The sequence below is a fragment of the Cricetulus griseus genome, chromosome 3, assembly GCF_003668045.3.
Source record: "Cricetulus griseus strain 17A/GY chromosome 3, alternate assembly CriGri-PICRH-1.0, whole genome shotgun sequence".
Classification (NCBI taxonomy): domain Eukaryota; kingdom Metazoa; phylum Chordata; class Mammalia; order Rodentia; family Cricetidae; genus Cricetulus; species Cricetulus griseus.
Genome location: NC_048596.1, coordinates 73,110,594 through 73,368,762, shown reverse-complemented (window position 1 = coordinate 73,368,762; position 258,169 = coordinate 73,110,594). Strand labels below are relative to the sequence as shown.

The following is a 258,169-nucleotide window of genomic DNA, read 5'->3' as shown; positions in this document are numbered from 1 at the left end:
AGGACATCTGGGGTTACATAGAAAGACCCTGTCTCAAAATAAAATAAAATAAAGTAAAAATAAACCAGGTATGAAGTCTTTGGCTATAGCTCCATTGGTATAGTGCCGAAGGTCTCAGTAACTGAACCTAAGCATCTAAGCAGGGTGCTACTCTAATTAAGTGACACTCCCTTGCCCTGGGTTCAGTCCCCAGCCTTACATAAACTGGGTGTGGTGCTGCACACATGTACTTTTTTTTTATTTGAATTAGAAAACAAGATTGTTTTACATGTCAATCCCAGTTCCCTCTCCCTCCCCTCCTCCCCTACTACCCCCTCTCAAATAACACCCTACCTATCCCATTCCCTTTCTGCTCCCCAGGGAAGGTGAAGCCTTCCATAGGGGGTCTTCTGAGTCTGTCATATCCTTTGGAATAGGGCCTACGCCCATCCCCATGTGTCTAGGTTGAGGGAGTATCCCTCTATGTGGAATGGGCTCCCAAAGTCCATTCCTATGCTAGGGATAAGTACTGATCCACTACAAGAGGCCCCATAGATTTCCAAGGTCTCCTCACTGACACCCACATTCATGGGGTCTGGATCAGTCCCATGCTGGTTTCCCACTATCAGTCTGGGGACCAAGAGCTCTCCCTTGTTCAGGTCAGCTGTTTCTGTGGGTTTCGCCAGCCTGGTCTGGATCTCTCCTCCTCTGCAACTGGATTCCAGTTCAGTTCAGTGTTTGTCTGCTTCTACTTCCACCAGCTGCTGCATGAAGGCTATAAGATGGCATATAAGTCAGTCATCAATCTCATTGTCAGGGCATTTAAGGTAGCCTCTCCTCTGTTGCTTAGATTGTTAGTTGGTGTCATCTTAGTAGATCTCCAGACCTTTCTCTAGTGCCTGATTTTTCTTTAAACCTATACTGACTCCCTCTCTGATGGTATCTCTTATTTTGCTCTCCTCTATTCTTCCCCCTACACAACCTTCCTGCTCCCTCATGTTCTCCTTACTCCTCTTCTCCCTTCTCATTCTCTTAGCTCCCTCTCCCCTCCCCCCATGCTTCCAATTTGCTCAGGAGATCTTGTCCCTTTCCCCTTCTCCGGGGGACCATGTATGTCTCTCTTAGACTCCTCCTTGTTTCCTAGCTTCTCTGGCAGTGTGGATTGTAGGCTGGTAATCCTTTGCTCTATGTCTAAAATCCATATGAGTGAGTACATACCCTGCTTGTCTTTTTGTGACTGGGTTACCTTGCTCAGAATGGATTCTTCTAGTTCCATCCATTTGCCCTCTAATTTCAAGATTCCATTGTTTTTTTGCTTTTTTTTCCCCCGCTGAGTAGTACTCCATCACCTGTACTCTTAACACTCAACAGACTTCAACAGTAAGATCTTGAGTTTCAGGCCAGCCTGGACTGTAGAGTGACATACCATTTCAGGAGAGAGGGGAGGAGCGAAAGGAGCGGGGAGGAAGAAGATAAAGGGGGCAGCAGTAGTGGCTGCTTGCATTCAGTTCATAAAGGTCTTTCAATTACTGTACGATTTCACTTGAACAATAATGGTCTACTTTCAAAAGTGCTTTTAATTTTGAAAAGCAGGCAAACAGAATTGAACCATATGGTCCCTTCCAGAGCTGCAGATCATGACCAGCTGGATGGAAACAGCCTTTGAAGTTATTTGTCTTTATAAGTTTGAAGACCCTAAGGATGGGAATGACACCATGATCCAAAGACCAAAAAGACTCAAATGTGCCCATGTGGCCAAGCTCTAGGCAGAGGTGGAGCCAGGTAAATGTAGTATGAATGCCAGCCACACAGCAACTAAAGAACCACTGGCCTCTATGGCTGTTTCCTCTTCTGTGAGATAGGAGCACATGTTCAGAGGGGCTCCATTAGCCACCACACCCCCAGTGGGCATTGTCTCAAAATGTGCCCCCAACAGCAAAGATTCCCCAAGGTGTGGCCTGCCCTTCCTTGCTAAGGTCACAAAAGTCTGTACTCTAGACCCGTCTCATCTTGCTGATATTAAGTCTGTATCAGTCCCTGAGTCTGGAACTTGGGTGGGAAAGCAGATGGGGCAAGGTGGTCCCTTCAGTTGATACAGGGTCCAGAGAAAGCCGAGCTGTGACCAACCAATCCCAGCTGGACAGGCACTGGAGGGAAAGGGCTGAGAAGTGACTCCTTCATACTTGGTCAAAAAGGTGTTCCCTCTTTTGGTGGGGCTGAAGTGTTTAGCTGCCCGCTCCAGTCTCAAGAGCCTAGAGAAAAATCTACTGAAGTGCTTACTGGGGGGAGGGGGGGTTAAGCCAGGTGATAGGGAACAGCTGTACCTAGGCATGAGCACCTGGGTCTGTTTTCTGACCTAAGCACAGACCCTTTGTTTAGGAAGAGTTGAGGATTCTCTCACACTCCCACTATCAGTCGCTTTGAGATACAGCATGCGAAACATGGGGCATGAACTTTGGTGTCCACAGGCAAATAAACCAAAAACGCCCTGAACTCCGGGTGCTAAGATCCCCCTGAACCACTGAGCATGAAAGCATTTCCAAGGCAAGACTTGCTGCTGCAGTTCTGACTGGTGTCTCCCACTGCTCAGGAAACAGTCCACATACACATCTTAGGGACAAGTCTCTTACCACATCAAAGTTTTATTGAACTCAAACGGCTCCAAAGCCTGAGGAAGACAAGGTAGGATGGGGTTTGCTCTGAGAGGCCCAGGCCCTACCTCGGACCCCACTTCCCTGCTACCTACGCTTTGCACTCTTCCTGGTTTCACAAGGGTCTCAGCAGCTACCAACCTAAGCTACCCTACTCTAACTAAGTGACACTCCCTTGCCCTCCCCCCTCCCTGTCTAGTACTTAGCCAGGACAGGCCTCCCAGCTAAGGAGCCTGCTGCTACTCAGACAAGCAGCACGGATCTCTTCTGGTGCTTCCTGTTGCCTGCTTAGCCTCCCTGCAACCCCTCTTCGTAGCCCACTTCTCATACTTCTTGAGGGCATGTGACTTCCTGCACCCTGACCCATCTTCTAGAATATTCCATCCTTCTATTCTCCTCCAGCTTTTCCATTATCTTCTCAAAGGGTTTCTCTAGTTCCCTGACTCCTCCTCTTCTGCCCATCACCTCCCCACCCTTGACTCGTCAGCGGCGCCCGGCTGCATGGGTCCGCTGGTGGCGGATGAGGTCGGAGCTCTGTGAGAAGGCCTTTCCACAGTCATCACACTTATAAGGTCGCTCCCCACTATGCACGCGATGGTGCTGCAGCAGCGTGGAGGAGCGACAGAAGCCCTTGCCACACACGGCGCAGCGGTATGGCCTCTCGCCTGTGTGGGAGCGCTGGTGCTGAATGAGTGTGGAGGAGCGGTTGAAGGTCTTGCCACAGTCGGGGCAGCTGTAAGTGCGGCCTGGCAGATGGGTGCGGGCATGGATGGCTAGAACCGAGCTCTGGCCAAAGCGCTTGCCGCATTCCGGGCACTTGAAGGGCTTTTCACGGGCATGGCTGCGGGCATGGGGGATGAGTGCTGACCGTTGGGAGAAGCTCTTGCCACAGATGCCGCAGCTGAAAGGCCGCTGCCCAGTGTGCACTCTCTGGTGGCTGCGCAGAGACGAGTTCTGGCTATAGCACTTGCCACACTCTGGGCAGCTGTAGGGCCGCTCGTGGCTATGGGTGCGCTGGTGCCGGAGGAGGTAGGAGCTGTCGCCAAAGGCCTTCCCACAATGTGGGCACTTGTAGGGCTTCTGGCCAGAGTGGGTACGCTGGTGTCGAAGTAGGTAAGAGCTATCAGCGAAGGCCTTGCCACACCTGGGACACTTGTAGGGCCGCTCGCCGGTATGGGTACGCTGGTGTTTGATGAGGTCAGAGCTCTGGGAAAACGCCTTGCTGCACACCTCACATTTGTAAGGCTTCTCACCGGTATGGATGCGCTGGTGCTGGATCAGGGTAGAGCCTCGCCCAAAGCTCTTCCCGCAGATGCCGCAGATGTTAGGCCGGGGGCCTTGCCCACCCCTGGCCCGGCCACCCCTACGGCCTGGACCACGAAGGGTCCCTGTCAGATTCAGGGGGTTCTGGAGCATCTCAAACTGGGGTGTGGCCAGCAGGGCCCCTGTAGGCATATCAAATGGTGCCCCTAGAGGCAGTGCTCCTGTGGGTTGCTCCCCAAACCCCTGAGTAAAGGAGTCCAGGGGATGAACTCCTAAGGGGATACTCAGTGGATTCTTTTCCTCAGGGTTCACAAGCATCTCTGCGCCTTCCTGGAATTTGGAACTTTGAGTTTCAAATTCAGGGCTATGGGTTTTGAACTCAGGATTCTGAGCTTCATCTCCAGAGTTCTGTGGTGCATCCTCAGGACTCTGGGATTCATACCCGGGACTTTGAGATTCAAATTCTGGGCTCTTCGAACCATATCCAGGGCTTTTGGGTTCAAACCTAGGGCTGCCGGGTTCATAGCCTGGACTCTTGGGGTCATAGCCAGGGCTCTGGGGCCCATACCTAGGACTCTGGGATACAAACTCGGGACTCTGTGGGTCTGATTCAGGACTTCTGGGTGCAAACTCAGGGCTTGGGGGCACAAACCCAGGGCTTCGAGATTCAAACCCTGGGCTTTCAGGCTCAAACCTGGGACTCTGGGATTCAAACCCAGGGCTTTGTGGTTCAAGCCCAAAAGGTATTTCTTCAACTTCATAGTCCCCATTGCCTTCTTGCTGAGAAATTTCCCCTTCTTCGTTCATGTTGGTGTTGCCTGCAGGGTCAGAGAATTACAAAAAAAAAAAAAATACAGATTGATTGGGGGTCTGGAAGATCATTCGGTCCATTAATTGTCACACACTTCTCTCCCCCACTCTCCAAGCGGGGTCGCTGGCCCTAAATCAAGGTGCTGAAATTTACCACCTCCTCTCCAAAGACCGGGTACACCCAGGCTCCACCCCCAACCCCACTCCCAAGGGTCTGCACTTCCAGCCTTGCTTTCCTCCCACAGGCCACAGCCCGGTTTCCTGGTACACTCCTCGGAGGCGCGGTCCTTCCCTCACCTTTGAGAGACCCTTCGGGGCTGCCCATTCCGTCAGGACCGTGCACATCCCCGGGCTCGAGGCCCCACGACGACGCCTCCCGCTCCATCCCTGCCAGCTCCCAGTGCAGCGGCGGTGGCGACGGCGGACGATCCTGCAACCCAGCTCGAGTGCCCGGAGACCCGAGCCCTCGCCACCCGCCGACTCAGTGCCGCCCAGGAGACCGGGCGGCCAGGCTCGGGCCGCGAAGGCCGGACGTCTTGACCCTGGGCCTCTCCGGCCCCGCCCCTGCCCGCGGCCCCGCCCCCTCCCAAGGTCTCTGTCCCGCGGCCTTCGCCGGCCTTCGCGCGCGACGTGGCCTCGGAGGTGAGCGGCTAGTCTACTCCTCCGGCCGTCCCCAGCCACTACTTCCAGCCCGAGACCCCCTCGTCTCGCCCCCGGCCCCGGCTGAGCCACTGCTCTCCCGCCCCCTCTCCCCCACAGGAAGTGTCCGTCCCTGGCCAGTTTCCCCCGCTGGCTTGCGCCGCGGCCTCTCTAGGAGCGGCTGGAGGTGGAAACTCGTTGGCATTAACCCTGGACTGGATCTCCCGGGCGCCGGGGTGGGGGCGACCCGACGCCCTAGAGCCGCAGGGAAGGACGACAGCACTTTGTGTGCCTACATCGCGAGTCTCGGCCTATCCGGGGACCTGTCTGCGGGTCTCCCGGCCCACGTGCCGGTCACTAAGTGTGGCCAAGGGCGAGGCGACTAGCGAGACCGAGGTCAGCGTGAAGGAGCGACGCTTCCTAGTGCCAGCGGGGGAGGCGGCTAGCTCCGTTCCTCAGCCTCGGGGTTCACTCGGACTGGCCCCGGGAACGTGGGCGGTCGCCCATTCGACTGCATCTTCAGGCTCTGAAGCCCAGAACCCCGCCAGCCAGCCGAACTACGGCTGTGACACCCGCACCGGCACCCACTCCCCCTCCCACGCCTCCCCTCCCCTCTCCTCCCCCTCCCTCCCCTCACTCTCCCTCTCCCTCTCCTCCCTCTGCGGGCTGGTTGCCAGAGAGACGACCCCGCCTCCGCGCTGCGAGGCGCCGCCTTCTCCGCCGTGGATTGGCAGCTGGGACTGGCATTCATTCTTGCCGCCACTTCCCAGCTCCTAATTGAGCTGAAGGCGCTCAGGCCTTTCCAACTCTTGCCTGTCTGAAATGCCAGCGGGAGTAAGAGAGGAGTTGCCTGCCAGGCGTCTCCCAGTGAGCTCGATCCTGTGCTTTCAAAACACAGCGCGACATTTGTCCTGTATTATGAAGAATGGAACCCCAAGGACTCTTAGGCTAGACACCCTTCCTTCTCCACACTTGTGTCTGCCCTCAGGTTTTACGGGTGCTGAGGGGCCGGCAGAGATGATAACACAGGTCGATGTTTAGTTTCCCACCTTCCCAAATCCTGAGTTCAATTTAATGCCTGGCTTCAGAATTTTGTCACAAGCAAGCAGGATTGTTCAGAGGTGAGGGTGACATTAAAGAGTTTCAGAAGGGAACCCAACAGAAAGAATTCAGCCTTTAAGGCATCTGGCTTGCATGGAGGCTTGTAAAGGAAGAACGGTATCAAGTTCAAAGGAAACTCCAGTACCCCAAACCACAAAAAAAGGCAGTCCAAAATTACCCAGAAATAAGCTCAAAATGTACTATAGGAGGATTTCTGGCAGTTAGATAAAAACCAGTATTCCTCAGGCACTTTGTGAAGCTGGATCTTCTCTACCAAAAGGAGTCATTTCCCTCACCTCTGACAGAAGGGACCTATGGCCAGCCACCTGTGGCGCCTATCAGCATATCAAAGCACTGGTATCATATTTCAAAGTGCGTGCTGGTGTCAGAGCCCTTCACAGCTCCCCTACTTTAAACTCCCTCCAGCTCACTGGCTTGCCCCCCCCCCATGAACTCTTATAAACCTCACTGTTTATTCTTGCTCTCCTTCTCCCCTCCCTTACTCTTTCCTTTCTCTTCCCCGTCCACCTCTCTGTGTTCCTGCTTCTCTCGCTGTGTTTTCTCTATTCTCTAACCTCTGCTACTCTCCCTCTCTTGAAGATAAACCTGGCCCTGTCTAGTCTGCTGGCCATGTTCAGTCTACTTTCTCTCTCTGCTCTGGACTCTTCCAGAAGTCTCTAGCTGTTTTCTCTCCCTTAACTACAATTAAAAAACAAAAACCAATTTTCCCCTTAACCATACCATGGAGCAGTCATATCATCAGTTTATACAGAAGGAAACCAGAAAACACAGCCCAGGTGTGGCTTAGAATGCTAGAGAATGTGACCCTGGGGAGACGATAACATCCAATCTAGTCACTTTCTACTCTTCTGCTAAAACAACTTTGGTGGTAGCATTCTTGACAGCCTGAGCCAAATTCTATTTGCATGATGCAGCAGCCATGGATTATGTGCTTTCATAACTAAACAAACCAGGGGAAGAAACTGGTTGGAAGGAAAGTTGGCACTTTTCTTTCTCTTGAAAAGAGATGGAAACAGTCACTTGGCAAATGCCAAGTAGAGAGATCCTAGGGAGGGGGACATGGCGACAGAGGACTAAAATTCCAGCAATTAGCAGGATGAGGCAGAAGGAGCCTAAGTGCCAGGCCAACCTAAGGGGGAAAAACAAACACTGTAGAAAAGCCATCTTAAAAGACGCTTATGGACATAATCACAAAGGTCTTTGTGCTCCACACACGCTTGTCTCCTATAGCACCATGTTCTGCCCTAAAACCTTGCTCTGCGATTCATCACTAGGGAGCATTCACATAGAACATACTACAAAGTGCACTGATGGTAGGTAGAGCTGGGCATGGGGCACCTACAGTTACTCCCAGAGTACTCATAGGTAAGAAACACACACCTTTACACAGTTTGACCTCCAACTTGCTTAGCCATCAGAAAATTCACACAGACAAGCAATGGTGTCGTACAAAGCATAGGACAGAGTCCTCTAGCTGATATTCTGTTATGGTTTACTACTTGTACTCTTGGGCCAGATCTTCAGCTACCTAAGCAACAACATTTCTACCTCCCAGCCTCCCTGGTACCTAGAGAGGGCAGTCTGTCCCTGGACTGGAATCTGTCTATACAAAGGACATTCAACCAGGAACCAGGAACCAACTTCCACTTGCCATATACCCATCACAGTGAGTCTGTGCAGGCAGTAAAGGCTTCTCTTATGAGGGCCACAACTCATCAGTAGCTAGTCAAAGGAAAAAAAAAAAAAAAGCTGGGGTGAGGAAGGTCTAATGGACTTCTTCAACCACTATGTGGTGAAGAAGGGTCCTGTGCATATCTTGATTCCAGCAAGCACTCTGCCCAAAGTACCACCCCCTCTGCAACAGCCTAGGGCAGCCAACATGAACTTTTGGTCCAACCAACTTGGGCAATACTGTGGGGCCCATGCTAGAAAGAGGCTCTCTGTGTGGGAGACTTCCGCATGAAACTACCTCTCTACACCCAAAGGAGAAGCCCTCTAAAGGCCTGTGTCAGGTGCTAAAGGGTTATTGTAAGCCAGTGTGACTTCAGGTTCTTAAGAAAACACCACAACACAGAGCGCTTTGAGAAGAACAAAGGAAATGAAGAGTCTTTGTGTAAACTATCCTCTCACCTGACACACCTTGGGATCATTACCCTTGACAAAACTAAAAGGAAATGACATTAAAAATTATTTCTCCAGGCAGTGGTGGTGTACACCTTTAATCCCAGCACTTGGGTGGCAGAGGCCGGAGGATCTCTGTGAGATCGAGGCCAGCCTGATCTACTAAGCTACACAGAGAAACCCTGACTCGAAAAACCTTTTTAAAAAATCATTTCATGTGTATGCATCTTTTGTTCACATGTATGCCTAGTGTCCTTGGAGGCCCTAGGACTGGAATAACAGACAGTTGTGAGCTGTGGGTGCTGGGAATAGAATCTTGTTCCTCTGGAAAAGCAGTCAGTGCACTAATTGATGAGCTATCTCTCCAGCCTTTTGCCTTTATGTTTGGTCCGTTTATTTGTATACTTGTTTGTGGTGCTAGGGATTGAACCTTCTACATTTACCTACATCCTCAGACTGAGAGTGACATTTCCCCCCAATGCTGGGAATGCAGTCTAGAGCTCGGTGCACGCTAAGCAAGTGTTGTGCCACTTCTACCACTAGGCTATAGTTTCAACAGAATTAATATTTTACTGAGAGGAGTGGAGCCCTCAGACTTTAACAGGGATAAACGCCCATGCCTAGAGACTGATTTAACAGGCAAGGGGCAGAAAAGGAAGGTAGTTCACTGACAGAGTGATTCCTTAGTGTGACCAAAGTCCTAGGTTCAATTCCAGCATTGAAAGAAGAATAGGAGGAAGGGGTGGTGACCCATGCCTTTAAATCCAGCACAGGGCGGGGGGGGGGGGAGGGGGGGAGGCAGGCAGATCTCTGAGTTCAAAGCTACCCTAGTCTACAGAGAGAGTTTCTGGACAGCCAAAGTTACAAGGGGAAACTTTGTCTCAGAAAAAAGAAAGATAAAAGGTAGGAAGTAGTGTAGAAGAAGCTAACACCAGTTTTGGTGTTTGTTATGAAGGTATGATACTTATCCTCTCTAGAGAAAATTAAAGTTCACAGTTTTGTTTTGTTTTTAATTTTAAGATGGATTCTCACTATGTAGACCTGGTTGGCCTGGAACTTACTATATAGATCAAGCTGTCCTTCAAACTCAGCTTCTTGCATGTTGGAATTAAAGGTTGTGCAGAGGCAACAAATTCGAAGATTCTGCTAAGTCTTTTGGGTCTCAGATGTCCAGACAGAGTAGTGATGTGTCTGTCAAGGATTGGTCTATTTTATTTGTTTTTTGTTATTTCTCATGGTCTCTCACCCTGATCAACCTTGAATTCTCTATGAACTTCTGATCCTCTTGCCCCAACTCCAGAGTACTGGGATTATATGTATGTGGCACCATACCAAAATTTTATGCCATGGGCTCTAGGAGAACTAGGCAAACACTCTACCAACTGAGCTACACCCCCCCTTCTCCTTCTCTCCTTCTTCTTCATAACTAAGTAGAAAACACTCAAGTTGGTATCCAAAATGCATCTCCCTAGCAGATTTGCATTTCTTTTCTTCAGTTCTTGATGTAGAAAGAGGAATATTCTTCAACAGCAGACACACTCAGCCATGGGTCAAGACACCCTGCTATGTGGGGAATCTTTGATATTACGCCACCAGTTCAGACTACACGAACCTTCTCGTCTTTATCTGGTGCATCAGCAGCAACCTCTGCTCATTGCCCAGTTCAATGAGTTTCTCACATCCAGTGTCTGGGAAAGGAATGTTGACTTCATCTTGATAGGGCTGGTGGCCTAGGAGTCTCCACCGCAAAGAAGACAAGCTACATTTCAAAAAGGTGATACGGCACAGAGGCCTTACTTTGAAAGCACCACTGTTCCTTATCTGTGTGTTCTGCACCCACTGATTCAACCAATCAGATCAAATGTAAGTCAGAAATAAAGAGGGACTGCTTAGCACTCACCGAGTCCTGGGTTGAATCCTCAGCACTGGGATAGTGGTGGTAGTTTCTGTCTGTGCTAAACATACACAGCTTTGCTTTGCCAGAATTCCCTCGACAGTGTAGTGTAATAACTATTTACATAGTGCTACATTGTCCTGGATATCGTTAGTAATCGAGAGGGGCTGAGAACAAAGCCAGTGGTAGAATGCTTGCTAAATTTGTGTGCAGTCCAAAATTCAGTTTCCGACACAAGAAAAACAAAAAGTAAGCGATCCTGCCTCGAACCCCCCCCTCCCCGCCCCGACCTCCCAAAGGTAAGTAATCTAAAAACAATTGATTATTTTCTGCAAACTACTGATGAGTCTGGGGTCCAGGGATTTCATGAGACCATTCTCCCACTGACTCGGGATGTAGCAGCAGGAAAATCCCTGTGGCTCTTTGTTCAGCCAATCTAGCCAAATGGATTAGCTCCGGGTCAGTGGGAGGCTTGTCCAAAAGAGAAGTTGGAAAAGGAAGAAAGAGAATATCGGATGCCAACCTTTGGCCTCCACACATGCATATGTGTTCACATATGCCTTAGGAGGGTTCAGCTTCTTTGGACCACAAACATCTTTGTGTGTCCTCTTTCTAGAAAGACATGCAAACACTACAAGAAATTTGGCTGGGGTCTATTGGATTACCATATCTGCTGCTCTCCAGGCAGTGATGCTCTGAGGGGAGCCTCCTCCTGGCAAGATCCTTCTGAAGCAGATCTCAACGCATAGTAACAGACAATGAGAGCCTACATTTGAAGGAGGAATTCACCAAGAAATGGACTGAGAATGAGTGCAGTTGGGCCTAGGGGGGGTCTCATGACCCGAGAAAGGATGGATTAAATAATGAAAGGTTAAGTAACAGCAGGAAGTTGATGATTTGGGTCAAGTTTCTGGGCCCTGGGCAAGCCTTGCAAACTTGAAAGTACCCTGAAATCTTAACATGGTGAATGTGATGCTGTGCACCCGACAAGCTGAAGGCAGCAGCACTTTTGGCTTGAGTCTGGATGGGAACTGGCTCAGCAAGCTGAGCTTCCATGGCTCAGCCCTGAGTAACCAGGAAGGGCTGCAGCTGTTTGGCGAGCCTGTTCTCACCCCATGTCCTGTGACAAGGTGGCACGTGAGCCAGTCACCCCGAAAAAAGCTCAGAGTTTAGGGAGGCCTCAGTGGGGTCAGTGGAATGGACTCTTCATTACTCTACCTGAGCAGTGTATTTTCTCCAAGTTCTCTGTGGCATTTGAAGTTCCTACAGGGAATGGGGATGGTAGAACACTTGCCCAGCCGTGTGCCTAAACTCTCGAACCACAAACAAAAACCCCTAAGCTTTAGGGGATCTTCATTTTGTCCTCCCAAGGAAGTTGGAAATAGAGCTGAGTGAATAAAACAAATATCTACTGAGGAGCTGGAAAGGTTTAAAGCACTGACTGTTCTTATAGAGGTCCTGGGTTTGATTTCCTGTGTGTGTGTGTGTGTGTGTGTGTGTGTGTGTGTGTCCGCACCTCATCTGGCCTGCAACGACATTACATTCACATGGAGCACAGATATACAGATAAATACACCCATACACCAAAATAAAAATTAAAAAGTGCCAAGGACAGAAGCTTCCCTGAGATCGTATGTACATTGAGGTGGGAATGCTCCATTGAGTCAGGAGTGCTCCATCACCTGTGCTAGACTGAGCTCTAATCACAAAGGAACGGACAACAGACTCACCAAGCCCTAGGAAAGGGTCCCTGAGAGCTTCAGAAATCGAAAGGTCCCTTCAGCTTCAGTATGAGTGCCTGATCCCTCGCCTGGTCCCCGTTTGTTGATAATGGCATAATTGACTTGCACCGCTCATCTTGGGCTGGTCTTTCTTTTCCCTGGATCTCTCACATGCTGTTCCAGCAGACTGGCTCCAGTGTTCTCAAAGGACACTGGCTGCGGGCTGTTTGGAGCTCATGGGGTTTTTGTTTTGTTTTTATTGTTTTGAGACAGGGTCTCACGAATCCCAGACTAGTCTGCAACTCACATGGCTGACGATGATCTTGAACTTTTGATCCTCCTGCCTCCACCTCCCCAGTGAGCAGATTACAGGCATGCAGTGCTGGGGTTCAATCCAGGGCTCTGTGAATGCCCGGCAAGCCCTGTATCAAATGAGCTGTTTATTTTTCAAATAAAACATTTTTGGGGCTGGGGTACATGGGTGTCATGGCACATATGTGGAGGTTCAAGAGTCAGTCCTCTCCCTGAGTGTCTGTGCAGTTGTTAGGCAGCAAGCACCTTTTGCCTGCTGGGCTATCTTGACAGTCTGTCTTGACAGTTTTGAGACACATTCTTGCTTCATAGACTTCCACACTGGCCTCCAACTGGCAATCCTCCAGTTTCAGCCTCCCAAGTACTGAGATTACACGTATGCAGGGGCAATATATGGATTTTTCTAAGAGAAGCAAGAAACCTAAATTTGTGTGTTTGAAGTACTTCAATTTTTTGGGTTTTTGTTTTTGTTCTTGTTTTGTTTTCAAGACAGGGACTTGCTATTTATCATTGGCTGTCCTAGAACTCACGATGTAGACAAGGCTGGTCTCAAACTCACAGAGATCCCCTGCCTCTGCCTCCTGAGTGCTGGGATTAAAGGCGTGCACCACCAAAACCTGTTGAGTACTTCAATTTTTAAATCTTGACCATTAGCTTATTTTTAAGTCAGGGTCTCAGAAAGTCTGGACTTGGTATCAAATTCCAGATCCCCCAGGCCCATCTCTCAAGTGCTGGCTTAGACATTCACTGTCATACCCAGCTCTTAAACAGTAATTTACATCCTTTGAAAATGCAGCCCAATTAAAGGGTCATCAGAACTAACTTCTATGTTAACAGGAAAAGCAAAGTCCTTTTGACCTCAATTCTCTTAACACTTAAAAAAATGCCTTGGCTTGCCTCCCTTTAGCTTCCAAGTAGGGTTTTGAAAACAGAAGGAAACAGGCTATCTGCAAATGACATTGCTATCTGCCTAGACTGTTGTCCCCAATGCAGCTCTTGCTAAAAATTCTGTGACTTCCTGGAGGCTGCCATAGAAGTTGGAGTCTACAAGCCATGTGAGCTTCAGGAAGTATAGACTGTCATTTTTTGCTTTGTGATTTTTAAGGCCAGATCCCACACTGCTGAAACAGCTGGATATTGCTGGAAGCCCACTGGTGGGTCTGAATCCTATTGGCCAGTAGATATGGATAAAAGGAGCCATTATCTTCCCAGCCCCTATAACCTCTAACTCCTGGCAATGAGCCCACCAGTGCTTTCTCACAGTTTAACTTCTGACTAAAGTACCTGCCACACTGAGGGAAGGAGTAGGGGACTCGACACTGTAGGTCTGATCAGTTGAGTGGTGAGGGCAGCATTTAATTGGGGCTGGCTTACAGTCATCATGGTGGGAAGCATGGCTGCACACAGGCAGACATGGTGCTGCTGGAGAAGGAGATGAGAGTTCTGCATCCCAATCTGTAGGCAGCAGGCAGAGAGAATGAGCCAGTGGGCCTGGCTTAAGCATCTGAAACCTCAAAGCCTGCCCTGAGTGACACAGTTCCTCCAACAAAGCCACACCTCCTAATAGTGCCCCTTCTCATGAGCCTACTGGGGCCATTTTCATTCAAACCACCACAGAGACAAGCCTCAGGAGGCAAGAAAGTAATTTGGCTCAACACAACTCAGTAGCCAGTGTTTGTTCAGAGTTCAAGAGTTTGACCCCAAGTAGTGTATTTTAGGTATAGTCAAGCACAGCACAACTTTGTGAAAACTTTCCTGGTGGTAAATAACTCAATCCCACGCACACAATAAAGCTTAAGACAGGACCACAATTGAACCTTTGTAAAGAACATGTGACATCTTCCATAAAGATGAGTTCTACAGATTGACAAGCTCAAAGTAAGGGGCTGGGGCGGGGGTGGATCTGGTGTGATTTCAGCCAACACAGATGACACAGAGGCCACCAGGCTATTAACCACATCTGCTACAGTATCTGGAAAGAGGGGACCTCAGTTGGGGAAATGACTCTGTCATATTGGCCTATGGGTGAGACCATGGGGGCATTTAATTGAGTAACCTGTAGGACAGGGTCATGAATAGTGAGGTAGGTGCTCAATGGTAGGACCAGGGATGAGAAACAAATGAGAAATAAAAAAGACAAAAGCAACACCTAGGACCAGAAGATCTTGCATTAACTGATGACTTATGCCAAGCAAATTTATTAGAAGTACAGCATCGCCAGGTATGGTGGTACACACCTTTAATCTCAGCAGTTGGGAGGCAGAGGCAGGCAGAACTCTGAGTTCGAGGCCAGCATGTTCTACAGAGTGAGTTCCAGGACAGCCAGAGCTGTTACAGAGAGAAACCCTGTCTCAGAAATAAAGGAAAAAAAGAAAGAACTATAGTGTGTGTGTGTGTGTGTGTGTGTGTGTGTGTGTGTGTGTGTACTGAGGGCAGCCTTGAACTGCTGAACTTCCTGCCTCCAACTACCAAGTGGTGGAATTATAGGCACAAGTCACCACACCCAGTACATGCAGTGATGGGCATGGAACCCAGAGCTGTTCTGTCTTGTTTGCTTGGCTGAATCTTTTGGAGTTTTTGTTTTCAAAAGAAGCTAGAAACCCAGACTTTCTTTTGTGTGTGAACTACTTTGACTTTTTTTTTTTTAAGATTTTATTTATTTATTTATTTATTATGTATACAGCCGTCTGCCTGCATGTCAACAGAAGACACTAGATCTCATTCAAGGTGGTTGTGAGCCACCGTGTGGTTGCTGGGAATTGAACTCAGGACCTCTGGAAGAACAGTCAGTGCTTTTAACCGCTGAGCCATCTCTCCAGGCCCGAACTACTTTGACTTTTAAACCTCAATTAATTTCACTTATTATTTATTTATTCATTCACCTTAGATGGACTCTCAGGTAGCCCAAATTGGTCTCAAATTCCTGACCTTCCTGTCTCTCATAGGCATGCACCACCACACTTGGATCTTGACCGGTAACTAATAACCCTGAAAATGCAGCTCTCAGTTCACACAGAGCCATCAACTTTGGCCTCTGCATTAAAGAGGCAATGGATCATACGAGGTTCTCTTCAACCTCGAGCCTCTCAATACTTCTGAGCCAGAAAACTGTTCTTGCTCCTCATACAAGTTCTAGTGGGTTTCCCACCCTAGCCCAAATAGACTCAGAACCTAGACCAGTGGGATCAGTGTGTGTGCAAACACATCTGGGAACCACCCACAAGACTGTACTCTGTCTCCAGGACCAGCCCTTGCTAGAACTTCTGTGACTTCCAGAGGATGCCATAGGTTCAAAGCCTCTGGGCTTCAAACAGTGTGTATATTTCACCTTCTGTGGTCGAGCTTTTAAGACCATCCCCCGCACTCCTGGAATATCTCTGGATAGTGCCGGAAGCCCACAGGTGGATCCGGGTCCCCGTGGCCTGTGACCAGGGATATGGATAACTGACTGGCTTCTCCGACCCTATGGCCCCTAGACCCTGGCCGATGGACCCACTGATGCTTTGCCACTGCTGACTTCTGGCCAAAACACCTGCCACACTGAGGGCAAGAGTAGGGTCGCTCGCCACTGTGGGTTCGCCTGTGGGCTGCCATTTCAGAGCTCTGGCGGAAGCAGCGTCCACAGTCAGGACATGAGTAAGGCTTTTCACCTGTATGGGTGCGCACGTGGCGCCGAAGATCTGAGGCATGGGCAAAGGCTTTGCCACAGTCTGTGCAAGGAAAGGGGGTCATGCCACTGTGTACCCGCTGATGCTGATGGAGTGCAGAGCTCTGGCTGAAGCAGCGCCCACAATCAGCACAGCCGTAGGGCTTCTCCCCAGTGTGGATGCGGAGATGGGCCGTGAGGGCAGAGCGCTGCGTAAAGGCACGTCCACAATCAGGACAGCGATGTGGCCTTTCGCCTCGGTGTATGGCCCGATGCTTGCTTAGGGAGGAAGCCCGGCCGAAGGGCTTGCTGCAGTCAGGGCAACGGAATGGCTTTTCACCTGTATGAGTGTACAGGTGCTCCACCAATGTGGACCGCCAGGCAAAACTCTTCCCACACACACGGCAGCCATGGCGCTGATCTGCTCTTGGGACAGTGGCATGGACAACAAGAGGGGGGTGGCCCTGGTGAGGGTCCTTGGACAGCAGCTCCAAGTTGCAAGGGGGTCCAGCAAAGGAGGGGTGAGGCTCCTTCCGCCCACCTTGTGTAGAAAATGTCTTCTGGGTTGCCTCAGTCTCTTCCTTCGGTCTCTTCCTTTCCTCCTGTCTGCAATCTGTTTGGAGACCAAGGAAAAACTCAGACTCTGTCTGATCCTGCTCTTTGGCTCCCACACTCCTACATGGTGACAGACAGGACACTGGAGGGGAGAGGACACAGCATCTGAGCATGCAGGGTGCGTGGATGTCCAGAGGCAGCATAAAGAAGGGCATCAGTGTGGCCCCCAATCCCAAGTCCAGAGGGCTGAGCACTTGCCACAGGTGGATGGGAAGAACTGAAGAAGCCTCCAGAAGGGAGTCACAGTGATGGCAGCAGAGCAGGAGTGGAAACGCTGGGTGACAATCAACATAGCTAGATATGAAGTGAGGGCGCTGCACGGGCACAATCACAGCCCCCTTCTAGGTGAATCCAGGTGCCAGGCATAATGACTTTGGCCAAGGAAACAGTTCAGGGAAGAAACTGCCAGGCTGGCAAGTGGAGTCACCAGAAGGTACCACAACTGGCCGGCTACTGAGAAGTCCCCCAAAGCCGGAATACCCAGTCCTTCACCTGTATCGGCTTGCGTCTGACACATGGCCACCTCTGGATCCTGGGCACCGGGTCCCCACAGTTCGGCCTCTTCCTCTACCCAGGAGATGAGTGCTGGCTTGGCGCCTCCCACTCCTGGAGAGAAAGAAAGCAAACGCCACGATGCGGGGAGGACAAACAGTTTGGTCCCGGCTGCCCGTTCCCAGGGCTCCCCGCTGCACCGCTGGACACACAGTGTCACGCGCAGGACGAGCCCAGGAGGCCAGGAAAGGCCCTCACCGAGCGCGCCCAGGAGGCCGTAGGTCTCGCGCATCACCTCCCGGTACAGGGCTCTCTGCGCGGGCCGCAGACAGCCCCACTCCTCGGGGGAGAAGTACACGGCCACATCCGCGAAGCTCACGGCCCCGGGCTTCCTGAACACCGGCTGAGCCGAGGGCCTTCCCGGGGTAAGGAGCTGCGCCATGGGGACCCCCGGCTCGGTCCCGGGCCAACCCAGCAAGCCCGGGAACGCCTGCCCAGACCCAGGTGTCCGCGGTCGGATACCAGGGCCGAGAAGGGACAGAAATCAACTCCGTGCGCACTCTGATGTAGGTAAAATTTGAAAACCGAAAGCAGCAGGTACACAACAAGGACTTGAGGACGCCTGCATGAAAATGGTGGCAGTGGGATCTCACAAACTAGGCTCTCTAGCGGTTGTGCCCAGGGTTACAGGGCACAGGGTTACAGGGTCTTTCTGGGTCATTTTCTTCTAGCCCTCATCCAAAATGGCCACAGAGTCTACAAGTGCCAGTCTGAGAACAAGTCCCAGGCAGACAGGCCCATGTGGGCAGGGACCTCCCTGCCAGTGAGGACAAGATGCGGTTGGGCGTGGGTACAGACGCTGGGGACCTGCAGTCATCTCAAGGTCAGCTAGGTGGAAGTGGCCTGTGAATAGGTGCTTAGTGTTTTGCTTCTGGTCAGTGTATTACGGAGCTGGAAGCCTGTGAAGGGAGGCCATTAATAAGAAGGCAGAAAATGGAGTGGGCTGTTAATTAGGGGATTTTCACCAGCTTGGCCTAGAATCCAAACTAGTTGAAGATTACCGCTCCTGACACAGACCAGAGGTCACAGAGCTGTCCTTTCATCAGCTGGGGCACATGGGACATTCACAACGGCTCACTTCTAATGTTCTAAAAGTGTACACCTGCTCATCTGTTCTTCAATCCTGTGAGGGATTAACTGTCAGTAGTTTCTGGGATGTTTGTGAAATTCTCATCAAATATTCAAGAGAAGAATGAGACCCTACTCAAAATCCTCAAGGCTTTAAGCCTCGTCCATTGCTATTCTAATATAAAATGCCTATCTACAAAAGGAATATTACCTCATGTCGGCATCATTCACAGCTGAAATTATTTTTCTTTTTTTAAGAGATTTATTTATTATGAATACAACATCCGGCCTCCATGTATGTCTGCACGCCAGAAGAGGGCACCAGATCTCATTATGGATAGTTGTGAGCCACTGTGTGGTTGCTGGGAATTGAACTCAGGACCTCTGGAAGAGCAGCCAGTGCGCCTAACCTCTGAGCCATCTCTCCAGCCCCCACAGCTAGAATTCTTGCTTTGTAGCTGAGAAGAGGCTTCAGCCAGACTTCAGGGCAAGGGGTTCTTTTCCCTTCCTATGCATCCATAATGGCCCTGTCTTTCTACCATCTCTCAGTGCCAATATGTTGGATCAAGATCAGGTTTCTGCTCACTAAGTCTGTACTAAGCTGAAAGATAAGGCAGATATGAATTCCCTGGGCACAGAGTGACCAGATCTTCCGGCTGACTGTGTTGAGGTCTATGTGACAGATGAAGTCTCGGCTCTGGGAGGCCTGCTGCCACTGAGCACCAAGGATGCTTGTGATGCACAATGACGACAGACGGCTTTGCTGGGAGCAGTATTCTGGTTTTCAGTTGTTGTCTTTCAGAATGTGAAACACATAATCGTATGCCCTTCTGGCTTTTTAAGTTTCAGTTGGATGATCTGGTGTTATTCTGGTGCTATTCTGCCACCAGCATCTTTGCCAGCTGGACATCTGACAGTGTGTTATGATCCAGAATATACAAACAACTCAAAAAACAAGTGGCCCCCTTCAAACTATGGGCATGGCATCTGAATAGAGTTCTCCAGAGAAGAAATAGAAATGGCTAAGAAATATCTCAAAAAGTATTCATTGCCTGTAGTTGGTTTTTACTCTTTGACTCTTTACTCTTTGGGGAGCCCACCACACAGCTCCCGAATAAATCACACACAGAGGCTTATTATTACCTATAAATGCCCGGCCTTACCTTGGCTTATTTCTAGCCAGCTTTTCTTAAATTATCCCGTCTATCTTTTGCCACTGGGCTTTAATCTTTATCTATTCTATATACCTTTTTTTTTTCCAATTTACTCTGTGACTGGCTGTGCAGCTGGGTGGCTGTCCCCTGCTGTCCTCTCTCCTTTTCTCATTCCTCAATTTTCTCTTTCCAGATTTATTCTCCTTTTTATTCTCTCTTCCTGCCAGCCCCACCTATCCTTTCTCCTGCCTTGCTATTGGCCCTTCAGCTCTTTATTAGACCAATCAGGTGTTTTAGACAGGCAGAGTAACACAGCTTTACAGAGTTAAACAGATGCAACATGAAAGAACACATGTCAGGGCCCATAAAAGTGGCTCCATTTCATCTTGATTTAAGGTCAGTGAGTTAGAGCCCATTATTGCTCCTTCAAGGTTGAACAACAGTATGTTTGGTTTTAGGTGTGGCTATAGTGTATCTTGCCTTGACAACAGGACATCTTGCCTAAAGTGTAGCTAATGGATGTCTCACCTTGACAACAGATGTTTGGTTTAGGGAGTGGCTTCTTGATGTTTTGGGTATTGAGAAGTTAATTATGCTTGTTTGTTCTTTGTATCTTGGTAAGGAAGTGCCCCCCCCAGCCTTTTGATTGGGGTATATAAGAGCCTTGAGTAATAAACTTGGGGCTCATCCTGGTATTCACTAGGTGCCCTCCTGACTCTATCCCTGTCTCTTGTCTAACTCTTTCCTCAATCCACACTACTTCTTCCAAGCATGAACTGGATAAATCTGCTGGACAAATGCAACACATCTTTGCATCATTAAACAAGTGTTCCACTGCACAAACAAATGTAACACATCTTAAAATAATATTCCACAACATTTCCCCTTTTTTAAAATAAAAATGAAAGATTTTAACTTTAACATAGTAAAACTATACACAACAAAAACAGTTATCAAGTAAGAATTAATTTATTATATTTAGTCCATTTGTATTTAGCAAATTCAGAGAAAACACTCCATTTATCTTAGTGAATCCAAAGTTTTACACCTAATTTACTTTCTATCATAACTAAGGAAAACTGCAACTATAATTATCTAGTCTTCAACTCCATCAAAGGCCCCAGAAGGATATATTATCTGAGTAAACAGGAAGTGCACTGCAAGCAACTGTCAAAACTCTAGAAATGACAGAGACATCTGGGTGCCTGGATAGTCACCCAAGTTTCCTCTGTGCTGTTGGGGCATCCATCTTCAGCCTACAGGCCTAGGGTATCTGGCAGACTTTTTAGTGAGGCAGGAAATTTTAAGGACTGTACCACCTTGTACTGGCAAAATTCGTCAGTTGCTTTCCTCTGTGTCCTGCAGAATGTATGGCAGACTCTTCAGTGAAGCAGAAACACTGCAGGACTGTCCCACCTTGTTTTGGCAAAGCTCAGCAGTCACTTTCCTGTGGGTCCTGCATGTCCGTCCAGTCTGCACAGCACACTGTCAAGCAGTCAAGGCAAAAGCAGTTTCTTTGTCCAGTGGCTAACCTTGCCAGAACGAAAGCAGACTCCATAAGCAGTTTCTTTCTTTCTTTCTTTCTTTTTTTAAAGATTTTATTTATTTATTATGTATACAACATTCTGCTTCCATGTATATCTGCACATCAGAAGAGGGTACCAGATCTCATAACGGATGGTTGTGAGCCACCATGTGGTTGCTGGGAATTGAACTCATGACCTCTGGAAGAGCCAGTGCTCTTAACCTCTGAGCCATCTCTCCAGCCCCATAAGCAGTTTCTTTGATGCCCACCATCTCTGAAGTGAATTGGTGCTGCCAGGAGCAGATGTGTCTCCTTGTTGTGAAAAACCCTAAGTTAATAAAACATTTAAATACCATTTTCTATAGGTCTTTGAGGTGTTTGATGACTGCTTATCTATCTAAAATGTATCTCTGTATGATCTTGAAAACATGCCTAACATATCTACAAATCTGATTGTTATAGTTGACTAACTGCTAGCCTATGTTTCTTGATTATCCTAGTTTATAATAATAGCCTTCAAAAACTAGTATTTTTACCTTACATTTTTAAAAGAAATTGCATACGTACAATACCTTAAACAAGAGTAGGAACATATAAACAAGAGTAGGAACATATATACAGTGTAACAAAAATAACTTTAAATTTGTATTGACATATTATGTTCCCCTAAATGATAACATCCATAACCCACCAAATAACCAACAGCCTCCAAAACCCAGCTCTTGGGAATGTGGACATCATTTTCTCTAGACTGCTTCCTGTTGTCTGAGGGTAAACGAATCTTTAGGAGTTCCTGAGAAAATCTGAGATAATGGCCAAGTCCTGGGAAGACTAGCTATAAACTTTGTTGATAGATATCACCTGATATCTATCCATATTAAGTATCTGATCCATATTAACCGGGAAGGAATCCACAGCTTCTTGTTTCCTGAGGACACAAAAGCAAAACCATTTCTCCAAAGAAATGTATCTTTTAAGACTCATTTAACAAATACATTTTTTGACTTCCATTTTAAAATTAAGGAATTCTTAAAATATCTAGGCTGGTTTATTTCCACAGTTCCTCTTTTAATTCCAAGTCTCTTAGCAGCTGTCCTTTGCTTTTCTGCAATCAAAAAATTCAAAGTTAACACAGTACTATACAGGATCCAGACTCCCTGTGTATTTCCCATCCTACATGGCTTTTTTCATTTATATTACTTTTACTCTCTCTTTAAAGACTTTATTATTTTTAAACTATTTCCTTTTAGTTTATACCTATATATACCTAAACTATTTCCTTTTAGTTTATACTGGTTGTCTATACCTATATTCTTTGTTTCTTAAGCCTACATACATTGTAAAACACACTGGAACCTGTTTAGAGGGTTTTGTTTTGTTTTGTTTTCCATCTAGACCTCTTTTCCTGAGTATCTCTAGTCTTTTTTGACAGTGTGAACACACTTTCAAACTGCTAAACTACAGCTGAGTCCTCCACAATGCCCTATCAGCTGGCTCTGCCCACTTCTGGATTCCTGAGAGCCAAGCCTAAAGCTTGCAGCCTGCTGAGAGGTGTATTTGACCAGGAACTGCGTTCAAATATCCCTAGCTGTAGGAAGCCAGGCCTGCTTGGCCACAAGTGTTTTTTCACTTAGCTTGCCCTTCTGCTTAGCACTGCCGACTGAACAGCAGGGCCTCTTAAAGAAACCATGCACTTTTTCTTTCTCTCTTTTTTCTCAGCTTTCTCAAGCCCTACATGGAAATTCAGGCCTATGTTGGTATGCCAAATGTAGTTGGTTTGATTTTTATTCTTTGACTCTTTTGGGGACCTGCCACCCAGCTCCCAAATAAGTCACATGAAGACTTATTACTTATGAATGCCCGGCCTTAGCTTGGCTTATTTCTAGCCAGCTTTTCTTAACTAAATTATCCAGTCTATCTTTTGCCTCTGGGCTTTTAGCTTTCTCTATTTTTGTATATCTTTTCTTTCTTTCTTAATACATTGCTGGTTGTGTAGCTGGGTGACTGGCCCCTGATGTCCTCCTTTGCTTGCTCCCTCATCACCTCCCAGATTTCCTCTCCTATTTATTCTCTCTGCCTGCCAGCCCCACCTATCCTTTCCTGCCAAGCTTATTGGTCATTCAGCTCTTTATTAGACCAATCAGGTGTCTTAGGCAGGCAAAGGAACACAGATTTACAGAGTTGAACAAATGCAACATAAAAGAATGCAACCCATCTTTGCATCATTAAACAAATGTTCTACAGCATAAACAAATGTAACACATTTTAAAATAATATTCCATGACAGACCATTGCTGAGGTTGGGGAGCAATAGAGAGGGAAATAGCAGGGTAGAAGTGAGAATGTTGGGAAAATGGGAAGGGGTTCTAACAGGTAGGATAGAGGATGATAAACACAGAAGGAGGTTGAGGAGGGTAAAATAACAGTAAGAATATCTGAAAACAATCATAAGAAATCATAGATTAACTATTAGCTTAAAATACATAGAGTATTTGTAAGTCTATGTCTATGACTATATATACAGAAATAGTTTAAATGAAACTTTCTCATCTGGGCTACCTTTGCTCCCCACAAGAGTCATAGACTATCTAACAAACCCCAATGCATGAGCAGCCCTCTTTGAGTTGTTTAACAAGTTTGTCCAGAGACTCCCAAAACATTATAGGCTAATTTCATTGCCCTTGGTTGCCACCTAGAGGTGGATAGTAAGTCGCTATTGCTGAAACACAGGATTGCACCTTAAACACTAGATCCAGAGAACCCAAGCTGGATCTGACTTAAAAGCCTACCTGAGGACTACATTTCAAGATAGCAGAAAGCTCCAGGCATTGCTGGCAAATGCCTTGAATCCCAGCACTTGGGAGGCAGAGGCAGGTGTATCTCTGTGAGTTTGAGGCCAGCCTGGTCTACAAGAGCTAGCTCCAGGACAGTCAAGACTACACAGAGAAACCCAAGAGAAAAGAAAAAGAAAAGATACTTCAATAATAGAAGCTAAAATCCACTCAACACAGAGCATATTTCTCATTATCAAATTCCCAGAGAAAACTCCTTACAAAATTAATTCAAAGGAATTCAATATATGATATCAGAAAGTGCCATGAAATCTTCCAAAGGAGGGAAGCCACCAATAGTCCTACCCAGCTATGATGTCTGTGACCCACAGCAATGACCAGCGAGCCGGATTTAATACTCCTAACGTGCAGTAGTGGCACCACATTGGTGGTGACCATCAGTGCTCTAATCGGACTTAGGTCCACTCAACAAGAGAAAAATCATGCCTGGTCATTGGCAACATAGCCACCTACTGAGTGTAGTGATATCTTGTTTATACTCTAACAAATAAAGCCTTCCTGAAGGTCAGGGGACAGAGCTAGCCACTAGTTAGCCATAGAGGTCTGGAGATCTGAATAGACAGACAGGAAGTGATATGGCTGGATAAAGAGAGGAATAAGGTGGGAGGAGACAGGAATTCAGTCTCTTTTTGGCTGGAAGTTAACGAGGTAGGCTGTGGCTGTGGCTTGCTCCTTTGTCTCTCTGATCTTTCAACATCTCCCCCTATAGCTGACTCTGGGCTTTTATTATTAAGACCTATGAGAACTTGTGCTACAACCAAGGGCTAGTGATGTCATGGATGTTGGAGGAGCACCTACAACTGTCACTTTACTAAGCCAGCATAATCCTTAACTACATTTTAAGTATTTGTTGTTATACACACAGATAAGTGTAATACTCTTTACAACAGATGGAAACCATTACAGAAGACCACAACAAATCAAAACACAGAGTTATGGAGCCCAATTCCCACTGCTACATCTGCAACACAACTCCTATACCTAAGGCTCAGGGATCATTGAAGAAGAGGGTGGGTGACAGAGGAACAGGAAGTTTACTGTGAGATTCTGTCTCCTGGAAATGTCGGAGAAGCTAAACACATGAAATCTCATCAATACGACTGTCTGAACATGAAAATTTGTAAGGATGACACCAATAGACATGCTAACATAGAAGGGGGAATGTACATGAGGACCCAACCCTAGATAAAGAACTACAGACAACTAAGGAATGATGAGAGGAGAAATAGTCTTTTCTAGAGCAGAGTGCACAGACTGGTTATCCAATACAAAGCAATCCTGAGAACATACACACAAGTAACATTATACAGATGGTACAGGAATATTTAGTAATATACAATTATTATAGAATAGCAATAATTATATATTACATATTATATGTAATAATACATATCTGTATATATACACATAATTATATATAATTGTGTTATATATTATATAATTAAAAATATATAATATGCATTCCTTATGTGTATATATTATATGAATGTATACACACACACATAACTCAGTTAAATAAAAGGTGGCCATGAATTTGAGAATGAGCAAGGGAGTAACTGGGAAGACTGGAGGGAGGTAAGATATCATAATCTCAATAGATATATAAGAGACTCAGACAGTTCTAAAGGGAGGGTCCATAAGACTGAAGAAGTCCTAAATGGAAACACTCTATACAAAGAAGGAGATCCTTAAGACTCAAGAAGTAGCTGGGCATTGGTGGCGCACGCCTTTAATCCCAGTACTCGGGAGGCAGAGGCAGGTAGATCTCTGTGAGTTCAAGGCCAGCCTGGTGGTCTCCAGAGTGAGTGCCAGGATAGGCTCCAATGCTACACAGAGAAACCATGTCTCGAAAAACAAAAACAACAACAACAACAAAAAAAAGACTCAAGAAGTAAACAAGTCACCAGCCTCCGGGACTACACTCTCATTGTCCAAGGTCACATGATCAGTAAGGGATGGTGAAGAGGAAAGACTTTCCATCATGTCCAGCTGCTTACAGGTCCTGCAGAGACCTCCAGGCTTCAAGTTATCACTGTGCTGGGGTGGACTTTTGGTGATGCAGTTGCTTTTGAGTTGTCCTGCTCCTGTAAGAGACCCCTCGCCCATATTCCTGTAAGTGACCCTAATAAACTCATTACCAGGCTGAATGTCAGTGGTATCATGACTTTGATCTGTTCCCCATCTGGCATGAGATGTTTGTTCATGTGTCCCCTGGAATAGTGCCACATAATACCTTACCTCAAAATAAAAAGTAAAAGAGGCTGGGGATGTGACTCAGTGGTAGAATGCTTGTCTAGCATGCACCAGGCCCTATGGGCAACCCTCAGTTCTGAGAAGAAAAAAAGTATTACTGAACTGTCTTCCTAATGTCCTCCTTTACATTTTCTAAGATGTAAAATATTGACAGTAATTCACTTGTTAAACAAATGCTCAGTGCACATTTCCTACGTCATACGTAATATCATATTGAAATTTCAGATTTTGACAGCAACTCTTTAAGGTCACCGTTAGTAATCTTCATTTTACTGATAGAGAACTGAGGTTGAGGGTGAGCAGTGACTCACCATCAGATCACTGGGTGGTTGCAGAGACTAGAGTGTGCTGCACTGTCAGTACCCTTCCCATTTTACTGCTGGGCTTCCTGTTGGTGACAGTTATGCAGGGTCCAACCATGCCCCCCACTAGACCTAACTCCAGATCTTAGTCCTCCTCAGTTTACTTTAAAGTAGACAAGGAAGGAGTGGATGCTTACTGAGCTCATGGGAAGGTCTCAGCTATATAGAAAGTAATATTGAGAGAATCCAGAATCTTGTTCTTTCTCTTGTTTTCCTTTTGCTTTGCTTTTTCCTTTTTGTTTTGTTTTTTATTTATTTATTTATTTATTTATTTGTTTGTTTGTTTGTTTTTCAAGACAGGGTTTCTCTGTGTAGCTTTGGAGCCTGTCCTGGAACTTTCTCTGTAGACCAGGCTGACCTTGAACTCAGAGATCCGCCTGCCTCTGCCTCCTGAGTGCTGGGATTAAAGGCATGCACCACCACCATCCAGGCTCCTTTTGCTTTTTGTTTTGTGGTGCTAGGGTTTCAAGGCCTTGTGCATGAGCCATCCTCAGCCCTTGTTTCCTGTGCCCACAAGGTCTCCCTAAATAGTCCCAACTGGCCTTGAATTCCAACCTCACACTCCCAAATTCTGCAGTAACGGAAATGTGTCCCCATGCTCATCACTCCTGCTTCTTCTTCTTCTCCTCTTTCTCCTTCTTCGTGGAACTTGCTATGTAGCAAAGCATGGCCTTGAGATTTTCACATTCACCTCCAGAGAGCTGGAATTCCAGGTGTGGCCACCACATCCAATGTCTGAGGGGCTCCACCCAGAACCCAGTTTCATGAATGCTAGGCAGGTTTTAGTGTCAACTTGCCTGAATAGGAAGCCTTATTTGAAGCTTTATCACTGTAAGACCCTCAGAAAGCTGAGGCTTCCAGAATCTTAGCCCAGGACAGCGGCCACCCCAAACACAGAATGGAGGCGAAAGCTTGATGCAAACTGCATGAGGCTTTATTGTAATTTAACGAGCTAACCCCATGTTAGCTCAGGTCTTTCACCCACCCGCCATGGCGGACGGCTAGAAAAGACGGTTTGAAGTCGCTGCACATAGATCTTTATAGGGCAGCGTAAGGGGAGTGTCTAGGGGTACGCACAGGCTCACGATTGGTGTGCCTCCAGGCTTGGAGGGCTTGCCCTGTGTTGATTGGTCAACTGGTTGTTATGGCCCATAGGCCCTCCCAGGGTGGTTGCTATGCTCTCTACGTCATTGTTGTGCGCTTGTCCGTAAAGCACACCCAGGGTCGTAAAGCATAGCGCCACCAGCTAACCTCTGATTGGCTCCTTGTCACAAGACAGGCATCTGACCTCTAAGTGACTAAGGTTCCTTGTCACGAGACAGGCATCTGACCTCTAAGTGACCAAGGCAGGTTTATGGCAAGCACGTGTTCAGCTGTTATGGCTGCCAAAAGGGAAGCCGGTTCCTTCATCACCAAGCCTCCCTGGGAGACTGCAGGACTAGAAAGTTACATCCGGCATATTGTCCAGAATATTTCTTAGCCCCTGTGTTTAGATATCCAAGCCCCTATATGGGACACCATAAGTAGACAGATTTTTCTTTGGGCTGCCTGCTCACAAAAAATGGCATGTAGCCCTATCATTAATTATGAAAGCTCAGCCTGTAGCTTAGGCTTGTCCCACTAGTTCTTATAACTTAAATTAACCCATTTCTATTCATCTATGTGTGGCCACAAAACTCCTGGCTTTTGAGAAAAACCCACAGAAACAGCTACCCTGAGCAAATGGGAGTTCACAGACCCTAGCCAGACAGCTGGGGAACCAGCATAGGACCCAGCAAAGCCCCCTGAATGTGGGTGACAGTTAGAGGCCTGGGCAGTCTATTGGGACCTCTGGCAGTGGAACCAGTATTTATCCCTAGTGCATGAATGGGCTTTGGGAGTCCATTCCCTATAGAGGGATACTCTCTCAGCCTAGACACATTGGGGAGGGCCTCTGTCCTGCCAAAAATGATGTGACAGACTTTGATGATCCCTCATGGAAGGCCTCACCCTCCCTGGGGAGTGGATGGGGGGATGGGGGCATAGGTAGGTGTTGGGGCCCAAATATCGATTATGATATTTCAGATACAGGCATCAGCTTAATTCTAGGAGCTCAGTTATCCCATTGTCTTTCATATGCTGGCTGATTACCTCCGGATGCCTGGCCTTGGTGGGGAATGGTTCCTAGTTTGTGTAACAATAGACCTAGGTCCCTGGGTGGACACACACCCATCATGGGGGCTTGTGGAATGTGCCTGGTACTGGAAGGCTGGGGCCCTTGTGGAATGTCTGAGGGCTTGTGTACATGCCTTCTAGGACTATCTTGAGGATTAAAGAAAATATTTGATATCAGCTCTATACATGATAATAGATGTCTTCTACCAGCACCCCCACTTTTGGAAAGCTATTTAAGAGAATGCTTGAATAAACTGTGGACTCCAGCATGGACTGAGAGCCCTCCTGAGGTGACAAGATGTCTCTGTCTCATCCTTAACACCGCTGGGTAGCTAGGAGTTTCCTGATCTACACTCCCCAACTCATGGGTTCGGCTGGTTCCAATTGCAACCCCAAAGACATCAGTCTGAAATAGATGGCCTCTGTAGTGTGGGACTGATACAGGCCAGACCCTAGCAGGTAGGGGGCAAGGGAAGATGGGAGGGAGAGAAAACTGAGATTAATATGTAAAACAAGATTCTTTCTAATTTAAATTAAAAAAAGATAAATATGTTCAAAATTAAAACAAAACAAAAAACTCCTGGCTTTTACCTTCTGTCTTGCATGTCTGTTTCCTCTGCATCCACTGGTGACTCTGCCTTTCTTCTTCTCAGAATTCTGTCTAGAAGTCCCTGCTACATCTCCTGCCTAGCTATTGGCAATTTAGCTTTTATTAAACCAATCACAGTGACATACCTTCACACAGTGTAATCAAATATCTCAAAATATTTGGTAGCAACCAGCCAGCTCCCAAATAGCCACACAGAGACTTATTGTTAATTATAAATGCTTGACTGATAGCTTAGGCTTGTTACTAACTAGCTCTTACAACTTAAATTAACCTCATTTGTTTCTCTATAGGTCACCACCTGGTGGTACCTTTAAAGCACAGCATATTCATCTCCTGCTTCCTCTGAATCTGGCTGGAGACTATACCCTCTTCATCCCTACACTTGCTTTTTGTCTGCAAGTCCCAACTAAACTCTACCTGCCTTGCTATTGGCCATTTAGCCCTTTATTAAACCAGTGAGAGTAGCAAATATTCAAAGTGTATAAAAAGATTGTTCCACAGCATTTGCTACTTTTTGTCTAATAAAAGGAAGGTTTTAACTTTAATATAGTAAAAGTATATATAACAAAAACAGTTATCAAGTAAGAATTACAGTTGTTATATCCAGTCTATTTGTATTTGGAAAATTTAGAAAAAAAATTCTATTATCTATCTTATATTTGTGAGTCTAAAGTTTTATACCTAATTTACTTTTTATCATAACTAAGGAAAAATATAAGTTTAACTATTTAGTCTGAACTCCAGGAAAGACCCTAGAAGGATATAATAGCCTACAGAACTAGAATATATGATAGATATTTCTGAGAAGCTGGGAATTTTGAAGGACTGTGCTACCTTGTTTGGCAAAGTTTGGCAGTCACTTTCTTTTGCATCCTGCTAGTGCAGTTTGGACAGTATACTGTCAGCAATTGAAGCAAGGGCAGTTTCTTTGCCAAATGGCTAGCTTTTGTCATAAAGAATGCAAACTCCATATGGGATTTCTTTGATGCCCATCATCTTCTCTGAAGTCAATTGTGCTGCCAGGAGCAGATGTTCCATTGTCAAGAAAAGCCTTATGTTATTAAAACATTTAAATGTCATATTCTGTAGGTCTTTGAAGTGTTTAAACACCATCTATCTTTCTAAATATTTCTCTTTAACCTTGAAACCATACCTAATATGCCTACAAGTTTGATTATTAAACATGACTAACTACTATCCTGCATTTCTTAATTATACATTACATTTTTAATGAGCTGCATAAGCACAATACCATAAACAAGAGAAGAAACATACATACAGTAAAACAAAAATAAATTTAAATTTTTATCAGTAAACCAAAATCCACACTAATGCAAAATATTTTGAGACTAATATTTGTTTTTTGGATTAAAGCAGATTCAATAATCTACCCTTTTATCTCATCATTTTTATAGCACATCCCCTTTTTTCCTTTAGAACGTGGTCTTTGAATTTCTCTTTTGTTCAGTATTTTTTCTGACTGTGACCAATAACAACTTGTAACCAACCTCCCTTTCCCCTGAATGATGACAAACATCCATAGCCCATCTTTTGGGAATGTGGCCATTGTTTTCTCTAGAGTGCTTCCTGTTGTTTGGGGGCACTGACATCTTTGGGGAAAACTTGAGAAAATCAGGATAATGGTTAAGTCCTGGCTGGAGTAGTCTGTGAGGCAGGATCATCTCAGTCATTGGTCTTGAAGCTGTTCTGGATGCAGACCTCTGAGGAAACTGCAAAAAGGTGCTCTAAGATATTGGATCACATGGGACATCTGTTTTTATTGGTATTTGGTTCCCTTGCTCTGAAAATACATGTACTATACATATCTGTATTAATGTAAGTATAGACTGTGTATTGTGCACAAGTCAGCCAAAGATGATTCTTGTTTTATGTTTGAGCAGGTAAAATATATGTTGTGTTTCTTGTAGTTGTTCTAGGTTTATTTCTTTATGTCTGTACCCAGGATTTTCAGAGGAGGGGTCTTCCTCAATCAAAACTGATCATCTTTAACTTTGAATGAATCTAGTCCTTCATTTTCTGTGGGAACAAAAGCACAACCACTTCCCCAAAGCAAACTCAAAGACCTCTTTTGAGTTTCATTTTGAAGTCAAGACATTTTTAAAATATATAGGTTGGTTTAATCTAACAGCCTTTACAAATCCAACGTCTCTTAGCAGCTGTTATCAGTAATCAAAAAAATAAATAAATTAAAGACAATGCAGTAACATACAGGATCCAGACTCCCTGTGTATTTTCCATCTTTATGTGGCTTTTTATATTACTTTATTCCTCTTTTAATGACTTTATTTATTTAAACTATTATTTTTTATGACTGCCTAAACCCTTTCTCCTTTCCTTCTCAAGCCTATGTATACTTTTCAATACACTGTATCCTATTTAGAGGTTTCTGCTATCTGGATCTGTCTTTACTGTGCATCTGTATTGCTCTCTATTTGCATGAGATAAATCTTAAATTGCAATGTCAGCCACGGGTGCGGCTCAGTTTGGTACATGGTTCTAACACATGGTTGGTGGCTGGCTTCATCCCACAGGCAACTGCCAGTAGATGAATCTCTGTACTGCAGCTGGCATGAAACTGTGAGACTAGAATAATAATAAGAATAATATAATAATAATAATAATAATAATATAACAATAATAATAATAATAATAGTAGTAGTAGTAGTAGTAGTAGTAGTAAATAATAATCTATTACTTTTTTGCGGGGGGGGAGTTCCAGACAGGGTTTCTCTGTGGCTTTGGAGGCTGTCCTGGAACTAGCTCTTGTAGACCAGGCTGGCCTCAAACTCACAGAGATCTGCCTGCCTCTGCCTCGCAAGTGCTGGGATTAAAGGCGTGCACCAACGCCTGGAAATAATAATTTATTTCACCTGGCTCTTCCCACCACTAAGAAAGAAACAACACTTAGCCTATTTGTACTCTTGAGACAGCACATTCTTCACTTGGATATGTTATTCTAGCCCATATACCAAGTGACTCAAAGCTGCTTGTTTTGAGTGGGACCTGGAACAGAAGGTTCTTTGATAGGTCCTACAGGCTGTGCAGGCTGCTCTACCACTTGGGCCATATGATCCAGCAGACTCAATGATACTTGGGGTGTCAGTGGCAGATAGGGATACTGTTGGAGCCTTTGACAGGCCCCTATAGATGAATCACAGAGGAGACCTTTGGGATTTTGAAGAAAAGCTCTACTGTCGTCTGTAGACACTATTCACCTTTGGGAGATGGATCCTCGTGGCCTGCTATTAGGCCTTAGTGGAAACTCAACATTTGACAATGGACCACAAGATTTACTGCAGGACCTTGAGCTACCCATTATGAGCTGGGTGTTCTCTGACTCACCAATTTATAAAGTAGGATGTGTGCAGCAGCAATCCATTATCAAATGGAAGTGGTATTTTATGTGATCAAGCCTGAGCAGGTTCTGAAGACACAAGCCAGTTACGTGAAGAAATTGCCCAAATGCCTATGGTTTTTATCCCCATTACAATGCCATTTGCTGTCAAGCATCAAGCTATTACCTCCTGGGTTTTTCCCTATAAATAGTTGACTGAGGAAGAGAAGACTGGGGCCTGGTTTACTGATGGTTCTTCACACTATGGAGGCACTACCCAGAAGTGGACAGCTGTGGCATTGCAAACCCTTTCTGGCACAACCATGAAAGATGCAAGTGAAGGAAAATCTTCACAGTGGGCAGATCTCTGGGCAGTACACATGGCCATACAGTTTGTTTGGAAGGAGGAATGGCCAGATGTGTGATTGTTCACTGATTCATGGACTGTGGCCAATGGATTGGATGGATGGTCAGGGACTTGGAAGTAACATGATTGGAAAGAGAAAGACATCTGGGGAAGATGTGACTAGATCTCTCCACATGGGCAAAGAATGTGACGATAATTGTGTCCATTGTAAAGAGTCACCAAAAGATGACATCAGAAGAGGAGTTCAATAAATATGAGCCCATTCTGTGGACAGTCAGCCTGCTTCCCCAGACATCCCGTCATTGCCCATGGGCCCATGAACAAAGTGACCATGGTAACAGAAATGGAGGTTATGTGTGGGCTTAACATGGACTTCCACTTACTAGAGCTACTTTGGTTATAGCTGCTGCTGAATGTCAAATCTGCCAACAACAGGAGTCAGCAAGTGGGCCCTCAATATGGTACCATTTCCAGGGGTGGCAAGCTGATTACACTGGAGCACTTCCATATGGAGAGGACAGCACTTTGTCCTTACTGGCAAAGATACTAATTCTGGCTATGGATTTGCCTTCCCTAAATGAAACGCTTCTTGTAAGACTACCATCCAGGGACTCAGAATGTTTTATCCTGTAGGCAGAGTTTTCTGTCTAGACCACAGATCAGTTCTGTCCTTCCAGTCATTGCCCAAATAACCACACAGAGTCTTATTATTAATTATAAATGTTTGACAAATAGCTTGGGCTTGACTTTAGCCAGCTCTTACAACTTAAAATAACCCATTTCTATTAAACTATGCATTGCCCTGAGGCTTGTTTAATGCATGTATATACTTCCCATCTTTTTTGCTCTGCAACTCATGGCATCTCCTCTCACTCTGCCCTTTGTCTCCCTAACATTCTCTCTGCCCTAAAAATCCTGCCTAGCTATCAGTCAATGAGCTTTTTATTAACAATGAGAGCAACATGTTTTCATAGTGTACAAAAGGATTATTCCACAATATTATCCAATGTCATGGTATTCCACACAGCATTGCTTCTGAGCAGGTAACTCACTTCAGAAATAAGAAAGTTCATGAGTGCAGTGGGCTCATGTACATGGAGTTCACAAGTATTACCATCTTACCTGTTGTCTAGAGGCAGCTGGCTTGATAGAATAGTGGAATGGCCTTTTAAAGATACAGCTAAAATACAAGCTGAATGAAAATAGAGCAGGGTTCTTCAGAAGGCTGTATATATGTGTGTGTGTGTATATATATATATATATATATATATATATATATATATATATATATTGCGAGCACGTGTGTGTGTGTGGTGTGTGTGTGTGTGTGAGTGAGTGAGAGAGAGAGAGAGAGAGAGAGAGAGAGAGAGAGAGAGAGAGAGAGATCATCCAATATATGGTACTGTTTATCCTATATCCAGGACTCACCAATCCAGGAATCACAGGTTGGAAATGGGAATGGTTCCACTCACTATCAGTCATAGCAAACAACTAGGAAAATTTTTGCTTTTGGTTCCTGAGACTTTATTCTCTGTAGGTTTGGAAGTTTTGGTTTCAGAAAAAAAAAATAGACACAGGAAACATTTGAATGAATTAGAAGTTAAGACTTCCTTCTGACCACCATGTCCAAGGATTAAAGTCAGTAGGAAATTACAACAACCTAATCCCGACAGGGTGACAAATGACTAAGACCTTTCAGGAATGAAGGTATAGGTCACCCCTCCAGGTGAAAAAGCAAGACCTGCTGAAGTGTGACTAAGGGTGGAGGAAATATGAAATGGGTAGTAGGGGAAGATAATTATAAGTCCCAGCTAAGGCCATGTGACCAGTTACAGGACTGTGAATTGTGTGTGTGTGGGGGTGGCGATGTTTCGAGATAGGGTTTTTCTGTGTAACCCTGGCTGTCCTGGAACTCACTCTGTAGACCATGCTTATCTCAAATTCAAAGATCCACGTGCCTCTGCCTCTCTCTCTGCTTCTCTCTCTGCCTCTCTACCTCTACCTCTGCCTCTGCTGGGATTAAAGGTACCACTGCCCAGCCCAGAACTATGAATTGTAATGTGACCAGCAATAGAATTGTGGATTGTCACTAACACTTTTTGGTCTTTTTTGTTGTTGTTGTTGTTGTTGTTTTGGTTTTTTTGAGACAGGGTTTCTCTGTAGGTTTGGAGCCTGTCCTGGAACTAGCTCTTGTAGACCAGGCTGGCCTCGAACTCACAGAGATCCTCCTGACTCTGCCTCCCGAGTGCTGGGATTAAAGGCATGCACCACCAATGCCCAGTGGCACTTTTTGGTTTTAATAGTGAAAAATATGTTTGTATATACATCTAGTAGATATATGTTGTTTTATTTAATATCACAGTTAGGGTTTCTATTTCTGTGAAGAGATATCACCTCTACAGCAATAAAGGAAAACATTGAATTGATGCTGGCTTGTAGTTGAGAGGTTTAGTCCATTGTCATCATGGTTGAAGCAGGGCAGTACACAGGCAGACATGGTGCTGAGAGGGAGCTGAGAGTTCTACATCTGAATCCTGTCGTTTGCTTTCTCATCAAAGTTTCTTTGTACTGCCAACCCTCAAATAATGACATACGACTTATTATTGATTATGAAAACTCTTATAACTCAAATTAACCTGTTTATATTAATCTAGAATCTAGGCACCTAGATTCTAACTCCCTGAGTTCCTCTCTCTTCCCAGGAATCATGCCTATTCTTTCCTGCCTAGCTATTGGCCATTCAACTCTTCATTAAACCAGTCACAATGATACATCCTCACACAGTGTAAACAAACAGGATCCAAAGCAGCAAGAAAAGAGTGCCACACTAGGCATGGCTTGAGTATCTGAGACCTCAGAGCCCACCCCCAGTGACACACTTCCTCCAACAAAGCCACATCTACTCCCACAAGGCCATACCTCTTAATAGGGCTACTCCCTATAAAGATGTGGGGACTTTTCAAAAAACTACATTTAATGTAACATCAATTGCAATAATATTAGCAGTTAAGTGTTGTAAACTATATCTTCAGATTTAACTCATGGGACATTAAACATTCCTCAAACAACTTTGATATGAAGCCCTTTGGACCCTAGAAGAGTATACTCTGACCTGAAATAACAGGTCATTCTTCAATAACATATTCCTGAGAGGACCAGGGGGATGAAAAAAGAAGAGGAAAATTTGTTATCAGGAGGTACTGAACAAGCTAATGGCTCATGTAAACAAGTTTATTAAGAAATACAGCATCTTAAGCTGGGCATTGATGGCACACGCCTTTAATCTCAGTGCTCTGGAGGCAGAGGCAGGAGGATCTCTGTGAGTTGGAGGCCATCCTGGTCTACAAAGCTACACAGAGAAACCCTATCTAGAAAAATCAAAAGAAAAAAAGAAAAGAAATATAGCATCTTATATACAGGTTTTTAGGGCGTTATGGGGCGGAGTCAGCAGAAAGCTATTGTACAATGAGATATTGCACAGAGAAAACACAGGATATCTCAAGTGTACCACAGACCTAGCACTCAGCTCTGTGGCCTTGGGACTAATAAACACAAACACAGCCGGCTCTTCAAAGCCAGGCAGAGGATGAGGAGAGAGGGAGTGGGCATTGTTGAGTTTCTAGTATCCAAAAGTTGAGTTCTCAGGATATGAAACAGCTCCTGTGTATCAGGCTTTCTTTGGCCACCAACCAGCTCCCAAATCAAGACACTGAGACTAATTATGAATACTTGGTCTTAGCTTATGTTTGTCCCACTAGCTCTTAGAACTTAATTTGTTTCTCTTCATCTATGCCTTGCCTCAGGACTTTTTACCTTTCTTTCATTCTGTACGTCCTACTCCTTGTCTGGTTGACTGGCTGCTGCCTGGCTGGCTGGCTCCAGATGTTCCTCTTGTCTTCCTTATTCTTTCTCTCTTTCTCATTCTCCTGAATTTAGATTTCTGTGCCTCCTCTTTATTCTCTCTGCCTGCCAGCCCTGCCCTATCCCTCTACTGCCTAGCTATTGGCCATTCAGCTTTTTATTAGACCAATCAGGTGCCTTAGGCAGGCAAAGTAAAACAGCAACACATCTTTACATTGTTAAACAAATGCAGCATAAATAAATGTAACACACCTGTACATAGTTAAAGTAATATTCCACAGCACTGGTGGGTAAGGGTCCTGGTCCCAGGCCACTACTGGTCTTACCAAGCATACTCTGGATTCTACCTAAGGAACTAAGTTCCTTCTCCATACATCAGGGCTTAGGGAAAGTCCAGGACCAGCCTAACTCTCAACAAAAGGAAGATTCAGATGCTGGTCATTGGAGTTGTAAGATTTGGTATTTTCTCTGATTAATTATTTGTGCTTTTCAATGGTCATTTATTTTCTATGATGTTTACTTGGTACTATAACATAGTAAATATAACTTGCTATGATAATCATTCAAGTTTACAATTAAGAGATTTGAGACTGTCTTTGGGGTTTTGGTGTTGTTGGTTTTTTTGGTTGTTGTTTTGTTTTGTGTTGTTTCTTGATGTCTTTGTTTTTGTTTTTGAGACAAAGTTTATCCGTTGGTGTTCTGAGTTACATGGGACAGGAGAGACACTGCAGGAAGAACCAGCCTCTGGTGGACTGGCTCTTTTATTGTTTGTTACACAAAAGGCCTTTTAGCAAATCAATTACTGCATACCAAAATCTCTTAGCTAATCTAGGAATTATCTGAAGGAATCATTACCTAAGCAAACACAGTCATTATAAGAATTCCAGGTTTGCCAGGAATGTTGTATGACTGAGGTCATGCTAAGGTTCTGAAATTCCCAAGCAAAATCAACCCCATAAATCTCAAATAACAATCACTGATTATATATAAGAGATTACTTCAGGGCCTAAGTAAATGCCAGGTGCAACAACCCTTCTAGTTTTCCTCTACATTTATTTATGTGGCCCTGGCTGTCCTGGAACTCATTCTGTAGACCAGACTGGCCTCAAACTCAGAGATTCACCTGCCTCTGCCTCCTGAGTCTTGGGATTAAAGTCATACACCATCATACCAAGCTAAGATTTGAGATTTTAAGTATTCGGATTTTTAAGGATTTTTGAGGGACATGGTAGATTATATTTATAGTATGAAAAAAAAATGAGACTTAGGGGACAAGGTTATAGTTCTTAAGATTTATTTTTATTACTTTAAAAATATTTATTTATTTGAGCTGGAGAGATGGCTTAGTGGTTAAAAACATTAACTGCTCTTTCAGAGGACTCAGGCTCAATATCCAGTACCCAAATGGCAGCTACCAACTGTCCTAAAGTACAGTTGCAGAGCCAATGTCCTCTTCTGCACTCTGGGAATGTGCAGAATATATGTATGTATAGAGAAATATATACAATATATGTATAGGGAAAACACTCATACACATAAAAGAAACCTCTTTCAGATTGTGTGCATCTTAGCATCATTCTTATTAAAAAAAAAAAAAAAGTTTATTTGCACACATCCTTAATCCCAGCACTTGAGAAGCCAAGGAAGGTGGATCTCTGTGAGTCTGAGGCCAGCCTGGTCTATGCAGTGAGTTCCAGGCCAATTAGAGTTACATGTTGAGACCTGTCTCAAAGAACAAAATATATATTTATATATGCATTGTATATGCTTGTGTGCATATGTTACAAGATATTTTTTAAAGATTTTATTTATTTATTATGTATACAACATTCTGCTTCCATGTATATCTGCACACCAGAAGAGGGCACCAGATCTCATAACGGATGGTTGGGAGCCACCATGTGGTTGCTGGAAATTGAACTCAGGACCTCTGGAAGAGTAGTCAGTGCTCTTAACCTCTGAGCCATCTCTCCAGCCCATGTTGCAAGATATTTGTGTTGTGGAATATTTGTTTACATTGTAAAGATGTGTCTTTGCCAAGGTGCCTTCTGATTGGTTTAATAAAGAGCTGAATGGTCATTAGCTAGGCAGGATATATAGGCGGGACTTCCGGAAAGACAGAGAGAGGAAGAGGAATCTAGGCCCACAGGAGATGCCAGGAGACACAGAACAAGTCAGAGGTACAGAAGGAAAGAAAGGTAAAAAGCCACAAGGTAGAACATAGATTTAAAAATATGGGTTAAATTTAAGATATAAGAGCTAGTTAGGAACACGCCTAAGCGATAAGCCAAGCTTTCATAATTAATGTAAGTTTCCATGTCATTATTTAGGAGCTGGCTGGCAGGACAGAGACAGACTCATTACATATTTGATCACACTATATGAAGATGTCTGTTTTACCTCAGCTGCCTAAGGCACCTTCTGATTATTTTAATAAAGAGCTGAATGGCCAATAGCTAGGCAGTAGAGGATAGGCAGAACTTCTGGGGAGAGAGCGCTCAGGGGAAGAATCTGAGTGGTGGGTAGTTCACCAGACAGACTCAGAGGAAGCTGGACATAAAGTACTGAGGGGAGGTAATGAGCCTCATGGCAGAATGTAGATTAATATGTTGTGGAGCAATCTTTATGTACTGTAAATATCTATTACTCTCATTGCCTAACAGAGAAGTCACTGGCCTATAGCTGGGCAGGAGAGATTGGGCAGGAGAGCCAGACCAGGAGAATTCTGGGAAGAAGAAGGAGTGAGGATTCAGAAGAGTTGCCAGGAGACTCAGAAGGAGCAAGACCTGCTGGAGGATAGGTAAAGCCATGAGCCAGTGGCAGTACATAGATGAATACAAATGGGTTAATTTAAGTTGTAAGAGCTAGTTAGGAACAATGCAAACTAAGGCCAAGCTTTCATACCTAATTCGAAGTCTCTGCATCATTATTTGGGAGCTGACAGTCCAAAGAAAGACCTCCTACATGCCTACATAAGATTGTTGTTTTTTAAAATGCCATATATGTGTAAAGCTGGCAAGGGTGAATTACTATGGCTGGTTTTAGGGTCAATTTGCACAAATTAGAACCACCTGAATAGGTAGCCTCACCTGAAGAACCTTCCTTACTTGAGAAGGCAGTCCTTATTGTGGGTGGCACCTCATGCTAGGAACCAAGATTTTAAAAAGGCATGTAGCAGGCTTTCTTTTGGGCCACCAACCAGCCCCCAAATCATGACACAAAAATGTATTATTAGTTACGAATGCTCAGCCTTAGCTTATGCTTGTCCCACTAGCTCTTATAACTTAATTTAACCTGTTTCTCTTCATCTATGTTTTGTCACAGGGCTTTGGGGGGGGCAGGCAATTTCGAGACAGGGTTTCTCTTTGTAACAGTCCAGGCTGTTCTGGAACTCACTTTGTAGACCAGGATGGCCTCGAACTCACTGAGACCCACCCGCTTCTGCCTCCCGAGTGCTGGGATTACAGGCGTGCACCACCACCACCACCACTGCCCAGCTTGCCTCAGGGCTTTTTACCTTTCATTTTGTGTGTCCTATTCTATGGCTGGCTCGCTGGCAACTGCCAGGCTAGCATATGCCTTTCTTTCTCCCTTGTTCTCTTCTCTCCTACTTATTCTCTCTGCCCACCAACCCCACCCAGTCCTCTACTGCCTAGCTATTGGTTGTTCAGCTTTTTATTAGACCAATCAAGTGCCTTAGGCAGGCAAAGCAACACATCTTTACATAATTAAACAAATGTAGCATAAACAAATGTAACACACCTTTACATAAAGTAATATTCCACAACAAAGGCATTTCAGAAGTTTCTCCTCGTCTTTTGTTCTTTGCTTTTACCAGTATCTATACTACATCTCTGTGTGTGTGTGTGTGTGTGTGTGTGTGTGTGTGTACTCATCACCTTGGTTCTGTTCCTGTTGAGAACCCTGACTAAAACAGTACTCTACCAACTGAATCACATCCCCAGCCCAGGCCACACACCCCCACCCTACCCTGGCTTTTTTTTTTCCTAGAACACAATCACTGGGGAGGGGAGCAAGTGTCAGGTTTAATCTATATGAATCTTTACAGGCACTTTTCTTTTTTACAAGTTTACAAAGGATCCTTGAGAAAAGTCAAAGTGATATAATTCATTTCCCAAGTCTTGACTTAGTTGCTTCTTAGTGCCAAGTTCATGTTCTGCTCCAGATGCAAGCAGCTAGCTATTGAGCTCACCCACACTCCTCAAAGATGTCTGGATAGTGCCGAAAAAGCACTGGTGGATCCCAGTCACCTCGGACTGGGGCTCCAGGAACAGCCCGGATCCCAGGCCTACGGCCACGGCGTCCCCCTGAGCAGGACCGGTGGATCCATTTGTGAGTTTCCACTGCGAACTTTCTCTTGAAGCGCATGCCGCACTCTGGGCAGGGGAAGGGTCGCTCACCCGAGTGTGAGAGCCGGTGGTTGACTAGTAAAGAAGGGTAGGTGAAGCGGCGCCCACAGTCCACACACACATGGCGTCGCTGATTGGCCTGCACATCTGTGCTGGGTACCTGGGCAGGAAGCTGTGCATCAGCCATCTGGCCTGGGAAAGCTTCCATAGGTAGCTGTACCTCTGCAGAGGACTTGGTAGTCGTGGAATAAGTCTTATGTTCAACCACCTCTTTAGATTGCAACTGAGCAGGAGTCTCTGCTGACCTCTCTGGGCCCTGCTCCTTCTCATTTGAAGTGTCTCCTGGGAAACAAATTAATTATATTTTAAGACTCTCACTAGGAAATAGCTGTAATCCCAGCATTTGGAAAAGCTGAAGCAGGAAGATAGCTATGAATTTGAGACCAGCAAGTGAGACCTTGTCTCAGAAACCCAAAACAGGACAGTAGGGCATGGTAGCTGCTCATCTGTAACCCTAGCTCTTCAGAGGTAGAAGTAGGTAGATTTCTGTGAGTGTGAGGACAGCCCTATCTAAAGAGCAAGTTCCAGGCTAGCCGGAACTACAAACATAAAGCAGGGGCTGGAGAGATGTCTCAGTGCTTAATATTGCTTGCAGCCTTTCCAAAGGACCGGAGTTCAGTTCCCAAAACTCACCCACATCAGGCAGCTCATAACCATCTGTAACTTCAGCACCAGGCAACCTCATGACTGTTGCCCTCCTTGGGCAACTGCACTCATATCCACATAACCACCCACAGACACATGCATTTACATGGAATGAAAAATAATAAAAATCTTTAAGAAACAAGTTGGTGGCGCACGCCTTTAATCCCAGCACTTTGGAGGCAGAGGCAGGAGGATCTCTGTGAGTTCGAGGCCAGCCTGGTCTCCAGAGCGAGTGCCAGGATAGGCTCCAAAGCTACACAGAGAACCCCTGTCTTGAAAAACAAACAAACAAGAAACAAGTTTCAATAAAACATAACACTTTTACTATCCTAGCTTTTACCCAGGTAGTGCTAAAATATACTGTTCAATGACTAACACAAAAGCTTTGTTGAAAATCAGTTAAAATTTCATGTGTCAAATGGAAAATAATGGTTTCTTGACGTCACAGGATTATTGGGAAGATTTAATACATATGTGCTTGTTGATAACTTAGTAAATGCTCAGGAAACAGTAGTTACTGTTGTGTTTTGGGGGTTCCTTTTGTTGTTGTTGGTACAGTGGTACTTTTACAGATGAGGTACCATATTTGCTTCAGATCTCTTCGATTCAGGGTAACATTGGGAGAGGAGCCAAGCTGTCATTACACGGGCATTTTTCTCATGTAACACTTTGCCTTGAGAAATATGATAGGCAGACCTGAAACCAGTTCAATTTTTAGGGTCATTTTAGGTTATTTCGGGGGAGGGAGTACTGAGACAAGGTCTCACTTTATGCAACCTTGACTGGCCTCAAATCCACCTGCCTCTGCTGAGAGTGCTGGGATTAAAGGTGGGAGCCACCACGACCAGCCTTAGTCGGTTTTGAAACGGGAGAAATGAGCAGCAGTATTTAACAAACATGTGGAAACCTAAAAGTTCTTTGGTCTCTAGATTTTCCTACTCTGTTCTTAACGGGACTGCTCTTCAGAGTTTCCAAAACTCTTAACAGGTCGGCTCTTTCCTTTAGTATCCGACACATGTTGATTCTTGAAATTCTGTAGGGATGCTGGAATGGGGAATCTGAAAAAAAAACTTTACTAGAGAAGAAACCCCGTACAAACAAGATGCAGGAGGACCTGGGACAATCCCTCACCTCTCAGAGCTCCTCCCAGACTTTCCCCCTCCGCAGGATCCTGGGCGGCGGGGCTCCAAGCCTCACTCTCCTGTTCCATCCAAGAGATGAGAGCTGGTTTGGGGCCCGGGAATCCTGGGAGAGAACAGGGGTCACAGTGCTGGTCTGAGCGACTGGCCCGGGCAGATAGCATCCCACTAGGGTGAGGGCACCTCCTCGGAACCTATGCTCAAATCAACCAGGGCCGGGTTTGCGATGCTCTTGCCTGAATGGAGACTCCCGAGGAGCCCTAGGAATGGAAGGTGACTGATGCTGCTGGTGGAAAAGTGCGGGATTAGGGCTCACAATCCACTTGGTCGGTCTACAGCATCTCCCATGTGAACCCCCGAGGAGGATGGGGGGTGGGGGGCAGGGCTCTGACCCGGGGCCTCACCGAGCGCGCCCAGGAGGCCGTAGGTCTCGCGCATCACCTCCCGGTACAGGGCTCTCTGCGCGGGCCGCAGACAGCCCCACTCATGCGGGGAGAAGTACACGGCCACGTCCTCGAAACTCACGAGCTCAGGCTTCCTGAAATCAGGACAGATCTCGGCGGGCATCGGCACCAGCAGCGGGGCAGGGGGTGGCGCCATCGGAGCTCCTGCCAGGGAAGCGGCTTGGCCGCCCAGCTTCCAGCTTCCAGCTTCCAGCCTTGGCTTCCCCGGGAAGCCACGCCCTTGCCACGCCCCTTGGTCACTATCGCCCCGGAGGAGAAAGGAACAAAGTGGGCAGCGTGTGGCCGCTGAGGACTGCAGGGCTTCGGTGGAGACTAGTTACGCTCCATGGTTCATTCCACAGCCGCTCGCACACAGACACGACTCGGGTGAATCAACCCGAAAGATGCCTTCAGAAAACATGGCGACGGCCTGGCTTCAGCTGCTATTGACAGCACTAAGGCGCCATTTCTGCAGCTTGGCAAATATGGCGCCTTTCGGGCTTCCACTACCCGCAGCGCCCCATTTGCCCTTAAATACAATGGTCGCGTCAGGAGGGTTGGTTTGCAGTCGCAGCGGCAGATGATTGGCTGTGCTGCAATTGGCTACGGAATGGCGGGACATCTCAAAGGATTCTGAGGACCTGAACATCCCTGGTACCCGAGGTTGAGGTTGGGTCTTCCCGGTGTCCCTAAGAGCTTCCTGCTGATGGCAAATCCTGGGCATTACATAATAGAAGCCAAATTCGTGTCCACAGAGGAACTCTCTATGTAGATCAGACTGTACTTGAACTCACAGAGATCTGCTTGCCTCTCTGCTTCTGTTTCTGGGATTAAAGGAGAGTTCCACTACTCCTGGATGTTAACAGTTTTTTAAGAGATGGAGTGGGCCCGGCGTTGGTGGCGCATGCCTTTAATCCCAGCACTCTGGAGGCAGAGGCAGGTGGATCTTTGTGAGTTTGAGGCCAGCCTGGTCTCCAGAGCGAGTGCCAGGATAGGCTCCAAAGCTACACAGAGAAACCCTGTCTCGGAAAAAAAAAAAAAAAAAAAAAGAATTAATTTAGCCTTTAATCCCAGCACTCTTGAAAGTTGGCCTCTAACCTTCATATTCATGCCATGATGCACACATGAACACACACACACAGAGCGAGAGAGCGAAAGAGCGAGAGAGCAAGTGAAATTTAAGATTTTTACAAATGCAAAAGAAAGTTTGCCAGTTGAGCCCATTTTTTAAAATTTAGATCTGCTTATTTTATATGTATGAGTGTTCTGACTACATGTGTGTATGGGCAACATGTGTATGCCTGGTATCCACTGAGGCCAGAAGAGGGCTTTAGATTCCCTGGAACTGGCTTATGTTTTGTTTTGTTTTGTTTTTCCAAGACAGGGTTTTTCTGTGGCTTTTGGAGGCTGTCATGGAACTAGCTCTTGTAGACCAGGCTGCTCTCAAACTCACAGAGATCTGCCTGCCTCTGCCTCCCGAGTGCTAGAATTAAAAGCATGCACCACCACCGACCCGCTTCTGTAATTGGCTTATGAGCTACCATGTGAACTGGCTAATGACCTAACATGTGTGTGTTTGGAACCTAACTTGAGTACCCTGGAAAAGCAGCCAGCTCTCTTTACCTCTGAGTCTTCTTTCCAGCCCCTAATGTAGACATTTATATATTTACAATGCAATAACATTTTGTATTTGTCTAATGCTGTGCAACTGTCATCACTATATATTTCTAAAATGCTTTCCTTAGCCCCAAAGGAAACTCTAATGTACTGTCTGTCTAAACTTGCTCGTGCTGGGTATATTACATGAAGGGAATTGTGATATATTTTTTTCTTTTGTATCTTCCATGTTTCACTTACATGTTTTTGAAGTCCACCCATGTTTTGTCACATATTACAATTGTACTCCTCTTTAGAAATATTGTATTAAGATATTGACGGGAAGGGGTTAGATGGCTCAGCAGATAAAAGTTCTTTCATGCCAGCTTGTTGACATGAGTTCAATCCCTGGAACTCATGTAACAGAAGCGGAAGGAGAAGTCAAATGTGTTGGTGCATGATTTAATCCCAGCACCCTGGAAGTAGGGACAGGAAGATGTTTATGGGTTCAAAGCCAGCCTGGCCTTAAATCTGAGTTCCAGGCCAGGCTACATAGTGAGTCCTTGTCTCAACAACAACAAAAAAGAGAGAGAACCAACTCTACAAAGTTGTTCTTTGACCTCCACACATATCCTCAGATATACTGAGGACACCCACACAACAAATAAAAATGAAAAGATAGCTGTTCAGGACTTGGGATATAGCTTAATAGAGAACTTGCATAGTAAGCCCAAAGTGTTGGTTCAATCCCCAGCCCCACACGAATCAAGTGTGATGGCACACTCATGTAATCAGAGCACCCGGTGTGTGGAAGCGGAAGGATGAGGAGTTCAGGATAATCCTAAAGTTTGATCCCCAGCACCAACATGGTAGCTCACAGCCATCTGTAACTCCAGTTCCTCGAGATCCAACCCCCCCCCTTATGCCTCCATGGGCACTGCACATACATGGTGCATTTACATACATGCAAACAAAACACTCATACACATAAAATCAATCTCAAGAGATGACATAAAGCTTGACTGTGGCACTGTAATTAGAGTGGGGCTTCTGGAGGTCAGTGATCAATTAGCTTTAGCTCAGGTCTGGCTCACAGTTTCAGAATGCAAATTAAGATTGACAGCATGCTTGTGGTGTTTCCTATACACTAGAACTTGGGGAGCTGAGGCAAGGAGGAACACCTCAAGTTGAAAGCCAGCTGGGGCTACAAAATGAGTTCAAGGCCACATAGGCTACCAAAGCAAACCCCTGACTCAAACAAAAAAACCTCAATAGCAAAAAAAGCCAGCCAGACACTTAACACCAAACCTGACAACCTGAGTTTAATTCCTGGAATCCACATGATGAAAAGAGAGAATGGATTCTTATAAGTTGTCCTCTGACTTCCATATGTATGCCACGGCATACACACATACATAAGTTGTAGAAAGGAATGGGCATACTTAGCATCTAGCAGAGTCTCTAACCTCTAGTAGCCGTTAGAGCTACTTCTATCTAAGAGAATATTAAGTCAAAAGCAGTTATAGTATCCCTGCAGGGACTGCAAAGATGAGTGCCACCAACCACAGAGCTGAGGGTGTGAATTTGGACCTGTTCCATTCATTATATCTCTCTTATCTGGCCTGCTTGGAATCTGGCAAATTACTAGTTTGTTATCATGCTTTTTTAATATTTATTTTTATTTTATGTGTATGGGTGTTTTGCATGCACCATGTGGGTACAGTGCCCTTGAAGACCAAAAGAGGGCATCAGATTCCTCTGGAATTGGAATCACAGACCATTGTAAGGGGCAATGTGGGTGCTGGGAGTCCAAACCAGATTCTCTGGAAGAACAGCCAGGGCTCTTAACTGCTGAACTATCTCTCTAACCCATGACTTATTTGAAACTTCACCAAGAAGTAACTCCAATGGCAGCTGCTGTGTCAAACATGGTTACACTACTGAGCAAATTAATACAGTTTTTAGTAACTGATTTTTTTTCTCCATCTCTGTCTATAATGTTGATGAGATGCAGTCCATTTTTAGTTAGCTGTTGTAGAATATTACTTTAAGATGTGTTACATTTGTTTATGCCGTGGAACATTTGTTTAATGATGCAAAGATGTGTTGCATTCTTTTTTGGTTTTTATTTTGTTTTGTTTTCGAGACAGGGTTTCTCTGTATTGTTTTGGAGGTTGTCCTACAACTCTCTCTGTAGACCAGGCTGGCCTGGAACTCAGAGATCTGCCTGCCTCTGCCTCTGGAGTGCTGGGATTAAAAGCGTGCGCCAACAACACCTGGCTGTGTTGCATTCTTTTAGGTTGCATTTGTTTAACGGTGTATCTGTGTTACTTTGCCTGTCTGAAATATCTGATTGGTCTAGTAAAGAGCTAAATATCCAATATCAAGGCAGGAGAAAGGATAGGTGGGGCTGGAAGGCAGAGAGAATAAATAGGAGGAAAAATCTGGGAAGAAAGATCAAGGAGCAAAAGGAGGAGAAAGAAAGGACTCCAGGGGCAGTTACACAGCTACACAGCAAGCCATGGAGTAAGAAGTAAAGAAAGAAATTCAGCATAGGCAAAGGTAGATGGAATAATTTAAGTTAAGAAACACTGACTAGAAATAAGTCAAGCAGAGGCCAGGCTTTCATAAGAAAGAATAAGCCTCCATGTGATTTTTGGGGGGAGCTTGGAGGTGGGCCCCTCAAAAGAGCAAAGAACTAAAAGAGTGAAGAGTTTAAAAAAGAAAGAAGGAAGGAAGGAAGGAAACCAACTATAGTTGGCAATGCCAGCAATAGACTTGCATTGTACTCCTACCCTGTGACAGTTAAATTTGCTGTTGTTTTTAAACAAAATATCAATTGTTCAATTTTACCAATAAAGACTCAGGAGCCAGAGGGACAGGTGGGGCTGATTATCAGAGAGACCAAGTAGGAGAATGGATCTAGGAGACAGAAAAAGAAGAGAGAATGAGGGGGAGATGCCAGTCAGTCAGGCAGTCAACAGCCACCCCAGACATGGAAGAAGCAGGAAAAGTAGGATGCACTGGATGAAAGAAAGGTAAATATCCCCAAAGCAAAATGTAGATGAAGAGAAACTGGTTAAATTAAGATATAAGAGCTAGTGGGACAAGCATAAGATGAGGCCAAGCATTCATAACTAATAATAAGCCTTCACATCATTACTTGGGAGCTGGTTGGTGGCCCAAAAGAAAGCCTGCTATATATTTGGTGTTCCAACATAGGGCCTGAATTTCCACATAGGGCCTGAGAAAGCTAAAAAAAAAAAAAAAAGAAAAGAAAAAATAAGAGATATAGAGAAGGATTCATCTCCTTCACCTCCTTTAGGAGGCTTTGCTATACAGTGAGCCCTTCAGAGCCAGTATGCTAAGTAGAAACAGCAAGCTGGTAAAATATTCCTAGAGCTGACACCTTAGTGAAGATACCATATATAAAGAGTCTTTTTTCCATGCTGCTAGCCAGTTCCCAAATAATGACACAGAGACTTCTTATTAATTATGGAAGCTTAGCTATACCTTAGGCTTGCTCCTAACTACCTCTTATAACTTAAATTAACCCATTTATTTTAATTTATGTTCTATCACATGGCATTACCTCTCCTGTACCTCCTGTTTCCTCTCTGTATCTTCTAAATTCCCCACCTTTCTCCTTCCCAGAGTCCTCTGTGTCACTGGAAGTCCTGCCAAACTTCTTCCTGCCTGGCTATTGGCCATTCAACTCTTTATTAAACCAATCAGAAGGTGCCTTGGCAAATATACATCTTCACAGTGTAAACAGATATTCCACAATGGGCACCGGGGATTTTACTGCAAGGGCAATAAACATTCTTAGCTGCTAACTCTCTGCAGTCCCAACTGCTGATTTTGAACAGGGCCCAGAGTAGGAAGCGCTACAAGTCTGTGCTACTGTGCTTGCTGTTCTGACACTTGAGTATATGATCCAGCAAATTCAATGGTGTCTAATGTGTCATGGGCAAGTGAAGATGCTATGTGGAGCCTTCATTTGTCCTCTATAAGCGAATTATAGTGGAGGCCCTTAGGATCTGGCAACAAAGCCCCATCATCTGCAAATTGCTCTCCTTTTAAAATGCCACTCTTGGCCTGATGTCAGGGCTTAGTGGAAACTGAATGCTTGAACACAGGCTACTGAGTTCCATTCCACCTGAACTGTCTATTGTGGGCTGAGGCCAGTTGAGTTGGTAAGCCCCAGAGGACTTCATCAAAGAGAAATAAGTAATAAAGAGCTGGGACTATATCTCAGTGGTAGAGTACTTGCCTAGCACATGTGAAGCCCTAAGTTCAGTTCTCAGCACACCAAGACAAATGCACACGCACACACACACACACACACACACACACACACACACACACACACACTCCAGTAACATCAGTATATATGTGATCTGGTACAAGCAAGTTCTGAAGGCACAAGTGAGATACATGTGGTCCAAACTCCCATGCTTCCTGTTGCTGCCCTCTTGCTCCCAGCCCAGACTTTATGAGAGATATCCTATGAGCTATTGACAGGAGGGAAGACTAGGTTTTGGTGGCAGAGATGTGCACACTGTGCAGACCCCACTTGAAGTGGACAGCTGCAGCACTGTAACTATCTGAGATATTTGTGAAGACCAGGAGTGGAGGGAAATCTCAGAGAACAGAGCTCTCAGTAGCACCTACTTGTGCATTTTGCTGAGAAGGAGAAATAGCCAGATGTGTTCATCTGGCTGGATGGTCAGGGACTTGGAAAGTACAAGATGGGAACTTGGTTACAAAATTGGGGAAAGCTGAATTTGGTGGTTCACATCTATAATCCCAGAATTTAGGACGATGAAGCAGAAAGATCGAGAGTTCCAGGCAAGCCTAGACTACCTATCAAGACTGTCTCAAAGAAAAGAACAGGACATTAATTAATTACTTACTCTAGTGCAGAGGTATCTGGACAGACCTCTGAGTTGCGATGGACATGGGGGTGTTTGCACCTGGGATGAATGCTCACCTTTTGGTGTTATGTCCAGGGGGGTAAGATTCCAGACCTGACTTGAAATTCAGGCCCTCAGAATGACAGATGTGCGGCCTTGGGCAGCCTGTTTAATATCACTGAGCTTCAGATTCTGCATCTGTTAAAGAGAAACACCCATTGTAGAAAGAAAATGAGAGACTTCTGGCTTAGAGATTTGAAAACAATGAGACAGCTATCACTGTCGATGGGACAGCAAGCAGCACAAGCATGCAGGCATTGGTTCGTTCTGTCTTCAAAGTCCCAGAGAGACGACATAGAGAGGTCCAGACAGATGCTGGGCACACAATGAGTTGTACTACTAGGGTGGGGAAATGAGTTTGTGGGATCTGCCATTTCTTGGTAATCTTCTGCTCTCTGCCCCTGTCACTCCCTCCCCTCCCTTCCTATCTACTTTTTTGAGTAGATGCTGCCACACGACAGATGAGTAATGGGGACAGCTCTCCCATGCTCACAACTTCCGGGCTGGCTCACCCACAACTCCACCACCAGTGTTGGCTCTATTGTGCTGCTGAGACAAGGTACATTACATGACCTCAACTTCTTAGACTGCAGTCCCCTCACTTTGACTCCTGTGAGCAAATAAATATCATTAGGATATGTTTATCTGGTCAGGTTGGCACAGCATGGGCCAAGACTCCAAACACACAAACCCACTCTCATTGCATAAAATATTCTAAGGGTTTGGAAGTCCTTCCCAGGAGTAGGCTGAGTACAAGTCTTGAAGATAAACTTCCTTTGTAATGTGCAGTCTTTGAGCTTTGAGCAATCACATCTACTAAGTTAACTCTTTGCTTCAGGCACCTGACATAGTCTACTGTCACAGATAGCCATCGTTGAGCTGCAGCCTGTAAGTCGTTCCAATAAATTCTTGTATATATATATATATATATATATATGTATATATATATATATGCACACACACACACACACACACACACACACAGGGAGAGAGAGAGGAGAGACAGAGGGACGGAGAGAGATTCATTCTGTAAGTTCTGTGAGTCTAGAGAACCCTGACTAATACAGTACTTAATGCAGTACATGGCACACAGGAAACAGCTCATCAGTGTAACATTGCTACAGTTGGCTGCAGACCACAGTGCATCAGTGAATGTAGTGTGTTGAAAACAAAATGCACTCTTGCATAAAACGTTTATCAGAAACTAAATGGAGACAGGCCAGAAGGAAAACTCTTTTTTCTTTCATTGTTTAAAGATAGATCTTAGTATGTTTATAGGCTAGAGAGTGTGTGTGCAAGATAAGAGGACTCTCATAAATCTAGGAGGAAAAAGAACAAATAATAGCTGGGTGGTTGTGGTGCACACCTTTAATCCCAGCACTCGGGAGGCAGAGGCAGGCGGATCTCTATAAGTCTGAAGACAGCCTGGTCTACAGAGTTTCAGAACAGGCAAGGCTACACAAAGAAATGCTGTCAAATAAAGGGTTTAGAAGTGGATGGATTGAGGCCTGAGCCTCAGGCCCAGGAGCAGTGTCAGAGGGAGGCTGGAACCTCAGGCCCAGGAGCAGAGAACAACCTCCAGGAGAGACATCAGCAGTGGCTTCCAGAAGCTATCACAAGAAGTTCCCCTGGGAAAGACCACCTGTGTCCCAGCCAGCATTCATGGCCATTTCTCTGTTGGAGATACCCCACTGCTACAGCAACCACTGGACCCTCAGCCCCACCTACCCCTAGAGGAGCCATCCCCAGAGATGTGGCCCCACCTCCAATGGGAGGAGCATCCATAGGAGCTGTAGCCCTCCTGCATCTTGAGGAGTGACCACCTGAGCCTTGTGCCCACTTCCACCAGGAGTTGCTTTCACCGGAGGCTCTGCTCCGCTTGCACCTGAAGGAGCGGTCAATGGAGCCACAGCCCCCAACTATACCAATTGGAGAAAGACAGACCCCCGAAGCACAAGCTCCGCCTATACCAATTGGAGAAAGAGATGCACAGACAACAAGGTAAGAACACATCCAACAATATAAAAAGCAATATGAGTGGTGCTACAACAACAGGACCTGAACATCCCAACACAGAGGAAGCAGAAGAAAATGACCTAAAATGACTTTATGAGGATGATTGAGGCCCTTAAAGGGGAAATGAAAAATTCCCTGAAAGAAATGGAGGAAGCCAAGCGTTGGTGGTGCTCACCTTTAATCCCAGCACTCGGAAGGCAGAGGCAGGCGGATGTGAGTTCAAGGCCAGCCTGGTCTCCAGAGTGAGTGCCAGGATAGGCTCCAAAACTACACAGAGAAACCCTGTCTCGAAAAACCAAAAAGAAAAAAAAGAAAAAAAGAAACACACCTCACCCTCAAAAACAGACATTACCTCAGAGCAAAGGGTTGAGAAAAAAAATTTCCAATCAAGTGGACATAAGAAACAAGCTGGTATAACTATACTAATATCTAACAAAATAGACTTCAAGCTAAAATCAATCAAAAAAGATAAAGAAGGGCATTTCATATTCATCACAGGAAAAACCGATCAAGAGTAAATCTTAATTCTGAACATCTATGCCCCAAACAAAAGCGCTCCTGCATCTGTAAAAGAAACTTTACTAAAGCTTAAATCACAAATTAAGCCCCATATACTAATAATGGGAGACTTCAACACCCCACTCTCACCACTGGACAGGTCTGCCAGACAGAAGCTTAACAGAGAAATAAGGAACTAACAGATGCTCTGACTCAAATGGGCTTAACATACATCAATAGAACATTCCACCCAAACACAAAAGAATCTTCTTAACACTTCATGGAACCTTCTAAAAAATTGACCACATACACGGTAACAAAGCAAACCACAACAGATATAAAAATACTGGAATAACCCATGTATCTTATTGGATCACCACAGCTGAAAGCTAGAATTCAACAACATTAATTTCAGAAAGCCCACAAATCATAGAAATTGAAGAATTAACAACTGGATCAAGGAAGAAATAAAGAAAGAAATTAAAGACTTCCTAAGATTTAATGGAAATGACCACAGGACATACCCAAATTTATGGGACACAATGAAAGCAGTGCTAAGAGGAAAGTTCATAGCACTAAATGCCTACATAAAGAAGCTGGAAAAACCCCACACTAGTGAATTAACAGAACCAGAACAACTGAAAGCTCTAGATCAAAAAGAATCGAACTTACCCAGAAGGAGTAGATGGCAAGAAATAGTCAAACTGAGGGCTGAAATCAATAAATTCAAAACAAAGAAAACAATACAAAGAATCAATGAGACAAAGAGTTGGTTCTTCAAGAAATTCAACAAAATAGACAAACCTTTATCCAAACTAACCAAAAGACAGAGAATATCCAAATTAACAAAATCAGAAACAAAAAGGGTACATAACAACAGACACTGAGGAAATCCAGAGAATCATCAGGTCATACTTCAAAAACCTGTACTACACAAAATTGAAAAACTTTAAGGAGATGGACAATTTTGTAGATAAGTACCACATACTAAAATTAAATCAAGAACAGATAAATGACTTAAAAACACTTATAACCACTAAGAAAATAGAAACAGTTATCAATAGTCTCCCAACCAAAAAAGCCCAGGCCCAGATGGTTTCAGCACAGAATTCTACCAGAAATTCAAAGAAAAACTAATACCACTACTCCTCAAATTATTCCACACAATAGAAACAGAAAGAACATTGCCAAACTCTTTTTACGAGGCTACAATTACCCTGATACCCAAACCACACAAAGACACGATTAAGAAAGAGAATTACAGACCAATTTCTCTCATGAACATTGATGCAAAAATACTCAATAAAATACCGGCAAACCAAATTCAAGAACACATCATAAAAATCATCCACCATGACCAAGCAGGATTCATCCCAGCGCTGCAGGGATCATTCAGCATACCAAAATCTGTCATTGTAATCCACCATATAAACAAACTGAAAGAAAAAACCACATGATCATTTATCTCATTAGATGCTGAAAAAGCCTTCTACAAAATTCAGCACCCCTTCATGATAAAGGTCTTGGAGAGAATAGGGATACAAGGATCATACCTAAACATAATAAGGCAATATATAGTAAAAAAAAAAAGTCAAACTCACTATTTGCTAATGACAAGCTAGTTTATATAAGTGACCCCCCAAAATTCTACCAGGGTACCCCCTACAACTGATAAACACTGTCAGTAATGTATAAGGATACAATATTAACTCAAAAACGCAGTATCCTTCCTATATACATATGATAAACAGGCCCAGAAAGAAATCAGAGAAACATCACTCTTTACAATAGCCACAAATAACATAAAATATCTTGGGGTAACTATAACCAAACAAGTGAAAGGCCTGTATGACAAGAACTTTAAGTCTTTTAAGAAAGAAATTAAAGAAGATAATCAGAATATGGAAAGATCTCCCATGCTCTTGGATAGGTAGGATCAACATAGTAAAATTGGCAATCCTACCAAAAGTAATCTACAGATTCAATGCAATCCCCATCAAAATCCCAGCACAATTCTTCACAGATCTTGAAAAAATAATACTCAACTTCATATGGAAAAACAAAAAAACCCAGGTTAGTCAAAATAACCCTGTACAATAAAGGATCATCTGGGGGCATCACCATCCCTGACTTCAAGCTCTATTATAGAGCTATAATAATGAAAACAGATTGGTATTGCCATAAAAACAGACAGGCAGACCAATGGAATAGAATTGAAGACCCTGAAATCAACCCACACATCTATGAACACCTAATTTTTGACAAAGAAGCTAAAATATGTGAAATGGAAAAAAGAAAGCATCTTCAACAGATGGTGCTGGCGTAACTGGATGTGGACATGTAGAAGTTGCAGATAGATCCGTATTTATCACCATGCTCAAAACTCAAATCCAAAGGGATCAAAGACCTCAGTATAAATCCATCCACACTGAACCTCATAGAAGAGAAAGTGGGCAGTACCCTGGAATGCATAAGCACAGGAGACCACTTCCTAAATAGAACACCAGTAGCACAGACACTGAGAGCAACAATTAATAAAAGGGACCTCCTGAAACTGAGAGGCTTCTGTAAAGGAAAGAACATGGTCAACAAGACAATACGGCTGCCTAAGGATGGGAAAAGATCTTCACCAACCTTACTTCTAACAGAGGGCTGATCTCCAAAATATACAAAGAACTCAAGAAACTAGACATCAAACTACCAAATAATCCAATTAAAAATGGGGTACAGAACTAAACAGAGAATTCTCAACAGAACAATCTCAAATGACTGAAAGACACTTAAGGAAATGCTCAACATCCTTAGTCATCAGGGAAATGCAAATCAAAACAATTCTGAGATAACCATCTTACACTGATCAGAATGGCTAAGATCAAAAACACTGATAACAGCTTATACTGGAGAAGATGTGGTGAAAGAGGAACCCTCCTCCATTGCTGGTGGGAGTGCAAACTTGTACAGCCACTGTGGAAATCAGTATGACCATTTCTCAGAAAATTAAGAATCAACCTACCTCAAGACCCTGCACTACCACTGTTGGGCTTATACCCATAGGAAGCACATTCACACCAAAAGGACATTTACTTAACTCTGTTCATAGCAACATTATTCATAATAGCCAGAACTTGGAAACAACCTAAATGCCCCTCAACCAAAGAATGGATTGAGAAAATGTGGTATATTTACACAACAGAGTACAACTCAGCAGAAAGAATCAATGACATCCTGAAATTTGCAGGCAAATAAACGGAACTAGAAAAAAATCATCCTGAGTGAGGTAACCCAGACCCAGAAAGACAAATATAGTATTATTCACTCACTCATAAGTGGATACCAGACATAAGCAAAAGATACCCAGCCTATAATCCACAACCCCAGAGAAGCTAGAACCCTCTTCCAGAAACAGATGGAAGCAGAGGCAGAAATTCACAACTAACCAATGGGCCAAGCTCCTAGGGTACAATTGAAGTGAGGGAGGAGCAATAATATGAACAAAGGAGTCAAGATCATGATGGGGAAACCCACAGAATCAGCTGACCCGAGCTAGTGAGAGATCACTGACTCAGGTCTGACAAATGAGGAACCTGCATAAGACCAAACTAGACTCCCTTAATATAGGTGACAATGGTGTGACTGGGACATTTTATGAGGCCACTGGCAGTGGGTCCAAGATCTAACACTAATGCACAAACTGACTTAGTGGAGCCCATTCTATATGGAGAGATACCTTACTCAGCCTAGACATTGAAGGTGAGGGTTGGTCCTGCCTCAACGAGATGATGAGACAGATTTAGTAGACATGCTAGCAGAGGCCTTACCCTCTCTGAGGAGCAGATGGGAGGTGGGGTGGGGGGAAGTGAGGGGAGTGGGAGGAGGGAGGGGGAACTGGGATTGGAATGTAAAATATAAATTAATAAATTAAAAATTCCTTATCCTCATAAGTGCATAGTAAATACTTGATAAAAAAAAAAAAAAAAAAAAAAAACAAAAAAAAAAAACAATTTTCCTCTCTTCAGCAGGTTTAGCCAGGTGTTCTACCACATTGGTGAAATACCTAATTAGTGAAGAAAACTACTGCCTGGCTCAAAATATTGGTTTTTCATTTGTTTGGGTTTTTTGTTGTTTTGTTTTTGTTTTATTTTGGGAGGGGGGATTTTTGAGACAGGGTTTCTCTGTAGCTTTGGAGGTTGTCCTGGAACTCTCTCTGTAGACCAGGCTGGCTTTGAACTCACAGAGATCTGCCTGTCTCGCCTTCCAAGTGCTGGGACTAAAGGTGTGCGCCACCAAAGCCCGGCTAAAATAAACTTCATGACTTAGTATCAAAAAGAAGGGGGAGGAAGATGAGCAGGAGGAGGAGGAGGAGGAAGAAGAGGAGGAAGAGGAGGAGGAGGAGGAGGAGGAGGAGGAGGAGAAGAAGAAGAAGAAGAAGAAGAAGAAGAAGAAGAAGAAGAAGAAGAAGAAGAAGAAGAAGAAGAAGAAGAAGAAGAGACTCCAGGAACAGCTATTGTTGATGAACTTCGCACATGAAGGACTCCCCCAAGAAATGATGGAAACAAGTACACTAGTAGGTACACTGGGAAACCAGGAGAGGGCAACAAAGTATAGATAGTCTCTTCGTGGTCTTTTAGTGAACAAAAGGTTCACTAAAGGTTCACTGCTAAGAACTAGCAACTAAGGCTGAGGCTGGGAAAGGAACACGGATCACAGTCCTATTCGACAGTACTGTGTGACTTTTTTCATATATTTTATAAAGAAGAATTTATTAGGAAGATGATGGGGTTCTCATTGAATAAAGGTTGGGAATCACATGTGGAATGGCCCCTGACAACAGAGAAGCCTCTAACATTCTTACTTCTGCTCTCCATGGACCTGATGGAAGTTAGCCATGACAGCTTTCATGTTTTTAAGTTACACCTTTGCCCAGAAGCACTGTGAAATTCCTGTATGAGGAATTCCTTCACTAGTCAGTGGTAACAGATAGAGGTTTTGCAGACATCCTAGGTCCTGGCTAGGGAAAGGCAGGGTGCATGGGCTAATGGTTCAATCTCCATCATAACAGAGAATTTCTTCTCAGCCGAAGAGTTAGATTCACATTTTGTAAAGATTAATTCCAGAAGGAGCAGAATTTATCCATTAAATATTTTAATGAAACTCTATCTGGCAAGGCCCTGCCCGGAGAGCACTCATTTATCCACAAAGAAACAAAGGGTTACAATCAGGTTGCTAAACACCTAAACAGAGGTAATTACAAATCGATGAATCCTGTCTGCTCCCCACCTAGTGCTGAGATCAGGCACACTGTAGGAAGACTCGACTGCAGGAGGATGCAGTTCAGCTGCTGGAAGATGGGAAGTCATGTTTACAAAGTCCACTTTGGTGTAGCTGCTGAGGGCAAAAGGGTACCAAAGTTTTACTAAGCACCTAAGTCAGTGGGTACCATGGAAGCAAAACAAATTTAAGACAGTGCTCACATGGCTTCTACCCTCCTTTAATTCCCTTATGAGCAAAAGTTGAATGGGGCCCCATGGAAGGTTCCATGCTGTCTCCTAAATTTGATGTAAACCAGGAAAAAAAAATAAGACCCAGTTCCCAGGGATTTTCCAGGCCACTAGCTACCTGTAGCAAACTCAACCTCCATGTTCACCTCTTGCTGCTAGATTCCAGTCTCTCACTTTTTCTTAAAGATCAAACATCTCGACGGGCAGTGGTGGTGCACACCTTTAATTCCAGCATTTGGCAGAGGCAGGTGGATCTCTGGATCTCTGTGAATTCAAGGCCAGCCTGGTCTACAGAGTAAGTACCAGGACAGCCAGAGAAACCATGTCTCAAAAAAAAAAAAAAAAAAAAATCAAACCTCTCTGTTTACTGTGCTGATGCCTCAGATACAACCTGAACTGATTTTCCGATATGGTAAAGAAGATTTGGTTTTATCAGATCTCTAAAAAGAAAGGTTAGGGCTGGTGGTGCAGATCTTTAATCCCAGAACTCGGGAGGCAGAGGCAGGTGGATCTCTTTGAGTTGGAGACCAGCCTGTTCTACAGAGCGAGTTCCAGCACAGCCTCCAAAGCCACACAGAGAAACCCTGTCTCGAAAAACCCAGAGAGAGAGAGAGAAAGAGAGAGAAAGAAAGGAAGGAAGGTAGGTTAGGGTGTTTAGAGGTCTGAAACCCAACAAACACACTGGCATTCCCCTCAAATCAGTGCTGCCTTGAGTAGCTAAAAACAGAACAGGTGGGAGGGGTGCACAGCATATGCTGTGGTGCTGTTGTTCTCGTCTGATCCTTCAGAAGAAGCACTAAAAACAGCACAGTCAGAGATTTCTCCTGTGGGAACTGAGAGCCACTCTTCACAGAATGACTGCCCAGAGGCTGGAGTGGATGGCTCAGTGGTTAAGAGCATGTGGTTTGATTCCCAGTATACATCTACATGGTGGCTCACAACTATCTGTAACTCCATTTCCAGGGAATATGATGCCCTCATCTGGCCTCTCTTGGGCACCAGGCCCAAACACGGTGCATAGATATACATGCAGGCAAAACACGCAAACACATAAAATAGAAATAAATAAATCTTTAAAATATGTATATGCACCTTTAAAAAAAAAAAAAAAAAGAATGCTTGACTAGAGCTAGATGTGGTGGCACCAGCCTACCACTCCCAGCTACTCAGAAGGCTGAGGTATGAGAATGACCCAAGTCACAAGTTAAAGATTGCTTGAGGCAGTAAGACCACCCCCCCAACCCTACCCCCACACATGTGACCAACTTGGGGCACAAAGCAGTTGTGATTAGGTTTTCTGAAGAGCCACCATGTGGGTAAAGTCCAAACATATCCTAGGCCACGTTTTCAAAGGAGACTGCAGCATATAGCCTTCTAAAAGTTAGCACCATCCCCAAGGAAATGCCTGCCATGTGAGGTAGCTTTCAGCATGGCCTATCACCTGGCAGGAGTGGTTTTTCTCGTGATATAGAAAGGCAGAGCAGGGAAGGTTCTGCCCTCTACAAATGAGGTTCTCCTGATTGAATGTAACCTTTACACAAAAACTAAGAAGGCAACCCTAAAGAAATTGGGGGGGGGGACCCACATTATTTTAAGATAGGTTTGCTTGGAAACTTTAATCAAATGGTGTCATCTCTCCGGATAACTGCTTTAGACGTGCTGTAAGGCAGCCAGTGTGCTGGAGTACGCTGGAGTTCAGGATGTGGGGCAGGGGACCAGGGCTTTAGTTCTGCTCCCCCCTGTATGACTTCTGGCAGCTCCTCCCGAGTTCTGAACCCCTCCATAAAGTGATCTCCCATAGTCTTTGTCGTGCTAAAGGACACTGCTCCTCTGACTGGGCCCTTCTATAACAGGTCTAGGGCTACCATTGGGGGTGTTGGGGCTGCACTTGTGGACAGCCAGAGACCACCTCTGTCGGAAGCATCGGCCACACTCAAGGCAGGAGAAAGGCTTCTCCCCCGTGTGCAGAAGCTGATGTTGAGCTAGGTGGCTCCACTGGGCAAAGCGTTTGGAGCAAAGGTCACAGGCATAGGGCCGCTCGCCTGAGTGCACACGCCGATGACTGGCCAGCAGTGAAGGGTAGGCAAAGCGTCGGCCACAGTCCTCGCAAGCGTGCAGCTTCTCCTCTGTGTGGGTGCTGCGATGGATAGCCAAGGAGCCGCTCCTTCGGAAGGCACGTCCGCAGTCCGGGCAGGGGTAGGGTTTCTCGCCTGTATGCAAGAGCTGGTGTTGGAGCAAGGTGCTGCGCTGGGAAAAGCGGGCTTCACAGTGCTCACAGGCATAAGGCCGCTCCCCAGAGTGCACACGCCGGTGGCTAACCAGGCGAGAGGAGGAGGAGAACCGCCGCTCGCAGTCAGGACAGGGGTAAGGCTTCTCTCCAGTGTGGATGCGCTGGTGGATGACCAGGGCAGTGCGCTGGCGGAAGCGACGGCTGCATTCTAGGCAGATATAGGGCTTCTCTCCTGTGTGTGTCCGCTGATGGATAGCAAGCAGAGATGGGTAGGCGAAGCGACGCCCACAACTAGAGCACTGATGAGGTTTCTCGCCCGTATGCGTGGTCCGGTGATTGGCCAAGGACCTGCTCCGCCGAAAGCAGCGACCACAGTCAGGGCAGTGGTAGGGTTTCTCGCCTGTGTGTATGACTTGGTGCTGAGACAGGTTCTTACGCTGGGAAAAACGTTTGCCACACTGGTCACAAACGTAAGGGCATTCACCAGAGTGTGCCCGCCGGTGACTGACCAACAGGGATGGGTAGGAAAAGCGACGCCCACAGTCCGGGCAAGGGTAGGGCTTCTTCAGATTCTGGGCACATTTGTGGCTCTCCATGGCGGAGTGGTCAGGGAAGGTACAGCCACAGTCAGGGCAGATGGGGCCCCCAGATGTCTGCCTGGGAATCAACCGGGGTTTGCTGGGCTTCCGCCCTCGTTTCCCTTTTCGGGGCATTTCCTTCGGTGGGAATACTTGCTTCTCTTCATTCTTCTGTCTGGTTCTGGTTTCTACCAGGAAACAGAGAAATTAAATACTGGGCTGTATGCTTGCCTAGTAACGTTAAGACTTACAAGACTAATACACTGAGATTCTGTCAATTGTTAGTGTCAGAGAGCTAAAAATGTCGTACAAATGTGGAAGGCATTTAGAGCTCTGCATCCAGCTCATGTAAGATTGGGGGGGGGGGAGTTAAGTTGACTTTTAAAACAGAGGGTTTGGGGGCTAAGGGTTTGGCTGGTTTGGCAGCATGCTTGCCTGGAATTCATGAAGCCCTGGATTTGATCCTGCACCACATAAAGTGGCTCATCCTTGCTTACATACCTTTACTAAAATGCACAAGACTTTGTCCTTAAAAATAATCAAACAAAAAACTTGTTTTGTTTTTAGTAGGTGTGGGGTAGCTCTGTGGGGTACACAGAAACCTTTGTTCCCAACTACCCTGTAGAAACTGTTAGTTTCTCCCAATGTTTGGGGGGGGGGGTTGTTTAGACAGGGTCTCATGTACTCTAGGCTGGCTTCCAACTCACTATGTAAGGTGGGGGATGACCTTGAACATCTTATTCTGCTTCTACCCTCCAAGTGCTAACATTACAAGCAGGCACCACACCTATTTATGCAGTGCTGGGGAATTAAACCCTAAGTGTGCACATATGAGGCAAGCACTCTACCCCCTGAGCAGCACTCTATGCCATCCTTACAGGGATTCATTCATTCATTCATTCATTCATTCATTTGCTGGTTTTTCAAGACAGGGTTTCTCTGTGTTGCTCTGGAGTCTGTCCTGGAACTCACTTTGCAGACCAAACTCACAAAGCCCCACCTGCTTCTGCCTCCTGAATGCTAGGATTAAAGGCGTGCACAGCGCCTAGCCTTACAGGGTTTTATGATGCATTACAATTGCATATGGTTTCTCTAAACCTTCCCTACATAAAACACCACAGCATACAGCATGTAACTGTATGCCCATTTTACTACACTTCCCTTTTTGCCGATTACTATAGATTCTAAGGGTGGTTTCATGAGAGAAGATGGTGATTGGTCTCCTGGGACTGAACTTACAGAGTTGTAAACTGTCCCAGTGTGGGTTCTGGGATCTGACCTCAGGGCTTCTGGAAAAGCAGCAAGTGCTCTTAACTACTGAGCCATCTCTCCAGCCCAGAATTTGCATTTTTATTTTTTTTAATTTATTTATTAGTTGTAGTTAGGGAACAAGCTTGTTTCACATGTAAGTCCCTTCTCCCTCTCCCTCCCTTTTTTAAAAAAAATTTATTAGTCAGAATTTGCATTTTTAATGCATTCCTGTACTGGTTTTATGTCAACTCCACACAAGCTGGAATCATCTGGGAAGAAGGAATCTCAGTAGAGAAAATGCCTTCACAGGGTTGGCCTGTGGGGCATCTTTCTTAAGTAATAATTGATGTGAGAGTGCCCCTCCCATTTTGGTGCCATCCCTGAACAGGTGGCCTTGGGGTATATAAGAAAGCAGGCTGAGCAAGCCAGTAAGCAGCCCTCCTCCATGGCCTCTGCTTCGGTTCTTGCCTTGGCTTCCTTTGATGGACACACTATAATGTGAAAGTGGGAGTGCAGTAAACCCTTTCATGCCCAAGCTGCCTTTGGCCATGGTGTTTATCACAGCAATAAAAACCCTAAGACAGAAACTGGCACCAGGAGTGGGGTATTGCTGTGACAGACCTAACCATCTGTTTTGAGGAGAGTGTGGTGGCAACTTTGTGCAGGGAAAGCTACTGAGTACTCAAGGTATGGGGGCTATTCTGTGGGAAATTAGAAGATAATGCTGAGAGCAGTGCAAATGATAGAGGCCTAGTTTGTGAAGTTCTAGAGGGAAGCCTGAGACTCCCTTAAACACTCTACCAAGACATACATACATATCACATAATATATACACATATATATTTTTTAAAACTTTATTTTAAAGACAGGGTTTCTGTTATCCTTGGCTGCCCTAGAACTCGCCCTGTACTCTAGGCTGGCCCTGAACTCAGAGATCTGCCTGCTTCTGCCTCCCAAGTATTGGGATTAAAGGTATGCACCACCACCCTGTATCTATGTGATATTTTTAATTAAGAACAACTAAAGAGAAACCTGTGCTTAGCTAGGACAATTAATGCTGGTCAGCTGGTCTGAGAAATTAGCATGCTTAAAAAAAAAATACCAGTATCACCAAGGATCATAAATCTGGGAATATTTCCTCAGGGTCAGCACACAGAGCTGTGGTCCATGATGGGGCCAAGGCAGCATCTCATGTTGGCAGCTGAACTTCATCATATGTTAGTTTCACAAGTATTATTAGTTTTCAAAGGTATAAAGGGTAATGGAGAGCAACTGAGGGTTGGCACTCTGACAGGCAAGCACAGACCACTGGTGAATGTGCAGCTTCAATTTAGCTAGAAACCTCGGATTGAAGGGTTCAGAGAGAGGAACTGAGGCTTGGCAGGATGTCTCTAAAGAAAGCCCAGGAGAGAATACTGAAGATGTAGCCCTGGCATTTTGCAGTTACCATTACCATGGCTGACCGCCCCCACAGCAGCAGTTGTGGGGTTGGCTTGAGCTTAGGAAGCAAGCTGCGTGTGCTGTGGATGACAGTCACAGAGGTGCCACTGCCAAGCCCTTTGGACATAGAAGATCAGGAGTTTCAGAAGTCTGATGTTGAGAAGTTCACACTGTTAGACTTTTGCTTTGATTTTATTGTAACTGTGCCCTGGTTATTACTATTTGGAATAAAGTATATAGCTTATCATTGTTGTTATTATTATTACTTTTACAGGAACCCATAGTTAATTTTAGAGAGATTTTGGATATTCTAGAGAAACTTTTTGAAAGAGAATTTGGACACTGTAAGGACACCCAACTTTTGGAGTGTTTGAATTGAGACCAGGGGATAAACAAGTAAGGGAAGGTTGTAGTTAACAGGGGTGTGTTTGTGTGTCAAGCTGACAAAGGGTCAATTGTGCTGGATTATTTTATGTCAACTTGACATCAGCTACAGTCATTTAGGAAGAGGGAACTCAATGAACAAAATGCCCTCACCAGACTGGCCTCTAGGCAAGCCTGCATTTTCTTAATTAGTGATTGATGTGTGTGGGCCAAGCCCACTGTGGGTGGTGCCATCTAGGCAGGTGTTCCTGGACATATAAGAAAGCAGGGAAGAAGCCAGTAAGCAGCCTTCCTCATGGCTTCTGCTTTAGTTCCTGCCCTGACTTCCTTTGATGATGAGCTGAAAATGTAAATTAAATAAGCCCCCTTCCTCCCCAAGCTGCTTTTGGTCATGCTTGTTATAACACAGACACTAAGACAACTCCCAATTATGTATGTAGTTGGTCTAGAAGCACAATGTTAAAGACGTTAGAGTGTATTTCATGCAGTAGTTCACAGCCCTAGGAGCACATGGGCCTTTTCTTTTTTAAAGGAAAGAGTGAACCGTGGGCCAATGGCTCAGTGAGAGATGGCTCAGTGCTTAACGTCTCTTCCTACTCTTCCAGAGTGCAATGAAGGCTAGGTCCCAGATCCTGGGAAGCAGGATCTTTTTCAAAACTCAGTGATTCATTTATGTCAGTGGAGTATTGCAAGTAGTTAGTTTGCCTACAGTACAAGCAACCCGGTTACCCCTAACCAGACCAAAATTCTAGGTTGGGTCGGTAGAGTTTACAGAGTTACACTTGAGGGCTGCAGGGTCTTCACGGGCGTTTTTCACTCACTTCTCTGGAATGTTACCCATCTCCGGTACTCCTGCGGATCTAGGGCTGCCGGTTCCCAATCATCGGTATTTCGCTCCAACCAGGAGATGAGAGCTGGTTTGGGACCTGCACATCCTGGGGAAGAGAACCAGTCAGAGGGCTGGCCTCGGAAATGATGCTTAAAAAATATGCCGAGGCTCTGCCCCCACCCCTAAGAGCTGGTCGCAGGTCAGGACCCTGGGTCCCTGCCCCCACTCTACCCCGCCCTCAAGCTCCATCATCCCTTAGGCCCCGCGTAAGCCGATTGGGCCGGGCCTCACCGAGCGCGCCCAGGAGGCCGTAGGTCTCGCGCATCACATCCCGGTACAGAGTCCTCTGCGCGGGCCGCAGACAGCCCCACTCCTCCGAGGAGAAGTACACGGCCACGTCCGCGAACTTCAAGGCCCTTGGCCTCCGGCCCCTTCTCCGAGTAGGTGCAGCCTCTCCTGGTGCCTGCGCAGGGAGCGGAGCCGAGGGCGGCGCCATCCGGGGCACCGCGCACCTGGAGACCTGGGAGCCCGACCGGGAAGGCCCGGAGGAAATCTGAATCGGCCGCCTGGGGGGCCAAGGCTGCCCAACACAGACCACACCGTTACTCAGGAAACTCCGGCTGGAACTTGGGTAAGAGGCACCGGAAGATGCCTTCGGGGAAGATGGCGGCGCTGCTCCTGCACCGCCGCTGCCTAGAACACAGGCAGGTTCCAGCTATCGATTTTATTGACCCGAGCGCCATGCCGGCTTCTTAACCTCCCTGCCCTAAAGTGTAATGGCGCTGCGAGATGGCTTCATGCCTACTTTCCCCCTTATCTATTGCATTCGTTCATTGGTCGGTAGCTGAAGATCGGACGTTCTGATTGGGTGTTGACGAAGGCGGCCCGTTTGAATGAAGCCAACGGATTCTTATGGGCAAGAAGGTGGACCGAGTGTTCCGAAACAGGTTTTGAGAAGTGTAGGAGTAAGAGGTTCCCCTTGTGTTCTCCAGTGTTTGTTTGCCCTAGCTGGAGAAGACGCTTCTACATGTTAACATGGATTTGTTGAACAGCTGCATTCTATGACCATAAAGTCACAGCCTGGAATTCTGAAAAGTCCTAGGAAAGAAGGGAGCAGTGATAATATTTTGATGTACAAATGGCACTTCTGGTAAAAACTGAATGACTGGAAGGGTAAGTTGACTGATCTTGTACCTTGGGCAGCTCCTAAGTAGTCTATAGAAATGACTGATCCACCTTCCAATGCTTTAGGAAGTTTGATTTTAGTTTGGAGGCAAAACTAATAGCTTTGTGCTTACTCTTTCTTTGTACAGTGGAATGCACATTTAGGCTGCTGGGGGGGGGGGGACAAAAGGCAAATGGCTAGGTGATCGTTTCACTTGTAAGGAAGCAGGGAAGTCAGTCTCGTCTCCACTGTTGCTTTCCTAAATAGTACAATTGTGCCTTCAGCGTGTTCCAGGATAGCATGGACATCACAGTAAGAACCTGCTTTTAAGCTAAGAGTATGTAGTCCAGTGGTAGGGTATTTGCCTAGCATGCCCGAGGATCAAAGTTCTATAAAAATATTTTTTAAAATGAATAACCAGGACTGGGTGTGAAACCAAACCCTTGTATAAATATCAGGACAAACTGTAAGGAAGACTATGCACTATAGAGAAAATGTGGAGGAAATCTACACAGCAAGGTCACACAAAGAGCCAACTAAGCAGCTGGAGTGGAATACTGTTTTCTAATACTTACTGTCTAGAGTTCTTATGGAGATAATTATCACTATGTCACAGTGCAAAACTCTGGCTTGCTTACCTGTACTGTCCACTCCCTCAAATAAAACAACAAAACCATAAGACAGCTGGGCATGGTGGCACATGCCTTTAATTCCCAGCACTTGGGAGGCAGAGGCTGGCAGATCTCCTAGTTTGAGGACATCCTGGTCCACATAGTGAGTTCCAGGCCAGCTAGGGCTACTTCAAAAAAAACAAATGAACAAAAAATAAAAACAAGGGGCTGGAGAGATGGCTCAGAGGTTAAGAGCACCAATTGCTCTTCCAGAGGTTCTGAGTTCAATTCCCAGCAACCACAAGGTGGCTCACAACCATCCATTATGAAATCTGGTGCCCTCTTCTGATGTGTAGATATATATGGAAGCAGAATGTTGTATAAATAATGAATAAAATCTTTTAAAAAAATAAAACAAAACAAACAAAATCCCAACAAATCTTGATCAGCTTGCTCCAAATCTATTATTAGATGTAGGAACAAAATCTGAACCTGGGATGTCTTCTCTGTGGCACTAACAACTCTACATTGGGCAAAAAGCCTTAAGACTAATTTCTCCCAAGTTGGAGAGTTGGCTCAATGGTTAGGAGCACTTGTTTTTGCAAAGGACCTAAGTTCTGTTTCTAGCACCCACATGGTGGCTAACAACCATCTGTAACTCTGAGAAACCTGACACTGTGTCCTCCACCAGCAGCAGTCACGCCTGTGGCACACAGTCAGGCAAAGCACCCAGATTCAAGAACTAAATACTTTTAAAAAGATTCCCTCCATGGGTCATGCTCAGTGAGGGTCAATGCCTAGACATGCAACCTTAAATGTTAGCACACTTTCATTTTACAGACTGCCTGTAAAATGGACCCTGGCCTTTGCCTGAGGGATCACCTCACCATAAATCCAGACTAGGACAAGTAGTATCTGTCCTAGAAAGAAGTAGAAAAACTACTTATTAATGAAAACAATAATTGCCTTTTCTTCTTTTCCAGACAGGGAGGGCCTCATGTTGTCCAGGTTAGAATTAAAAGTATGCATTGTACACCCAGTTTTATTTGGTGCTGGGGATGGAATCCAGGGCATTTATACAAACTAGGTGTCTTAGTTAGGGTTTCTATTAGTGTGATATATGGTTATATTGTTTATGATTTAATAAAGCCACTGAAGATCAAAATAACAAAGCAGCCATACTAGTTAGCCATAGAAGCCAGCCAGGCAGTGGTGGCACACACCTTTAATCCCAGGACTCGGGATTTAAAGGCAGATGGATCTCTGAGTTCAAGACCACCCAGGGCTACATGAGATTGAATCAGTCTAAAAGAGTAACAGAGCTCACAGGACCCATGAGAGGTATTTAAGACAGGAACAGGGTCTCAGAGCTGGCATTCATTCTCCAGCCACACTGAGGAGAGCTTACAGTCTGAGACAGGATCAGCCCTTTCAGTCTGAGGTAGAGGTAAGAGCTGGTGGCCAGCTGCTTTGCTTTTCTGATCTTTAGCTTGAAGCTTGAATCCCAATATCTGTCTCTGGGTCTTTGTTTATTTGTTTGTTTTTCCAGATAGGGTTTCTCTGTGGCTTTGGAGGCTGTCTTGGAACTAGCTCTTGTAGACCAGGATGGTCTTGAACTCACAGAGATCCACCTGCCCCTGCCTTCCGAGTGCTGGGTCTAAAGGTGTGCGCCACCACCTGGGTCTTTTAATTTTCGTGTTACAGTGATAGATGGAAACACCATGACCAAAAAGCAAGTTGGTGAGGAAAGGGTTTATTTGGCTTACACTTCCACAGCACTGTTCATCACTGAAGGAAGTCAGGGAAGAACTCAAGGAGGACAGGAACCTGGAGGCAGGAGCTGATGCAAAAGCCATGGAAGGGTGCTGCTTCCTGGCTGTCCTGGAACTCAGAGAGATCAATCTGCTTCTGCCTCTGAGTGCCAGGATTAAAGGCAGGCACCACCTCTCTTGAACCACATTCTTAGCCCACCTTAACAGATTCATGTAATCCAGTTTCAGACTGTCCTTTCCTAAGTGGCATGTTCTTCACAGATGCATCTCAGCATGCTAAGCCCAAGCCTATCACTAAGCTACATAGCCAGTACTCACTGATACATTTCTGATTACTCCTATATCCACAATCTGAAAGGGGACTTTATAGCGCCTACAGATTTTGTCACTTTGTGCATCTTACTTTTTTCTTCTCCTGCCCCTGCTTTCTCCATTTTACCACTATTGCCTATAATCTGCCACTCCCTATGCTAGCTGAAAAACTTCCTTCATTACCAGCTCATTCCCAAAGAGAGCTGTGTTGTGGAACTTTAACTATGTAAAGGTATGTTGCATTTGTTTAACTAGGCAAAGTTATTTATTTATGCTGCATTTGTTTAATTATGTAAAGATGTGTTGCTGTTTCACCTTGCTTGCCTAAGGCACCTAATTGGTCTAATAAAAAGCTGAACAGCCAATAGCTAGGCAGTACATGGGTAGGCGGGGCTGGTAGGAAGAGAGAAGAAGTAGGAGAAAGAGAAGAGAGAAGAGAAGAGAAAACAAGGGAGAAAGAGGGAGATGCTGGGGCCAGGCAGCCACCAGCTAGACATGGAGTAGGACATACAGAATGAAAGAAAGGTAGAAAGCCCTGAGGCAAAATGTAGATGAAGAGAAACAGGTTAAATTAAGTTCAAAGAGCTAGTGGGACAAGCATTCATAACTAATATTAAGTCTCTTTGTCTTTATTTGGGAACTGGTTGTGGCTCAAAGAAAGCCTGTTATAGAGGTGACTTAACCATAGGCAGTGCATCTGTCACAGAGGCTCCTACAGCCATTCCTAGGCATGTGTGAGCACAGGTGGCAGATAGGGTTTGGGACACCCTATTCAGAATTCAACAACTTCTCCCCACTCCCTCCCACTCAGACACAGGCTGATACCTTTCTCCAATACACATCTTTCATTATGATTTCTTTCACAGCCCCTGACCTAGGCCAGCCACAGCCACATTTCTGGAACCTACCTGAAAGATGAGTTCCCTGGTACAGGAACTACTCAGGAAGTCTTCCTGACTTTTGCCTCCCTTTTGCTAGACGGGTGGACTGAGGGCTGGTACAAGTAAAGGGTTATTTATTTATTTATTTATTTTTTAATCATTGTGACTAAATACAGAAACAAGGGAGGATGAATTTATTTTGGCTTACAATTTCAGAGGGTTCAGTCCATGGTGGCTTGTCTTCATGCACTCGGGCAGAACATTATGGAGACAAGAACATGTAGAGGAGACTACTCTCACTTCACATCAGATAGGAAGCAGAGAGGGAAATAGGAGGGGAACAACCTATCCCCAAGGACCACCCACAATGATCAACTTCTCCAGGTAGGGTCTAACTTCTAAACTTTCCTGTAACAGGCTTTCTTTTGGGCCACCAACCAGCTGCCAAATAAAGACAAAGAGATTTATTAGTTATGAATGCTCAGCCTTATTTTATGCTTGTCCCACTAGCTCTTATAACTTAATTTAACCTGTTTCTCTTCATCTACGTTTTGCTTCCGTGCTGTTTACCTTTCTTTCATTCTGTATGTCCTACTCCATGTCTGGTTGGCTGGTGGCTGCCTCTCTTACTCTCTCATTCTGTCTTCTTTCTCCTGTCCCCCCTCTTCTTCCTACTTATACTCTCTGCCTGCCAACCCTGCCTATCCTTCTACTACTTAACTATTGGCTGTTCAGCTTTTTAGACCAATCAGGTGCTTTAGGCAGGCAAAGCAACACATCTTTACATCATTAAAGTGATATTCCACAACATAAACAAATGTAACACATCTTTACATAGTTATATTCCACAACCCTTTCCAGTTCCTGCCAAAATAGCACCACTAGCTTTGGACCATGCATTCACCACTAAGCCCATAGGGGACAGTTCATATTCGAACCATAACAACCTTCATCAGTCATATGCCTGTGTCTGAGTGGGAGGGAGTGGGGAGAAGTTGTTGAATTCTGAATGGGGTGTCCCAAACCCTATCTGCCACCTGTGCTCACACATGCCTAGGAATGGCTGTAGGAGCCTCTGTGACAGATGCACTGCCCATGGTTAAGTCACCAGTAGAGCATCTCTCTTTGTGTGTGAGCTAGTAATGAAGGAGGTTTCCCAGCTGGCATAGTGAGTGGCAGATGATAGGCAACGGTGGAGAGGGAGGGGCAGGTACTGTGGCACCGACAGTCTGCGTACATCTGCAACTGCATGGACAGGCTCAGGTGGAAAATATAGCCAAAGTTGGCACAAGGTGTAGGCTGTATCTCTGGTATGAAGAAACTGGTGCTGGACCAGGTGAGCTCTCTGAGAGAAGTAGGTACAAGGGCTGGGGGTAGGAAGTTTAGTTGTATAATGCTTGCCTAACAGGATTCCATCCATAGCACTGTTTAAAAATACAAAAATGAAACAAAAAGTATAGTATTTTAAGCTGGGGTTTTAGCCAGGACAAAGAGGGCATCCTCTAGTTGGGTGGTAGTGGCACACACCTTTAATCCCAGCACTTGCTTTTTGTAAAACAAGAGTTTGGATCTCTTTAAGTTGGAGACAGAGTTTCTCACAGAGATCTACCTGCCTCTGCCTCTGCCTCCCAAGTGCTGATACCACCACTGCCCAGCTACAGCCTGATCCTATGGAGGCATTTCCTCAGTTGATGTTCCCTCCTTTCTGATGACTTCAGCTTGTGTCAAATTGGCATAAAACTAGACAGTACAGTAACTAACAGTAGGTAAGTACAGTACCTACTGAATGCAATAGCTTTGTAACTAGCTCAGACTCTAGAGCAGTGGTGACTTTAGCTTTCCTAATGATATAACTCTTAAATACAGTTCCTCATGTTGTGGTGAACTCTGTTGTGCCCAAGTCGCAAAGATCCCCAAAGACCACCAGGGAGACAGACCCACTGAACTGTAAAAGCAAGGTTTTATTGCTTATCCAACCATGACAGGGACCCCATCTAGCTAGCCAACGCAGCAGCCCCCAGAGGGAGTGAAGTTCCCTGTGTACTAGTAGGTTTTCTGTTTGTTTTTTGAGACAGGGTTTCTCTGTGGCTTTGGAGGCTGTCCTGGAACTAGCTCTTGTAGACCAGGCTGGCCTCGAACTCACAGAGATCGCCTGCCTCTGCCTCCCGATTGCTGGGACTAAAGGCATGTGCAACCACTACCCGGCTACTGCTAAGTTTTAAAGACAAAAGTTACAGGATTACATCAGTAGGTACGGGCTGGTTTCTGATTGGTTGACATTTGGGAACAATTAGGAGAATTTCTCAAAGTCATATTTTGGCATGAAATACCTGTGTACCAATTATTCTCATTGGTCAGTGATGAGAGGGAACATTTTGCGGTTTCTATGGCTTTGTCTTGTTACTTGCAGGTGGCCTGTTGTACATAGATACCAAATAGATATCAATAGTTTTCAGAACTGTATCCTGGAGACTACAGCGGAGGTTTTGGTCTCCCCTGGAGTTTCTTTTGTGGCCATACACAGTTCTCAAGAACCAAGCATCTAGGAGGCCAGGGAGGGTCTGGAGTTTGTTTGTTTGTTTTTATTAGTTCAAATTAGGAACAAGCTTGCTTCACATGTCAATCCCTTCTCCCTCTCCCTCTCCCTCTCCCTCCTCTCCCCCTCCAAGGGTCTGGAGTTTCTTTGTGTTCGGTTTTGGCCCTAGGCTCCAGGAGGTCAGAGGATCTGGAGTTTCCTTGTGTCAGAGGCCTACATGTCTTTTCTGTAGCCTGACATGGATGTTAAAGCAGGCTGAGTGAGGGTCTGGCCCCTTTATTTCTCTCTAGTATGAATAATAATAAGAGTTGAATGGGAACTTAAGGCTTTGTCACATTTATACAATTTTCCCCCAGTGTACATTTTTAGAAGTGAAGCCTTTGAGTTTAGTTTACCCCTTTCAACCCCCAACCATAAAATTATTTTTGTTGCTACTTTATAACTGTAAATTTGCTACTGTTATGAATCATAATGGAAATATCTGATATGCAGGATATTTGATATGCAACCCCTATAAAAGGGTCAGTTAACCCCCAAGGGGTCACAACCACATGTTGAGAACCACTGCTCTAGAGTATAAATTGTTTACCCAAGTGAAAGTGTCCAACACCCTTTCTTGGCCCATGAGGGCACCAGGCACACTGTACATAGTGCACAGACATAAATGCAGCCATAAAATAAATAAAAATTTCAAAAATAAATGCAAGATGGGCATATGGTAGATAAGACCTTTAGTTCCAGAATTTAGGAGGCTGAGACAGGAGGACTGCCATAAATCCAACAGGCTGGGCTACATTATTAGATACTGTCTCAAAAGTAAACAAGCCAGGCTTTGTTATCAGATTTTTCTGCGCCCTCCCCCCCCAGCTCCCAAATCATGACCCAGAGACTTCTTATTAGGAACAAGCTTGCTTCAGATGTCAATCCCTTCTCCCTCTCCCTCCCCTCTTATAACTTAACCCATTTTTATTAATTTTCCTTCTGCCTTGTGGCTTTATTACTTTTTACTCTACTGCCCACACTGCTTCCTCTGAGTCTTTTGAGTCTCTCCTCTCCACGATGCCCTTCTACTTCCCAGCATTCTCTCTGCCCTGAAAATCCTGCCTAGCTATTGGGCATTCAGCTGTTTATTAAACCAATCCAAATGACACATATTTGTTGACTTTTTTTTTTTTTTTTTTAATGAATGCCTGGCCTTAGCTTTGCTTGTTTCTAGCCAGCTTTTCTAACTTAACTTATCCCATTTCTCTTCTACGTTTTGCCTCTGGGTTTTCTTTACCTTTCTTTTTTTTAATTTTTTTTTTTTTTTGTTTTTTACCTTTCTTAATCTATATTTCTTTCTTTCCTATTTACTCCCTGACTTGTGGTTGGGTAACTGGTTCCTGGTGTCTTCCTCTCTTTCTCCTTTTCTTGATTGTCCTCCTCTTCACAGTGTACAAAAAGATTATTCCACAACAAAACTTGATGGCACACACTTTTAATCCCAGCACTTGGGAGGCAGAGGCAGGTAGATCTCTGAGTTTGATGCCAGCCTGGTCTACAGAGTGAGTTCCAGGACAGCCATGTATACACAGAGAAACCCTGTCAGAAAGAAAGAAAGAAAGAAAGAAAGAAAGAAAGAAAGAAAGAAAGAAAGAAAGAAAGGATATTGGTAAAGCTTTATTCATAATAGCCCAAAACTGGAAACAACCTAAATGTTCCTCAACTGAAAAATGAATAAAGAAAATGTGGTATAGTTACACAATTTTCTTGGCTGCCAAAAAAAAAAAAAATGATATCATAAAATTTGCAGGTAAACGGATGGAAAAAGCATCCTGAGTGTGGTAACCCAGACCCAGAAAGACTAGCATGGTATGTGTTCATTTATAAGTGGATATTAGCTGTAAAGTAAAGGATCATCATACTACAATCTACAGACCCAGAGATGCTTAGTGGTAAGAAGGGCTCAAGGGAGACCTTGTGGATCTCCCTGGGAAAGGGAAAAAGGACTTGGAGGTAGGTGAGGATGGGAACAGGAGGGATCAGGTGGGGAGTAGGTGTGTGGAGGGAGAAAGTACTGTAAGTAAGAGACAACTGGAAAACTGGAATTGGGCATTTAAGGGTTGAAGTAGAAACCTAGTGCAGTGGAAACTCCCTGCAATCTATGAGGGTGATCCTAGTGACAACTCCTAGTAATGGGGGATATGGAGCCTGAACTGGCCATCTTCCGTAACCAGGCAAGGCCTCCAGTGGAGGGACTGGGACACCAACCCAGCTACAAAACCTTCGACCTACAATGTGTCCTGCCTGCAAGATGCCCTAGGGGAAAGGTGATGCAGAACTTGTGAGAGTGGTTAACCCGTGACTGGTCCAGATTGAGACCCGTGCCGCGAAAGGGAATCCACTCCAGCACTGCTTGGAGGACCAGGACCCAGAGGCCAAGGCCCACAGAGTCAACTAACCAGGCCTCTAGGGGCTCACAGGGACGGGCACAACAACCAGGGAGCCTGCACGGGTCTGACCTGGGTCTTCTCCATATATTTATTAATTATGGTTGTGTAGCAGGGTGTTCTTGTGGGACTAACTTTTTACCTGCTGGGTTGCCTTGTCTAGTCTTGATATAAGGGTGTGCACCTGGTTTTATTGTCATTTGTAATGCCATGTTTGCTTGTTATCTCTGGGAGACCTGATCTTTTCTGGAGGGAAATGGAGGAGTGGATCTGAGGGAAAGGGGAGCTGGTGGGAGATGACAACTGGGAAGGAGAAGGAAGGAGAAGCAACTGAGGTTGGGATGTAATATATGAGAGAAGAATAAATTCTCTTGAAAAAAACAATTGATGAATTTAAATAAATAATAATTAAATGGTTGTTGTTCTTGACAAAATCTCAATGTTTGATTTTATCAGATATGCTGGGGTGAAAGCCTGCTAGCTCAGAGAGGCAGAGAAAGCACCAGCTGAGCCTCCTCCTCCACCAATGACCCAGAAAGAAATCTTCCTCAAACAAGACTCCTCCAACTCAATATCCCTCCCTTCTACTTCCTGTGTGTCTCTTTTTCTGTCCTGACTCCCTCTTACTATGTTTTTTTTTTTTTTTCTTCATTTCCTGTCAACCGGTTGCTTGCTCTCTTGGCCTCTGGTTGACTTTATTTAATCCTGTTTACAAAAAGCAGAAAACTCTTGGATTAAAGGTGTGTATTAGGGCTGAGCCACACCACAACTAGAAACGAGATTTTTGTCCCAGTAAATGATGCAATCTCAGTGTGATCAAATATCATGCAAAAAATGTTGCCTTAAAAAATAAATAAAAGGAATACTGCTAGGACTGCAGCTGTTGCTCAGTGTTTGGGGACATTCGTTGAAGATGTGTCACATTTGTTTATGCTGTAGGATATTTGTTTAATGATGCAAAGATGGGTTGCATTTGCCTAACTCTCTTAAGCTGTGTGAGACCTTGCCTGTCTAAAGCACCTGACTGGTGTAATAAGGCAGGAGAAAGGTAGGTGGAGCTGGCAGGCAGAGAGAATGAATAGGAGGAGAAATCTAGGAAGAGGAGGATTAAAAGGAGGAGAGGAGGGCCCCTCAAAGAGCCCAAAGGGGTAAAGAATAGAAACCAACTAGCCGGGCAGTGGTGGTGCATGCCTTTAGTCCCAGCACTCGGGAGGCAAAGGCAGGCTGATCTCTGTGAGTTCGAGACCAATCTGGTCTACAAGAGCTAGTTCCAGGACAGCCTCCAAAAAGCCACAGAGAAACCATGTCTTGAAAAACCAAAACAAACAAACAAAAAACCAACCAACTATACAGCTCAGTAGTTAAGAGCACTTAGTGGTATTGCAGAGGACCTGGGTTTACTTCCCAGCACTCACATAGTGGTTCACAACCTTCTTTAAATCCAGTTCTAGGGATATGAAGCCCTCTTCAGGCCTTTGTGTACACTATGCTTGTATATAGTACGCTTACATACATGCAGACAATACACCAAGGACTCTTAAGGGGCAACAGCCATAGGGGCCATGGTGGCGCACGCCTTTGATCCCAGTACTTGGGGGGCAGAGGCGAGTGGCTCTGATTTCAAGGCCAGCCTGGTCAACAGAGTGAGTTCCAGTATATCTAGGGCTACACAGGGAGATCCTGTCTCAAAAAAACAAAACAAACAAAAAGCCAGCAACAAAAGAGAAAGTAGATATGGCTTACTAAGGACTAGATAAGTGATGAATGGAAGAAATTATGGCCAAGAGGTGTGGGATTTCCGTTGGAGCAAATGATAGTTTTGTACTCAGAGAATATGCTTGTGAGATGGCTCAGCAGGTAAAGACACTTGCTGGCCAAACCTAACAACATGAATTCAATCCCCCAGATCCGCATGATGGAAGGAATGGACTCCCTCAAGTTCTGTGACCTTTACTTGCTCTGGCATACCCTGCCTCCAATAAATAAATAACACTTAGGTTTTAAAAACCATTTACTTTTTTTTTTTCTCATGGCTCTGGGGACTAAAAAATATTGCATTGTACATTTGGATGGGTGAATTGTATGGTATTTGAATATTTCAAGTAAAGTGTTCACTAGCCAAACATAGAGGTGCTTATCCGTAATCCCAGCACTTAGAAAGCTAAAGGCAGGATTGCTGTGAATTTTCAGCCAACCTGGGCCCTGCGATGGCTATTCTTAGTTTTCAACTTGACTACATCTGGAATTAACTAAAACTCAAGTGGCTGAGTACGCCTGTGAGGGATTTTTCTCTTAATTAGGTCTTTTGAACTGGGAAGACTGAACCTTTGTGGGGCGGGGGTTGAGTCCAGAATAGAAAGAACACTGAACCTGCTCCACCAAGCAACCCAAGGTTGGCTATTGGTCTCCTGCAATTGAGCCTCTACCGACCTTCCAAGTGGCCTGGAGACAGTACTTTAGGAAGAAGTAAACATATACGCCAGGGGATTTCTGTGTGCAGCCCTGGCTGTCCTGGAACTCGATCTGTAGACCAGGCTGGCCTCACAGAGATCTGCCTGCCTCTGCCTCCCAAGTGCTGAGATTGAAAGTAAGTCACCACTGCCTGGCAATAAGCATACTTTTTAAAAAGTAATTTTTTTCCCCTTAAAAAGAAAGGGGGGAGCAATTGAGGAAGACACCCAACAAGGCTTTCTGGCCTCCACATACACATAACACACACTCAGTCTCTTGGACTGGTTTGGAACAGGGAATCTTAGGGAAGTTAGGGCTTTGGTTAGGTGATGAAGACACATTTACAGTGCAAAATGCCAGTAAAAGCCCACTTCCCCACCAACAGTCCAGCTCCTAATAAAGGGTCTACTGGTGCAGGATCTCCAAGCACTAGGGTTCTACTCCTTACCGCTTATCCCTAAAGATTACTGACACCCTGCATAGGACAGACTTCTCTTCAAAAAGTTACTTCTGCGAGCCCAGAATAGAAAGGACACTGAACCTGCTCCACCGAGCAACCCAAGATTGGCTATTGGTCTCCTGCAACTGAACTTCTACCGACCTTCCAAGTGGCCTGGAGACAGTACTTTAGGAAGAAGTAAACATATGCGCCAGTGAATGAAACTCATCCAGCCTTTTCCCCACTTAAGCTCTGCCCAGTCTCTCCAAATAGAACAAGTCAGAGGAGACACGCCGGCACTAATTTTTAACCTTGGATCTTCACGGTCCCCGCCCTTCTTTCCCCTCAATCCCGGAGGAACCTAAGAGAATGGGAATTTCTCAAGTTGTTAGCACTTAATCGATGTTTACTGGCATAGGAACAAGAAAAAAAAATAAAAATACGGAAGATGACTTTACAAAAGGTGGAGAAACTTTAGCTTCACTACAGTTGTCCAAATATATCAAGAAATCTGCCATAGTAGTTGACGGCTGACTGGCCTTTGAAAAATGACCCTATTCGGTCGACTAGTGCTCAAGCCTGCCTGCCCTCAATTATAATGGCGGTGCTGTCCCCAGTTTAGCTTCTTGCCCCTAGGAATCATGGCCGCCTGGCGGTTTCACGTAGTTTCTCCTAACCCCGGAAGACCAGGGCCGGCGATTGGGCGGTGCCCAAGACACAGAGAAGAAGGCCTCTGACGGTTGGACAGAGCTGCGAAAGGCTGGTTTTAAAGAAGCCGGAGGTGGGAGCTGTCGAAAACCCGGGATCCTTGGAAAGCTGCGGTGAGCGGCGCAGGGAAAGGGTGGGAGGGGTAGGGGGACCCGGCTGTTGAGAGGGCAGAGAGGCCGGCGGAGAAGGAAACCTTTGAGCCATCTGGTCCCGGGCTCCGGAGAACTCGGGGCGGGGATCCAAGCAGGGCGGGGGCTTGGGGTGGGATGTTACCGGTGGGCTGGACCTTCCGGGATTGGCGTGAACGGGGTGTCGGGTTGACAGCCTACACCCCGGAATCCGAACTGAGTTCGTAGATGAGCTTGGGCCTCCATCCTGAGGAACTTTGTTAAGACGAAGCCCACAGTGGGAGGAGGCGAGTCGCGCAGGTTCTGATTGGAAGAACCGCGCTGTAGGATTCTTTCCACCGAGATCCAATTTAGGCGATCTGGTGGGAAGGGAGAGCTGTTAGTATGTGGAGTAATTCTTCTGGAGCCCATGCTTGGCGGGGCGAGGATCACAGAGGAATCTAGAGGAAACGGAGCCTCCCAGGACCGGGATCCCAGCGGATCCCTGAGAAGCTCAGGGAGGTATCTACAGGGACAAAAGTCCCAGGAGGCTCGATCCGTGGGAGAGCTGTGACCTCCGCGATCCAGTCTCGGCAGGTGCCAGGCAGGGCCCGAGTGATCAAGGCGGCTGCCACGGGAGGACCCGGCTCCGAACGGGCAGCTGGGGGCGCCCTTTCGAGGAAGGGCCTGTGGCCTACGGGGAGCCGCAGGCTGAACATGAAGGGCGGAGTCCCCGGAGAGGAGCTGGCCCTCACTCCCCACTCCCCTGTTCCCCCTTTACCCCAGGCCGCAGCCTGGGATCCCCCAGGGACTCCCCGGAACCATCGCTTTCCCCATGGACTTGCCTGGGGATTCCAGGTGAGAGCGCACCCCGCCTGCCTGCCTGTCTTGAGCCCGGGACACCGGGATCCTGGCGGCTGTACAGAGCCAACAACCGCCTCAGACAACTGTCTTCTTTCACCCTTCAGCCCTTCTAGACAGTCAAGCCTGTGCCGTCAGCCCCTAACTCGAGCACTATGGGAAGCCAAGAGCCCGAAAAGACCGAGGCTGCAGCCCCTAGGGACCCCTTCGTCCTTGGAAAAGGCCTCTCGGCGCGTCCTGGCCGTAGTCCTGGAAGATGTCGTGGCTACAAACAGGGTGAGCCCTTTAATTGAAAGACCCCTCCCCTTTCCCTACACCCCCCACCCCACCACCCGGCTCAGTACTAAAGTCAGACCAGATCTCTTAAACCAACGTTCAAAGCAGTCTCCTTAATGCAAGACTTCTGCATGGTTCTGGGGTAACTCCTATGTCTGTCCTTCCCGCACTCTCCACTGAGCTGGAACCATATTCTACTAAGTATGAGAAACTCTTTTGACTACCCTGCCCCCTGGGAAGTTTGCTGGTGGTGTCTTTGGCTACATGACAGAGATGAGGAAAATGTCACCTTTTTTCCATTTCTTCAGAACCTGGATTAGATTAGATTACTTACATTTCACACCTGTAGCTCCTGACTATAATACCTCACCCCTAATTCAGACCAAATCACTTCCTTTAGGAATCTGAGTGAATTCTAGCCAAAATCTGTCTCCTCTGTGAGTAGGGACACTGAGACACAGAAGATCCTGTCCACTTGGCCTCATTCCATTACTTTGCTCTTTGTTGTTGGTTTGTCTTACTAAGACAGGGTCTCACTTTTTAGCCCAGGCTGGCCTGGAACTCTCAATCCTTTTGTATTAGCCTTGCAAGTGCTGGGATTATAGGCATGAGCCCAGGTTGGCTTTCTTTTAACAACTCTTCCTCTCTTAGGTCCCCCTGGCATACCAAGAGGACACTGCCAGGCCAATGAATCGCAACAATCATCAGGACTCTGTCTACAGTCAGTCACCTGCGTTACCACCCCAGCAAGTCAAGTGGTCCTTCCAAGCCAGGTGAGTGTGACAGGGAAGGAAATAAGCTGAGAACACAGCTGAGCCCACTGATGCTCCTGTTCTTTCTCTAGACCTCCTGACCCACTGCATTTGTGCCGAGAACCCTTGAGCCGGACCCACCAGTCCTCTCCCACCTTGAAGATGAGATCAAGGACAGCCCCTGGCCCAGCAGAGAGCCCTTCACAAAAGATGGACCAGACCACCCAACCTACCCTGGTGGTGGTACTGGAAGACATTGCCAGCCCCAGACAACCAGCTGAGGTATAAGAAAGTATGGTGAAGATGTCTGGGTCCAGCTAAGGCAAGCATGAGGCTGGGGCGGATTTCTGTAAACGTAGGACAACAGAATTTTTTTTAATAACTTATTTATTTTTATTTTATGTACATTGATTGGTGTTTTGCCTGCGTGTATGTCTGTGTGAGGGCATTAGATCCCCTGAAGCAGTTGGGTGCTGGGAATTGAACGTGGGTCCTCTGAAAGAATAGCAGTGCCTCTTTTTTTGTTGTTGGGTTTTTTTTGTTTTGTTTTTTGGTTTTTTGAGACAGGGTTTCTCTGTGTAGCTTTGGAGCCTATCCTGGCACTCACTCTGGAGACCAGGCTGGCCTCGAACTCACAGAGATCCACCTGCCTCTGCCTCCCGAGTGCTGGAATTAAAGGCGTGCGCCACCAACGCTCGGCTATAGCAGTGCCTCTTAACCACTGAGCCATCTCTCTAGCCTGCCCCCCCTCCTTTTTTTTCTTCGAGATGGGGTTTTTCTACATAACAGCCCTGGCTGTCCTGGAACTTGTATTGTAACTAGGCTGGCCTCGAACTCAGAGAGATCCACCTGCCTCTGCCTCCTGAGCGCTGGGATTAAAGGTGTGCACTACCACCCCACCCCCACTTTTTGAGACAGGTTTCACTATGACCTATATCTTGCTATGTAGACCACGCTGACCCAATTTATAGCCTGCCTCTACCTTTCAAGTGTTGGGATAAAGGCTTGTGCCACCGCCCCAATGACAACATTTTATGTGATAGACACTACCTGAATAAAGGGTATAAGAAAAAAATCTTTTCTATACAGCCAAGTAGATATCTGGGGAATAAGTCAGGACATGGAGAGCTGGGGCAGCCAAAGATGGCTTCTTGCTTTTTCAAAACACCTCCTCTGTTTATATCCAGGGTTTTGCTGAAGATGGGCCCAACTTCATTGTTCCAGCACAAAGGTGAGAGGGCTAGGAGAAGGGATTATCAAAGCCGATTATCATCCAAATGTATAGAGCTGGGGGCATTGGGTTTACTTATCTAACCCTTCCTTATAGTACCTTCAGAAGCCTTAAGGGCCAGGGGAAGCACTGGCCAAAGAGGGATCTGGATTTGGAAGCACCACCAACTCTTACTTTGTCCTTTCACGCCAGAGCTGAGCCTATGACAAAAGTTCATCAGCCAGTGCCTACACCCAGAGAACTAGAACCTCCATTCCAACCGTCCACTCTGCCTGCTGACCCTCCAGAGAGCCCACTACCAGGTAAGGACTTGAATGAAGGAATGAGACTCAAAAGTCTCCAGGAGCCAACATGAGCCTGAAACATCAGGGGCAGAACTATGGGTGGGGCTTCACCCTGACCCAGGGCAGATCAGGGTGTACAAAATGTGATTTGGGGCTCAGGAACTTGAGAAGGTCTTATTTTGCTTTGCAATACTGGGGATCAAATCCAGGGCTTAGACGTGTTAGGCAATCCTAATTACAGAACTTTAGGAGCACAGTTACTCCTCTAGAGAGAAGTTAGTGTTTGGGGGAAGAGACTGAGGCTTGTGAGGTGGTGCTTAAATCACCTGGGGGTGAGGAATGCCCGCCTGTGACCCTCTCCTTTCCTCAGCCCCAGATCCTGTTCTGGAGGTCCCATTGACCCCAACACCGTCCAGCCTTTTACGCCCCCGTCTCAGTCCCTGGGGCTTGGCCCCTCTCTTCCGTTCCGTCCGATCCAAGCTTGAGAGCTTCGCTGACATCTTCCTCACGCCTAACAAAGCACCACAGCCTCCACCCCCATCACCTCCCATGAAATTGGAGTTGAAGATTGCTATCTCAGAGGCTGAGCAGTCCAGGGCTACTGAGAGAATTGCATCTGTCAGCCCCCGGCCCCCTATCCGCCAGTGGCGGACTCAGGACAATTCCCTAGCACCTGTCTCTAAGTTATCTCTGGGCCGAAGCTACTCCTGCCCTGATCTGGGGCCCCCTGGCCCAGGTAGCTGTACCTGGCCTCCTGTTCCATCCCAGCCAAGCCAGTCCAGGCCCCGGAGACATACTGTGGGTTGTGGGGAGATGGCCCGGACCCCACCACCTCCTCGGCCCTGTCTCCGGAAAGAGGTCTTCCCTCTTGGAGGTGTGGGAGCCTCACCTTCTCTCACTACATCTTGCTCATCCACTGCATCCACTTCCTTCTTCTGCGAACCAGCAGAACACAGGTAGTGCTCTCAATAAACCCTTCTGGAAGCCTTGGCCACAGCCTGAGCCTGGCCTCCTTTGCTCAGTAACCAGTGACAGAAGACGGGTGTATTGCTGTGTATTTCCTTGTCCCTGACTGTTGACCATCTCTGCAGATTGGGTTCAACCAAGGGGAAGGAGTTAAAAGCCTCAAAGGACAAGGTGTTTTCTGACCCAGAGACCAAGGTAATGAGCAAAGAGACAGGAGTCAGCTGAGGCCTGAGCCCATGCCTTTCTTTCACCCTCTGCCCCATTTTTGCAGACCATGGGAAAAGTTTCTAGATTCAGAATACGGAGGACTCCTGTCCGTCTACAGCCAAACCTTACACCAATGGGGCTGCCTCGACCAATCAGGTGAGAGGCTCAGAGAGCAGGGGAACCTGCCTTGACCAATTAGGTGATAACTCCTATCCCTGAAGGAGTTACCTTGTCTCCTTGTCTCCTCTCAGAGATTGTTGTCCAGCCTGGAAAATTAAGTTTAGCATCGACGTGGCTTGTGCTTAGAACTTCCTCAGATGTCACTTCCAACTCTTGCATGGCCCAGAAACTGAAATTCAGTCAGACTTTACATATACCTTCTCAGGACCTCCTTGCTCAAGGTTTCTCAGTGCCCTCTGCTTTTTGCTTTAGATTGAACAAGAAGGAGTTCACTTTGGAAGAAATTTATACCAATAAGAATTACCAATCACCCACAACTAGAAGGTGAGAAACTTGGAAGGTCTGAGGGCAATAGAGGGCTGTTTGAACCATGGAACATGCTGGTAAACACCTCTTCTCCCTGCCTGGCCCAGGACCTTTGAGACCATCTTTGAGGAACCACGGGAGCGCAATGGGACTCTGATTTTTACCAGCTCTAGGAAACTCCGACGGGCTGTAGAATTTCGGGACAGTAGCATGCCTCGATCCCGTCGACCATCACGAGGGGTCCGCACTGCAGCCAGCAGGACCCTTACTCCCAACTTGGCACCCAGCCAGGATGTGGGACCTCTGCTGCAAGAACGGCTGAAGGAACTAGATGCCTTGCTCCTGGAGGAGGAGATAGATAGGGAACACCCCTGTCAACTCTAGGAGCTCCAACTGTTCATTCATACATCCTTCAGGGAGGGGGAGAATCTCTGGATCAACTGTATTTTTTTCTCTATATTTCTATAAAGTTTTCAATATGTTTGTGATTCCTTTGTCTTCAGCAGAGTTTGAGATCAACTAGTTATACTAGCTGATGTTTCTGTTCGTCACCAAAGGAGTAGAAAAAGGGGACAGTACAAGAGAAGAAAAAAAGGGTTGCAGCAGACAAGGGGTCGGAGAGTGGCCATTAGAGATTCCAACTGCACTCTCAACCCCTGGCAGTGCTAGGGGATCAAACCTAGACTCCTGTACACACTACCTCTCTCAAACTCTTTTATGGGGTGATATTTATGAAGGAAAAAAACAAACAAAAAATGCCAATACAAGACTGAATTACATCATAGAAATTAAAAGGCTTTGGAATAGACTAAGGCCTTGATCAAGATGGTCTTGAATTCTTCCCAGATGCTGTAATCACCCACCTAGGACAACCTATCATAGATACTTGGCTGGTACAAGCCCTATTAGGGAATTTATCAACAAGCAAACAAAGTGAGTTTGTCGAGAAAATATCCATGTTATAGTAACAGCTAGGGCCAATGAACCAGCTAGCTGATAAAAAATTCTTGGCACATAAGCCTTGTTACCAGAACCCCAACACCCACAAAAAAAGCTGAAAGGGAGAAGACAACACAAAGTTGTCCTCGGGCCTCAGCATGCATGTCCCCTATATACGTCATGTCCATACCCCACACAATAATGATATATTTAACATTTAAACACAAACAGATCAGTCACATAAAGGCTTCGGACTGTGGCCAGAGCCCTCACTCTGGAGCTAGAATCCTGGCTGTTGGAATATAGACGCCCTTAATAGAACAAATGGCAAATATTTACCTCGAACTTAATACCAAGTGAATTAGTGTGAAAGAGTACTCCGCACACGAGTGCAAGGTGTTTTTTATTGAGCGCTGGAAGGGAAGACCATCCCTCGAACCCCGCAGAAACAGAAGCTCGGTCTCCACCCCACCGCGGACCCTCGCCCAGCGAGCCTCTGTGCGCCGAGGCGCCGCAGTAGAGCGATCCGCCCAAAGGCCGACAGGAGGCGCTGCCGCCACGCGCCTGCGCGAAATGCCAACAGGCAGAAAGGCAGAAGACCCTACCCGTCAGAGAAGCGCACCTTGGACTGCCAGCCCAACGCCTCCCAGAGGCCGGCGGCCCTCCCACTCCAGGCACCACCTCCCGGCGCCTCGCCTCGTCGCCGTCAGGAGGCGGCCAATGAACGGAGAGCAGGAAGAGGCGGTGGCCTAAGGGGCCGCTCCAAACACATACTTCGGACCAGTCGAGTCACAAGACTTGGGGAGGGCGGGGCTAATCTGACGACCCAATCCAAGATGTGAGGGCGGTTACATCCGGCACTCCCGCGACTTTGACTCCGCCCTTCGCATTGACGTCTACTCACCAACCTATAAACGCCTGAGCCACGGAGGGAGGGGGGAGGAGGCGGAGAGTGGGAGGAGGCGGAGAGAGGAAGGAGGCGTTGGCTGAGGAGGAAGAGGGAGGAGGGGCAGGGAAGTTCTGGCGAAGGAGAGGCCGAAGACTCCGAAGAAGACAACAGGCGGTTACAGTGGAGTTCTTCGCTGCCCAGCGGCCTTTCTGGATCCTTCTAGACACAAGTCAGTCAGGGACGGAGGAAAGGAGGAAGAGTCTTTTATGTCGGAGGACAGGGAAAGAAGCTCCATCCGTCACCGTTGCCTCACATCCGGGGCTTTGGAAGACAGGCTCCGCCCCCTTGCACCTTTCAAGGCTACCGGAGGCGTAGACTTCTTTAAATCTCCTTAAAGGGGTGGGCACCGAACTCGGCCGACTCCAACTCCAGCCTTAAAGGGGAAACCTGCCGAAGCTGACAAACACAACTCCTGTTGGAAGAACTGGGGCAAGAGGAGTTTTCCTACCTCCTGTCCCACGCCAGAAGTTCTTTAAATTCGTCTTAAAGGGGAAGTGGCAGCTTGCGGAGGACTAGAAACTTAACTGCGATTTCTTAAAAGGGACGGCCTGCTGTTTGAAAGCCTCTGGACTCTTTAAAGGGGTGGCCTCTTTCAGCCGGAGGACTTAAGACACTTTTAAAGGGGAGGTCGCGCTTTCCGCCCCTTTTAAAGGGGTGGCCCTTCCTCTTCCTCTGGGAGACTTGCCTCGACCCCTGGCACGGGGCCGCCGCCGCACTAGACCAGCCGGACACGGTGGAGTCGTCTTAAAGGGGCCGGGGGCTGGACAGTTTGAGGCCTCGCCTTAAAGGGACGGCCGCTCAGTTTTCGTCGTCGCGGCCCCGCCAGCCCTACAGGGGGGGCCTTCAGGCTTGTCGCCCCGGGGGCGGCGCCGGCTCTCTGGGCCTTGGCCTTGGGGCAAGCCAGGGGCCAGCGGATCCTGTTTTAAAGAGGAAGCCGAAGCTCTCCCGTCCCTGTGCAAACGCCAGCACCGCGCTCGCGACCCCGGGCCTGTGGACAGGCCACTTCGGGCCCCGCCGCCTCCGGATGCGGCGCTGAGGGCCGTCACCATGGAGACGGCCGCGGCCCCAGGCCCGGGCTGGGCAGCTGAGGGGGAGCGGCGGCGAAGACGTTGCTCGCGGCGAGACCGTGATCGGGAGCAGCGGCGCCGCCGAGGTCCAGGCGGTGACGCGCCCCGGGCCTTGTTGGCCGCCCCGCGCGGCTCTTCATCCTCGTCGTCACCGCCGCCGCCCGCCCGGCCCTGGTCGTCAGCTTCTTCTGGAGAGAGGCCTGGGGGTCTGAGACGGCGGCGACCCCGACCCAGACCTCGCCCCCCAAGACCGCGAGCTCGGAAGCGGCCTGCCGGTTCGGGCAGCCGCGGAGAGGAAGAGGAGGAAGAGGAAGAGGGGGCCGCAGACGACGGGGAAGCCGAGGAGGAGCCTGAGGAGGAGGAAGAAGAGGAGGAAGACTTGATCGATGGCTTTGCCATCGCTAGCTTTGCCAGTCTTGAGGCCTTGCAGGTGTGTCTTGATAGGGTTTGGGGGTCTTTGGGAGAAGGGTCAGAAGGGCAAAGAGAAGGATACCGCTCTCAGAGTGGATGGGGTTGAGGGGGCAGTGGTGACACCCCAAACCAGAGCAACCGGCTCCTCTGGCCTAGCTTCTGCCCCACCCTGGGTGGGAGGAGGTAAAGCTAGTCTCTGGGGACTATCTAAGTTACCCTGACTGAGAGGCACTTGAGTAGCTTGGTCACCCTTAGAGAGTTGGGGAGCTTTTCTTTCTCCAACCACCTCAGTCCCACCTCCTCTTCTACAGAAGGATGCATCTCTTCAACCCCCAGAGCGACTGGAACATCGGCTGAAGCATTCTGGGAAACGGAAGAGGGGGGGCTCCAGTGGGGCCACTGGGGAGCCAGGGGACAGCTCAGATCGTGAGCCTGGCCGGCCCCCTGGGGATAGGCCCCGCAAATGGCCCAATAAGCGAAGACGGAAAGAGGTGAGTCTGTCCCAGATCCCAGTCCTTCAAAATTCCTCAGTCACAGTATCATTCATGTAGGTTGGTTTTCCATGAGCATCAAACTGCCAACCCTGAACAGTAATCCCAGTTTCTAAGAGCAGAAAGGAAGGCAGCCCCCTCTCTATTCTGGGCCTGACAACGACTTGACTATAGTCAAACTCTCTTGCTTGTGCTCGTGCTATGCATACTACAAAATGCTGATGATTTAAGAGACACATCAAAGACACTTAGTTGAATTATAAATAAATTAAATGCCCCTGCCTTTCCCTCTAGCTGGTGGCAATCTAGGGAGAAAGAAACAGACAAAAGAAAACACCTAGACCAGTTTGAGCAGCTGTACAAGGCAGTGATCTGGGAGAGAGCTATAAGAAGTGTTGCAGAAACCCACATGAGGAAGCCACTCATTCTTTCTGGGGGATGGGCAGAGGGTTGTGGTTAGGGAAAGCCCCCTAGAATGTCTTGGGCCTCAAAGTAGAGTCAGAAGTTTGTTCAGGAAAGAAATGAAGAAAAGTTGTTTTGAACAAAATGTAAGATGGGAGAACCTGGTGTATTAAGAAAATAGTAAGAGCATTGGAAATGGAGGTGGGAAGTGCCCAAAGAAAAGGCTAGAAAAAGTGATTGAGAGTAGATTTTAACTGTCCTTTAATGCCTTGCTGGGAGTTGTGGCTTTATACAGTTTCCTGGCCAGTCAGCCTCCCTTACCTCTGGATTCTGGTCTTTCTCAGGCCTTCTCTCGTCACTCTCTGGAAGCTGGATATATAGTAAGTGTTATCCACCTATAATGGCCCTTCCCTTCCCCCTTGGGTCCCACTCCTCTTCTATCTCCTGATATCTCTCTCTTTCCTTCTCAGTGTGACGCAGAAAGTGATCTGGATGAGAGGGTGAGTGGGGCTAGGACTTGTTGGGTGGGCATTGTTACACATGTTTAAATGGTCTGCAGCTTACAGAGCTTCCACAAGCAGCAGACATCCTGAGTGGGATGTCTTTCTACTGAGTGGAAACATGGGTTGTAGTGAACCAGTATTAAGTTTTAAGGAGGGAAGAAGGAGGTGTTGGGGTGAGGGGTGAGACCACTGTGTTTGTATGTGTCAGAGGACAACTTTCAGGAGTCAGTATAATCCTTCCATCATGTAGGCTCCAGGGGTGGAACTCAAGTCATCAGGCTTCCCAACAAGCACCTTTACCTGCTGAGTTATCTTGGTGGCCCTGTTTTGTTGTTGTTGTTTGGTTTGGTTTGATTTGGGTTTTTTTGTTGGTTTGTTTGGTTGATTGGTTGGTTTGTTTTTTGTTTTTCATTTTAGTTTGTGTATGGGTGTTTTGTCTGCATGTATGTCTGCGTATCTCCTGTGTGCAGTGCCTGAGAAGGCCAGAAGAGGGTGTCAGATCCCCTGGAACTGGAGTTACAGACAGTTGTGAGCCTCCATGTGGGTGGTAGGAGTTGAACCTGGATCTTCTGGAAGAAGAGCCAGGGCTCTTATCTGCTGATCTGTTTCTCCAAACATATACCTTGCTCCTCCACCCATTGTTTATAATGTAAGACACAACTAGGTAACCAAAGAATTGAAAATTTGCTTATTGGTCTAGTATTCTTCTCAGAACCTTTGAAGCCTCGACTAGCTTTCTCCAAGTCTAGAACAGAATGGTCCTTCCTGTGGACATCAGCCTATTTGTATAATTTGAGTCTTGCAGTGAGGACAACAGACCATGATTGATCAGTGCAAATGCTCATCCTGTGAAGTATCCAGTTTCCTTTTTTTTTTTTTTTCCCCTCAAGGCAGGGTTTCTCTGTGTAGTCTTGGCTGTCCTGGAAATCGTTCTTTAGACCAGGCTGGCCTGGAACGCACAGAGATCTACCTGCCTCTGCTTTCTTAGTGCTGGGAATAAAGGCATGCACCACCATTACCACCACCCCCAGTCTATTTCAGTTTCTTTTTAGTGATTTTTGGAAAATAATGTGCCCTTGGAGGTAATGTTCTACCTCTTTACTCCCATAAATAACTACATTTGTGTGTGTGTGTGTGTGTGTGTGTGTGTGTGTGTGTGTGTGTGTGTGTTTCTCTTAAAGTTTTTAGACAGAGATTATGGTGGTCTACCTAAGGGGGTGGTCACTATCCAGTTTTAGCTAATTATAGTCACATGAGAATGGGGGGCCATTATCAAAGGCCCTCAAGTCTGTTTTAACAAGGATACTCTGCTCTGAGAATATAACCAATTTAAAGGTGTGGGGATTGTTTTGTTTTGTTTTTTTGGTTGTGTTTTTTTTTGGGGGGGGGAGTATTTTTGTTTTGTTTTTTGCTAATATTCACAAACCATACAGATTTGCAGGCCAGATAGTGTTTTTTAAAGATTATTTTATTAGAACTAAGCATGGTGATATACACCTTTAATCCCAGAATTCAGTAGTCAATGGCAGATAGATCTCTATGAGTTTGAGGCCAGCCAAGGCTACATAGTGAGACCCTGTCTCAAAACAAGCAAAAATATTATCTTACTACTTTTTAATTATGTATATGTATCTATACAAGTGAGTACAGATGCATGCAGAGGCCAGAGGTATCAAATTACCCTGAAACTGGAGTTACAGACAGTTGTGAACTACTTGACATGGGTACTAGGAATCTAACTTGGGTCCTCTGTAACAGCCAGTACAAGCTTCTAACCACTTAGCCCTCCAGCAGTAAGTCTTAGCTGATATTTTTGCTTTGATCTGCTGTCATCTCTGCCTGGCATAGCAGGTTTTTGGCTTTAGTACCCCACTTCCTTCTAAGTCCCCTAAAGCCCACATTCCAGTGGATCATAGCTAGGCTGATGAACTAGACATTGCCACCACCACCAGTTCATAGCAGGCTCCAGAAGCTTAATAATGTAACCTTTCTCTCCCAGGTCTCCGATGATGACCTTGACCCTTCCTTTACTGTCTCAACCAGCAAAGGTTGGTCCTAAGGTCTGGGGTGGAAGCACGAAAGGGACATGGTGAGCATGAACCTCTGCTGAGCATGTCTGCCATCCTGCCCTCACAGCCTCGGGTCCTCATGGCACCTTCAATGGGAACTGTGAAGCAAAACTGTCTGTGGTCCCTAAAGTGTCGGGGCTGGAGCGGAGCCAAGAGCAGCCCCCAGGGCCCGACCCGCTGCTAGTGCCTTTCCCCCCAAAGGAACCACCACCACCACCAGCCCCTCGGCCTCCTGTCTCATCCCCTACACCCTTACCAGCTACCCCCAGTCTGCCACCCCCACCCCAGCCCCAGCTGCAGCTTCGGGTCTCACCCTTCGGCCTCCGAACGTCTCCCTATGGCAGCAGCCTGGACCTCAGCACTGGCAGGTGAGTGTATAGGGGTCTGGTCTGATCTGATCTGGAAGAGCTACATTCTGTAACTGGGGCGTGGAGTGAGTCTGACTTGGAGAGGATTCTGAGATTGGAAAGTTGGAGTGACACTGGGGAAAATAAATTTAAAGAGACTACTGCAGGGCTTACTGAGCCCTTTATACATTCGTGTTCAGGGGAATCCAGTTTGTACCTTTTCAAAACTGTATTTGCTGGTGAGAACTTTGTGTAAGGTGTATCTACTACAGATAATGTTGTTGAGAACATACTTTGGGAAATGCTGACATGATGATTAACAATGCTGACTTCAGTGTCAGTTAGACCCTAGATTAAAATTCTTGTACTGCCACTTACTGGCTGTATGATTTTTGACAAGTCACTTGACCACTTTGAGCCTCTATTTCCTCTTTCTTATGAGACGAAATAGTAACAGGACTTCTTTCTTAAAGCTATTTTGAGGATTGATTCTGAGTGAATACAGTGTTTCCCAAAGTGTGTACACTTGTCATTAGTGGGACATGGAGTGATTTCAGGTCTTAGCTTGATAAACTCTAAAATATTTAAAGTTAGCTGGTTTAGGAAAATATAATTAATACCTCAGTTTTTTGATTTAACATGTTACTGCTTAGGATAAGGCCAGGAAAAAAAAAGTGAGTTATGTTATAGAAAAGGAGTTGGTATAGTACAGATGGTTGCATGGCTACAGTAACACTGGGGAAGGTGATGCGACATGTTGGAGACTTGCATTGGCTCATAAAACAAATGCCAGCAGTTGCTCTACAGTAAGTACTCATTAAGGGTAAGAGTTAATGACACGACTGTTGTGGGTTCCTCACTGTTGTTTGTCGTCATCATCATTGTTATTATTGAGAAAACTAAGGCTCAGAGAGGGGCAGTGACTTGCTCAAGGTCACCTAGGGTATTCATGGCAAGATGGGCATAGAGTTCAGGCTACCTGATTTGCAGGACAGGATAATGTGGTACTGTTTCCACTGTCTTATGGTGGTGACTTTGGTGGCCCATTGTAATTAAGCATCAAAATGAATGTTCTGTGTTGTGCTGTGGTTGAGTCAGAATAAGGAAAGTCATATGGCAAGAGATGACAGAGGCATCTTTGTGGAAACCAGATTTAAAGAGAAGAAGGGGTTGTTGGGTGTGGGAGGCATCTCATCCTGAGACTGGGTTCTCTGCAGGGAGTCACTGGGGGCCAAGTTCTGCCATCTCCCATATTGGAGAACCAAGGCCACAGCATCACCCAGGCTTCTGACCCACCTCCTGTTAGAGCTAGCACCTCCCACCCCCTCACTCATCTCCCCACTTCTCTCCCCAGCTCTTCACGGCCGCCCCCCAAGGCCCCGGCCCCTCCCGTGGCTCAGCCTCCCCCCTCATCATCCTCTTCGTCCTCCTCCTCCTCATCTGCCTCCTCCTCGTCCGCGCAGCTCACCCACCGGCCCCCAACGCCCTCACTGCCCCTGCCTCTGTCCACCCACAGCTTTCCTCCCCATGGGTTGCGCCCACCACCACCCCACCACCCCTCCTTGGTCTCCCCTGGCCCCACCCTGCCCCCACCCCCACCTCTGCTGCAGGTGCCAGGGCACCCTGGGGCCTCAGCCGCTAACGCCCTTTCTGGTGAGTTTGGGGTCCTGGCAGGGTGGAGTGGTGGGGGGCCATGGCCCCAAGCATGGGCTCAGTTGGCTTTGGCAGAGACCAAGGGCCTGTGGAGGGAGTGGTGCAAGGCTGAAGGGAAGGCCAGTCACCTGGGCCCAAGGAGGCTAATTTGGTGGCACCAGATATTAAAGCCTTCTTCCCCTCCCCTCCCACAGAGCAGGACCTGATCGGCCAGGACCTGAACTCTCGCTACCTGAATGCCCAGGGTGGCCCTGAGGTGGTGGGGGCAGGGGGCTCGGCCCGGCCCCTGGCCTTCCAGTTCCACCAGCACAACCACCAGCACCAGCACACCCACCAGCACACCCACCAGCACTTCACCCCCTACCCCCCGGGCCTGCTGCCTCCCCACGGCCATATGGTGAGCTCCTCTTGGGCTGCTGATGAGGCTCAGAGGCCTAAGGGAGGGTGTCTCCTGCAGGGGAAGGAAGATCCTTGGTCCCTGGCTGGCAGCTCACTCTTCCCTTCTTTTCCCTAGTTTGAGAAATACCCAGGAAAGATGGAAGGCCTTTTCCGACATAATGTGAGTGTGTGTGAGGGTGTGTGATGTGTGGGAATGTATGTATCAGTGGGGTTCAGTCTTCAACCCCAAAATCAAGAGCCCTGACTTTGGGAAAGCTCTTTGGGGGTGTTAGGGTGGATTCCAAAGATGGGTAGATCAGACCTGGGCTGCACTTCCACTCCCTGCTTGGACTAGTGCCCTTCTCTCCACAGCCGTACATGGCCTTCCCTCCCGCTGTGCCCGGGCTCCCTCCGGGTCTCCCGCCAGCTGTCTCCTTTGGCTCCCTGCAGGGGGCCTTCCAGCCCAAGGTGAGCTCCTGATCCAGAAACTACCACTTCCCATCCCTTACAGACATCCTGGGCCTGTATACCTTCCTTCCATCCCCAAAACTGTGTCTAGCCTCTTGCCCCTCCCTTCTGGACCCAGGTTTTGCAAAGCCATGCTCCCTCTCCTGTCCCATCACCCAGCTTAATTTTAGACCCCTTTTAACTTGGCACTGGCTCTCCTGTCTGATCCCTACATTCCCCTTTCTCAGAACACGAACCCTGAGCTGCCACCACGACTGGGGCCAGTGCTGAGCGGGCTCCCCCAGAAGGGGACACAGGTGAGGGGGGGGTCAGGTCAGGCCCTGGGGGAGCTGGAAGGTATATTGAGGGGAGAGCAGAGTTGACTAGAGAAGGTTGAGTTCTTGGCTCTTCTTAGTAATCCATGCTCAGGAGTCTAAGGAGACAACTTTTGTGTAACAGGTCTTCCCAGACATGAGGAATAAAAGGTTGAGAACATTGTCCCAAGAATAAAGTAATGAATGGGGCATTAGTTTTGTATTTTGGTTTTGTTTGGTGGTACTGGAGATCAAACCTAGGGCCTCATGCATGCATTCTCCCACTAAGCTACATCTCTAGCAAGACAGTGGTTTTTGTAGTGGTTTTCAAGTGTAAGTCATAGGATTCCCGCCGTCCCCCACCACACAGGTGGCATCATACCAGGAAGTCCTGCCCATTAAACAGTGAAAAGATAAACTTTTTTTTTTTGGTTTTTTGAGACAGAGTTTCACTGTGGCTTTGGAGGCTGTCCTGGAACTAGCTCTTGTAGACCAGGCTGGTGTCAACCTCACAGAGATCCTTCTGCCTCTGCCTCGAAAGTGCTGGGAATAAAGGCATGCGCCACCAATGCCCAGTGAAAAGATAAACTTTAAAGTGATCAGTCATTCCCCTGTTCCTCACATGTCTCAGCTCTAAGAACACTGTGAAAAAAGTACAGAACATGTTTCCTGAAGGATGGACTTCCTTAAAAGGTCCCTTCCCCTAAGGATTCCATGCATGAAGGACAGACTGCTCTCTGGTAGAGAAACCTGTCCTATCCAGCCATCCCAACAGCAGGGTACCATCCTAGGATCTGGCTTAAAAACCTGATGTAGAAGGAGTGATGCCTAGAGTGGGAGAAGAAACGGGAAAGGAGTTTTGACACTGAGGAAGCCATAGTCTCAGGGATATTGTGGGAAGGGTGCTGTAGAGCTGTGACGCTCAGGTCAGTGAAGAGGTCTGAATCGCCTCCAATCTCTCCTTTACCATCCCCAGATCCCTGATCATTTCCGGCCACCTTTGAGGGTGAGTTTGGTGAGGATCTTAGGCTGCATGAGGCTGGGGGCTGGTTTCAGGGTGTTTGGCTAAGGGGGTTGGGGTCCTGCTTGGGAAAAATTAAGTTAAAGATATGAAAGCAGCCAGATGTAAAACAATAGAAAGTGCAGGGTTTTTAAGTCATAACCTGGGCTTAGATGTAACTGGCCATGGGACCTTGGGCAAAACAGTTTATCTCTCTGAGCCTCAGTTTCCTTAGGCTTTAAGATTAAGCTAGTCATCCCTCAGTTGTAGGGGTGATGATTGAGGATGCTGTGTGGTAAGGCTGGGCCCAGGGCCAGGCCTGGAATGGGTGATGAGTGAACATTTTTCCTTCCCTTTCCCTTTGGTCATCCTGGGGCGACAGAAACCAGGAAAGTGGTGTGCCATGCACGTGCGTGTGGCTTACATGATCCTGAGACACCAGGAAAAGATGAAGGTACTGGGACTGGAGGGCTCGGGAAAGTGGGTTTAAGAGTCAGGGGTTGTCTGAACTCTGGGTAGTGACTTTCAACAAAGCTCAGAAAAATTTTAACAAGAAGCCTTTTCTTCTGTCCCTATCACTGGCGAGCAGTTCTATAGCACCTGGGTTCTCTGCCTGGTTATTGGTATGGTTAGAGAACATGCTAAAAGAGATAGTATAAAATACCTAAAAGTCTCCCAGTTCTAGCCAGCCCCTGGAGGGAAGCTAGGGGTAAGAGAGTAAGAGCCAGGGACAATCTAAGAATAACAGGATAAAAAGTTGGAAAAAAAATCTAGACCAGACTCAGCTCCTCACTGCTCCTCTTCCTATGTCCCATGCAGGGTGACTCCCACAAGCTTGACTTTCGGAACGACCTCTTGCCCTGCCTTCCGGGGCCCTACGGGGCCCTGCCCCCTGGGCAGGAGCTCTCTCACCCGGCCTCCCTCTTCACTGCAACTGGTGAGTCTGGCCAGCCCTCTCAGAGCTTATAGCCCAATCCACCTTGCTCCCACTCATCCTCATCAGAATCTCCCACCTCTTTGCCCCAGGAGCCGTCCATGCTGCAGCCAATCCTTTCACAACAGCTCCCGGGGCTCATGGACCCTTCCTGAGCCCCAGCACCCACATTGGTAAGAGCCAAGAGAATTTGGGGCTTCCTGTGCCCCATTCTTAACATGGAAATAGATATGGAAACCAGACCTAAGAAACAACTCAGGTTGGGTAGATAGGATTTTATTTGCTTTGTGACCTTAGGCAGTCACTGTCCCTACTCTGAACTGTGATTCCCTCTTCTGTGGAATGAGTATGGAAGGGCAGAATGGTTCACACTCTGCCGCTGCTACTCCTATCTCTGAAATAACCAGTGGTGGAGGGTAGTGTCCATCTGGAATAGAGTGGAGAAGGAAGGCTGTGTTAGGTCCAAGGGAGAGCATGGCCTAGGGGGACTTGAAAGTTTCCTGGAGAGATTTAACCTAACTATAGGTAGAGAGGGGAGGGAGGGGGAGAGAAGAGAGTGAGGGAAGGAGGAAGTTAAACCCATATAAAGGTGTTTCTGGCTGGAAAGACTGAGATTCTCATGGAGGGGTAGGCTAGTTAATTCTGGCAGATTTAGGTTGTGTATGAAGTTAGAATCAGGCTGAGAAGGTATTACAGAAGGGTGAAGGCAGCAGAAGTCTTTAGGCTCGTAGTTTGCTACAGAATTGAGAACTGCCAAAAGGTCTTAAATACTTGGAGTAGGGGTACAGACATGAATTTGACTTTTAAAGTTTAGAGGTGCCCCAAGCTGATGGTACTTTACAGCTAGATGACTTTTGGCAAGTCATTTCACCTTCTGAGCCTATTTTATCATTTGAAAGTGGGAATTGTCCTTTTTACTATGGAGATTGTAAAGAGGCTAAACAACAGTGTCTGACCTGGCACAAGAGATGCTCAGTACATGGTTGTTAGAACTAAGTCACTAAGAGCTGTTATACACGCCTTTAATCCCAACACTGGGGGAGGTAGAGGCAAGTGGATCTCTGTGAGTTCCAGGCCAGCCAGAACTATGTAGTGAGATCCTGTTTCAAAGAACAAATACCAAAAATCTGAGCTGCTACGAGCTCCAGCCTTGTTACTGACCTGCCTTTTCCCCACCATTTCTTTGGTCCTGCTCAAAGTTGGCTGTCCTGTGCTCTGACCAGTTCCCCTTCCTCCCACAGATCCCTTTGGGCGTCCCACAAGCTTCGCCTCCTTGGCTGCCCTCTCCAACGGGGCCTTTGGAGGCCTGGGCAGCCCCACATTCAGTGAGTGCTGGGCAGGGTGGGAAATGGAGGGTGGGAACTGTGACAATGGGGCAGTGTGCTCAAGTTGGGCCTGTGAGGCCACCTCCTGGCCTCTGTCACTTTCCACTTTACCTTCTACCCAGACTCCAGCGCCGTCTTTGCCCAGAAAGAAAGCCCAGGAGCCCCACCAGCCTTTGCCTCCCCACCAGACCCATGGGGCCGCCTACACCGCAGTCCTCTTGCCTTTCCTGCTTGGGTCCGACCCCCTGAAACTGCCCGGACACCGGGCTCAGACAAGGAGCGACCTGTGGAGCGGAGGGAGCCCTCTGTCACCAAGGAGGAGAAGGACAGGTATGTCTTCTACATAACTGCAACCCTACCCACTCCAGTGCTGTCAGCCACAGGAATTCCTTCATTCTGTCCCCTTGTGCCTGCCCACCCACCCCACCAGGGACCTCCCTTTCTCACGGCCCCAGCTGCGAGTTTCTCCTGCTACTCCTAAGGCCAGGGCTGGCGAGGAAGGAGCCCGTCCAGCCAAAGAGTCTGTGCGGGTAAAAGAAGAGCGGAAAGAAGAGGCTGCCGCCGCCGCCGCTGCTGCCGCTGCAGCTGCTGCTGCTGCTGCCGCCGCCGCTGCTGCAACCACCACTGGGCAGGGCCTTCACTTGCTTTTGGAGAGGCCCCGGCCGCCCCCTTTTCTTGGCCCTAGTCTGCCAGAGCGCTGTGCAGGCTTCCCAGAGCCAGCTTGGTTGGCAGGGCCCCCACGCCTGGCCAGGCCACCACGCTTCTATGAGGCAGGTGAGGAGTTGACTGGACCAGGGGCCATGGCTGCTGCCCGCCTCTATAGTCTAGACCCTGCTCATCCCCTGCTATATGGCCGGTTGGCTCCTCCACCACCACCTACTGCGACTCCAGGAACCCCTCACCTTCTCAGCAAGACCCCACCAGGAGCCCTTTTGGGAGCACCACCACCTCTTGTGCCCGCCCCCCGTCCCAGTTCCCCACCTAGGGCCCCTGGCCCAGCCCGAGCTGACAGGTGAGGAGAGGTGAGGGGCAGGGGCAAAGCTCCACCCCCTTTCCCCATTCCTTGTGACAAAGTCCTAGGGCTGAAGTTTTTAAGCCAGGGTTAGAAGGCAAAGGTCACAATCTCATGGCCATCTCTGAAGTCATGGACCTGGGAATAGAATCCCCAACACCCCCGACTCCCCCAGCCCCCCAGCCCCACAAGGTCAAGTATCTCGTGGACTGTGGGGACACTGGGAGGACAGAGGTCATAAGCCTCTAGAGAGAAGTGTGTGTGTGTGTGTGTGTGTGTGTGTGTGTGTGTGTGTGTGTGTAAGTGTGTAAGTGTGTGTGCACGTGTGCACGCATGAGGGGGTCATTTCAGAGGTTATGGCTCATGACCTAAGGTGCACCAATGCCCCCTCTAAGGGCCTCTAGGCCCTTGGCCTGCCTCCCCAAGGGCTCACTAAGCCAGAGGCCAAAGTGCCCCCCTCTCTTTCACCTAACACCCAAGTCCTCATGCCCTCCTAGGGCTGAGGAAGGAGGAACTAAAGGAAAAGGGGTTCCATGTACATATTTATCACCCCTTCCACAAATGCCCCAGACCTTTTGTACATTTTTACAGGGGTGCCCCTCCCAACAATCCCCTTCCTGGTTAATTAAATCCTCAGACTGGTGCTGTGTTCCTAGCCTCTGGCCTCTCTGTAGGGGAGGGTGTCCCAGGGGAAGAGCCTGGAGGGGACAGGCAGGAACCCAGGGCTTGACCCTGGGTATGTGGGGTCCAGCAGGAGGTAGACCAACAGGGAAAGGGACCTAGAATCTAGGCTGGAAGGAAGGGCAAACACTATTTGGCTGTCAGCCCAGGTTCCCTCAGACTTGTTCTATTCATTCTGTGTGGCCCATAGCTCTAAAAGGCTCAGCCTTCAAGCCTCAGACTCCTCTTAATGGCTAAGTCCCTGCCACCACCACCATATTTCCAAGTGCCCCCAGGACTCCTGGGCCCTGTTCCACAGAACCCTGTCCCAAACTAAGGGAGGGGTGGCCAGAGAAGGTCACCATGAAACACACACCAAAGAAGGGGGTTGGTTCAGGGGTGGGCAACACAGGCAGCTTCTTCAGCAGCCTCCCAGCAGCAGCCCCAGCCTTCCCAAAGCAGCAGCACCTCCAGGCTGGGGCCCAACTAGAAGGCAGGGCTCAGTTTAACAAGACCGGAACTTTGACTTTTTCCCCAGTGGGGCTTATTCTGTAACATGACTTGCGAATATTTATATAAAAATGAGTGTTACAATGAGACACCCCCACCCCCGGCTCCTCTTTCAGTCTGTGTGAGTTGTCTGGCATGGGTTGGACTGGGTCCCAGAATGAGAAAGGAATGGGGACAATACTGGCCATGTCCTGATTGAGGGTGTCCCCCCCCCCCTACTCCCTCCTACCTGGGAAGCTCTGCCATTTCTGAATGGGTGAGTTGGTAAATGATGGGTGTTGACTTTTTCAAATACATTAGATTCAAACAATGCAGAAAGACATTGAACCATCCAAAGGGCTAGTTACTATCAGTTACTCGGTGTGTATTCTCTTTTTATCTGTGCATATATGTTAGAAAAGACCCACAGTTTTCATAGCCATATCATTTTTGCCAAAACAGCATTGTCACTACAAAACAAACAAATGAACACAAAGTATGGAGGAAAAGTGCCTTATAATTCCAGCTCAGAAAACCACTGTTTAAAAAGCCAGCTGTATGACTGGGCATGGTGGCACATGTCTTTAATCCCCCTGCACTTTGGAGGCAGAAACAGGTAGATCTCTGAGATGAGGCCAACCTGGTTTACAAAGTTGAATTTCAGTGCAGGCAGAGATAGACTGTGAAGATTCTATCTAAAGCCAGGACTACATAGTGAGAAACTGGTTAAAAACCAAAAAGTTTGCCGGACATTGGTGGTGCACGCCTTTAAACCCAGCACTCAGGAGGCAGAGGCTGGCCTGATCTCCAGAGCAAGTGCCAGGATAGGCTCCAAAGCTACACAGAGAAAACCTGTCTCAAAAAAGTAAAAAAAAAAAAAAAAAATTGGCCAGGCGGTGGTGGTGGCGTACGCCGTTAGTCCCAGGCCAATCTCTGTGACTTTGAGACAAGCCTGGTCTACAAGAGCTAGTTCTAGGACAGCCTCCAAAGCCACAGAGAAACCCTGTCTCAAAAAAAATATTAAAAATTAAAAATTAAAAAAAAAAAGGACGAGGGGGTGAAGGAGAGAAAAGTGGCTGTGTAGGACTCTGAGAGATGGCTCAGTTAAGAGTACTTGGCTGCAGGGCAGGGCATGGTGGTGCATCCTTTAATCAGGCAAGCCTAGTCTACATGGATAATTCTGGACCAGCCAGTACTACATAGTGAGACCCTGTCTCCCAGAAAAACACACACACACACACACAGCCAGTACTACATAGTGAGACCCTGTCTCCCAGAAAAACACACACAAAACACATACACACACACACACACACACACACACACACACACACACACACACACACACACACACACACACACACACACACACACACACACACACACACACACACACACACACACACACACACACACACACACACACGAGCTGTATTTGGTCGCCAGCACTTAACAATGGTTCATTGCCCTCTTCTGGCCTCTGAGAGCTTCAGCTGTGTGTGTTGTGCGGACATATACATGCAAGCAAAACACTGATAAACATAATTTGTGTTTGTTTTTCCAGACAGGATTTCTCTGTGTAACAACCCTGGCTGCCCTGGAACTCATTCCATAGACCAGGTTGACCTCGAAACAGAGATCCACCTGCCTCTGCCTCTAGACTACTGGGATTAAAGGTGTGTGCCACCACCACCTGGCTCATATTTTTTTTTTAAAGACTTACACAAAATGTAATAAAATTTTGGGCTGGAGAGAGATGACTCAGCAGTTCAGAGCACTTGTTAGTCCTGCAGAGCAACTTGGGTTTAATTCCCAGTATGTACCTGGGGGCTTGCAGCCATCTGTAACTTCAGTTCCAGAGGATTCATTGCCCTCTTCTGGTGTCCTCAAGTACCAGGCATGCACATGGTACACATCAATCCCTGCAGGCAAAACGTTTATACACATAAAAGCCTTTAAACATAATAAAAATAAAACTATAAATTTTTTTTAAAGCTCTAAGTGGGAGCACATGCTTTTAATCCCAGGCAGAGGCGGCGGTTTGAGTTCAGTGATACTCTTGACTCAAAAAAAAAAAAAAAAAAAGCCAGGCATAGTGATAATGCCTGTGATCCCAACACTTAATGAGGCAAAGGCAGGAATATTGATTTAAGTTAGCCATGGCTACAGTTCCATACCAAGGTCCAAGGAAAACTTAACTGGTAGAGTGCTTGCCAGGCATGTGGAAAGCCCTGGGTTGGAAGGAAACAGGGGAAGGTACACTGCAAAGGTAAAGAAAATTAGAAACCTAGGTGCATATGGTAAGATAGGAAAAATATAAAACTACACATTAATTCAGAAAACCACTATTCTTAGGCCTTGATGCTCCAGTTATTTTTCTGACTGCTTAAAATATTTTGAAAAGTGAGATTGATCCTTTGAACCCCTGTTTTATACTTGGTTTCTTTTTCCATGTTTCAGGCATGTTCTCACTAAGTACCCCAGGCTAGCCTTTGTCATCCTGCTTTGGCCTTCCAAGTGCTGGGATTATAGGCTTGGGCCACCATACTTAAGTAAAATTCCTACCAGGGTATATCTAACCTTCCCAGGTATTTTCCCATGTACACTTCTGATATTCCAGTTGGGGTCCTTTCTATGTCTTGAGTTCTGCCTCCCTTCTCTGTTTGTACCTCTTTCACCACCACCCAACTCAGAAAGCTCCCTTCTCTTACTTGATTTTGAGTCTGAGCCGCCTTTTTTTCTTTAAACCACCATTGGCTTCATCCATTGTGCCAGGTCCTAAACTAGTAGTGGGGACAATCCCAGGCTACCTGGCACTTAGCATTGCATTATGAGAAAGCAACAAACACATACTGTGTGAAAAAAGATTAAAGCACTTTGTGTGAACCTGGTATTTCAGGAGACCAAAAGAGGATGTTGGATTCTCTGAAACTGGAGTTAGGATGGCTGTGAGCCTCCATGTGGATGCTGAGAATGCAAAGAATTTAAGAGCTGCCTTTTTTTTGTCTAGTCTCCTAGTCACCAACCCTATTGATTTCTCTTTGCAAACTTTGATCCATGTTCAGGGCAACTCCAGAAAGAATTGTCAGCATTTAGGGAAAACTAGTCTAAAATTAGTTCCCATAGAGAGGCTGATGTTAGGAAATGGATTTTGCAGGAACCTCAGCATACTAGCTATTAAGAATATTAAAATGCTGGGTAGTGGTGGTGCATGCTTTTAATCCCAGCACTTGGGGCAGAGGCAGGCAGATCTCTGTGAGTTTGAGGCCAGTGTGGTCCTCAGACTGAGTTCTAGTTGAGCCAGAGCTACACAGAGAAACCCTGTCTCAATTAAGAATATTTGGAGGCTGATAGTTGACTCAGCAGTTAAGAGCACAGGCATAGCCAGGTGGTGGTGGTGCATGCCTTTAGTCCCAGCACTTTCGAGGCAGAGGCAGATGGATCTCTGAGTTCGAGACCAGCCTGGTCTACAAGAGCTAGTTCCAGGATAGGCTCCAAAGCCACAGAGAAACCCTGTCTCAAAAAAACAAAACAAGGGCTGGAGAGATGGCTCTGAGGTTAAGAGCACTGGCTACTCCTGCAGATAATCCTGAGTTCAATTCCCAGCAACCACATGATGGCTCACAACCATCTATAATAAGATCTGGTGCCCTCTTCTGGTGTGTATGCATGCAGGCAGAACACTACACATAATAAATATATCTTTAAAAAAAAAAGATACAGGTGCCGTGCGTTGGTGGCACACGCCTTTAATCCCAGCACTCGGGAGGCAGAGACAGGCGGATCTCTGTGAGTTCGAGGCCAGCCTGGTCTCCAAAGCGAGTGCCAGGATAGTCTCCAAAGCTACACAGAGAAACCCTGTCTCGAAAAACCAAAAAAAAAAAAAAAAAAAAAAGAGTACAGGCATGGTGCATACTTTTAATCCATCCCAGCAATCTCAAAGGAGAGGCAAGTGGATGGAGTTCAAGGCCCGCCTGGTCTGCAGAGTAAGTTCCAGGACAGCCAGGGATGCAGAGAAACCATCTTGAGAAACAAATAGAAATGCTGCTTTTTCAGAGGTCCCACATTCAATTCCCAGCACATACATGGCAACTCACACCCATCTGTAACTTCAGTCTTGGGAGATCAGCAACCTCTTCTGACATCTAGGGGCACCATACAGGACTGTGGTACACAGATACACAGGCAGGCAAAACACCCATACATAGTGCTGGGTGTGTTGGCACATGCCTTTAATCTCAGCAGTTGGAAGGCAGAAACACATAGATCTCTATGAATTGGAAGCCAGCTAAGACTACATTATGAGACAAGATAGCCTAAATATGTGTGTGTGAGTTGAGCGGCAGTGGCGCACACCTTTAATCTCAGCACTCAGGAGGCAGAGGCAGGCAAAGGAGGCAGAGGCAGGCAAATCTCTCACGAGCGCAAGGCCAACATGGTCTCCAGAGCAAGTGCCAGGATAGGCACCAAAGCTACACAGAGAAACCTTGTCTCAAAAAAACAAACAAAAATGTGTAATATTTAGTGGGGATTGGGAGATGGCTCCAGAGTTAAATTCCCAGCATCCACATAAGGTGGCTCATAACCTTCTGTAACTCTACATCCAGGGTCTCTGGCCTCATGGACACTTGCACTCAAACATACCCAAATGTACACACACACAATAAAAATAATAAAATTAAAGAATATAAGCCAGAGACATGGGTGCAGTTACCTATAGAGACTAAAGGCATTAAACCTCCCAAGAGCTGGAGGTACAGATTGTGAGCTGTCTACTTTTATGTAGTGCTGCTTCTTGGTCTACATAGTGAATGCCAGTCAAGCCAAGGCTATGTAGTAAGACCTTGCCTAAAATTCAAAACAAAACCCACACATACATGTATACATTTTATTTATTCTTTTTGGGGGTTGGGAGGGTTCCAGACAAGGTTTCTCTATGTCTTTGGAGGCTGTCCTGGAACTAGCTCTTGTAGACCAGGCTGGTCTCGAACTCACGGAGATCCACCTGCCTCTGCCTCCCGAGTGCTGGGATTAAAGGCATTGGCCACTACTGCCCAGTTTATGATTTTTGTATGAATTTTTTCTCCATGTGTATTTGTGCACCACATGCATGCAGTGCTCTCAGAAACCAGAAGAGGGCATTGGATCCCCTGACACTGGAATTACAAATGGTTTCCAAATGCCATGTGTTGGGAAACCATTGAGTCATCCCTCTTGCCCTTGAGCATTCTACTATTTCTGTTATGTTATTCTTATTTGTAAAATACAAGATTTTTTTTGTTTTGTTTTTAAGCAGAATCACTTTTAGTCCTGGCTGGTCTTGAGTTCAACACATAACCAATGTTGACCTTGAACAATTTCTTTCTGTGTGTGTGACAAGGTTCCTCACTGAGTAGCTAGCTCTAGCTGACCCAAACTCTCCAAATAGACCAGGCTAGCCTTGAACTTGTAGTACCACTGTGCCTAGTTTTACAGGGTCATGGAATCATACTCATGGGGGTCTGTGCACTATAGGCAGGTATTCTATCAACTGAGTTACATACATTCCTGTCTTGTTTGCTTTTTAGAGACTAAATACGGCCAACCCTGATGTTAAACTCCATTATCCTCCTGTGTGCCCCTCAAGTACTAGGATTATAAATACATGTATCATGTTCAAAAGTACTTTTTTAAAAAACAATTTGAAGGGACTGAGGAAAGTGTGTACTGTGCAAGCTTGAGGACCTGAGTTCAATATTCAGAGCCCATGTTAAAGAGCCACATGCATAGTGATCTTCAGGCCAGTGAGAGACCCTGTCTCAAAAAATAAGGTTCCAGAGAAACAACACTGGAGGCTGACCTATGAACTCCCTGGAAATGTATATACTCAAAACAAGTCCCCTTGAAGCTAGTTGTGTTGTGTGTGTATGGTTGGTGTGTGTGTGTGTGTGTGTGTGTGTGTGTGTGTGTGTGTGTGCACTCATGTAATCCCAGAATTTGAGAAGCTGAGGCAAGAGGATTATAAGTTTAATGATAGCCTGAAATATATTTACAGTGAGGCAAAGAAAGAAAAGAAGGAAAAGAAAGCAAACCCTGTCTTGAAAAAAAAAAAAGTGGATTAAGGTTCCTTTGACTCAGAACCAGATATAAAACTGCATGGGTAGGGTCTAAGTCACTGACCTGAAGCTCAATGCAAATACAAAAGATTGTTTTAACTCTTGCTTGTAACTGCAAATGCAACTGTGTACCCCATGCCAGGTGTTTTGGTATGGTCCCGGTATCAAGTATTTCAATGATGGACAATTAGAGCAAGCTGAAGGAGTCAGGCAGGGTTGGGGCTGAAGCTCAGTCATCAGAATGATTGACTCCATGAATGAAGTTGAGTTCCATCCCCAGCACTACATAAAAGTAGACATAAGAGGGCAGAGAGATGACTCAGCAGTTAAGGGCACACACTGCTCTTCCAGAAGACCCAAGTTTGGTTCCTAGCACCATTGTCAGACAGCTCACAATCTGTACCTCCAGCTCTTGGGAGGTTTAATGCCTTTAGTCTCTATAGGTAACTGCACTTATGTGTACATACAGAAAATAATTTTGGTTGGTTTGGTTTGGTTTTGATTTTTCGAGACACAGTTTCTCCATGTAAAAGCTATGGCTGTCCTGGAACTCGCTTTGTAGACCAGGCTGGCTTTGAACTTGGAGATTTGCCTGCCTTTGTCTCCCAAGTGCTGGGATTACAGACATGTGCCATCACTGCCTGGCCAAAATTAATCTTTCTTTCTTTCTTTCTTTCTTTCTTTCTTTCTTTCTTTCTTTCTCTCCTCCTTCTCCTCCTCTTCCTCCTCCTCCTCCTCCTCTTCTTCTTCTTCGTTTTGTTTGGTTTGGTTTGGTTTGTTTTTTTTTTGAGACAGGGTTTCTCTGTGGCTTTGGAGACTGTCCTGGAACTCGCTTTGTAGACCAGGCTGGTCTCGAACTCACAGAGATCTGCTCGCCTCTGCCTCCTGAGTGCTGGGATTAAAAACATATGTCACCACTGCCTGGCTTCACAATAGTCTTAATTCTAGTTTCAGAGGATCTGGTGCCCTTTTTCTTGGCACCAGACATGCACATGATGTACATACATGTAGGCAAACACTCATACACAAACAAAAAAAATTATACAGAACAGTGAATGCCTCTAATCCCAGTACTCTGGTGTCAGGAGTTCAAGGTCATCCTCAATCCTCAGCTACATAGAGAGTTCCAGGCCAGCAAAGGATATATGAGACCATGTTAGGGGGGCCTGAAGAGATGGTTCAACAGTTAAGAGTACTTGTTGCTCTTGCAAAATACACAGAATCAGCTCCCAGGACACATACGTGTTGGCTCACAACCACCTGTAACTCCAGTTCCAGAGAAGCCCATACCTCTTCTGACCTCTATAGACTTGTACATGAAAGTGATGCACATGGGTGCACCCAAGAACATATACACATAAAATATATTTTTAGCCAGGTGTGGTGGTACATGTTTTTAATCCCAGGACTGTCGAGGCAGGTGAGTTAAGGTCAGCATGGTAAACATAGCAAGTCACTGGCCAGCCAGGACTACATAGTGAAACCCTATCTCCAAATAAATTTTTTCAGCTTAAAAAATCAAATGACAATTCCAAATAAGTTTTTTAGCTTAAAAAAATCAAATGATAATTTCAGACACAATTCTAATATAATCCACCTAGTCTTGTAGCTGGCTTTGTTCACTTGGCATTGGTATAATATGAAGACACATGTATTGTGCCTTTAATCCCATCACTCGGGAGGCAGAGACAGGCAGATGTCTGAGTTCGAGGCCAGCCTGCTATACAAGGTGAGTTCCAGGTCAGGCTCCAAAACTACATAAGAAACCCCTGTCTCAAAAAATAAAGATACATGCATTGCTTATACCATTTTATTTTTTTAGAAATTTACTTAAACTACAGTGTTCTGCCTACAGGCCAGAAGAAGGAACCAGATCTCATTATAGATGTTGTGAGCCACCATATGGTTGTTGGGAACTGAACTCGGGACCTCTGGAAGAATAGTCAGTGCTCTTAACCTCTGAGCCATCTCTCCAGCCACCCTGTACCTTCTTTTTATTACCAATAGCATTCCATTGTAGTATGTCTATACCACATTTGTTTATTGTTCAGTACATGGACATTTGGATTATTTCTGCCCTTTGACTTGTAATATTTTTCATATGAATGAATATTCAATATTCCCGGGAATGTAGATCTGATAATAGACTATAGGAGTTGCTGAACTGATTTCCAAAGCAATCACCATCATTTTTTCTTCCATCAACAAGGTATGAGGGTTTGGCATGCAATTATTTTTTTCATTTGTTTGTTTGTTTGTTTTGGTTACAGTTATATTTTGTGGTGCTAGGGATCACACACATGGTCCTGGGCATAGTGAGCAAATGCTGTAGCGTTTTGGTTAATTGGTTAGTTGGTGTGTGTGTGTGTGTGTGTGTGTGTGTGTGTGTTCTTGAATGCATGTGCACATGTATAAATGAGTGGGCTTACCTATGTCAGCATATTGGAGGCATGAAGTTGATGTTAGATATCCCCCATAACTGCTTTCTTTTGGGGTGGGGTTTGAGACAGGGTTTCTCTGTGTCACAGCCCTCGCTTTCCTGGAACTCAGAGATTCCGCCTGCCTCCACCTCCTGAGTGCTGGGATTAAAGGCATGCACTACCACCGCCCGGCCATGACTGCTTTTCTACTTTATTTTTTGAGGCAGGAGTTGGCCATTTCAGCTAGCCTGGCTGGCCAGCACAGCCCTGGGATTTGGCTGAGAGTGGGAGTGCTAGGGATCCAAATTCAGGTCCTCATGCTTGTGCAGCAAGCACTCTACTCACTGACATGTACCATTGCCTCCTTTCCTGAGACAGGGTCTCATGCAGCCCAGACTAGCCTTGAACTTGATGTGTAGTCAAGTATGATTTTGAACTCCTGGTCCTCCTTCCTCCACCTCTCAAGTTCCGGGATAACTACAACACCCAGCTGTTGTTTTCAAAGCAGGGGACCTCAATAGCTTGATATGGCATTGAACTTGTCATTTGCTTCCCATGTGCTAGAATTATAGATATGAACTATTTGTGCTTCAATTGTGATGGCGTTTCTTTGTCAGGTTTGTATTTTTTTTAAGATTAAAAAAATTTCAAACCGGGCATTGGTGGCAAATGCCTTTAATCCCAGCACTCAGGAGGCAGAGGCAGGTGGATCTCTGTGAGTTTGAGGACAGCCTGGTCTACAGAGTAAGTTCCAGGACAGTCTCTAAGACAATACAGAGAAACCTTGTCTCAATTTTTTTTCATTTATTTATGTGATTGTAGATATGCCTGAGTAGTTGGTTGTTTTACACTTTGCCACCGAGCTCCCAAATAAATACACAGAGACTTATTCTTAGTTATGAATGCTCAGCCTTAGCTTGGCTTGTTTCTAGCCAGCTTTTCTGACTTAAATTAACCCATTTCTCTTTAACTATGTTTTCCCTCTGGACTTTTTATCTTTCTTTATTCTATATATCTTTCTTTACTTCTTAGTCTGTGGCTGGGTATGTGACTGGGTGGCTGGCCCCTGGCATCTTCCTCTCCTCCTTTTCTTGCTCCTCCTCCCCTCTCAAGCCTAGATTTCCTCCTACTATTTATTCTGTCTGCTTGGCAGCCCCACCTATGCCTCTTTCCTGCTTGGCCATTGGCTGTTCAGCTCTTTATTCAACCAATCAGGTGTTTTAGACAGGCAGAGTAACACAGATTTACAGAGTTAAACAAATACAACATAAAAGAATGAAACACATCTTAATATAATATTCCACAAGGTATGGTGGTGCATGCCTTTAATCCAGGCACTTGGGAGGCAGAAACAGGCAGATCTCTGTGAGTTCGAGGCCAGCCTGGTCTACAGAGTGAGTTCCAGGACAGCCTCCAAAGCTACAGAGAAACCCTGTCTTGAAAAACCAATCATCATCATCATCATCATCATCATCCCCATCATTTCTGCATACCACGTGTGTCTGGAGCTGCAGAGTCCATAAGAGTGTGTTGGGTCCTCTGGGACTAGAGTTACAGAGGGTTGTGAGCTGCCATGTGAGGGTAGGTGGTCTGCATGAATAGAAGTCCTCTTAACCACTGGCTGAGCTATCTCTCCAGCATCAAGAGGGAATTTTAATAGTTTCAGTTAGCTTCTTGCTGTATGAATTTTTTTTGCTTGTTTTTGGTTTTTGATATAAGGTCTCACTATATACCTCTGGCTCTTCTGGAACTCTCTGTAGACCAGACCAGCCTCAGAATCATAAGGATGTGCATGCCTCTTCCTCCAGAGTACTGGGGATTAAAAATGTGTGCCCCTAGCCAAGCCATGATGGTACATGCCTTTAATCCAGGCACTTGGGAAGCAGAAACAGGCAGATCTCTGTGAGTTCGAGGCCAGCATGGTCTACAGAGCAAGTGCCAGCATAGGCTCCAAAGCTACTCAGAGAAACTCTGTCTCAAAAACAAACAAAAAAAAAAAGAAAAAAAAAGAAAAAAAAATTACAAAGAAAAAGAAAGGAAAAATCTGGGTGGTAGTGGGCACAAGCTTTTAATACCAGCGATTGGGAGGCAGAGGCAGAGGTAGAGGCAGAAGCAGGCTGATCTCTATGAGTTCAAGGCTAGCCTGGTCTACAAAACAAGTTCCAGGATAGCTGGGATAACCTATCTCAAAACAAACAAACAAACAAAAAAGGGAAAAAATGTGTGCCCAGAAGCCCAGCTTTGCTGTATGAATTTGTAAGGAAGTGTCCAGGGCCTGACCCAGAAAGTGTTCAAAGAATGATTGGTGTGCTTACAAGATGGCTCTTTGGGTAAAGTCACCAGTGATAAGCCTGATAACCTGAGTTCAGTACCCAGACCCATGTAGTGGAAGGACAGAACCAACTCTTGAAAGATGTGTGGGTATATACATACACATGCATACTCACACAAAACAAAAATAAACATTTTAAAAAGGAAAGGGGAATGAGATGGCTCAGTGGATAAAAAGCTCTTGCCACTGAGAACTTGAGTTCACTTCTATGACCCATATGATGGAAGGAGAGAGTCAGTTTCCAAAAGTTGTTCTCTGGCCTCCATGTCCTGTGCCATGCATGCCTGCACACACATAAATAAAAACGTAGTAATTTTTAAATGATTGCTATCCTTCCTGGCAACATCTTTCTGATTAGGAATTCAAGAAGCAGATTTTTGAGAGCCATGATGAAAGAGCATGCTGACCTACATGCAGTTTGTGTGGGAAGCACATCTTTCAAAATTGGCTTTGAGGTGGGCAGAATCTCCCAGGTTGCAGAAGGAAGGGGGCTGAAAGCTTTGACACCAGAGTCCTCCACTGCTTGCCAGTTCTATGGCTTAAATACAGTCTGTTTCTGGTGGGAAAACAAGGGAAATGAGGACCCTATTTTTATATGGGTACCTGTGACACATGGGATAATTAATGTATGTGACTAAAAGGTGCTTAGCACAGAACTTAGTACATAGCAAAATTAAACTGGCTGTTGTGGGGGTTTTTTGTTTTGTTTTGTCTTTTTTTTTTTTTTTTTTTTTTTTTTTTTTGGCTTTTTGAGACAGGGTTTCTCTGTATTGCTTTGGAGTCTGTCCTGGAACCAGGCTGGTCTCCAACTCACAGAGATCTGCCTGCCTCTGCCTCCCGAGTGCTGGGATCAAAGGCGTTCGCCACCAACCCCTGGCCTCCCAACTTTTTTTATATGGGGGGGTCTAGGCATCAAATTCAGTTCCTTGCCTTTCCAGGAAAGTATTTTACTAATGGAGCTATACAGCCCCAATCTGTGGCAGCATTCCCACTGGGCTACACCTGGCCTAGTTTTGCAGCTCTAGCACCCAGCCCTAATCCATCCTTTGTTTAGAAGATACCTGTTGTTTCTCTTGTCACTCTATGTGAATCTTGTCAGAGAGTTTCCTAAAGATACAAAGCCTATGCAAAATTTGGTTCAGGAGACCAGGAAGACCAAGGTAATCCTCTTTATGGAAAAATTTGCATTTTGCATTGTCCTTTTGGAAGCTTCCTCAGGTTGTTTTGAGCATATGGAAATCAACTGAGCCATCTCACTAAAGTGTAAATATGGAGAAAAATAAAAATGCCCTGGGTGGGGCTGGAGAGATGGCTCAGAGGTTAAGAGCACTGACTGCTCTTTCAGAGGTCCTTCGTTCAATTCCCAACAACCACATGGTGGCTCGCAACCATCCATTATGAGATCTGGTGCCCTCTTCTGGTGTGCAGATATACATGGAAGCAGAATGTTGTACATAATAGATAAAATCTTTTTTAAAAAATTTCCCCTGGGTGAAGAGAAAGGGGCTCAATCCTTAGAGGCTGGATTCCCCTGCAGCCAAGGAAAGTTAAATTCTTCTTCTTCTTCTTCTTCTTCTTCTTCTTCTTCTTCTTCTTCTTCTTCTTCTTCTTCTTCTTCTTCTTCTTCTTCATTTACTTACTCATTTTGTGTTTTCAAGATGGGTTTCTGCCAGGCGTTGGTGGCGCATGCCTTTAAACCCAGCACTCGGGAGGCAGAGGCAGGCAGATCTCTGTGAGTTCGAGGCCAGCCTGGTTCCAGAGCGAGTGCCAGGTTTCGGAGAAACCCTGTCTCAAAAAACAAAAACAAAAACAAAAAGATGGGTTTCTCAAGATGGAGCAAGGATTTTTTTTATTTATTATGTATACAACAACAGTGTTCTGGTCTGCATGTATGCCTACAGGCCAGAAGAGGACATCAGATCTGGTCAATCTACTTTTAGAAAAAGGGCTGGAAATATGGCTCAGATGTTAAAAGCACTGGCTGCTCTTTCAGAGGACCTGAGTTCAGTTCTCAGCACCCACATGGTGGCTCACAACTACTTGTAACTCCAGTCCCAGCGAATCTGACCCCTCTTCTGACCTCTGAGAGCACTGGACACAGGTAGTGCACACACATACATGCAGTCAAAATACTTCCACATAAAAGAATTTTAAATTTTTAAGAAAGAAAAAAGAAAAATGGGAGCTAGTGAGAGGGCTCAGTAATTATGAGCATTTTCTGCCTCTCCAGAGGCCCTGAGATTGGTTCCCAGCACCGACATCAGGTAGCTCACAGTTAGCTCAAGCTCCTGGAGGATCTTAAGCCTCTGGCCTCTGCAGTCATGCTCACATACCCACATGCAGCCACACACATTACACACAATTTAAAATAATTTTAAAAATCTAAGCATATTGGCTCATTCCTTTACTCCCAGCACTCAGGAGGCAGAGGCAGGTCTATATAGTAAGTTACAGGCCAGCTAAGGGTTATTAAAGGCATGTGTCACCAATGCCCGGATAACATTAAAAATATTAAAAAATGATAATAAACAAGAAACACATGCACAAATTATTAAAACAATGACAATTGCTGGGTGGTGGTGGTGCACATCTTTAATCCCAGCATTCTGGATATGCTGACCCCTGTGATTTCCCCAAATTCAAGAAGCATGACTGCATCATCTGATTGTGGGGGGCTGCACTGGCAGTCTTCCATGGTGGGCCTGAGGTGGGGGTGGAACAGAATGGATACTTTACGAAGGCTTCTATGGAAACAATGAGCTACCTGAGCTTGACAGCTCCTTTAGGAGGCTGCCATGTCTGATGCTGCTACTGAGTTATCACTGGCCACGATGGCAAATTCAGTGACCTTTTTGCCAGTTCTAGCAGTGATTGTCCTGTGGATGAACAGGTCAAGATACATGGGACTAGGGTAATATGGTTAATTTTATTCGGGGAGAAGTCACACGAGAAACCGGTAACTACAAGTTCCAGCTCCAAGGATCAAGCTCAGCTGCTCTCTATGACCCGACAGGAACCAAGAGAGCCTGTGCCCTCTCTCTCAGCCCTTTACCACACGCCTTCTATGTACCCCAACTGACGTGGTCACAGGTACAGGTATGGGCTCTCTCCCTACATTATCCCGTCTAGCTTTGGCCTAGGTCTTAGGAGTCTTAGGAGTCTTCTTGCTTTTGCCTAGTCACTTTCTTCAGGGTCCTTCAAATTAATGGAAGTCAGTGAACACTGAGCTGACTGTCTGAACACAAGTGTCTTCCCATCTCTGAAAAAAAAATTCTGTTCCTTCTGCAAAATGGGAATACAAACAAAACCTATCTCAATGGAGTTATAAGAATTCTTAGCCAGAGTCAGGCACTGGTGGCACATGCCTTTAATCCCAGCACTTGGGAGGCAGAGACAGGTGTATCTAAGGTGAGTTCAAAGCCATCCTGGTCTATAGAGTGAGTTCTAGGACAGGCTCCAAAGCTACACAGAAAAAACCTGTCTTGAAAAAAACAAAAAGGAATTCTTGATGTTCTATAAAGGGAAAGAATTTTTAATACTATTAGTCTGTCCCTGGTAATGATTTTTTATGTTATTTAAAAATACAGAGGGGCTGAAGGGATAGTTTAGTGAGCACTGATAGCTCTTCCAGAAAACCTGAGATCAACTACCAGCACCCATATAGTGGCTTACAAAACTGTAACTCTAATCCCAAAGGATCTGACACCTTCTGAAGGCACCGGTACACAAGTGGTATACAGACATACAAACTGTCCATATACATAGAATTATTTAAATTGAAAGAAAAAGTATAGAACTGGCAATGGTTAAGAGTACTTGTGAGGATGCCATGTAGCTGCTGAAGGGGTAAGATGCCAGAACATTACTGGTAAGCCACAGCCACATGGTGATACACAGATTATTAAAAACAAAATGAGTTGATTTATAACAGAGGGAGCTAGCCAGTAATAAGCTTGAGTCATTGGCCAAACAATTATATTTAATACTAGCCTCTGACTGATTATTTCATAAGTGGCTTCCAGGACCGAGACTGGGAGAGAAACCCGTCCGGGGGACCAGTGGGACAGAGAAAAACATTCAGCTACAAGTGAGCATGTGTGGGGGGGTCAGAGGACAACTTTTGGGAGTAAGTTCTCTCCTCCCCTCTGTAGATCCCAGCGATCGAATTCGGGTTGTCAGACGTGGTGGCAAGCACCTTTACCTGCTGATCCTTTTTGACATCCCTGAATGTCTTTTGAGCTTTGTCAAAAATCAACACAAGCAGGGCCTATCGGGGGAGCTGGATGACACAAGCCACACAAACATAAAGACCTAAGTTCTGCCTCCAGCACCCATTAAAGAAACAGAATGGCATGTGCCTGCAAACCTGGGGTAGGGAGTCAGAGACAAGAGGATCCCTGGAGCCTCTGGCCAGCCAGTCTAGCTGAATCAATAAGCTCTAGGCACAACCAGAGACCTTGTCTCAAAATATGAGGTAGAGAGGAATTGAGGAAGATAACTGATCTTGACCTCTGGCCTCTATTCACGAAGAAACTCATGTGCTTGCGCATAAACATACACATACACACTAAATAAAATCTGGCTAGCTGTGTAATTACCACCATCAGTTTAGGGTATGTGTTCAGCTCCATTTCTGGGCTCCCTACTGCATTCTATTGCTGTGTCCAGCCCTTTGTAAAGCCAGAGCCAGAGCCATAGTTTTTGTTTGGTTGTTTTTTTTTTTTTTTTTTGGTTTTTGGAGACAAGGTTTGGAACCTATCTGGAGACCAGGCTGGCCTTGAACTCACAGAGATCTGCCTGCCTTTGCCTCCCGAGTGCTGGGATTAAAGGTGTGCGCCCCCAACGCCTGGCTTCAGAGCCGTAGTCCTAACCACTATATCTGTCATAAGTTTTGAAGTTGAATAAACTCCATCTTCTCACAAAAAAAAAAAAGAGTACTTGTGAGGGCTGGAGAGGTGGCTCAGAGGTTAAGAGCACTGCCTGCTCTTCCAGAGGTCCTGAGTTCAGTTCCCAGCAACTGCATGGTGGCTCACAACCATCCATAATGAGATCTGGTGCCCTCTTTTGGTCTGCAGGCATACATGCAGACAGAACACACTAATAAATAAATAATCTTAAAAAAATCTATCAGGTTGGGGATTTAGCTCAGTGGTAGAGCAATTACCTCTCAAGTGCAAGGCCCTGGGTTAGGTCCTCAGCTCTGAAAAAAAAAATGAGGGGCTGGAGAGATGGCTCAGTGGTTAATAACACTAGCTGGTCTTCCAGAGGTCTTGAGTTCAATTCCCAGCAACCACATGATGGCTCCCAACCATTTGTAATGAGATCTGGTGCTGCCTTCTGGCCTGCAGAGAAACATGCAGACAGAACACTGTGTATATAAGAAATAATCTTTGCTGGGGTGTTGGTGGCACATGCCTTTAATCCCAGTACTGGGGAGGGGGGGGGAGGTAGGGCAAAGGCACACAGATCTCTGTGAGTTCCAGACCAGCTTGGTCTATAAGAGCTAGTTCCAGGACAGCCTCCAAAGCCACAGAGAAACCTTGTCTCGAAAAACCAAAAAAAAAAAAAAAAAAAAAAAAAAAAAAAAAAAAAAAAAAAAAAACAAACCACCACCAATTGGTCTTCCAGAGGTCCTGAGTTCAATTTCGGCAATCACATGGTGGCTCACAACCACCTGTAATGAGATCTGGTGCCCTCTTGTGGCCTGCAGGGATATATGTAGGCAGAACGCTATATGTAATATATATATATATTTTTTTTTTCCTGAGACAGGGTTTCTCTTTGTAGCTTTGTAGACCAGGCTGGCCTCAAACTCACAGAGCTCCACCTGCTTCTGCCTCCCGAGTGCTGTGATTAAAGGTGTGCGTCATCACTGCCCCACTTAAATAAATCTTTAAAAAAAACCAATTAACACTCAAAGAATGTGGAGCTGGATGTGGTGGCACACACCTTTAATCCCAGCACTCAGGGAGGCAGAGGCAGGGGGATCTCTGAGTTCCAGGCCAGCCTGTTCTACAGAGTGAGTTTCAGGGCAGCTAGGGAAACCTTGTCTCAGAAAAAAAAAAAAAAAAAAAAAAAAAAAAAAAAAAAAGGAGCTGTGGATGGTGGTGCATGCCTTCAATCTCAACATTTACTGGTGATGGGGTGTGGAATAGCAGAAGGATTGCTGCAAATTTGAGCAGAAGTGTGGCTACCCTAGAGAAACCCTGTCTCAAAAGACTGGGGCTGGGGGCAGGATAGGCACCCAGGTGTGGTGATGCACACACCTCCCTCTGTACTCAGAAGGTTAGGAGGATGGTGAACTCATGACAGCCCAGTCTACAGAGCAACACCCAGTCTCAAAAAGAGCCCCATACAGAATATTATACTTAAGTTTGGGTATAGCTTAACCATATAGTACAACCTTTGGCTTATTCCCTAGCACCCCGGCCCACACATTTATAAAAGACAAAAATCAAAAAACAAACAAACAAAAAAACCCTGCTACACAGAACAGAGGCTGAAGGTGTAGCTCAGTTGATAGAGTACTTGCCTAAAAATGCACAAATCCCTTGATTCAGTTGTAACACCATCACAGCATGGTGGCACATGCCTGTAATTCCAGCAATCTGAAGGTAGAGACAGGAGGATCAGAAGTTCAAGGTCATCTTCAGCTATATAGTAAGCAAGTTTGAAGCCAGCCTGGGGGGCTGGAGAGATGCCTCAGGGATTAAGAGCATTGCCTGTTCTTCCAGAGGTCCTGAGTTCAATTCCCAGCAACCACATGGTGGCTCACAACCATCTGTAAAGTAGTCTGGTGCCCTCTTCTGGACGCAGGCATACATGCAAGCAGAACACTGTATACATAATAAATAAATGTTTAAAAATAAATAAATAAAATGCCTCCTACCTACAAAAAAGAAAAGAAAAGAAGAGAAGAAGAAGAAGAAGAAGAAGAAGAAGGAAGAAGAAAAGAAGAAAAGAAGAAGAAGAAGAAGAAGAAGAAGAAGAAGAAGAAGAAGAAGAAGAAGAAGAAGAAGAACCCAGACTAGGATACATGAGACAAGAAGAGGGGAAAAAAAAGCTGGTTTGAAATGAAACAGCTTCTCAACACTTGGAACAGGAATCCATGCTTAAAATAATTACTTCCTTTTTTTTCTTTTTTTTTGGTTTTTCGAGACAGGGTTTCTCTGTGGCTTTGGAGACTGTCTTGGAACTAGCTCTTGTAGACCAGGCTGGTCTCAAATTCACAGAGATCCACCTGCCTCTGCCTCCCAAGTGCTGGGACTAAAGGCGTGCACCAATCAACGCCTGGCCTATTTACTTCCTTTTATGGAATTGGATATAACCATTTTATTGGATTGTTAGGTGCCCAGATCTGATCCATCTCGTCTCACTTTTCCTTTTGAGAATTGCTATGTCTGCCACCATCACCCTTCTTCCTGGTGTTATGTATGAGTGTGCCCACATAGATATATGAGCAAGTAGAGGCCAGAAGTCATCCTCCATTGCTGTCCACCATATATTTTAAAGATATATTTTTGGCCGGGCGTTGGTGGTGCACGCCTTTAATCCCAGCACTCAAGAGGCAGAGGCAGGTGGATCTCTGTGAGTTCCAGGCCAGCCTGGTCTCCAGAGTGAGTGCCAGGATAGGCTCCAAAGCTACACAGAGAAACCCTGTCTCAGAAAATAAATAAGTAAGTAAATAAATAAATAAATAAAGATATATTTTTGTGTATGAGTATTTTGCCTGCATGTATGTCTGTGTACCACATACCTGCTTGGTGCTCACAGAGGACAGAAGAGGGAGTCAGATCTCAAGACTGGCATTACAGACCATTGTGAGCTGTCACGTGGGTGCTGGGAACTGAACTCAGGTCCTCTGGAAGAGTAATCTGTGTCTTAATCGCTGATCTTCCCAGACCCTCTACCTTATTTTTTGAGACAGGGTCTCTGACTGAACTTGGAATGGACCCATTGTGCTTTGATAACTTGCCAGTCCTGGGATCTACCTGTGTCTACCCATCAGTATTGGGGTTACAGAACATATCACTGCATCAAGTTTTTTATACAGATGCTGGGGTTTCAAACTCAGGTCCTCATGTTTACAGGGCAAGCACTTTAATCCAAGCATTCAGGCAGCAGAGGCTGGCAGATCTCTGTGAGTTTGAGGCCAGCCTGGTCTACAGAGTGAGTTCCAGGACAGCTAGAGCCACACAGATAGACTTTGTCTCAAAACACAAAAAACAACCAGCCAAACAAAAACCCCAGACTTAATGACATACATCTATAATATGGCATATACCATTATTCAAGAGGTGGTGGCAAGAAGATGTGAACCACCAGAAGACCCCAGCACCCATGTGGCAGTTCACACACCTGTCTGTAGGTCCAGTTCAGGGAATCTGATGCCCTCTACTGGCCTGCTTGGGCACAAGGCATGTATGTGATGCACACGTACTGGCATGCAAAACACATACATAAAATTAGAGGTATGTAATCTTAGCTCATTCTGACTCGAAACTATCTACATAACCCAGGCTGGCCTTGAACTTACTGAAATCCTCTTGCCTCTGAGTCTGAGTACTAGAATTACAAACATAGAGCACCATAGCTGTGTTTGTTTGACTTAGGGTTTTGGTTCAGGCTGTCCTCAAACTTGTTAAGTGGTTGAGAATAACTCTGAACTGCTGATCCTCCTGTATCCATGTCACTGGTGTTAGGGTTACCATTTGCAGGTGAAGCAAGCCTACTATTAATTCAGCTGTACACAATCTCCCTCCTATTTTTTTTCTGAGAAAGGATCTCACTGTATATCCCTCCCTGGTTGGCCTGGAGTTCACAATGTAGACCAGACTGGCCCTGACCTCACAGATATCCTGCCTCAATCTTCAATGACAGGGATACAGGCATTCACTATCATACCAGGTTTATGCAGCTTTGGCAATCAACCCAGGGCTTTGTGCACTAACACAAGCACGTTTCCCACTGGGCTAGTTATTTTCTAAGCAGGATTTCATGTAGCCCAGGCTGGTATCAGACTTGCTAGATAATCCTGAACTTCATATCTTCCTGCCAGCAACTCCTGAGTGATGGTATATGCATTGACATCTGTTTTAAAAAGACACTAGGGCAGAACCCAAGGCTTCATGCATGTAGGCAAGCACTCTATCACCTGAGGTAGAGTCCCTCATTCTTTTTCTACCTTGTGGGCTTTAGGCATCAAATTCAGGTTGTCAGGGTTAGGAGATATCTTTATTTTGTTGTTGTTGTTGTTTTAATTTTTGTTTTTCAAGACAGGTTTTCTCTGTGGCTTTGGAGGCTGTCCTGGAACTAGCTCTTGTAGACCAGGCTAGTCTCAAACTCACAGAGATCCGCCTGCCTCTACCTCCCCAGTGCTGGAATTAAAGGAATGTGCCACCAATGCCCGACTTTTTATTATTATATTATTTTAATTCATTGTGTACATTGGTGTTTAACCTGCATATGTGTTGGTGTGAGAGTGTTGGATCCTGGCGTTGCAGTTGTGAGCTGTGATGTGTGTGCTGGGAGTTGAACCCAGGTCCTCTGGAAGAGCAGTTAGTGCTCTTAATTGCTAAGCCATTTCTCCAGCCTTTAATTTTTTTGTTGTTTGTTTGTTTTTAGAGACAGGGTTTCTCTGTGGCTTTGGAGGCTGTCCTGGAACTAGCTCTTATAGACTAGGCTGGTCTCAAAGTCACAGAGATCTGCCTGCCTCTGCCTCCCCAGTGCTGGCTAAAGGCGTGCACCACCACCGCAGCAAATTTTTTAAATTTATTTTTTATGAATATGAATTTTTGCCCGCATGCATGTATGTGCACCAAGTACATCCCTGGTGCCAGAGGAAGTCAGAAAAGGGCTTTGGATCCCCAGGAACTGGAATTATGAATGGCATTAGTCATCATGTGGATGCTTGGAATTGAATCCAGGTTCTCTGCAAGAACAAGTGCTCTTGTGTATCCAGCACTCTCTCCAGACTCCTTTTTGAAGCTATTTATTGTGTTTGAAGGCAAGTGTGTACATACCAAAATGCATACGTGGAGTTGCTTTATCCTTCCATATTTACATGGGTTCTGGGGACTGAATTTGGTCAGGTTTAGGAAGCACTTTGAATTAAAACTACACCCTTGTTGGGCATTGGTGGCGCACGCCTTTAGTCCCAGCCCTTGGGAGGCAGAGGCAGGCAGATCTCTGTGAATTCAAGACCAGTTGGTCTACAAGAGCTAGTTCCAGGAGAGACTCCAAAGCCACAGAAAAACCCTGTCTCGAAAAAAACCAACCCCCCTCCTCCCCCCCAAAAAAACCCAAAACCCAAACTACACCCCTGCTGAACCTTGCCATTAGTCTTTAGGAAGGCTTGTTTGGGATACATAGCTAGAACCAGAAAGGAATGTTTGTTGTTCTTTTTCATTTTGGTTAACAGTTCTTTTCTTCTTATTTAAGATTTATTTATTATGTATACAGTTTTCTACCTGCACACCTGCACTTCAAAAGAGAGCACCAGATCTCATTTATGGATGGTTGTTAGTCACCATCTGGTTGCTGGGAATTGAACTCAAGACCTCTGGAAGAGGAGCCTCTCCAGCATTTTTTTTTTCTAGGTAGGATCTCACTAAGTAGTTCTGGCTGACATAGAATTCACTTTTACATATTTATTTGAGACAAGGTCTGGCTATACAATCCAAGCTGGTCTTTGTGTATGTGTGTGACACACAGAGAAAGAGAAAGCATTTGCATCATGGCATAAATGTGTAGGTCAGGGCCTGGAGAGATGGCTCAGTGGTTAAGAAGACTGACTGCTCTTCCTGAGGACCCAGATTCAATTCCCACCACCCACATGACAGCTCACAATTGTATGTAATTCCAGTTCCAGGGGATCTATTACCAATAGTCAAAGCACCAATGCACATAAAATAAAGATTAAAAAAAATATGGAGGTCAGAGGACACCTTTTTTTTTTTTTTTTTGAGGCTGTCCTGGTAGACCAGGCTGGTCTCAAACTCAAGATCTGCCTGCCTTTGCCTCCCTAGTGCTGGGATTAAAGGCATGCGCCACCAACGCCTGGCTCAGAGGACGACTTTTTGGGAGTTCATTTTCTTTCAACCTTGTTTTAAGGCAGGCTCACTCCTTTCTTCTTTTTTTTTTTTTTGCTGCACTCCATGCTAGTTGGCATGAGAGCAATTTTCCCATCTTGCTTATAGGAGTGCTGGGATTACAGATGTGTACCATTGCATCCAGCTTTTTACAAAAGTTCTTTGGGCCAAGCAGTAGTAGCACAGGCCTTTAAATCCCAGCACTCGGGAAACAGAGGCAGGTGGATCTCTTTGAGTCTGAGATCAGCCTGGTAAGAAAAAGAGTTCTGTGGACCAAGCTCAGGTGGCTAGCACTTTTACCTAGTGAGCCATTTCCCATTCCCCAGGCTGATTTTGGTATTACATTTTTCTTATATCAGATGCCTGAGTACTGGGAATACAGCACCATACCCATATTTCAGCTAGTCAAAAGTGAGGTAGACCCTAGTATTTATTTATTTACTGTATTTTCAGAGTTTCTCTGTATATTCCTGGCTGTCCTGGAACTCACTCTGTAGACCAAGCTGGCCTCGAAATCAGAGATCTACCTGCCTCGGACTCCCAAGTGTTGGGATTAAAGGTGTGTTCCACTACCACCTAGCTCTATTTTTATTATTTTGATTCCTTTTTTTGGGGGGGGTGTTCGAGATAGGGTTTCTCTGTGGTTTTGGATGTTGTCCTGGAACTAGCTCTTGTAGACCAGGCTAGTCTCAAATTCACAGAGATCTGCCTGCCTCTGCCTCTGAGGGCTGGGATTAAAAGCGTGTACCACCACTGCCCAACTTATTTTGTTTTCTTGAGACAGAGAACTCAGTATGTAGACCAGCCTGGCCTTGATATCTATATCTTCTTGCTTCTGCCTCTTGAATATTTGGGATTAAAATTGCTCATCACCATACCCAGCATTTAAGAAAATTAAAATATTTTTTAAAACGTATACAGGTGATTTGTCTGTAAGCCTGTACCATGTGCTTTCGGTGACACAGAGGCCAGAAGAGGTTAAAATAGATTGCAAGCTATCTTGTTGGTCCTAGGAACAGAATTCAGGTCCTTTGGCCTGAGCCAGTGCTCTTAACTACTGAATCATCTCTTCCCCACTACCTACCTTTATATTTTTTCTTTCTTTCACTTTCTTCCTGTCCTTCCTTCCTTCCTTTGGTGTGTGTGTGTGTGTGTCTATGTGTAAACAAGGCTGGTTTTGTAGTCACAGAGATTTGCCCTGCTAGTGCCTCTTGAGTGCTGAGATGAAAGGTTGAGTGCCACACCTGGTCCCATTATCTTTTATTAATATCTTTCCAGATAATTATATATATCTGAAAAGGCAAAGTGTAAAACAATATGTTTACTTTTGGGCAGGGCACTGAGAACATGTGGGTAAGGTTTTCTTTTTTGTTTCTGATACAGGGTTTCTCTGTGTAATAGTCCTGGCTGTCCTGGAACTCTCTGTAGAACCAGGCTGGCCTCGAACTCACAGGGATCCACCTGCCTTTGCTGGGATAAAAGGCGTGAACTACTATGGCCTGGCAGTGGGGAAGGTTTTTGCTGATAATTCATACTAGACTTTATTTTTATAAAAGTAAACATTTATTACCTCTATAATTTTGAGATTTTTATTTTATGAGTGTTTGCCTGACTGTATGTCTGTGTATCAGAAGAGGGTGTCAGATTCCCTAAGACTGAAGTTAGAGATTGTTAGGAGCTTCCATGTAGGTGCTGGGAATCACATACCAGGTTCTCTGGAAGAGCAGCCAGTCTTAACCACTGAACCATCTCTCCAGCCCCACCTCTGTAATTTATTCAAAACGAAACAAAACAACCCACAAAACTTTTTAAAACTCCTAACTTGAAAAAAAGCAAACATATACTTACTGCAAGACTATATACATGTCTTTTTATTATTTACTTATTTTGGTTTTTCGAGACAGGGTTTCTCTGTGTAGCTTTGGAGGCTGTCCTGGAACTCCCTTTGTAGACCAGGCTGGCTTCGAACTCACAGAGATCCACCAGCCTCCTGAGTGCTGTAATTAAAGGCATGCTCCAGCAACGCCCAGTTTACACGTCTTTTTAAAGACAGAATAATCTTGAACTTTAGAAGATTAACTAGGGGTGTGTGTACCAAGTATACAAGAGCCAAGGGGTGTGTGGGTGTGTGTGTGTACACACTGAGTACGCAAGAGCTAAGGGGTGTGTGTATACAAACGGAGTATGTAACAGCCAAGGTGTGTGTGTGTGTATACATACCGAGTATGCAACAGTCCAGGCTGGCCTCTACCAGTGTCTTCCAGTAAGTGCTGGGATTATAGGCATATGCCACCACACCAGTCTTTATTCAACTGCCATTTCCCAGTGTCCACAATTGCTTTTCCCATGTCTGTCTCTGATTTACCAAGGGCTCAAGATATTTCTTGGAACTGTTGCTAACAATAAACAGGTCCTTAAAATGGGAAAGGAGTATCAGATTCTCCAAGACATCCCCCCCACCTCCCCCCAGACAGGGTTTCCCTGTGGCTTTGGAGGCTGTCTGGGAACTAGCTCTTGTAGACCAGGCTGGTCTCGAAGTCACAGAGATCCGCCTGCCTCTGCCTCCCGAGTGCTGGGATTAAAGGCGTGCGCCACCACGGCCGGCAAGACATTTTTTAAAAAGGATTTTTATTTGATGTTTATGGTTATTTTACTTGCATGCAAGTCTATGCACGGTGTTAGTGCATTGCCCTCTAAGGTCATTAGAGGGTGTCTGATTCCCTGGAACTGGAGTTGCAGATGGTTATGAGTTGCTTTGAGTGCTGGAAATAAAACTGGGTCTTCTGGAAGAGGAAGCAGCCAATATTCTTAGTTGCTGAGCCATCTTCCCAGCCTCATAAAAAGGGTCCTTAATGTGGAAAACCTGCACGCCAATTGCAGATATATGTGTGTGTTTGTGTGTGTTGGGGGGATAATTTGGAAGCCAATGCTACAAAGTCGACTGCAGCTGGTAGTGGTGGCGCACACCGTTAATACTAGGCAGAGGCAGGAACATCTGTTGAGTTTAAGGTTAGCCAGATATACATATCGAGTCCAGGTCAGCCACCAAGCTACCTTATGAGACCTTGTCTTTAAAAAAAAAAAACGAAAACAAAGCGAGTTTGGAGTTTGGAGCTTGGAGCTCAGGCTCCAAAACTGATTTGTTTCATTTCACTGGCTGATCTGCAAAACAAAACAAAAACAAAAACAAAAAAAACCTCCCAAAGGATGTTCCCACTGTACAGCTTCAACGCAGCACGGAGTTGACTGGTTTCAGATCCCACGAAGCGTGCCGGGCAAGCACGGAACTGGGGAACTGACTACAACTCCCATCTTGCTTTGCGCTCCAGACAAGAGTCCTACGCTAGCACGCGAGCCTACCCGCCCCTCCAGCCTCCAGTTACTGTGTATCGCGAGAAGACGGGCCGCTCCGGCGGTAGCGATAACGAGCCTTGGTGGTGGTAGTGGTGGTAGTGGCGGTGGCGGCCGAGAAGGCGGCGGCCATTTTGGTGAGGCCTCGGGAGCGGCGGCGGCGGCGGCGGGGTCGCTGGGAGTAGCGTCTCCTTTTCCTGCAACTTACTGATCGCATCTCCGTGGCGGGACCAGGAGCGGTGCGAGCACGGGGGCGGCTCTAGCTGCGGCCCTTAGGGGAATTTAGAGCGGTGAAGGCGGCGACCAGGAGGGGGCCCTCCCCCCTCCTCGGCGGGAGGGGGGGTGGTGAGCACGCCCCCGAGGACGCAGGTAAGGAGAGGGAGACAAGATGGCGGAGGCGTCCCAGTGCCCCCTCCCCTGACGGGTGGCTGCGCGCGCACCTCCGAGTGCCTCTTCCCACCTTCCCGGGGTGCTGCGCGCGCACCTCCAGCCGGGGCCCCGGGGCCGGTGAGCGAGCGAGCGAACGAGCGAGCGAGGCTACCTGCGCGCGCCCATAGAGACCCGAGCGGGGGGCGGGGGGAGGGTGTCAGGCCGGGTGGCCTCTGGTCTCCGCGCGTCTTCCTCGCCCTCCTGCCCTTCTGCGCACGCGTGCGTGAGCGAACAAACCCCGAGAGGACGGACCCAGGTGCGCTTCTGCCCGCCCACCAACCTGCCTCCCCTCAGGGGAGAGGAAGAGGAAAGGGTGCATGAGACGAACAGCCCGGGCGTGTGCCCGCCACAGTCCACTTGGGGGAGAGACCGAGGCTTGGCGCTCTCGAACCCTTTCTTCCTCAGCCTTTTGCGGCCTGTTGACGTGAGGGCGCCGGCGGGCGCGGACGCGGACTCGCGAGTCCCGCGACCCGGTCTCTGGTTTTGGGTTCTGGCGGGAACCCCCCCAGGCCGTGCGCGCCGCCGGATCACTCCGCCTCCAGCCGCGCACGCGCGGGCCCCTCCCCCCCACCCCCGCCTGGCGCGCACGTTGGGTGGGGTGGGCGACCGGGCGGGGGCGGGGCTACCGCGAAAGCCTGGGCTGAGGTCGGGGGTCACGCCGGGTCCGTCTACCGAGGTCTTGGGAGACTGTGGTGTAGACTAGGGTCAAGAGTTCAGGCATCTCGCACTCGGACCTCCTCCTGCGGTCCCCGGAATGGGGAGGGTGAATCCAGGCAGCAGCACGCACCTAGATAAGGAGTTAACCGGGTGAATACTTCCGGGCCTTGTATAGTTTAATCCTGCTCGTTTCCGGAGCGTGGCTCTGGTTGCGGCTTAAAGAGCTCTAAAGTTCTTTGGATGTTTCGTCCTGCGTGCACAGATTTCAAAGGATCCTTTTCTGTGACCAACTATTTGCTTTTTGTTTTTTTTGGGGGGGGGACTCCACCCTCGTTCCTGTGGAGTCCTCGCTGAAAAGGCTAGCAGGCGGTCAGACATCCAGCAGGCTTTGTGAACTTCTCAATGTCATTTGGTGTTTGGAATTTAAAGTACTTTATCTTTTAAAACCTTCTGTTGTTTCATTTCCTCTCTGCCCTTATCCAGCCAGAATGTACAACCCTGTGAAATTCTTCATACAAAACACAATTTGCTTTTGTTGTCATTACTTTTTCTCCCCTTTTTCTTTCTTCTTCTTTTTTTTTTTCCAGACAGGGTTTCTCTGTGTAGTTTTGGAGTCTGTCCTGGAACTTGCTCTGTAGACTAACTAGGCTGGTCTCAAACTCAACAGATATCCATCCACCTGCCTCTGCCTCCTGAGTGCTGGGATTAAAGGTGTGTGTCAACATAGCGTGGCTGCCATTACTTTAAAAAAAAGTAATTATTTTACTTTTGCGTGTTTTTGTGGATTCCTGTGTGTTCACCACATGAGTGCCAGGTGTCCAAACAGGCCAGAAGAGGGGTTTGGCTCCACTGCAACTGTAGTTACAGCTGTGGTGAGCTGCCTTGTGGATGCTGGGAACCAAACCCAGGACCTCTGAAGAGCAGTAAATACTGAATTGCCGGAGGCATTTCTCTAGACATTCCCTAACCTAACCAAATTTATTTTTTTGAAGAATGAACTTTTCCTACTATTACGTGAATTGACTTTGGCTGTATTTTTAAGTCTCGGACAACTGGTGTAAATACACTTAGACAGATATTGACAAATGTGGATTGGTTCCTCACTGCTGCTTTCTCTATTGTTTTAGGTGTGATTTCCCTCATTACAGCAAGGCACCGTGGAAGTGCAGACTTTCACAGGGGGTGTGGTCTCTGCTCACACAGGTGAGCTCACCTTCAGATACAATTTTGTGTGCATTAATGAAGAAATAGTATGAGATAATGAGAGAATAAGTTAATTGTGAATTTATGGCCTGGAAAACTTTAAATCTTTGTGAGTGTTTTCATGGGGGATTTGACCATGGTGGTGTAACAATGGAACCTCAGCACTACCAGGGATAGTACTAAGAGTACAATTTTCTTCAGAGGTTTGCTTTTTCTTTTTTGGTTTTTTGAGACAGGGTTTCTCTGTGGCTTTGGATGGAGGCTGTCCTGGAACTAGCTCTTGTAGACCAGGCTGGTCTCAGTGCTTTTTCTTTTTTAGGACAGGGTCTCTGGAGAGTCCTGGCTGTCCTGGAATTCACTATATTGACAAGGCTGGTCTCAAATTCACAGAGATCTGCTTGCCTCTGCTTCCCTGTGCTGGGGTTAACTGTGTGTGTCACCAACCTGACTGGCTTCTTCAGTGTTTTGGAATGAGGAGGCTATCTGGATTTAAATTCTCCCACTATTTCCTGTCTTTCTTTTTTTGTTGTTGTTGTTACTGTTTTTTTGTTTTTGTTTTGAGACAGGATTTTTCTGTGTAGGTTTGGAGCCTGTCCTGGAACTTGCTCTGTAGACCAGGTTGGCCTTGAACACACAGAGATCCATGTACCTCTAACTCTAGTGTCTGCCACCATTGCCCAGCATATTTCTTCTTCTGAAAGGAAATGTCATTATGTGGCTGAGGCTGTTCTGGAATGCTTGGATTCAAACAATCCTCTTCACCCCAGTATTCCAAATATGTTCTAACCTCTTCTAGCTAAGCAAGTACTTCCAAGTGTTTGACACACAGCAAATGCTCAAGAAACATGGGGAGACAGGGTCTTATACTGTGTAACCAGGGATGAACTTGAACTTCTGATCTTTTTGCCTTTACCTCCCAAGCTTTGATACTGAAGGTTTATGCCTCCCTGTCGATTTTATGCTTTGTTGGAAATTGAACTCATGTTTTATGTGTGCTAGGTATGCACTCAACCAACTGAGCTACCTCCCTATCCCTGGAAACAGTTCTTAACCTCAGCATTTAGGAGGCTGAGGCAAGAGAATAATTATTTCCAGGCCAGCCTGGATGGTGTAGTAAGACCCTTTCTGTGTCAACAAACAACTCTTTTAATGGCCTTTAATTTTATTTTTACTTTTTTTTTTCTTTTTTTTTTTTTTTTATCCAACCATAGGTGCTCCAGAGGTTGGTGGACCTGAGCGGAGGCTGGGACGCCCTGGTGGGCCCCGGGCCCTGGAAGGCAGGTCCCGGTGGCTGGTGGCCCAGAATGAGGCCAGCTCCCAGCATGCCCTGCAGCCGGACACCAGCCCCTCGGCCTGCAGCAGTGGTGATAATAACCCAGTCATTCTTCAGGCATCCAGCAAGGAGCCTGGGAGTGGGACCATGCAGAGCAGCCCCTCCCCTGCTCATCCTCAGCTCCCAGTCCTACAGACACAGGTTTGAAAGTGGGGAGGGTTCCATTGCTTATTTTCTGTAGACTGATAGACTAGGTTTTGAGACAGAAGTGGTGTTGCAGGTCTTAATACCTACCTGAGTAGTTGAGTTTGGACTTTCTTTAGTTTTCAGATAGATTGGGCTATAACATGTCAAGCCTGTTAGATACCTCCTCTTCCTCTTTCTTTTTTAATTTGTTTTTTTCAAGACAGAGTTTTTTTGTGTACTATCCTGGAACACAACTCTGTAGACCAGGCTGGCTTGGATTTGGATCCATTTGTCTCTCCCTCCCAAGTGTTGGGATTAAAGACTTGGGCTAACATGCCTGGCTTTAGATTGCTTTCGATTCACATAATAATAGTTGATTTCCAAAAGTGCAAATCTTGAGGGGTGTGTTGGCACATGCTTTTAATCATAGCACTCAGAAGCAGAGACAGGCAGATCTCTATGAGATCAAGGCCAGTCTGGTCTATTTAGTGAGTCCCAGGCCAGTTAAAAGTACATGCATAGTAAGACCCTGTGTTTTAAAAAAAGGAAAAAAAAAGATGCAGGTCTTTCTTAAAGTGGTTGAATTAGGCTAGGCTGGAAATGGAGACTTGGCAAAATGCTTCTAAGACTAAACTAAGAGAATAGTTTAACTTCATTTGGAACTAGAACAGGGTTTGCCTTAAGTGAGGCATTATTTCTTTCCTTGTACTGTGGGAATGTGGAGTGGGGAAAAAGTGTTTTTTAAATTAATTAGATCTTCATTTACATTTAATAGGCTTTTTTCCGACTTTTAATAAGTAAGGGCTTCTTGTGGAGCTGGGGTTTAGCTTATTTGGTACAGTGCTTGTTATGCACAAGGCTCAGAGTTGGGCTCTGGGTTGATTCCCAGTACTGTATTTACAGTATATGGTGACACATACTTGTAATCCCAGCACTTTGAAAGGTGGAAGCAGGATGATCAGAAGTTTGAGGACATTCTCAGCTACATAGGGAGTTCCAGATTCACCTGAGGTACATGTGACCCTGTCTAAAAAGGAAGGAGAGGGAATTGGGAGTTTCCTTATGTACCCCAGCCTCCTGAATCCTAGTTGTACCACCATAGGTAGCTCAATTGATAGTTGGTTCATTTGTTGTGATGACCTTTGAACTTAGGGCCTTATGCATGCTAAGGCAAACTCTTTACTATTGAGCCATATCCCTTTGGGCTTTCAAATGTGTTGCTGGGAGTTAAGTCCAGAGCTTTGCGCAGTCCAGATAAGTAAGCACTCTGTCATTGCTTCAATGGGTTTGATACTTAGACTTTGTCTTAGCTTCTGGGAAATTGTGATATGTCATTTAGCTGGGGTAGGAATTTGAGGCACTTTGAGATGTTGGTTTTGTAGTGAATTTCATAAATGATTTCATTTGCCATATTTCAGTGGGACTTTTTGTTTGTTTGGTTGGTTGTTTTTCAAGATAGGGATTCTCTGTATCCCTGCCTGTCCTGGAGTTCACTGTAGACCTGGCTGGCCTTGAACTCAGAGATCTGCCTTCCACTGCCTCTTGAGTGCTAGGTATAAGGGCATGTGATACCACTGACTTGCTGAGACATCGTTTTGAATTAATGCTTTTACAGTCAATACTGTGTAAAGTAATGTTTTGGTATTTGAGAACAGTATTTAGTTCCATCCTCTGCATTTTCAGTGAAGAAGTTTCAGATCTTTTTTTCCTATGATTTGAAATTAATTCTAATTTATTACATAGGTGAATCTGCCATACTTGCTTCTTAGTTTATGTGAGTAAAATCAAACTTTCCCTGGCTGTGGAAGAGCATGCCTTCAATCCCAGGAGGATCTCTGAGGTAGAGGTCAGCCTGGTCCACAGAGTGAGTTCCAGGACAGCCAGGAGTCTTTCACAGAGAAACCCTGTTTCTAAAAACAAAAACAAACATAACAACAGCAAAATCAAGCTTCTAAAAGGACCTTTAAATTTGAAATCATAGCATGCTTTTGATCACAGCACTCATGAGGTAGAGATAGGCCCATCTCTATGTCTATGTAGTGAGACTGTTTCAAAAACAAACAAAAAGAACAAATGATCATGCACTGTAGTAGTCTTGTAAAACAAACTTTTGTTTTTGAGAGCTATGCTTTTAGCCATGTAGTAGCAGTCTTGAATTTAGGTAGTTCTGTGTATCAGCATGTATATCTTGCATGTCAGATAGCTACTAGAAATTTGGCTCTAGGGTGGTGGTGCACGCCTTTAATCCCAGCACTTGGAAGGCAGAGGCAGGCGGATCTCTATGAGTTGGAGATTGGCTTGATCTACAGAGCAAGTGCCAGGACAGCCTCCATAGCCAAAGAGAAAACCTGTCTCGAAAAACAAAAAGAAAAAAAAAAGAAAATTGGCTCTATCATTTTAATTACTTTGCTAAAAACAAATTTCATTTTAAAGCCTGGTATGGTGACACTAGCCTCTTAATCCAGCATTTAGGAGGTGGGTTGTAAATCCCAGGCCATACTAGGCTACATAGTAAGACCTTGTCTTTAACTGTAACAGCTTCCCTCTACCAAAACCCCAAAAGAAAACAAACCAACAAAGTGTTTGTGTTGATAAAAATGAGAGTGATATCTTATTCTACAGTTTTTTGTTGTGAAGTGGAATAGAAAGAAAATGTATTTAAATCATTTAGCACAATGTTCAGCATTTTTTTTTTCAATCATTTTCCCCTTTTCTAGATGGTGTCGGACGGCATGACAGGCAGCAATCCTGTGTCCCCTGCCTCATCTAGTTCTCCAGCTTCTAGTGGGGCAGGTGGCATCTCCCCCCAACATATAGCTCAAGATTCCTCTCTGGATGGACCTCCAGGCCCGCCAGATGGTACCACAGTTCCTCTGGAGGGGTTCAGCTTATCCCAGGCTGCTGACCTGGCCAACAAGGGCCCGAAGTGGGAGAAGAGCCATGCAGAAATTGCAGAACAAGCTAAACATGTATGTATTGGGAAGGCCCATGAAGATTCATGGGAGTTGTCTGTCTTAACTCTATTATCTCATGGGTATTTATTGTCTTTGTTTTTACCCATGAGTTTTGGGTATGGATTACTACTTTGTCTTGAGTATGTTGCTTGAATTAAACCAACCCCTCTCTCCTTGCTTCCCTTTTTTTTTTTGAAGGCTGGAGAAATGGTTCTATAGTTTAGAGCACTGATTAGTTTTCTAGAGGATCTAGGTTCAATTCCCAGTTCCCACAGCTTATAGCTGTCTTTAACCTCGTTGAAGGGAATCCAGTTCCCTCTTGCCTCCTTGTGCACCAGGCAAACCACTCATACATATGCAAAAGAAAGTGACCAACCTTCCTTCTTTCTTTCCATCTAAACTAAGGTCTCATATATGCTAGGCAAGTGTTCACTTTTTTTTAAAGGTTATTTTATTTTTTGTGTATATGAATATCTTGCCTATATGTATGTATACATTACATCCATGCCTGGTCCTTCTGGTGTTCAGAAGAGGATATCTTATCCTCTGGAACTGGCAGTTATGAGCCCCTGTGGGTGGTGAGTGTCAAACTCAGGTCTTATGCAAGAACAAGTGCTCTTAATCACTGAGCCATTTTCCCAGCTGGAGGGAAGTGTTATCACTGGTTATACCTTAGTTTTGACTTTTGTTTTTCAAATAGGAGTGTCTGTTAAGTTTACTCTCAAATTCAGTTTTCTCCATACACTGCTCTGGGGATTGAACTCAAACCTTTGTGCATATACTAGGCAAATTCTCAACCACTAAGATATACCCTGAGTTCTGTTATCAGACTTAAAGGAAGAATTAAAGGAAGGTGTGGTGGCTGTTAACTTTTAATCTCTACACTAGGAGGTGGAGAAAGGATCATGAGTTCAGGGCCAGCTTGACTATATACAATGGTGTCTTTAAAAAAAAGTAAATAATAATTGAAAAAATTATGCTGGATGGTGGTGGCACACACTTTGAATCCCAGCACTCAGGAGACAGAAGCAGGTGAATGTCTTTGAGTTTGATGACAGTCTGGTCTACAGAGTGAGTTCCAGGACAGTCAGATATACATAGAGAAATCCTACTCTGAAATACCAAGAAAGTAAATAAATATGTCTTCAAAAAATAGATGAGGTAGCTTACATTTGTATGCCAAGCACTCTGGAGGTGATGATGCAGGACTGGAAAGTTTGAGCCAACCTGGGCTACAGAGTGAGATAGATGCTATCTCAAAGAAAGCAAAAAGCCAAAAAATAAAAACAAAAAAATAACAAAAACCTTCCACTAATCTAAATAAAAAAAGAATTAGACATTGAAGTACTTTGTAAACTGTGATGGTATTAAACTTTTTTTGTTTTCCCATTTCTGTTCAGTCTGTAGCCTGTGAAATTTTCTGCAAGTGCATGCAGTTCCATCTGGGAGCTTAGTAGAAGTGTGTATTATCCATATTTCCTTCTGCCTACCCATTTAAACTTTGGTTTGGTACCCATTAACCTTTTTAATGTCTTTTTTTTGTTTGTTTTTTGAGACAGGATTACTCTGTGTATTTTTGGCTGTCCTGGAATTCACTCTGTAGACCAGGTTGCCCTGGAACTCAGAGATCCACCTGCCTCTGTTTCTTGAAGGAGTAAAACCACTGCTACCCAGCCTAATTCTTTCAATTATTATTTATGTTCACACAAGTGCCTGATGTATGTGGGCTTGCATGTTGTGTCACATGTGTTGGTCAAGAGGACAACTTTGTAGAGTTAGTTTGCTACCTTTACATGGGTTCTGGCTATAGAACCTGCTCCTTTTTTCTATATGCCTGCCTGCCTCCCCTCTTCCTCCTCCCTCCATTCTGTTTGATTTTGGTATAGGATCTTAACGCTAGTCTGCCCTAAATCTAAAAGTATGTAACTTTCTATGGTGCACCCATCTTAGCACCCAAAGTTCTGGGATTACAGCTGTTAACACACACCTGGTTTGTTCAAAAATTTTTTAAACCTACTTGTTACAAACAAAGTTTCAAATGATTTAATGTTCTTAATCAGAAGTTTAATGAATTGCAGAAGCTTTTAGTAAAAGTGGGAACTTTTTGTTATTGGCAACCGATATTAGTTTGGTTGTATATCTTCAGTGTTTTTCCCATAAAATAAGTTTTTCTAAAATTATTTTGTGTGACTTTTACCCCATCTGCTGTTTGTCAAAAATCCCTCCGTGTTAGAGATTAAATAGAGAGCTTTCTACCTGCTGGATCTAAGCTGTAGCTATCTCTCCCCAAAATAATGTTTTCTTAAAACAAACACAGATGGATGATGGTGGCGCACACCTTTAATCCCAGCACTCGGGAGGCAGAGGCAGGAGGATCTCTGAGTTTGAGGCCAGCCTGGTCTCCAGAGCGAGTGTCAGGATAGGCTCTAAAGCTAAACAGAGAAACCTTGCCTGTAAAAACAAACAAAAAGACATCTTCCTGCCTCTGTCTCCTGAGGTCTGGGATTAAAGCCATGTGTTACCATACTTGGCTCCCGAGACCTATTTTTGATTCCCAGTTGTTTCCTAGCTGTATGATCTCAGGAAACTCATTGGATTTCCCAGATAATTCCCCACACCACCTGCCAGCAGAGTCTAGTACCTTCTAGAATTGGTAAGAGCATAAGACACGGAGTCCATTAGGGGTGAGGAATTTAGCCATGGCAGTGAGATGGCTTGTATGTTCAGGAACTTTTGATCAATGTCATTACCCCTCATTAGGAAGCTGAAATTGAAACTCGGATTGCGGAACTTCGAAAGGAGGGATTCTGGTCATTGAAAAGGCTTCCTAAAGTGCCAGAGCCTCCCCGATCTAAAAGCCATTGGGACTTCCTATGTGAAGAGATGCAGTGGCTTTCTGCTGACTTTGCTCAGGAGCGCCGATGGAAACGAGGTGTGGCCCGGAAGGTATGTCCTGTTTGCTCTACTGTCCAAATTTTTACAGGTGTGCTTTTGAAACCTTAATGGAGGTGGTGATGGTGGAGCACACTTAATCTCAGCACTAGGGACACAGACGCAGACAAATCTGTAAGTTTGAGGCCAGCCTGGTCTATGGAACAAATTCCAGGACAGCTAGGGCTACACACAGAAACCCCTGTCTTGAACACCTGCCCTTTGCCCCCCCCCAAAAAAAAATGAAAAAGAAACTTTAGTGGATGAATTACTTGAAAGGTGGAAGGGAACCAGATGAAATTATACTTTTTGTTGCTTTCTGCATTTTAAGGCAAGCTGTAACATCTTGGGTTTCTTGCCCTTGATTGCCTTTCTCTTTGACTGGGTTTTTAAGGAGATTTAGCTTGAGTGATCTTATACTGTGTCTTTATTTCTATAGGTGGTACGTATGGTAATCCGGCACCATGAAGAGCAGCGACAAAAAGAGGAAAGAGCTCGGAGAGAAGAACAGGCCAAGCTGCGCCGAATTGCTTCTACCATGGCCAAGGATGTTAGGCAGTTCTGGAGCAATGTGGAAAAGGTAAGCAGTGAGGTTGAATTAGGTTAGAGGGAGGCATGTTGATAGGACTGACCAAAGTTTACTGAGGAACTAAACACTGCAATTCCAGCTCTTTATGACATTTCCCCATATGTTGGACCTTCCCACTGCTGAATGTCACAAGGAAGAAGGAATTCTTGGCTTCCTTTTCCTACCTACTCAGTTAAAACTTCGGGAGTAGCTTCCAGCAATTTATTTTATAATGGCAAAATAAGCTTGTACCTTTGGGGTTGAGTTGGACTCCTTGACTCCTCTAGACCATCTACTCTTTGTAGGGTGGATAGATAGTATGTTTACCTGCTGATGCCATTAAAATTCCTTCTGCTTATATGTAAATTGTAATTATCTCTGAAGCCCTCTTCTCCCTTTTTGTGTTTGTGTGATTGGTTCTAGGACTCCCTGTGGGCATCTTCTGGTCTGGAGATGTTCAAGTCCAGTATATGAAATGCATGTAACATAATGAACAGATAATTGAAGAATATTAAATATTTCTACAAATTATAAATATTTCTAGATAGTTTGTGATGCATGTTGTGTAAAATTACTACATAAATAGTTGTCATACTGTGTTGTTTGAGATTAGGGGTAATTCTGCATTTCACAGGTCGGCTTTCTTTTTCTTCCCGTTTTGATACAGGGTGCCATGTAACTCATGTTGGCCTCACTCAACTTTGCTTTGTAGCTAAGAATAATCTTGAACTTCTGATCTTTCCACCTTCCTAAGTGCACTTTTTTGTTGTTTATTTTTGAAACAAGGTTTTCATGTAGACCAGGTTTGCTTCAGACTCATCATGTAGCAGAGGCTGATTCTTTTGCCTCTTCTTCCTCTCAAGTGCTGAATTATAGGAGTATCTTGGTGGTTCGTCTTTGAACTCATCTTTTCTTCAGTTTCATTCCTGCTGCAGTGTTTGCTTTATACTTTTTGAAACAGGGTCTCCCTATGTAACCAATGCTGGTATGGAGCCATCTTTAGTCTCCTGAGTTCTGAGAATGTGCCATCTAACAACACCTGGGCTTGAAATTATTTGGGACAAAACAATTTTTTATTACCATTTATTTATTGTGTCTGTATTTGGGTTTGGGGACACATACCATGTTACATATGAAGACTAAAGGACAATTTATGGGAGTCTGTTTTCTGTTTCTGCCATGAATTCAGACCATCAGGCTTGATATTGAGCCATCTTGCCTGCTCCCTTTCTTTGTGTGCTTGAGACAAACTGTCCTTGAATTTACAGAAATCCTGCTTTAGTCACTCTGCCTAGGCTTGTTTGTTTATATGGAGACAGAGTCTCATTATCTCTGGCTAGTCTAGAACTCCCTGTGTAAACCAGACTAGCAATGAAATCTCATACCTCTAGAGTGTTGAAGGTTCAAGGTGTTTGATACTATGCCTAGAGGCAGAAACTTATTTTTTGAAACATTATTATTATTATTATTATTATTATTATTGGTTTTCCTGGAACTATCTCTTATAGACCAGACTGGTCTCGACCTCACAGAGATCCACCTGTCTCTGCCTCCGGAGTGCTGGGATTAAGGCGTGTGCCACCATTGCCCGGCTAGGTAGAAACTTCTTTTAAAGATTTATTTATTTTGTGTGTGTGTGTGTGTGTGTGTGTGTGTGTGTGTGTGTGTGTGTGCGTGCATTTTATGTGCACCACATATATGCAGGTACCCACAGAGGCCAGAGCAAGTTGGATCTCTGGAAAGTGGAGTTATAGGTTATTGTGAACTACCTCACATAAGTGTTAGAAACCAAACTCAGGTTCTCAAGAAGAGCAATACATGCTTTTAACCTCTGAGCCATCTCTCTGTTCCCAAGCCTCACCACCCCCTCCACACAGGGTTTCTCTGTGCAACAGTCCTAGCTGTCCTGAAACTTGCTTTGTAGACCAGGCTGGCCTCAAACTTACTGAGACCCACCTGCCTCTGTCTGCCAAGTTCTGGGGATAAAGTTGTATGCCACCACTACCCGGTTCTATTCCCAGTCTTAAAAAAGACTTTTATTTTCATAATTTTAAAATTATATGTGTATCTGTATATCAGTATGTGATGTGCACATGAGGTTGGTGGCCTTGTAGGTCAGAGATGTTGGGTTTGAAGCTGGACTTACAGGCAGCTGTGAACTGCTAGATGTAGGTGCTGACATTTAAACTCCAGTCCTCTTTAAATGTAGTATGTGCTCGTAAGCTTGGAGCCTTCTCTCCAGTCCCCAGCCCCACTTTTTAAAAATTTAAATTATTTAGATTATATTTATTCATATGTTTATATGCACATAAGCCATAGCTTATTTGTGGAGGTTAGAGGACAACCTGTGGGAGTTGGTTCTCTCTTTCCCGCTCTGGGTCCTGGGGGTTGAACTCAGGTTGTCATGGAAATAAGTACCTTTACCTACTAAGCCATTTTATCAGCCTCATGTTTTTACTTATTGTTGTTTTGGTTTGTGTTTTTGAGATATTGTCTCTGCCTAGCCCTTGCTGTTCTGGAACTCCATCTGTAGACCAGGCTGGCCCCCAAATCACAGAGATCCACCAGCCTCTGCCTGCCAAGTGCTGGGGTTAAAGTGAGTGCCGCCTTGCTTTTTTTTTTTTTTTTTAAGGTCCAACTTGTCGGGCGTTGGTGGCTCACACCCCAGCACTTGGGAGGCAGAGGCAGGGTATCTCTGTGAATTCGAGGCCAGCCTGGTCTACAAGAGCTAGTTCCAGGATAGCCTGCAAAGCCACAGAGAAACCCTGTCTAGAAAACAAAAAAACAGTTCAACTTGTGATGGATTTGCTGATCTTCTTCAGCTCCTTGATACTAAGTTGGACATCTCCCTTGTATGTATTCAGTTTCTGTGTCTCTTAAAGTGCTGTATAAATCACAAGCCCTTTAAGGGATTTTAGCTTTCTTTTCTGAATAATCAGGCCAAAGGCCTGCTGTAAAGGTATTATTCCTAAAGTTTTGGCTTTGAATATGTGGGTGACTGATGCCTTTTGTGGTTATGGTAGGTGGTACAATTCAAACAACAGTCCCGGCTTGAAGAAAAGCGTAAGAAAGCCTTGGACCTGCACCTGGACTTCATTGTGGGACAAACTGAGAAGTACTCAGACCTTCTGTCTCAGAGCCTTAACCAGCCACTAGCCTCCAGCAAAGCTGGCTCCTCCCCCTGTCTTGGTTCTTCCTCAGCAGCATCCAGTCCTCCACCCCCTGTTTCTCGGCTGGATGATGAAGGTGTGTGTGCTCTTTGGTCCTGTTACTTTTCCCAAGTGCCCTTTCCAGAGCTGAAAAACCCACCCTGTGGCTTGCAGGGCCCGTGGACTTTGTGACCTTGTTCTCCTGCTATAGATGGGGACTTCCAACCCCAAGAGGAAGAAGAGGATGATGAGGAGACCATTGAGGTTGAAGAACAGCAGGAAGGCAATGATGCAGAGACCCAGAGGCGAGAGATTGAACTGCTTCGACATGAGGGAGAACTTCCACTGGAAGAGCTGCTCCGTTCCCTCCCCCCTCAGCTATTGGGTGTACCTTCCAGCCCCTCTCAAACACCCTCATCTCATGACAGTGATGCCCATGATGGGCCTGAAGAGAATGTTGAAGAGGAACCGTCTCAGGATTTGGAGGTATATACAGAAGAGGTACAGAAAAGAAGATTAGAGGGGAAATAAATGGGGGGGTTTCATTTCTGAAATCCTGGGCTTAGGTTGATCCCAAGTTTTGAGAATCAGGGTTGAAGGCAGTTGGGGTTTCATTGCTAGAGAAAATGATGGTTTGGGTCAAGTTACAGCCTGCAGTTGGCATGGTTTCTAATAATACAATGGAAACATTTATTGTACTTTAAATTTTCTAGGGGAGGGCTAGAAAGGTAGCTTAGTCGGTAAAGTACTTGAGTTCACTCCCCAGTTTCCTACATAGAAAATGGATTTGCAATGGTATGTTTCAGGAGGCTCTGTTTAAGAGGTAGACCTTAGGAGCATCCTAGGGCTTGTTGGCTAGCTTGTCTAGCCAAATCAGTAAGCACCAAGTTCATTCAAGAGTGATTGAGGAAGACACCAGACAATGAACTATGGTTTCCACAAGCATGCAAAAATGTGCAATTATACACACATATATAAGTTGTTAGGTAATGTGGATTTGGGAACTGTGATGGTCTTCTTAAAAATCTCTTGGAGAACTCTCTCTCCACTTTTTTTCCAGATGGGCCTATTCACACCCCGTCTACTCTTTACAAATAAAACTCTTAAGTGGGGTTGGGGAGAGATCTCTTGGAGCTGCATGTAGTGTCACACACCTTTATCTCAGCACTCAGGAGGCACAGGCAGGCAGATCTTGGAGGCCACTTTGATCTCCATAGTGAATCCTAAGACAGCAAGAGGTACATTGTGATTCCCCTCTCTCAAAAAACACAAACACAAACAGAAAACTCTTGGACCTTTGTACCATTGGTCTTAATGCATGTTAAGGATATTTTTAAAATTACTGTTATTGTTAATTTTGAAACTTTATATACCCTCAGCTGTAATTATGTATAGATTTGTGTGTCTCTGTGTGGATATGTATATATGAGTAGATGCCCACAGAGGCTAGAATCTTCAATTCCCCCAACCTAGAGTTTATAGACGGCTGTGAACCACCTGATAAGGGTAGAATTGAACTTCGGTTCTCTGGAAGAGTAACAAGTATTCTTCTTAACTGATCGGCCATCACTCTGGCCATTTATTTACTTTTGAATTTCATTTTATTTTTTGGAGACAGGGTGTTGCTACATGGTCCTGGCTGGACTGGCATACGTGTAGACCTAAGAAAAAAATTAGGGTTTGTGGGTATGCATGTAGAGGTCAGAAAACATGCGTTCCAGGGATTGGGTTATCAGGCTTACTAATGACCACTTAACCATTTCAATGGTCCCCTCACTCCCTTCCTTTAGTTTTTCTTTTTGTTTTGGTTTTTTTTTTGTTGTTGTTGTTATATTTTGTTTCTGAGACCGCCTCACTATCCCTAGCTGGCTTGGAACTCATTATATGAACCAGCTGGCCTCAAATTCAAAGAGCTCTGCCTCTAGAGTGCTTGAATTAGGGCATGAGCCACCACACCTGGTCCTGCTTTGTTTATTTCCTAGCACTTTTCACAGGTCCTCCCTTCGTCAGTGGGGTCAGGATTTGGTAGCTGGTGCTGAGAGAAAACCCTTGATTACATCCTTGCCCTGATACTGTACCAGAGGCAGCTGTTACTCAAGGGAACAGAAGTGCTTTTCTGATCTTTTTAAAAAGATTTTATTTATTATGTATACAACATTCTGCTTCCATGTATATCTGCAAACCAGAAGAGGGCACCAGATCTCCTAACGGATGGTTGTGAGCCACCGTGTGGTTGCTGGGAATTGAACTCAGGACCTCTGGAAGAGCAGTCAGTGCTCTTAATGTCTGAGCCATCTCTCCAGCCCGACTTTCTGATCTTGAACTCTGTGCCTTTCACTTAACTTATTTGCTTAATTGTTTGCTTGTTTGTTTAGGCTTTTTGAACGGGGTTTCTCTGTATAATAGTTTTGACTGTCCTGAAACTTGCCTTGTAGACCAGGTTGGACTCAAACTCACAGAGATCCCCCTGCCTCAGCCTCCCAAGTACTGGGATCAAAGGTGTTTGCCTCCATGCCCAACTTGTTGTTTGACACTCTGGCTGTCCTGAAACTCACTATGCAGACCAGGCTGGTCTTGAACTTACAGAGTTGCCTCTGCCTCCCAATGCTAGGATGAAAAGCTTTTGCCACAACAACCCAACTTTGTGCTCAAATGTTAAGTTCTCCCACTTTTTACCCTTTCCTGAACAGGTAAACCCTCCACCGTCCTCTGATACACAGTGCAACCAACAGCATTGGCATCCAGATGAAGATGATGAAGAGTTTACTGCCAATGAAGATGAAGGTCAGACCTGTTTTGTCTTTTTTGTTGTTTGTTTTCTTGGGACAGGTCTATTATGTATCCATGGCTATAGAACCAGAACTGGCCTTGAATTCACTTGTGTCTGCTTCCAAGTGCTAGGGTTAAGGGCATGTGTCACAATGTTCTGCTCTTTTGTAATTAATTGTGTTTATTTTTTGACATTCCATACATGAGTATAATGCATTTTCATTTCTCTCACCTTCCACCCTTGTCAACCTTCCATCTTCCCTATACATCCCTTTCCTACATTTATGTCTTTGTTTTGTTTTCCACCGAGTTTTTAGCCAGGACTGTGTGTGTGATCATGATTTTGGAACTATCCTTTTGGGCTCACCAGTGGAAACTTCATTCTCTTTGTAGCAGAGGATGAAGAGGACACCATAGCAGCTGAGGAGCAGTTAGAAGGAGAGGTGGATCATGCCATGGAACTGAGCGAGCTGGCTCGAGAAGGTGACATTTACCAGATACTTTACTGAAAATCTATTTTCTGTCTCTCCTCTGAAGAAAATTGTTGGATAAATAGACAGTAAATCTGATATTTTTGTCTTTGTAGCTTTACAAACTAATTTTTACCTATGGTTCTCATGTAACTCAGGTATAATGACAAAGAGATTTGTAAATGAAAGGCACTTATAAGAAGAGTTACTGTAGCAGGATATGAATAATATTTGGCCAGAATTTTAAAAGGGTGGTTCAGTGGCTCAGGTGACAATGATAGCCTCAGCATTACTGGTTTGGGTATGGTGGCTTGGTATCTGGTTAATGAAGATCCTGCCAAGTAAAGCTTGAGCTCAGACTGGTAGAAGAGCCTGGACATGGGCGCTCTGAGAAATCAGTAGAGCTTTTAGAAAGAGAAACCTGGGGCTGCAGAGATGGCTCAGAGGTTAAGAGCACTGACTGCTCTTCCAGAGGTCCTGAGTTCAATTCCCAGCAACCACATGGTGGCTCACAACCATCCGTTATGAGATCTGGTGCCCTCTTCTGGTGTGCAGATATACATGGAAGCAGAATGTTGTACACATAATAGATAAATAAAATCTTGAAAAAAAGAAAAAGAAAGAGAAACCTAAGAAGGGTCGAAACTTCTGAGAGACCGCAAAGAAACACTATGATGATGTGATCAGGTACCATGAAAAGGAGATTGAGCATCTGCAGAATAAGAAGATAAGTCTAAAACCTGAAGATTAAATGCACACTATTGTTCATTTGTATAGAACCATAGTTTCTGAGTAATTAACATTTGGTTTGTGTGCTGCTAATAGATAATAAGTTACTATCAGTGAAAAAAAGGCTTTTTTCCTGTTGTTATCCTGGTTTGTTTTGTTTTGTTTTCATTTTTTTTGTCTTAATTTTTTTTTCAGATTTTTTTTTTATTTGAATTAGAAACAAGATTGTTTTACATAACCATCCCAGTTCCCTTTTCCCTCCCGTCCTTCCCTACCCCCCCACCCACCCTATCACATGTCCTTTCTGCTCCCCCTGAATGGTGAGGCCTTCCATAGGGTGTCATCAGAGTCTATCATATCCTTTGGGATAGGGCCTAGGCCCACCCCCAAAGTGTCTTGGCTCAGGGAGTATTCCTCTATGTGGAATGGGCTCCCAAAGTCCACACCTATGTTAGGGATAAGTACTGATTTCCGAAGTTTCCTCAATGAAACCCATGTTCCTGGGGTCTGGATCAGTCCCATGCTGGTATCCCAGCTATCAGTCTGGGGAGCAAGAGTTCCCAGATGTTCAGGACAGTTGTTTCTGTGGGTTTCACCACCCTGGTCTGGACCAGTTTTCTCTTCACTCGTCCTTCTCTGCATCTGGATTCCAGTTTAGTTCTGTGATTAGTTGTGAATGTCTGCTTCTACTTCCACCAGCTGCTGGATGAGGGCTATTGGGTAGCATATAAGTCAATCATCAGTCTCATTATCAGGGGAGGGCATTTCTCATTAACAGAGGAGGGCTCTCCTCTGTTGCTCAGATTGTTAGCTGATGTCATCTTTGTAGATCTCCAGACATTTCCCTAGTGCCTGATTTCTCTGTAAACCTAAAATGTCTCCCTCTATTATGGTATCTCCATTCTTTTGTTTGTTTGTTTGTTTTTGTTGTTTTTTGTTTTTTGAGACAGGTTTTCTCTGTGGCTTTGGAGACTGTCCTGGAACTAGTTATTGTAGTCTAGGCTGGTCTTGAACTCACAGAGATCCACCTGCCTCTGCCTCGAAAGTGCTGGATTAAAGGCGTGCACCACCAACGCCCAGCTGGTATCTCCATTCTTGTTATCTTCTATTCTTCCCCTGACTCAACCTTTCTGCTCCCTCATGTCTTCTGCATCCCTCCTCTTCTTCCCTTCTTATTCTCCTAGCTCCCCCTACCCCACCCTACCCCCCATCTCCACCACCCCCGTTCATATTGTCCTTCTCTGGACAGTGCCACACTTACTATGATTGTTATAAGGATTGGTTTTATTAGCTGATCCTAAATGTAAACTCCGTAGTCTCCCTGTAGATCTGGGCCTGGGAGATGGCACTTAGGTAAAATAAACAAGTACCACTCAAATAACTACTTTGCAATCCTCGCAAAGGAACCAAATGTTTACTTCTCTTTTTCCCTATCAGGTGAGCTTTCTATGGAGGAGCTACTGCAGCAGTATCCAGGGGCCTATGCCTATGATGCATCTGCTCCAGGCTCTGGGAATAGCGAAGAGGAAGATGAGATTGAAGCCAATAGTTACGACTGTGAACTAGAAGAAACAAGAGAAGTTGAAGAGGCAGCTCAAGAAGACAGCAATCAGTCAGGTAAGTATGTAGTTCAGAGGATAAGGGAGGGGGGGCAGCTGTTGGAGGAATAGCTTACTAAGCTTTGGTATTGTGATTTAGATTCTGCTGAAGAGCAGAGTGAGAATGAGGAAGATGAACATTCTGAGGAGGAAGAAATGAGTGGGAGTTCACAGTCAGAAGAATCTGAGTCTGATGAGTCTGAGGATGCTCAGTCACAAAGCCAAGCAGATGAAGAACAGGAAGAAGATGAAGGAGATGATGATGACGATGACAATGATGATTTTGGGGTGGAATACTTGCTTGCTCGGGATGAGGAAAGGAGTGAGGCAGATGGGGGCAGTGGGCCTCCTACCCCAGGTCCCACCACCACTCTCGGGCCCAAGAAAGAAATTACTGATATTGCTGCAGCTGCAGAAAGTCTCCAGCCCAAGGGTTATACTTTGGCCACTACCCAGGTATCCATAGGTTACAGTTCCGCTTTCTCATATCTTGACTTTATTGTTTCCTAGTAATAAGTGCCTCATTTCCACCATGTGTGATAATCTCCTCTCTGTTAGGTGAAGACACCTATTCCACTTCTCCTACGGGGCCAGCTTCGAGAGTATCAACACATTGGCCTTGACTGGCTGGTTACTATGTATGAAAAAAAGCTTAATGGCATTCTTGCAGATGAGATGGGACTGGGGAAGACAATCCAGACCATCTCCTTGCTTGCTCACTTGGCCTGTGAGAAAGGTAGATTCTTGTTGGGGCCTCTTGGATAATTACTGGTGGGGAATCTTATTTAGTAGTGATTTCACCTGAAGGAAAGTGAAAAATACCTGTTCTCTTCCTGCTGTCTTGGTAGCTTCATTGAGTCTTGTCAGTAACTATATAAGGAGGACAACATAGGTGCTGACATCTTAAGCAGCATCAGAAGATGCTAGTCAGGGTTCTGTTTAAGGAGCCAGAACTGTAAGGCCTACGTAGTCTTATTGTCTTTTCTTTTGCTAAACAGGTAACTGGGGTCCTCATTTAATTATTGTTCCTACCAGCGTGATGTTGAACTGGGAGATGGAATTAAAACGTTGGTGTCCCAGCTTTAAAATCCTCACTTACTATGGAGCTCAGAAAGAAAGGAAGCTCAAGCGGCAGGTTTGATATTCCATGTGTCACTTCTCTTAATAGTTTTAGATCCTTTCCTCATACACATTACTTTGCCTTAGTTTCCTATGGTTCTATTCTCTTGCTGGTACTGTTTCATTTCTTCTAGCCTGGTTTCTGTCCTTGAGTACTTTAACATGCATTCCCTTCCTCTTTGTGTTTTTCTGTGTGCTTTTCCCACTTCATCATATGCTGCTTTCTTTTTGACCTCTTAGGGCTGGACCAAGCCCAATGCTTTCCATGTGTGTATCACATCTTACAAGCTGGTGCTACAGGATCACCAGGCTTTTCGTCGAAAGAACTGGCGCTATCTCATTCTGGATGAGGCTCAGAACATCAAGAATTTCAAGTCCCAACGGTGGCAGTCACTCCTGAACTTCAACAGGTAAAGATGAATATAGAGATTCATGGGAGAGTTGTTTTGCCATGAAGGGTTGGCTACCTGGGTTAAGAAGTATATTAAAGGTGGTCAGAAAGTTGGGATTTTCATAATTCCTTCTCTTTACAGCCAGAGGCGCTTGCTGCTGACAGGAACTCCCTTGCAGAATAGCCTCATGGAGTTGTGGTCCTTGATGCATTTTTTGATGCCACATGTCTTCCAGTCTCATCGAGAGTTCAAGGAATGGTTCTCTAACCCTCTAACTGGCATGATTGAGGGAAGCCAAGAATATAATGAAGGTCTAGTCAAACGCCTTCACAAGGTAGTGCTTATATTGTTGTAAATGTATTAACAATAGTAAAAGCTAAGGGCAATACCTAGTAACGATTTAGAGGGAGAAGTCAATGCGAGGCTGAACTAAGTTGTCAGGTTGTATTGTTCCAGAGAATAATCATTGCCAAGCTGAGCAGTCTTGCGTTAGTCATTCTTTGTTTTCTGTAGTTGGGATATTTTCTTTGAGTCTTGTTAGTGATTTCTCTTTATCTGGACAAATTTATTTTTTAGATTTTTATTTTTATATGTATAGTGTTTTGCCTGCATATGTTATGTACATCATACACCTTGCCTAGTGTTCAAGGGAGTCAGAAGAGTGTGAATACTCTGGTAATGAGTTACAGACAGTTGTGAGTTGCTGTGTGATACTGGGACTTGACCCAGGCTCTCTGTAAGAGCAACCGGTGCTCTTAACCACGGATCCATCTCTAACCCCAGTCTGGATGTGTTTAATGTGTTCTGTTGGAGTTTTTGTTGTTGTTGTTGTTGTTGTTTGTTTTTTTTGACACAGGGTCTCTCTGTGTAGCCCTGGCTGTCTTGGAACTCCATACATAGACCAGGCAGTCTGGCTTGGATTCACAAAACTGAAACCAAGAAGAAGAAGAAAAAAAAAATGCTTTTTCTTTCATTGAGCTGTGTATTACACAGAGCCACAGATTTTACTCAGCTTCTCTCTTAGATTATTATTTATTTTTATTATTACCTTGGTAAGGTTTTCATTAGGTTGCTCAGATTGGTCTTGAATTCCTGGGTCCAGGTAATTTACTTCACTCTTTGAAAGTGGCTAGAATTACAGTCACACAGGTTATCATGCCTGGCCTTTTTTTTTTTTTTTTTTTTTTTTTTGGTTTTTCGAGACAGGGTTTCTCTGTGTAGCTTTGGAGCTCTGGAGACCAGGCTGGCCTCGAACTCACAGAGATCCGCCTGCCTCTGCCTCCCGAGTGCTGGGAATAAAGGTGTGGGTCACCAACACCCGGCCATGCCTGGCTTATTTTTGTAATCATGTGACAGTCATTCCTCCAGATATAATTTGAGTCTTCTCTCTTTCAGAGTTAGTTTGCTCTTGGTGCATCTTTGTATGTTGATGTATAATTATTTTTGTGTTTGTCATCTTTATAAACAGTAAATTACATGAAAGGAAGATTTGCATCTGAGTGTAATTGTTATCTGACATGCTTGATGACAGTTTGCTGATGGATTAACCCAGTATGCTGCCTGTTCTGGGGCCAAGAACCATCCAGATGGACTATGGGGAGTTTAGTGCCCACTCTTCTGTTAGCAACCTACTTACTTGCTTTTAGGTCCTGCGACCTTTTTTGCTTCGCCGAGTTAAGGTGGATGTTGAGAAGCAGATGCCCAAAAAGTATGAGCATGTTATCCGATGCCGGCTTTCCAAGCGCCAACGCTGTCTCTATGATGACTTCATGGCACAGACCACGTAAGGGAGGACTGAGGGCAGACCCTGTTACTCTGGGTTAGAATCCAGGTAGCTGTCAGAATGTCCCTTATTTATTTTTCCTTTCTCCCCAGAACTAAGGAGACACTAGCTACAGGCCATTTCATGAGTGTCATCAACATTTTGATGCAGTTGCGGAAAGTCTGCAATCATCCAAACCTATTTGACCCTCGACCTGTTACCTCCCCTTTCATTACCCCAGGCATCTGCTTTAGCACCGCCTCTCTGGTGCTAAGGGCTACTGATGTCCACCCACTCCAGGTATGTAGTTGCCCCTAAGGTTAGTGGTTTCTTATCCAAACCTCCTATCTCTTTAGGATCTGACCTTTTGCATGTTTACTATTTCTGTATTTTGTCAACTCAGTACTATTTTCCTAGCTTCATTATTTTCTAGTCACGCGATCTTTGGCAAGTTAATTATTAGCTTAAGTTTCTCCTTGTCCATAAAAGCAAGAATTGTAAGGTCTAGTGTGCAGTGTACCTGAGAATCAAGTTAACACTTTTTGAAAATGTAAGTCATATCTATAACTATTTGGTAAATAATATTTTTTCTTATTCCTTCCATTTCTTTCTTTTTTTTTTTTTTGAGACAGGGTTTGACTATGTATCCTTGGCTGATTTGGAACTCACTATATAGACCACGCTGAAGAGATCTGCCTGCCTCTGCCTCCCCCATACTGAATCAAAGACATGCACTCCCAGGCTTGGTCTTTCCCACCTTTTGAGATAGGGTCATCTACATCAAATTCCTAATCTTTCTGCCTCTGCCTTCTCAGTACTGGGATTACAGGCATGTGCCATCAACCTGAATCCCTTAATTTTGTAATTGTGGTAAAATATAGTCAACAAAATTATCACTTTAACCTATTTTAAGTCTACATTTCAGTAACATCAACAACATTTATGTTGTGTAGTCATCTCCACCATCCATTTGCAGAACTGCTTTTGTTTTCTCAAGCTAAAACACTGTACCTATTGAGCAATTGTGTCTGTCCGTACCCCCCCACCCCCGTCCTCTGACATCTACCATTTTATTTTGTTACTGTTATGAAGTCATAAAGTACTTGTTTGTTTATCCACACTGTAGCATATGTTAAAAAAAACAATCCTCCCCCAATCCTTTTTTCTTTTTTTTTTTTTTTTTTGAGATAGGGTTTCTCTGTGGCTTTGGAGGCTGTCCTGGAACTAGCTTTTGTAGACCAGGCTGGTCTCGAACTCACAGAGATCCACCTGCCTCTGCCTCCGAGTGCTGGGATTAAAGGCGTTTGCCACCAATGCCCAGCCCCCCAATCCATTTTTAAAGTTAATATTCCTTCTTAAAGAGAATATTAGGCTTGGGGTATAACTCAATTGCTAGTGTGCTTGCTTAATGTGTACACAGCATTGAGTCTGATCCCCATCACTGTATCAGCTGAACACATACGGTGGTCCATACTTGTGAGGTGTGAAGGTTACTGGATTAAATATTCAAATGCATCCTCAACTGTATAGTTTTAGACTAGCCTTGCAGTACCTGAGACTTTGATACTGAGCCAAAAAAGGTTGGGTTATTTTTATCAGTCACATTATAGTTGCATAGTTTATAATCCTAGTGTTTAGTAGCAGTCTAAATAACAAGCTTTACATAAATACCACACCTCCTCCCCCAGATAAAAGATGCTGAAAATTAAGAGGCTGTAGTTAACAAGATTATGGAGAACAAACAGGTCACCATAAAACACTTGGTTAACATGTATTAGTATTCTCACACATAAACTAGAAAGAAGCTAGGGAGGGAAGTAGCTCCTTGGAGATGTTTTTCCTTTACCCTTTTCTTTCTTTTTCTTTTTGGTTTTGGTCCTGGCTATCTTGGAACTCACTTTGTAGACCAGGCTGGCCTCAAACTCAAAGAGATCCACCTGCCTCTGCCTCCCAAGCGCTGGTATCAAAGGCGTGTGTCACCACCACTCAGCCCTTTACTCTTTTTCTTGAAGTGCAAAAAAGGTCAGGAGCCTGGTATCCAGCAAAGTGATACTGGTTTTCATTTATACAAATAGCCTGGAAACGTGGCAGGCTGTGAGGTGACCTGTCAGTCCCTAATTCAGATTCAGCTCCTGAATGAAAGTGGTAGAGTTACTTCTGGGACTTCTGTCAGAGTCATGGAGCCATTTTGGATGTAAATCTTGATGATAATAACTGAGCCTCTTATTCTCATCATACATATGGTGCTCCTTGAGAGTGACTAGTTAAGTAAAAAACCTGGACCTCTGCCTAGCCCTTTCCCACCTTCCCTCCTTTCTCCACTGGGGGAAAAGAAAAAAGAAAAAACAAAACCTGGTTTTCCCTTTGTAGCTTAGAGGCTATGATTGCCAGTTTCTCAAAATGGGATATTAATGTCCCTTGTAGTGGAATTAAGTGCCCTCTCACAGCATGGCTATTAGGTAGACAGGATTCCTTTTCCATACTAATCAGCTATCCTGTTTAGGGGAGAGCAACAGAAACTAGAATTCACAAGGCCCACAGTTTTGTCCACTTCACTTCCTCACTTCTCTTCCAGAATATATGCTAGCCTTACTTTGACTTTGAAGAATTGGCTCACTGTGGGGGCTAGCAGCCTGGGAGTTTTTATAGGGCTGGCCAGCAGGGTGGAAATCAAGGAATTCCAGGTGAGAATTTTTGTTGGTGAGGCCAAAGCCAAAAAGTGCTTCAGATGCTCTTCTCAGACAGATTTCTTTTCTCAGAATAAGTAATATTTTATTCTGTGGATAATGCCACATTTTATTTATCTGTGAGTGGACATTTGACTTGCAGATTCTACCATTTGAATGAATTTGTTTTTTAAATTTGTTTATTTGAGACAGGTGTTGCTATGTACAGGTCATTCTTGAACCCAAGACCTTTCTGCTTGGCCAAATGCTGAGGTTACTGGCTTGTACTGTCATACCCAGCCCATCTTTTAGCTTTTATGAACAATGCTACTATAAATATACAGATAGTCTGAGTTCCTGCTTTCTCATTTGAGTCTGTGCTCAAAGTTGTGCCAGGAATGGTGGCACAAGCTTTTAATCCCAGTACTTGGGAGGCAGAGATAGGTGGACCTCTGAGTTTGAGGCCAGCTTGGTTTACAAATAGAGTTCCAGGGTACCCTGGGCTGTTAACAGAGAAACCCTGTCTCGAAAAACCAAAAAGGAAATAAACAAATAATACCAGTTTAAAACAAACGAAGTTGCTGTGTCATGTAATTCTATTTCTAATGTTTCTAGGAGCTGCCTTATTTATCCATAGCTGCTGCTATATATTTTATATTTCTACCACCAGTTTTTTAGGGCTTCTGTTCATATCCTTTCCAAAGGATTTTTTTAAAGTAATAACTGTTAATATGTGAAGTGGTATTTCATTTTAGTTTTGATTTTAATTTCTCTAATGATTGTTGTTGATCCTCAACGTCTTTTCATGTGCTTATTGATCATTTATGTCATTAGAAATGTGTATGTATCCAAGACATTGCTGATTTTTTTTTTTTAACAAAAGCAGTTGTTTTGTCATTAAGTTCTTTGTTTACTTTGGAAATTAACCTCTTGTCAGATATGTGATACACAGGTGTCTTGGCTTTCTGTGGGTTTCCTTTTCACTCTGTCCTTCCATTCACAGAAATTTCAATGTCCAGTTTGTCAGTTTTCTTTTTCTTCTTTTTTTCTGTGACATCTTTACTTTTGATGTCATATCTAGGACATTATTATCAAAATGGTTCCATGTGTTTCTTGTGGCAGCGAATTGACATGGGTCGGTTTGATCTCATTGGCCTGGAGGGTCGAGTCTCCCGATATGAGGCTGACACATTTCTACCCCGCCACCGTCTTTCCCGACGCATTCTGTTAGAGGTAGCTACTGCTCCTGATCCCCCACCTCGACCCAAGCCTGTCAAGATGAAGGTCAACAGGTACATGCATTAGGGAATGGAGAATTTTTTTTTTTTTTAATAAGAGGAGGAATTGGAATAGACATACTTGTAAACTGTGTTAATGCATACAGGTTGCTTCAGAGTGTGAGGGATTGGGGGAGCAGAATGACTGGAATATCTGAGAGGGACTCCTGTGTTGCTGATGTTTTTGTTCTCCTTGGTACTTTCTGGTTATCTCTGGTTCCCTGTTCTCCTTAAGAGGGGGGAGGGTCTCTCTTCTTTCTTCTTTTTGTGTGTATAGCCTTTCTGCCTGGTCTTAATTTCTTTTGTTACTTATTCTCCTTCTGTGTCTACTGATACCCTTTAATTTTTCCTCACAGGATGCTGCAGCCAGTGCCCAAGCAAGAAGGCCGTACAGTGGTGGTGGTGAACAGCCCACGGGTGCCTCTTGGCCCTGTCCCAGTCCGTCCCCCTCCAGGCCCTGAGGTCTCACCCCAGCCCACCCTTGGTCCAGTCACCCCAGTGCTGCCAGCACCACTCATGGTGTCAGCTACACCTACTGGAACCCCAGTTGTTCCTGCATCCCGACCACCTGGACCTGTTCTTTTGTCTCCCTTGCAGCCAAATACTGGTCCTCTACCCCAGGGTGAGTTGAAAACAAATGTAATGGGGTTGCTTCTGGGTGCAAAGTAGTGAAATTAAAAGGATTAGGGCGTATAGCTCTCAGTAGGTTAGAAGGAATGGTAGTATGGACGCTTTTGCAGCCCAGCTAAGGTGTTTGTCAAGATGTATCTGACATATGTTTCTATCTGTAGTGTTGCCATCCCCCATGGGAGTCATGAGTGGAACCTCACGGCCTCCCACACCAACCTTGTCACTGAAGCCAGCCCCACCTGCCCCAGTTCGCCTGAGCCCAGCTCCACCTCCAGGCTCCTCTAGCCTGTTGAAGCCCCTCACAGTGCCTCCAGGCTACACTTTCTCTCCTGTTGCTGCTAATACCACTTCCACCACCATAGCAACTGTTACCACCACAGCAGTGGCAGCTCCGAATTCTACACCACAACGCCTCATCTTATCTCCTGAAATGCAGGCTCGTCTGCCCTGTAAGTTATCAGGCCTATGTAATGAGGGTATTCAGATACAAAAAGCTACATGCTAGAGAACTGTAGGAAAAGAGGAACAAAAAAACAAAGTTCTAGGCAGCTAGTTCACATTAGGTGTTTTTGCTTAGATAATGGTAAATCATAAAAAGAGACCTCAAGGAATTCACAGTTTGTTCTATGGGGGAAATGGCCCATACATGAGTGAATAGTGGCAAGCTTATCGAGATAAATATTTGGAGGATGGTGATATAATTCAGTGATAAATTACTTACCCAACATGTATAAGACCCTGAGTTTAATCTCCTGGATGCAAATCATGAGAAAAATAAATTAGGGTAAAGAACAAGAGGTAGTGGTTGCCTGGTAGCAAGCCATTAAAGAATAGAAAGGAAATTAAGACAAATGGCACTGGACACAAAGGCTCTCATTGGAGGCTTAATTTGTTGAACATGATAAATTATGGGAAAGGTTTAGACTCAGGAAGATAGGTGTTTTGTGGGGGTCTGAGATGTGGTTTTGGACAGCATGAGCCCTGTGTACAAAAGTCTTTCTCTGTTTGTAGCTGGAGAAGTAGTCAGCATCGGGCAGTTGGCCTCCTTGGCACAGCGTCCAGTGACGAGTGCTGGGGGAAGCAAACCTCTCACCTTCCAAATCCAGGGCAACAAACTGACTTTGACTGGTGCCCAGGTGCGCCAGCTGGCTGTGGGGCAGCCCCGCCCGCTGCAAAGTAGGTAAAACCCACCCCCTGTCCTGCCTTTTTCCTCTTGTCTTCTCTGTTTGTGTGACTTTTTAGATGTCAGCCTTTATGTTTGCTTTGGTGGGTAGGGCCAGAGGGAATGGTGGAAGGGGTCTTTGCTAAAAATAGGAAAAAATAATTCTAGAGCTGTTACTTCTTGCCTATTCTCTCTCTTGCTCTTGCCTCTGCCCTCAGGCTGATAGGTGCTTCTTTCTTTTTTTCTTTCTCTCTTTCTCTCTTTTCCCTTAACCCAGGGAATGTGGTGCACCTGGTGTCAGCAGGGGGGCAGCACCACCTCATCAGCCAGCCTGCCCATGTGGCCCTCATCCAGGCCGTGGCCCCGACCCCTGGCCCCACCCCTGTCTCTGTGCTGCCTTCTTCGACCCCCAGCTCCACCCCTGCCCCCACTGGCCTCAGCCTTCCGCTTGCTGCTAACCAGGGTGAGGCTCTTGGCCTTTGTATTTATTCAGCCCTTACCTGGCCTTGGTCCTTCCAGGCATGTCTTAGGCCAACTGTGTGTCTAGCCTTCCCTCAGTGTTGTTTCTCTTGACAATATCTCCAGTATCTGTCTGCCACTTTTTCTTTCCCCTGAACTACTTCCATCCTTCGGGTCTCTCGTTTCTGTTCTACCTTCCTCTCAATGTAGCTTCTTCTTGCAGTGCCACCATCCATGGTGAACAATACAGGTGTGGTGAAGATCGTAGTAAGACAGGCCCCTCGGGATGGACTTACTCCTGTTCCGCCACTGGCACCAGCACCCCGGCCTTCAAGTTCTGGGCTTCCAGCGGTGTTGACATCACGGCCTACATTAACCCCTAGCCGTCTAACCACACCTCCTCTGGGTACTACTCGAGCCCCTATACCAACACCCACTCTGGTGAGGCCCCTCCTCAAGCTGGTCCACAGTCCTTCGCCTGAAGTCAGTGGTGAGTTTATAACTGCTGAGGTCAGAAATTTTTTATCAGAAATAACACATTGGTATTCCTGAAGGTTTCTTAGTCACACTAGATCCCTTTGTCTTAATTTTCTATGAGTCTCAAGCCTTGACCTATTTAAGAGATATTTGTCAGAATCTTAGAGAAAGGCCAAGCTACTGTATTTCTTAAATTTTTGATCTCATGTTGTGGAAATGAAGGTTTTCTGGGATGTTGGTAAAGCTTGTGGCTTAATGGAAGGGTTGGGACAGGTGGTAGCAGGAGCAGAAAAATAATTCTTCATGAAGCTAACTTATCCTTTGTGTCTCCACAGCATCAGCACCTGGAGCTGCTCCCATCACCATCTCTTCTTCTCTGCATGTGCCGTCCTCACTCCCTGGGCCAGCCTCTTCTCCAATGACAATTCACAATTCCTCTCCCCTTGCTAGTCCTGTGCCCTCTACAGTCTCTGTCCCTGTGTCATCTTCACTTCCCATCTCTGTTCCTTCTACACTTCCTGCCCCAGCCTCTGCTCCACTAACCATACCCATCACAGCCCCCTTGCCTGTTTCAGATTTAGGTCCAGCTCTGTTGACTAGTGTGGCTCCAGCACTGGCTGTTGTCTCAGCAGCCTCTGGACCACCTTTGGCATCAGCTGGGGTTTCCCCATCAGTGTCAGCCTTGGCTCTAGGTTTGGCTACTACTCCAGCTCTGTCCCCACCTCAGACATCTGGTCATTCTCTGTTGTTGGCTACCACGTCTTCACATGTTCCAGGATTGAACTCACCTGTGGCTCCAGCATGTTCACCTGTCCTGGTGCCCGCTTCAGCTTTGACCAGTCCTTTCCCGGTATCACCAAGTTCAGCTCCAGCTCAGGCTTCCCTTCTGGCTCCAGCACCTTCTACATCTCAGGCTTTAGCCTCCTCTCTGACTCCTATGACAGCTTCACAGACAGCAATCCTGGGCCCTTCTCCTACTCCTCCTCTGGCTCCACTTCCAGTCCTGGCTCCGTCACCAGGCTCTGTTCCTGTTCTGGCTACATCACAGACTCCAATTCCAGCTATAACACCACCATCAATGCCAGGAACCCCTTTACCCTCATCATCACTGGTATCAGTTTCAACTCCTGTATTGGCTCCCTCATCAACAACTATGGTATCAACCCCAGTTTCATCACCTCTATCAAGCCTGGCTTCTACTCAGACATTGACCTTAGCCCCAACTTTAGCAACTCTTGGTGGATTGTCTCCATCTCAGACACATTCTTTAGGAACAGGGAGCCCTCAAGGGCCCTTTTCAACTCAGACATTGTCATTGACTCCAGCATCATCCCTGGTTTCAACACCAGGGCAGACACTGTCTTTAGCATCAGGAGCACCAATGGGTCCAACTCAAACACTGTCTCTGGCTCCAGCACCCCCTATGGCCCCAAGTTCTCCAATAGGCCCAAATCCAGCTCACACACTGACTTTGGCTCCAGCATCATCATCTGCTTCACTCCTGGTCCCAACTTCAGTGCAAACACTGACTTTGAGCCCTGCTTCAGTTCCTGTGTCCACTCTGGGTCCAACTGCCACCCAGACTTTAGCACTGGCCCCAGCCTTAACACAGGAACCAACTTCCCAGGCGTCTTCCCTCATCGTTTCAGCATCTGGTGCGGCTTCCTTACCTGTCACCATGGTAAACCGGGTATCTGTTCCCAAGGATGAGCCCGAAACACTGACTTTGCGATCTGGTCCTCCCAGCCCTATTCCCACTGCTACCTCGTTCAGTGGGCCCCGGCCTCGACGCCAGCCCCCACCACCACCTCGTTCCCCTTTCTATCTGGTAAGTTTTACTTCCACAAAGGAATTGGATATTGAGGGTCTTTTTGTAGGTTTTATAGAAGTTATAATGCTGCCAGGCCTTGGTGTTGCACACTTTTAATCCCAGCACTCGGGAGGCAGAGGCAGGATGATCTCTGTGAGTTCGAGGCCAGCCTAGAGCAAGTTCCAGCACAGCCTCCAAAGCCACAGAGAAATCCTGTCTCAAAAAAAAAAAAAAAAAAAAAAAAACCAAATAAGTATCTTCTCAGAAGATGTTTAGTTTGTGTTTTGGTACTAGGAATTGTACCCAGAACCAAAGAGTAAACTCAACAGTACAAAATTAAATAACCCAGGATCAGAAAAGTCCAGATCTTACCCTGTCTTTTTCTACCTATCAGAGATGTTGTATATTCTTTACTAAGCAAAAGTTTCCACCAGTGAGGTATGTCACCAATGCTTGCCCCCTCTTTTTTGTGTTGGTTGGTTGGTTTTCTTTTTGGTTTTTTGAGAAAGGGTTTCCCTGTATTGCTTTGGAATCTGTACTGGAACTTGCTCTGTAGATGAGGCTGGCCTGGAACCTACAGAGATCCCCCTGCCTTGGCCAGTGCTGGGATTGTGCACAACCATGGCTAAGAACAATTTGGTAGCTTTAAAGACAAACTAGAATGTAGGGGAAGCTGTAGCCACGCCTACTTAGGGGCTGGCTACAGGTGTGCCTGACCACGCTTGTGAAGGCTTGGTCAGAGTGACATAGTGTGACTGCGTTTGCGCTTTCGGTTTCACTTTGCTTCTTGATGGACAGACTGCTGCCACTCCGGCTGGCTAGGTCGCTCTGTAAGTAAGGCTTTTCCCTATTAAATACCCTTATATTTCTACCTGACTCCGTATTGGTAATTTCCCACTATACTAGAAAGACATGGGAAAGAAATAAATCAAGGTCTTTAAGATTTCCAAGCTTCTCCAAAGCCACAGAGAAACCCTGTCTCCAAAAAAAAAAAAAAAAAAAAAAAAAAAAAAAAAAAAAAAAACCTAAACAACAACAAAAAGATTTACGGGCTGGAGAGATGGATCAGAGATTAAGAGCACTGGCTGCTCTTCCAGAGGTCCTGAGTTTAATTAAGTTCATTTACATGAGCATAAGTGGGTGGTTATTAAACTGTGGCTGGCTATATCATTGAAGAAAATGACTTTCCCTTTCCCCTTTAACTGCTCCATCTTGAGTAGGTAACACAGCATGTGAGTTCATGAATGTAGCAACTGTGTCATATTTACAAGACATTTCACAGCACTCTTTCTCATTATCCAGCCCTTATATTCATTTCTGTCCCTCTTGATGTTTTCTGTGCTATAAAAAAGGTGATGACCTGGTTAGGGCTGAGCACTTTACAGCTATTCTCAGCACCATGACAAGTTACTACTCTCTGCATACAGAACCTTCTCTGCCCAAGGATGAGAGCAGTGCTGATCTGAGTACGAGGTGACCTAAACACAGAAATAAATGTTTAGTGTGCAGCTTGGCATTGTAAACTCAAGTCCTCAGGCTTGTGTGGCAGTATGTTTACCCACTGAGCCATTTTACCAGTCCAGCTATGAACTTTTGGGCAGGTTTAAAGTACCAACCTCCTTCCTGTGGAGGATGGATACCTCAAACCCAAGCAGAAAGCAAGTGATACCTTCATAACATGCCACTGTTAAACTAAGGGGCACATCTTTCCTGGCATGTTGATTTTATAACTTGAAGGGTTCACAGCTAGAAAAGGCCATCACTGATTTTACTCCCCTAGTAGTTTGTTGAACATTTTGTGGCACCATGACATCTAGGTCCTACCCATAATGTGTAGAGTCTTCTGCAATAGGTTTTTACTATCTCACCTTGTTGGAAACCAAGAGCAATGGAAATAGTCTTGTTTGGGTGCCTTCTGTGTCCTCCCTGACCAACAATTCATAGGTAGATAACTCATACCTGGCAACTGGATATCATTTGATAACTTACGAATAGTCTTATCCACCCATACAAGTTACCTGCTTATGCCTTATTTTTTTTTCTTTCTTTTTTCCTCCCTTGTGTGTCGGCTGGAGAGTTGGCCTACTGGTAAAGAGTGCTTGTTTTTGTAGAGGGCTGTAGTTTAATTCCCAGTACCCACATGGTGATTCGAAACTCCACGTTCCAGGGGATACAACACCCTCTTCTGGCCTCCAGGGTACTGCATGCGTGTGGTGCATAAACATACATGCACACAAAAATACCCATACACAAAATAATGAATTAAAATTATGTGTTTGTATGCTTGAGGGGGAAAGAGATTTTAGGAAAGAACATCGAGGGTCCTCTATCACTGTTCACTGATTTGAGACCTGGCGCTCTCTTTGAATCTGGGATTTACATTTTCTTGACTAGCCTGGAGTCAGCAAACCTCATGATACCCTGTCTGTCCCCTTCAGTGCTATGACCACAGGCATTTGTGAGAATGATTAGTATGTTACTTGGGTATTGGGATCCAAATTCAGGCACTCAACGATTGTAGAGCAAGCACTCTTAAATGCTAATTCATATTTCTTACCCATTTAATTGTATATACACACACTATTTTTATTTATTTTGAAACAGGTCTCTTTAAGTAGCCCTGGCTGTTCTGGAACTCACTATGTATACCAGGCTGGCCTGGAATGTGTGCCCTGAATCTTTTTAAATTAGCTTACAAGTTTCTTTTATCTTCAGCTTTAGTTTTGGTTAACCTTCCCCTTATCCTCTGTTCTCCCCCCCCCTTCCCCACCAACATCCCTTTCCATACCTGATAGTCTCCTCCTATTGCAGTGGTTCTCAACCTCCTTATTGCTTTGTCCTTTAGGGCAGTCATGTTGCGATGACCCCCAGCCATATTCTTGTTGTTACTTCGTAACTGTAATTTTGCTACTGTTAGGAATCATAATGTAATTATTTGATATGTAGGATACCTGATATTCAATCCAGATGTCTGACTCTGTTTAAGTCTACCATGTTTTGCCACTATGAGGATTGTAGAACTATAGAAGCTAAAATTCTGTTAACTTTTTTCGAGTGTATCTTCAGTTCCTACTGTGGTTCATGAAAGAATTCACTGAAAAGTTATGCTTTAAAAACAAAAAACACTGTTGTCCCTCATGTTTAGTATGTTTGTGAATGCTAAATACTAAAAAAATATATATTTGTGTTGGGGGTATGTGTGGTTTATCTTGTCAGGGAGCATGGAAGCAGTTTGATAAATATGACTAATTGGGAACTATATAACTTTAAATACATATTTCTATGAATAATATATTTTATAAATATTATGTATTTGTAGAGTTTTTGGGTTGAAGTTGCTTGACTTATCATATGCTTCTAATTGGAATGTTAATTTATTATTATATGCCTTAGTGGTTATATTGGTTGAGGTAACTATTATGTACATGTAAGGAAAAAAATAGTCTTTTATTTATGCAATGGATGATTTGATTGATTCTTATGGGCCACCCTTTCACCCATTTGGATATATGTGGTAGCACCCGTCTTTAATCCTAGCACAAGGAGGTAGAGTTTCAGGATGGCCACAGCTACAAAGAGAAAAACACTGTCTCAAAAAACAAAACAAAAAAACCCCTCCTTATTTCATGCTTCCCCATTCTTCTTTTCTCATTTTTTGCTGTTTTAGTCAGTCCCCACCCCCCTGGGTTTTCCCCCCTGTTTGAAACTACACCCCCTTCAGAATGCTGAATTAAAGGCAGCACACCTGGCTCAACATGTGCTGATTTTTAAATTACATTTATTTGCTTGTTTATTTATTTGTGTGTGTGCATGCAAGTGTCCATTCATATTCTATGGACCTACTGTAAGAAAATTAGGTGTCCTGAAGTTGAATGTAAGTTGAATGAAGTAAATTGTCACAAATCAGTCATGCTACAGATTGTTGGATTTCTTGGTCTTCATTTGATGTCCAGGAGCTCTGCTTTAATAGGCATTACCAGGAAAGATGCGTTTTCGCTTGTAGAGGATGGTTTCATTCAATGTTGTGAAAACAGTCATTCTCATTGACAAGTTTTAAACATGATGAAGCACACAGTATCTGCCCTCGAACTTACCACCACAGACTCCATCTATAAATAAGAATCTAGGGGGCTGGAGAGATGGCTCAGAGGTTAAGAGCACTGACTGCTCTTCCAGAGGTCCTGAGATCAAGTCCAGAAACCATATGGTGGCTCACAACCATCTGTTATGAGATCTGGTGTGCAGATATACACGGAAGCAGAATGTTGTATACATAATGAATGAAAAAAATTGTTTAAAAAAAAAGAATCTAGGTCTTTATAAAGTTTTGTTGTAAACTCTTGAATACACCAGTTTTTGTTCTTTCTTCTTTAGGATTCTCTGGAAGAAAAGCGGAAGCAGCAGCGATCTGAACGCCTAGAACGGATTTTCCAACTTAGTGAGGCTCATGGAGCCCTGTCACCTGTGTATGGGACTGAAGTCCTGGATTTCTGTACCTTGCCCCAACCTGTTGCCAGCCCCATCAGTCCTCATTCTCCTGGCCCAAGCCACCCCATCTTTTGGACTTATACCGAGGCTGCCCATCAAGCTGTACTGTTTCCCCAGCAACGACTAGACCAGCTATCAGAAATCATTGAGAGGTTGGCAGGGCTAAGTGATGATGGGAAGTGGGTCTTGGGGCTTCATGGATGTAGTTCTTAGGGCTAAAGAAGGAACTAACTTCTGTGATATTTTAAAGTCATATCTTTTACATTGTTTGCTTTTTTCTTTCACAGGTTCATCTTTGTCATGCCTCCTGTGGAGGCACCTCCCCCTTCCCTGCATGCCTGCCACCCACCTCCTTGGATGGCCCCTCATCAGGCAGCCTTCCAGGAGCAATTGGCCTGTGAACTTTGGCCCCGAGCCCGTCCTTTACACCGTATTGTATGTAATATGCGTACCCAGTTCCCTGATTTGAGACTCATCCAGTATGATTGTGGTGAGTTTTTGACCGATGGAGGACCCTCAATATTTTCTTTGTTTTGTTTGAGACAATGTCTCATGTATCCCAAGATGGCCTGTGATTTGCTTATGGAGCCAAGGATGACCTTGAAGTTCTGCATACCCAATTATTCTGCACTCTTAGTGTCAAGACTATTTACATCAAAGAGATGCAGCATAGAGGTAGCATTTTGGTAGCTTTTGTGGAAGTTAAGTATATGTGTTATTAATTGATTTATTTACTTAGTGGTTGTCATGACATCTGTCATTTTGCTTTTCATTTTGGATGAGTGAGACCAGCACAGCATAGAGTGTGGAAGCACACCTTCACTCCCAGCTGAGGCAGGCAGATCTTTCAGTTCAAGGCCACCCTAATTTATGCAGCAGATTACAGGACAGCCAGAACTACACAGAGAAACCTTGTCTAGAAAAAAAAAAGCACACAAGTTTGTGGGTAAAGGCAGCTATATATGATGGTGCACACTTGTAATCCTAACACTCAGGACAAAGAGGCAGGAAGATTGCTGCAAGTTCAAGATTAGTATGACCTATCTAGCAAGTTTCAGACCATCTGGACTACAAACCAAGATCTTGCCTTAAAAAGTTAATGGGAATGGTTTATGGTGAGATTAGACTGCACAGTTAAAAAACTAGAACCCTTATATTTAATATAATGTATTTGGCTGAAAGAAACAAAACCAAGTTTTACAGGGGCTTAAACCACAAAAAAACATGTGAACATGTATGGTTTACATAATAAGAAATTCTGGGCTGGGCGTTGGTGGCGCACGCCTTTAGTACCAGTACTCAGGAGGCAGAGGCAGGCAGATCACTGTGAGTTCAAGGCCAGCCTGGTCTATAGAGTTAGTTTCGGGACAGCCATGGAGAAGCCCTATCTAGAAAAGTGCCCCCCTCCAAAAAACATCTTTACTGATTATTTTTGTATTTATGTGAAGGTGACTACTAAAACTGACAATTTTCTAAATGTCCTAGAATATGAGAAAATATTAATTTATACTCAGGTTTTCTTAGTGAAAAACAAACCTTTTTTGCCTGGGATAGTAAGTATGTACCTGTTATCAGCATCTGAGAAGCTTGAGCAGGAAATTAAGTTTGACACCTTGTCTACATAGTAAGACCTGGTCTAGGGTTGAGAGGGGGAAAATTTTTCTTGTGTATAGAATGTGTCTGTGCATGCATACATGTGTGAGTACATCTGTATTTTTAGTGTGGAGGCCAGAGGCCAGAGATCATTGTCAATTCTCTATCACTGTCCACCTTTTTTTCTGTAATTGATTAAATTTGCTTTTTAACGATTTTATGTTGTTACACAAGTTTACATACACAGTTTCTTTTTTTTTTAAGATTTATTTATTATATATGCAGACTTTTGTCTACATGTGTTCCTGCACACCAGAAGAGGGCACCAGATCTCATTATAGATGGTTGTGAACCACCATGTGGTTGCTGGGAATTGAGCTCAGGACCTCTGGAAGAGCAGCCAGTGCTCTTAACCTCTGAGCCATCTCTCCAGCCCCCACATATGCAGCTTCTTGAGAGGGTTTTGTTGTTGTTGTTGTTGTTTTATTGTTACTTGTTCTTTTTTTGTTTTTTCCCCCGAGACAGGGTTTCTCTGTGTAGCTTTGGAGCCTATCCTGGTACTCTTGCAGACCTGCCTGGTCTCAAACTCATAAATCTGCCTGCCTCTGCCTCCTGAGTATTGGGAGTGTTGGGATTAAAGGCATGAACCACTGAAACCTACTTTGGTTTGTTTCTTGAGACAGGGTTTCTCTGGAACTCGCTCTGTAGACCAGGCTGGTCTCGAACTCACAGAGATCCACCTACCTCTGCCTCCCCAGTGCTGGGATTAATGGCGTGAGCCACCACAGCCTGGTCTCCCTCCCCCCCCTTCCTCTTTTCCTTCCTCTTACTTATTTATTCATTTTAATTTCATTTTACATTCCAACCACAAGTTCTCCCTCCCATCCCACTTCCCCCACCCCTTGCTCACAGCCCACCCCCCACTTTGTTTCTTAACACAGGGTCTCATATTCAATCTGGAGCTCACAATTTCAGCTAGATTGGCTGGCTATCAATCCCCCTCATCCTATCTTCCTGTCTTTATCCCCATCCCAGCTTTTACATGGATTCTAGGGATTCACACTGAGGCACTCACGCTTACAAAGCAAGTACTTTCATTATTGAGTCATATCTGCAAACTCCTTTCTCTCCACTTGGCCCCCACTTTAAATAACATCTGAAATCATATCAATTAATTGCAGGTCTTTTGAAACTGGGCTGGAGGGTTAGCTCAGTGGTAAATGCTTTCCTAGCAGACAGGAAGCCCTAAATTTAATCCCTAGCACAACCCTCACCACACACACACATATTGAAGCTTGGAGCTGAGGATAAAGTGACTCAGGCTTCAACTGAGGTTGTCCAGGTCTCCAACATTGCCAAAAGTTTTTATTACTTTGTTTTCTGTCAGTATCTATGTGGTATGAGGTCCAAGACAATTTATAGGAGTTGGTACCAAAACTAAATCAAGTTCTCAGCCATATCAGCAAGTACCTTTATTTATTGGTCTTCTTGCTAGTTAACTAGGAATAATGCAAATGTTATTTCTGTTTGTCTTAATAAAAAAATTTTTTTTAGATTTACCTACTTGATTTGTTTTGCCTGTGTGTATGTAGGTGTGCTACATGCATGCCTGGTGCCCAAGAAGGTCAGAAGAAGGCATCATATTCCCTGGAACTAGAATTACAGATGGTTGTGATCCATTATGTGGGTACTAGGAATCTAACCTGGTTCCTCTGTAAGAGTAACAAGTACTCTTGCAATATCTCAAGCCTCAGTGTCATTTCTATATGTTGTAACATTAAACTAGATAGCTTCTTTTCTGTTGTTGTTTTGTTTATTTTTGCCTTTTTTTTTTTCTGGAGAGATGGCTCAGACATTAAAGGTTATGCTAACAACCAAAAATATGACCTTTTAACATCTTAGTCTGGCTCAGCATTGGTGCTATAGGCCTTTAATACCAGCACTAGTGAGGGTCAGAGGCAGGTGAGTCTATATGAGTTTGAGGCCAGCCTGGTCTCCAGAGTGAGTTCCAGGACAGCCAGAGCTTTTACAGAAAGAAACCCTTTCTCAAAAAACTAAAAGAAGAAAGGAAGGGGAGGGAGGGTAGAAAATGGAGAATTAAATGTTTTTTTATTCAGTGGCCTAGTTGAATCATTTGCATAAGGTTCTGATTACTCTTCAGCTGTAGCTTCTAGTATTCTCTATGCCATCATGTAGCTAACTACTTGTACTCCTTCATATTTCTTCAGGAAAGTTGCAGACATTGGCAGTGCTGTTGCGGCAGCTCAAGGCAGAGGGCCACCGGGTGCTCATTTTCACCCAGATGACCCGAATGCTGGATGTATTAGAGCAGTTTCTCACCTACCATGGTCACCTATATTTGCGTCTGGATGGGTCTACTAGAGTTGAGCAGAGACAGGTAACTTAGGCATCCTTAGCCCTTTAGAGATGCCCCTCAACTTCTGTTTCTTTTTCTCAAGCTTTCAGCTTAGATAAGGGACCTTAAAAATTAAAAAAGTCTTTGGTTTGTTTTGGGAATAAGTCTCCAAATACCATCTTTTTTCCCTTTCCTTTTAGGCCTTGATGGAACGGTTCAATGCAGACAAACGCATATTCTGCTTCATCCTTTCAACTCGAAGTGGGGGTGTGGGTGTGAACCTGACAGGAGCAGACACTGTTGTTTTTTATGACAGCGACTGGAATCCTACCATGGATGCTCAGGCCCAGGATCGCTGTCATCGAATTGGTCAGACTCGGGATGTCCACATCTATAGGTATTGCCTGCTCCTACCTCACCTTACTTTCTCTTTATGGATCGTGTATCTCGATATGTTTGGCTGTTTACACCTCACTTCCATTTCCTAGGCTTATCAGTGAACGAACAGTAGAGGAGAATATTCTAAAAAAGGCAAATCAGAAGAGAATGTTGGGAGATATGGCCATTGAAGGAGGCAACTTCACTACAGCCTATTTTAAACAGGTACAAAATAAAATCCTTTCAGTCTAGACAGAAGAGAACATTTGTTTTTGAAAGAAAAGAGTTCCTCTGTTTGCTCGACAGCTATTGCTTTGACCTCCACAGATCTGTGTTTCAATCTGTAGTACCTCCATACCTCAAAGTTTTTGGCCTAGACATAATATTCCCCTGGTTAACCTCTTCCCTTCTGTTATATACAATAGCAGACCATCAGAGAACTGTTTGATATGCCTCTGGAGGAGCCACCTGGTTCATCTGCATCTTCTGTTCCTGAGGAGGAGGAAGAGGCTGTGGCAAGCAAGCAGACTCATATTTTGGAGCAGGTAACATAAGGGGGATCAGTCCTAAAATAGTACTGCTGCTTAAATATATGTTGGCTTTCATTTATATTTGAGGGTGTTCAGGGGAAAGTACAGTGTCTATTGGTTCCCAGATTATAGTCAGTGGTTTTTTGTTTTGTTTGATTTTCTTTTCTTTTTAAGGTTATTATATGATTTTTTTTATCATTTCCCTCTTCCCTTTCCTCCCTCCAAGCCCTGTCCTTCCTTGCTCTCTTTCCAATTCATGGCCTCTTTTTTTTTTTTTTTGTGTGTGTGTGTGTGTGTTCCTAAATACGTAAGTACAACCTGTTCACTCCTTTGTTTAGTTTTCCAAGACAGAGTTCCTCTTTGTAGCGTTGGAGCTGTCCTGGAATTCAGTCTGTAGACCAGGCTGACCTCCAATTCACAGAAATCTGCCCTTTTTTTGCCTTCCAAGTGCTGAGACTAAAAGTGTGTACCACCAGCACCAGCCCTGTTCAGTCCATTTAGTACTACTCATGTATGTTTTCAGAGCTGACTCTTTAGTATTGGTGTCATCTTCCCTGGGGAAGCCTATTCCTCCTGCTCTCAGCATTCCTTAGTTGCTTATGGTTCTTTGTGTGGGGTTGGGGCCTCATGGTCTTTCCCCATCCACTTTGGCATATCTATTGCTGCTGTTCTTATTCATCTCATGTTCAGGCAGCCATGTTGGTGAGACTTTATGGTTGTAACTGACTAAGCACAGTCTCACAGCAAACTGTCTGATCTTTCTGGCTTTTACAGTATTTCTGCCCCCTTTCCAAAATGTCCCCTGAGCCTTAGGTGTGCAGTTATTTTGTGGATGTATCCATTGGGACAGGGCTCTATGACTCTGCATTTTGATTAGTTTCAGTTTTCTGTAAAGAGATGTTTCATTTGTTTGACTGATTTTGGTTTTGTTTGTTTGTTTGGTTAGTTTTGTGGGGTTGTTTTTATTGTGTTTGGTCTGTTTTTGTTTTTTGTTTCTTGGGTTTTTTTTTTTGTTTTGTTTGTTTGTTTGTTTTTTTCCAAGGCAGCGTTTCTCTGTACAGCCCTGGCTGTCCTGGTACTCACTCTGTAGACCAGGCTGGCCTGAACTCACAGTCATCTGCCTGCCTCTGCCTCTTTTGAGTGTTGGTATTAAAAGTGTGCACCACTAATGCCCAGCTCTTTAACTTTTAATAATTATATTTATTACTTTGTGCCTAGTGCACATCTTTAATCCCAGCACTCAGGAAGCAGAGGCAGGTGGATCTCTGTGAGTTCGAGACCAGCCTGGTCTACAAGAGGTAGTTCCAGGACAGGCTCCAAAGCCACAGAGAAACCCTGTCTCGAAATCCCCCCCCACAAAAAAATTATATTTATTACATTATGTGTCTCTGTATGGGTGTGCATGACTGAACAGAGGACACTTAAGACCAGACAGGCCTCTGCCTCCCCTTTGTTGGGATTATTAAAGGCATGTCTCACCGCTGCCAGAAGCCTCCATGTTCTTCAATTTCTTATTTGTGTATGCTTTGTTTTTCTTCTGTACACTTTGAAGGCATTGTGTCGGGCAGAAGATGAAGAAGATATTCGTGCAGCCACCCAGGCCAAAGCTGAGCAAGTGGCTGAACTTGCAGAATTTAATGAGAACGATGGGTTTCTTACTGGTGAGGGAGAGGAGGCCAGTCGCCCTGGGGCTGAGGAAGAGGAGATGTCCAGGGCTGAACAGGAGATTGCTGCCCTTGTAGAACAGGTCAGTGTTGGATCGGCTACCACTTCTCTTCATCTGTCATAACTTATGCCAAGACTCAGACTTTGTTTTTCCCATGTCTTCCCTGGTGGTAATAAATAGATCCTTCCTAATGTTTATCAACATACTCTTCCCTACAGCTGACTCCCATTGAGCGCTATGCCATGAAATTCCTAGAAGCTTCATTGGAGGAAGTAAGCCGAGAAGAGCTCAAGCAGGCAGAAGTAAGTCTTTCTGGGGAATGGGGTAGTGGAAAGCCACTCATTTCTACTCTGCCACTTGCTGACCATATTGGGCTGTGTTATTGGTAGGAACAAGTGGAAGCTGCCCGAAAAGACCTGGATCAAGCCAAGGAGGAGGTGTTTCGATTGCCCCACGAGGAAGAGGAAGGGCCAGGGGCTGGGGATGAGGTGTCCTGTGGATCTAGTGGAGGCAGCCATCGGCGCAGTAAGAAAGCGAAGCCTCCTGAGAGGCTGGGGACTCGTGTCAGTGAGCGTCTTCGTGGAGCTCGGGCTGAGACTCAAGGAGCAAACCACACTCCTGTCACATCTACCCATCTGACCTGCGACACCTTCACGCCTCCCCAATGCAGCCCTGTGAGAGAACGGATTCCCAGGCCAGTGCCTAGGCCTCGACCTGCCCCTGCTCCTGCTCCTGCTCCTGCTCCTGCTCCTGCCCCTGCCCTGCCCCTGCCCCTGCCCCTGCCCCTGCCCCTGCCCCTGCCCCTGCCCCTGCCCTGCTATAACTTCTGCCCTAGCCACAGCTCCCATACCCATTTCCGCCCCAAATCCAATAACCATTCTTCCTGACCATATCTTGCCTACTCCTGCACCTCTGCTTCAGCTTCCTCCATCTTGTTCTTCTCTTACTTGCATTCCTCCTCCAGCCTGTACCCCTCTACCCACTTGTACCCCCTCACCAGCTCAAAACTCTCATTTGACCTCTTCTCCACCAACCCTACTTGATTCCCTTCCTGTTCCCATCTCTCCTGGGATTACCAACCTTCCCTTGGACTCAGGAGAATTAGAGCTTCATAAACAAGAGTTGGTACCTACCGAGTCTCTAGAGCTTCCTGGAACAACCAATTCTGAGGCTTCCCTTGTTAATTTTGTGCCTCCAAAGGATCTTTTGTCAGGGGTTGTTGATGCTCTGCCTGAGTCAGAGAAGAATCATCTAATTCCTGCACCCAGTTCAACCTTGGAAGCTGGCAGCATCCCCAATGGTCAGCAGCAGGAAGTGCCAGGTCCTGTGGAGGGGGATGGTCCCACACTGTTACCTGGTGGTGAGGAGTTGACCGTGAATCTGAGTGAGAGCAATGGCCTGGAGCTCCCACCCTCAGCAGTATCTGATGAACCACTTCAGGAGGTATTGGAGGCTCACAGGAACTTGGAAGAAATGGGAGAGGTTCGGATCCAAATCTCCAACCCAGAAAAGCCACAAGAAATTGTTAGACCCGAGGTTATAGCCCGATCAACCTCATCTTCAGCCACCTCCTCTCCTGAGGGTCCTTCACCCGCACGTCCCCCACGGCGTCGTACCAGTGCTGATGTAGAAATCAGGGGCCAGGGGTCTGGCCAGGCAGGACAACCTCCAGGTCCCAAAGTACTCCGAAAGCTGCCAGGACGGCTGGTAACTGTGGTGGAGGAAAAAGAACTTGTGAGACGACGGCGACATCGGGGAACTGCCAACACGCTGGTACCTGGGGTATCTGAACCTAGCACCAGTCCAGGAAGCCCATCCACCCATAGCATGTCAGGGCCAGAATCCTCACCTCCCAGCAGTGGGCCCTGTGAAGCTGCTCCTTCATCCTCACTGTCCACCCCCACCCAGCATCCCTTCATAGCTTGTCGTCACATTGAACTGGGTATGACTGGTGGGGGCAGCCCAGAGAATGGAGAAGGAGCAGAGCTTCCCATCACTCCACCAGCTGTGAAACGTCGGAGGGGGAGGCCCCCTAAGAAGAACAGGTCTCCAGCAGATGCTGGGAGAGGGGTGGATGAGACACCATCCATCTCTAAGGGGAAAACCAATGGAGTTGACCCAGTCCCTGGGTCTGAGACAGTAACTGTTGCAGAACCTGCCCTCAGGCCCCAGTTTGTTCCTGGGCCGCAGCCTCTTGGACCTGAACCAGTTCACAGACCAGAGCCCATCCTATCACCTGTGGAGAAAAGACGACGTGGGCGTCCTCCTAAAGCAAGGGATTTACCCATTCCTGGGACCATATCCTCTCCAGGGGATGGCAATTTAGAGAGCCGGACACAGCCACTCCCTTTCCCAGCACCCCTGACACCACTCCCACCACTCCTAGCCTGTCCCACTGCTGTCACCAACACAGTCACCACTGTCACCATTTCAACATCCCCACCTAAGCGGAAGCGGGGCCGACCTCCCAAGAACCCACCATCACCGCGGCCCAGCCAGCTCCCTGCCGTGGACACCGACAGCTCTTCTGTCCTTGAGAGTTGTGGATTGGGGGTGCGGCGGCAACCTGTGGGCCAGGTGGAAAGTGAAGGCAGTTCCTCTGATGAGGATGGAAGCCGCCCTCTCACGCGCCTGGCCCGCCTCCGGCTTGAAGCAGAGGGAATGCGGGGACGAAAGAGTGAAGGGTCCATGGTGATGGCCGTAATTCAGGACGACCTGGATTTAGCAGATAGTGGGCCAAGTGGGTTAGAACTGACACCACCTGTGGTCTCATTAACTCCCAAATTTCGCTCAACCCGCCTACGTCCAGGGTCTCTAGTTCCCCCACTAGAAACTGAGAAAATGCCTCGCAAAAGGTCAGGGCCTTCAGTTGGGAGTTCTGGGATGGCAAAGCGGGGTCGCTTGCAGCCCCCAAGTCCCCTGGGGCCTGAGGGTTCAGTAGAGGAGTCAGAGGCAGAAGCCTCAGGTGACGAGGAGGAAGGAGATGGAACCCCACGCCGCCGAACCGGTCCCCGCAGGCTCGTTGGGACCACCAACCAAGGGGACCAGCGTATCCTGCGTAGCAGTGCTCCTCCCCACCTATCTATCCCTACTATTAGTCACAGAGGTCGAAAGGCCAAGACGTGAGTGGGTAGACCCTTCACCTAGGTATCCCACCATGGTCGCTTCCCCACGCCCAGGCCTGACTCTGTTAACCACTACTTGAAGTCTGAGGGGAAAAGCCTCCAGGGAGACATAGGGGGCTGTCTCCCTTTCCACCAAAGTAGGGGGTAGGTAACTGGTTGTCATGGAAATGGGGCTCATCACAACCCCCCCTCCTACCCTATATGGCTGGGCAGTGTTAAGGGTGGCAAGATAGTCTCTGTCCCCACCCCCTTGTACTTGATTCCCCAGCTGTCTTTCACAGCCTCAAACCCTTAGGGAAAAGGGGAGGGGCTTTTCTTCAATGAGGTGGGGTGGGTTTTTTGTTTTTTGTTTTTTGTTTTGTTTTTTTGTTTTTGGTTTTTTTTTTTTTTTTTTTTTTTTTTTTTTTTTTTTTTTTTTTTTTAAAGAAGAAAACATAATAAACTTAGTTTCTGTACAAGCATCCGTGTAAGGAGGCTTCTGATTTTCTGGTCTGGTGGAGGGTTGGGTGGGAACTTGGATATAATTTTTCACCTCCCTCTTGAAGTGACCCCATACCTGATCTCTAATCTAAGATTGTATACTTTTAAAGCAGAACTTAACCCCTCTCTCAGTCAGAAAAAAGGGAAGATTGTCAAATCTGATATGGTAGGCTGTGTAGTCTTGGTTTCAGACCACTCAGACATAGCTCTTTTCTCTGACTCTTGAGCTTCCCTCAGCTCTCCCACGCCTTCAAGTTCCCTTTCAGCCTCCTTGCTCAGGTGCTTCCTTACACTCCTTTCTTCAGAAAGCAGGCATCCTCCATTTGCTTCATGCCTTGGCCCTCCTCTGCTCTCCATCTAGCCAAACTGGTTTGAGTTGGCCATGCCCTGTCCCAGCTCCCTGGGCTCTTCACATGGTGTCTGGCCCCACAACTCTACCTTGGCTTGGCTTGGAGCCATGAGTCAGCTTCATCTCCACCCAAGCCAAATCAAACCTGAGGCAGGAGCCGAAACTCACAGTCCCTCAAAGCCTATAGCCAGGTAAGAATCTATGTTCATGTTTATAATTTCTAACCTTAACTCGCCCTGTTCTTGGGCTCTTCTCACTTGCTGACACTTCAGTTCTTGCCTCAACTTGCCATTGCAGCTTTGCTACACGTCCTTTTGCTCTCTCATCTCTGCATTCTTTACTTGTGCTTGAGAAGCCACAGGTGGTTTTTGTTTTGCGCAAGCTGTAGGAGAATGATTAGACATGAGGATGGAAAGGGTTTTGATGTGCATAGAGGGCCTGAGAATGAGTAAAGAAGGCACTGTGCAGGTTTCTGTGTGGGCAGTGAGGTCTTTTGAGCTCTGCAGATCTGACTGTGTTGTCTGGTCTGAGTTAAAATGGAGAGAGAAGGTGGCAAGAAGGCATCATAGCAAGGGAAGATGTGTTTAGGGTTTGGGATGTTTTGGTTGTGTTTTTGGTTTTGTTTTGAGACAGGATCTCATATATCCTCAAACTCCGAACTGGCAATACTGGTCTTGAACTCTTGATCTTTCTGCTTCCACCTGTCCAGAATCGGGGATTGTAGATGTCTGCCACCACTACTGGGTTAGGTGTTCGTTTCTTTTTAAGGTTTTTTGTTTTATAAGCAGGAAAAAAGATTTTCCCTTTCCTTCATTCCCAGAACTGTTTTCATGCTGGGTATGGTGTCACACGCCTTTAGTCCCAGCACTCGGGAGGCAGAGGCAGGTGGATCTCTTTGAGTATATATGGTCTACATAGTGAGTTCCAGGACAGCCAGGACTATATAGAGAAACCCTGTTTTTTATTTTAAATCCCAGCACAAGGGAGTAGAGGGAGGTGATCTCTGAATTTGAGGCCAGGCTTGTCTACATAGTTCAGGCCAGCAAGGGAGAGCTACATAGTGAGACCCTGTCTCAAAACAAAATACGGTACTTACTTAAACAGGATTTTGAGATTCTATATCTTGTTTCTTGGTATGCATGTCAGTTTGCTTCTCTATACTTGTTGAAATTAAGAGTATTTTCACACATGCTTGCCCTCAAAGATTGAGACTTAAGCGTATGGAGATGATTCCATCCATGGTATTTAGTCTCTTGGTCTGAGTCATTGGTGGAATTTCCCAGTACAACAGCATTCCTAAGTATAGGGTTAGGACAGAAGACAGCATGCTTTGAGAAGGGTGGAGTCACCACACCAGAGCAAGAGCTCATTTGTTGGGCTTAAAAGTACCTTGACTGTATCGCCCACAGGTGATGGAGGACGAGGAAAAGGCAGCGGAGAGCTTGATGAGCAACATGGAAGCTGCTCATTCTCCATCGCCTATCCACTGCTGCTGGCTCCGCCTCCGCTACTTGGCAGCTACTAGCATTATCTGTGGCTGTTCTTGCCTGGGAGTCATGGCTCTTGTGTTTGCCATCAAGGTGAGGAATATAATTCCTGTGGGTAAAGGGATGGGTATAAGAAAATGATTTTGTGTATCTAATCTGTCTACAGTTTAAATTAAACAGTTACTAAATACCTACTGATGCTTAGCTATGGGCTTAGTGCCAGAATAAGAGATAGTTGTAAAAATGGATAATTAGAATGCAGCTCACCAATACTGTGGTACAGGGGAAACACAGGGTACTTTAGGAACAAAGGAACAAGGAAAGTTACATTGCGCGCGCGCGCATGTGTGTGTGTGTGCGTGCGTGCGTGCGTGTGTGTGTGTGTGTGTGGTGTGGGGGGGGGAGTAGAGAGTATGTTATGTTAGGCCATCAGAGAGAGAGAGAAAGAATATGTTAGGCTACCAGAGCATCCCAAAGATGACAAGAAGATAACTTTAAAGAGTGAGTGTATGAGGGTGAAAGAACAATCCAAATAAAGGCAACAATGAGTACAAACGGTTAAATGAGGAATACTGAAAATTGACGTTAAAGATCTAGATTCCTGAGGGCCTCCAATTCTGTATTTGGAAATTTTGACTTTATCTTGAATATTAGAGAGCAATGTGAAAATTATTTCAAGGGAGTAACATGGCCAGATTTGTGTTCCAGAAAGATCTACTCAAAGCCTCCTTTGAGGTTGAATCACAAGGGGCAAAACTACAGGCAGACAGTTGCATAGTGATTAGAGCAATTCACCTGTGCCCTTTTTTGTGGCGGCAGTGGGAATGGTGCTGCTAGGAATTGAGCCCAGAGCCTTGTCAATAATTGCATTGTCACTAAGCTCGGTATATATGGATGCCTACTGAAAGGCTAATCAAGCTACCATAAACATAATTACTGGAATTTTCTCACCCCATTGATGAGTCTTAACAGTCAGAAACACTTTCTGCCACCATAAGAATTTCACTGGGGCAAAATCATAAAAGATGCTTCATGATGAAAATGAAGGTGCTTGTTGGGCCATGAGGGATTTGACTGGATGTGACTCATTTGAGTCAAGAAATTCTGAATGAACAAATGTGGGATAGATAGAAAATAATGGGAACAGAAGCACTTAAAAGTATTTTCTGCCCAGAAATGTAATTCAACAGAGTACTTGGCTAGTATGCCCAGACCCTGATACCATCACCATACCACAAAACAAGCCAAAGCCTTTAAAAAACATTTTCCATGTGCAATCTTCTAAGCTAACTGGCCACTTGAAAAGTAGGCAGGACTGCTATGGATAGTTTGTTGTAGATGAGACAAGAAAGGCAAAGGAAAGGATGTAAAATATTTGGATGTGAGAATATAAGGTATGGTAGATCAATTAATAGAGTGGGGCAGTGGGCACTTGGGGACAGAAGCAGGGGGAGAATCTAACCAAGAACCTGCCCCCACAGGCAGAAGAGCGGCATAAGGCAGGCCAGTCGGAGGAGGCCATGTACTGGGGGGCCAGGGCCCGGAGACTCATTCTGGCCAGTTTTGCTGTCTGGTTTGCTGTCCTTGTTCTGGGTCCCCTGCTGCTGTGGCTACTCTCCTACACCATTGCACAGGCTGAGTAACCCTGGGTGGCCTTTGCTGAGAGCCAGTCAAGACCTGGATCCAGTCCAACAGCGCGGCAGTGCTCAGTTCTGGTGACAGGAGTGGTTCGTGGTTCTTCCTGTCTGGAAGGATGTTGCCTTTCTCGGGAGCCATTGGAAGAGCTCATCTAGGCTATTCAAAGCACCTGAGACTTCACGGGGAGGTCAGCCTGCTCTGTTCTTTCATTACCCTCTGCTTTGTCTCCCCTGCCCCTCCATCCTAGGAGCCTCCATTCAGAGAAAGGGTTGAAAACCAGGCTTGATTTTTATTAGAAGTTGTTTTGTAATAAAAACCTTTTTTGGTGGTGAAATTTTGTCTTATTGTTCTTTTTCCTGCTTTCCCTTGGGCCTTTGGTAAAGGCAAGACTAGACATCTAAGTGACGACTTAAGCCTGTATCTAATCTCTAACCTCTATGTAGGTACCCCAAGGAAGGGATAGGATTTTCTTTTTCTTCTTCTTCTTCTTCTTCTTCTTTTTTTTTTTTTAAGAAGTTTCCCTTGGCGGGGGGAGATCAGCTTCTTGTCTATCAGCCACGACTCTGAAATCAGACAATAGTAGCCAGCACATTGTTTATTGACTAGTTTTACTGCTAGGCTGTGATCCAGACACTGTTTCTTCTGAGCCCTCACAGTGACTCAATAATAGGTACCTTAGTTCTTTATAGTTGAGTAAACGGGTACATATGTGTCCTAGGTCCTAAAAGTTAAAAATAGAAAAGGTAGATTGAATTCAGACAGTTTGATTCCAGAGGGATGAAAAGATTGGATTACAAGAACAACCACTGTGTATCCTGACAGTTATATGATTAACTATGTTTTATATTCTTTAACTTGGGACTCCTGATAATATTTTAAACTTTAAAGGTCTGTAAATGTACATTTGGGGGGTGGGTTTTGTATCTGTTTTTTTGGGGGGTGTGTTTTTGTTTTTTTAATTGAGTCAGACTGTGCTCAAAAGTTGCTGTGCAAGTGCTGGGATTACTGGTGTACACCACCATGCCTGACTGTTTCTGTTTTTATTGTTTTGTTTTCTAAAATGACAAGATCATATAGCCCACTCTGGCCTCGAACTCCTTCTTTTGCCTTCTGAGTGCTAGAATTGCAGATGTACACCACCACACTCAGCTTAAATATTTTCTTAAAGTTTTGAAACCCACACGAAGATATCCAGACAAATACACAGTTTAAATGACTACCTAGCCAAAACCTGAAAGCTACTACTCAAATTGATTGTTGTCAGCACTGCAAAACTTTAATACCCTCTAATCTTTGGTTTTTTGAGATAGAGTTTCCTCTGTCTAACAGCTGTAGCTATCCAGTAACTGACTCTAGACCAAGCTAGGCTCGAAGTCACAGAGATCCACCTTCCTCTGCCTCCCCAGTGCTGGGATTAAAGGCGTGATCCACCAACACCCAGCTGTCATTTCTTATCACAAGTAACTACTATTCTGACTTCACAATGTAATTTTGCTTGATTTTGCTCTAGAGAGATGACAGTCAATCAACCAATCAAGAAATAAATGTTTAAATTGGGATATATGGGCCGGGCAGTGGTGGTGTACACCTTTAATCCCCACTTTGGAGGCAGAGACAAGAGAATCTCTGAGTTCAAGGCCAGCCTGGTGACAGAGAAAGTTCCAGGACATTGGGTGCTGTTACACAAAAAAATAAATAAAAAAGTGTGTCGGGGGCAAGGGCTGGAGAAACATTCCACAGTTAAGAGCACATGTTCAAAACAAAAACAAAAAACAAACAAACAAAAAAACCTGTTCTTGCAGAAGACCTGGGTTTCATTCCCCATATTTACATGGTTAGTCATACCTCTGTAATGGCAGTTCCAGGGTTTTCCAGTTTCTTCTGATCTCTATAGGTACCAGGCATGTATGTGGTGCACATACATATAAGTGGGTAAAACTTTAATACACAAAGCTATACATACATGCACACGAAAACCTTAATGGGATACAAGAGCATCTTCCTCAAAAATCATTAAGGCCTGGAGAAAGGATGACTGAGGAGTTAAGAGCACTTACTGCTCTTGCAGAGGAGCCAAGTTTAGTCCCCAGCACCCACATCCAGAAGCTTACAACTGCCTGTAAAACTCCAGCTTGGGGGGCGGGGGTCAACATGCTCTGGACTCTATGGGTACATGAGTAAATAAAAATAAATTGGACTTTATAGAGATGGAGTCATATATCTTGTTGTCTTTGCTCTTAGCTGTATAGTGAGTATTGTATATAGCTGTAGTTTTGCTGCTGTTTATATCAATACATTATAATTTGTTAATTTTCTGTTGGTATCGTTGAGGTGTTTCCAATTCATGAACATTATAGAACCGTGCTACTATGGATATTCTTGTACTACCCTCCCCCCCCCCATTGTTTTTTACACAGGGTCTGACTATATAGCTCTAGCTTCCTGGAATTCACTATTTAAACCAGGCTACCCTTTGCTTCCCATGCACCATGCCTGCCTGGTTCTTGAACATGTCTTTTGAAGTTCATGTGCCTCACGAATAGATTTTATTTATTTGTTTGTTTGTTTGTTTATTTATTTATTTATTGAGGCAGGGTTTTATAGTTGTCCCAACTCACAGGACAGCAACCTAGAGCAAGAAGTCCAGGGAGGGAATGGGGACAAGAAATGCCAGAGAATGACCATAAGACAGGATTATGATCAAGTGGCAAATTTTATTTTTTCCAGGATAGCTTCTGTAGTTAGTAGTATGGGGTAAAGAGGAGGGAGAGAAAAGGCCAAGAGCAGGTGTTAGTTTAAGCAGAATGTTAGAAAACTATAGAAAGAGGATGTTGGCAGGATAAAAAGTTCATGGGTGGTGGGGAGAGGGAGGGTTACCTAGGTGAGTGGTGGGACGCTGGAGAGTTGCTTAGGTGAGTGGTCCTGTGGTTGGAACAAAGGATTGACGTCTGGGTCATGTTGTTCCTTCTGGGTGCTCATGCTTCTAGAAGCCATTTATAATCAAAAGACAGTTCTATAATGATGTGGCTTGCCAAGTTTGGCCTAAAGGTTCATGTCAAGCTCTATGGCTCCCAACAGGGTTTCTCTGTATAATTTTGGAGGCTATCTTGGCACTTGCTCGAACTCACAGAGATTGGCCTGCCTCTGCCTCCAAGTGCTGGGATTAAAGGCATGTGTCACCAACGCCTGGCACGAATAGAATTTTTGAGTGACTTTACCATTATTCAGAAAGAAAAAGGAAAAGGGAAGAGCTAAACAAATTAGAGATGCATACACTGATGAGAAAGAGAGAGACACATTTTAGCTGGCTTCAGTATTCCAAAATGCTGTGTTACTTCTGGGGAGACAGGAACAAATATGTTCACAGTAGATAGGAAACCAACAACAGACCAAGGAAAAAACTCAAGTCTATGAGCCAATGAGTGTATTGGGGTTATTTACAGGAACACAGGTGACTTCAAAGGCAGCTATATCATTGAAAAGTCTACTTCCCCAGTTGTTACTGCTCCTCCTGATGTTTTCCAAGTCTGTGAGACATTCAAGGGTTAGCTTTATATAATGAAACTTTATCACAGAGAACAAACAGGCTCTCTGAAGTCCATTCCAGCAGAGGATACTCTGAAAACATTAGCAAGATCCAATACAACATTTGAATCAGTTCTTTGGGAGAGTAATTTTGGGCCCAGTAGCACAGACGGGACAGCACCATACCAAAATTCACATTTGCCTTGAGCCATCTGGTCTCATTCCTTTGGGTGATGCACATCATCCCCCATGTCTTGAATGATCTCAGTAGAGCTAATTTGCATTGGTTGGCCTGGCCCAAAGCCAAGTGGAAGTAAGGCCAGCAATGCCAGCCTGCTACACCTGCCAATGGAGCCAGCTTTCGGGGTCTGACAGGCTCTAAACTTGTGCTGTGGCCACTACTCTCCATTAACCACACCTAATTGCAAATAAACTCCACCCTCTGTATCCTTTTTCCTATAGGAGTATTATGCTCTGGGGAGGATAATTGCCCACTTCTAGGAAAAGCTTTGGTGAAGCTTATGGCTTTTTTACATAAGAATGCTGGCTTTATAGATATCTTGCTACATTTGTCACAATTTTTTTTATCACAGCTGGAATTTTAAATTGCATGTGTGATTGTTTTGCCTGCATGTATGTATCTGTGCCACATGCTTTCCTAATGTCCAAGAAGGTCAGAAGAGGGTCCATCTCTCCTGTCCCCATGTTTATTGGTTTTGTGTGTTGTGCGGGAGAGCTCTAGCACAGCATGCAGATAGAAATAAGAGACAATGTTCAGGAATTGGTTTTGTTGCACCACATGGGACCTAGGAATTGACACATCATCAGTGTTGGTGACAAGTATTTTTACCCAGTGAACTATCTATCTCACAGGCTGTTTTTATTTTTTAAAATGGGCTTATGTATCCCAGGCTGGCCTTGAACTCCTGCCTCCACTTCCTATGTGCTGACAGATACATCACCAAGCTCAGGTGTAGTTGTCTTTAAGTGATCCCCTTTGTGATCTTTGCCTTTTTTAAAAATCCCCTTTGTTTTCAGACCTTATAAACTTGATTTACATGTGTCACCATCGTGCTCTGCAAAAGCTGTTAAAGTTCCATACCAGCCATGAGGTCTCTGCTGAATTAACTTGCTTTTCTCTTGTATCTCTTGTAAAAATAGTCCTATCAGGTCCAGTACACTTGGCACTGAGCACTGATTCTTGAATGCTGTTTCCCTAGTAATACCTACCATTTTTCTGTGGTCTCCCAGAACCTGATGTTAGGGAACTTTAGCCAGTGATAACCCAGCTGGTGTTTCATATGAACTAGTCCACCAGGGATTCTTTTCTCTTACATTTCTTCAGATTATGCAGATTTACATTATAATTTCTCTACTCCCACATACTCAAATTCCATCCATCCCCATGTCTCACAGTTTTATTAAACAGGCCATTAGGGGAATCTCATTTCTGATTTAAAAATCTTTTCCAGGGCTGGAGAGATGGCTCAGTGGTTAAGAGCACTGACTGCTCTTCCAAAGGTCCTGAGTTCAAATCCCAGCAACCACATGGTGACTCATAACCATCAGTAATGAGATCTGGTGCTCTCTTCTGGCCTGCAGGCAGAACACTGTATATATAATAAATAAATAAACCTTTAAAAAAGTCTATTCCAGGGCCAACACGATAGCTCAGGGAGTGAGAATTCCTGTCACCAAACCTGACAGCCTAAGTTGATCCTTGGAACTCACATTGTGGAAGGAGAGAACCAACTCCTGTGACCTGTCTGTTGACCACACACACGCTGTGGCATGTGCAATGCCCACACACAGCACACACAGACACACAAAATTTAATTTAAAAATAGTCATTTCTGGTTCAAGCAGTACCCCCCATCTATATGCTGACTTGTTTCCCCCCTTTCTCTGTATTTAAGCTCAATTTCAGAGAATATCTTCTGTTACTTCTGCCTCTCTCCATCTTTCTAGTTTCTCCTATGAATCCTAGAACTTAAGAATATAAAGAACTAGTTTGTGCTCTCTTTTCCATCTTGGTAGTTGTGAGAAACAGCAAGTCAATATGCTTATCTTTCTCCCTGTATCTCACTTTTCCTGTCAAGTCAGAAGCTAGTGTGGAAGGAAACAGTTGCTTGTCTTTGCCTCCTTGTAATAAATATCCCCTTATATGAGCAAGTTCTTCTGACCTTGGCTGTCTTATTGCCCACAGAACTGTCACCACAGCCTGCTTACCATCCCATCAAACAATACTTTTAGGGTTGTAACACTGATTCTCTATCCCATCAACCATTTTGGGGTGTACCTCTAGCAGACCCCATTCATCAAGGAGACATGCACCCTGTAACAAATGAGATGATATGTGATCATCTTGGGATTTCCTCACAAAGATGCCCTTTCGAGTCTTGGTCGAATGTCTTATTCATTGCAGGGAATATGCGTCTGCCACCACGGGTGTGGCTCATGATCTCCTACCGCACGGGTAGAATAACCATATCAGCATTACCCTGACAGGTGCTGCACACTCAGACAGACCCATTGCAGATGCATGTCTGATTCCCATAGCAGGACCCTGGAACTGCACCTCTCAACTTTTCTTTGGTTCTGTGCGGCCCTGTAGATACCAATTGCTTTGTGTGACTTTCCCTGGAGAGACGTGAATGAACATTTATTCACCCTAGATAGGGCACTGGCCACAGACCAAAGAAATCCACTAACCAATGAGCTTCTCTGGGTTTTATACAGAAGCATGGTGACTCAAAAGGCAGCTGCATTGCCAAAAAGTTCACTCTTCCTCCTTTGTATTCACAATGTTAATGATCTATCTATATGTTTTCTTGATTTTTATACCTATCTCTGCCTTTTACTAATTTTATTCAGTGCTTGGACTTCAGCTTGGCCTTGTTCATACTGGGAAAGCATTCAACAACTAATCTATATCCCACATCCTAATGTCATCCTTAAAATATGTTCTGTTAAAGTATAGTATACATGTAAAACCCACAGATTTTAAGTCTGTGGGGTTGAGTGGAGGAACATCAGGAGGCCCATATTGTGGTTCATATCTGATTTTTCTTGTCTTTGGTCATTTCTTGCAAAGATCCCTGGTTCCTTTATTGGCAACTAATAGAAATTAGCATGTAGACTTCTCTTTTTACCAGGTTCTGTTTCGGGGTCCTTTCAAAGATCAAATCTAGAAAATATAAAATTATATCTTTAATCTATTTTTCATCGTTGCTTTAATTTCTCCCGGTAGGACTCTTCCTCTAGTTCCAGATTCCATATTCTCACAGGAAGGATCTTGGTTCTTAATTACATGAATACTTTTAATTTGACTAATTTCAGGATAATTATCCACTATATACCAACAACAAACCTACTTAGGAAAGTTCAAAATTTTTTGAAAGTTGTTAAAGCTAGATCCGATGGCAGACAGTGCTTTAGAGTGTTAGAAAGTGATAAGTTACTTGTTTTCATTACAGAAAAAGCTGTTGAGAGATCATTCAAGTCTAAGAGTCTTGCACATATTTAATTCCAACACATAGCAGACAGTGGTTGAGTTCCAGACCACCCTGTTCTAAACAGAAAATTCCAGGCTAACCAGGGCTACATAGGGAGATACTGGTTTAAAACCAAAAAGTTTATCGTCTCTTTTTTACTGGAATGTAACCTCAAGGATTTTGGTTTTTTTCCATTGCTGCTAGTCCAGAGCCTAGGTTTTAGGACTGAGCTGGCTTTGAAGTCAGTCACTCCAGGTAGACCCTTACAACCTAGTGTACTTAAAGCAGAAGGCTTCTGAGAACAAGACCGGTAGCCTTGGAGGAGTCTGATGTCCTAGTCGGCAACAAATGCCAAAGCTGCCTATGTATACGTATAAAGAGCGGATTTAAAATGAGGATTCCAGCCGGACAGTGGTGGCACATGGGTTTAATGCCAGCATTCCGGAGACAGGGTAGGCGAATCTCTTTCAAGGTCAACCTGGTCTACAGAGCTATTAACAGGACTACACAGGGAAGCCTGTCTCGAAAACAAAAGGATGAGGATTCCTGGAGGAAAGCGTGAGGGCCTTGTCCCAAACCGAGAACCGAGGACAGAGAACTACTTGCAGAGATGTCACACTTCCGGTAACCTAACTTCCGCGTCCCTTTCCAGACCTGCAGCGCTACTGGATAAAAGCAAATGCGGTACATCGATTGGCTGTTTCTGAGGCTCCTCCTTACAGTAGAGACCTTTCGGGAACTTGTGGCTCCTGCGTCCCTGCCCGCCCTGGACTCCCGGCTCCCTATTGGACTGCCACTTTCCAATCGGCAGGGTTTGTGAGCCTCGGTCCTCAAGCAGAGGGGGCCCTTGGCTGCGATGGCAGAGTCGGAGGCTTAAGTCTTTGTGGGCGCCCTACGGGTTAAAAGCAAAGGAATAAACGCGAGCCAGGCGGCTGAGGGTAAAGACCAGGTTAGCCGGCCTCCCCGACCCCACCCCGCCCCCGCCCACACGAGTCACTGTGCTCGAGACCCCGCGCCTCCTCCCAGTGATCGCCGAGTGCGCTTGCGCGGTAACAGCCGCCCGCACTTGTGCCATTTCCCCCTTCTTCCGAGCTGCCTTCCCCCTTCCCTTCCCTGCCCCCTTCCCTGTCCTGCTACCCTCCCTTCCCTGCCCTGCCACCCTTCCTTCCCTCTAGGCCCTTCAGTGTGGTCTCCCAGGTCCTGATCCTTCTACCCCACCCCCACCCCTCAGGACCCTGGCGCCCCAGCCGCAGGTGCTGCGCCCCCGGGAGCCACGATGTGCGTCCTCTCAGAATCTATGGGCCTCCCTACCCTCACTGCCCTCCGTTTCCTCCATGCAGGCCCCCACATCCTTCAGAATGACATTGGACGTGGGGCGGGAGGATGAGCTGCCCGACTGGGCTGCGGCCAAAGAGTTTTACCAGAAGTACGACCCTAAGGACGTCATTGGCAGGTGAGCCTTGGCCGGGAATACAGAGAGAGAGGTTCAGACAAGTCGGATCCCAGCCAGGTATAAACGATTCGTGCCGCAGGCAGGCTTTTCGGGAAGTGGTCCGTGGAAAACAGTGACTAAACTGGTATTCTGAGTTAGTTAACCCTCTCTCCCCTCCTCCTTTTCTCTAATACATTCATTTATATAGTCAACAAACTTGATTGAAGCGCCAAACTTGATTGTGTCCCAGTCACAAAGCTGAACACTGGGAGGGTAGAAAATGCCTATTCTTCAGCTGGGCGTTGGTGGCGCAGGCCTTTAATCCCAGCACTCGGGAGGCAGAGGCAGGCGGATCTCTGAGTTCGAGGCCAGCCTGATCTACAGAGCGAGTGCCAGGATAGGCTCCAAAGCTACACAGAGAAACCCTGTCTCGAAAAAACAACAAACAAAAAAAGCCTAAACAGAAAGTGACAGTGACAGAAAGAAGCACGTGGGTGGTTCGAAGGTATCCAACTAGCTAGGTAGGGAATCTGTCTAAAACCTACTGTGGTCGTCACCACCCCAGATGCTCAATGGCTTTTACTTTCAGAAGCATAGTTAGTGTGTTGGTTATGTTGTGTTAGACACTAATGATCCCAGGTGAAGGGGTGACTTGAACCATGGGGAAAATGAATAGGCAGTAGGATTAAAACAATGAAGCCTCCACAGACAGACAAGGAGTTTGAGGAGACTTCTGAGAAAATGTCAGGGGTTTGTTTGGGAGGCTTTGTTTGTGGTGCTGGGGATCAAAGTCAGTGTCTCAGTCGTGGTAGACAAGTGCTTTACCACAGAGTTGCTTCCTCAACTGAGACCCGAAGCACAGAAACCGGTATGACATGAGCTGAGGTGGGAGGGCTTCTCATTATAGGGGCATGGAGTGTACTGCTCAAGGGAGTGGCTGAGCTGTATGTAGTAAGAGCTGGAAAGACAAAAGAAATTAAGTTGGAGAAGTGAGTTCCCTAGGGCTGTAGGGCATGATAAGGAACTTAATTTTTTTGTTTGTTTGTTTTTTGAGACAGGGTTTTTCTGTGTAGCTTTGTAGGCCAGGCTGCCCTTGAACTCACAGAAAACTGCCTGCCTTCCTGCCTCTGCCTCCTGAAGCGCTAATATTAAAGGCGTGCGCCACCTCCGCCCAGTGGAACTTAAATTTTCGTGTAGTGCTGCTGCATATTTTCCCACAGGTAACATGATGTGAGGATGCTTGTGAACAGTGACTGTCTTCCTGCACCTCAGTTAACTGAGAACAACAGCAGAATCTTGCGGTGGTATATTATTTATGATTTATTAAAGTTTGCCTGAGGATTCAGATAGCAAAGTCAGCCACAAGCCATAGAAGCCAGGCACACACCTCTAATCTCAGGACTCAGGATTAAGAGGGAGACTGATCTCTGTTAGTTCAAGGCCACACTGACAACATGAAATTGATCCAATGCTAAAAGAAACAGCTCACACAAAGATGATCTTGGCATTTAGGATCACACACCTTTAATCCCAGGACTCATGAGAGGTATTGAAGACAGGAACAGGGTCTCAGAGCTGGCATTCATCCTCCAGCCACATTGAGGATAGGAAGACATTGAGTCTCAGGATTCTCCAGCCACGCTGAGGAGAGGCAGTCTGAGGCTTGGAGAAGAGCTCATGGATCAGCGCTTTCAGCCTGAGCTAGAGGTGAGAGTTAGTGATCAGCTGCTTTGCTTTTCTGATCTTCAGCTTGAAGCTTGAACTCAAATATCAGTCTCTTCGTCTTTTATTTATCATGCTACAGAATCTACCTTCTGTTTTGCTGTTGAGTTTGGCATGAGTTGGATAATTGTGCCAGGACACTTTTTAGTATATGGTGGCACTTAAAACACTTATATCTTTAAAAAGATCTTTCTGGCTCTTACATAGAGATTGGCAAGGAAAGGGGCAAGTGATGGTCATAATGGCGATTGCAGCGATGGAGAGAAGTGGGCAGGTTCAGGCAATGGTTTCAAAGGGGACTGGATATAGATCATGAAGGAAGGGGAGAAGACAGGGTCACTTTTAAGGTTTTTATTTGAGCACTTGAGTACTATTTAGTGAAATGAAGAAGACTGAGAAAAAAATAGATTGGGGAGTGGAGTGAACAAATCAGAAGTTTCATTTTGGAAATACTAAGTTTGAGATGCCCAGGGGATGGCACTTTCAAATGGGTTTGAGTCTGGAGCTCCAGGAAATCTAGATGACAACCATAAATTTGGGAGGCATCAGCATGTAGGAAACAGCTGTGAGGAGGGTCATGGTACCTTAGCAATCCCTTAGAACCACCAAGTGGGGGCTGCAGAGATGGCTCAGAGGTTAGGAGCACTGACTGCTCTTCCAGGGGTCCTGAGTTCAATTCCCAGCAACCACATGGTGGCTCACAACAATCCGTTAGGAGATCTGGTGCCCTCTTCTGGCGTGCATGGATATATGCAGACAGAACACTGTATACATAATAAATAAATCTCTCTCTCTCTCTTTTTTTTTTTTTAAATAAGAAGAACCACCAAGGAACATGGGTGATACTGGTGAGCTAGAAAGGAAAACAAGAGTGCACTCCTAGAAGCTTGGCAGGGTCTGCTATGTGAAATGTTTCAGAGGCCTGGGAAAGACAGGGGTGTGGCATTAGACTCAGCCAGACACATTTAGATATCACATGGGGATGTCAGTAAGCAGTTGGAACCAGGATTCTGATGAGAAATTAAGGGTCAAAGACAATATAGTGTGTGAGTTGCAAATAGATATTTAGGGTTCAAGCAGGTCACCAGGGAACATTCTGTGTCTTAGTTACTATTCCATTGCTGTGAGGAAACACCATGACCAAGACAACTTATAAAAGAAGGTACTTAGCCAGGCGGTGGTGATGCACACCTTTAGTCCCTGCACTTGGGGGGCAGAGGCAAGCAGACCTCTGTGAGTTCGAGACCAGCCTGGTCTAAAAGAGCTAGTTCCAGGACAGCCTCCAAAGCCACAGAGAAACCCTGTCTCAGAAAAAAAAAAAAAAAAAAAACATATATATATATGTTTTTAATTGAAATAGAATTATATCACTTCTCCCTCCCTTTCCTCCATTCTGCGCCCCCCACCACTACCCTTACCTCAAACATCTGTCATCCCTCCCACTTTCAAGTTGATAGCCTCTTTTTCTTTGACGATTTTGCTGTGTGTGTGTACATTGTGGAAAAGAGGCAGAAATATTGTAAGAGCCAGAATACTACAAAGTCTATTAGGATTTTATTTTTATCTTTCAGGTAATAGGGTGATAGGTAATTTTGAATGAACCCCACAGCTAATTGTAAACTTAAACATATAGCACTTAGCTTTAATCCCAGCACTCAGGAATGCAGAGGCAGGTAGAACTCTGAGTTTGAGGCCAGCCTGGTCTGTGCAGCAAATTCCCAAGCCAGCAAGACTTACAGTGAGACTTAGGAGGTGGGGGACAGACCGGTGGTAGGTAGAGCACTTGCTTAGCACATATGAAGCCCTGGGTTCAATCCCCGGCACTTTATTGTGAGGAGGAGGGAAGAGACTGTTAACTCTTGTTAACTGCTAAGCCATGAGGAACATCATTGACCTTATGTTTAGGAAACTGATTGACAATCAGTGTGTTGGATGAGTTACGAGAACCTCAGCAGCTGGGAAGAGAATGAGGTGGCTGTTAGAGTTGTCCAAATAAGCATGATAAGGCCTGAGTGAAGGCAGTGAACCTGCTGGGGGGAAACCCTAAGATGTGGATTAGAGAGAGTATGTGGATGGGAATGAGAGAGGGGAGGGCTTAGCTTGGGAATGAGAATAGCAACAGCACTAACAGATCAGAAATGCAGAGAGACACGTAAATGCATCGTGCGTGTAGATGTGGGTATCTTTATGGTTCCGTAAGGAAAGATGTTCAGGAAGACATGATCTGACACAGGAAATATCTGGGTTTAGAGGTTGAGGTCACAGAGATGCAGAAGATACACAGGAGGAATGTTCAGGGCTAAGGATGGAGCCCTGGGTAAACCCAACTTATTTTTTATTTATAGTGTTATTGTTGGGACAGTCTCTGTGTACCAAGGTTGGCCTGGAACTCAAAATTCTTCTGCCTTAGTCTTCTGAGTTCTATATAATCACAGGCATGGGCCAGCATACTCAGCTCTATTGATTTGTTTTGGCAGGTTTTTCTAGGGGGTCTTGGGGGTAGGATTTGAGCTCAGAGACTTTCACATGCTAAGCAAGTACCCTACCATTGAGCTACAGCCCAGCCCTATATTTTGGCATTGTTAATCCATGCTCAGCAAGTACACCACCCCTAAACTCTTCGTCCAGCCCAAGACTGACCTCCAAGGAGTGGGCAGAGAACTAGGCACTGGAGTCTATCAGCAGAAAAAAGATTGGCCTTTGGTCCTAAGACTTGGCTTTCCCCTTGAAATGATCTAGAATCTTACTAGAAAGGCTTACTTACTAATGAGTAATTGTCATTAAAATAAAAGGCTTCTGGGATGCTGAGGGGGGAGCTGTTCCTTTCTACTAGAGAACAAGTGTAGAATGGGTATAGGTAACATTTAGTCTGGTCTAGATAACTCAGGCTAGATGACTTGAGCCTTTAAACTTCCTGAAATTAGATTTTTTTTGTTTGTTTTTGGAGACAGGCTTTCTCTGTATAATAGTCCTGACTGTCCTGGAACTTGCTCTGTAGACCAGGCTACCCTTGAATTTACTGAGATCCACCTGCCTCCACCTCCTGAGTATTGGGATTAAAAGCATGCACCACCACTACCCAGCTAATTACAAGTTTCTTAATGAAGTTTATTAAAGATGAGTTGACTAGAGACTGGAAATGTGGCTTAATGGCAGAATGCTTCTCTAGCATGTGTTTTTGTTTTGGTTTTTTGGGTTTTTTTTGTTTTTTTGGGTTTTTTTTGGTTTTTTGAGACAGGGTTTCTCTGTGTAGCTTTGGAGCCTATCCTGGCACTCACTCTGGAGACCAGGCTGGCCTCGAACTCACAGAGATCCGCCTGCCTCTGCCTCCCGAGTGCTGGGATTAAAGGCGTGCACCACCAACGCCCAGCTTTCTCTAGCATGTGTGAGATTCTGAGTTCTACTACATACATGTATGCATGCACGCATACATACATACAAACACACTAATTAAACCATAAGTTTACGACTCAGATGGACAGGAAAATGAAATTATAAAGTAACCAAGAATAAGACAGTAGGAATAGGTGAGTATATTGATGGTCTAGTTAAAATATGGCCAAAAGGTAACATATCCATTGGTTACACATTTGACCAGACAACTCAGTAAATTTGTATTTTGTGGTTTACTTATGATATGGATGACAGAATTCTAAACAAATGGACTTTCATGTATGAGGTTAAGGATGCAAAAGAGAACCCATAGGGAAGGCCATATAAAGGACAACCAGGGAACCAACAGAAGAAGTATGTTTTTTTTTGTTTTGTTTTGATTCTGAGACAGAATTTCTCTGTGGCTTAGGAGGCTATCCTGGCACTCACTCTTGTAGATCAGGCTGGTCTAGAACTCACAGAGATCCATCCACCTGCCTCTGACTCCCAAGTGCTGGGATTAAAGGTGTGTGCCACCCAGCAAGAAATATATTTTGATGACAGAGCCCAAGCATGGAAATCCATGTGCCTTTTAACAAAAGCCAAATGGACTCTCCTGCCTCTATCTCACTAACATTTTCAACGTCCCCTGTCCAGATGAGTCACTAGATCATTTCCGGATCACTTGGTGGCAAATTTGTGGCCTACACTGAGATGTAGTCTCAACAGATCTTTTCTTACATGCGGAGTGTTAGAGGGAGGTTTGGGTTTGGATGGAGACAGTTTCTTACCACTTCCTGCCTTGGGCAAACTTTGGGACAGTGTGAAAAAGCCTTGCTCAGAGCTTACACACAAAGGGAAGGATTTCACCCAAGTCATCTGCCTGAGTTCCTGTGGCCTTTGTGTGACACCTTGCTGGTTGGTACATGCCTGAGGATACTGTGAAACTTATTATAGGCCAGGCTTTGTCAGATGGGTCTTCAGCATCTGTGACAGCAAGCATAATGGTCCAAAGGCTCTACTCTATATAGAGGTAAGGATGTAGAATCTAGATGTGCATGCCTGTAATCTTAGAACTTAGGTAGCTGGGGCAAGAGGATTGAGTTCAGGGCCAGCCTGGGCAACATGGTGAGACTCAGTCTTGTGGGTGTAGTGGCACCCATTTTAATCCCAGCACATGGGAGGCAGCGGCAGTCAGATCTCTATGACTTCAAGGCCACCGTGGTCTATATAGTGACTTCCAGGACAGCCAGAGCAATATAGTAAGACCCTATCTTGGGGGGAAAAAAACAGGGGGGAGAGGTAGGAAAAGAAAAAGGGTGAGGAAGTTGGAGAGAGTTGGGGAGGCCTGACTTGACTATCGTTTGATTGATTCTGTTAGAGGAGTGAGTTCTGTGGTCCGCCGCTGTGTCCATCGAGCTACTGGTGATGAGTTTGCAGTGAAGATCATGGAGGTGACCGCTGAGCGTCTGAGTCCTGAGCAGCTGGAGGAGGTGCGGGAAGCCACACAGCGAGAGATGCACATCCTTCGCCAGGTCGCTGGCCACCCCCATATCAGTGAGGCTGCATTCCCTGTTCCCGCTGGCTGACAGCCCCCCATGTCTGCTGGTCTGTTCTTAACTCACACCCTAGAATTGCCTCTAGGTCTCTATCTTTCCTCCTCATTCTATCTCCAAGAGTGGCCAGTCTTAGGGTCCCTGTAGCCACCTTGATACTCCTTCCTTCCTTCCCGGTAGAATAGTCTAGTGCTGCCTTTGGGTGGAAAAGCACCTATGGTGTGCATCTTCTCCTTCCCATCTCTCTCTGCCTTTCTGCCTCTTTCCCCAGTCACTCTCATCGATTCCTACGAGTCTCCTAGCTTCATGTTCCTGGTGTTTGACCTGTGAGTATCACCCTGCCCATCTGAAAAGCCTATTCCTTGTCTCCACGTGTGGCCCCAGTGTTAAAGCTCCGTGGGCAGGAGACCACTCTATTTGTCTTGCTCTGCTCCTGCCAGGTCTCTGTACTGCCCTGCCTCCCTGAAAGCCCAAAGCACAGGCCTTCTCCTTAAGTGCTGTGACTGAGGCAAATATTTGAAGACCAATAGTGATCAATCAAAATGCCAAGAGTCCCTGTCCCAGTCCCTCAAATATAAAATCACTGGAAAGGAAATGACTAGGCACCAAGTATTCAACAATGAACTAATTATAAGGAATTAGTTCCTCACTCAGCAATCTTTCCTCATTTAACACTACACTGCTGTCCTCCTCTGCCTATGGAGTTTTTCCTTTGGTTTATTTGAATCTGATGTTAAGAGTGCAAACTAATTGCAAAAGCATTTCAAGAGTATTATTTGGCCAGAATTATGCCTGTAATCCCAGTACTCCAGAGGCTGAGGCAAGAGGATTTTAAATTTGAGGCTAGCCTGGGCTAGCCTGTATCTGGGAAAGGAGGGGATAATCTGAATACCAAAGATTAACACACCTTCAGAAAAAAATCATGGAGCTGTCCAGTGGTCCTCTTGAGAAATCTAAGGGAAATGGGAAATGTCTATTAACTGTCCTGTAGAATTGAGGACAATGACAGTCTGTTTTAAGTATTCATCAGAATTGTTTTTTTTTTTTTTTTTTTTTTTTTGGTGGGGGTTTTGAGACAGTGTTTCTCTGTGTAGCCCTGGCTGTCCTAGAACTCACTCTGTAGACCAGGCTGACCTTGAACTCACAGAGATCTGCCTGCCTCTGCCTCCCAAGTGAGACACCACCACCCAGCCCAGAATTGTAATTATAACCTCAATTTTATTATTTATGATTTTATTATTTATTTATATTGTTTTGGGTTTTGTTTTGTTTTTTCGTTTTGAAACAATTATCTCACTTTGTAGTCTGGTCTTTAACTCACAAAGATCCTTCTGCCTTTGCCTCCCAAGTGCTGGAATTAAAGCTGTGTGGCCACACCTGCTGGAACCTCAATTTTAAAGGATGATAAAATAAGCAAATTCCAAAATACTCTTATTCTACCTTATGGTAGTTGTTCATTGAACTTTTGGCTCATGCAGCTATAGTTACTCTCAGATAAAGACCTCCTGTGAATTATTGTCACAAGAAGTCACTCTTCTTACTAAAAGTGTCCCGATATATCAACCACCAACCCACTGTGTCGGAAACTGCCCTGGGATGCAGCTCATGTCTGGAATGTTCTCTCCTATGCTTCTGCTGGCCACAGATGTATCTCTCCTCACTGGCCTTGTCATCTTCTCAGTAGGGTGCCTCTGCCTCTTCTCCCTCTCCCCCAATTCCTTAGGATGCGGAAAGGAGAGCTGTTTGACTATCTCACCGAGAAGGTGGCCCTCTCAGAAAAGGAAACCAGGTACTGGTAGAGCCTGATGCCCCTGGGATGTACAATAGGGGAGTGGTACAGGGAGAAACAGAAGCAGAGTCTGTGTCTCACCCAGGTCCATCATGAGGTCTCTGCTAGAAGCAGTGAACTTTCTCCATGCCAACAACATTGTACACCGAGACCTAAAGCCAGAGAATATTCTGCTAGACGACAATATGCAAATCCGCCTTTCAGATTTTGGGTTCTCCTGCCATTTGGAACCAGGCGAAAAGCTTCGAGGTGAGGGGATTCGGGTCCCTTAGGAGACTTGGGAGGGAAGGAGACCCACACATGAGGTTGGCTGGCCAGGTTGACAACTGAGTCCCAGATGCCAAGGAAAATAAAGTGAATACATGCTGAGTACCCTCTCCATGCAAAGGCATTGTGCAACTCATTGACTTCTTTACCTTGGAAAATGGAGAGGGAGAAACAGAGGACTATGCCAAGAAAGCTAGAAGAAAGGAATACTGTTCAACCTGAGAGATCCACAGAGGAGGGGCCTCCAGAGCCAGCCTTTATCCTAGGAGGAAAGACAGAGTAGCACTAGAAGGACCCAGCCATTTGTTTAGACAAAACAAGACCTCTGTGTGGGGCTTCAGTGCTGTAAGGAGCCTGGTATGTCTAATCAGCCTGTGTAACAACTCACCTGGGGCCCCGGGAACCAGAATTTGCGCGATGTTATGCATTTGCTGTGATAAATATTTCTGAGCCAGGCGTTGGTGGAGCACACCTTTAATCCCAGCACTCGGGAGGCAGAGGTAGCTGGATCTCTGTGAGTTCAAGGGCAACCTGGTCTACTGAGCAAGTTCCAGGATAGGCTCCAAGCTGGGAGGCAGAGGTAGGTGGATCTCTGTGAGTTCAAGGGCAGCCTGGTCTACTAGGCAAGTTCCAGGATAGGCTCCAAAGCTACACAGAGAAACTCTGTTTCTAAAAACAAAAAAGAAATATTTCTGGGACTGGGAAGATGGCCCAGTGGACAAAGCATTTGCCATGCAAGTTTGAGGACCAGTGTTTAGATGCCAGCAACCATGGAAATACCAGCGTGTAGGATGCTGAGAGATGGGATCCTTAGAGTAAGCTGGCTAACTATCCGAATCAGTGGAGTTTTGAGCTTAAGTGAGAGATCTTGCTAAATACATAAAGTGCAAAATAATTGAGGAAGATGGCCAATGTCAGCATTGGGCCTACACCTCTCTCTCTCACATACATACATACTAACATACATACATACATACATACACACACACAGATACACAGTATTTCTGATGCAGATGGAAAACTTTAGGCTATCTTGTACTTTATGATTTTGTATTGCACATACTAATTAGCTATCAGATAATGGCATTTACCATGGACAGGTGCCACACCAAATCTCCACAGTGTAGCTTATTTCCCTAAGTCTTCTCAACAGTAACAGGAGATAAATAGTGTAGTCTCTCTGTCTCTCTGTCTCTCTCTTTCTCTCAAGACAGGGTTTCTCTGTGTAACAGCGCTGGCTGTCTTGGAACTCACAGAGATCCACCTGCCTCTGCCTTCCAAGTGCTGGGATTAAAGATGTGTGCCACCACTGCCTGACAGGAGTCTCCTTTTTGTAACTAGGCATGAAGACATGAGATGCCTTGCCTAAGCCACTCACCCAGATTTCACACTTGGTCTGGCTTTAACTTGCGGCTGTTGTGCTTCCTTTCTCTTGGGCTTCCATGTAGAACCCTTTGCCCTGCCTGCTTCACCCTCCTTCTTGCTTTGAGTGACTCAGGTTCGCTGTAAACCTCCACTCAAGGAGGTTCCCCTGCTTTTTGTATTTTCTTCATCACATGACTTGTACTTTGTTACTTCTTACTTGCTTCCTGGAAGATAGTGAGCTTGGGAAAGGTACATCTACCTCGTGACAGTCCTATAGGGCCCTTAGTACATGCTAGATAATCAAATACTTGCAAGTACAACATGGAATAGTTTGGAATTTCTGACATCAAAGAATTGGTACCCTTGAGTGGTAAAAAGAAACTAAAAATACAGATTTGTGTCAAGTGATAGAGAATCTAGGGGTTTGAGTTTTTATGGGGGTAGGGTTATTTTGTCTTGAGGCAGGGACTGTCTATGTAACCCTGTCTATCCTGAACTAGCTGTGTAGACCAGTATAGCTCATGTAGACCATACACATCTCAAGGAAGGGTTTTAAACAGGGACTACCCTGGTACGTGCTTTAAGAAATTCCAGGCTTGTGCTGGGCAGGGTTGCACACTCCTTTAATCCCAGCACTCAAGAAGCAGAGGCAGACAGATCTGAGTGGGGGACAGCCTGGTCCACATAATGAGTTAGTTCCAAGCCAGCCAAGGCTACATAGTGAGATCCTCTCTAAAAAAAGGAGAAATTCCAGGCTGGGGATGTAGCTCAGTGATAGAATACTTGATTAATATGTGTGAAACCCTAGGTACAACCCCAGGCACTAGGGAAAAATGAAATCCTGTCTTTCAAATTGAAGAGAAGCAAAAAGAAAGCCATATTTCTATTTGTTCTCCTTTAGTTGAATGGTGGTGCCACTCATCAGACTGGAGCCTATGAAAGAGAGGGTAGGCTTGGCAGAAAGTAATGCAGAAAAAACTTTGAATTTTGCTTTTCACACGTATTAAGTATCTAATAATGTAACAAATTGTATTGATGAATGAGTAGCTTGGCTTGGCTTGGCTTGAAGGTAGAGGAGGTAAGTGATGTAGTTGAGTGACCTTGAAGTCATCCCCAAACTGGGTATTCCTAGGAAGGCCTCTGTGAGTTTTAGTGGGAATGTAAGTTGGTTAGCTAGGGACATGGCCTTGCTCTAAGGCTTGGCAGGAAACACAGGAGCAGAAAGAGAACACTGTTTCTCTTGTAAAATTGAGATGCTTCTGGTGTTTAGGGTTCTGGAGGGGGCTAGTGACATTCCCTCAGTCTTCTCCCCTCTCTCCCCAGAGTTGTGTGGGACTCCAGGGTATCTAGCACCAGAGATCCTTAAGTGCTCCATGGATGAAACCCACCCAGGCTACGGCAAGGAAGTCGACCTGTAAGTTTGTGTCATCCCTTCCCCTCTGTGTGTCATGTCCTTGATTGTTACCTAGGCCAGTCTAACCACAGTCTCATTCTCAGCTGGGCCTGTGGAGTGATCTTGTTCACGCTTCTGGCTGGCTCACCACCATTCTGGCACAGACGCCAAATCCTGATGCTACGCATGATCATGGAAGGCCAATACCAGTTTAGCTCACCAGAGTGGGATGATCGTTCAAGCACCGTCAAAGATCTGGTGAGTAGGGGCCATGAGGAGACACTAGGGAAGACCCAAGTTCTGACTCTCATACTGTGAAGTTTCTTTAGATTTCAAAGCTGCTGCAGGTGGATCCTGAGGAACGCTTAACAGCTGAGCAAGCTCTACAGCACCCCTTCTTTGAGCGCTGTGAAGGTAGCCAATCCTGGAACCTCACACCTCGACAGAAGTTCCGGGTAAGCCTGAGCATGGCAGGGTCTGCACCCAGGCCTTGCCCTTTCCCATTTGCTGGATGCTTTATTGGGGCTAATATTGCCCCTTTTCCCAGGTGGCAGTGTGGACAATACTGGCTGCTGGACGAGTGGCATTAAGCACTCACCGTTTACGGCCACTAACCAAGAATTCACTGTTGAGAGACCCCTATGCACTGCGGCCAGTTAGGCGCCTAATTGATAATTGTGCCTTCCGGCTCTATGGGCATTGGGTGAAGAAGGGTGAACAACAGAACCGGGCAGCCCTCTTCCAGCACCAGCCTCCTAGGTCTTTCCCTATTATGGCCACCGAAGAAGAAGGGGACTCCAACACTATCACAGAGGATGAGGCTGCACTGGTGCTAGCCTAGGACTTCTTCCCTGGCAAGCCAGAAAGCAAGACTCTCCAGGAGGAGATTTTTTTTTTTTTCTTTTTTTAAATCATTCCAGCCTGTTGGGACTCAGAGCTTAGCCCTGCCTTGCCAAGCCTACCACTGATAATACTACTCACCACAGAAACCAGCCCTCTACCTCTACCAATCCTGGACTTGGAGATCAGGGCTGAGATGGAAGGGAACATCTCCCAATGAGCCTGGCCTTGTCATCGCTGTCTGTGCTGCGTCTGAAATAAAACTGCTACAAGCCTGGGAGAGCCAGTGCCCAAGTCTGCTATCTAGTTGCACAGGGAAGCACAGAAGGTGCTCATGAAGGTGGGGGGTGGGATGCTCTGGCCCAGGTCTTTATTGGAGAAGATGCTGGGGATCACTTGGTCTTGGTCTTGCCTTTGCTGGGAGGTGGCTGATAGGGCCGCTCCAAGGCCGCCAGTTTGCTGCTCAGCCTTTCCTCGCTCTCCTTGAGCCGCTCCTCCACCAGCTGCTGGAGCTGCCTCAGCTCCTTGCTCAGCTGGGTCTTGATATAGGTTTGGAGGATGCACACCTCACCTACAGGGAGAGAGGAGGGTAGGAGAGGTGTTATCTGGGGATGAGCTATGCAAAGTGTTGCTTCAGTTCAGCCATGTTTCTGAGACAGACGGCTGGGCAGAATGGGCAAAGTACAGATTCTTACTGTACTTTAGTCTGACATTGGGCAGCCTGTCCATCGGCTTCTTCATGACAAACATGGATGGGAACACTTCCTTGACTGTAGGATGGAGTTAATATGCACAGCACGTTTAAAACCGGGCATCCTGGGACCTAGCTTACCAGATCTGTACTTGGTATTGTCAACCACCCCCATAGCAACACCCCAGCAGTTACACTATAATCTGGACTTTTGCATAAGGAATTACTTAGAGAGGGGACATGGGGCTGGAGAAATGGTACAGTGGTTAAAGGGGCTGACTGCTCTTCCAGAGAATCTGTCAGCACCCACATGGCAGCTCATAACCATCTGTAACTCCAGTTCCAAGGGCATTCAGACCTCTTCTGACCTCGAGTACTACACACGTGTAGTACACAGATATACAGGTAAGCAAAATTCTAAAACACATAAAATAAAAAATAAATCTCAAAAGAAATTTTAGGGGACAGCAGAACTAAAACTTAAGTCATGAGCTTGGTATGGTGGAGCACCTGTACAACCCCATCACTCAGGAGGTTAGACAGGGGGATCTTGAGTTCAAAGCCAGCCTGGGCTGCACAGCAAGACCTTGTTTCAAAAAATAAAAAATAAAATTAAAACAAGGGCAGGAGGGATGGTTCAGCGGTAAAGAGCTTGCTATGCAAACCTGACAACCTGAGTTCAATCCGAGGAACCCACATAAAGATGGAATGAGAACGGACTCCCAAAGTCCTCTGATCTGCCACACACACATTCTCATTCTGTGTCTCTCTAATAAAACAAAACTGGAGAGATGGCTCAGCAGTGAAGAGGCAGAGGCAGGAGGATCTCTAGGAGTTTGAGTCCAGCATAGTCTACATAGCAAGTTCCAGAACAGGCAGGACTAAATAGACACTGTCTCAAACAAAGGGGGTGGGCTGAGAATATACAGTTTAGTGGTAAATGCTTATGCAAATGGCTGTAATTTCATTCCCCAGTATTACAAAACCAAATTGTGGGGGTAGGGGAATGAAGATTCAAATAGACCCAAACCCAAATTTGACCTTAGCACAGAGTCCCAGGGCACCTTAACCCCTCAGAGTACTCACTTGGCTGTTGCTCTGGCTGGGTCACAGTTTCTGGTTCTTCCTCCTGTGGAGTAGCTGCTTGTTCTGCCAACACCTCGCCTTCTTTCTCTGCATGCCAGAAGCAGGAAGAGGCCTTAGTCCCTGCACTGCCCAGTCCTAGCCTGTCCCATCTGTACCCATCTTACCTTCTGGCCAGGGCTTGGGTGGCTGTAGCCCTATGTAAGTCAAAGATAGGTCCAGCCGAACCTGGGGAGACACGGGAAGAGGAGGCTGAGAGAATAGCACTGCCCATAAGAGAAGGGGAGACAGGTGGCCATTCACTTCCTGTACACAGTACCTGGGGTGTGAAGACGTATTTGTAGAGCTTGAAGTGGCGGAAGTAGGTGTTGATCACATAGTCTGCCAATGCCAGCAGCTGTTCCTCTTTAAAGAGATCGATGCTAAAAGGGGGCCGCTGTGATGGCAATTATAAGTTAAGTGCCCTGGCAGCCTCCAGAAGTCTACCTAGCTCTTCCTCCAAAAGCATGGTATCTAGAAGCAGGCAGACCCCAGGGGGCCTTCAGAGGAAGAGGAGGAGAGTAGTGGGAGAGAACAGGAATTTGGGCTAGATCTTACCCTGACTCCATGGCAAAAGAGAACGCTGGTAAAGTAGCGGTAGCATTCCTCCACATTGCCCAAAGGGGTAGCTGGAAGAAGACAAGGTGAAGCAGTCAGGTCCCTCCTACTCTCCTCTCATCCTTTGACCCCACTCCTTGTAGAGCATGGAATTCAGAAGTGGACAGATCTAGGAGTAAGGCCTGGCTTGTTCTGTCAATTCACTCAACAAATACTAAGTTCTCATTATATACGTTTCTAGGCACTGAACAAGACAGGCAAGGTCCTTCCCTCTGGTTTGGTTTTATTTCTGGGACAGTGTTTCATTTAGTAGTTTAGGCTAGTCTGAAACTCAATGTGTAACTCAAGTTGGCTTCATACTAATGGCATTGCTCCTGCCTCAGCCTCCTGAGCACTGGGTTTTCAGGCTTGAGCCCCCCATACTTGACACCAGGAAGCTACTTTGTTTGTGAGACAGAGTCTGCTTTTGCCCAGGATGGCCTTGTAATTGAGGATGACCTTGAACTTCTGATTCTCCTGCCTCTACTTCCTAAGTGCTAAGATTATAGGTGTGTGCCACCCCACTGATTCATACAGTGCTGGAACTGAGCTCAGGGTTTTGCACATGCTAGGGAAGCACTCTAACTGGGCTACATCCCCAGCCCCCTATTTATATATTTCCCATAACATCATTACATGTGTTTCCTTTTTTGATAAAGAAACATCTCAAAGGTGATAAAATGTGGTACAATAATACTAGTTAATGGTGGAACAAAAATCCCAGATTGTAGTCTCCCTATTTCTGCTTCCCACAGTCACTTGTCCTAGCCCAGCCTCCTCTCCTGGGGCTCAAAGCTTTTGGTGGCAGCCTCCCTCTCACCAACACAGGCCTTGTGAAGATCTTGGAGCAAGGCACAAGCTGCTGATGTCTGCTCTAGTGAAAAGCCCTGCTGGCGGCAGAAGATGAGTGCATGGGAAAAGAGGTCCAAGATAATGGCATCCCGTAGGCTCTGCTCAGGACAGCCAAGTTCCAAGAGCTCAGCCAGAACCCTTGGGAGGGAGAGGAAGGAATGAGTGACAACAGGAGCTCCCCCCCCTCACCCTCACCTTAGGATTTATTTTTATTATACCGGTGTGGGTATTTTGCCTGCATGTGTGTTTGTCTACCACGTGTTTCTCTGGTGCCCAGGGAGGCTAGAAGAGGGTGTTGGGTCCTTGGGAACTGGAGTTACAGACCATGTGGGAGCTGGGAACCAAACTTGGGTCCTTTGGAAGAGCAGCCAATGCTCTTAACCACAAGCCTCCTCTCATCTCCATCACCTGACAATCTATGCTTTAGCCTGCCATCCCTCATGGCTCCCCTCCCGAGAACTCTGTCTGTCCCAACTCAGACCATACTCTCTCATCTCTTCCACAGTGACTGCCTTCTCCAGTCTGTGCATAGAATGGATGTCCAGGTATTTCCTGTCAGGAAAAGATGAGACAAATCGTTGATAGCTCATATAACTTCCTTGATGGGACTGTGACTTCTAGGGCATTGGATTGGGAATCAGGAGTTGAGGCTAGTCTAACTTACTAAGCACCCTTTGGAAAGTCATTTTTTGGGCCTCCCACTATAAATGAGGAAATTCATGGTCTAGGATCTAGACTCTTGATCTAGACCCTTAGGAGACATTTTATTTATAAATCCAATGATTAGAAACCTTGAGTTCTTGTCTTGTTGTGTGTGACCATGGTGAAGTCCCCCAGGGCCTTGGCATCAATCTGCACAGTGTTCCATCATGCTTACATGCTTGGTACTTGTCTGTTTTCTCACACTGCCACTTTGGACTGAGCCTGGAACACTGGTGACTTGGTCACCTTGAGCATCTCTCAGCTCAGTCTCTTCATCTGTAAAATTGGGGTGCCCTGGCTGCTGGACAAGACTGTTGGGGAGACCTTAAAGGAATAATACAAATGAGAAGTGTAATTTTTCCCCAGGGCTCTCCACACTCACCACATACAGATCCGGGGCTGGGGTAGCGGTGGCTGTGGAGAGAAAACAGATCACGGCAAGAAGAGCTATTACAATATGTAGAGCCTAGTCCCTGGTCCGTCGTGAATGTCTAGCGGGTCTCAGAATGCTATAATTTTATGTATAATAAAGGGATCGAGCCTGGCGTTGGTGGCACACGCCTTTAATCCCAGCACTTGAGAGGCAGAGGCAGAAGGATCTCTGTGAGTTCGAGACCAGCCTGGTCTACAAGAGCTAGTTCCAGGACAGCCTCCAAAGCCACACAGAAACCCTGTCTCGAACCCCCCCGCAAAAAAAATAAAGGGGGCGAGGCCGGGTTTTACTAGCCTATTAACATGGCAACTCCAGAAATGCCTCGGATGCTAGCAAAAGTAATGACTGTCAGTGCCTTGCGGGGAAATCTTTTATAAATATTCATTAGTGGACAGCTCTGTCCGGCTCTCACCGGGAACAAGTTGGCTCCAGGATCTTCAGCCACTCCCACAGAGGTGGAGGCCTCGGCGGTGGACTCGGTCTGCACGTCTGTTTCTGTCCTTATTACCGATCCACCTTCCGACCTGGCACAACTCTCAAGATCCTGCTCCAGTTGGGGAAGCTGTTCAAATTCCGACTGCATCTTAACTCCCAGGACCTGGCTGGATTTGGGGCTGATCATCTTCGCTCTTCTGAGGCACAGTCAAGTGCTCTCTCGCCCAGGCTCTGGGACGCCCAGCTCTGTCACCGCAATGCCCGGACCTGCCCCTTCTAGTGGTTCTCACAAGCGGTGAAGCCGGTGGCAGCCAATCCGCAGGGGGCGTCTTCCCAGTCCAGTCTCCCCGGTGACCGTTGTTAAGCAAAGTAGAAAGTACAAGCACTCGCCAATCATTGAGAAGTTAGAGCGCATGCGTAACAAGTTGCACGTGCCTCTTCAAAGTTGCTTATTGGGGGTCCCTCTTTTTAAAGATTTAATTAAAAAGAAACTCTGTGTGTGTGTGTGTGTGTGTGTGTGTGTGTGTGTGTGTGTGTGTGTGTGTGTGTGTGTGTGTGTGTGTGTGTGCGTGTGTGTACGCGCGCGCGCGCAAGCACGTTCGCGGGAGTCCACGGAGGCCAGAAGAGAGCACGTACCACCTGAGTCTGAAGTTGCAGGCGATCGTGAACCGGGTTTCCTGAATAGCAGCAGGAAAGGCTCCAACAGCAGATCGGCCTCTGTATTCCTATACTGCAAAGTGCAACTGCGGGCTCAGTAACTATGGGAACGGCCTACTGGCCAATCACTGAGAGATACACAGTCGATCGCGAAAAAAACTCAAGGACTCAAGAGGCGGAACCTAGAGCCACCAATAGAAACAGGAAATAAGTTTCGCCACATCCGGAGCTGCTCTGACGCCTGCGCTGTGCGTCTGGCGGCCGGTGACGTCCGGTGAAGTCCAAGATGGTGGCGCTCGGCTGACCCTACCGTGGGTGCGGACCCTGGGCCAGCGGGGGCGGGGTCCGGCAGGTGTGTCCCCTGGGACGCTCGGGGCTGCGGAGCCCCGGACGCGTCCGTAGTCTGCCCTCGGTTTTCTGCAGGTGACGGAAGTGCCGCCTCCGCCCGCCCGCCCGCCCGCTCGCCGCCCGCCGGCCCGGGAGAGCCCCGAGCTGCCCAGCAGCCACCGCCGCTATGTCTGGCCTCAGCAACAAGCGCGCCGCCGGCGACGGGGGCTCAGGACCCCCAGAGAAGAAGCTGAACCGCGAGGAGAAGACCACGACCACTCTGATAGAGCCCATTCGTCTCGGGGGCATCTCTTCCACGGTGGGTGGGCTTTTGCTAAACTCCTGCTTGACCTCAGCCCAAAGCGCTCAGAATCTCGTGTGTGCACGTGTGTATATACGCAAAACGGGGGTGCGAGTCGGGTGGGGTGGGTGCGGTGGGCGTGCCGTGGGCGTGCCACGGCGCGCGTGTGATCAGAGGACAACTTTGTGGAGTCCTTCTCTCCTTCTACTCACACATAAATTTCTTCTCGTAAGTCGTGCGATCAGTCAAAAACTTTAGTTAGAAAAGAAGTAGAAACAGAATATGAAGCTCTCACGACCAAGATATTTTCTCTGTCTGTGTCTGAGTCTTTTTAAATTTCACTGGTTGCTATCCTTAGTATGCCTCTCCGCTTTCAATCTAGTTGTCCTCCCCTGTCCCTGGGATGGTTCCAGTCCCTGCCTGACACTTCTCTGCCTCTTCCCCCCTGGTAGGAGGAGATGGATTCCAAGGTACTGCAGTTCAAGAACAAGAAGCTGGCCGAGCGGCTGGAGCAGCGGCAAGCTTGTGAGGACGAGCTGCGGGAGAGAATTGAGAAACTGGAAAAGAGGCAGGCCACCGACGACGCCACGCTCCTCATCGTCAACCGCTACTGGGCCCAGGTGAATGCCCGAAGATCGCCCTGCTGGGAAGGCACCGAGGCTTTCATAACCTCTTTGGTTCTTTCTTCTTTTAGCTGGATGAGACTGTGGAAGCCCTTCTCCGATGTCATGAGCGCCAGAGGGAGCTGTCCTCGGGAACTGAGGCACCTGGGTGCCAGGAGGGGCTCACTCGTGATGGGATCCCTCGGACAGACCCAGGGACCTCAGATCTGAGGGGTAGGACAAGAGCCCTGGGGACCTTAATTTCTGAAAAAAGTCTTGAGGTGGCTTTGGTGTTGGGCTGCTGAAATGCACCCTCCCACACAGCTGTTTAAAAGTTGATTTCATACCCGATGTAGTGGTGCACACCTTTAATCCCAGCACTTAGGAGGCAGAAGCTGGTGGCTCTCTTCTGGAGTTCAAGGCCAGCCATGGCTACACAGCTACACAGAGAGACTGTCTCAAAGGCAATTTAAAAAACACAATTAAATGGTGAGCAAGAACAAAATTTTGGAATCAAACTGAGTTTTCATAATCCCAGCATTCTGGAAGTAGAAGCAGGTGGATTTCTATTGTTTCATTTATTTATTATTTATTTATTTATGCTTTTTTTTCGAGGGAGGGTCTATGTCACCCTGGCTGTCCTGGAATTCGATCTTTAGACAGGCTGGCCTCAAACTCAGAGATCCTCCTGCCTCTGCCTCCTGAGTGCTGGGATTAAAGGCGAGCGCCACCAAAACCAGGCCTCTGTTATTAAAAAACAAAACCAAACTGGATACTAGTCTTTGGCATTCTTTTTTTTTTTTTAAGATTTATTTATTTATTATGTATATAGTGTTCTGCCTGTATGTATGCTTGCACACCAGAAAAGGCACCAGATCTCATTACAGATGGTTGTGAGCCACCATGTGGTTGCTGAGAATTGAACTCAGGACCTCTGGAAAAACAGCCAGTGCTCTTAACCTCTGAGCCATCTCTCTAGCCCATCTTTGGCATTCTTAAACACATCACAGATATAAAAGTAAAAAAGAAAACAAAATGAGTACTCAATTTTGGAATTATGCTAGACATAGAGGGATCAGAGGTAAGCAAGAAGAAATATATTGTTGCCATAAAGGAAACTATAAACCATAGTAAGTAAAAAGTAATTGGCATTGTTATAAAGGAACAAATACGGCAGGAGGCTGGGTTCTACTTTAGATTGAGAGGGCAGAGGAGCCTTCTGAAGATGTGATGTCGCTGATCCTTAAGAAAATTAACTTGCCAGGTGGTGGTGGTGGTGGTGGCGGCGGCGGCGGCGGCGGCGGTGCACGCCTTTAATCCCAGCACTCAGGAGTTAGAGGCAGGTGGATCTCTGAGTTCGAGGCCAGCCTGGTCTACAGCGTGAAGGAAAAAAAAAGGAGGAAATAAAACTGTTGTCAGGCATGGTAGTGCAAGTCTTTTATCTCAGCACTGGGGCCCCCAAGGCAGCTGGATCTCAGTGTGTTTGGGTGAGGCCAGGGCTATATAATAAGACCCCATTCAGAAAAGAAAATTACTTATTTAAATTTTAGGAGTCTCCCTGTCAAGAAGGGACAAGAGTACTCTCCAGGTTGTATTAATTAGGTTAGCCATTGAGATTAAAGCACTCATTGTGGAACTTGGTACAGTTTGATGGTCATTGCTGCCTTTATTCCTATGGGGGTTATCTGTCCCTTCCAGAACCCCTGCCAATGCAGTTTCGAACCCCTCTCAGTGAGCCAGCATTGGCTTTTGTGGTGGCACTGGGTGCCAGCAGCAGTGAGGAAGTGGAGCTGCAGCTGCAGGGACGGATGGAATTCTCCAAGGCTGCTGTGTCTCGGGTGGTGGAGGCCTCGGACCGCCTACAGCGTCAGGTGGAAGAACTCTGTCAGCGAGTATACAGCCGAGGTTAGTTCTCTAGACCCTCTAGAGAAGTCCATCCCCACCTGCATCCTTAGGAGTCCCCCTCCCAATCTCAGTAATTCTTGGATGTCAGAGTTCCCAGTGAATAGTCAGCCTCATTCTTGTTGGAACAACTTAGTTCAAGATGAGATCTCAGCTTTGATTTCTGAAATGGGACTCCAGAGGGATGGCTGGCTGGAGGAACTGTTGGTCCTGGTAGGGTCACACCCCTGCAGTGAGAGGGCTCTCTGGGACACTGTGCAAACCTTAGAGGCAGCTATTGTCCCACTAAACTGAGAGGCAAGTACCCAGGCTTTTTGTGGCAACAGCCTTCTTTCTCCCATCCTTAGTTCTCCCTACCTAGTATCAGCTGTTTGGATAAATGGTTCCTTGTCTGAGCTAGCTTCATCTCCTGGGTTTGTCATAAGCAATTGGTGAGACAGCTAGTTCACACACTCAGCATGTAAACTTCAGGATTAGTTAATGCTTGCTTGGTTACCCAGGGCTTGACTCTCATCTGGGCTCTGCATTCCTAGGGGACAGTGAGGCCCCTGGGGAGGTAGCACGGGTACGCACCCGGGAGCTGGGCAGAGAGAACCGTCGACTACAGGACTTGGCCACTCAGCTACAAGAGAAGCACCACCGCATCTCACTGGAGGTGGGAATCAGATTCTTGGATGCAGTTAGAACTGGAGCAGGGTTTGGGTTTGCCATCTAAGGATCTTAGGAAGCCAAGCCACTTTCCATTGCCTGCAGTACTCTGAGCTCCAAGATAAAGTGACATCAACAGAGACCAAGGTCCTGGAGATGGAGACGACAGTGGAGGACCTACAGTGGGACATTGAGAAGCTTCGCAAGCGAGAACAGAAGCTCAATAAGCACTTGGCAGAGGCCTTGGAGCAGGTACAGGAGTGGATGGAGCCCAGTTGAGTACCTGGGGCCCTACCTTCTGCCCTTCACATCCATTGTGTCTGTTTTCTCTGCAGCTCAACTCTGGCTACTATGTGTCTGGCAGTTCCTCGGGCTTCCAGGGAGGCCAGATCACACTTAGCATGCAGAAGGTGAGCAGCAGTTCCCTCGGGTCCTTCATTGCAGGGCAACCATCTGTATCTGAGTCTGTAGCTGACAGTGTTGCGCCTTCTCCTTTCATTCATTTATATACTTACTAAATAATTCCAGAACTTAAGTGCCAGGAACTAGGCAGATTAATGAGGATGAATGAAAACCGGAGCTTTAGTTGACTTTATCTTGAGCACCTCTCTCTCTCCTTAATGTTGTACTTGAGTCTGTTTTTGCAATCCTTTTATGTTTTCTTTGTTTTGAGGCAGGGTCTCATGACATAGGCCAAGTTGGCCTTAAACTTGCTGTGTAGCTGAGGGTGACTGATTCTTCTACTTTTGTGTCCCAAGTGCTGAGATTATAGGCTTTGAACCACCATACAGCTTCAAATCAAATTGTCAATAAACTCCCAACTGTTCCAATAAAGCTTCTATGGAAGTTAGGTTCTATTCGGAGGACATACAAGTAATAAGCACTACATAAGTTGGTAATTAGTAGAATAAAGAAAAAGTACAAGGAAGATATTCCCATGCAGGACTGATTTTTCTCCCATTTCCTGAGAGCCAAAGGAAAACCCTTGGTTTGGAGTTTTCTGTCAGTGCTCTTGCAGGGGGAGCTTGGGAGGACTGGATGGAGGACTCTTAGGGGAGCACACTGCCCATCCTGGTCTTGCCTACCACAGCCCCTTCCACTCCTTAGTTTGAGATGTTGAATGCAGAGCTGGAAGAAAACCAGGAATTGGCCAATAGCCGCATGGCAGAACTAGAGAAGCTTCAGGCTGAGCTTCAGGGGGCTGTTCGGACCAACGAGCGTCTCAAGGTAGGCTCTGGTTGAGCTGAAAGGGCCTCCACTAAGCCTCAGATCCTGGTGCTAATAAGACCCTTTTGGACATCTTCACCCAGGTGGCCCTGCGGAGCCTTCCTGAGGAGGTAGTTCGTGAGACCGGGGAATACCGCATGCTACAGGCCCAGTTTTCACTGCTCTACAATGAGTCTTTGCAAGTGAAGACCCAACTAGATGAGGCCCGGGGGCTGCTGCTGGCCTCCAAGAACTCCCACTTGAGACACATTGAGCATATGGAGGTATGGTCTTGGAATGAGTTGGGGCTGGGGGTGAAAACTAGACCTTTAGAGTTGACATTCCTGAGCTTCCATGGGTCCTTGTGTACCTGCTAAGAGTCCTTTGGGCATAGATTCTTCCGTGGCCAGAGGTAAGACTGGGATGTGTTTTTCTTCCAATTTTAATCATTAACTCTATTATTTTAAAAGTATCATTATAACCACCATAAATGGTTTATCTGTAAGACCTGGGCTAAGAGAACACTAAAATCACAAGCACGGTGAGATGAAATGGGACTTGATCCATTGCTGCCAAAGAGTTACTTTTTCTTCTTCTTTTTATTTTTTTATTTTATTTTTTTCAATACAGAGTTTCTCTGTGTAGCCCTGAATAGCCTGGAACTCGCTCTATAGACCAGGCTGGCCTTGAACTCACAGAGATCCACCTGCCCTGCCCTCCCTCCACCATGCCAGATTTAAAGGCATGCACCACCATCCAGCTGAGTTACTGTTTCTTTAATAATCAGATGTAAAGTACCAGAGTAGAAAACAAGCCCATTAAGATACAAACTGGTTTAATGACTATAGAAAGGAGCTGGTGGTCAGGCAGTGGTGGCGCACGCCTTTAATCCCAGCACTGGGGAGGTAGAGGCAGGTGGATCTCTGAGTTCAAGGCCATCCTGGTTTACGAAGCTACACAGAGAAACCCTGTCTTGAACCACCACCCCTCCCCCCCAAAAAAAAAAAAAAAACGCAGCTGGTTGTTCTGGTAGCAAGTAGTGTGCATTAGAGCAGTGTCCGTGCTGGAAACCGTTTTCTGCTTGGGTATTAATTGGATGCAGACCACACCCATAGAAAGAGCTCCTTCTAAACCCCTTCAGCACCTCTCCCTCCAGAAGTCACAGAGTTAAGAATGACTCAGGCATTTCCTGGTAATGGCATTTTACAATTATTTGTTTCCAGCCAATTTTAATATTTTCTCTAAGAGAAGCATTGAAAACACAAGGAAAGCCTTCAGAGGCCAGTTTCTACTGCGCATTTTCCAGGTAGCAAAACAGCAACTTTATATGGCAATGGAAATAAATTTTAGTTTATTCCTGTTAATTTTTAATCATATTAACATTAAAAGAAACTGAGCTGGATTTCCAAAAAGAAATATTAGTGCCAAATATTTTAGGACTTGTATTAGTTCTACATGTATTAGTTCTTATTTAAAAAACAATAAAAAGACTAAACCAAAAAAAAAAAAACTAATGATGTTATATATGTATGTATGTATTATTTAAAGTTTTCATGCATGTGGGTATTTGCCTGTTTGTTCATCTGTGTACCACTTGTGTGCCCCTGAGGCCCAAAAAGAGCATGAGATCCCCTGGAACTGGAGTTACAGACGGTTAAATCACCATGTGGGTCCTGGGAATTGAGCCTGGGTCCTCTGTAAGAGCAGCCAGTGCTCTTAACAACTGAGTGATCTCCCCAGTGCTGCTGCCTCCTTTTTAAATTTTATTTTTAGATATAAGTGTTTTGCTTGAGGGCGTTGGTAGCACACGCCTTTAATCCCAGCACTCAGGAGGCAGAGGCAGGCAGATCTCTGTGAGTTCGAGGCCAGCCTGGTCTACAGATCGAGTGCCAGGATAGGCTCCAAAGCTACACAGAGAAACCCTGTCTCAAAAAACCCAAAAATAAATAAACAAATAAATAAATAAGTGTTTTGCTTGTATATATGCATGTGCAGCACAGTTTGCCTAGTGCCTACAGAGACCAGAAGAGGGTGTTGCATCCCCTGGGACTAGAGATACAGAGGGTTGTGAGCAGTTATATGGGTTGGAAATCAAACACAGGTCCTTTGGAAGAGCAACCAGTGTTCTTAACTGCTGAGCCATCTCTCTATCAAGGTGTCAGAATGTAGGCTTGGGTAGCCTGGGACTCACTATATAGACCAGGTTGGCCTCCAGTGTAAGTCATCCACAAGCCCTTGCTTCCTGAGTGCTGGGATTAAAGGCATACACCATGATGCTTGGTGTATTTATCTATCTTACGTTCGATTACTGGAGTCCTTTTTTTCTGGAGAGATAGAAGATTAAGTGACCAGTGCTAGCTTTATTTCTTTCTTTTTTCTTTTTGAGACAAGGTTTCTCTGTGTATCTCTGGCTGTCCTGGAACTCACCTTGTAGACCAGGTTGGCCTTGAATTCAGCTTGTGCCTCCCAAGTTTTGGGATTAAAGGCATGTGCCACCTCCGTCTGCCAGCTTTATTTCTTTGTAAGCAAAAATTAGGTCTTTTCATTAGTATGGGGGTAGGATTCTCATACGGTTGTGTCTTTAAATGCCTCGACCCACAGAGTGATGAATTGGGGCTGCAGAAGAAACTGCGCACAGAAGTGATCCAGTTGGAGGATACCCTGGCCCAGGTACGAAAGGAGTATGAGATGCTGCGCATTGAGTTTGAACAGAACCTTGCGGCCAACGAGCAGGCTGGTACGTGGTGGGATTGGGTAGAGATAAGCCTAGAAGGGTGCTGGAACCTTGCGGCTGCTTATCTAGATTTAATGAGGAGCTTTTCTCCGAGTCTCCATTGGCCACAGAAAACAGGCACTACACTCACTACCTGTGTCACTCCCAGTGTCATAGCAGCTGGGATGGGAAGTTGAGCAGGTGTCACCAGACTGTGAGCTGGTCTAACCTCTGAGAGATTTGTCTCACAAAGATTTATTGAGTACTCCCTGTGAGCCACACTCAATGCTAGGTTTTGGGGTTCTGCCAATAAATGAAGAATCTCTGCTGTTGTGGAGTGACTCTAGTAAACTCTAGGGTGATAGACGACAATAAAAGAAAAACCATGGAAGATTCCTGTAGAGGTGAAGCAGGGACACATCAAGATGCTTGTACAGCCTTTAATCCCAGCGCTCAGATGGCAGAGGCAGTGGATGTCTCTGAGTTTAAGGCCAACCTGGTCTACAAAGTAAGTTCCAGGCCAGGTAGGGTGTATAGGCAAAACACATGAAATAAAAATGAATCTTTTAAAAAAAGGTATTGTTCCTCCCCACCCCCATCCCTTCCGCAGCTGAAAAGATATCTCAGTAGTTAAAGAACATTGACTACAGCCAGGCGGTAGTGGCGCACAGCTTTAATCCCAGCTTTTGGGAGGCAGATATCTGAGTTTGAGGCCTACCTGGTCTACAGACTGAGTTCCAAGGTAGCCAGGGCTACACAGAGAAACCCTGTCTCTGGGAGTTGAAGTCAGGGAAGGTTGGGGTGGGGAAGAACACTGACTGCCCTTCCAGAGGACTCAGATTTTATCCCAATACCCACAATTCTCAGCAGTCCGAAGTCCTTTTCTGGCCTCTGGGGGCACTACAGTACACATACATTGTGCACAGACATACATGTAAGTAAAACACACATAACAGGATTAAAGCCTAATGCTTATGTGTATAAGTATTTCGCTTTCGTGCATGTGTCTGTGCACCTCATTGCATGTGTGCCTGGTGCTCACAGAGGCCAGAAGGCACCAGATCACCTGGAACTGTGAGCTGCCACGTGAGTGGCAGAATTTCCCTTTCTGTACAATGGGAGTATGGGCTCTGCTTGGCTTCTTTCCCTTCTGGGGAGTTGGAGAGTTAGGAGGAGATCGTCCTACATACCCACTTTCTGACTTTTTCTCAGGGCCTATCAACCGTGAGATGCGCCATCTGATTAGCAGTCTCCAGAATCATAATCACCAGCTAAAAGGGGATGCCCAGCGATATAAGCGGAAACTTCGAGAAGTACAGGCTGAGATTGGCAAAGTAAGGAGAGGGAGCTGCCTGGGGAAAGCCTTCGCTAGATCTTAGTGGGCAGTGGCTCACCTCATTCCTATTTTTCTCTGTCTGTACAGCTCCGGGCCCAGGCCAGTGGCTCTTCCCACTGCATCCCCAGCCTGAGCCACCCAGATGACTCTGGCCTCAATGCCCTAGCCCCAGGGAAAGAAGATGGTGGGCCAGGCCCTGGAGGTACTCCTGACAGCAAAAAGGAGATAGCTGCAGTGCCTGGAGCCACCCCTGCTGCTTCTTCAGTAAAGAAGGAGGAGCTGGTCTCCTCTGAAGATGATGCCCTGGCCCTAACCCCTGGAAACCAGGGCTTGCCCTCTCGAGGCCGAGAACCTGAGGCCAGACCCAAGCGAGAACTTCGGGAACGGGAAGGGCCTGTCCTGGGGCCCCCACCTGTAGCCTCAGCTCTCTCAAGGGCTGATCGAGAAAAGGCCAAGGTTGAGGAAGCAAAGAGGAAAGAGTCAGAACTGCTCAAGGGTCTTCGAGCAGAGCTCAAGTGAGGCCCTATTGCTGTCTCCTCCCCTGTCAAGTAGCTTTCAGTTCTTCTTACTAAGATCCCCTTCTGTACCCTTCTCTAGGAAGGCCCAGGAGAGTCAGAAGGAGATGAAGCTGCTGCTGGACATGTACAAGTCTGCACCCAAGGAACAGCGGGATAAGGTGCAGCTGATGGCAGCTGAACGGAAGGCCAAGGCTGAGGTAAGGGCCAGGGGCGGGGCATGCACAGTCTCGCCCAGGGACTTCAGAGCCTTGGGGTCAGCAAGTTTGCTGCTTTTTGAATTCTGTCACTATGCAAAGCAAGCTAGTAGTGGTGTCGCTGTGCGGACGGACCAATGTTTGAGAGCTTCCCTCCCATGAATGCAGGTGGATGAGCTTCGGGGCCGCATCCGAGAACTGGAGGAAAGAGATCGAAGAGAAAGCAAGAAGATTGCAGATGAGGATGCCCTGAGACGAATCCGGCAGGCAGAGGAGCAGATAGAACACCTGCAACGCAAATTGGGTGCCACTAAGCAGGTGAGATTCCCTTCTTGCTTGTGGTTGCTGGTTAAGTGCCTTTAGTGTGTGACATTTTGATGGTCTGGGTACATACTATTTTCTTGGGAGTTCCCAGCAGCCATCTTGTTAATCTGCCACTTTCTATCTTTCCTTCCTTCCCCCTTGCAGGAGGAAGAGGCACTGCTGTCAGAGATGGATGTGACAGGCCAGGCTTTTGAAGACATGCAGGAGCAAAATGGGCGGCTGCTGCAGCAGTTGCGGGAAAAGGATGACGCCAACTTTAAACTCATGTCAGAGCGGATCAAGGCCAACCAGATTCACAAGCTGCTCCGAGAGGAGAAGGATGAGTTGGGCGAGCAGGTTCTTGGCCTCAAGTCTCAGGTATGGCAGCTATGGTGTGACACTTGTGGATGAAGCTGGAGAGGTTGCACCCAGTACTGAGGCCTCCCATCCGCAGGTGGATGCCCAGCTGCTGACAGTGCAGAAGCTTGAGGAAAAGGAGCGGGCTCTGCAGGGCAGCCTTGGGGGTGTGGAGAAGGAGTTGACCCTGCGCAGCCAGGCCCTGGAGCTTAACAAGAGGAAGGTAAGACTGGGCTTTTGAGCATGTATTCCCCGTGGCTCTGCTTGGCAGTCCTGATAGGTGATCAGGGTGAAGCTTGGTTCTGCTTCTTTTTTTTTTTTTTTTTTTTTTTTAATTGTGTGTTCTGGAAATCAAACTCAGGTGCTTGTGAACACTTCACCAACTACTGTGTGGGCAGTGATAGATTTTAATTGTTTTTATTGTGTGTGTGTCTTGAGATAGGATCTCTCTATTTAGCTCCTGCTGTCCTGGAATTCATTATGTAGACTAGACAGAGCTGGTCTCTGGCCTCAGACTCACAGAGATCTGCCTTGAGTACTGAGATGAAACACATGCACTAGTTTTTATATTTACTTATTTGATTTTATGCATATGAATGTCTTTGCCTACTTGTTCGTCTTTGTACCACAAGCTTGCCTGGTGCCCTTGAGAGACCAGAAGAGGGCATGAGATACCCTTGAATTGGAGTTATAGATGGCTGTGAGCTGCCACATGGGTGCTGGGAACTGAAACCAGGTCCCTTGCCAGAACTCAAGTGTTATTAACTACTGAACCATCTCTTCAGCCCAGCTTGAATTCTTGATCCTCCTGCCTCAGGCTCCCAGGTGCTGAGAGTATAAGTGTTTATATTAAACAAAAGAAAAACGGACTGATGATGTAACTCGGTGAGTAAACTTCCATAGCATACATCAGGCTCTGGGTTCAGGCTCCAGCACTGTATAAACTGGGCATGATGGTGTATAAAAACTGGCCTATAAACTCAGCACTGGAAAGGTCAGCAGGAGGGCCAAGAAGTTCAAGGTCATCCTCAGCTACCTAGCAAGTCTGAGGCCAGCTTGGGCTGGAATATTTAGAGACTTTGTTTGAAAGTGGATTGAGAAAGAGGATTAACTGGAGAGATGGCTCAGAGTTAAGATTGCTGCTCTTCCAGAGGATCTAGGTTCAATTCTCAGCACCCACATGGCAGCTCTCACTTGTTTGTACCTCCAGTTCCAGGGGGTCCACCACCCTCACACAGACATGAATACAGGCAAAACACCAATGCTCATAAAATGGAAATATTAAATTATTAAAGAGAGAATTTAAAGAGACCGGATTAATGTTGATTTCATAACTATTGGTGTATTCTCTTCTGGTGAATTCATTCATGTAAGCAGGATTTTTATGTCCCTATTACATGCTCGGCTTTATGCTAACCAGCACTGGGTGAGCCCTCCCTCCCCACCAGTGACACCACACATAAGTCACGCTGCCCGTCACTCACATCTTTTTCTTTTTCCTTTTTTCTTGTTTGCTCATTTGTTTTCTGAGACAGAATCTCTCTGTGCAGTTGGTCCTGGCTGTTGTGGAGCTCTCTCTGTAGACCAGGCTGGCCTTGAATTCAGAGAGTCTGCTTCTACCTCCTAAGTGCTGGGATTAAAGGTGTGCACCACCACACCAGGCTCTTTTTCTTTTTCAAACAAGTTTGTACTGTATTCCAGGCTAGCATTGAGCTCTCAGTGATCCTCCTGCCTCAGCCTCCAAACTGCTGGAACGACAAACACATGCCACACTATACTTGGTTCAAACAGCTTGATGAAAGAAACTAAGGCTGTGTGAAAAAGTAATAGTGCTCCTTGGAGACATGATTTTAGAGCTGCATCCCAGGGAGAGTTGCTGATGGCAGGAGAGAGAAGAGCCTGCTGGAGGCTCAAAGGCCAGAGGGAGCACTGTTACACAGTAAGGAGCTGTGTTGGGAAGATGTGAGGCTGTGGACCACAAGGCAGGGTCAGCCTCAGTGCAGACGTCACTCTGGATGTTTGACAGAAGGATCCGTGGACTGTGGCCCCCCAGGCTTGGGCATACAGTCCTCTCTTTCTGTTCCCACCCACCTCAGGCTGTAGAAGCAGCCCAGTTGGCTGAGGACCTGAAGGTGCAGTTGGAGCATGTGCAGACTCGGCTTCGAGAGATCCAGCCGTGCCTGGCAGAGAGCCGGGCTGCCCGAGAGAAAGAGAGTTTCAATCTCAAGAGGGCTCAGGTATGTGCTTGGGGAGGGCCTGTGGGTTACCAGTGCGGGAGGCATGCAGGCATGCAGGTTCTTAGCCTGGCATCTTCTGATCTAGGAGGATATTTCCCGGCTGCGGCGCAAACTGGAGAAGCAAAGGAAGGTGGAGGTTTATGCAGATGCTGATGAGATCCTGCAGGAGGAGATCAAGGAGTATAAGGTGGGATGTGGTGATGGCTACTGAGAGTTGGGTCGTCTTTGGTGCTGGAGAATGAGGCAGGACGGCAGAAGACACTAAGTGTGCAGTCAGAACCCATTTGTTGTGTATGTGCCATGTGGCAGGGGAGGGATTTTGTCCCGACCCCAGCAGTTAATTGATGGTAATGCTGCCATCTCTGTGATAAGTAATGTGATGTCAGAGGCATGGTAAGAGCCCAAAGGAAGTCTCCAGAGCAGCCCTGAGGTTGGGAAGGGGTTGTGTAGCAACTGGCTTCCTAGAAGGAATTGTCGCCTAAGATAGACCCAAAGCTTAGAGAATGGGGTGAGAGCTTATGTACGGGAAAGGCCCCAGGTAGAGCCATGATGTTGGAGGAGAGATGGGTGAGCAGCAGACCCCGAAGGGTGTGGGGCAGGCTTGTAGCCTGTACACAGAGTAGAGGCTTTTTATTTATCAGGTTTGGGGAAGTGGAGGAGCATTCAATGCAGGGGATTAGACCTAGGGCCGTCTACAAACCAAGCTCATGCTTCACTAAGCTGCATCTTCAGCTCCATCAGAGGTTTTTATTCAAAATCGTGGTCAGATGTGGGGCCAACATCAGCTGCAGGGGGGCCTGGGGAGAGTTGTTAGAGCAGTGTGCTCACTGAGTCAGAAATTAACACTTAGATAAGTGAAGGACCCAGAGATGGAAGAGGCTAAGGTGGGACTTGGGGGGTGGGTCACGTGGCTGGAATGAAGGAAGAGGGACACCAGGGAGGCTCAGGTTCCAGGTGGTGAAACTAGGTAGATAACACTCTTCCATGGATTAGGAACAGGTCGTGGGATGGTTTCAAGGGTGATGAGAACATGATGCCTCCAAGACTGGAGAGGCCCTGAAGCTAAGGCTGGGCTAGAGAAAACACTTCACGTGGAGTGTCAGCCACAACAGAGTCAGAAGCCACACAGGGGACATTCTTCTCCCCTTAGGAATCTCAACATTTAAGTGGCAGGCAGAAGTGACACCTAAGGATTTGGAGAAAGTGGTGATGGAGTAGATTAGGAAGATGAACTTCCTTCCTGGGTGACGCCCCTAGGACTTGGTGAACTTGAGTGGACCAAGGGTAGTCAGATCACCCGAACTCTGGGCCACTGCGGTGGAGGAGGTGAAAGTCATGAGGTATCCCTTTGTAGCAGTTGTCATGGACGGCCTTGGAAGGTTTTCCAGTGCTGGTGGCATAGTCGTGAGAGATTGGGAAACAGTTATCTGAAAAGTTGAACCTAGTGGGCTGGGACTCCAGACAGGCCAGACACATGTCATGCAGGACCCAAGGTCACTAGTGCAGGACTGGGTCCGAAGGTGAGGCCTCCTAATGGCAGTTGGGAGGTAGATGTTAGGCTAACAGAAGGTCCACAGCAGGATCTTGGGGTCACACCAAGGTAGGCCTAACTGAGTGTAGAGGTAGCGTGTTTCTCATGATTGTGCCGTGTTCAGCAGTGACTTAGCAGGTACAAGAGAGGAGGGGTGAACAGTTGGGGATTTTGCCCAAAGAAGAAAATTGGGCAATAGATGGAAGAATTCCAGCTGGATCCCTGTCTTTGGGAGAGCCCAGTTCTGCTGCCTTCCAGTTTTGTTTGTATGGTTTCTGTTTGGGGACTTTTTATTTTTTATTTTTGGTTGGTTGGTTTTGTCTTGTTACAGCACTACTCCTGCCTCAGTTTCCCAAATGCTGGGGAACTGCAGTTGTGAGCTGTTCTTAGTTAACTTTCTGATTTTGAAAACTTGGGCTGGGCAGTAGTGGCCTTTAATTAAAGTAGGACCTTTAATCCCAGCACTCGGGAGGCAGAGGCAGGTGGATCTCTGTGAGTTCGAGACCAGCCTGGTCTACAAGAGCTAGTTCCAGGACAGCCTCCAAAGCCACAGAGAAACCCTGTCGAAAAAAAAAAAAAAAAAAGAAAGAAAGAAAAGAAAACTTGGTGTCTGGGCCTGTCTCCTCATTCATGATGTGTTGGTTTCCACCTTCAGAAGTTATGTCAGAACTAGAAGCATCTGCCATTGGGTGAGCTTGGCCTGGAGCTCCTGCTCTTTGCGTGGCGTGCCGGCACTGTCAGAATTGCTAAACTTGATGCCTCTGTTTGGTCCAGGCGCGGTTGACCTGCCCCTGCTGTAACACTCGCAAGAAGGACGCAGTGCTTACCAAGTGCTTCCACGTTTTCTGCTTCGAGTGTGTGAGGGGCCGCTATGAGGCCCGCCAGAGGAAGTGCCCCAAGTGCAACGCGGCCTTTGGTGCCCATGATTTTCACCGTGTGTACATCAGCTGAACCTGAACCTCAGGGGACTTTGAAACATCCATATACCCTAGGGGCTGTGCCCCAGCTCCCCACTCCCCAGGGGCAATGGCCCCAGCTTCCTTTCCAGACTCCATGAACCCAGCCCTATGTACCTAGATGGTTTGGGGCTACTGGTGCATGCAGGAGAGGTGGAATTAACCAAGCTGAGTGCCATCTTTTCCTGAATGTCAGATCTGCAGCCTAGGGCACTCTCCCAGGTTTATAACATCCAGCCTTGAGAGCTGGCCTAACCCTGTTTCTTCTGGAGAGACAGATCCATCCTTACCCCTAAAGAGGAATTCTTCCACCAGGAAAGGGCTTACCACCTGCCTCCACAAACTCAGTGATGAGCAAGCATTGAGTCTTGGGCCCAGGGAGCCTTTCTTCACCTACTTGGCTCCAGGCCTGGGCGGGCTTTAGCCTTCCTGTGCCCTGGTGTAGCTTTTGTTCTGAAGAAGGTGCAGCTTTGGGTGTCTACCCTATTCAGGGAAGCTCTGCAGTTACGGACACTGCCTCCACATCTTGTTGATTCAGGGTCATCAGTCTCTTTTAGCAGACACTCTTCCCCAGCCCTCTTTCCCTTCCTCACACATTCTGATGCTCCCTTGAGCACCTGGCCCTAGCCCTGCTTTCATCCTGGTGGTCTTAATTGTAGAGGTGCAGCTTGCCAGAAGGGAAGGGACAATCTAGCACTTCCAGTCATTCCAAGGTAGAGCCTTGCCTACTGTCCTGTGGCTAGCCTGTACTCAGAATCTCCCTGCAGGACTGGCCTGAACAGACTCCTCAACAGTGAAGATGGGACCCTGTGGAGCTGGGAGATGGCGTTGCAGATAGTTACAAGGTCTTTTGGACTCACAGCCTCTGCTCTAGAGGTGTTGTGTATGGGCTGCTAATTGTTATGAATAAAATACCCAACCCTAGGTTGCAGAGTAGCCAGTCCACTTGGTCTAAACATAAATCTAGGTGCTACACCTGGCTAATACTTCCCTGGGTTGGTGTGGATCTAGGGTTGGGAGCAGGGTACATTTGAGAACCCGCTCCAGCCCACCCAACAACTTCGTGGGTCCCAGTGAGCAGTGGCAAGCTTATCTGCAGAGACCTGTTTCAAGGAGCAACCAGCTCATACTGGAGAAGCCCTTGGTTAAGGGTTGGCCACGCCCTTAGCGGTCATTGGCTGTTCAGATAATAGCTTTTGGGTTGCATCCTGGGAGATGTAGTTCTGCTCGAAGTTCGAGGTTTCCCTCTTGTGTGGGCTAAAGGCGGGTAAATCCTTCAGTTTGTTACTGGCTGGCTTTCCCCACCCCTACTCTGCGAACACAGACCATGACATCTCAGCACGATGACTTTTCATTGTAGCCTCTTCCGGCCACTATCTGGGCCCTTGGAAACCGTTTGCCCAAAGGTGTAACGTTGTTTCTGGATTCAGAGTGCTGTCGGCTCCTCCGGTGGAGCTTTCATGGAAGTCACGCTGGGACTAGCGCCATGGCCGGTGCCGAGCCGGGTCGGAGTGGGTGTGGAAGCGGCAGTCATACCCATGGTAGTGGCCTCAGGCTTAACAATAGCAGTGCCTTCTCAGGGCTCTTCGGCCTGTTCTGCCATCTTTCCTTCGTGAGGACTCCCGGCCCTCTCTGCTTTCTGACCCCGCCTGATTTCAGTGGGGTCACAGTGGCTGAACCAAGTTGGACTGGAAACAGAAATACGGGCTACGGTGCTCCGGTGACCTCGGGAGTGGAGCTGACAGCAATGGGGACTCTCGCGGAAGCATGAGTCTCAGCAGGGGATGACATTGGGCCACCAAGAAAGCCACCCTGACTGGAGTGCTGGGATAGTTAAGGTGGGAGAAACAGGGAATTGCATCCTAGAGACAGCCACCCGAGCTAGTAGAGCTAGTTCTGAGAGGTCTGTGCACCAGCTCATCACTAGCGCTCTCCAGCATGATCCTCCTAAGTCATGGCCACTTAGGCGCCTTAAGTAAATGCACACCTATTCCCTCAGAGGCAAGTCCTCGTACGGGTTGGGGTAGTGAAACCTTCATGAGTGGTAGTAACACCTAAGAGTAAAAAGTAGAGTATACCACTTCCTCATATCACACTCAAAGAGATGGGCTAAAGGTTCCAGGGTCCCAATGCCTGGAGAAGTCTTCCCACCTCAACGGGGGAGTGAAAACAACTATCAGTCTGTCACACGGGTGCAGGATCTGTCTTAAATGGCTGATAAGCTTCTTTGCTTGTCAGGGTCCCAGAGATAGATGAGTCAGAATTCTTCCCCTGGCCAAGGCAGGCAAGCTGGAGTTAAAGCACACCCTCGGCATTTGGTGGGGACTACTCCCAGAGCTTACCCCAGGCTTTTGGTGCTGCATTCAACCACCTGCCTCATGATCTCTTCCTTCAACCATAACCAGACTTCCCTTTGCACCTAGCCTTTCTCCGAGGCATTTATTCAGGGACAAGACTACATGCAAGCCACCGAAACCCAACCCCTGCAGTTCTTTCCCAAGCTCCAGACCTGAGAATCCATGTTTAAGTCATGTGAGGGACTGTGTGATTCAGTGTCTCACAACACTAACCTTCCCTCAGGCTTTGGCCTCTGTTCTGGCTGCATCTCTCTCCATCCTCATGTACTAAACCAGTGCTTCTCCACCTTCCTAACACTGACCCTTTTAATATAGTTCCTCATGCTGTGGTGACCTCTAAGCATGAAATCATTTTCTTTTCCTTTTTTAAATACTTTATTTAACTTTATTTTATGTGCATTAGTGTAAGGATACCAGATCCCCTGGAACTGGAGTTAAGACAGGTGTAAGCTGCCATGTGGGTACTGGGAATAGAACCCGGGTCCTCTGGAAGAGCAGCCACTGCTCTTAACCACTGATCCATCTCTCCAGCCCCACCATGAAATCATTTTCATTGCTGCCTCATAACTATTATTGCTGTTCTAAATCATGATGTAAATATTTGTTTCAATGGTCTTAGGTGACCCTTGTGGATAGGCTGTTCCACTCCCAAAGGAGTCATGACCCATGTTGAAACCCGCTGCTCTAATTCCCAACTGTTTGACTCCTCTGTCCCCATCCCACTCCTGACTTCCATGCAGAGAATTCCCTATTCCTGAAGCCCCTATACTCTGGAACTACTTGTGCCGGGTGTCATCCAGCCCAGTATGGCAGGCATGACCTCAGCCTTTAAATCAGTTACTGCTCTGAGCCCTCTCACTGGAGTCCCTTGCCCAACTGAAGACGCTTCCAGGACAGAGGCTAGTCTTGATGATCCTTAGCGTTCCCAGGGTTGGGGACCCAGGGGCATGAAAAGGCAAGTCCCCCTCCCCAGACTACTCACCCATTCCAGGAACAGAAAGGGAGAGAGAGCCTATTCTGGGATGTGGGCTAGAGGTACCATAATGTAAAGGTTGGAGAAGTGTCTCAGGGGTTAAGAGCCCTGGCTGCTCTTCCAGACAACCTGGATTCAATTCCCAGGACCCACATGGCTGCTCACAACCATCTGTAACTCCAGATGCAGGGGATCCGTACCTTCTGTCCTTTGTGGGCACTGCAGGCACATGGATGCCCAGACACATACAAATAAAATACCCATACACATCAATTGTTTTTGGTTTTTTTGTTTGTTTGTTTGGTTGGTTTTTCGAGTCAGGGTTTCTCTGTAGCTTTGGAGGCAGTCCTGGAACTCTCTAAGTAGACCAGTCTGGCCTTGAACTCACAGAAATCCACCTGCCTCTACCTCTGGAATTCGGGGAGTAAAGGCGTGTGCTACCTGCCCACCCCTGGCCAAAGTTTTTTTTAATTAAAAATAAAGAAAGGTCGGGGATACGCCTTTCTGCCTTCAGCAAGAGCCCTTAAGAGATGAGAAGAGACAGGCTATGGCTAACGTTGCTCACAGGCAGCCCTTTAGGGGCCCATCTCGTAGTTGTCCTAACTGCCTTAGATGAAACCTAGTTTTCAGCAGGCCCAACCTCAGGAGAAAAGCCAGGGCTTGTGGGGAGGTAGCCTCAAGCCTGCAGGCCACTCTAACTTCCCACATGATTTCCTATGGGTCTGGGGTAAGTGGCTGCACTTCTAGAGCCTCAGCTTCTCCCATGAGGAGGAGCTATAGGCTATGGGACAACAAGCCAGGGCACCACACACACACACAAAGTATGGATGCTTAAAGTTCCATAAACCTGTCAACCTTTCTCAAGCAGACATTGGACAGGAAGCATAGGGCCCCTGGGAAAGGGGCAAGCTTGGGACAATATGGAGCGTTTGGGGTCCTCAGGGGCCCCATTTCTGGGAGAAGACAAGTTCTGAGCTTGCCATTGGCTAAGCAAGTAGAAAGAAGAAAAACAGAAAACACCTGGGAAATCTTACTCCCTTTATTCTCTTCAACTATTCAACATGACCACTGGTGACACAACACTGTTACTGACACAAGACACTCAAAAATAGGACTTCCCTTCACTCCATAGGGAGAAGTCAAGTGAGAGGGGCTTCCTTTGTGGAGGCAAAGGATTCTGGGAGCCACTCACTTCAGACTGGGGGGTGATGATGGTTTCAAGTCCTCTCCCCAATTCATGGTTCACACCCAGTTCCTTTATGAATCCTATTTGACCTCCATACTCAACACCAATTCTAAGTTTCCCTTGAATGCAGATCAGCCCCACCCTCTCCTATGCTTGGGCTCTTCCCCGGGGGCACTTCTGAGGGCTCTGGCTCAGTATGGAGTTGGCGCCATTATGTCTTCCAGATTTTATTCCAGTAGACCTTTTCCTGAGCCAGCTAGTAGGACTGGGCCCTGCAACAGATTCTCTCAGTGGTATAGCTGGATCTGAGAGGGAGGTGGCCAAAAGAACAGGTCTCACCTCGAGGTCTCTGTCTGCCTTTTTCCTACTAGGAAGCCCAGTCCACCACCTATCCACATGGTCCATTTAGTACTGGAGTCAAGACCATAGCCCTCACTTGTCTCCAGAACATGTGAGCATCCTATCACATATGCTACATCTTAGTTCTCCATAGTCTACAGTCAGCCATGACTACATAGACCGCTTGCCCCCAGCAGACTTCTGATGACACTTTAAGACCTGGGTCTGAGGGAATCTGCTCCTAGTTTTACACAGAATCTCCCTCTAGTTTCTGCTACCACCTTAGAAGGGGACAAATCAGCTTGTACTTAGGAGAGTATCTACTCCATTTCTGTCAATATACACAGACTCCTCCCCATCTCCAAGGTGCTCCCCAACCTGGTACTTGGGACTCTAGCAAGGCTCTCTGTCTGTAGGTATATAAGGCATGCCTTTTCTCTCTTCCCAGGAGGACTGGCATTTTTCTCCCAGTATTCTAGAGTTTGGTCCTTGAAACAGGATAGATGATGGGTCTCTACTTTTTGAACTTTTAGGTAATAGAATAAGAGGTCTCTTCCACAGCTTTGTAGGGATCCAGGTCACTCTTCTGGGCACAGGACTCCTGAAGAGTCATATCACTTGGTGATCAGTCCTCCTACTCTGGATAGTATGTCACTAATGCCAGCACTGGGCTAAGGACACTCCCTTTGCAACCCAAATTCAGGGGACAGTCCTTCCCATTTTTAAGGGTGTTTGTTACTGATGTTTTTGCCAAAGTTTTTCTTCAACCACTTTTAGGGCAACTGTCTCTTCTCCATCACAGAGCTACAGGCATGTGGGCAGGTTTGGCTGGATTAATGACTCATCTAGCCTGTGATGTCTGAGGAGGAGATGGGCCTGGTAGGGAGCATTTCTCAGCCTTTTGTTTCCCTCCAATGGTTCCTGGCTAAGGAGAAAAAGGCCAAAAAGGTCAGGTGAAATCTCTCCCTTTCCCGAGCCAAGATCAAATTTGGCCACCCCATCTCAAGGGCATCCAAGTACTGGGGATGAAGAAGGTGGTCAAGTTTCCATGGCCTCTTCAAGGACTCTGGTCCAGTCTGTGCCATGTCAGGACATCCACCGAGTGCAGCCTGGCTGGCTCATCCTGCAGGCAGCCTTACAGAGTTCACACAAAAGGCTGAGGTTTACATCGTGTTGCTGGTAAATCAAAGCTGTCTATTCTGTTGTCTTGCCATCCCTCGTCACCACAGAGAACCCACAAGTGGCTCTGATGAACTTGTATAAGTCTAGGGAGGACAAGCACATACAAGCCTTGAATCTCTGAAGGAATTTATTCTTTGGAAGTTGACTAGCAGCGAGTGGCTCTCTCCACTGAGGACAGAATTCGAGGAAATGGGTTGCCACTGCAGTAAGACTTGTGGCAGTTAGCTTTCAGGTAAAACCTGAGAGACCTGAGAATGTGGCAGAGGCCCCTTGAAACCCCAGAGGCCTCTCAGAGTAGACATCTCCAGCTAGGCTGGAGAAAGACTGGTCCTGCCTGCCTGAGGAGAACCTGACAGCCTGAACTGGGACCTGCTTGCACTTGAAGTTTAACAAGCTCCCAGGGGGAGGAACTGGCTAGCTTCCATCTGCAGTTTCTCCACTGTGCTTTGCTTCCTTCAAACAAACGTAACTTTCCCCTAATAGCTGAGGTGGTTTCTCAACATTTTCTCAATATTCTTACACTTGAGATTTGTTATACACCTCAAACTCCAGCCTTTAAAATGGCTTGTCGTTTCTGCTTCTTTTCCATTTGGGGGCTTTTATTGATAAGGAACACCCCTCCCCCAGTCTTCCTTCCCCTAGTACACACAATTCACCAAAGAACCCCCAGTGCAACAGACGTCTTGTCTCACCTGTGGGTCTGGAAGCACTTAGTCATCCCCTCCCCATTTCTCTTCTCTTTCTAGCTCTACTGCGTTCCCGCACAACTTCCTCGCTGGTCACTTTCCTCTGTCCAAGGCTGCCAGGGGAGAACACTAGGAAGAGTTCAGGTGTTCCTCCACCATCCAGGGCACCTCACTAGTCAGTGCTGTCTGTATTCCCTAGACCACCACCACCCTACAGGATTCTGATAAGGACTTTGATACAGTTTTATGGGTTTGACTAGAAACATGTTAGAACCTCTTCCTACAATTAATAGGGCTTTTACCCACTATGGTTTATAGGATTTCTCTGCTACAGACTTAAAGGGTTTTTTTCCTACATATTTATAGGGCTTCTAACCCAGCAGTTCTTCTCTACAGCTTATAAGGGGTTCCCACCCACAATCTCACAGGCTTCTCATCGCTGATGCAAATACACTACTTCTTCCCAGGGTCCTTGACCCTCCACTTCTCTATGATCTGATGGGGTTGTCCTGCTTTCCCCACATTCTCAGGAGAGAGAGGTCCCTGGTCTCCAGACCTACTTCACAGGGAGACACCTGGGTGACAGCTCCTGTGGAGGAGGAGCGTTGCAACTTCTGTGAAGCCATCTCCACATTCAGGACACACATAGGGCTTTTCCTGTGAGAGAGTTTTAGGACTTTCCTCTTCCCTATGGCTGCTGCCTGGTGGGGGGGTAGAGGCCTCTCCCTCATCTTCCTGGTTTGTGGACAAGGTGGCTGACTCTGAAGGGGGGTCTTCAGGAGTGGGGGCCCTTTCTTGAGTGTGGGTTTCCTGGTGGCAGGTAAGAGCTAGTCGATCGAGGAAGGAGGCCCCACAATCAGAGCAGCTATAGGGTCTGGCCCCCAAGGGGCTCCTGAGATGTTCCAACAGCACTGAGGAGCTCTTGCCCAGCTCGGAGCTCTTCTGGGACTTCCCACCCGCATGGACTTTCTGGTGCTGCAGCAACTCAGAGCTCAGACCAAAGCTTTTTTTGCACTCCGGGCATTTAAAGGGCTTTCCACTTAGGAAGGAACTGGGCTCTGCCCCTTCCCCAAGGCCAATCCTACACTCGGGAAAGAGAAAGGGCTTTTCGTTGCCATGGGTGAGCTGATGTTGCAGGAGCACAGCCCTGTCGAGGAAGCTTTCTCCACAGTGAGAACAAACATAGCACTTTGAGGAGAGTTGACCTAGCCTTTGGCTGAAGCCCTCCTGACCCTCAGGCACTTTCAAGGACTGTCCTGGGGGGTCAGCTTTGCCCTCCGAAGCACCTGGGTGTGAATTGCCTGCAAAGGGGACCCTGGGGGAGCGGAACTGCGGAGGCTTGGGGGCCGAGTGTGCTGTGAGACCGTCTGCATTTTTGTAGGGGTTTTCTCCAATATGAATCCGCTGGTGCTGCATGAAGATGCCCTCATCATTGAAGCCCTTTCCACAGACCAGACACTTGTGGGGTTTGGCTCCTGGTGGCGGGGTCAGCAGGGAAGGATCCCCAAGCCCTAGCAAGCTGTCACTCTGAGCTCTCCGGGCAGGTGTCTTGCCTCTCTCATGGATCAAGCGGTGCTGCTCCAGCTCCTGAGCCTCCAGGAAGGCCTTGCCACAGTCCGAGCACACAAAGAGGTTCTCGTCCATGTGTGTGCGGACGTGTGTGATGAGGTTGGAGCTCTGGCTAAAGCTCTTGCCGCACTCGGGGCACTTGTAGGGTTTCTCTCCTGTGTGCGTGCGGCGGTGCTGGATGAGGTGCGAGCTTCGAATGAAGCTCTTGCCACAGTCGGAGCACTTATAGGGCTTCTCGCCAGTGTGGATCCGCTGGTGGCGGATGAGCGTGGAGCTCATGATGAAGCTTTTGCCGCAGTCGGCGCAGATGTACGGCCGCTCCCCACGGTGGATGCGCTGGTGGTTGATGAGGTTGGAGCTCACACTGAAGCTTTTGCCGCACTCGGGGCACTTGTAGGGCCGCTCACCTGTGTGTGTGCGCTGATGGCGTAACAACGTGGCGCTCAGCGTAAAGGTCTTGCCACAGACAGGGCACTTGAAGGGGTCCTCTCGTAGATGTGTCCGCTGGTGCTTGATGAGCGTGGAGCTGTGGCCAAAGCTCTTGCCACACTCCAGGCACTCATAGGGCTTCTCCCCAGTGTGAGTGCGCTGGTGCTGTGTCAGCTCCGAGCTCTGGATGAAGCTCTTGCCGCACTCGGTGCAGCGATATGGCTTCTCCCCTGCGTGGATCTTCTGGTGCTTGAGCAGGTTGTGGTTCTGACCGAAGCGCTTGCCACACTCTGGGCACTTGTAGGGCTTTTCACCTGTGTGTGTGGCCTGGTGCTGGATGAGGTCTGAGCTTCGGTAGAAAGCACGCCGGCATTCACCACACTTGTAGGGCTTCTCCCCAGTGTGGGACCGCTGGTGCTTGATGAGGTTGGTGCTTTGTGTGAAGGCTTTCTCGCACTCAGTGCACTTGTAGGGCTTCTCGCCTGTGTGTGTGCGCTGGTGCTGTACCAGATTGGAGCTCCAGCTGAAGCACTTGCCACAGTCGGGGCACTTGTAGGGCTTCTCGCCCGTGTGTGTGCGCTGGTGCTGCACCAGGTGTGAGCTCTGTGTGAAGCTCTTGCCACACTCTGAGCATGTGTTGGGCCGCTCACCTGTGTGGATGCGCTGGTGCCGTAGCAGTTTGGACCACTGGCTAAAGCTCTTGCCACACTCATTGCAAATGTATGGCTTCTCAGCCCCAGAAGGGCGGCCCTGCACTAGCTCCCGTAGGCTGGGTTCACTGGCAGTAACTACTGGGGTGCTGTTCCAGGTGGTGAGGGTTCCCCACTGCCAGTTGGTCTCACAAGCCTTGGTCCACTCAGATGGGGAAGGGACTACCTCAGGGGCTGATGGGTCCATAGTTGTCTGGTGGTCTAAGGGGTTGGAAGAACCGAGTGGGACTGGGGAGTCCTGAGGGACTGAGGCATCCTGGGAGGGGCTCTCCAGGGACATCTCTGGTGGGTCCTTGGATTCTGGACTCTGAGCTGGATCTCCCAAGATGATCTCCTCCCCAGAACTTTCCTGCTGAGGGCTCTCCTCTTCATTCCCACTTTCAGCACCTACAGACAGAAAGGGAGTCTCCAGCCCCCATCTCCTTTCAGAACATGGGGTCTGGTCTCTCTTCCCTCCCCTATGTTTGCCCCGAGTTTGGGCCCCTCCCTGAGCCAGGGCCACTGTCTCATCAGAGCCACAGTCCCTTGTGCCCCTCACCTCTGTGAGCATTGTTCCGGCTCTCTTCAGGACCCTTCAGATCTGGGCCCCACAGCACTGTCTCAGGCTCCATCCCAGAGCTCCCGACTTCGAAGGTTCCAGGTACTCTGGTGGGGAGAGATGGGCACATAATGCGACCTGGTTGTGTGCTTCTCTTGTGTTCCCACTTGTGTGACTCTCAGTGACCTGCCACTCATTTTTCTGGCGCCATCTCTCCCTGAGCCCTGTGGCCCCAGAGGCCTGGTTCCAAACACTGCAGATCTTAAGACTGCAATGAAGCAACTCAGTGAATGTAAAGAGTCAATTAAAAACCCATCAGTCATAACCCTTTGTACCTAGATTGAAGGCTGGAGCGCTATCCAACATCCACAGGGGAGACAGGCTTTCACCCCACACATCCAACGCCCAGAGGCCTGTGCTATTTTGTAAATCAGACAAAGCTCATTAAGACTCCAATTTTCTTCCTTTATGGGACTGCTAATTGAGACCAATAAACTTTCCCTTTATGAGCTCCAGAGAGAACTGAGATTTGCACTTTTTAAAGGGTTAAAAAAAGTTTCCCTCACAAGGACCAGGGCACTTTGCCATTATCCAAGCTCAGAAAGAGGGTCAGTCTAGGGGTGGGAAAGGGAAGTCTGAGGTCAGGGGCTCCTACAGAAGACTCTATACTTGGGGGATAGAAACAGGAGGGTCACAAGTTCAAGGTCAGTCAGCTACAAGAGAGTTTGTCTCAAACAGAATGAAGGGAAAGGGGCTGAAGGAAGGTGATGAGCAAGTGTGTGGAGAACACCTGGGAGGCATGGTGGCTACCAGGCGTCATTATTTCCTCATTGCCTTGGGAGACTCAGGGATCATTTGTCCATTTTACAGATTAGTGGAGAAACACGGGAGTGGGGTATGGGGTGTCCTCCAAGGCCTCTAACTGGGAAGTAACAGAGCTAAGAGCACAAATGCAGTATTCTGTGACTGGTTTGCCCCTGTGTCTGAAAGCATGAGTGACCTTGACAGTCACATGAGATTCAAACTTGTGGGCTCCTGGCAGGACAGTGAAGGATAATGGACTGGAGAAATTCCGGGGAGCAGAATTTCCTTAGTTATAAGAGGAGGAGTTGGACCCAGTGACAAGGTCTGAGAAACTGGGTCTCTGAGCTCTCGGTAATGCTGTCCCCAAAGCCATCCATTACCAGACCCACCGAGGACCCATCCTTCTGCTCTGTTCTTTTTGTCCCCGTTTTATCACATGCCTAGGACAGGTGCCCAGTAAAAACTCTGTTGGATGACTGGATGCCCTAGACACCCCTTGCTCCTGGAAACCTATTTGGTTCAATGTCTTTAACGAGTTGGCAGAGGGATGTCAGAAAGCAAGTTCAGTGTGAGCCCCCTGGGAAAGGAGTCATCTGTCGCTCTCAAAATCGAGATGACTCCCACGAGAGACAGCAGGGCCACAGGAACAAAGTGCAAGAGGGCGCTCACATTTACACATTTAACAGATCCCTGGAGTGGCCTAGACGTGGGGGGTGACAGTATGGATAGGGACAAAAGCTCTCCAGGAGGCAGCTGGTGTGTGAAGCAGTTGAAGCAACAGACAACTAGCTGACCAGTGCTAAGAGCAGCAGCAGAGGCAGAAGTGAGAGTAAAGGAAGAAATAAATTTCATCTACACAGTCTCTCCGATCTGTAGACGGAGACCACTAGAGGTGCCTCCCCGAATGGGAGAAAGGTACTCTGCCGAGTGGACCGAGGACAGGTCCAGGTACCAGGACCGAGAAACTTAAACTCAGGGGCCTACCTTAGAAGGGAAAGGGTTAATGACAAGGCCACATGCAAGAAGTAGCAAAGACAGGGAGGCGATAACTACTGGGAACCAGCCCAGGCCCAAGAGCGCCAGCCTCGGGCCCCGCAGGGCCCCCAGAGGACCGAGGCGGGAAGGACGGCCCGCGGCGGCTGCCTTCCCGCGGAGGAGCGCGCGGCCCAGGGTGACCCTGACAAGGAGGCAGCGGGACCGCCCTCGACGCCGCCCCCCGCACCCAGGCGGACCCGGACTCGAGCGCTTCTGGCCCGGAGCGCCGACCCTGTTCCCGGCCCCGAAAGCCCAGCCGAGCCGCCAGCGTCCCCTCCCCGCCGCGGACGCCCGGGCTTCCCGGTTGCCGGAGAGCGGCTGCCGCCTCGCCGCCCCGGGCCGGACTCGCTCTCCCGGCGGGCGGGCGGCGCGCGCGCGCCTCCCCTCCCCCACGGCGGCCCTCGCGCGGTTCCCACAATCCCCCGGCCGCCGCCCCCGCCGTCCCCGCGCCCCGGGCCCGGCCTGCGCCCCGCACCCGTCGTCGCTGCCTTGGCCCTATTGTTCCCCGGCGGCTGTCCCGGGCCTCCAGGCCACCCCGGGAACCCAGGCGGCCCCAACTCACGGCTCGGGGGTCTGGGAAAAGCCGGAAGGCAAGAGTCCAGCCCCAGGGGACTTAACCCCTTAAGTGCCCTGCCTCGGGGGACGGGCTGGATGCCGGGAACTCTAGGGTCCTTCTCTAGGGGTGATTCCAGGCTGAGGACCCGGGGACCAGTTCAGGGTGACTGGGACGGAGCAGGAAGTGACCCCAGCTTCCCGGGCCCCTCTAGCCTGGAGTCAGAACATCAGCTCTATGGGATTTAACCCTTTGCCTCCCACGGCCTGGGAAAAGAATGGGGAGGGGAGCACGGAAGCGAGGAGGTGGCTGATGACGCCCCTCTCCCTGTGTCTAGTGGCATCGCTCAAGATCAGCTCTTAGGGGAGCTCAGGGGCTGGCGAGGGTCTCCGGATTTCCAAAGGCTCTGCCAGCCGCCCAGTTAAGCTGATCTCAGATTCGGCCGCGGCGGGTCCCCCGAGACCGGCCTTTGTTTGGACTCACCCTGGGATGGGGCTGGTATGCCTGGGTTGGTGACTAGGAGGTGGGAGCAAAGGTTGGGTGGGCAGAGCGGGTCCAGCAGTAAGAGCAGAAGCTGAAGGGCCAGGCAAGACCAGCCTGTGCTACCTAGGTGGCCCCGCCCCCACCCCGTCCCACCACTCCTCTGTCCCCACCACCCCTCTAATCCTCCTGCCCCCCCCACCTCCTCCCGGTCCTGTCTCCGTAGAGGAGGAAACTGAGGCCCTGGGTGGCAGCAGAAAAGCCACTGTAGGGTCCCTGGCCAAGGTGGGCAAGCATTATTTCCTGCATCCCCAAGTAAGGTACCTAATTCACGGCCAGGCAATCCTTCCAAAGACCTAGGAAGCCACAAGTAGTGATGAATGCCTGTAATTCTATTGCTGGGGGTGGGGTGGGGGAGACACGGGGGACGCCGACGAGGAGGGGGTCAGCAAATTCGAAATCGGCCTGGTCCACATAGTTCCAGGCCATCCAGGGCTACATAATGAGCCCCTGTTTCAAAACAAACAACACAATGATCTCCCAGGACCCAGGTAACTGGGCTCCCAAATTTTTCCAGCTTGTGTCTCATTTTCTCCTCACCACAATCCCAACTCTGAATTATCTCTGTTTTACAGACAAGGCCAGCAAGACGTGAGACATAAGGTAAAATATGTAAGGCCACACTTTTAAGTGAACCCTGGTGTGAGGCCAGAGTTGAATTTTCTACCCTCAAAAAGTTGAATAGTATTCAGGCTTGGTGATACATGCCTGTAACCTAAAGGCATTAGCAGGCTGAGGCAGAGAATCAAGAGCTGGAAGTTCAAGGTCAGCCTGGGCTGTACAATAGGACCGGTCTCAAACCAGAACTAAGCCCTGTATGGGAGTGCAGAGCTGTGACGCTAGCACTCTGGAGGCTGAGGCAGGAGGATCACTGTAAATTTAAGGCCAACCTAGTTTAGACAGTAAGAGCCCTGTGTTAAAACGTGGATAAATACTGACTTGTGATAGTGAATAAGATGTTCAACATGTAAAGACAGTTGTATTTAAAGAATACATGAGAAAATTGCTTGTTTGGGAAATGTACCCTATCAGCAATCTGGCCCAAGACAGATGACTTCCCAGAATAGTTAGCTAATATTAAGAAACTGCCTCTATTGTTCTTGCAAGACAATGGGTCCTGGCAACTAACCACTAGTTTTGCTTTCTTTAAAAAAAAAAAAAACTACTTGCTTGCTGGAGATAATTGAGGCACCTGTGGGATGTCTGTTGTAAAATTAGGCACTGCTTACACAAAAGCAGGATGTGAGTTTACCTAACTACGACCCTCCCCCTCCAAAACAAAAAACAAAAACGCTGCAACTTTTTGTGTTTTGGGTTTTTTGTTGTTGTTTTGTTTTTTTCCTTTATATACTCTGCACTAACATCAGATCTGGACTATAGGCAGAGAATTCTGGGTTTCTGGTGTGGTCTTAGCCAGCAATTTTTAATAAAACCTCTTATTTGTTTAAAAACAAACAGCCGGGCTTGATGGTGCTTTCCTTTATTCCCAGCACTTGGGAGACAGAGACAGGTGGATCTCTGTGAGTTCAAGGCCAGCCTCATCTACAAAGCAAAATTCCAGGACAGCTAGGGAGTTACACAGAGAAGCCATGTCTTGAAAAACAAAAACTAACCCAGAAAGATCACAGACTCATAACTCTGTGTGTGTGTGTGTGTGTGTGTGTGTGTGTGTGTGTGTGTGTGTGCGCGCGCGCGTGCGTGCTCGAGTGCACATATGTGTACACACACATGCACCATGTACAAAGAAATCATAAGAGTGTGGAATCAGACAAGGTGGTAGTGGGAGGGCTGAGGATCTAACGACCCAAGTGTCAGAAATTGCAAAGGGATGCAGACCTCTTGTTATTTAGGGTTTAGTGTGTGGCTGGCTTCAGGCTTCCCAGCACCAGCTTCCTTAACCCACATTCCCTCCAAACCCTTCTCTAGCTTGTCTCTGGTTCTAGTAGTCCCCTTAGCTCCTCCCACAATCAGACCTTTGCTCACCTTGGTCACCTACCTCCTCTGTTCCTCATACCCTGTGACAGGGAACTTAAATCTGCTGTCTCTTTTTACCAGTCCTCTACACACATGCTAAAGTCAGCTTTGCTTGGGCAGAGCTTTGCTTTGGTGTTCACTGATGTGTCCCCAGGGCCCACAACAATTGTAGCAAGAGCTCAATTTGTTGAACAGACTGCAAAAACTGGGCCCAGCCCTGGGGCGGGAGAAACTGCAGGGGAGCTGCTGGCTGGAGGTGCAGAGATGAAGTTAATTAGTCCAAAGGAGGTTTTGTTTGTTTACTTTCTGTTTTATCTGGGTTAATTGCTACATTTAACAATCGGTACATAAAAGCCAGGTGTAGAGTCTGCACCTGTAGTCTCAGCCTAATCGGGAAGCTGAGGCAGGAGGACCATGAGTCTAGAAGTTTGAGACCAGTTTGGGAAACAGTGATAGATTCTCATCTTCCTGCTTCTCTGGAAAACCCAAAGATGTAATTGAGTGAAATCGAGGAAATGCCCACTCCAAGTTATGGTTGAGAAGGGTTTTGTAGATACGAGGGAATGTACTGGCAAAGGCAACTGAAGAGAGTCCAGATCAAGGAGAAAAAGTAGTAGACTAAATATGGCCAGTAGACTAAAGCAATTCATGAGAGGAAAGAGAGGGGTGGAGAGCCAGAGAAAGAGGAGAGGGAGATCAAAGAGAGCATGTAACTTGTAAAGAAAGGGTCATATAGGAAACAGAAGCGGGGGTGGAGCCCAAGGGCTGGGAAGGGGTAGGATAGGAGGCAGGTGAGAAGAACAGAGGAGCCACAGTTACTGAGTGAGCCTGGTAGCCGGCCGGTGTGCGCTTTGGTATGGTACTAGGTGTGCACTAGTACCTTCTGTCCTGGGTTTCTTTGGGACCTGACAGTAACATTCAGTGTGCTCACTTGTCACAAACTGGCTGTAGTCAGACAGAAGCTTCCTTAAGTGTCCCAGCATCATTCCTGTGTCCTCAGCTCTCAAGCTGAGAGACAGTGTCACTCATAAATGCCCTTCCCTATTGATTTAACTATAAGGTGGTTTCTTTCATCTTTTCGTGTGTCCCCCACACTTAGAGTAAGAAATACGATAGATGTGAGCTGGCATCTTCTGACATTCATTTATTTAGTCATTTGAAATTAGAATCACATCGTGCAGTTCTGGCTGGCCTTGAACTCTGTAGACCAGGCTGGCCTCAAAATCACAGATCCCCACCTGCCTCTGCCTCCCAAGTGCTGGAATTAAAGGTGCTTACCACTACGCCTGGCCACAGTTACATATGTTGAGTACTTAGTGTGTGTTGGCATTCTTTCCAGTGCTTTACACAGTGGCTTCTTGGACCTCCCAACATATAATGCCAGTCATCTGGAACTCGCCCTGTAGAACAGGCTGGTCTTGAACTCACAAAGGTCCGCTTGCCTCTGCCTCCTGAGAGCTGGGATCAAAGGTGTGCACCACCACCACCCAGCTCCAACCTTCTTATCATACTGATGAGAAAGCCACTGGCACACAGTGCAGAGTTACGACTGAAACCCAGGGGCCACCATGCCTGTTAGCCATTATTCTTGGATGAGCTGAAGTATGTCTGAACTAACACAAAGGCCTAATGATCCTTCCACTCTCTCCCATTCTTTTTTATTTTTTATTTTTTTTTTGAGACAGGGTTTCTCTGTAGCTTTGGAGGCTGTCCTGAAACTCTCTCAGTAGGCCAGGCTGGCCTGGAACTCACAGAGATCCACCTGCCTCTGCCTCCCGAGTGCTGGGATTAAAGGCATGAGACACCACCGCCCATCTTCTCTCCTACTCTTGATCCAGAAGTCAGAGTAAGGCTCTGGAGAGGGCAAGAAAACTCCATCAGGCCAAACCTTTCTCCAAGGATAGTGGGGAATGGGTGGTCCTGCTCCTAGAGAGTCAGGGGATCACTGACCACATGAAAAACTATGATGTCTTCTTACCTGTGAGCAGCTGGCATAGTACCGTGTGAATGGCCCTGCCTGGAGAACATTGGGAAGGATGAAGGTGACCCTTCTCCATGCCTTTTATGAACAAACCACTGGCTGTGTTTTAAAAGTGATTGGCCATTCTGCGGGGCCCCTAAATACTGATCTGCATGCTCCAAGCACAAGGTGCTGTGAGAGTAATGAGGTGCCGCAGTGAGCCTGGTCCATGCCCTTACTTCCAGGCTACAGATTCTACTGCCTGTTCTTGGGAGGAGGATGAGCATTAGTAGCCAAGGGGTAGGCAGCGCTGTGAGACAGTGCTAGTTTGAGCATGAGGCAAGAATTAGTTTCCTTTCCCAGAAGAGGTCATCAGTCTTATGTAATTAGAGTTCACCAACCTTGGCTGTAGGCAGGAGAGCCAGGAGCCTCAAAACCACATCTGGAGGGCTTGGGGGCCTACAGCCATATGCTCAAGCCCTCTGCTCCACAGAAGCAGGCACCATAGAGAGCAGGGTGTAAAGGCCAGGATTTCAAGCTGAGGGGGACTGAGGCTTTGTCCCAAGATTGCTGCTTCATCGCAAGGTGCATGGTTTCCCGGGGTTGCCACTGGGCAAGAATGGAGCCTCACTTTCTGGAGATGTGGATGCTCAATGAGGTATGTTAGGGGCTTCTTTTCAGTATATGATGCTCAAATATAGGACCTTCTATGCCAAGATAGGGTTTCCAAGAACAAGCACTTTTAAAAATCAGGAACCTGCAGTAGAGCTGGGTATAATGGCTCATGCTTCAATCCCAACCTTGAGGCAGGGGCAAGATGGTCCTGGACAGTCTGACTTTAGCCTGGTCTACATAGTGATCTCAGGTCAGCCACAGCTGCACAGAAAGACTGTCTCACAAGGCTTTTCCCCTGTGTACTCTGCCTCAGAAACCTCCTGTTCAATGGGCTCAATTCCAAATCAACATCAGCTCCCCAACCCCTGCTGTCTCCCAGACTCGCCCTTTTCTCCACTGACAACACATTTCAGAATCATCAGCTCTATTTTCCTACCAAACCCAGTTACTCAGCAGCCCCAGGCCTGGGATGCCTCCATCTGCACTCCTTAGCTTGCCCATATTTGGGTCATCTTTGATGAGTCTGCACCCCTTTTCCATCCATTTTCCTAAGTCACTGAAGCCCGCTCAGGACACCTCTGTATCCCATAATTACCAACAGAAGAAAATTTGGGGGGGAGGGTGTTGGGGACCATGAGGAAGGAACAGCAAGCAGCTTTGGAACTGATGAAACAAGCCTAGCTAGCAATCAGCACAAACACGTTGGGTGGCCTTGCAGAGGCAGAGCCACAAGGGTTATGTTTCCTGAGGATCTCATGCTGTTATTGAGCATAGCTCTCTTAATGCCCTTGAGATCACCACGTCCCTCATAATCTATGAGCTGTATGAAAACTCTCGGAGTGTCTAGCCCCTTGTGGGGCAGCGTTACTGGTACTTATAGTAATTGTTTTCCAAGCATGACTGCTGGAGCAGATTAGTGACTCAACCACCACCCTTAGAAAGAATTCAGATGTATAGAACTATTAGTAAGTAGGTTAAGATGTTTTTGTCAATATCTTTGAAGTAGAAAATCTTGAGGAACAATTTAAAGTTTAGAGAGGCTCACTTTTGTTAGTTAAGCTTCAAGGAACAAGGACAAAGGCAGCCTGGCTATTACTTGCTGACGCCTTTCTGGCTAGGATGGGTTGGTGATCAAAGGCGATGATTAATTCCTTATACCCATTTTTGCCCTCGGGTTCCTGATATGATTTAATAAAAAGTTGTTGAGTGGGTATGCACTCTGAGGACTCAACATAGAAATGACTTTTTAAAGTATGTTTAACAGTTTAGATTTCTGATTCTTTTAAGTATTTTTTAAAGATTTATTTATTTATTACATATACAGTGTTCTGCCTAGGTGCCAGAGAGGGCACCAGATTGAATTGTATATGGTTGTGAGCCACCATGTGGTTGCTGGGAATTGAACTCAGGACCCCTGGAAGAGCAGTCAGTGCTCTTAACTGCTGAGCCATCTCTCCAGCCCCTCTTTTAAGAATTTTTATAAGATTACTTTTTGAGATAAATAAAAATGATTGATCCTTTCTTTGTAACCACAAAATGCAGCCTGCCAATAAAAGAACTAGCTGAGAAAAATGCCACGCTTGCTTACACTTTATAAATCTGTAACAAGTTGCTTAGACATGAATGTATATGGGTCCTTGGGAACATTTTTTTTTTCACCTGTAATATGTAAAATGTTTAATCATGTATGATATGCTGTTTTTACTTGTATTCATTGTAATCATTCACTTAAAAAATAGAATGTAGCTGGGTAGTGGTGGTGCACACCTTTAATACCAGAACTTGGGAGGCAGAGGCAGGAGGATCTCTATGAGTTCAAGTCCAGCATGGTCTACAGATCGAGTGCCAGGATAGGCTCCAAAGCTACACAGAGAAACTTTGTCTGGAGGGGGGGGGAGAATGTAACCACATTGTAATTTTTACATTGTTTGAAATATTTTGCTGGGGTATTTAAACTACAAGGGGAAAAATAAAGCTAGACAGAAACACCAGGGAAAATGTAGAAGGCGAGGTGTGAAGGGAAGCATCAGGGAGGAGGAAAGGGGAAATAGACTCTGGCGTGTTGAAAGTGTGTGTGTGTGTGTGCGTGTGTGTGTGTGTGTGTGTGTGTGTGCGCGCGCGCGCGCGCGTGCGTGCGTGTGTGTGTGTGTGTGTGTGTGTGCGTGCGTGTGCGTGCGTGTGTGTGCGTGTGTGCACGCATGTGTGTGTGTGTGCGTGCGGTGTGTGTGTGTGTGTGTGTGTGTGTGTGTGTGTGTGTGTGTGTGTGTGTGTTTCCCCCTTTTTCCCTGACCCCAGAGAATTAAGCTTTTGCTCCCTCATAGAAAAAAAGTTCTATTGTGTGATTAGCGGCTGACTTGAACTTCCTCTTCAATTCCTGACCTGCTGAAGGCAGGGTCTGGGTGGGGTGGGGATGGGGAGGTAAAAGTGGGGGTGGGGGTATGATAGAATATTTATCTATTTTTGTGGGGTTTTTTGTTTTTTGTTGTTGTTGTTGTTGTTCTTTTTGAAACAAGGTCTATCTTCAGAACCCTGACTATCCTAGAACTCACAGGCTGGCCTGGAACTCACAGAGATCCGCCTGCCTCTGCCTCCCAAATGCTGGGATTAAAGGCGTGCGCCACCAATGCCCGATGTGTGTATTATTTTGTAATCAAATGTTTGCATTAAGGTATGACCTGAAATAATTCATGTCACCATTGTGAGCCTGTTTTTCTATCTGCAAAGTGACAGAGCCAGTACTATAGACTACCATCAGACAAATGTTGGCAAGGCTGTCAAGCACAGGAATAGCTTAGTGTCTTGGGACTCCCCTTGGTTTGACTTACACATCCTCCCCTTTTCTTCCAATAATGCGCTTGGCAACCTATTATTACCTTCACCTACAAGAGCTACACACAGAGCTCTCTCCACACAGCATTCCTAGGAGGGCAGCACTCCCTGGATCCCTACCTGAGTCAGGATACGCACACACCCTTCTCTAAACAGTATCGTAAGTTTCTCTTACCCTACCAACAATCAAACTTAAACAGTTTCTATTCTAGCATATTCCCAACATATACAGGCATGAAGAATTCAAGGGCTGATTTGTCCTGAGCTGGTTTTGGGAGAAGTTTTAAGGCAAAACTGTATCCTTACATGAACTTGTACAGAGAATCCCCAACTTACCCTCTTATGCCTATGCATAATCGGGCATTCACATGATTAAAATCAGATGCATTATGGGACAACACTTTGTGCAGTAGGAAAACTATCTATAACCTAATGTATCAATCAAAACAGGGAATCACCCTAACTATGCCACTAGGAACCGAACTCCTCCTCCTCTTGAACCCCATAAGAGGAAACCCTGAACAGTAACAAGCAGCCTTGGGTGCCCTCATTCATGTCTGCTATCAGGCCTGCCAGATCCTCCTATGAGCTGTCCTGTTGCTTTGCTCTCAATAAAGTTATCCTGCTACTTTGCACAGCTATGATCTTTGTTTTTAGCTTTATGGCTAAGAGGTCAAGAACTGGAAAATACCTGATCCTGACCACTGGCTGGAGACAGAGCTCTGTAGGTTATTTGCCTAGCATGCAGGAGACACTGGGCTTGAACTTCAGCATTCTGTAAAATGAATATGTAGTACACACATACCTGTACTCCAGGCACTCAGGAGACCAAGATTTGATGTAGTGGTGCACACCTTTAATCCCAGCACTTGAGAGGCAGAGGCAGGCAGATTTCTAGAGATGAGTTCCAGGCTTGCATGGTCTACACACAGCAGGTTCCAGGCTGGCCAGGGATACATACTGAGAACCTGTCTAAAAACAAAACAAAACAACAACAAAACCCACAAAACTTGAAACATCCTTGGCTATAATGAATTTAAGGCCAGCAAGGAATAAAAACAGGAGGATGAAGGAAGGAAGAAAGGAAGAAAGAAGGAAGGAAGGAAGGAAGGAAGGGAGAGAGGCAGGACGGTCTCTGTGAGTTCAAGGCCAACCTGATACAGAGCCAGTACCAGGACAGCTAGGTTTGTTATACAGAGAAACCCTGGGTGGTGGTGGGGGGTTAGGAAGGAAGGAAGAAAAGACACCATCACCACCCAAATACAAGTTATAGCACAATTTGCCACTCATCCCTTGGTGAGCAACTGACTTCTTTCCCTCATTGGGCTGAGAACAGAGCTGTCCTGAGCCTTTACAGGTGTGTAATTGTGTGGGCATGTGTTTTCATTTCTCCTCGGTGGATAGAAGTGGGATTGCTGAGTCCCATAGAGACTCTGTAACTTTCTTAGGAACTTTTTTTTTTTTTTTGAGACAGTGTGTTTATATAGAACAGGGCTCTTCCCCTGCTCCCAGTGCTGGAATTAAAGGGGTGCACCATCACACCTGGCTTCTTAGGGACTTTTTGAGACTCCTTCAAAAGAAGTGGGGAGTAGCTGGAGAGATGGCTCAGTGGCCGAGAGCACTTGCTGTTAGAGGTTAAGAACTCTTTACTGTTATTGCAGAGTCCTGGGTTCTGTCCAGTTCGTAGCAGGAACATGATGGCTTACACACCTTTGTTACTCCAGTTCCAAGGCATCCAATACCCTCTTCTGGCTTCCTCAGGCACTAAATTCACAAGTGGTACACAGATATACATGCAGGCAAAAAAAACTTGTGCACATAAAATAAAAAATAAATTGAAAAGGTACAAACAGGAAGAAGAGGAAGAAGATAAACCAGACATCATTAAAAATTTTGTATACCAGAGGAAATTACAAGAAAATGAAAACAATTCACAGAATGAGAGGAAATGCAAGTAAATCAAGTATCTCACTAAGTCCCAGTGCCAACATTTACGAAGCAGTTACAGCTGAACAGTTACAGCTCGAAACTCAATCAAAACATGGGCAAAGGATTTGAATGGACATTTCTTCACAGACGTACACATGGCTGAGCAGCCGTGAGACGATGCTCAGAACCGTTCATCATAGGGAAATTCAAATAGAAGCCCTTGAGGACGCTTATAACAAAGAGAAGATTTGGAAAAGGATGACAAGAAGTTGGGCAAGTATTTCAGTGGGTACAGTGTTACCTAGCGGGCCTACAGCCTTAAATCCATTCCCAGACCTATAAACTCAGTATGGAGACACACACCCGTAATCTCAGCACGGGGGGAGGGGAGCAGGAAGATAAGAGGCTCAAGGTCATTCTGAGCTGCACAAGTTCAAGGCCAGTCTTGGCTGCTTGAGACCATTTCTAACCACACAACAAGCAAACAAAACAACTGAAAAGAAACAGTTTGGAAAAGAATGTTCACACATTGCCTATAGGAATGTCATTGGGGTAGTACTGGACAACAGTTTAGAAAAGTCTTGGTTAAACCACAGAATCATCATGGGACTCAACGTTCCCACTTCTGTCCACCCAGGAGAAATGAAGAAACAATTACACACCTGTGAAGGCTCAGGACAGCTCTGTTCTTGGACCAACAGTGGAAAGAAGTCAGATGCCCACCAACGGATGAGTGACAAATTGTGCCATAGTTTGTATTTTGGCAGGAGGAGTTGTTTTATTTGTTGGTGAATATTCATGATACTGGGTCTCAAGATATTTTCTGTGGGAACTCACAGGATTGACTACATTCCATTTTATTTTATTTTTTCGAAATCAGAACATTCTATTCTATGACTGACTGAAATCCTCAACATGAACTGGATGCTGCAACCGCTGCCCTCTTGGGTTTAGACGATGTTCCTTCACGGAATCCATCTCTGAATCTTCCATAGACAATTTTTAGGTGCCTCATCTGCCCAGTCCCGGTAATGTTTTCTCTCTCAGCCTTGGCACTCCAGTTATACTTTCTCTTGCGCTTGGCAGGGTAGCCACATTTGCCACAGGTCGACTTCTGAAGGTGGTAGACATAGAGCCACAGTGGCGGCACACAACGTGTGCGTCTTATTGCAATGCTTTCCAAAGGATGGCGTTCCTTCTGTCATCTTGCTTCTGCGGTCAAGGCCAAAGAGACCAGAAGAGCCTCCGTCCCATATTAACTTTAGGTCAGAGTTGGTTTTTTTTTTTTTTTTTACCTGCCCTTTCTCTTTCAAGGTGAAACAACAGAGATGTCTGGCCTAAGATGTGGATGCAACAGGATGCTTGGCCTAAGAGGCTGTCGCTGCATGTCCTGCCCAAGCAACAGAGTGGCTGCATGCCCCGCCCAAACAGTACGCTCAGCTCAGATGGGTTCTGGGTGATTCCGGTATTGGAGGGGTAATTACTCTGTCAGTGGAAAGGAAGTCTTTTCTCTTCTTCCCCGCATTTGATGGGGGTATAAAAATACTTTGAACATTAAACTTGGGTGAGTCAGTATTCACTGGATGACTGACTTCCTGACGGATCTGTTGTTTCTTTAACTTTTTCTTTCCTCAGTTCACACCTCCCTTCTCATGTACAAACTCAGATTAGCTGGCAGGTCCAGACGTGTAACCCCTCAACATGGAATTAGACAATCTTCCATTGTTTGTTTTGTTTTGAAACAATGTCTCATATCTAGTTGTCCTGGAACTCATTCCATTGACCAGGCTGGCCTCAAACTCACAGATAGCCACCTGCCTCTGCCTCCAGAGTGCTGGGATCAAAGGCGTGCGCCACCACTGCCCGGCTCAAGTATAAGTTGTACCTTGAGTATAGTACTCCACATCCTCTCACCTCCATCAACCTTCTTTGTTGCCCTAGATAGTTTGTGGTTTGTTTTTGTTTTTTGAGACAGGGTTTATCTGTGTAACAGCTCTGGCTGACCAGGCTGGTTTCAAACACTCAGAGATTCGCCTGCTTCTGTCTCCTGAGTGCTGGGATTAGAGGCATGCACCACCACACCCAGCTGAAATTTAAATTTTTAGAGATAGGGTTTCTCTACAGAGCCCAGGCTAGGCTCAAACTTAAAATCCTCCTGCCTCAGCCTCTCAAGAGCTAGAATTACAATATTGTACTACCATGCCAGCTGGGTTTCCCAATTTTTAAATGTTTTCTTGAGCATTCCATTTCTAGAAATAGAAATATTATATCTATTTCCTGCTATTTGTTATGAGGAAATTCAGAGCACTTAGCCATTACCTCTTACTTCAAGGGTCAAGGGTACTGGGCAGCCTTTATTACATACATGTTTGTTGAAATCCATGCAAACCTGTACAGTATTTCTCTAGTCTCATATCCACTGAAGGTGGTCCCTCCTACACAAGTGGGCCTTTGGGTTAAATCTGTTAGTTAATGGGAGCTCTTAGAGCAGAGTCTGTGTGGGGCAAGTGCTCAATCACTGTCAGTGACTGTCCCTGTGGTCCTTTTATCAAAGACACAAAATTAGCTTGGACATATGACTCTTTGAGCATTCCTGCTGGTCACTGTATCCCATACAGTCTCAGAGTTATAAAGAGATTATCCTCAGGCTTTTGACTGCAGATTTTTGTTTAGCTTTGGAGATTGTTTCTTTTCAAACATAAGATTTAGGAATGTAGGGCCAGGCGTTGGTGGCGCACGCCTTTAATCCCAGCACTGGGGAGACAGGCAGGCAGATCTCTGTGAGTTCAAGACCAGCCTGGTCTACAGAGGGAGTTTCAGGACAGCCAAGGCTGTTACACAAAAAAACCCTGGCTCAAAAAACATATAATATATATCCGTGTGTGTGTGTGTGTGTGTGTGTGCATGTATGCGCCTCTGTGTGCTCAGAAGCCAGGTGTTGGGTGTCAGCCTCTAGAATTCTCTGCCTATCCCTTCAAGGCAGGGCTCTACCTGATTTGAAGCTCAGGCATCAGGAAGACCAGTAATCCTCTATCAACACTGTAGTTACAGGCATTTGCAGGGACATCTGGCTTGTCACATGGGTGCTGAGATCCAAATTCTAGAGGAAGTATTCTTAACCATTGACTCATCTCTAACCCTAGGGTTTATTTTATTTTTAAAATGATTTTTATTTTAAGTGCATTGGTGTTTTGCTTGCATGCATGTCTGTGTGAAGGTGTCAAATCCCTAGGAACTGTAGTTACAGACACAGACAGTGTCTGTGTGAAGGTGTCAAATCCCTAGGAACTGTAGTTACAGACACAGACAGTTGTGAGCTGCCATGTGGGTGCTGAGAATTGAACTGCAGTCCTCTGGAAGAGCAGGCAGTGCTCTTAACCTCTGAGCCATCTCTCCAGCCCCTTATTGATTGGTTGGTTGGCTGTTTTTTCTTTTTCAAGACAGGGTTTCTATGTGTAGCCTTGGTTGTCTTAGAACTCTATTTGTAGACTGAGCTGGCCTAGAACTTAGAGATTCACCTCCTGAGTGCTATGACTAAAGACATATTCCACCATGCCCAGCTTGGTCCCTGAGTTTTTAAATTTGTTTTGGGTTTGGGTTTTTTGTTTTTTGTTTGTTTGTTTGTTTGTTTTTAAACAAGGTTTCTCTGCATAACAGCCCTAGTTGTCCTGGAACTAGCTCTGTAGACTAGCTTGGTCTTGAACTCACAGAGATCTGCCTGCCTCTGCCTCTCGAGTGCTGGAATCAAAACTGCACACCACGGTATCTGGCCAGTCCCTGAGTTTTTAACAAAATTTTATTACACATACACACATATACATACTACATGCACACATGCACACACACACAGCTTGTGTAGGTCAGAGAGCATCCTGGGGGGAGTTGGTTTTCTCCTTCTACCATGTGGGTTCCAGGGATCAAACTCATTTTATCTGCTTAGCAGCAGAACTAGAGCCGTCTTGCTGACCCTTTATTTTATTTATGTATTTATTATTTTTGTTTCTTGAGACTGGGTCTTGCTATGTGGTCTTGTGGCCTGGAACCTGTGATTGTCCTGCTTTAAGCTCTCAGTGCTGGGATTACAGTGTGGAACACCACACTCGGTTTTCCAATATATTTTTTTTTTAGATTTATTTTATGTGTATGAGTGCTTTGCCTGCATGTGTGTACACCATGTGAATACCTGTTACCTCAAAAGTCAGGAGGGAATTTCATGTGGGTGCTGGGAATTGAACCCTGGCCGTTTGAAGAGAAGCCTGTGCAAAGCTCTGAGCCATCTCTCCATTTGTGACCCCTCACCCCAATGATTTTTATTCTGCTGCAGGAATAGGGTGACTTCAGCTTCCTTTTCTCTGGCTAGCCAGCCATGCTGACCAGCTCATGGTGTAGATGCTTCGGTGTAGAACCAGGCATGTAGTTCAGAGAGAGAAGCCGCTGTGTTGGAATCAGACTGACAAACATAGGCTTCTTCTATGAGGTAGGAGTAGTAACACTTCACAGGAGATCACAGGGGTCACTTATGTAAGGACCTTTGCACACAGGAAGCTGTCAGCAAGCAGCTCTCATCATGTTACAAAGCTGAGTCTTCCTAACAGTCCTTTTGAAGCAATAAAAATGGTTAAAGTGTCCAGACGGCTGTGAACCTGAGATCATTTGCACTGAGCTCCAGGGGGTCCTCCACCACACTCTGGCATTTGTGAAGCAGCTACAGCATGCCTGATGCTCTTGTAGCATGTGGTCTAATTAGCTGAATCTTAAAAACAGTCCTCAAGGCAGCTGGGTGTCTTTACAGAGAAGAAAACAGAGGCTCAGAACCCGTGCTCAGTTGGTTGGGTGTTTGCCTAGGATGCAAGAAGCCTGGGGGGGACAGAGTTTCAGAGAGTCTCATTCATTTGCTGTCTTGCGTCTTTCCTGGAAGGAAGTGAGGAGAAAGCGCCAGGCTTGCGGAGCTGAAGGGGTTATTCCCACTGAGTCGCGGGCGCTCGCCTCCTAGAGCGGCCGGCGGGCCGGGAGGAGCGCGGCTTCCCGGGGCGGGATCTGGGATCCCGGCGGCCGTCACCGCAAAGGGACAGCACGGCCCCGGCGGGCCGCTTCCGGAAGGAGGGCCGGGCGCTGCAGCCCTCTGCCCACCCTGGCTGCCACCTCCGAGCTTTGCGAGCAGCTCCGTCCAGGGACTGTGTCCTGAGGTCCTCATGCTGTTACTAAGCATAGCTCTGCTTATGTTCCTAATCTGTGAGCTGTATGAAAACTCTCGGAGTGTCTAGCCCCTCGCTGGGCAGTGTTGCTGGTACTTATAGTAATTGTGACTGACTTTTTCCAAGCATGGCTGCTGGAGCAGATTAATGACTCAACCACCACCCTTAGAAAGAATTCAGACACACAGAATTATTAGCAAGTAGGTTAAGATGTTTTTGTCAATATCTTTGAAGTAGAAAATCTTGGGGAACAATTTAAAGTTTAGAGAGACTCACTTTTGTTAGTTAAGCTTCAAGGAACAAGGACAAAGGCAGCCTGGCTATTATTTGCTGACGCCTTTCTGGCTAGGATGGGTTGGTGATCAAAGGTGATGATTAATTCCTTCTACCTATTTTTGCCCTTGGTTTCCTGATATGATTTAAGATTTTATTTATTTATTTTTATTTATTTATTTATTTTTGAGACAGGGTTTCTCTGTGGCTTTGGAGGCTGTCCTGGAACTCGCTCTTATAGACCAGGCTGGTCTTGAACTCACAGAGATCTGCCTGCCTCTGCCTCCCGAGTGCTGGGATTAAAGCTGTGCACTACCACCACCGGGCTAAGATCTTTTATAAATTACTTTTTGAGATAAATAATAAAATGATTGACCCTTTCTTTGTAAATGAAGAATTCAGCCTGCCAGTTAAGGAACTGGCTGAGAAGAATACCTTGCTTGCTTACACTTTGTTTAATCTATAACATGTTGCTTAGACATGAATTTACGTGGGTTCTTGGGTATAATTTTTCACCTGTAAACATAAAATGTTTAATCATGTATGGGAAATGAGAAACATGCTGTTTTTTACTTGTATTCATTGTAATCATTCACTTAAAAATAGAATGTAATCACACATTGTAATTTTTATATTGCTTAAAAGATTCTGCTGGGGTATATAAGCTATAGGGGGAAAATTAAAGCAAGAATGACCCTGACATATTGAAGGTATGTGCGCGCGCGCGCGCGCGCGTGTGTGTGTGTGTGTGTGTGTGTGTGTGTGTGTGTGTGTGTGTGTACCATCACATGCAATTCCTGCAGTGGCCAGAGAGGGCAGACATTCTCCCACAACAGGAGTTATAGACAGTTGTGAGCTACCATGTAGGTGCTGGAAATTGAACCCAGGTTCTCTGGACCAGCAGCCAGTGCTCTTAATCTCTGAGCCATCTCTCCGGCCCAACTAACAAACTCTTTACAAAGCCAATATTACCCCATACCAAAACTAGACAAAAACACAACAACAAAATTTTAGACCAGTCTCCCTGATGAACATTGAAACAAAAATTCTCGATGAAATACTTGCAAACCAAGTTCAAGAAATATCATTCTTGGGGCTGGAGGAATGGCTTAGCAGTTAAGAGTGCTTGCTGCTCTCCCTGGATTTGGTTCCTAGAACCTGTGTTGGGAGAATTACAATTATCTATAACACCAGTTTCAAGAGATCTAACCCTTCTCATGGTCTGTGTGGACACCTGCTCACATCTGGCATATACTCTCACAGACATACACATCCATATAAATAAAACAAAAATCCTTAAAAAATCATTTACCACCAGAAAATTGGCTTTATTTCAGAATAGCAGGAATTGTTCAACATATACACGTCTATATCATATAACTGGACTCAGGGACAGAAATCACATGATTGACTGTCTTAACAGACTTAGAGAAGACCTTTGACAACATCCTTGACGAAAGGCCCGAAGAGCTAAGAATAGAAGGCACATATCTCAAAATAATAAAGGTGATGTACAACAAACTTTTGGGCCAGGAGTGGTGGCACACTCCTTTATTCCCAGAGCTCAGAGACAGAAGCAGGTGGGTCTCTGTGAGTTCCAGGCCAACCAGCACAACATAGTGAGACCCTGAAAACAGATGTGTAGCCAACATTCTACTAAACAGGTCAAAACGGAAAGCATTTCTGCTGATGGGATGAGACAGGGTTATACCCTTTTTCCTCTCCACTCATCATAGTGTTGTAAACTTTTAACTGAATCAGTAAGATGAGAAAGAAATAAGTAACCCTATGGGCAATTAATAGGATTCTACACTTTCGATCCCTACAGACTCCATCAGAAAACTCTTAGAATTGATAAGCACTTTCAGCAAAGTGGCAGGATACAAAATCAGTATCCTTTGTATGTACTGATAGCAAACATGTTAAGAAGGAGATCAGGGTTGGATCTGAGGAGATGGATCAGCAGTTAAAGGGCACTTTCTGCTTTTGTGGATCAGGGTTTGGTTCCTAGCACCCACTAATTTAAGAAGACACTAGCATGCAGGAACACTACAGATGCTCTTGAGTTGGAAGAATAGAGAATCATGTTAACAAAAGGAGCGTGGTGCCAGCACAAACAGATATGCAGAACAATGGGGCAGAATACAGGATCCTAATAAAGCCACACAAAGCGTTGGTGGTGCACGCCTTTAATCCCAGCACTCGGGAGGCAGAGGCAGGAGGATCTCTGTGAGTTCGAGACCAGCCTGGTCTACAAGAGCTAGTTCCAGAACAGCCTCCAAAGCCACAGGGAAACTCTGTCTCAAAAACCAAAAAAAAAAAAAAGAAAAGAAAAGAAAAAAAAGCCACACAAGCACAACCACCTAACTTGTGACCATGATGCCAACAATAAACGCTGGAGAAATGGTTGGGCATCTACGGGAAGACTAGATCTTATCTCTCACCCCAGCACAAAAATTAGCCCCCAACAGATCAAAGACCTTAACAAAAGACAAGAGACTCTGAAAATGTCAGATGAAAGAGTAAGGAAGATATTTCAAAATCTGGAGGCAGAGGCGGGAGGATCTCTGTGAATTTGAGGTCAGCCTGGTCTACAGAGTGAGTTCCAGGATAACCAGGGCTATAGAGAAACCCTGTATTAAGAAAGAAAGAAAGAAAGAAAGAAAGAAAGAAAGAAAGAAAGAAAGAAAGAAAGAGCAAAACACAAAAAAAGAATTTTTTGTTTTGTTTTGTTTTATCTTCCAAGACAGGGTTCTCTGTGTAACAGTCCTGGCTGGCCTGGAACTTTATAGGCTGGCCTCAAACTCACTGCAATCCATCTGCCTCTGCCTCCCAAGTGTTGGGATTAAAGGTGTGTGCCACCACTGACCAGCCAAGAAAATAAAATTTGAAGAAATAATATAAATAAAATCTTGAAGAAATAATATAAATAAAATCTTTAAAAACAACTACCACAGATCCACTAAATTAACAAGTGTTTATGTAGCAAAGGCAGCAGTTAATTAAGACAGACTATAAAATAGTAAGGAATTTTTGTTAGCTATACATTTGACATAGGATTAAAATTTAGAATATACAATGATCTCAAAAACAAAATAAAAAACAACAACTAGACAACAAGAAAACAAGGAACAGCTCAGTGCTTAAAAAGTAGTGGCTGCCATTGCAGATCTGGGTTTGGTTTCCAACAATCACATGGTGGCTTATAACTGTAAGTAACTCAAGTTCCAGGTAATCTAGTGCCCTCCTCTGGCTCCTGCAGGTACCCAGAAAGCACATAGTATCTGTACATATACTCAGACAAAACACACATACACATAAAATTTTTTTCAAAAAGAAAGCAACCCCAATCAATAGTTGGGCTAACGAAATGAATATAGTTTTCAAAAGAGGAAAAATGGGAGTGGCCTCTAGACATAAGGAAACATGTTCATCCATCAGAGAAACGTAAATTAAAACTATAGTGAGCCGGGCATTGTGGTACACACTTTTATTTATTTATTTTTTGCAGATTTTTTAATTTGAATTAGAAACAAGATTGTTTTACATGACAATCCCAGTTCCCTGGTCCCTCCCGTTCTCCCCTGCCACTCCCCTCAACTAAAACCCTATTACATATCCTTTCTGCTCCCCCTGGATGGTGAGGCCTTCCATAGGGTGTCATCAGAGTCTATCATCTCTTTTGGGATAGGGCCTAGGCCCTTCTGTCTTGGCTCAGGGAGTATTCCTCTGTATAGAATGGGATCCCAAAGTCCACACCTATGCTAGGGATAAGGACTGAACTACTAGAGGAGGTCCCGTAGATTTCTGAGGTTTCCTCACTGAAATCCATGTTCCTGGGGTCAGGCTCAGTCCCATGCTGGTATCCCAGCTATCAGTCTGGGGACCAGAGCTCCCCAATGTTCAGGTCAGCTGTTTCTGTGGGTTTCACCAGCCTGGTCTGGACCCCTTTGCTCTTCACTTGTCCTTCTCTGCATCTGGATTCCAGTTCAGTTCTCAATCACAGACAATTATTGGGGTAGAAGGACATGACTTAAAACATTTAAAAATGGCGCTGAAAGGCGATAAGGACCTAAACAGTCCATGAATATTATCTGCCGAGGCAGAAAAAGAACTATAATGGGTAGAAAACAGAATATTGGATGCACGTGTAGATCAGATAAACCTTGATTTAGACTGTATTCTGGTCATCTTGCCATCCAGAGAATACCCTTCTGGAATTCTGATGCAGAGGGAAGACACTATATTAGAATGGATATTTCTGCCACATAAACAGAATAAAAAGTTAAAGACGTATATAGTAAGGATTTCTGATTTGATTTTAAAGAGCAAATTAAGACTTTGTCAGCTGACTGGAAAAGATCCAGCGGAAATTATAGTACCTTTAACTAATGATGAAATTTCCTCCTTATGGAAGGATAATGAAAATTGGCAAATAGCTCTTACCGACTCTTTGGGAACAATTAGCAACAACTATCCCAAAACCGACAGAATTAAATTCATAAAAAAGACAGTCTGGATTCTTCCACACATTGTAAGACAAACTCCATTTCTGGAGTTCTTACCTTCTACACTGATGCTAACAAATCAGGTAAGGCTGGTTAGAAAACAGGTGAGGAAAGTAAAGTAGTTCAAAGTCCATACACATCTGTACAGAAGGCAGAATTATATGCAATTCTCGTGGTGCTTATGGATTTTACAGAACCTCTTAACATAGTTACTGATTGCCAATATGCAGAGAGAGTCATCTTACACATAGAGACCTCGGAATTCGTCCCTGATAATACTGAATTAACCTCGTGTTCTTACAATTATAGGAAACAATCAGAAACAGAAGTAATCCTCTATACATTGCACATATCAGATCCCATATGAGTCTGCCAGGCCCACTAGCACAAGGCAATGACGAGATTGATCGTTTATTAATTGGCACTGTGCTAGAAGCCTCAGAATTTCATAAAAAAAACATCATGCAAATAGCAAAGGTTTAAAAAAGGACGTCTCCATCACTTGGCAACAAGCCAAGGAGATAGTGAGAAACTGTCCTACTTGTTCCTTTTATAAGCAAACTCCGCTGCCAGCAGGCTGTAATCCTAAAGGCATTCGGAGGAATGAGATCTGGCAGATGGACGTCTTTCACTTTACAGAATTTGGAAATTTGAAATATGTGCATCATACCATTGACACATTCTCAGGTTTCCAATGAGCTACTGCTCTCAACTCTGAAAAAGCTAATTCTGCTAGAGGTGATGGCAGTTATGGGTATACCTGCACAGATAAAAACTGACAATACTCCAGCATATGTCTCCACAAAAATGGAACAGTTCTTCAAATATTATAACATAAAGCATGTCACAGGTATACCACACAATCCTACAGGACAAGCATTTGTTGAAGTATCTAATAGAACACTTAAGGAGATGCTCCATAGGCAAGCTGGTAAGTCAACCCCTCCAAACATAGGTTGCATAATGCTTTATTGACACTAAACTTTCTTAATGCCAATGACAAAGGACAAACAGCTGCGGAAAGACACTGGACTATGTAAAAAACTGCTGAACTGAATCAACCAGTGTACTTCAAAGATGTAATGACCTCGATATGGAAGCCTGGACATGTGTTACTTTGGGGTAGGGGTTTTGTGTTTGTTTCCACAGGAGAAGAAAAACTTTGGATACCATCAAAATTGATCAATATTCGAGTTGAAAAAGACAACCCTCTCGACAAGGACGACTGGCAGGTATTTACTGAGGAATATCTCATAAACTAAATGAAAGCCTCCCAAAGGAAAGGGAAGTGCTTTGTTTTTATCTTCACAGGAAAAACCCACCTCCAGAAGTCAAAGGACACTGCATGGGTAGATACTTAAAGAAAAGAAGGTAGCTATAACCATCAAAGGGAACGTGCCATATGGTAAACTTTACAGCTGTCTCTCAAATAACTTTATTTCTCTTCATTTCCTAGTCCCTATTCAATTAAATCAATGCTGGATTTAGAGTTGGATTTGGCTTTCCTCCCCTAAAATCCAAGCATGTTGTTTAACTAAATTTTAGAGTTTCTGTATTATATCAAGAAGCCAATTGATGTAATACAGAATAAATGAAGAATTTGAGGACTATCTTTTGTCTTTTCTTGGCTCTTTCTTTCAAGGCATACACCCTCTCATAATTGTCGTTTTCCCATGGTTGCCTTTCCCAGCATACATACATGTACAAGCAAACATTTCTCTGCTGACACTTATGTTTGAGTCCCACACAGCCAATGAAGACCTGCCTGACAACAATCCAGAAAAGGAATTGGGCCATACCTCCTAGACTGCACTGGATTCAACTTACTCCGTTTCAACTGACACTCCGACCAGAGCCTCGAGTACTGGCTTCAAACAAGTTGAAGATTTCAACCTAGACCTTAAATCAAGCAAATCCCATCTAACATTGACTGGAGATAACCATTAGAGACTTTCACTATACTAACATTTTCTTCCCACAGGACCCCACAAGGCTACCATCATCCCATTTCAGCAGGAAGTAACTTGGAAGATGCTACGCCCCCATTCCCATTATTGTCTATTAGGGTACTGTAAGCCTAGTTAGGAATAACTTTCTTATTGTTTAGAGTTGGGAATGGAAGGAGGTGTTCAAGTTAGACACCCTTTCCACATGACTTTAGAGCTTGGCTGGAATAGACATAGTTAGGATGTGCAATAGCAGATTATTGTATCTTCTTGTATTTCACCTTTATGATTGTTAATTTTGGATATTTTACACTATTAAGTTTTAATCCTCGTTTAGACTAAAAGGGGAATTGTAGGGAGACACTGTAGCCCTGCCTCCTAGGAGCTAGGTACTGTTGTGCTTGACTATGCCTGTCAGGGCATGGTCAGGGGAGGTTCAGAATGACGAATGGGGAATTCTTAAGGGGGCAGCAGACACGTGGGAGCCCCTCTCTCTGGCCTCCCTAGCCTGCTGCTTCTGGGCACACTCTGGCTTATGCTTGGCTGGTGTTTATCTGAATAAAGATATCTTAACCTCACGGACTACGGATCGTCTTTGCTCACGCTATACCTCAGGGATTAGTTGTGGGTGTCTGCTTCTACTTCCACCAGCTGCTGGATGAGGGCTATCCGGTGGCATACAAGTCAGTCATCAATCTCATTATCAGGGGAGGGCATTTAAGGTAGCCTCTTCTCTGTTGCTTAGATTGTTAGCTGGTGTCATCTTTGTAGCTCTCCAGACATTTCCCTAGTGCCTGATTTCTCTGTAAACCTAAAATGTTTCCCTCTATTATGGTATCTCCATTCTTGTTATCTTCCATTCTTCCCCTGACTCAACCTTTCTGCTCCCTCATGTCTTCTGCATCTCTCCTCTTCTCCCCTTCTCATTCTCCTAGCTCCCTCCCCCCTCTTCTCATGCTCCCAATTTGCTCAGGGGATCTTGACCCTTTCCCCTTCTCCAGGGAACAATGTCTCTTTTAGGGTCCTCCTTGTTTACTAGCTTCTCTGGCAGTGTGGATTGTAGGCTGGTAACCCTTTACTCTATGTCTTAAATCCACATATGAGTGAGTACATATCATGTTTGTCTTTGTGACTGGGTTACCTCGCTCAGAATGGTTTCTTCTAGTTCCATCCATTTTCCTGCAAATTTCAAGATTCCATTGTTTTTTTCCACTGAGTAGTACTCCATTGTGTAAATGTACCACATTTTCTCTATCCATTCTTCAGTTGAGGGGCATCTAGGCTGCTTCCAGTTTCTGGCTATTACAAATAGTGCTGCTATGAACATCGTTGAACAGATGTCCTTGTATGAATGTGCTTCTTTTGGGTATATGCCTAAGAGTGGAATTGCTGGATCTTGTGGTAGACTCATTCCCATTTTCTTGAGGAGTTGCCATACTGATTTCCAAAGTGGCTGTACAAGTTGGCACTCCCGCCAGCAGTGGAGAAGTGTTCCCCTTTCTCCACATCCTCTCCAGCATAAACTGTCATTGGTGTTTTTTATTTTGGCCATTCTGATAGGAGTAAGATGGTATCTCAGAGTTGTTTTGATTTGCATTTCCCTGATGGCTAAGGATGTTGAACACTTTATGTGTCTTTCAGCCATTTTAGATTCCTCTATTGAGAATTGTCTATTTAGTTCTGTACCCCACTTTTTAATTGGATTGTTTGGTGTTTTGGAGACTAGCTTCTTGAGTTCTTTGTAAATTTTGGAGATCAGCCCTCTGTCAGATGTGGGGTTGGTGAATATCTTTTCCCAATCTGTGGGCTGCCGTTTTGTCTTGCTGACTGTGTTCTTTGCCTTACAGAAGCTTCTCAGTTTCAGGAGGTCCCATTTATCAATTGTTGATCTCAGTGTCTGTGCTACTGGTGTAAAGTTCAGGAAGCGGTCTCCTGGTGGTACACACCTTTAATCCTAGCACTTTTGAGGTAGAGGCAGATGGATCTGAGTTTGAGGCCAGCCTGGTCTACAGAGTGAGTTCCAGAAGAGTGAGGGCTACATAGAGAAACCACCACTGCCTGGCCATGTGACTCTTCTTTTTATGCAAACCTGTCTGTCTTAAGTGTGAGGAAGCCTGTGGAGGCCACAAGAGTCACAGGTGGTTGTGAGTCACCATGAGCTCTAAAATGAACTCAGATACTCAACAAGGGCAGCAAATGATCTTAATTGCTAGGCCATCATCTCTCTAGCCCTATGTGGGCTATCTTATGTCAACTTGACAAAATCTAGAGTCATTTGATTGGGGACGTCAATTGAGAAGTGTCTCCATAAGATTTGGCTGTAAGCAAATCTGTAGGGCGGGTTTTCTCAGTTAGTGATTAATGGGGGAGGGCCATGCATTGTGGGTGGTGCCACTCTGTTCTGGTGGTCCTGGGCTCTGTAAGAAAGCAGGCTAAGCAAGCCCTGAGGAGCAAACCAGTAAGCAGCCCTCCACAGTCTCTTCCTCAGCACCTGCCCTGCTTGAGTTCCTTTCCTGACTTCCTTCAATGATGAACAGTGATATGGAAGCATAAGTCAAATAAACCCTTCCCTTCCCAAGTCGCTTTTGGTCACAGTGTTTCATCACAACAATCGTATCCCCAACTAAGACAAGCTCCTACCTTCCATTTTTGAGACCGGATCTTTCACAGAACCTAAACTAGAATGGTTGGCTAGTCAGCCCCTTGGGTCTGCCTGTCTGCTCCAATACTATGGTTACTGGTATGTGTGACACCACACCCTCTCTTTATGTGGATGCTGGGATCTAAGCTCAAGTCCTCAAGCTTGTGTGGCAAGCACTGTCCACCCCCAAGTCACCTCCCTGGTTCCCAGTTTTGGTTTTTATTTTTTAATTTTTTGGGGGGAGGGTGATTCGAGACAGGGTTTCTCTGTGGCTTTGCAGTTTTGTTTTTTATTCCATTTATTTATTTAGAATATCAATGTGTAGCCCTGGCTGGCTTGGAACTAAGTAGACCAGGGTAGCCTCGAACTCAGAGATCAGCCTGCTTCCGTAATACTGGAATTAAATGCATTTGCCACCACATACAGTTCCCTTTTGTGCGTGTGTGAGAGTCAGTTCTCTTCAGCCATATGGGTTCCATGGACAGATCTCAAATTGTCAGGCTTAGTAGCAAATACCTTTACCTACTGAGACAACTTAGCCCCAGAACTTATGTTAACATTGGAAGATTTAATTACAAAACCAAAACACCCACATTTCCCATCTCCTTTGAGACATCAGAGCTACAAGCACAGTGGTCTACATTTGTGCACTCAGCAGCTGAGGGTGGCTGGTCACTTTAGACACGCCTTCATCTGCTTGTCAGTGTCCACTCCCAAGTACTTCTTGGCCTCTCAACTTGAATGACAGCTGTGCTTTTGTTTGTTTTGTTTTGTTTTTTGTTTTCGAGATAGGATTTCTCTGTGTAGCTTTGGAGCCTGTCCCAGAACTTGCTCTGTAGACTAGGTTGGCTTTGAATGGCCTCTGCCTCTCCAATGCTGGGATTAAAGGAGTTCCTCACCACCGCCTGGTGATGGCTGTGCTTTCATTGATTTTTATTTATTTATTTTTTTTGAGACCGAGTCCTCACATACAGTATGGGTGGACCCAAAGCCCTGTATGTATTTCATCTGGTTTCAAACTTGTAGTTCTTTGGATTATAGGCTTGTGTCATGTCCAACCCTAGTGTTTCATATAGTATATGTTTCTCTGGAACTGTTTTCTTTATCAAAAGTGAACACCTAAAAGGCAGTGCCCTGGTCTCTTCATTCACTTTATTCTTGGGACCTATTGCTATTTTCCTTGGCCACTCAGAGCCTGGGGCATCATCCTATACATCTAGATTAGGTGCCTCACGACACTCAATGAACAGCGTGACTGCACCACTGCACCACCTTCCCCAAACAGCAGATTCTGTTCAGCAAGGCCAAGGCTACTTCTACTCTGTGAAGACTTTCCTGACAGCCAACCTCTCCATCCAGCCATCGGCATGGTTAGTATGGCCAAGCCACCATCACTTTTGTTTCCTCTGGATATCTATGCCTGTGCCTGAGTTGGAGTCTTGCAAATAAACACAAGCAAGACACAGGGGTTCACTTCTGTAATGTGCGCTCCTGGGAACAGATGCAAGTGAGTCATGAGTTTAAGGCCACCCTGGATGCACAGTGTGACTGTGTCTCAGAAGCCCAGGATAGGGGCTGGAAATTGTAAGGAAGTTAATAGCACCTTCTACTCTTCCAGAAGCTGGAGTTTGGTTCCCAGCACTCACACGGGCAGCTTACAACTGCCTGGAATGTCAGCTCCAGGGAATCAATGCCCTCTTCTGACCTCCTCTACCTCCCCATGCATACACATGATTAAAGCTAAGAAAATATCTCTTCGAGTTCAAAGCCAGCTTGGCTCTACACAGTGAGCTCCAGGACAGCCAAGGCTATGTAGAGAGACCCTGTCTCAAACAAAAAACAAAACCCCAAACAAATAAATATAAAATCTATTAGCCTGGTTATAATAGGTGACCAATAAACAATTATCCAGGTAAATGACATAATCTGTTCATGTTAAATAGCAGCTACACTGGAAGGTCTACCTTTTGTCTACCCTCCTCAGAAGCTAACTAGTACAGAGCCTGGAGCTGGCAGATGTTAGGTAAGGGCTGAGACAGTATGTGCTGTAGTGAGGTACCTCAGAAAAGTCACAGATGCTGAGTTTCTGGTCACTCCTGGCTGTAGGCACCGCATGAAGTCTTAGCAGTTCAAGGTGCTTAAGGAGTAGTCCCAGAAAATGGAGATCTAGCCTTACCCGCTCTTGAAAGCCCGAGCTCTTCACTGCCCAGCAGCCCGGAGGCTCTGCTCCAGATTCAGCCGTTTCCAGGAGACCTAGTGAGCAAAATCCCAGCCCGACTCTTGATTCCGAATTCTAAACTCTAGAATGATGAGAGTTAACAGATACTGCTCTGCTCCAAGCACTTGCCAGTGTGTCAGTGAGGTCTCCTGCCTTGCCCTGACACCACCATGCGGCCAACACTGCAGAAGCCTGGAGTCCCCGCCTGGTATCTGGCCCAAGGTCGAGACAGGGAGAGCAGAGTCAGGCAGAGCCAGGATGAGACAGGGAGACAGGGCAGGGACAGCTCCCCAGGGTCACTCCCAGCAGCCCGAGGAATTCTTTTCAGTACTGTTTTGTTTTGTTTTGTTGTTTTTGTTTTTTCGAGACAGGGTTTCTTTTTTTTTTTTTTTTTTTTTTTTTTTTTTGTTTTTCGAGACAGGGTTTCTCTGTGGCTTTGGAGGCTGTCCTGGAACTAGCTCTTGTAGACCAGGCTGGCTCGAACTCACAGAGATCGGCCTGCCTCTGCCTCCCGAGTGCTGGGATTAAAGGCGTGCCCACCAACACTCGGCAAGACAGGGTTTCTCTGTGTAGCTTTGGAGCCTAGCCTGGCACTTGCTCTGGAGACCAGGCTGGCCTCAAACTCACAGAGCTCCGCCTGCCTCTGCCTCCCAAGTGCTGGGATTAAAGGCATGTGCCACCACCTCCCTGACTTTTCTGGACTTTGAATAAGAAAAAAAAAAAAATCCAGATTCACAGCTTTGACTCGGGAGAGAATTCCAGGCTGCTGTGGTGTCGAAAACCAGGAAGGAAGAATTTACCTGTGGCGGGGTAGATTTTACAGTCCACTCCTTGGGAGCAGGAAAATGAAAGCAACTACCTCAGAGAATACTATATAGGTCCTTCATGACCTTTGCAAACAAGCAAAGCTTAAAAAAAAAAAAAAGCAGAACTTTGTGCTGCTGGCATTTAGCACAAACACATGTCAAAGTTTTTGAAGTCACTGTGATTGGCCAGTTTCAGAAAGCCTTGTCAAGTGGGTTTTTTCAGAAGGTCTTTGTGGTCTGTTGGTTGCAAAACAACACTCTAGGGTCTGTCTGTAACTCCAGTTCCAGTGGATTGGACACCTTCACACCAATTCACATAAAATAAAGTTAAAAGAAAAGAGCAGTGCACACAATAGGAGCATGAATCTTACACCACCTAAGAAACACAAGCACAAGATTCAGGAAACAGGCCTGGGCTGAAGAGTAAGAGGAATGGAGGAGGCTCTGTTGTCTTTTAGCACTGAAGTAAATTATTTTACACACCTTGAAATCAACAGTGAAAGCAGAAATTGGGGAGTCAGCCTCTGGCCAGGCCTACTTAGTCTGAAACACAGCTGGGCATTTTATTAGAGATATTTTAGTATGGGTTAATCAGTATGCCTAAGGAGAAAGGAGATGCTTAGAAAGAAAGAAAGCAGGCCCGGTGTTGGTGGTGCACGCCTTTAATCCCAGCACTCAGGAGGCAGAGGCAGGTGGATCTCTGAGTTTGAGGCCAGCCTGGTCTACAAGAGCTAGTTCCAGGGCTGGAGAAATGGCTCAGAGGTTAAGAGCTGGTGGCTGCTCTTCCAGGTGTCCTGAGTTCAATTCCCAGCACCCACATGGTAGCTCACAACCATCTATAAAGAGATCTGGTGCCCTCTTCTGTCCTGCAGGTATGAATGTAGGCAGAACTCTGTATACATAAGGACAGCCTCCAAAACCACAGAGAAACCCTATCTTCAAAAAAAAATATTGTAAATGCTTTTTTAAAGAGTGAAGAGGGGCTGGAAAGATGACTCAGTGGTTAGGAGCACTGGCTGCTCTTCCAGAGGACCTGAGTTCAATTCCCAGCACCCATATAGTGACTCACAACCATCTATAATGAGATGTGGTACCCTGTTCTGACCTGCAGGCAGAACACCATATACAAAATAAATACATAACTCTCAAAAAAAAAAAGGAAGAAAATAGTAGCTTCCTGAGCCACCCAAACCGGATACGTGGCTGAGGCAGAAAGTAACTGCAGCTTTCCCTTGAGGAGTCCAGCAGACTGAACTTGGACTTGTCATACTCCTCCTGCCCTCAGAGAAGCTGCAAGCTCTTGCCTTTCTTTCTTTCTTTCTTTCTTTCTTTCTTTCTTTCTTTCTTTCTTTCTTTCTTCCTTTTTGGTTTTTCGAGACAGGGTTTCTATGTGTAGCTTTGGAGGCTGTCCTGGAACTAGCTCTTGTAGACCAGACTAGTCTCGAACTCACATAGATCCACCACCTCCCGGCCACAATATGTTTTTATTTTATATCTTACATTTTTTTCCGGGACAGAGTTTTCGCTGTGTAACAGCCCCAGCTGTCCTAGAACTTACTATGCAGACCCATCTGGCCTCGAACTCACTCAGGTCTGCCTGCCTCTGCCTCCCAAATGCTGGCATTAAAGGTGTGCGCCACCACCACCAGGCTCTTACAAACAATTTTAATTTGCCCTCCAAATGTTTATAACTAGTGATTAATTTCCTTAGTATGTCACATGTCAAAAAAAGGGGGGGAAGAACATAGCCTGTAATTAAAATACCACCAGTAACTGAACTAGGTCCCCTGAATGCAGGTGACATTGGGAGGCTTGGGCAGTTTGTGGCGCCAGTGGAGTGGGACCAGGAGCTATCCCTAGTGAATGAACAGGACCCCCCCCCCAGGTAGTCTTGCCTCAATGAGGTGATGGGACAGAATTGGTTGACTCCCCATGGGAGGACTTACCCTCTCTGAGGAAGGTGGGGGGAATGGGAAAAGGGGAGGAGGGGGACTGGGATTAGTATGTAAGAGGGACCATCCAGCTACAAGCAATCCTCTGCGTCGTCGTTGCTACAAAGCTTCCAATCTGGCATTTCTTCCAAATGCTTTGTTGGTTTTATTTTTATCTAATGCATATGTTTGCTTCCATGTATGTCTGTGCACCCTGTTCGTGCCTGGTGCCCTTGGAGGCCAGATAGGGTGTTGGGATCCCCTGGAACTGGTGTTACACTGAGTTGTAACCCGTCATGTGGGTCCTGGGAACTGAACCTGGGTCTTGTACAAGAGTAATGAGCTCTCTTAACCACCACCTTCTCTCCAGCCTCCTGGGCGCTTCCTTTTGGTGGCTATTGTTTTATATCTCAAAGCAATTAATACTATTTTATTCATGGTTCTCCAAGGCTCACCACATACCTTCTGTCATGCACTCTGAGGCTGAGGCTGCCTCCCAAGACTTGGTTGGTCCGCCATGAAATTGATTCCTGCTTCTCAGCGTCACTCTGCCAACAGTCGTCCTTCACGCTCACAAACCACTGCATTTCTAGTCCTAGAGATAGCTTTAATAGCTCTTTCACGAATGTATGCTGAAATCCCACCTTTAATGCTCAGAGCCTGCTTCCAGAGACTGAGTTTCCAAGCCTGTACCAGGGCTCACAGGAGGGTCTCGCTGCCCCCAAGTCCTGTTCTTTGAACCCTGGGCCAACAGATTCATTTTCTAGAGTCGCCACTTTGGGTTTCATTGCTGGCATAGGACTACCCGGTCAAGAGGGCTGTGAACCCACGCGCCGAGCTGCCTGGGATCGTTAACCTGCCTGTCTTTGGTTTGGAAAGGCAAGGCAATCTGCAGGCTCAGTTTGGAGCATGAAAAGGGAGCGTAGACCACCATACCTGGCTCTGTTTTGCTTTTTATTTCTCTCTTCTCTGTAAGATTCCTTATATGTGGGCAGAGTAGGAATCCCAAGTAAATGTGGTTCTGCAAAGTAGTTGCTTCCAGCTGTTATGGACCTGTTTTCTTTCCTGTCTTCCCACATTTGTGTCCTCTATCTGCTAAGGCTGGGGAAGGTAACTGACTGTCAAACTCCTTTTCCAACTGACTTAGCGGACTTCCAAGTTCTCTCTCCTGTGGAGAAGGGGGAAGTTTGGCAACCACACCACTGTCCACTCTGGCTCATCTCCTGGGCTTCAGACTGTCTTTCAGGTGTGTGCTGACACTCCCTAATTTCTTCTTAGTTACCAACATAGATTTCCCCCCAACTCCCTGTGTCTTCTAGGTACTTGAAGTCGGGAGGATAAGTGATGTGTGTATATTTCGAAGGGGCTGTATTTGCCAGACATTTACAAAGAACCTACACACATACACACACACACACACACACACACACACACACACACACACACATCAAAGCTGCTTCACGACAACAAAGAGGCTGTGGAGGATGTCTAAATAAACCCACCACAGCAAGACGAAGAAACCGGAGGATGTGACTTGCTCATGGCCACAGAGCAAGCGAGGGTCGAGAGCGCTTCCCTTTGCCTGCTGTAGGGCAGGCTCCTTCGACATCACTCAGTGGGTCCAATTTCTACACTGCCAGGATCCGAGAGATCGTGGTTCCTTGCAATTTGCGGGCCCTGGTTCCCTCCCTGTCGTTCCTGCTTAGCCTGAGCTGGCCCGCAGGCTTGTGGTCGCAGGGGCCTTCACTCTCTGCGTCACTGGAGACGACATGCAGGTGTTCGGACTGCGCTCTCTCACGGTCCTCCTCTGTCCCCAGTCCCTGGGAAACCCGCCCTTGTCGGGCTTGGGAATGTGGTTTTAAGGCAGCTAGCCAACTACAGGCCACTGTGTGATGGGTAGGGGCGGGTCGCCACCTGCTCACCCCTCCTCTCTAATCTCTGGCAGGCTCCAGCTGGGCTTGATTTAACCTGCCTTCCTAGGCAATTTGGCTGCAACCCACCTCTGTAATCTCCCAGGGAGGAGACAGGATTGTGAGTTCAAGGCTTGCTTGGGCTAATTAGCAAATTCAAGGATGGCCTGGACTACAGGCACCAAACAAATAAATGCCAGGTAAAACAAAACAGAACACAAAGGGGGACACATTGGGGACCTCAGAGTCAGCTTTCAAGAAGACTTAATTGCAGGGAGCACACATCTTTAAACCCAGCACTCCGCAGGGTGAGGCAGGGGGATCTCTGTGAGTTCCAGGCCAGCCTGGTCTACACAGAGAGTTCCAGGACAACCAGAACTGCACAATAGAGAAACCCTGTCTTTTTG

The 258,169-nt window shown here is 46.1% G+C and overlaps 12 protein-coding genes and 1 non-coding gene across 34 annotated transcripts; 7 read left to right on the top strand and 6 right to left on the bottom strand.

Moving 5' to 3' along the window:
* Window positions 1-2,595: 2,595 nt before the first annotated feature.
* On the bottom strand, window positions 2,596-5,396 carry Znf768 (zinc finger protein 768). The gene is made up of 2 exons (XM_035442200.1): window positions 5,001-5,396; window positions 2,596-4,711 (listed from the first exon to the last, which is right to left on the bottom strand). The coding sequence occupies exons 1-2, from the start codon at window positions 5,086-5,088 to the stop codon at window positions 3,114-3,116; spliced, it is 1,686 nt and encodes a 561-aa protein (XP_035298091.1). The 5' UTR covers window positions 5,089-5,396; the 3' UTR covers window positions 2,596-3,113.
* A 9,505-nt stretch (window positions 5,397-14,901) lies between these two features.
* On the bottom strand, window positions 14,902-18,004 carry Znf764 (zinc finger protein 764). The gene is made up of 3 exons (XM_035442199.1): window positions 17,524-18,004; window positions 17,266-17,379; window positions 14,902-16,771 (listed from the first exon to the last, which is right to left on the bottom strand). The coding sequence occupies exons 1-3, from the start codon at window positions 17,705-17,707 to the stop codon at window positions 15,858-15,860; spliced, it is 1,212 nt and encodes a 403-aa protein (XP_035298090.1). The 5' UTR covers window positions 17,708-18,004; the 3' UTR covers window positions 14,902-15,857.
* A 22,908-nt stretch (window positions 18,005-40,912) lies between these two features.
* Znf688 (zinc finger protein 688) lies at window positions 40,913-44,248 on the bottom strand. 2 transcript variants are annotated; one of them, XM_027404564.2, is made up of 3 exons: window positions 43,505-44,232; window positions 43,093-43,206; window positions 40,913-41,598 (listed from the first exon to the last, which is right to left on the bottom strand). In XM_027404564.2, exons 1-3 carry the CDS (start codon window positions 43,698-43,700, stop codon window positions 41,096-41,098), a joined length of 813 nt encoding a protein of 270 aa, XP_027260365.1. In that variant the 5' UTR covers window positions 43,701-44,232; the 3' UTR covers window positions 40,913-41,095. The 2 variants fall into 2 exon arrangements, with proteins under 2 accessions (XP_027260365.1, XP_027260366.1); XM_027404565.2 differs by lacking the exon at window positions 43,093-43,206 and having other exon boundaries at window positions 43,505-44,248.
* A 13,506-nt stretch (window positions 44,249-57,754) lies between these two features.
* On the bottom strand, window positions 57,755-65,369 carry Znf689 (zinc finger protein 689). The gene is made up of 3 exons (XM_027404563.2): window positions 65,131-65,369; window positions 64,832-64,945; window positions 57,755-61,123 (listed from the first exon to the last, which is right to left on the bottom strand). Exons 1-3 carry the CDS (start codon window positions 65,333-65,335, stop codon window positions 59,940-59,942), a joined length of 1,503 nt encoding a protein of 500 aa, XP_027260364.1. The 5' UTR covers window positions 65,336-65,369; the 3' UTR covers window positions 57,755-59,939.
* A 503-nt stretch (window positions 65,370-65,872) lies between these two features.
* On the top strand, window positions 65,873-83,801 carry Prr14 (proline rich 14). 5 transcript variants are annotated; one of them, XM_027404559.2, is made up of 13 exons: window positions 65,873-66,012; window positions 78,121-78,256; window positions 79,037-79,108; window positions 79,219-79,387; window positions 80,039-80,160; window positions 80,232-80,421; window positions 81,327-81,370; window positions 81,467-81,672; window positions 82,025-82,610; window positions 82,746-82,815; window positions 82,892-82,983; window positions 83,260-83,331; window positions 83,421-83,801. In XM_027404559.2, the coding sequence occupies exons 3-13, from the start codon at window positions 79,086-79,088 to the stop codon at window positions 83,695-83,697; spliced, it is 1,851 nt and encodes a 616-aa protein (XP_027260360.1). In that variant the 5' UTR covers window positions 65,873-66,012; window positions 78,121-78,256; window positions 79,037-79,085; the 3' UTR covers window positions 83,698-83,801. The 5 variants fall into 5 exon arrangements, with proteins under 5 accessions (XP_027260360.1, XP_035298089.1, XP_035298086.1 ...); XM_035442195.1 differs by lacking the exons at window positions 65,873-66,012; window positions 78,121-78,256 and adding an exon at window positions 78,408-78,772; XM_035442197.1 differs by lacking the exons at window positions 65,873-66,012; window positions 78,121-78,256 and adding an exon at window positions 78,408-78,847.
* Window positions 83,802-85,209: 1,408 nt separating this feature from the next.
* Window positions 85,210-98,821, top strand: Fbrs (fibrosin). Its single transcript, XM_027404558.2, has 18 exons — window positions 85,210-86,698; window positions 86,991-87,170; window positions 87,917-87,952; window positions 88,043-88,072; window positions 90,075-90,123; window positions 90,212-90,512; window positions 91,846-92,144; window positions 92,339-92,541; window positions 92,659-92,703; window positions 92,895-92,990; window positions 93,218-93,286; window positions 94,260-94,289; window positions 94,666-94,737; window positions 95,103-95,220; window positions 95,310-95,390; window positions 96,459-96,542; window positions 96,665-96,872; window positions 96,973-98,821. The coding sequence occupies exons 1-18, from the start codon at window positions 86,249-86,251 to the stop codon at window positions 97,556-97,558; spliced, it is 2,937 nt and encodes a 978-aa protein (XP_027260359.1). The 5' UTR covers window positions 85,210-86,248; the 3' UTR covers window positions 97,559-98,821.
* Window positions 98,822-124,222: 25,401 nt separating this feature from the next.
* Window positions 124,223-169,579, top strand: Srcap (Snf2 related CREBBP activator protein). Its single transcript, XM_027404557.2, is given in 35 exon segments — window positions 124,223-124,360; window positions 126,205-126,280; window positions 127,492-127,754; window positions 130,457-130,708; window positions 133,454-133,639; window positions 134,064-134,204; window positions 137,216-137,438; window positions 137,553-137,827; window positions 140,032-140,125; window positions 140,504-140,593; window positions 142,747-142,926; window positions 143,008-143,363; window positions 143,466-143,643; window positions 143,906-144,042; window positions 144,267-144,436; window positions 144,560-144,752; window positions 146,065-146,201; window positions 146,294-146,480; window positions 149,969-150,138; window positions 150,480-150,745; window positions 150,915-151,202; window positions 151,765-151,929; window positions 152,193-152,378; window positions 152,598-152,864; window positions 153,187-154,679; window positions 159,036-159,301; window positions 159,437-159,639; window positions 162,971-163,140; window positions 163,299-163,495; window positions 163,587-163,701; window positions 163,902-164,021; window positions 165,559-165,753; window positions 165,891-165,974; window positions 166,062-166,429; window positions 166,431-169,579. Coding segments are annotated over 33 exon segments (9,774 nt in total). The 5' UTR covers window positions 124,223-124,360; window positions 126,205-126,280; window positions 127,492-127,700; the 3' UTR covers window positions 168,799-169,579.
* On the top strand, window positions 139,320-139,449 carry LOC113830850. Its single transcript, XR_003483138.1, has one exon. It is a non-coding gene; the product is annotated as a small nucleolar RNA SNORA30/SNORA37 family (small nucleolar RNA).
* A 100-nt stretch (window positions 169,580-169,679) lies between the features above and the next one.
* On the top strand, window positions 169,680-173,085 carry Tmem265 (transmembrane protein 265). The gene is made up of 3 exons (XM_027404556.2): window positions 169,680-169,817; window positions 171,036-171,206; window positions 172,595-173,085. The coding sequence occupies exons 2-3, from the start codon at window positions 171,039-171,041 to the stop codon at window positions 172,754-172,756; spliced, it is 330 nt and encodes a 109-aa protein (XP_027260357.1). The 5' UTR covers window positions 169,680-169,817; window positions 171,036-171,038; the 3' UTR covers window positions 172,757-173,085.
* A 7,435-nt stretch (window positions 173,086-180,520) lies between these two features.
* Window positions 180,521-193,786, top strand: Phkg2 (phosphorylase kinase catalytic subunit gamma 2). Of its 8 annotated transcripts, XM_027404547.2 has the most exons (10): window positions 180,521-180,719; window positions 181,111-181,223; window positions 187,678-187,853; window positions 188,124-188,178; window positions 189,576-189,641; window positions 189,727-189,890; window positions 192,597-192,687; window positions 192,771-192,924; window positions 192,996-193,121; window positions 193,214-193,786. In XM_027404547.2, exons 2-10 carry the CDS (start codon window positions 181,129-181,131, stop codon window positions 193,505-193,507), a joined length of 1,221 nt encoding a protein of 406 aa, XP_027260348.1. In that variant the 5' UTR covers window positions 180,521-180,719; window positions 181,111-181,128; the 3' UTR covers window positions 193,508-193,786. The 8 variants fall into 8 exon arrangements, with proteins under 8 accessions (XP_027260348.1, XP_027260347.1, XP_027260349.1 ...); XM_027404546.2 differs by lacking the exon at window positions 180,521-180,719 and having other exon boundaries at window positions 180,850-181,223; XM_027404548.2 differs by lacking the exons at window positions 180,521-180,719; window positions 181,111-181,223 and adding an exon at window positions 182,765-182,909.
* Window positions 193,787-193,843: 57 nt separating this feature from the next.
* Window positions 193,844-199,154, bottom strand: Ccdc189 (coiled-coil domain containing 189). 3 transcript variants are annotated; one of them, XM_027404554.2, is made up of 9 exons: window positions 198,316-199,154; window positions 197,853-197,884; window positions 197,255-197,320; window positions 196,737-196,906; window positions 195,878-195,948; window positions 195,600-195,716; window positions 195,448-195,508; window positions 195,284-195,370; window positions 193,844-194,077 (listed from the first exon to the last, which is right to left on the bottom strand). In XM_027404554.2, the coding sequence occupies exons 1-9, from the start codon at window positions 198,523-198,525 to the stop codon at window positions 193,899-193,901; spliced, it is 993 nt and encodes a 330-aa protein (XP_027260355.1). In that variant the 5' UTR covers window positions 198,526-199,154; the 3' UTR covers window positions 193,844-193,898. The 3 variants fall into 3 exon arrangements, with proteins under 3 accessions (XP_027260355.1, XP_027260356.1, XP_035298085.1); XM_027404555.2 differs by lacking the exon at window positions 197,255-197,320; XM_035442194.1 differs by lacking the exons at window positions 193,844-194,077; window positions 195,600-195,716 and having other exon boundaries at window positions 195,280-195,370; window positions 195,448-195,532; window positions 195,856-195,948.
* Window positions 199,155-199,288: 134 nt separating this feature from the next.
* Window positions 199,289-215,062, top strand: Rnf40 (ring finger protein 40). The gene is made up of 19 exons (XM_027404544.2): window positions 199,289-199,641; window positions 200,076-200,243; window positions 200,318-200,459; window positions 201,924-202,130; window positions 202,661-202,782; window positions 202,881-203,027; window positions 203,111-203,185; window positions 203,883-204,002; window positions 204,086-204,265; window positions 206,583-206,718; window positions 207,907-208,028; window positions 208,118-208,545; window positions 208,628-208,745; window positions 208,911-209,060; window positions 209,211-209,423; window positions 209,500-209,625; window positions 211,499-211,639; window positions 211,725-211,826; window positions 213,945-215,062. The coding sequence occupies exons 1-19, from the start codon at window positions 199,510-199,512 to the stop codon at window positions 214,119-214,121; spliced, it is 3,006 nt and encodes a 1,001-aa protein (XP_027260345.1). The 5' UTR covers window positions 199,289-199,509; the 3' UTR covers window positions 214,122-215,062.
* Window positions 215,063-218,477: 3,415 nt separating this feature from the next.
* Window positions 218,478-227,107, bottom strand: Znf629 (zinc finger protein 629). Of its 8 annotated transcripts, none has more exons than XM_035442184.1 (4): window positions 226,497-226,705; window positions 224,431-224,513; window positions 224,096-224,202; window positions 218,478-223,963 (listed from the first exon to the last, which is right to left on the bottom strand). In XM_035442184.1, exons 3-4 carry the CDS (start codon window positions 224,105-224,107, stop codon window positions 221,411-221,413), a joined length of 2,565 nt encoding a protein of 854 aa, XP_035298075.1. In that variant the 5' UTR covers window positions 224,108-224,202; window positions 224,431-224,513; window positions 226,497-226,705; the 3' UTR covers window positions 218,478-221,410. The 8 variants fall into 8 exon arrangements, with proteins under 8 accessions (XP_035298075.1, XP_027260305.1, XP_027260307.1 ...); XM_027404504.2 differs by having other exon boundaries at window positions 218,478-223,944; window positions 226,497-226,703; XM_027404506.2 differs by lacking the exons at window positions 224,431-224,513; window positions 226,497-226,705 and adding an exon at window positions 226,971-227,107 and having other exon boundaries at window positions 218,478-223,944.
* Window positions 227,108-258,169: the final 31,062 nt, after the last annotated feature.

Excerpts from the sequence above, each read along its gene's own strand:
- Fbrs (XM_027404558.2), top strand. The coding sequence starts at position 86,249 with ATGGAGACGGCCGCGGCCCCAGGCCCGGGCTGGGCAGCTGAGGGGGAG. Across the intron at positions 92,542-92,658 it reads TGCCTCCCCACGGCCATATG|TTTGAGAAATACCCAGGAAA; the intron begins GTGAGCTCCTCT and ends TCTTTTCCCTAG. Across the intron at positions 94,738-95,102 it reads GACACCAGGAAAAGATGAAG|GGTGACTCCCACAAGCTTGA; the intron begins GTACTGGGACTG and ends TGTCCCATGCAG.
- Znf768 (XM_035442200.1), bottom strand. The coding sequence starts at position 5,088 with ATGGAGCGGGAGGCGTCGTCGTGGGGCCTCGAGCCCGGGGATGTGCAC. Across the intron at positions 4,712-5,000 it reads CCCCGAAGGGTCTCTCAAAG|GCAACACCAACATGAACGAA; the intron begins GTGAGGGAAGGA and ends CTGACCCTGCAG.
- Phkg2 (XM_027404546.2), top strand. The coding sequence starts at position 181,105 with ATGCAGGCCCCCACATCCTTCAGAATGACATTGGACGTGGGGCGGGAG. Across the intron at positions 181,224-187,677 it reads CCTAAGGACGTCATTGGCAG|AGGAGTGAGTTCTGTGGTCC; the intron begins GTGAGCCTTGGC and ends TGATTCTGTTAG. Across the intron at positions 188,179-189,575 it reads ATGTTCCTGGTGTTTGACCT|GATGCGGAAAGGAGAGCTGT; the intron begins GTGAGTATCACC and ends CCAATTCCTTAG.
- Znf689 (XM_027404563.2), bottom strand. The coding sequence starts at position 65,335 with ATGGCGCCGCCCTCGGCTCCGCTCCCTGCGCAGGCACCAGGAGAGGCT. Across the intron at positions 64,946-65,130 it reads CGGCCTCCTGGGCGCGCTCG|GATGTGCAGGTCCCAAACCA; the intron begins GTGAGGCCCGGC and ends TCTCTTCCCCAG. Across the intron at positions 61,124-64,831 it reads ATGGGTAACATTCCAGAGAA|AAACCAGAACCAGACAGAAG; the intron begins GTGAGTGAAAAA and ends GTTTCCTGGTAG.
- Ccdc189 (XM_027404554.2), bottom strand. The coding sequence starts at position 198,525 with ATGATCAGCCCCAAATCCAGCCAGGTCCTGGGAGTTAAGATGCAGTCG. Across the intron at positions 196,907-197,254 it reads ACTGTGGAAGAGATGAGAGA|GGTTCTGGCTGAGCTCTTGG; the intron begins GTATGGTCTGAG and ends CTCCCTCCCAAG. Across the intron at positions 195,371-195,447 it reads ACCCAAGCCCTGGCCAGAAG|AGAAAGAAGGCGAGGTGTTG; the intron begins GTAAGATGGGTA and ends TCTGGCATGCAG.
- Znf629 (XM_027404506.2), bottom strand. The coding sequence starts at position 224,168 with ATGGAGCCTGAGACAGTGCTGTGGGGCCCAGATCTGAAGGGTCCTGAA. Across the intron at positions 223,945-224,095 it reads CCGGAACAATGCTCACAGAG|GTGCTGAAAGTGGGAATGAA; the intron begins GTGAGGGGCACA and ends TTCTGTCTGTAG.
- Znf688 (XM_027404564.2), bottom strand. The coding sequence starts at position 43,700 with ATGGCGCCACCCCCTGCCCCGCTGCTGGTGCCGATGCCCGCCGAGATC. Across the intron at positions 43,207-43,504 it reads CGGCCTCCTGGGCGCGCTCG|GATTCCCGGGCCCCAAACCA; the intron begins GTGAGGCCCCGG and ends GTTCTCTCCCAG. Across the intron at positions 41,599-43,092 it reads TCTGGGAGGAGCTCTGAGAG|GAGACACTTCAAATGAGAAG; the intron begins GTGAGGGATTGT and ends TTTGTTTCCCAG.
- Prr14 (XM_035442195.1), top strand. The coding sequence starts at position 78,681 with ATGCTTGGCGGGGCGAGGATCACAGAGGAATCTAGAGGAAACGGAGCC. Across the intron at positions 80,161-80,231 it reads AAGTGGTCCTTCCAAGCCAG|ACCTCCTGACCCACTGCATT; the intron begins GTGAGTGTGACA and ends TTCTTTCTCTAG. Across the intron at positions 82,984-83,259 it reads GGGCTGCCTCGACCAATCAG|ATTGAACAAGAAGGAGTTCA; the intron begins GTGAGAGGCTCA and ends TTTTTGCTTTAG.
- Znf764 (XM_035442199.1), bottom strand. The coding sequence starts at position 17,707 with ATGGCGCAGCTCCTTACCCCGGGAAGGCCCTCGGCTCAGCCGGTGTTC. Across the intron at positions 17,380-17,523 it reads CGGCCTCCTGGGCGCGCTCG|GAGTGGGAGGCGCCAAGCCA; the intron begins GTGAGGGCCTTT and ends CTTTCTCTCCAG. Across the intron at positions 16,772-17,265 it reads TCAGACGCAAGCCGATACAG|ATTGCAGACAGGAGGAAAGG; the intron begins GTGAAGGACTGG and ends GTCTCCAAACAG.
- Rnf40 (XM_027404544.2), top strand. The coding sequence starts at position 199,510 with ATGTCTGGCCTCAGCAACAAGCGCGCCGCCGGCGACGGGGGCTCAGGA. Across the intron at positions 204,003-204,085 it reads GGACCAACGAGCGTCTCAAG|GTGGCCCTGCGGAGCCTTCC; the intron begins GTAGGCTCTGGT and ends ATCTTCACCCAG. Across the intron at positions 204,266-206,582 it reads GACACATTGAGCATATGGAG|AGTGATGAATTGGGGCTGCA; the intron begins GTATGGTCTTGG and ends CTCGACCCACAG.
- Tmem265 (XM_027404556.2), top strand. The coding sequence starts at position 171,039 with ATGGAGGACGAGGAAAAGGCAGCGGAGAGCTTGATGAGCAACATGGAA. Across the intron at positions 171,207-172,594 it reads CTCTTGTGTTTGCCATCAAG|GCAGAAGAGCGGCATAAGGC; the intron begins GTGAGGAATATA and ends CTGCCCCCACAG.